Here is a 287,564-nt window from a genome sequence, read left to right on the forward strand (position 1 = left end):
GCTACCGACATTCCTAATTAAGAAGTTTTTTTTTTTCGTTAAAATGGGGGAAGTATTACAGGAATTTAGTTCACATTAACGATAAGAATTTACTTTTCCCATATTAGGATTTTTTTGACTGAAGAAGAATAAGAATTTAGTTTACATTTTCGGCTTAATTAGTATCAAACCTGATTACACAAATAAGAAAGATAGCCACAATGTAGTTCACATTCCTAAGCTTCTTTTTCTTTTTGTCTGCATTTTGTTCTCACTGTGGCAATAAAAGTAGGCAACCATTAAAACTTAACCGAGCTCAGGGATTGCATTGTAGCAAATATATTCTCAAATAGAATATAGTTATTGTTTGGTAGATAATAACCTGGTCACAATTTTGATGCAAATATTTCTCTCTTTGGTTAATTTTGGGACAATGATTGAAGGTATGTTTGTATACAAATGGATCATAGCAAGAGAAGAGAAGTTTGAAACTATAGAAAGCCTTTAGAGGTTAGAGCTTTAGCGACGAATTCCATAGTTCAAACGATGGCTTGGTCTATCGAATCTAAGAAAGCTAAAAAAATGGAGGGTCAGATTCAACAGCAAAAAATGACAAAACCTCCATCATGAGTCTGACCCATTTGCATTCTTAATTATGAGCATTCCAGAAATGCATGAGAAGGGAATTTCTGCATAAACCCCTCATTTTCATTGGCATGCAAATAAGGGTGTCAATGGGTAGGCTTTACCCAGACCCGACCCGAACCAACCACTATAGGGTCCGTGTATGGTGATAAATAATAAGACCCGAAGGTCCAATTAATACATGGACCCGTGTATAATTTGTGAAATTTTATACTAGACACATACCCGACCCAAGTTTTGATTAAGACTCACAATTTTTCAATATAAAAGTAATAAAAAATATGTAGTTCTTATCAGGTCCAGGTATATGTTTTTCTTATAGTGAACCTGATTAAACCCGGGTCCGGACCTAATATCATACCTGAAAACCGGGTTCAAGTCTGATACCACCTGGGTCCGAGCCAAACCCGACCCGTTGACACCCCTGCATGTAAACACTCAGACAATGTTGTCAATGTTGTTGGGAACGGGACAATTCTTATTATAACGCCAGAAAACAGATAGAAAAATGACCTTGTTTGGAATTTTTTTCAAATAAATAAAAAAATATTATAAAATATTTTTAAAATATTTTATTATTTTAATATTATTTTAGTATTTTGTGACACATGTCAACTGCTGGTTAGAACTCGGCTAATTAAATTTAGGCCTGAACCGATATTGTCCAATTCACCTGAATCGTTTGCTTACCGATTCCATGGCCGACACAATTTTGACAACATTGGCCGATACGAATTTGTCAACCATCATCATTTGTTTTCATTAGGGGTGTCACTGGGTCGAGTTTGACCCAGACCCAACCCATACCAAACCCTGTAGGGTCAAGGTTTGGTGATAAATAAGAAGATCCTATTAAAATTTAAGTCGGACATATGGATCAGATTAATCTATGAAATCAGGTATGAATTGTAATATTTCATACCAGCCTAACCTAAGCCCGATCCGAGTTCCAATTAAGATTTGTGATTTTTTAATATAAAAAAATACAAAATATTATTTTAACCAGTATGATCCGAGTCTAGTTCATGTAATTCTTATAGGATCCGGGTATGATTTTTCTTATAGTATGTTAGATTGGATTTAAGTTTAAAATCTAGATCCGGTATCATCATCTCAAATCATACATGAGTCACCTAAGTCCGAATCAAACCTGACTCATTGACACCTATAGCGGGATCCTATCCTTGCCAATGTCACCCTGAGTTTACAACCACAAACCCTGCCCCTCTTTACTGTAGCTCAGTATAGTATAAGTGGGACCCACAGACGGGTAGGGTTTGTGGTTAGGGATGGCAGTGGACGGGGGACAAGGTCTCCACCCCCACCCCGTTTTAAAATCCAAACCTCCATCCCTGCACGGAGATGAATTTTAACCTCCACCCCCGCCTCCATCCTCATTTCATGTCCTCCATCCCCGGTCCAAACAGGTGAGAGGCAGGGGCCCGCATCCCTTAAAGGATTGGGGATGGGGCTAGGCGGAGATTGGGACAGGGCGGGCGGAGAAAAGCGTAAGTCCATCCCCGCACCGGGATAGATTTTAACTTTCATCCCCACCTCCATCCCCGTTTCATGCCCTTCATCCCCGGTCCAAACGGGGTGAGGCCGGGGCGGAGCCCCGTTGTCCCCGGGTCGACTGCCATCCCTATTTGTGGTTGTGATTCCGCCCTCGTTTTCATGCTTGTGCATTTGAGGGCAATTATGTCTTTTACATTTAGCGCAAACTCATCATGCGCATGCGTTTCACACGCTTCTCAAATAATTATTTAGAAGCGACAAGGCCAGCTACACACAATTAATGTCAAGAATAAAAAAATGATGCACAGAACCAACATCGGTGGTTAAGAAGGAAAAATTCTGTAGGAGTAGCACCAATTTTCCAAGTTTTTTTACCTCTATCACACACATGCCTGACAACCATCCATCTTGGCATTTTCCTGATGCAGGATCGGAGCGGCCTGCACTTTGGGTTCATAGAGATTCATTTGATTGAAGTTTAGGTTAAGATTTTATTTGAGTTTATTTAGACTTGAATATAGTTTTTTAATGTAATGGATTCATCTTGGATCCAAAATAGAATTACGTTTTTTTCTGTGTTTCTCTATAAATACTCAATATAAAGAGATATTGATTGATTTTTTTTTAAAGGCAAGATGTTGATTGGATTAAAACTTGTTATTTTGGTTGATTGTTATGCATTAGTTAATTTTTAATTTCTATTGATCTTACTTTGATAGTGCTGTGTATGCTTCAATAAATGTATGATTAGATTAACACCTTCTCTCTCTCTGCTTAGTTCATAGGGAGGCTTAGTCACTCACATGGGAACATGGTCTCAAAACTTGTGCATGATCTAAACTCGAGCACTGAGCATAGGGCCAAATAAAATGCTCAAGTTGGTTATGTAAAAAGTTAGATCTCTCTCTCTCTCTCTCTCTGAAGGAGGTAAAACAGCATTTTTTACAACTACATCCATGCATCATTTTGAGAGTGGACAAGGTAAAACAGCATTTTTTACAAGGTCACTGTAAAAACACTAATACGAGACACAACACATGCACTGCTCTTAGTTGATATCCAAAGTAGCTAATAGGTCCCATTATTCTGTGTTGAGGGTTAGGTCAGTGTGACAAATATCGCGAGATTTACGAAAATCTTGCAATAATATCGTGAGAAATTGCCTGAAAGTTTAAAACGGCAATTTCTCACGAGATTTTCAAAATATCGTGGGATTTTATAAAAAAAACATAAATACCACGATTTAAACATGATACATTTTAAACGGATATTTATCGCAAAAAAAATCATATATTTTTATTTTTAAATATTTTTTATTAATATTTTCTTATAAAAATCATTTTTATATTTTTAATTTATTTTTTTATTGTCGAGATTTTGCCCAAAAAATGCAAGATTTATGAAATTTTTTCAATTTCTCACAAGTTTTTGAAAAATGAGAAATTGCCGATAAAAATGTTTGTCACTATCGGTTTGGTAAAAAGAAATATACGTTTCCACGAGCATAGCGGACCATGCCCATTCACTTTGATCATGTTGAACTGGAGTAGATTAAGCCTGGGTTTTGCTTAATCTGTTTACTTGCTTCTCTAATTAATAAATAAATTAAGTTTCTCTTCACGCTCAAAAAAAGCTCAAGCGCACGGTTGAACCATGAGTTCCGAAGAGTGAGCTCTTTAGGCTAGGACTAGGGATGGCAGTGGACCTGGGGGGAAATGGGGCCCTGCCCCGCCTTGCTCAGACATGAAACGGGGATGGAGGTTAAAATCAAAACCCGTACGAGGATGGAGGCGGGAATGGACTTACGCTTTCCCCCCGCCCCACCATGTCCCCGTCCCGATCCCCGCCTTGCCCTCCCCCGCCCCGGTCCACTGTCATCCCTAGCTATGAGGCCCAAAACTGTCACAAAAAATGAAAAAAAAAAACTGTTTGAATTCAATCATATACTAAATTTGAGCTTGCTTGAGAAAAAAGTTTTCAGTGGAACCCATGGAACCGTACTTTTAGCGGCATTTGAGAGAGCATTAAGGCAAAACTGATTGCAAAAGGCAGCCCTAAAAGTGCATCAAGCTTCAGTTAACGGTGGTTTGGACATATTCGGCGAAGGCCTAATGATGCTCCAGTTAGAAGGTTGGAAAAATGAGAAAATATATTAGTTAAAAGAGGTCGGGATAGGCCTAGGAAGACTTGGATGGAGATGATAGGAAAGGATATGAATGCTTTGAACCTCACCGAGGACATGGCATTGGATAGAAATGATTGGAGGAAAAGGATTCATGTGGAAGACCCAAAATGAATTTCTTTTTTGGTTCATATCGTTGACCCCAATTGTTTTGGGATGAAGGCGTAGTAGTTGTTGTTGTTGTTGTTGGAAAGGACAAGAGAAAAGGCAGGAGTTATTTTATTAATTTCAAGATAAATGAATAGGTTAGGTCCACACCATCTTGTCTAAGGGTTCTCAGGTTTGGATGCCATGGGAAACATCTAGAGCTGGTAAAGTAGCAGAAAGAACCGAACATCAGGTGTTCAAGCTCGACTTGTTTTTGTGGCTAAGTCTAGCTGAGCTCAAGCTCATGATGAGCTTAAGCTAAATGAACCAGGCTCACCTAGCTCATTTACAAAAAGTGCATTATTCAAAAGCTGGATGTAATGAGATTTGAACTCTAGATCTTATTGAGCCAAGCTGAAGCCGATTTTTTTTTATAGACAATAAAAGATAAGATTCGAAATGAGGAGATACGTAAGAAGTTAGGCGTTGCACCCATTGAAAATAAGATGAGAGAGAATCGTTTACAGTGGTTTGGACATATTCGACGAAGGCCTAATGATGCTCCAGTTAGAAGAATGAAGAAATGAGAAAATATATTAGTTAAAAGAGGTCGGGGTAGGCCTAGGAAGACATGAATGGAGGTGATAGGAAAGGATATGAATGCTTTGAACCTCACCGAGGACATGACATTGGATAGAAATGAATGGAGGAGAAGGATTCATGTGGAAGACACAGAATGATGTTCTTTGTTGGTTCATATCGCTGACCCCAATTGTTTTGGGATGAAGGAGTAGTTGTTGTTGTTGTATAGACAAGCTGGTGTTAGCAGACCCCCCCCACCAGTTATACAACCATACCATTGAGATTTGAACTTGCATGGTCCCAGTCACAACACAAGTTGACGTGCACTAACTTCACTTACCAGACAAGCGGATAGAGAAAAATGCAGAGTTTCAAAGCTGGAAGCAATAGATTTTGAAGTCTAAACTTATTTCTTGTAAGCCAAACATTTTGATCATGTTCAACTTGCCAAGACTATTTTAAGAGATTGAACGAGCACATTAAAAGCCAAGCACTAGCCGAACCATCAACAGCTCATCTCGTTTTTCAGCCAACCATGAGTCGGGTTTGGGTCAAGGTTTTAGGCTCAGACCCATTAGCTATCAGGACAAAACCCAGCACGTTATATACATAGGTCGGCCCAAGTAAGCCCACGGGCTACCAGGCCGACCCAATGGGCCTGAACTACCTAATTACTTTTTCAGTAGCTACTAGTTGCAAAGTAACTTGGTAACTATTACTATTTACCTAATCAGTTGCACTGATTATACGAAAAATAAAAAAAATAATTAGATGTGTGCATTAATTTGCTTTCGGAATTATAGGAATTAGTTTACTAACTCCCTTCCAAAATAACCTATAAATGGGTTTGGGCCAGGTTGAACCGAGCAGCTGAACATTGGTCTATTGGGCCAATGAGCTGGGTCATAGGCTGCTCTTCAAATCCAAGCCCGTTATGAACTGGGTCAAAACCTGACCCATTATCGGACGTGTTTCTTTCACATCTAAGAAGAATGAACATGTCCAAAAACCAAAGAGATACGGACGAGAAGAGAACCGGTCAAAAGCGGACCTAGCGCACGGGTGTGTAGCTTTCAGAGGTGGGCCAGGGCCACGTAGGCATGGTGGTCGTGGGGGCCCACCTAGGGTTTTCCTAGCTGACCACGTCTGTCTGCGGTCCCGTTGCCATTTAGAGTAAAAAATATGCAATGTCGTTTCCTTCCTGTTAAGTGGGGACCACCAAAGAGAACGCATGTGTGGTTCATATTCAATATTACCAACTTTTCATAATGTTGAATATTACAGGATATGAGAATACCATAGTTATAGATCTTTACAGGCAAGCTGGGGGTTAGGCAGACACCCACCAGTTACACAACTAGGGGTGGGCAACAGCCCAGCCTAGGCCCATTTAGAGCTCGGCCCATCGGGCTTTAAGTGTGGCCTAACCCGGAGAAGGCCCAACCTATTTACTAACAGGCCAGGCTTTGTCCCGGTTTTTAACGGGTTCGGGTTTGAAGAACAGCCCATGACCCAGCCCATTTGCCCAATCGGCCAATGTGAAGTGACCCAACCCGGCCCAAACCCAACTTATTAGTTCAACTACTTGGTAAATAATAAATAACTAACAAGTTTTCATGTACCCAACTAATTATCTTTCTAGTTTTCATAAATTAATGCAACTAATTAGGTAAATAATAATAGTTACTAAGTTACTATGCAATTAATTATTTTTTAAAAATTTTATATTATTAAAATTTAATAAATAGTGCAAACGTGTCGACCCGACTCAATAGCCTACGGTCTGACCCAGACACGGCCCATGTATATAACGGGCTGGTTTCAGACCGATAGCTAACGGACCCGGGCCTAAAACCTTGACCCAAACTTGTCCCATGGCGAGCCGGGTTGGCCTGGCCCATCAATCCGCCCAGCCCGTTGCCCACCACTATACACAACATACCATTGGGTTTTGAACTTGCAACGTCCCAATACATGGTGACGTGCACTAACAGCTCCTGCCAAATAAGCGGAGCTCGCATTGGTACCATAGTTATAGATCTTGTTATCGAGATTTGCTCAACAAAGCAAACCTCGTGATGAACTAAAAAAATTGTTTTTCTTCAAAATATTACATAAATAACATGATAACATCGTGATAAAAATGCAATGTTTTCAAGATAGACAATTTTTTTTTTTTTTATGATGAAGGAACCCCCTTCCAGAACCGGGTCACTCAATGGGCCTGCCTCCCTTTGAGAATATCAGCAATTAATGAACCCCCCCTCCTAAATAGTAAACCCTGGGTGGGTGCCCTAATCCACAAAGGCCACCCACTAAGCACACCACCGGTTCTAGGCAAGACGGGGGACGGGGTGGGTGCCCTAATCCACAAAGAGCCGCCCCAGTTGTTTATCAAACAAATGAGTAGTACGTGTTTGTGGAACGGCCATTGTTCATGATGAAAACATTGTGTTTTCTTAAGGTGTAAATGGGCAACCAAATGAGGAGTTTCTAGCCTTGAATGGAAAAGCATGGACTTCACAACACTAAACAACAATTGCAATTTAGAAATTAAATTATGTTTATTTAAATGAGAAGTGATCATGAAACTTCAAGATTCAGCAGACAATGAACCAAATACTATAAATTTATGTTCCCATGATCAAGTAATGTTACTTGAGATCAACCTCCATATCTCTTTGAATTCGTTGAAAAGCAGCCATCATTTTTGAGCGTGCATTCGCTAGCTTCACAATGGTTTCTAGTGCTGCAAAAAAATGTTTAAGAATACAGAATAACTCAATCAAAAGTAGCAGGAAAAGGAAGATGAAGTATTGGTGGAGGTGTCAATGAACCTGTCTCGAATGAAATTTGGGCACCTCTAAGCTTTGGGGAGACCAAAACTCCATAAACAGACAGCAATTTCGATCTTTGCTTCTGGACCTAATCAAGGAAGAATAACATGAAAAATTGAAACCAGTTGTTCCACAAATCAAGGGCATCTCCACTATGCTATTAAGTCAACAGCATAATCAAAGTGGAAAGAGAGACGATCTGCACTTTATCCAGACCAGAACACACAGAGGATTGCACACCTGAGCATCGGAAGAAAGTGAAACTTCATCAATTGCTGATTGTTCTGTGTGGCAGTCCTCTAGTAAGAGCATGCAACAGACACGTTTTATTAATTACTATGTAGATTCCATAACGAGTTGGATGGATCTTCTCATTGACTAAAGAATGCCAGCGTAAACAAGAAAGAAACAAAAAAGAAAAACTCAGTTCACAATAAATTGTGATATTACCACCAGAAAATCGGGATGGAGCCCGGCATCGCAACAGTGCACTGTCAGACTTGTGCTGCACATGTGCTTGTGGCTCTGATTGACTAGGAGGAGGACTTCCATTGTCTGTGGATTCCCATTTAGAAAGAGTAAAAAAAGAATGTCCTAGAGATGGTTGACTGTCAATCCACTCTTCAACTTCAGCAGTCTCATCTGTTTATTTGAACATCAAAGTAACAGAATTAGTACATTGAACAAAGAAATCATGGTCAAGTCCATCATGAAGTCTACAAAGATTAAACAGCAAGGTTATGAGCATAGACCTCTCACTTAGGGGTGGACATTTATGGAAGATCAATGGGACTCTGGGAAGGCTTGACCCACCACTAGTCCAACCCAACCCTTATCAGCCTCAGGTTGGACCAGGGCCTTATTGGGCCAAGACTCAGGAATTGGGCCCACATAAATGTTTAACCGGACACAAGATGGCCCAATTTGCCTGTGTAAATGTATTTTACCCAGACTCAAGATGGCCCAATTTGCATTCTGGCTAGGTCATGCCCTGATCTAATCAGGTTTCGGGTTTAAATCCAAAAAAATACCTGACATACTTTCATCTTCTAACTTTACATGCAAAGTTGCAGCAGCAGGGTGTGGTTTGAGGTCAAAAACTGCACTAGTTACCCGAGAAGTGCCCATGGAATGTCGTGCACTGGCTAGATCCAGCCATCCCTGCATATAGAATGTTAAAGATGGATGCTAGAGACTATGAATGTAACATGTTCATGTAATTACCAGGAAAACAGTGTTGGAAAATGTAAACAGGGGATTATATGCAGATCAAGGAAGAAGATCAAGTCTCATATATTCTAGTAAACACAATTAAATCAACAACAGAAGTCACTCAAAAAACAATCATTTTTAAATATCAGTAGCAACCCAAGACATGATACAACATTCTTCTATAAGCAAGCATTTTTCCAACCAGTGAATTATTTATTCCCTCGGTGGATCTTGCTCACACAAGACCTTGGAATAGTTAAACCAAAGAACAGGTTCCTTTGAAGGCACATCTTAATCCCAGGTAAGCTCCCCGGAAAGCTGAATCTTTCACTCTCGTCCATGTGTCCAGTCATTCTCCAATGTCCTGCTTGCATATGGAACCAGTTTCTGTAGCCATCTAATAAATCTAGCTTAAACTTCAAACAGAAGCCTGAAGTCATGGAAATCATGAATATTCATCATTGCCAAAAGATGTTGGAGGTTTGACTTGAACAAAAACTTCTAACAAGACAAAAATACATCTCACTGCATATTTAAGTGTCATGATAGTACCCAATGCCCAGCCCCTGCTCCCCCCACCAGTGTATTTCTTGATACTCCACATGGGAACTCATTAATCTACGCACTCCTTGTGCCACTTCTAATGTTCCTGGTTGCATAGTTACCAGATGCCATAATGAATCGGAGATCCTATCATACATGACTACATCGTATGAAATGATTAGATATCATTCTTGTCAAAGTTGTTTACTACGCCATCATTTTTTAAACCCCTCAGGTTTTAGAGATTGAATGCTCTCCAATAATGTTGCATTCTTTCAGTCCTAGTGCATTATACTTGCTCTTCTTTTTCAAGACATACTCCACTTTGTGCACCATCCACTTTATCCTGCCAAATATATTCTGTTTCACCCATAATTAACTTTTTCTTGCAGAAAAAAAAGAAAAAACACACGATGCACTTCACTAAAGGATGCATATCTGCATCTATAAATTGAGCAATAAATATAAATTCTTTTAACAAATATTAAGAAGAATAAATAACACAAAAAATATAAGATCATCCGAAGACAACCACTCACGTGAGTTGCATCTGAACCTACCAAAATCCAGTGATCCATTGTGTACATCTAAAGAACTCATGTCACTTTCTAACACCCCCCTAAGTGGTTTGTCTACAAAAAATGTGTGCCTTTTACAACTCATTCACATATCTGAGAACCAACTTTTTATGTTGGCCATCATACTCATCCGCCATTTATACTATTTCTTAGTTACTCAGACATCCAGCATGCCCATTTCAGCACTTGTTGATTAAGCAATTGGACCACTTCCTAGTTTTAGTCACGTAACAGTTTATCGATTTCCTATTGGCTTGATTCATCATAAACTTACGTCAGCAGACTGTTGTGTTGGGTAGACAAGTAAAACCAAAGATAAGGCAAAATTTTAGAAGTCAAAGGTAAAAACTTATAAGCTAGAGCAATGTATCTTCTAAAATAACAATGTGCTGAAAAAACAGAACTAAGGAAATTCAAGTTGCCATCCCAACCAACACTATCTCACCTACTAAATAAGCACTACCCATGAGCTTGCATGAAGACAAGGCCCAAAAAAAAAAACGAATAGGAGGAATTATTGTTCAAAAGTACACATTTCCTTTAATCATTTAAACAAACACTTGGCACGCGTTGACATGAAATTGAGACATTCTCAAAGAAAACGAGAACCAATGGCGCTTCTCTCTTAATCTTTTCAATCCAAATGTTTGAATGGTATGAAATTATGAACGAATCAAATGATAGGTAACCGATTGAACAATCCATAACTAATGTACCAACATGAAAATAAACTAGAACGAATCTCTGCAAATTCATCAGAATACCTGCCGTAGCGTAGAAGACAACGAATCGAAGAGGGTGAGGTAGTCGTCCATAGAGTCCAGGAATTGCAGGACGTCGAGGGATGGATCACTCATCTTCGCGTTCGTCACTCGATTCCGGAAATGCCAATGTCGGTGTTCTGAAATTACCTTCGAAATTTTCCAAAAAGCCGACTGGGTTAAGAAAATATTTCTAAAACAGCTGCCTCTTCCAACCACAATGCCTTAACCGTAGTTAGCTGATGCAAAAAGACTCTTTTGCCCTTAAGCTGGACCGTTATTCTCTCTCTCTCTCTCTCTCTCTCTCTCTCTCTCTCTCTCTTCTGCGAGCCTTGTAAGCGTGGTACGTCTCTCTATCTCCCTCTCTTCTTCTTCTTCTTCTTCTTCTTTTACTTTCTTCCTATACCCATTGCTCCTTCTTCCGTGCCGTTCTTTTTCTCGTCCACTTCCTCCGACACACCTCTTCTTCTTCCCTGCCAATCCCCCTCCCTCATCATCATTTTCATTATCTTCTTCTCCTCTTCCCCCCCCTTTTTCCCCTCCTCTTCTTTTTCCAAGCCCCAAATGGCCCACCCCACCCTTGGCCCCCTTTTCTTCTTGTTCTTGCCCTAACAACAGTTCCCTCTGGCCGCTCATCGTCGTCTTCTTCTTCTCCTTCCTCCCCTACTCTGTCCTTCATCATCATCATCATCTTCTTCTTCTTCTTCGTCTTCTTTACCTGCCACCATTGCCACTCTTCTTCCTGGATCCTATTAAACAGATATAAAGTTGGTAAAAAAACCAAGAATTTTGCGCAGTTTTTCACAACGAGCTATTCTTAGATATTTATCAATCAGATGTTATGTTCTTAGGCATGAATTTATCCGATTAATTTGTATATCGTATAGTGTACACTTGTGAGTATGTGAACAAACTATTTATTTAAAATCATCGAGACTATTTGTTTGAGCTAATTTTGATTTTTTAGCAAGTTTGTATTCTTGTATTATTTATTCTGAATTTCATTATTTCTTGCCATTTCGTACATACATAAATGAATAAATAAATATTTAAAGGTGTTATGCAATGATGAAGGCCAAAAACAAACACGAGAGAGAGAGAGAGAGAGAGAGAGTCATACATTTAGTTTGCCTCCTCTCTTTCTTAATTTCATAGAATATCAAAAAACAATTTAGAACGTAGAATTATAACAAGAAGTCCTAAAATTTTATGATTTTTTGACAGGCAAACCAACTTTTTCAATACCAAAAGGCATTTTTGCTCTGATTTGAAGAAATCTTTAACTGTTGTAATGTTGCTCGACTATTTCCAGTTGTCCCACAATTTGTATTCAAAGCACCCTGTGTCACCCTCTTTATTTTCTTCTTGAGTCTTCCAGATGGAGAGGTTAATGAAGAAATATCAAAACAAGTACAAAAGGGCAAGAGAGGAAATGGGTAGATGGGAACAACTCCAATCTCAGTTCCTCACCCAATTTGGCAATGCATCTGCTATTATTGGAAGATTGCCTGTAACCATCTTTTTTCCTTTAATCCAACTTCTCTTTTCATTTGTGCTTTGAAGTTCTGATTGATCTCTTTGACTGTTAGTCCTAATGAATTAGTTTTTAGGTTTTGCAAGACCCTAGTAACTATGGGATCCTGGGTTGTAACCCTCACATTAAAAGAGAGCTTTTGGGGAAGCAGTTGGAGTCCTTGGAAGTGAATTTCTTGGCCTTGCATGTTACAATGTGAGATTATATCCTACTTTGAGCTCTCTGTTCTCTTCTCTTTTTACATAGTTTCTATAAGGATGGAGGGAGGTGTCCACGAATGCTGTGTTTAGTTACAAACTGCTTGAGCTTATTGGTATAGGCTAGAATTTAGCAGTTCAATGGTGTGGAGTTACTAAGTCAATGTGATTTATTAACTAGGGAATTGGACGACTGGCAGGACTGTTTTAGACATTAATAAACATTATATTTTCCGTATCCCTGGGTAGAAACCAAAATAAAAAGAGGAGAATTATGGGTCTATGTGTACTGACATGTCTATTTGCTATTATCTTCTTTAAGGCACTTGCGTTCAGGCTACATCACTATTTTCTATCTTTTAAATGTCATGTTTAATTCCAATTTCATGTTTTTAAAATGTCTTGTTTGGCTGTTCTTGAAAGTTCTTTACACATTTTTTTCTCCTGGGAAACTTTGTAGGAATGAGTTCCATGTCATTGTAAAAACCCTTGAGAAGATTTGCCAAGATTCCTATCTCCTTCTAAAAGAGGAATGCAAACAAGTAAGCTTGCAACTGATGGAAGCACGGGTTGGAGCTGGCCCAAGTGTATCAGAGTGCCTGGAGGGTCTTAGAACCATTCATGAAATGCATCTATTAGAGTAACATACTCTTTCCAATAATCTTTTCCCTAGTTTCCATTTGGGTATTTAGTGAAAGAATGGATGGGATTTGTAGATGCTGTATCTTCTTTTTTTTGTTATTTCTTTCCTGACAGGTGGACTATTTTTTATAAAATTCCTTCAGTTGTTAGAATACAGAGTCAAAGAAGGGTATTCTATGATATTTGGATGTTTATTTTGTGAAGCTGTGGATTAAGGGCTTTTCTGCTTCTCATTCTCCACCTCTTGCATGTTACAAAATCTGTAAGGCTGATGCCTAACATGGTACCGGAGCTTCTGGGTTCTATGAACAATTAAGAAATTGGTCACCTAGACATTACTGCTTAATGACACAATGAGGATGTATGATAGGAACTATACAACAACAACAACTATGCCTTCATCCCAAAACAATTGGGGTCGGCGATATGAACCAAAAAAGAAAATCATTCTGGGTCTTCCACATGAATCCTTCTCCTCCAATCATTTCTATCCAATGCCATGTCCTCGGTGAGGTTCAAAGCATTCATATCCTTTCCTATCACCTCCATCCATGTCTTCCTAGGCCTACCCCGACCTCTTTTAACTAGTATATTTTCCCATTTCTCCATCCTTCTAACTGGAGCATCATTAGGCCTTCGCCGAATATGTCCAAACCACCGTAAACGATTCTCTCTCATCTTATTTTCAATGGGTGCAACGCCTACTTTCTTACATATCTCCTCGTTCCGAATCTTATCTTTTATTGTATTTCCACACATCCATCTCAGCATACGCATCTCAGCTACACTCATTTTTTGAATATGATGTCTCTTGGCAGCCCAACATTCCGTACCATATAGTAAAGCGGGCCTAATAGTCGTCCTATAAAACTTTCCCTTCAACCGCAATGGCATTCTACGATCGCACAACACTCCAGTTGCACTTTTCCATTTCATCCACCCAACCTTTATCCTATGATTTACATCTCCATCAATTTCTCCATACTTTTGAATGATAGATCCCAAATATTTGAAACAATCATCCACCGGTATTTCTTGCTCACCAAGCTTCACTACACTCCCATCACTACTTCGTTGGAACTATGTAGGCGATTAATTTGCTACCTCAGAAATTATGGTTTTAAGGATTTTTTAGCCATTTGTTACATTGGTTAGAATTCTTAGGGATTTTTTCAATGTGGTTTTCTACCAGTATATTGTGTTTGGTTTTTCTCAAAGTTTACATGTTTCAGCTTGCCTTGATCTATTGGCCTAAAATAAAACAAGATTGATGAAGTGAATGTATATATGGTGCATGGAGGGACTAAGTCAAACATTGCCATATTTCAGAATCTTTTTTGGATATTTTAGAGTATCGCAGGATATCGGGCTCTCTTGTGTCTTTTCCATCTTCATGCTCATCTCTTTTATTTTAAAATTTGAGATGGATGCCCGGATTTGGGATTAGTAACTGCAATGTTGTAAATAAAGGATTGGTGTCATAACTCTTTTATGTTGGTTTATGATTTGTAAGCCTCTTTGTAATGAAACACAAACACAAATACACTCGCAATGCTACTAAGTGCATACAAAAAAGTGCACATGCACAAGGCCATAAAGGCAAGACACTAGCCACTAATGAGCCATAAGGTCACATTCACAATAGCTCATAATAGCACACAAGAGAACACAAGATATAAAAAAACAATATTTTATTCACACTTAAAATGCTTAAGACAAGCATCCAAAATACATGGGAGAGACCCCATATAAGTAGAAAAAGGAGGGAGCAAGAGGGCTAGTCCAACAGCTAGTTTGACTAGCCATTGGATTAGCTCAACTAGCAGTTGGGCTAGTCCCAATGGCTAGAACAGTTTCAAATAAAAAAATACAAAAATGCCCTTAAGGGGCATGATCTATTACAAAGATAAAGAAAAATATATAAAAATCTAAAGTAAATATATACATACATATGTATATATATACATATAAATATACATATATACATTTGTATATATAACAACTATACAAGTTAACACTCCCCTCAAACTTATGGTGTGGTAACCGAAAGTTTGCTAAGAAGAGAAATGACATGAGGTGAAGGTAAGGCCTTAGTGAAAAAATATGCAAGCTAACACTCTAAAGTCACATAGGGCAACTCAATTGTTCCTCTCAATTACACTTTTCTAACATAGTGGTAGTTCATCTTTGTATGCTTTGTTCGTTCATAAAAAGTGTGGTTGTTGGCAATGTAGATAGCACTTTTATTGTCGCAACACATCTTTGAACGATTGGAGATGACGCTTCTCATATCTTTGAGAAGGCTTCTCAACCAAATAAGTTCAATAGTTATCGTTGTCATGACACGATATTCAGCTTTAGTTGAAGATAACGAGGCTTGTTGCTTCTTGCACTTCCAAGATATTAAATAGTCCCCTAAAAACACAAAAAAAATCATTAATTAAGACTCTATCATTAAGATTTTCTCTCCATTATGCATTAATATAAGCAATTAATTCCCAAGAAGAAAATGATGATAAGAAAATCTCTTTAATTATATAATTTTTTATATATCTGATTATCCTCAAAACTACACTTATATTCACATTTGTTGGTGCATGCTAAAACTGGTTCGTTGAATGAATAACACGAGCTATGTCCGGCCTTGTAATGGATATATAAGTTAGAGACCCGATATCTTGCCAACTTTCTTGTCATCTGAATTCTCTGATTTAGCAATAATATATGCTGCTAGCTTCATTTGAGATAGAATATAGCCTCTGGGTGAGTAAGTCACCTCTATACCTAAAAAATATCTTAAAAAACCAATGAGAGACATATCAAAATGATTTTTAAGAATAATTTTTATTTCTTCTACTCCTTTTTCGTCACTTCCAATAATGATCATATCATTCACATACAACAAAAGAATAACAATGCTAGAACATGTATCTTTGACAAAAAGAGCAGTGTCAATATAATAATATCTATAACCTAACCTCAAGATAACCTTGTTGAATCTATCGTACCAAGCTTTAGGAGCTCGCTTAAGCCTAAATAAAGCTTTTTTCAATTGAATAACTTTTTTCTTCTCGATCTTAAGACTAGGAGGAGGATCATGTAGGTCACTGTTTAAAAAAGACATTCTTAACATGTAATTGATAGACAAGTCATTTCATAATGGATGTTAAGGCAATAAGAGTCCTTATACTAGTCATACATGCTACGGGTGCAAACATTTCTTCATAGTCAATACCATACACTTGAGAGTGACCCTTAGCGACTAATCTAATATCTTTCTAAAGATCCATCTCCTTTAGTTTTAACCTTAAAGACCCATCTACATTCTATGATCTTCCCTATAGGTAATACTTGAATCTCTCAAGTTTTGGCCTTTTATGTTGCTCCTAGTTCTAGGTTCATGGCGTCTACCCATTAGGAAAGGACTTAAGCTTCATAGTAGGGTGAAGATTCGTGGAAAGAATGAATGGACATAAGATAGGCTTTATGCTTTGGTGCAAAGGACTTATAAGATACAAATCTATTGGGAGGCCTAGAAATTTGATTGGATCTCCTACATTTGATTCTTCTAGAGTTTGGTTTTAGTAAATCTATCAAGTGCACATGGAGAATTTTCAACCGTTCTTTGAGAATATTGTTGAATAGTAAGCACATCATTATTTAAGGAATCACTAGAGTTATCAATATGCTCAATTTCTAAGTCAAAATCAATATGATAATTATCATTTTGGGGCAATAAATCAAACAAGAAAGAATACTCAGAGTCATACTTAGGTATAACCATATTAAAACCATTATCACCTTCAAGGAAAGTCATATTTCTTGAAATATATAATTTGTCATTTTTTAAATCATAGCATTAGTATCCTTTTTTATTTTTCGTGTATCCAATAAGCATGCATTCGATGGCCTTAGGAGAGAGATTATCTTTTCTTTCAAGAAGAACAAAACATTTGCATCAAAAAACTCTTAATCTACTTAAATCGGGAATGATTTCATAAAGTTTTTCAATTAGAAAAATGTTTTGCAAAGAAGATGAAGGCATTTTATCTATAAGATATACCATGGTAAGTACACTTTCAGCCCAAAAATTCTTTGGAACACTTTTAGGAATAAGGTTCTTACGGTTTCAATGATATGTCGATGTTTTCTTTCGGCCAAACCATTTTGTTATGGAGTTTTTGGACAAGATCTTTGATGGGTGATTCCATTTTCTTTCAAATAATTTTTAAAATCATTGGATAAATATTCTCCTTTCGAGTCAAATAAAAAAATAACAATGTTAGTTTCAAATTGATTTTTCACAAACTTATAAATTCTTTAAAACAAGAAAACACTTCATATTTAAGCCTAAGGTAGTATCTAAGTATACCAAGTATAGTCATCAATAAATACTACATAAGAAGAAAATTCTCTTCTCAATATAACGAGAGCAGGTCTCCATACATCTTAGTGCAATTCAAAGGGATTTGTAGAAACAAAAGGCCTAGATCCAAAAGCAATAAATTTCATTTTGCCAGGTATACAATCATTACAAACAAATTCTTTTTCATTACAAGATTCCTTTAAAAATGAAAAAAGAGATAATTTTGAAATATTAGAATGGCCTAATCTTTTATGTCACAATACAATATTTTTTTCTGTTGCAAAATTACAAAAATGTTCCTTAGGAAGGTGAAAAATCCATATAGTAGAGATATTTCTATTAAAAATATAAATATATAATATAATAATTTATTTTTATTTATTCTATTTTTTATTTTTTGTTTATTTTTTCGTCTTTTTTATTTTTGTCTAGTTCAGTTTAAACTAGAACTAGCTTTATAGTCGTTGGAGCTAGTCTAATGGCTATAAATAGAGCCGTTGGACTAGCTTCAACTACTATTTGAGAAGAGCTCATTAAGGGCTCTTCTCCCCCACTCTCTTCTTGTATAAATACAGGTGATCCCCTCTCCTTTGTAATTAATGCTTCTTAAGCATTTTCATATGAAATAAAGATTATTGTTTTTATCTTATGTTCTTCCATTTATACCTTTTTGTGGGTTGTGATTGTAGTGTCTCCAATAGATACCTATTGTAAACTTTTGTGCTTTTGTGGAAGATCACCATTTCATTACATGGTAACAAAGCTTGGAAGCTTCTAGATCTTGGAGAGTTTCCACCTTGTTTTCTGTGCCTTCTTAGCAAAGAGCGATTCTGTTAAAATATATGTAATCAATATATATATATATATATATATATATATATATATATATATATATTTATCACACACTACCCGATAAGGGGTAGTTCTGTAAACTCGCCAAATAGGGGCATTGTAGTCTTTTTTACTTTTCTTCTTTTTTCTTTTTCTTTTTCCTTTTTTCTTATTTATTTTTTGTTTCTTTTTTTTGTTCTTTTTGTGCATTAAATGCACAACCATTGGGGGCCCCAACAAAGAGTCGTTGGGCCCCCAACAGCACAATTGTGACCGTTGGAGCCCAACGACTCCTTGTTGGGACTCCCAATGGTCCCTCTCTCTCTATTTTCTCTAACTCTCCCTCACTTCTCTCTTGCCTATAAATAAGTGGGGTCTCCCCCTTTGTAATGTGTGGCTTCTTCAAGCCTCTTTGTGCCTTTATAAGATTTTATGCTTTCTAGCCATTATTGGCTTTTGTGTATGTCCTCTTTTGGACTTGTTCTTTGATTTCTATGTGTGAATGTCCATTGTAGGACATACTTTCCTTTTCCGCATATTCCATTACATGGTATCAGAGCCTTGGTTGTGCTCTTGATTCATATAGCTAGTTTTCTAGTTATTCCTCTCTCTTGGTTTGTCCTCCATTCTTGATTATATGATGGAAGGAGAACAAAAGATTGATCTCTCCTTCAAGCTTAATGGTACTAACTACATGATGTGGGCCGCCGCCATGGAGAACAACCTCAAAGGTAAAAAACTTTGGGGATATGTTATGGGCACCATTAGGGAACCGCAACTTCAACTTACGAAAATGGATGGTGATCAAGAAAAAGCTCTAGAAGGAAACGCTCGCATGAAGGCTATTGAAGATCACCAATCGAAGGTAGAAGATTGGGAAAGTAAGCATGCAAAAATTCTTGCATGGTTCATGAACAACGTGGAGCTAAAGATTTGCGCCAACATTGCTAAATTCCGCCTAGCAAATGAAGCATGGTTCTTTATGAAAGGTATGTATACCCAAAAAGACCTTGCTCGTCAATTCTTTATCCAAGAAAAAATCCGTACCATTAAGCAAGGTGAAATGAGTGTAAGAGACTACTATAGCACTCTTGGACCCTTATGGGATGAGCTATCCCTTCTTGAACCCAAATGGGTATCTAGTGAAGATGTGGAAATGAGAAGAGAACAAATGGAAAAAGAATACTTTTTCCAATTTTTACATGGGCTTAGTTCCGAATATGAACAAGTTAGATCCTCCCTTCTTCATAGATCTAAACCTCTTCCATTGGAAGATGCCATAGCCGAAATATGCCAAGAAGAAACACGCCTTGGCATGATTAAAGGAGGAGATGAAGTTCTTGCCGTGTCTAAACCCGACAATCATATGAAAGCTTATAAGCCTCCACACTTTGGGAGGCAAAATAACTATAATGACAATTATAGGAAAGCCATTTGCCATCATTGTCAAGAACTGGGTCATATAAGACCTAATTGTCCGAAGATAAATGAACCTCCAAAAGGTAAAGTTGCTATTATTGAAGAAATTTCACAAAAGGAGGAGCCAATGAAAGGGAAAGAGTCCTTTTCTCTTGCTCAACTATCTGAAGCACTTCAAATTCTACTCAAATCGCCGTCAACTTCGGGAGCCGCCATTGCCTCTTCCTCTCCTCCAGGTATGCCTTCTTGGATTCTTGATTCTGGAGCATTCTTTCATATGACCCCTATTGAAAATGGACTATCCAATGTATGTAGCAACTCCAAAAATTCGTTTGTTTCCACCGTCGATGGTACCTCTTTACAAGTTAAAAGTTTTGGAACTTTAAACTTTTCAAAAGATTTTTTTGTGCCAAACCTAAGGATAGTACCTCAACTTAATTTAAATATTTTATCTGTTTCTCAAATATGTGATCATGGATATGAAATCTCCTTCTCAACCAAGGATTGCTCTATACAGGATCTCCAGTCCGGAAAGCGGATTGGGCAAGGCCATAGGAGGGAAGATCTCTACTACATGAACAATTTGAAACTTCCCACTAACTCATTTTGTAATCATGTCCAAGATAAAAATATTGAAACTTGGCATCAAAGACTTGGACATCCAAGCTTCTAAAAAATGTACTCCTTTCCTTTTGGAAAGAAATTTTGTAATGAGAAACATTTTGTTTGCAAGAGTTGTATTTTTGGAAAAATGAAATCCACCCATTTTCCAAATAGGACATTTGTGTCCAAAAGACCCTTTGAATTAGTCCATTCGGATGTTTGGGGTCCTTCTCCGGTCAAATCAAAAGGAGGATACTCATATTATGTTACTTTCATTGATGACTACACTCGATATATGTGGATCTATTTTCTTAATCTAAAATCCGAAGTTTTTAATTTCTTTAAAAATTTCATATGATTGTCAAAAACCAATTTTCAAGTAATATCTCTATTCTTCGATCCGATTCCGGTGGAGAATATCTATCAAATGAATTTCAAGAATACTTAGAAATCAATGGCATTTGTCATCAAAGGTCATGTCCTAGGACTCCTCAACAAAACGGCCTAGCCGAAAGAAAGCATAGACACATCTTGGAAACCACTAGGACTCTTCTCATTTCCAAAGAAATTCCAAAATGCTATTGGGCCGAAGCCGCCTTAACTTACACTTATTTGATAAATAGAATGATATCCTCATCTCTACAAAATATATCTCCATATGAAAAACTCTTTGAAAGAACACCCAATTTTAATAGATTAAGAATTTTTGGGTGTAAGTGTTTTGTCCTTACACATAAAAGAGATAAGTTATCTCCCAAAGTTATCGAATGTGTGTTCTTAGGATACGTAGAAAATCAAAAAGGTTTTAGGTGCTTCGACCCCAAAAGCAACAAACTATATGTATCCAAAGATGTTACCTTTTTAGAAAATGAGAACGACTTTGAGAAAAATAAAGATATTGATGAAAGTGAATATGATTTCTTATTTGATCTTCTCTCTCAAGAAGATGTGACTCCTCACGAAGAGGAACTTCCTAATGATTTAGAGGATACTCCTCTTAGTAATGTTGAAAATGAAAGTAATAATTTTGAGAATAGGTCTATTCAAACCTATGCTAGGCGTGGTCAAGAAGCTCCCATAAGTGCTTTAGAAAAATATTCTCAAAATTCCAACATAGAAGAAACCTCTTTAAGGAGATCTAGCCGAATCTCCAATCCTCCTAATAGGTTTGTTTCCTATGAGTCCTTAACACCTAAATATAGGGCATGCCTAATTGCATTACACTCTTATCATGAACGATCACACTATAATGAAGCAAAAAACATTCCTCAATGGGTTGAAGCCATGAAACTAGAACTTAGTGCCCTTGAGAAGGCTAAAACTTGGGAAATAACTTCATTACCCACTGGAAAGAAGTCTATTGGATGTAGATGGGTCTTCAAAAATAAAACTAAAAGTGATGGGTCATTAGAACGTTATAAAGCTAGGTTGGTAGCCAAAGGATATGCCCAAGAGTACGGAATAGACTATGAAGAAACCTTTGCTCCCGTAGCTAGAATGACTAGTGTTAGGACTCTTATTGCGGTTGCATCCATTAAAAAATGGCCTATCTATCAATTGGATGTCAAGAACACATTTCTTAATGACGAACTAAGTAAAGAGGTCTATATGGATCCTCCACCAGGAGTATCTATTGGTGAAAATAAAATTCTTAAACTTAAAAAGGCACTATATGGGTTAAAACAAGCTCCAAAGGCTTGGCATGACAGATTTAGCAATGTAATGACTAGCTTAAATTTTCGTTCATGTTATACTGACACTGCGTTGTTTGTGAAAAGTGCATGGTCCTCTGTAGTTATTCTACTACTATATGTTGATGATATGATCATCACTGGAAGTGATGAGCAAGGAATCCATGATATTAAGAAAATTTTAAAAAAAAAATTTGACATGTCTGACCTTGGTTTCTTAAGATATTTTCTAGGTATTGAAGTTGCCTATTCTCCCCGAGGGTATATTCTCTCTCAGATGAAACTTGCCGCTGACATTTGTTCCAAGTCTGGAATTTTGGATGATAAGAAGACAGAAACCCCTGAGATTATCAATGCAAAGCTAAGGCTGGAAGATGGGACACTTCTCGAGAATCCTACTCCGTACTGTCAACTCGTTGGGTCTCTGACATACTTATCCATCACTCGGCCAGACATAGCTCATGCAGTTCACTCCGTCAGTCAGTTTCAACATGCACCCACAACTGTGCACATGAGTGCAGTCTTAAGGATTGTCAGATATATTAAAGACACCATAACTAAGGGAGTTTTTCTTTCCTCTTCATCATCTCTTAATTTAATTGCTTATACAGATGTTGATTGGGGAGGAAATCCCAATGATAGAGTCTCAACCACTGGTTTTTGTGTTTTCCTAGGTGACTCTATGATTTCTTGGAGATGCAAGAAGCAGCACAAAGTGTCATTGTCCTCAACAGAAGTGGAGTATCGTGCAATGGCCACTACAACCATGGAGCTTGTGTGGCTTAGAAGTCTCCTCAGTGATATGGGCATCATCATCTCAGTTCCTTCGAAGATGTGTTGCGATAACAAGAGTGCTATCTATATTGCAAGCAATCACACCTTCCATGAGCGTACTAAACACATAGAGATAGATTGCCACTATGTTCGAGATGAATACCTAAAAGGCACCATAGCACTGCCCTACGTCACATCCGAATACCAGTTGGCGGACTTCTTCACCAAAGCCCTTGCAGCTCCTCGTTTCATGTTTCTTCTCAACAAGCTTTCGGTTGTATCCCCGTAAAGCTTGAGGGAGGGTGTTAAAATATATGTAATCAATATATTTATATATATATATCTATATATATATATAAATATGTTTATCACACACTACCCGATAAGGGGTAGTTCTGTAAACTCGCCCAATAGGGGCATTGTAGTCTTTTTTACTTTTCTTCTTTTTCCTTTTTTTTTTTTTTTGTTTCTTTTTTTTTGTTCTTTTTGTGCATTAAATGCACAGCCATTGGGGGCCCCAACAAAGAGTCGTTGGGCCCCCAACGGTCACAATTGTGACCGTTGGGAGCCCAACGACTCCTTGTTGGGACTCCCAATGGTCCCTCTCTCTCTATTTTCTCTAACTCTCTCTCACTTCTCTCTTGCCTATAAATAAGTGGGGTCTCCCCCTTTGTAATGTGTGGCTTCTTCAAGCCTCTTTGTGCCTTTATAAGATTTTATGCTTTCTAGCCATTATTGGCTTTTGTGTATGTCCTCTTTTGGACTTGTTCTTTGATTTCTATGTGTGAATGTCCATTGTAGGACATACTTTCCTTTTTCGCATATTTCATTACAGATTCATCCTCTTGTTCGTGATTCAAGTGATTTTTGTGCAACTCTTATTGAAAAAAGACAACGTTTGGAGGAGAGATTGGCTACACAAATTCATGATTGTGCTCTTTTCTCTTCCTCGCTTTTTTCTTTTGTTTTCCTTTCTTTTCCTTTTCTTTCTTTTTTTCTCACCCTTGTAAAGATGGATGACAATAATAAAGTCACCATCATGCCCATGAAGTTAAATGACACCAACTATGTGATCTGGGCTTCAATCATGAAGCACTACATTTTGGGGAAAAAGGTTGTGGGGGTATAGTTGATGGTTCCGATCCGGAACCAAAACTAATTCTCAAAAAAATTGAGAATGAAAAAAAAGTACCTCTCACGGAAGGAGAGTAAAGTAAGGCTTTGGCTACCTATGAGAAAAAATGGAAAGAATGGAGGATATGGCACGCCAAAACTATGTCATGGTTAATTAATAGCATTGACATCAAGAAATGCTCTAGTCTAGCCAAATTTGAGCATGTCAATAAAGCTTGAAAATATCTTAGAAATATGTATTCTCTTAGAGATATTGCACATGTTTGCAATTTGCAAGACAAAATTCAGACTTTGACTCGAAAGGATAAAAGTATTAGGGAATATTATAATGAGTTATCCGAACTTTAGGAAGAGTTGTCTCTTCTTGAACCAAAATGACATTGTCTCGAAGATATCGAGCTTCGCCATAAACAACTTGATATGTAACACTTTTATCAATTTATAAATGGTTTAAGGCCAGAATTTAAAACAACCAAATTGACTCTTTTACATTGAGGAAAGGTTCCCTCTATCATTGACACTATAGAAGCACTAACTATGGAGGAAAATAGACTCAAGAAGAATTCTCCAAAGCATGAAAAAGATTTTGTTCTAGCCGTATCTAGACCGGGTAATTATGTGTACACTTATAAGCCGCCTCACTTTGGTAGACAAAATAGTATTTTTTATAAAAGAAAAGTCATTTGCCACCATTGTCATGAACCAGGGCACTATAGGCCTCAATGTCCTAAGTTAAAGAGAAGAGAAGAAAAGAAAGTTGTATCTGTTGGTTCAAAATCAAAAGATCAAGATGCACCTGTATCTATGGCACAATTAATGGAGATCCTTTAGCCTCTTCTCAAAGGAGCATCCTCCTCAACTGAAGCCTCATCCAGAGTAGTTGTCTCATCTTTCTCCGATCCCGGTAACTTTCCTTGGATCCTTGACTGCGGTGCTTCTTTTCATATGACCTCAAATATCAATAGTTTGTTCGAATATCATGACAATAACTCAAGTGTGTCAAAAGTTTTCACAGCTGATGGTACATCTCTTGAAATAAAATGAATAGAAATTTTAAAAACCTTAAAAAATCTAAAAAAAAATATTCTAAAAGTTAGATATATTCCTAAACTAAATCTAAACCTTTTATCTATTTCTTAAATATTTTATTATGGGTGTAATATCTCTTTCTCTTCTCATGGATGTTGGGTACAGGATCGCCAGTCAGGGAAGCTAATTGCGGAAGGCCATAGAGAAAGACTCTATTATATGGATTTTTTGGAATTACCCAAGAATGTCTTTTGTTATAATGTTTATAAACTAAAGTTGGATCTATGGCACAAAAGGCTTGGCCGGATCATATATCTAAAATCCAACACTTTCCAAGTTTAGGAAAATTTTGTAATTCTGTAAGTTTTACTTGTAAAGATTGTATTCTTGGCAAAATAAAAAGATTACCATTTCATGATAGAACTTTTGTTTCATCTAGACCACTTGAGTTAATTCATTCAGATGTTTGGGGTCCTGCACCGGTTATATCAAAAAGCATATATGTATATTATATAATTTTTGTCGATGACTTCTCTAGGCATACTTGGATTTACTTCCTTAAGCATAAATCTGAGTTTTTTTCACATTTTCAGACATTTGACAAAATGGTTAAAAACAAATTTTAAAATGATATTTTCATTTTTTGGACTGATTCAGGGGGAGAATTTATGTCAAAAGAATTTAAAAACTATCTCAATTTACATGGTATCACACGTCAAAGATCTTGTCCACACACCACAACAAAATGGTTTGGCCGAACGCAAACATCGACACATTATGAAAACCACTTGAACTTTATTAACAACAAATCAAGTTACAAAAGAGTTTTGGGCAGAAGTTGCCCTAACTGCTACCTATCTCATCAACCGAATGTCATCTTCTTCCTTGAAAAATATAACTCCAATTGAGAAACTTGTCAAATTGTCTCTTGATTACTCTAGATTAAGAGTCTTTTGATGCAAATGTTTTGTTTTTACCAATAATAATGATAAACTCTCCTCTTGTGTCATTCGTTGTGCCTTCTTAGGTTATACAGATAATAAAAAAAGTTATAGGTGTTTTGATTTTAAAAATGAAAAATTATAAGTATCAAGAAATGTATCCTTCTTGAAAAGGAAAGTTTTTTTTTTGTTTGAAAAAACCAAGTGACCGAATATTCTTTTTTTGATAGATTTGACTTCGAAATCTGATGATTGTGACCATGAATACGATTTAGACGAGGGCCAAGGTACTATTGATTCTAAACATAATATTGCTAATAAAGAGCAAACCCATAGGGACACCAGTTTATAATATTTAAGACGTAGAGAATCCAATTTTTCCATGTGCATTGGAAAAATACTTCAAAGTACAAACCAAAAGGTCATCCAAAATTTCTAAACCTCCCAAAAAATTTGTGTCCTATGAATCTTTTTCACCCACATATGTAGAGTCGCCATCCTATACTCAAGCCAAAAACCATATAGAGTGGGTAGAAGCCATGAAGGCAAAATTGGAAGCATTAGAAAAGGCTAACACTTGGACTATTCAAGATATCTCTTTGGGCAAGAAACCTATAGGTTGTCGGTGGGTTTATAAAGTTAAAATCAAGAGTGATAAAACTCTTGAAAGGTATAAAGCCAAATTAGTAGCCAAGGGGTGTGCCCAAGAGTATGACATCGACTACGAAGAAACTTTTGCTCCAGTTACCCGAATGACCACCATGAGAACACTAATAACCTTAGCTTTTATTAGAAAATGACTCATATTTTAAATGGATGTCACGAATGTTTTTCTCAATGAAAATTTAGTTGAAGAAGTTTATATGGAAGCACCACTTGGTATTAGTATCCCTAAGGGTAAAGCTTTTCGTTTAGAAAATGCTCTTTATGATCTTAATCAGACACCAAAAGCTTTGTATGACAGGTTTAGTCATGTTATGCTTGATATTGTATTTAGATGTTGTTTGACTGATACTGCTTTATTTATTGAGATTTCTGATGCAAGGATTCTTCTTCTTCTTTTCTATGTGGATGACATGATCATCACTGGAGGTGACAAACATGGAGTTGAAAACATCAAAAAACTTCTTAAAAATCATTTTGAAATGACTAGTTTATGTTTATTGAGATATTTCTTAGAAATTGAAGTTGCTTATTCCCCTCGTGGGTATTTATTATCTCAATATAAATTTTCTTTTGATATTGTTTCCAGGTCTGAAATTACAGATAATAAGAAAGTAGATACTCTAAAAGTTGTGAATATCAAAATGAGAATCGATGATGGAGAACCTCTTGATGATCTCACTCCTTACAGACAACTTATTGGAGCACTTTCCTATCTTTCCATTAATAGACCTGATATAGCACACGTTGTACACATAGCTAGCCAGTTTCAGCATGCTCCCACTTTTGTTCACATGAGAGCATTTTTGCATATTGTTAGATACATTAAGTCCTCCCTTTCACAAGACCTCTTCTTGCCTGCTTCATCTTCATTAGATTTAATTGCTTATACTAATGCTGACTGAGGAGGTGATCACAATAACAGACACTCAACCACTAGTTTTTGTGTTTTCTTAGATGAATCCTTGATTTTATGGCGGTGCAAAAAACATGTCTCTCTTTCGTCAATCGAAACTGAATACCGAGTCATGGCCATCACGACAATGAAAGTAGTTTGGCTCATACGTCTGCTAGCTGGCATGAGAGTTGAAGTGACACAAGCTTTACACATGTGCTGTGACAACAAGAGTGCGATCTATATTTCCAGCAACCGAACGTTTCGTGAATGCACCAAACATATTGAAATAGATAGTCACTATGTCAGAGAGGACTATTTACATGGAACCATTGATCTGCTATATGTTACATTTGAATATCAATTAGCGGATTTCTTCACCAAACCTCTCGCTGCTCCTATATATCATGTTTTCTTAAACAAACTTTCACTTATTGTACTGTAAGTTTGAGGGGGAGTGTTAAAAATATAAATATATAATATAATAATATAATGATTTATTTATTATTTATTATTGTTTTATTTTTTCTTTTCTTTTCTTTTTGTCTTTTTTATTTTTGTCTAGTTCAGTTTGAATTAGACTTTTTAACTAGTCAAGATCTATTTAGATCTTGACTAGCTTTATAGTCATTAGAGCTAGTCCAACGGCTATAAATAGAGTCGTTAGACTAGCTCCAACGGCTCTCATTAAAAGCTCTTCTCTCCCACTCTCTTCTTGTATAAATAAGGTTGATCCCCTCTCCTTTATAATTAATGCTTTTTAAGCATTTTCATATGAAATAAAGTTTATTGTTTTTATCTTGTGTTCTTCCATTTATACCCTTTTGTGGGTTGTGATTGTAGTCTTCAATAGACACCTATTGTAAGCTTTTGTGCTTTTGTGGAAGATCAACATTTCATTACACTTTCCTCCTATGACCTTCCCCAATCAGCTTTCCTAACTAGTGATCTTGCACCTAACACTTTTTAGATAAGAAAGAGACCTCATACCCATGATCAAAGATTTAGGAAATGAAAAAACAAGTTTAAGTTAAGTTTGAGAATGACTAACTTTTGGAACATGAAATTTATTTGAAATATCTTTAAAAGTTTCATTACTTTTTATTTCTAAAGAAGTACCATACATGGTAGAAACAAAAGATTTGCAAGAATTATTAGTGCATTAGGATTAGAGGAACTCATTAGGAGACATGAAAAGAGGCACTCGAATCAATAATCCAAGAATGCATACCAGGTGGAGAAGAGGTAGACACTGCAGCTCCGGAGGTGAATGTTGAAGATGCCTTGAGAAACTGTTGAAGTGTCTTCGCAAGTTAAGAGATAGACAAGTCTTTAAGGTCACCACTTTTCTTGTCCCGTCCTCTTTCTTGAAAGATTCTTCAATGGTAGCAGGTAGCTACCTTTTTGAGTTTTGGACACTCCAGCTTGATGTGCCTCGATTCATTCCAAAAATGACATGATTTATCTTCCTCTACCATGGTTATTTTTTCTAAGGTAAGGAGGTTTGTATGTTCTCACATTGTTGCCAGTCCTAGACACAACAAGAACTCCTCCTCTCTTAGACATGTTAAGTCATGTTTTTTCTTTATACACTTCGGCAAGGGCTTCGTCAAGAGTAGAAGCAATGGTCTTATAGAGAAATTGAGACCGAACTTGCTCAAATTTGAGCTTTAGCCCAACGAGGAAAGAGAATAGATGCTTTTTTCAAGTTTCTTTTATTTCAACTCAATAGCCATGACTTGTCACTTAGGTTTAAGCAAGGCTAACTCATCCCACAAGGGAAAGAGTATCCCATAGTAGTCTCTCACACTCTTATTTCCTTTTCTAGTGGTACGTATTTTGTCTTAGAGGAAGTATTGGCGAGCCAAATCATTTTGCACGAACATTCCTTTAAGAAACGCCCAAGCATCACACATCTTTTTGAATTTAACTATATGGGAGGCAATTTTGAGCTCTATGTTATTCATGAACCAAGATAAGATTTGGGCATTTTAAGCTTCCCAAATTTTCATCTTATCTCAGTATTCTTTAAGAGCCTTTTCATGTTCATTGTTATCAAGGGCCTTGATTTGGTCGCCATCTTTCTTTGTGAGTATGAGTTGTGGTTCTTTGGGCATCTCACTCACATACCCTCAAAGTTTATTTCCTTTGAAATGATTTTTCATGGCGGCAGCCCACATGAGGTAGTTTGAATCATTGAGCTTGAAGATCACCCTCACGAATTTTTTCTCGGCCATAATAGAAGCAAGAAACATCACTAATCAAGATGACCACTCCAAGATGGTCTCTTTGGCCATAATTTGAAAACTCGCCGAGTCAACTCGTTCACTCGGCCCAGATCGCCTAGTTACTCGGTCAAAAATCTTAACAAACTTGTTTTATGCAAAACTCGGCCGAGTCAATAGAGTTTTGGCCGAGTTTTAGAATGACTCGACTAAGTTTGCCCATGACTCAGCAGAGTCATGCATATATATCCGTATATAATATATTTTGTATATAATTACATATATTATATTAAATATAATATAAACATTATGTATATTATCTATAAAAATCGGGTTTTACATATATTAATAAAATTATACATTAAACATGTTATAAAAAAAATCATATAATGCATATTATATACAATATATTGGTAACATACTATAAAATGTACACACTATATGCATATATTTACATATTTTATATAAAATATAAAGTTAACATGACACGGCCGAGTCACTAAGTTGCGAGTTGACCCGAATGGGTTTTAAAACCATGCTTTTGGCAACTACGAACCACGAACCTCGAATCATGAGCAAGAGTAGAAGATAAATATACAATAGGATCTCAAGCGACAAGGCTCTACACCATGTAATGAAACACCAACACAAATACACTCACAATGCTACTAAGAGCATACTAAAAAGTGCACATGCACAAGGCCACAAAGACAATACACTATCCATTAATGGGAAAATTAAGGCCACAAGAGAGCACAAGATATAAAAAAATAATATTTTATTCACACTTAAAATGCTTAAGACAAGCATCCAAAATATATGGGAGAGACCCCATATAAATAGAGAAAGGAAGGAGCAAGAGGGCTAGTCCCAACGGCTAGAACAGATTCAAATAAAAATAAAAAATGCAGAAATGCCCCTAATGATTGTGACCTATTACAAAGAGAAAGAAAAATACATAGAAATCTAAAGGAAATATATATATATATATATATATATATATATATATACATATGTATATACATATGAATTCGTATATATATAACAGCTATACAAGTTAACATTCTTTATCTATGCAATTTATTAATTCAAATTAAGGGCATTTTTTGATGCACCTTCCTAGAAAACAGAGTTAACATTTTGATGTTATGCATTGTATCTGCAATGAGTTATTTCGTTGGGCATTAAGCCTGTAATGTTCTCAACTTATAATGTTTTAAACTTGGATTATCCTCATTGGTTAGTGGGTTTTGCATTTTTTTATCACTGATAAAGCCAGAAATTGCAGGATGGGTGTCATTCAGGCTGGGCCACCACTAGCTTGCCACTTACCAACCTATATGGCACTAAAATGGTGTTAGGGATGAGGGATTTTTGAGCTTGTGGATCTGTAAATAAAAAGAAATTACTTTTGCTGATTCTGTTGCTTACAGTCTAGGTTTTGATTAGGGGATTTCATTCTTGATAGATGATTTCTGCTTTCAGGTACCGCCTGAAGTTGGCTGTGGTTTCGGTCCTTAAATGGACTTCAAGGTCTGTAAATTTTGTACGTGAGGTAGTGATAGTTGGATATGTGACAGAAATATTTTGTGTGAAACATGCTTAACTATTTATATAATTGATGCGAGAGATGAAAGCCAAGGAAAGAAATAAATGAAACACTGGCTGCTGCTTTTATTGAATTTTTCAACAGACAATATACTGATTATTTCTGTTTTTTTTAAGGCAGAAATATACATAATAAGAGGATAAAGTGTATGTTTACCATCGATCCCTTGATAATAAAAATAGCATGTGACTACTAAATGAGAAAGAAGGGCATATTAATAATTAAAATGTATTGTATAATCTCAAATATGAAATTAGTCATAGTTTTGGTGTGTGTATGGTTTGGACTGGGAGCTTGTGTAATGAATGGTAAGTCATAAAATTGTCTGACACTTGACCCACTTGTCTACCTGCTTTTCATTTCCAACTTTCCCCTGTACTGGTGGTAACTGATTTGTATGTGTTTGTACTGAAACAGAGTAGTAGCTACGGTGCACTTTGATGGTCACCAAATATCACTTGTTTTCTAATAACCAAGAATGGACGATATTTCACCTGTCATATATAGGTCAGAATTTTCACAATTTCTATATCCTGTCTGCCACTTGTGGGACCTCCACACACGGCTTGAGAGCATGCTCACTGGCACTGCCATTTTTCTTCCATTGCCTATTCTTTCATTCTTCTAGTTGAAGCACCTGAAGTAGGTTATTTTTAAATGGTTCCGACTTCTGAGTCATTTCTAGTGCCAAGCATTTCACTGGTCTAGTTGCTATATTTTCTTACCCTGCTTTTGTTGAAAATTTTAGCTTCTCTTTTCATGATTGATTTGGTTTTAGATTCTTAATTTCTTGACATTATCACATTTCATCCAGTAAAAATACCAAATCACCACTTAACAAAGCGTATTCCAATTCCAGCTTTTCTTTAAATTCATTCTGATGCTTGGAGACCTAGCCTGTTCCACTCTAAAGGTGGTGCAGAAATTATAGTTGCCTTGCAGATTCCAACTATAAAGTCACAGACCATGACAAAGTAATGTGCATTCAAATCTGTCACTTTCAATTCAAAATCTTGCTTTTAAAACCTTCAATAAGGAGTAACAAGGTATCCACAATATCTCATAAATGAAGTCTCTTCTTACACATAAAAAATTAAATTTACCCTTAAATAATAAATCCTGGATTATTGGTTCAGGTTTGATGTTATAAGCAGCTTCCCACTTCCATGAGTAGAGTCCGCTGTGAGATCTCACATGTAAGATTTCAAATGTTGTCACAGGTGGAGCTCAGCTCTCATGACGTTTACATGGTATTAAAAAGCTCTATAGAAATCAAGTATAAGAATTGCCATGCAAAGTTTTCTTTGTGATAGACTGATAGGTAATGTATTTGCTCTATCTTATAAGGCACCTGTTTTCATAATCAGTACACCTCCAGCCCTGCATTAGCTAGCACCATACTAGTATAAACAAATAGTACAGGAAAGGGCCTGCAAGGCCACATCAATCTCTTAGGTCTTACCAACATGAATAATGATCCTCAAACATCCAGTTTCCCAGGACGTGAGCTGACCTTGTGTTGGATAATGTGACGATCTTGATTGTCATTGTAGTGAAGGATGATGAAGTATCAAAAGAATGATACCAAGGACGCTTCACTTGAGAATTCTATTTGGACAACTTTGCAACAGGTATCAGTTGTTCCAATTGACAAGGTCTAGGCCTCCATGTGGTACAAATTTGATTGATTGACGGACTTCAAAATTCTTTTTCTTACTCCAAACATTGACAAAAGGAACTTCTTATCATTGTGCAGTATGAATCCAAAACATGTCCTGCAATTAAATAATGTGCATATGCATATTCTCCGGGTTAAAAACCGTACTTGCATTTTATTGTACTACCAAGCTTGGACAGTCTAGACTTTTTATACTTGGACACCCATGTTGGTGTCACCTAATGCCTGGTTCTGCAGGTTGGTGACTTATTCTCTTTGTTTCTGCTATTGTTTGTGTATCAGTATATGGTATCTGAAATTGTTGTGATTCTTCATCATACTTATGCATTCCTTAATGCTTAAGCACAGTTTGGCTAGGCCTTGTCTTGTGCTTCTCATGTTCAATCTCGTGTTGGTTAATAATTTAAACTTTACCTGTCATTTGTAAAGCAGTCCAGGTGATTTACCTGCCTTTGGTCATCTCCTTGCTGACCAGCCCAACATTCCCAAAACTCGAGGTATGGGTGGTAACATTTAGGCGAATTCTTATTGCATAAAACTAAATCATACTGTCCAGACTCCAAAGCACTCCGCCACAACCAGAATAATTAATTGTATGATTACTTTATGCAGTGCAACTTGTTTTTAACAAGATATTCATGGACGATACTGGTTGATTATAGCTCTACAAGTATGGGTGGAAGGTAAAGTGATACACCTGCTGCAGACTTCAGTGGGAGATAAAACCTGGAACAAGGAACATGTAGCTTCCCATGCATCAACAACTTGAACCTGATGTTTGTTGCTATGCATGTTAGAAACATGTCTTTATCACGTGCTGTCATGTGCTTTTCTTTTTTGTTCCATGACACTTCTTTGTATAGATCATTTATCTTTGAATCGTACCCTACATGTTAATTCTTGATTGATTGTTAGATCTCTCAAATATCACCTTGTCACTTCTATTCAGGATACATTTGCTGTTGTGGGAAAGAGGCTTATTGTTCCATTCTTTCTATGTTGATTCTTTTGTTCAGTCTTTTTCCTTATGAATGCCTTACGGTTTAGTCAATTTTGCTTTCATTACCGAAACTATTACAATGACTTGCTCGTTTTCACTTGATCATGCGATGCTGTGGAAAGTGGAGCCATGTTCGTCTTTCCGGGGCGGCAAAGTTATCCTTGGAAGTTGTTTCTGTCAGGAAATTTAGTGAAATTGGAATCTACTTCCACTAAATTCTTTAGCCACTTCAGACCAGAAAGAGGAATAAGTGGAATGGGATTCCAGTTCCACTGAATTTCCTGAATCCAAATACACACACTAACATGTATCTGCGTTTTGGTTTTGTACATCACTTGAAGTCTTTACCTTTATTCTCAGTAGCAGTGATGAGGTGACTGTAGGATCCAAAAGTCAAGCTATTTCCTTGCTGCCTTATGTTTGAAGAGTTTTAAAGTGAAAAAAAGCCATTATGCCATAGCACGTTGCAGTATTCTTAATTGGTGCTGGTTTTGCATTACAACACAGCAAGTGTTCACATGATACAACGGTTTTGGGAGATCAGATCAGGTGATCAGGCAGCATCCTACGTGATGAATGGGACTGCAAATGAATGGGACTCAAGCTGGGTCATGCTAGATCTAAATTTGAATCGATAGATTAGTTCAAAACAAGCTAATGGATTTTCAGTGTTTTTTTTTTTCAAAATTCTGACCCCACAGATGTGTTCAGCATGATTTATTTACTAGAAACCGACGCTTAGATCATTCATTTTGGATGGAAAAAATGGTATTTGAAGCCTCAAAAATTTATGAAAATAGTATGCTGTTGGTTTTTTAAACCTTATAAAAACTTTATCTATGCATCAAAACCAAACGCTCCGATAAGTGATTCTTATATAAAAAAAGGCATATAGATCACGTCTGTACGGTCAGAGTTTTGAAAAACACCATAAATTCAATATCATGTTTCATTTAGCAAGGTGCTTATATATATATATATATATATATATTTATTTATTTATTTACATTTGGGTGTTGGGATAGCGTGTCCTGGTCCCTCGATAAGAACATTGTATTGTGTATGGGTGTCAACGGGTCGGGTTTGGTTCAGACCCAGGTGGAATCAGACTTGGACCAGATTTTTGGGTATGATATTGGGTCCGGACCTGAGTCTAATTGGGTCTACTATAAGAGAAACCATACATGGACCCGATAAGAACTACATGAACCAGACCCGATCCATACCCCATAAAATAATATTTTTTATCAATTTTACATTAAAGAAATTACGAGTCTTAATTGGAACTTGGGTCGGGCCCGGGTCTGGTATAAAATTTCACAAACTATACCTGGGTCCATGTATTAATCGGACCTTTGGGTCAAGACCCGGGTCTTCTTATTTGTCACCATACCCGGACCATATAGGGTTTGGTCTGGGTAAACCCGGCCGGTTGACACCCCTAGTCATGTGTCATTTCTGGACAGTTGTTCTGTCCAAGCTTGAACGAGTAGGCAAGCACTCCCCTTGGGGTCATGTGCCTCGAGAAGGTGACACTCTTAATCCCAAACGTATGTTATATAGAAAGGGCCACTCGATTCTAATCACCAATATATTAAACATGATTGTACCGGTAGACTTGAAACTGATTACCAAAAAATCTGATTGTAGACCCGTCTACCTGTTTTTTAACTGTGTACTTGTTTCTTTTTTTATCCTCATAAGGAGTGTCGACTCAGCTGGGTCTTGACCCAGTTGGTTAATATGGAGCTGTTGGTTAAATCTTTGGCATGGTCCGAGTCAGATTCAGGTAACTTTCAAATTGTTTTGTAGCTTAAGTGTTCAACGTATCTAGGGTTGGGAAATGAGACGAGCAGCTATAGCTGTAGGCTCAGCTAAAAAATTAGGCTCAACTCATAAATGAGCTGAGCATGAACATGGCAAGCTTGACTCTAGGTTTACATATTATATATTCAAATATTATATAATTTATACATATATTATATACACAAATGCATATTATGTATATTTTATACATATATTATACTGTCAAGCAGTGGCGGAGCCAGAAGTTTTTGGTTGGGTGGACAGACTTCGGGTCTCAGGGACAATGCCAGAAGTTCCCGGCGATGACTCCATCGTAGGTGGGTCTGTCCGGGTCCTCGGCGGAAGGGAGGACCACCCTCTTCGAAGATGGGTGGTCATCAATCTCCATGGAGAGGGGCTGACCACCATCGTCGGCAGCCGATCTCTTCCGCTTGTTGCTGTTCTGGTCTCCCAGCTCTTCATCTAGACGCCGAAAATTGATGGTGAAGGCCATCGGTTTCAGAGAAAGAGATGGTCGTCTTCTCCTGTTCTATTTCGGCTTTGGCGGCAGAGGGAGAGAGACATATAGAGAGAGCGAAAGAGAGAGTCTAAGGCTGCATACAGGTCGGACTACAGTCCAGACCCGTGTGAATTTAGGTCCGAATCAATTCATTTATGGGCTAATCAAAGACTCTTTTAAGCCAATGTATGTAAAAATATAAGGTAAAGTAACAGAATTATTGGATAATGTGCAAAAAACTGTTACTGATATTATACCTGACACTTGTTCGAATTTTTTTTTTAGGTTTCTAATTTTGGGGTGGGCGACATGCCCACCCCTGGCTCCGCCAGTGCTGTCAAGGTTTAAAAAGACAATCTTTTTAAAAAACGAGCTAGCTCTTGATCGGGTCATATTGCTTGGCTCACAAAGCGATGAGCTCACGTACCCAGCCCGAGCCAGGGGTGTAGCCTTAATGAATCCAGCCCAAACAGCCCAAGCTCAGCTCTTTTGGCTAGTTTAAGACCGAGCAGGGGTGTAGACCCGGGTATAGTTTCTGAAATTTTATACCTGACCCGGACCTGACCTTCCGATTAAGACCTGCAATTTTTTAATGTAAAAATGATAAAACATATGGTTTTACCGGGCATGGTCCGGGTTTGGTTTATGTAGTTTTTTATCGGGTCAGGTTATGGTTTTTTTTATAGTGGATTTAATTAAACCCGAGTCCGGACCTAATACCATACCCGAAAAAACTAGTCCAAGTCTGGTTCCACCTGAGTCCTAACCAAACCCGAACCGTTGACACCCCTAGTTTTGGCCTTGTTCCATACCGGGAGAATTGACAAAACGTTTTGACTTTAGCCAGTGACCGGTTCGTTGATGTCTCAGTCTGTAAATCGTGAAGCAAGAAAGCATCCGAAGACCGCTCTCCTGTTCTTCTCCTTCTTCTCCACGACCCGATCGGATGGATCTCCGATCCTCGGGAGGGAAAACCCCAACCCTAATTTTCTGTTGAATCCTTTTTTTCTTTCTTGTAGAACAAGAAGCGGGAAAGCGCTAAACAAACCACGAAAAAAGAAAATCGGAAATATCTCGGATTCTTCAAGAATTGCCCGCAAGAACCGTTTGAAGGGGAAAAAAGAGGAAGGTGAAACCTCAGTTTTCGACCCGTCACTCGGAAAATGACGAGGAATTTCTGCGACTCGAGGATCCTTCTTATCGTTGCAGTGGCCGCCTTCTTTTTCATCCAGGTGAGTTTCCATCTTTTGATCCTTTCTCCTGTTTCTAATTATGGATGCGAATGCGTTAAAATACAAGGAATCGTTCGTTTGGATCTTTTCTTACCCGTCTTTCTGTCTCTGTCGATTTCTTTGGCTCTCGATTGCGAAACGCAGTCTTTGGGTAGCTTTTTACAAGCGTTAGAGGGGAAATATGGTTCGTCTGGAGGATAATTTGACAAATCTTGAGGTAGAAGTTAGGGTTTTCTTCGTTTGAATGGATTGATTTGTGTTATTCAAATGTTTTTTCATGTTTCCATATGCTTCCAGTTCAACCGGTGGATGGTTTTTCATGTTTCCTTATGCTTCCAGTTCAATCGGTGGTTCATTGGGGTCATACAAGTTTCAAGAAGGCAAGTCACATGATGTACTGAACATAATGAGTAATCATTATGATTGCTGCCATATTCATCAATCTGGAGCACTGATGAACTCACTCACTAGATGCATTGTATATGCTATATTCGGCCTATATGTAGTTAAACAGATCAAACTCCGAACCGTCCATATACCGTTGGATCAGCTGGTGAGACTACATAAATGAAACGAAGTCTCGCATTAGCCTCGATCTGCGTATCAACTCATCGAGGATCCTCCATTAATCATTTCCTAGCAGTCAAAATTTCTCTGAAACTTGTGCTGAGACGGGAGACAACCAGAATGAGAATAAGCAATGCAGAGACCAACAAAATACCAAAAATACATAAACCTTTCATTTCAAATTTCTCAGGAATCTGCTGTTTAAACAAGTTAATGTTGCTAGTAGTGATGATCATATTATCTATACAAAGCAAAAGAGTAAGAAATAAAAGAAAGGAGAAGAAAGAAAAGTATCATGTGTTTTTATGGATTAAAAAAAACATAAATAGCTAGATCTAATTACAAGTTTATAACTAAAAGATCAAAGATAATAAAACCAGATAGTACACTGTCTGTAACGCCCCAAATTTCAAACTTGCGAACCTTTTCAAAAAAACAGGCAAGAGACTAGAAATATCTCTTTCCTTCAGAGTTTGTTTATGAAATCAACGGAAGATTCTTCTTTTGATAAATCATAAGGCAAGCTGACAATTTTGGGCACGTTAGCTAAAAGAACCAAAACTCGCAAGATTCGGATATCCCAAGGAAAATCCGATACAAACCCATAGCGTTCAGGACTCAAGCTAAGAGCAGGAAGAAAAAGTCTTGAAGCCATCTTGCAATCGCGCAATCGCCCGTAGAGTACCTAATCATCACCTGTACCCATATAATGAGTTAGTTTCACGAAAAACTAATAGGTGCACAAAAGAGACTACAAGGAACTGAATTAAGTACATTTAATTCAGTAGGTTACGCAGTTTAAAGCAGATATACAATTAAACAGGTAAGCAATGCAAGCAGGCGAATAGTGCAAACAGTAAGCAGTTCAAAGCAAGTAAGCAGTGCAACTGACCAACGCAGCATACGATCCATTTGATCATAAGCTGTGAACTACTACGCAACAAGCTTGTCCTCGTTCCTAGAACGAGGTCTCTGCATCTAATCACCACCAGGACATAGCTTGTCACTCACTACTTCTAACCAACGCTTTGTCCTGAACGACCTTAATCTATCCTCATCTCTCAAAGTCTTACGCGGCTAACCGTCACCGGTTATGACGCACTAAGGCGTCATACCTTCTCAGAAAAACTCACCATTCCGTAGAAGGTCCAAAACATGATTATTAACTCAAATCGCTAACGATCTGATTCTCACACCTGAGTCAAGCATGTAATCATGCTAAAACAGAAAGCTGAAACTATGAATTCATAGTTGGCTATCACAAACAATCTCAGAAGATCGTCACAGCTCACCATAACTTTCTGTGGTAAGCAAAAACACAAGATCCACATCGGATCGCTCGGTCCGGGAGATATACGACCTGACAAGGAATTACCGCCCTAGAGGGTATACTCGGTCTTGGACCATACACTTCCTCACAGGAGTTCACCATCTTTGCGGCTACCCGTTTGTGGACAGTGTACATCCTCACAAAGATTTTACCGCTCTAGTCGGGTCACCTGATCTTGATCATACATACCCCCACAGCGAACCCTTTGGGAAGCGGGTCCCCAACAAATGCCATATCCAATGAAATTCATTGCGATACACACATCAACACAAATGACCGCTCTCAGGGTCGATAGCCACTAATACAAACAACAAGATCAACGCTGGATCACCTGGTCTGGGAAATGTATAACCTCACAAGGAATTCCGCCCTATATGGTATACCTGGTCTTGAACCATACACTTCCTCACAGGAGTTCACCGTTTTCGCGGCTACCCGTTCGTGGACAGTGTATATCCTTACAGAGAATCTACCACTCTAGCCGGGTACCTGGTCTTGATCATACACGCCCTCGTAGATAATCCTTTGGAGATCAGGTGCTCGACAGACACCCCACTCAATGATACATGCATCAATAATTGAGTGTTCTGAACCATTGACCGCCTCGGGGTCGGTAGCCACAATATGGGCACAAGCTTGCATATCAGCAATATGCATCATATCACTTCACATAGAAGCATAAAATCCTACGCATCGTGTTATTGCCACAAGGAATATTGCGATCCTCAAATAGGCCCTCAAAGCATGTGTAAACGACACATGAGAACGCACAGATATGACAATTCAGTTGATTCTATGGGCGAAGGGTAACTAACTCTACCCGTCAGCCAAACAAAACAACTGAATAAGACAAGCACTCATAACAATGCTCGTAAAACATATAATTACCATAAAATGGCTCAGTCCATCGACAAGTAATTAAATTAATCGTAAGGCATAAACCATTACATCACAAGCCATTCATAAGCAATCATACGACAACAGTTATATCATAATATGTAAGCAGCTTATAAGACAAGCGGCCACATCAATCCTAGTTGCCACCAGTTCGTAGATTACGAGCTGTATGCAATCACATCAATCATAAGAGATGCAAACCAACAAGTGCTACGCTACAATAAGCACCAAACAGTTCGACCAAGGGATAAAGCAAGTCACATGCTAATATGTAGCAACTGGTATAATGTTATTATTATAAGCATTTAACTAGTATGAGAAACTCCTTATTACTCCGCAAAGAACTGCGTAAGCAGTTTAACCAACTAGAGTCACGCCTTGACAGGCCTGCACAGTTCAACGAGTAGCATACTGAACTATCGAGCAAGCAAGCGAATTAGTAGTGCAAGCGAAGCAGTAGTGCAAGTGAAGCAGTAGTGCAGGCGAAGCAGTAGTGCAAGCGAATCCGTAGTGCAAGCGAATCTCACGACCCACGACCAGTGTGAACAGACCTTATGTTTCGATAATTACTGGTCTGCGGGTACGCGCAAGCAAAACGTAGAAACAACTGAGACTAGTTCGGGCGTCTGTTATTCTATGTATTTTCAATAACCCGAATAGCTAGTTGAGTCCGCTCCAAAGGGGACGACATTAGCTGAGAGAGGATTCTCTAGAGGCTGAAAAGCAGTGCCACGGATGCATCCAACTTCTGCAGAAGTGTTGAGCTAACTTGTGTAGCCCCTATCCCCTAACTCCAATGACTTGGGAGGCCGGATCTTTGCCCGTGGGGTGGTTGTTAACAACCTGTCCATTGGAGTTTTTGTACCGATCTGTCCTCTCCCTTGACAGACAACCAGAAGCGAACGGGTGCGTTAGGGGTTGCTTAACTAACGACCAATTCTATGTTGTGGTCTTTAAACCACTCGAGCATCTTGCCTGTGAAGGCGAATGTGAGGCCATTTATGTGATTACAGCATTTTGCATTTAGCGTTGTTTGAGGTCGCACGACCGTCTCATCCGATCATCGCAGTACTAGACGTGTCGTGCACGACTACAAGTACTCTAGGATGAAGGGGGTATAACTCCTCAATAAAAGCCTCAACAGGAGTGTTTCACAAAGATGTAAAGTTTATCAACTTTACTCTATCTTTTGAAACAACAGTACCTTGTGCCAACATTATGCATGTGATTATCTCGAATTACATTCGCTATCGGAGTATCTACATGTTTCGCATGACTCGATACCGGCCTCGATAGACGGGATACGAGTTTCTCAACAGAACACCCGCTAAGAAGTTCGCTCGAACCCCCAATTCGGGATCACCCGAGATAAGCCAAGAAGACGAGCAAAACCAGTCAGTCACATCCTTCCAAATGCTTCGATTTGGAGTAGTCTTTGATGCTTTTGTGCAACTCTCTAAAATCTCAAGTCGACTCTGCAGGACTGCGCACACGAAGAGTCAGGATCCTTGCGAGGTATCCCTCTCCTTAGACGAGGATGTGTCGCTCGCTCCCGACTGAACTCTTGTCGCAAGAGGGAGAGTGACAAATGCTCCTTGCATCCTCCACGAGGATGCTTTTAAGGCATACGCAAAGAGCAAGAACCTGCACGTCATCTGCAAAAGCAAGGCAATACCAACGCCTATGCAAAAACAAGAGCTTAGGCGCAAAGCGCGATGACAAAGTAAAGGCGGTAAGCAGAAGTGCAACGCAAACCCTCGCACAACGCGCAACGACAAGTAAAAACTGTAAGCAGGAGTGCAACACAGAACCTTTGCACGATGCACAACGGCAAAGTAAAGGAACTGTAAACAGGAGTGCAACACAAAACCTGTGCGCGATGCGCAACGACAAAGTAAAGGACAAGGATCGCGAGACTGCATCATTGAGTTAAATGCATACTCGTATAAATATATATGATATATATATGCATATATATTTATTTGTCCTTTTTAGTTAATTGAACTCAATTCAATTGTCCAAGTCTTCTGTGCAATCTTTCCCTACCTTTGAGAGTTGCAAGCTTGCTGTCGTCCGCGGATGTACGCGATTGACGACTCGAGTCGCGGAGCGCGAGCAGGGTCCGTCGTACGAGCTGCAAAAGTAACGATCTTAGCAAGCTAATACCAAAATAGAAAGTCAGGGGCACTATCGTCGTCCTGACGTAAGGAAAGCAGAGGTAGGGGCATCGTGCACATGCGCACCTGCTATACGCGCAAAGAGCAGGGGAAAGGCCACGAGCCCCTGCTGACATGCTGTCAGCGAACAACGGGGAGGCAGGGTTGTGCCCCTGCCTTATGAAGGCAACGAGGGAGGCCGAGGCGTCGCCCTGCTTGCCAGAAGAGCAAAGAGACAGGGGGCCAAGCTCCCACCCGTTAGCACAAGTAGGAGGCAGGAGGCAGGAGGCTTCGCCCCTGCCTGCCGAATACACCAAGAGGCAGGGGCTTGGCCCCCTGCTGGTCGAGCACGCAAACAAGCAGGGGGCGAAGCCCCTGCCTGACGCCCGAGAAGAGGGAGCAGGGACGGGCTCAACCCCCTCCCCTACCGTAACAAGTAGCAGGGAGGGGCTCGGCCCCCTCCCCTACCGTAACAGTAAGCAGGGAGGGGCTTGGCCCCTCCTGCATGGTACGAAGGCAGGGAGGGTCGAGCCCTCCCCTGCGAAGATCGAAGGCAGGGAGGGTTCCAGCCCCTCCCTACGATAGACAGAGGCAGGGAGGGTCGAACCCTCCCCTGCGCACCTAATTAGGGGATCCGAAAAAGGGGCAGGGGCCTTCAGCCCCTGCTGGAACAATAAAAAGGGCAGGAGAAAGAGAGACGCAGGAGCCTCCCTGAGGCTTTTGGGAGAGGAGGCAGGGGCCAAAGGCCCCTGTCGGCCTGCTTAACGACGAAACAAGACAGGGGCCAAAGGCCCTTGTCGTTTTTGAGAGGAAAAGAAGACGGGAGAGAGGGACAGGGGTTGGAAACCCCTGTTGACCAGGCAAAAACAGGCGGCAGGGGGGTGTCGCCCCCTGTCGGCTCTTCGAAAGGCGAGAGGCAGGGCTTTTGCCCCTGCCAACCAGTCGAACACAGGCGGCAGGGGGCGTCGCCCTTGTCGACCCGCCGACTGAAAAGAAGGAGAAGAAAATAAGAGAGGAGCGACGCATACCTGGAGGGGGTCGCCTGAGGAAAGCTCGTCGGCGTGCGAGCGCCGCCAGCGAGGTCGCAGAGGGGAGACTCGAGCAAGCTGGTGGTCGCCGGCGGCGGCAGCGTCGGCATCGGAGGCTGTCGGCTCCCTGCAGCACACGGGATGAAGGCGGTGGCCGACGGCAAGTCACCGGCGTCGGTGGCCGCAGGGACGAACGTGGGGGAAAGAGTCGGTCGGGGGAGAGAGACCGAGAGAGGAAGAAGGGGGGGCGGGGGTTCTCTTTGAAACCCCTGCCTCCCTGTCTTAAAAACACGGGAGGCGGTGCCTCCATTCGGGTCCGGATCCAACCCGAATCCTAACTTAATTTTTTTTTTCAGTTTATTACACTGTCTCTATTTACATTAAAAGGGCAAAAATGGCCATAATCAACCTTTGCAATCAGCAACAATACACATTTTATATAATAAAGTCAAAGGATGAAAAATAACTAACTATTGCCCCCAGTATACACATATTATCAACATACAAAAAGTCCACTCTCACAATTAAGAGTCTCTAGTAAACTAGACCAAGACATGCTCATCAGTCAGATCGTTTGATGTTTTTTCTAGTGTATCTGTATCGTGTTCTTACTAGATTTTTTTTTCTCTTCCTTAACAATTTTTTTCTTTTTTTTGTTTGACCAGTGTCACCTTGCTAATCTTATCCCATTTCAATCTCCTCATTATGTGAGTGCAATGTGCTCATCTTATTCTATCTTTTCAATCTTCAGACAACCTTGAACTCCTTGTTTTTCCACACTTTGAGGCCAACACTGTTACACTGCTAAATAAAGTAGAACTTTTAATCAATGTAAGGTAGGGGATACCTACAAAGGTGAATGAGATGATTAAATCTTGGAGAAAAAATTCCATGCATAATATGAATATTGTCAATAATTTTCTATTACTTCTTTGCAGATGCGCCTTTTTGCAACACAGTCAGAGTATGCAGACCGTCTTACAGCAGCTGTATGTTATATGGAATTTGTTTGATTTTTGTAGGATTTTGGTAGTTGGTGACAATTATTTTTCATGTTGCTTTCATTCAGTGTGTGTGTCTAAATGATGTCATTGTTCAAGTGCTTGCTTGTAATATTTCTTTTATTCCATTTCCATTATCTTCATCTTGTATTCATATGTTATGTCTCTTATTGAGTGAGATTGGGTGTGTTTGGTTTCTGCACACATTGACATATCTGTAATCTGGAGACTTGTGTAAGTATATTGTGGTCATTTCCTCCACCACTTAAGAGTGGCAAGTTTGTAATTTTTGGTGATTTTATTTAATATTAGCCATGTCACTTGCCGATGGCTTATGGTATATTTGTTTTGCATTTGTATGCTTTCTTGTAATTACCCATCAAGAGGGTTTCAATATATAATTGAAAATTTTCAAAAACTATTTAAACTGGCATGTTTGGATATAAACATGGGCTGGGCAGCAAAACCGGCGTCTCTTTTTGGTGAGATGGCCAAGTAAAAAATGTAATGAAACAATAGTGTGAACAAGTAGATGCCACTAAGGGCTACAACTTACAAGGATACAAAGTGTGAACAAATACAAAGCCACACAAGGCAAATACAATGAGCCACTAATGGGCAAATACAGAGGGCCACAATGGCACACATGACACACCACAAACACTCACAAATGTCACTCAAGAGAGAGCTTGCAAGTATAAAAATAAATATGTTTTACTTCATAACATGTTTAAGAAAGGCATACATGAAAGGGGGGCAAAATGCCCCTTATATAGGCAATACACAAGGGCAAAGGACAACCCATATAGTTGTTGAGGAGCTCTCAATAGCTCTATGGTCAAATGATAAAAAATCCACCCCCCTGTTAAAACATATGTAATAATACCATAATACCCGATAGGGGTATTATGGTCATTTCACAAAGTACCCCATAGGGGTACTTATTTTGTTTCTCGTATTTCACTATTTTTTATTTTTCTTTTTATTTTTATTTTTGTATTTTTTGGATACCGAAAAGGGGCCCCACAATGGAGTCGTTGGGGCCCCCAACGGTCACATATGTGACCGTTGGGGGCTCCCAACGACTCTATTGGGAGCCCCTTTGGTCTCCTCTTCTTATAAATAGGGGGAACCCCCCATGTATGTTGTATTGCTCTTGAGAGCTCCTCTTCAATAATAGTGATATTATTTTTCATGTGTGTAGCCTTTTTATAAGGCCCTTTGTATATCCCTTAGTGGATTTTCTCTCTTGTGCTTGTTGCATTTGTCCGTGTGGGACATAGTGAATGCTTTAGCATTCTTGGTTTCTTCCGCTTATTTCATTACATGGTATCAGAGCCAATTGATCTTCTAAAGGTAAAATCTTGTCTCTCTCTACTTCCTTTCTTTCTCACATCTTCCTTGTGTAGCAATGGAAGTCAAGATCGATCTATCATTCAAACTCAATGGAAAAAATTACATGATGTGGGCATCCGCAATGGAGAATAATCTCAAAGGCAAGAAGCTTTGGGGTTATGTAATGGGAACCGTTCCGGAACCCCAACTTAAGCTCACAAAGATGGAAGGAGATCAAGAGAAAGCACTTGAAGGCGATGCTCGTCTCAAGGCCATTGAAGATTATAATCATCAAATGGAAGATTGGGAGAGCAACCATGCAAAAATCCTTGCATGGTTTATGAATAATGTCGAACTTAAGGTATGTGCAAATATTGCAAAATTCCGCCGGGCAAATGACGCTTGGTTTTTTATGAAGGGTATGTTTACCCAAAAGGATCTTGCAAGAGCTTATTTCTTGCAAGAAAAAGTAAGAACCACAAAACAAGGCGACATGAGCATACAAGATTACTATAGTGCTCTAAATCCTTTGTGGGATGAATTGGCTCTTTTAGAGCCTAAATGGGTATCTATGGAGGATGTGGTTCTTAGACAAAAACAAATGGAACAAGATAGATTGTTCCAATTTTTATTTGGGCTTCGTCCCGAATTTGAACAAGTGAGATCCTCACTTCTCCATAGATCCACGTTTCCTCCCTTAGAAGAAGCTATTGCCGAGATTACTCAAGAAGAGACTAGGCATAGCATGGGTAAAAGCATAGAGGAAGTTCTTGCCGTATCTAAACCCGGCAATCATATTAAAACATACAAACCACCTCATTTTCGTAAGCAAGGGAGTGGTGGAAGAAAAATGATTATATGTCACCATTGTTATGAGCCGGGACATATTAAACCCGTTTGCCCAAAGCTAAATGGGGCATTCAAGCCAAAGGTGGCTTCCGTTGAAGAATCCACCACCAAAGAAGATGACGGCAAGAACGGGGATCTCAAAGACACTCTTGGACAAATCTCCTTGGCTCTTCAACAAATCTTAAAGGTCACTTCTTCCACCTCCGGTGCCGCCATTGCCTCATCATCACCTCCCGGTACGTACTCTTGGATTTTAGATTTTGGAGCTTTTTTTCACATGACCCCTCATGAAAATGCATTAACCAATGTGCACACCAATTCAAAAATGTCTTGTGTCTCTACGGCCGATGGAACTTTTCTCAAAATAAATGGTGTTGGAACTCTTGATTCTAAAAATGTTCAAAATTTCCTTGTTCCAAAAGTTAGAATAGTTCCAAAATTAAATCTTAACCTCTTTTCCGTTTCTCAAATAGCCGACCATGGATGTGAAATATCTTTCTCATCCCAAGGGTGCTTTGTGCAGGATCTCCGGTCCGGGAAGCGGATTGGGCAAGGCCATAGGAAGGGAGACTTTTATTTTATGGATAATTTAATGCTTCCAAATACCTCATTTTGTACTTATGTCCAAGACAAAAATATTGAAACTTGGCATAAAAGGCTTGGACATCCAAGTTACTCTAAAATGTATCTTTTTCCTTTTGGACACAAGTTTTGTAAAGAAAAAGATATCAATTGCAAAGATTGCATTTTTGGCAAAATGAAGTCTACTCCTTTTCCTATTAGATCCTTTGTGACAACAAGACCTTTTGAATTGGTGCATTCCGATGTTTGGGGGCCATCTCCGGTTCTATCTAAAGGTGGTTATTCATATTATGTTACTTTTATTGATGATTATACTAGATATGTATGGATTTATTTTCTTAACTTTAAATCGGAAGTTTTTAACTTCTTTAAAGAATTCCATGCAAAAATTCAAAATCAATTTCAAAGTCAAATATCCATTCTTAGATCCGATTCGGGTGGAGAATACTTATCAAATGATTTTCAAGCATATCTAAAACAACATGGCATTTGTCATCAAAAATCTTGCCCAAGAACTCCTCAACAAAACGGTCTAGCGGAAAGAAAACATAGGCATATTTTGGAAACCACTAGATCCTTACTCATTTCTAAAAATATTCCTAAAAATTTTTGGGCCGAAGCCGTGTTAACCTCCACCTATTTAATCAATAGGATGCCATCTTCAAAATTGAATAATATCTCTCCTTATGAAAAACTTTTTAATATGACACCCGACTACAATCGTCTTCGGATTTTTGGGTGTAAATGCTTTGTTCTTTTACATAAAAGAGATAAATTGTCACCTAAAGCAATAGAATGTGTATTTTTAGGATATGGTGAAAATAAAAAAGGCTATAGATGCTTTGATCATAAAAACAATAAGTTATTTGTCTCCAAAGATGTAACCTTTTTAGAAGATGAAAATGGATTTGACATATTGGAAAAATCAAATGAAATTGATTATATGTTTATCAATGATCTTTTAGAAGATTCAAATGATGACTCTTTGAGTCATCCGGAAATTTTAGAAAATACTCATGATTCTCATGATGATGATGTATCACCAACTAATGGTGACAATCTCCAAGTATACACTCGGCGTGAGGAAGCCCAACCTATTAGTGCTTTAGAAAATTCTTGCGGCTTAATGAACCCCTAGAAGAAACCTCCCTTAGGCGTTCTTCTAGAGAATCAATCCCACCTAATAGGTTTGTCTCATATGAAACTCTTTCACCTAAATATAGAGCTTGTCTAATAGCCTTGCATTCTTACTATGAACCCTCCCATTATAATCAAGCAAAAACTATACCTCATTGGGTTGAAGCAATGAAAGTTGAACTAGATGCTTTAAATAAAGCTAAAACTTGGGAAATAGTTCACCTTCCTCCAAATAAGAAAGCTATAGGATGTCGATGGGTCTACAAAGTCAAAACAAAAAGTGATGGTTCCCTAGAGCGCTATAAAGCTAGATTAGTTGCTAAGGGATACTCACAAGAATATGGCATCGATTATGAGGAGACTTTTGCTCCCGTGGCTCGCATGACAAGCGTTAGAACTTTAATTGCGGTAGCATCATCTAAGAAATGGCCTATATTCCAATTAGATGTTAAAAATGCCTTTCTTAATGGTCAGTTGAATGAAGAAGTATATATGGATCCTCCGCCGGGAATCAATGTTAACCAAGGTCAAACCCTTCGGTTATTAAAAGCCTTATATGGTCTTAAACAAGCCCCTAAGGCTTGGTATGATAGATTTAGTGCTATCATGTTACAATTGGGATTTCGCTCATGTTATACTGACACTGATCTTTTTGTTAAAAATGCAGGTAATAGTATCATCATCCTTCTGCTTTATGTTGATGATATGATCATCACTAGCAATGATGAAAGCGGTATTCTTAAAGTTAAAAATATGTTAAAACATAATTTTGATATGTCTGATCTGGGTTTTCTCAGGTACTTTCTTGGCATAGAAGTTGCATACTCTCCTCGAGGGTATATACTGTCACAGATGAAGCTTGCTGCAGACATATGCTCCAAATCTGGGATTTCAGATGATAAAAAGGTGGAGACTCCCGAGGTTATCAATGCTAAACTACGACTGGAGGATGGAGTTCTGCTGGATGATCCTACGCCCTACAGGCAACTCATAGGCTCCCTCACCTATCTGACTATCACCAGGCCCGATATTGCTCATGCTGTGCACTCTGCAAGCCAATTTCAGCATGCTCCTACATCTGTGCATATGAGTGCTGTGCTCCGGATCATTCGATATATTAAAAATACTTTGACTAAAGGGCTATTCCTATCCTCAATCTCTTCCTTAGATTTACTAGCTTATACTGATGCTGACTGGGGAGGAAACCCAAATGATCGAATCTCAACTACTGGCTTTTGTGTATTCCTAGGAGATTCGCTAATTGCTTGGAGGTGCAAGAAACAGCAGAAAGTCTCATTGTCTTCTACTGAAGCAGAATACAGGGCTATGGCAACCACTACAATGGAGCTGGTGTGGCTTCGAAGTCTTCTTCAAGATATGGGAGTCGAAATTACCGGGGCTTCGAAGCTTTGTTGCGACAACAAAAGTGCTATCTACATTGCCAGCAACCACACTTTCCATGAGAGGACGAAACATATTGAAATGGATTGTCATTATTTACGTGATGAATATCTTCGTGGGACAGTAACACTGCCATATGTCACTTCAGAATATCAACTTGCTGATTTCTTCACCAAAGCCCTGCCTGCTCCTCGCTTCTTGTTCCTCCTTGGCAAACTTTCGGTCATTCCCCCGTAAAGTTTGAGGGGGGGTGTTAAAACATATGTAATAATACCATAATACCCGATAGGGGTATTATGGTCATTTCACAAAGTACCCCATAGGGGTACTTATTTTGTTTCTCGTATTTCACTATTTTTTATTTTTCTTTTTATTTTTATTTTTGTATTTTTTGGATACCGAAAAGGGGCCCCACAATGGAGTCGTTGGGGCCCCCAACGGTCACATATGTGACCGTTGGGGGCTCCCAACGACTCTATTGGGAGCCCCTTTGGTCTCCTCTTCTTATAAATAGGGGGAACCCCCCATGTATGTTGTATTGCTCTTGAGAGCTCCTCTTCAATAATAGTGATATTATTTTTCATGTGTGTAGCCTTTTTATAAGGCCCTTTGTATATCCCTTAGTGGATTTTCTCTCTTGTGCTTGTTGCATTTGTCCGTGTGGGACATAGTGAATGCTTTAGCATTCTTGGTTTCTTCCGCTTATTTCATTACACCCCCCCCCCCCCCAAAAAAAAAAAAAAAGACTAAAGAAGAAATAAAAATAAAAAGACAAATCTGCCCCTAACGGGCAGGATCTATTACAATAATACAAAATGACCAAAATGCCCCTAGAGGGTATGGCCTATTACATTTGTATATATATACATGTGTGATAATATATATATATATATATATATATATATATATATATATATATATATATATATATATATAATCGCTAGAATATGAGAACTGAAATATGAGAACTAGAAATATGGGCATTTCCAACATTTTTCTTGGAAATCCAACTGTGGATGTGCTTGGCATGGTGAATTTGCTGGGTATCAACTGTTGGATCGTGTATTTTTGATGAAAAAATGTGTTTTTTGAATGCTTGAATATTTATGATGATTATGAGCTATTGATTTTAAAGCCTTAAAAAAATCTTGTTTATGCATCAAAATCAGATGATTCAAGAGCGGGTTCCTATCAAACCAAGCATTCAGATCACATCTATATGGTTAGATTCAAGAGAAAAGAACAAAAAATCCATGAAAATCGCGGTTCACACTTCACACATTAATTCTCATATTCTAGTGACTCTCTCTCTCCACACACACACACACACACACATATATATATATATATATATATATATATATATATATATATATATATATATATATATATATATAGAGAGAGAGAGAGAGAGAGAGAGAGAGAGAGAGAGAGAGAGAGAGAGAGGCAATAGTGGGCAGCCCTGCCATATCCACTTGCCATCCTAAAGGGGGTGCTGTCCTAATCATTTATACTCACTAAAATAGAGGCTGAAGTGGCCAATTCCTTTATCCATGCTAACCATCTTGCCCCAGACCCCATGTCTTCAAGGCATTTGAATAGGAAGTCCCATTGGAGGGAGTTGACTGCTTTTGTGAGGTCCTACTTCAACATGAAAGTGGGATGTTTGGAATCGGACGTCTAGCCTCATTGGCAAGGATACCACATTCTTGAGTGGATGGTGTAAATACACATTTAAATAGTGAGTTCAGATAGTTCATTACAGATCTTAACCTCAAAGCCAATACTTTTGCTATGTTTAGTATGCAAAAAATCACGACTTTCTAACATTGTTGGCCAAAAACTGATAGACCATGACCTTCTCTTTCTTGTTGAATAGTCTGATAATGAGTTTGAAACAGTCGAATGTTGGATATGATGAAGCTTTGGCATTCTCTATTAAGTAGCAAAATGTAGTGTGGTTTTCCTGAGAAAATCTTTTGCTTGCATTCAGCTAACTCTGATTTTAGATAATTCAAGCAGTGGAATACTTGTAAATGTTCCACTTCTTTTGTTCTCAATTAGATCTGTTTTTCTTTAATGACAAGCTATTATAATTGAACTTTTCATTCAATGTATCATATGGTTTTGGTTTTCATATTTTTTAATATTTAGGTCATTAGGTGGTAGGCTAATTTGAACTAGTGTGATATTGTTCTTTTGATTCTGCTGTTTTCTTGATTCATGTTTTGGCATATGATTTTTAATTCCTCTATTTGGTTGTGTGGAATTTTTTCTCCTCGTTGTTTAATGCTTCTGTTGGTCTTATGGTTATCTAAAAAAGGTCATCACATTGTGCTTTCTTGAAGATAGCATAAGTTATTTGATTGAATATAATCTGTTTCTGATGTTGCACAACAGGTTGAATCTGAGAACCATTGTACAAGTCAAATGCGTTCATTGATTGATCAAATAAGCATACAGCAGGGAAAAATAGTCGCTCTAGAAGGTTTTTCTTGCTTCACTATTTCTATCAAATTGTCCCTCATGGTTGGTCAAATACGCATGTAAAATGGAAAATTGTAGCTCTAGCTGGTCTGCTGAATTCCATAATTTTTCTGAAGAATTGACTCTGTTGCTTATTTGTTTGGTGATCCAATCTTAGTGCGTTGATATGGTTTGCAATAGGCTGCTAGTGCTTGGGCCAATTGACCCTTGGTGCTGGAATATATGCAAATAGATTGCTTCTCATTTTAGTTAGATGTACTCTTGGGCGGCTAGGTCTGGTCTGTAGTCCTTGAAAACAAAGTTGTAAGGAGTAAAATGATGCCAAATGCTCTTTGTTTACCAAAGAGATTGGACACTCAAATATTCCTCTAGATTCAGTACCTTAACCTGTTTTATGGGGTGGATATTATCCTAAAGCCTAAAAGTACTTGATGAAAGCATATGGGTCATAGTGATGTGCATGTACACAAACCCCATTTCACAGGGAAATGATTTTGAGTCATATGTATAGTGACAAAACATGATAAACATTGGATACACATGAATATATTTGTTGGTTTTTATAAAATTTTCATTAGTTCTTTTGTTTTGCTTAAAAAAATTTAGACCATTATTTGTATATTTATTGGAGGACATGGCATTGGATAGAAATGATTGGAGGAGAAGGATTCATGTGGAAGACCCAGAATGATTTTCTTTGTTGGTTCATATCGCCGACCCCAATTGTTTTGGGATGAAGGCGTAGTTGTTGTTGTATTTGTATATTTATACTTGACCGAGTCTTGCCTAGTAATAAGAATATATATATATATATAGATACATACATAAATATAAATAAATAAATAAGTATATATATGTATATAACCTACCTTTTAAAGAAATTATACAAGTGTCCTTGTGTCTTGGTTTTCACAAAATTATGTATATGTGTGTTGTGTTTGTATTGATATTCATTTCTATGTAACAAGATAGTACCCATCGTAATAGATATTGAGGAACCTGCCCAGTAGCTCTGAATGTGGTTCTCAATCCTAGATATTAGTTTTGGGATATCTTTTACCACTCCTTATGCTTAATATTCATGGCCACCCTACTTGGGTTAGGCTGATTTTGTGATCTTGACATTTGAGCCCATATATGCTATCATACTATGTTAGTATGTTTCAACAGATATACACTTCATTGGCATTTTATCACGTGTCTACCAACAGCCAAATGCAATATTATCACAAGCACTGGCAACAGGTTGCCAGAGAGGGAAGGAAAATCTAGAACTAATGCAGGAAGTGTAAACTTTGGTATATAATCAACCCAGAGCTTCAGATTCAAGAAGAGAAGACAAAACGGCTAGGGCTGCATCACGGTCATGATTCCCAATGTGGAAAGTCATGCAATTCTTTCCAATATATTGAAACTGTTACATAAATAAAACCACTTTAAAAAATACCCCATTAATATAATAAAAAAATTCGAGGGGCAAAACAGGAATACAAAGAAATAAAAGAATAAAACTAATACATAACATATCCAGGATTGGACATGGGTCAGATCCAGGATCCATATATATAGAAATATCACACATCAATAGCCTCCCTCAAGTTGTACATGGGTAGGATAGAACCATGGACAACTTGGTCTTTAAGTACCAAAATCTCTGTTTTGCTAACCCTTTAGTGTAGAGATCAGCCATTTGTTCCCTTGATACAACATACCTCACTTCAATCTCTTAAACCTCAATCTTCCTATGAATAAAATGTTGGACTATCTCGATGTACTTAGTTTTCCCATGATGCACAAGATTCAAGCATATTTTGGTGGCGCTTTGGTTGTCATAAAATAATATGGATTTTGTAGTCTTCTCTTCCAAGTTGTTTAACAAATGCCTGATCCACATTAACTCTAATGTGACCGATGCCATAAACCTGTGCTCTACCTCAATACTAGATCTCACAATCACTTTTTGCTTATTATTGCCCAATGATACTAAATTTCCTCCAACAAAAACATAGTAACTAGAGGTCGACATGTAATAAACAAAAAAAAATTTGTTTGACCCGGGTTGGATCCAGATTTGGACCCGACCTGGATCCAAAAGGTGAGGCAGTCGGGCACAGCGTCACTGCCTCCCTCGGGCCTTCTTTAGACAACAAGGCAGGGGTTTCAAATACGAAACCCCCCTCGCTGTCTCTCTCCTGCACTCTCGCCCTCTCGACTCCCCTTCTCTCTCCTCTACTGCGTCTCTCTCTCGCTGTCGCCTGCGATTGGAGACGCCGACAATCGAAGCCGACAGACGACCTCTGAGCTCCGACGATCGCATCGCCGCTGCCTGCTCGACCCTCCCCTCTGCGACCTCGTCGGCGATGCCTCCCTACTCGACCTCCGTTGTCGCCGCCACCTGCGACCCTCCTCGTCGGCCTCTACGTTGCCGAGCAACCCCATCGAGGACCCCCTCCTTTTCGCAGCCTCAGGTATGACTCTTCTCCCCTATTTCCCCCCTTTTTCCCCTCTTGTTTCCTCGTCTCTCATCGGCAGGGGGTTACCCCCCTGCTTTTCTCTTGGGATCGACCGACAGGGGGGTTGAGCCCCTGTCGTCAGCAGGGGGACTTCCCCCTTGCCTCTCTCTTTTTGGGATCAACTGACAGGGGGTTGAGCCCCTGTCGTCGGCAGGGGGATTTCCCCCTTGCCTCTCTCTTTTTGGGGTCGACCGACAGGGGGACTGACCCCCTGTCGTCGCCACTCGTCGGCAGGGGGACTCTCCCCTTGCCTCTCGCTCTGGGTCTCCCCAGAGGGTGGTGCCGAGCACCCCTCGCTGTCTCGTTTCGCTGTTAAGCAAGCCGACAGGGGCCTTTGGCCCCTGCCTCCTCTTCCAAAAGCCGCAGGGGGGCTCCTGCGTCTCTCTCTCTCTACTAATTTTCCTAGCAGGGGCCATCGGCCCCTGCCCTTTTTATTGTTCTAGCAGGGGCTGAAGTCCCTTGCCCCTTTTTCGGTTCCCCTATTTAGGTGCGCAGGGGAGGGTCCGACCCTCTCTGCCTCTGTCTATCGTAGGGAGGGGCTCGATCCCTCCCTGCCTTCGATCTTTGCAGGGGAGGGCTCGACCCTCCCTGCCTTTGTAGCATGCAGGAGGGGCCGAGCCCCTCCCTGCTTACTGTTACGGTAGGGGAGGGGGCCGAGCCCCTCCCTGCTACCTGTTACGGCAGGGGAGGGGGTCGAGCCCCTCCCTGCTCCCTCTTCTCGAGCGTCAGGCAGGGGCTTCGCCTCTGCTTGTTTACGTGTTCGACTGGCAGGGGCCAAGCCCTTGCCTCTTTGTGTATTCGACAGGCAGGGGCGAAGCCTCCTGCCTCCTCCTTTGTGCTAACGGGTGGGGGCTTGCCCCCCTGTCTCTTTGCTCTTCTGGCAAGCAGGGCGATGCCTCAGCCTCCCTCGTTGCCTTCATAAGGCAGGGGCGCAACCCTGCCTACCCTTGCTTTCGGAGGGCAGGGGAGCAATCCTCCCTGCCTCCCCGTTGTTTGTTGACAACATGTCAGCAGGGGCTCGTGGCCTTGCCCCCGCTCCTTGCGCTTATAGCAGGTGTGCATGTGCACGATGTGTGAGAAATCAGATGTGAGAGTCACCTTACTATCGTAGCAAGAGATAGAGAGAGAGGTAAGAGGGAAGAGAGAAAAAATGTTGGGCGGCAATGATGTCTTCTCCCCTTTCCATTGATATTTATATGTTGTACGAGTGGTACAATACAGTACAATAGTACAATACAGTACAATATGTTGTACAATACAGTACAATAGTACAATACAGTACAGTATGTTGTACAATACAGTACAATACAGTACAGTATGCTGTACAAGTGGTACAATACAGTACAGAAATATATTCATTTACATATACATATTTAACAACCTCCCTCAAGTTGAGGATGATCTTCAATCATGCTCAACTTGCCCTTAAGTAACCAAAATTGATGACTAACCAATCCTTTGGTGAAGATGTCTGCTACTTGGTCTTCTGATCTGACATACGAAGCCTCAATTTCTTCTGTTTCAATCTTTTGTCTAACAAAATGCTGATCAATCTCAATGTGCTTCGTGCGACAATGATGAATAGGGTTAAAAGAAATATTAATGGCACTTTGATTATCACATAAAAGCAGAGAGGAAGAGGTAGGTTCATTCAACTCTTGAAGAAGATGCCGTACCCAAGTGACATCAGCTGTCCCTGCTGCCATTGCCTTGTACTCTGCCTCAGTGCTGGATTTAGCAATGGCCTTTTGTTTCTTACTATTCCAAGTGACAATATTTGGGCCAATAAAAACACAATATCCTGAAACCGACCTACGCTCATCAGGGTCCCCACCCCAATCTGCATCACAATATGTAAGTAAACGGTGTCCTGTAGTGAAGCTTTCATCTTTGTGATAGAGCAATCCATCTCCAATAGTCCCTTTCAGATAGCTGAGAATACGCTTAATACATTCCATATGACAATCAGTGGGAGCATGCATAAACTGAGATGCTTGATTTACAGCATAAGCAATGTCAGGTCTTGTAAATGTAAGATATTGCAACATACCAACAATGCGGCGATATAAAGTGGAATCATGATATAATTGGCCTTCTTTTGCACTAAACTTATGATTTAAGACAGATGGGGTGCTGAGAGGTTTACAATTAATCATACCAGTGGTGTGAAGAATGTCAAGAGTATACTTGTGTTGACTTAGAGTGAGTCGATCATCTTGTCTATCGACTTCAACTCCCAAGAAGTATCGCAATGGGCCTAAGTCCTTCATCTTGAATTTGGCCATGAGTAAAGACTTGACCAAGGCAATATGTGCATCATCACTCCCAGTGATAATGATGTCATCAACATATATAAGAACCCAAGTAGTAACATGATCATTCTTATACATAAATAAAGAATGATCAAGTATACTCTTAGAAAAGCCATGCTGCTGAATTTCCATGGAGAAACTCTCAAACCAAGACCGAGATGCCTGTTTTAAACCATAAAGAGACCTTCTCAATTTACAAACCCATGTAGCCGCATCATGTTCACTATATCCAGGAGGTTGCTCCATATACACCTCTTCCTTCAAGTCCCCATGTAGGAACGCATTCTTGACATCCAACTGGCTAAGAGACCAACCATGCTGAAGTGCCAAAGTGAGGATCACACGAATGGTGCCAATTTTGACAACAGGGCTAAAAGTTTCCTCATAATCTTGCCCATATTGTTGTGTGAATCCGCGTGCAACAAGGCGAGCTTTATATCTTTCAATGCTACCATCTGGTTTACGCTTGATCTTGTAAACCCATTTGGAACCAACAACATTTCTATCAACAGGTCGAGGAACAATATCCCATGTATGACATTCATGAAGTGCTGCCATTTCTTCGTTCATAGCTTCAACCCAAGCTCGAGAATGGGCTGCTTGATGGAAAGTAGACGGCTCTTTCTCTTTGGCCACATTGGTTAGAAACAACTGAAAGTCAAGAGAAAAATTGTTGTAACTAACCCAACGATGGATAGGATGCCTTTCACGTGTGGATCGTCGAAGAGGGGGAGCCTCGTGAGATGGAGTTGAAGGGGCTCCTCGACGGGCATAAACCAAACCTGAAAACCGTGAAGGTGCATCCTGGATGATGGAGTTGTCTGCTTCAAACTGAATTGGTTCATCAACAACAGGATCTCTGATAGAGTCATATAGCAAAGTATCACAAAGCCATGGATCATAAGTAGTTTGCTCATATACCTGAGAAGTATCACAAGTGCTGAAATGGTCATCATCAAAAACAACATTTCTAGACACCTTAATCTTACCCAAAATAGGATCATAACATCTATATCCTTTATACCCATCGGCATATCCCAGAAATCTGCACTGAACTGCTCTGTCCTGAAACTTGTTACGTAAAGAATGATCCACATGGACATAACAAATGCATCCGAAAGCATGCAAATCATCATAAGAAGGGTGAGAACCGTGAAGCAAATAATAAGGAGACTGATCTCCTAATAATTCCATAGGCAACCTGTTAATGATATGCACTGCAGTGTGAAAGGCCTCAGTCCAAAGAGAGAAAGAAATATCAATATTGTGCATCATACTTAACGCGGTTTCAACAATATGCCGATGCTTACGTTCTGCTACTCCATTCTGTTGTGGAGTGTAAGGACAAGAGGAGTTACGTGTGATGCCATGGTCCTTTAAATATTCACTAAAATCATGAGATATGTATTCTCCACCACCATCACACTGGAAATAAGTGATATTTGAATTGAAAAGGTTCTGAACAAGAGCATGGAATTGTTTGAAAAGTTTGAACACTTCAGATTTAGATTTCATAAAGTAAATCCAAGTGTAACGAGTGAAAGAGTCAAGAAATAACACATAATAACGAGAGCCAGATAGAGATGAAACAGGAGCTGGGCCCCAAACATCAGAGTGAATAATTTCAAATGGCTTGGAAGCTCTTTTATTGATACTTTGAAAGGGAAGTACATGACTCTTGCAGACATTACAACTAGGACACTTATGATCTAATTTGACTTTGGGAATAAAACCCTGAGAAGACAATTTGTCAAGGAACCCTTGACTACAATGACCTAACCGACGATGCCAAGAAACTGGCTTATTACATTGCATAACAGAAGAAGACTGACTCAAATAAGCAGGAAAAGATGGAGACACGGTAGATGACGTCTTCAAAGTCCCGGGGGCTGCTTCGAAGACGTACATGTTTCCGCGTCGTTCACCCTTAGCGAGCATCTTCTTGGTTCGAAGGTCCTTAAGACAAACAGAAGACGGAGTAAATTCCATGGATGAATTTGTTTCATCAACCAATTTAGAAACAGATAAAATGTTTTTCTCAATGGCAGGAGTGAGTAAGACATTTTTCAATGGTAGTGTAGATTGTGACAAAGAGAGAGATGCATTTCCAGTATGAGAAATAGGGTGGTGGGAACCATCTCCCGTGACAATAGTGCCAGTGCCAATATAAGGAACCATGTTGGAAAGTTTACCTGCATCAGAAGTAACATGTGCGGCTGCTCCAGAATCAATATACCAAACTCCATCATCATTCTGACGCAAATTCATGTTGTTAAATGCAGTCATCAGAATTTGTTGCACATCATGTGGCAACCCTGCACTCTGTCCCTGATCAGTACCCTGATGTGCTCGAAAATTTCCCTGCGGCTGCCCCTGAAACTGTCTAACATTCATCTGTCCAGCTCTTGGTCCTGGCCTCCCTGCCTTGTTGCGATTCTGTGGGTTGTGCCAACAATCTGCTTTCACATGGCCACGCTTGTTGCAATGGAAGCAAGTAGGGACACGGGTACCTCTAGTGGCAGGTGGAGCAGTAGGAGTAGGAAGGAGTCCTCCACGGCCCATATGAGCAGCAGGTGGACGAAATGAGGTAGACCCAGATGTAAACATGACAGGATGAGGATCATCAATAAGATGATCTTGAGTCAAACTAACTTCATACTGTAGGAGTTTGGCCTGTAAATCCTCAAAGCATGGAAGTGTAGAGGCAACCTGTAATGCAGTGCAAAACATACGATATTGGGGCCCAAGGCTTCCCAATACCTGCTGAACAACATCTCTGTCAGAAACAGGATATCCAATAGCGGCCAACTGATCAATGATAATTTTGATATCCCCTAGAAATTCAGTAATGGTCTTAGTTCCCTTTCGCATAGATTGGAACTGCCATTTCAGTTGAAGTGCACGTGATTCAGAAACCTGTGAATAAGAGTGAGCAAGATGTCTCCATAGTTCTGCAGCAGTAAAATGGTCAGAGATAGTTTGTAATATACGATCAGATAACGTGGCAGTCAAATAGGCAACCACAGATTGGTCCTTCTGAAACCAAACATCATACGCAGGATTTGGAATAGCAATGCAACTCACCTTCCCATCATTACCAGTTACCTCTTGCGTAATAGTCATAGGTGGGGCGGGTGATCCCCCATCCAGATGCCCGGAAAGACCATGACTTCGGATAAACGGCAGAATTTGGCGTTTCCAAAGTAAGTAGTTATCATAAGTTAATTTGTGAGAAACAAGTTGAGAAAGAAATCCGGGGCTGATTTTAGAATCCATAAGGAAGAAGATCAAAGATGAATCAAACAATACGACAGAAATTCGTAGGTTGTACGGACAGAACCGTACGGACAGAAATTTTTGAGTTTTGGAAATCACTATTTTTTAGTTAATCGTGCAGAATGTACGATTTATCAACTATATTGCAAGAAATAGATAAGAAATCACAAGTTTGAGAAAAGAGGCACTTTTGAGAAATGAGGGTTCCCAAATTTGGGGAAAACAGAAATTAGGGTTGATAAAATTGGGGATAACAAAATATGTAAGAAGGAAAAGATGCACGATATGAGGAAATGAAGAAACGACGTCGAAATATAGTGATTCAACGGAGAAACAACAGAGAAAAGATGAAAAAAAAAACTTTCCTTGAGAACGCCCAAAAACGCACGTCAAGGTCCTTAGGGGCCTTCCAGATGATCGTGATTACCACAACCTGGCTTTGATACCATGTGAGAAATCAGATGTGGGAGTCACCTTACTATCGTAGCAAGAGATAGAGAGAGGTAAGAGGGAAGAGAGAAAAAAATGTTGGGCGACAATGATGTCTTCTCCCCTTTCCATTGATATTTATATGTTGTACGAGTGGTACAATACAATACAATAGTACAATACAGTACAATATGCTATACAATACAGTACAATACAGTACAATAGTACAATACAGTACAGTATGCTGTACAATACAGTACAGTAGTACAATACAGTACAGTATGCTGTATAAGTGGTACAATACAGTACATAAATATATTCATTTACATATACATATTTAACACGATGCCCTTGCCTCTGCTTCCCTTACGTCAGGATGGCGACAGTGCCCCTGACCTTCTATTTTGGTATTAGCTTGTTAAGATTGTTACTTTTGCAGCTCGTGCGACGGATCATGCTCGCGCTCTGCGACCCCAGTCGTCCATCGCTTACACTCGCAGACGCCAGCAAACTTGCAACTCTCAAAGGTAGGGAAAGATTGCACGGAAGACTTGGACAATTGAATTGAGTTCAATTAACTAAAAAAGGATCATTAAATGTATATATATATATATATATTTATTTATTTATACGAGTATGCATTTAACTCAATGACGCGGTTTCGCGATCCTTGTCCTTTACTTTGCCATTGCGCATCGCACAAAGGTTTTGTGTTGCACTCCTGTTTACGGTCATTTACCTTGCCGTCACGCATTGCACAAGGGTTTTGCATTGCACTCCTACTCGGTCTTTACTTTGTCGTCGCGCATCGCGCAAAGGTTTTGTGTTGCACTCTTGCTTATAGTCTTTACTTTGCTGTCGTGCATCGCGTAAAGGTTTTGCGTTGCACTCTTGCTTACAGTCTTTACTTTGTCGTCGCGCTTGTTGCCAGACTCTTGCTTTTGCATGTGTTGTTACTGCCTTGCTATTGCAGATGTCGCTCAGGTTCTCGCTCATTGTATACGCGTTTGAGGTATCCTCGTGGAGGATGCAAGAGACATCTATCACTCCCTCTTGCGACAAGAGTTCAGTCGGGAGCGAGCGACACATCCTCGTCTAAGGAGAGGGATACCTCGCAATGATCCTGGCTCTTCGTGTGCGCATTCCTGCAGAGTCGACTTGAGATTTTAGGGAGCTGCGCAAAAGCATCAAAGACTGCCCCGAATCGAAGCATTTGGAAGGATGTAACTGACTGGTTTTGCTCGCCTTCTTGGCTTATCTCGGGTGATCCCGAATTGGGGGTTCGAGCGAACTTCTTAGCGGGTGTTCAGTTGAGAAACCCGTATCCCGTCTATCGAGGCCGGTATCGAGTCATGCAAGACATGTAGATACCCCGATAGCGGATGTGATTCGAGATAATCACATGCATAATGTTGGCACAAGGTACTGTTGTTTCAAAAGATAGAGTAAAGTTGATAAACTTTACATATTTGTGAAACACTCCTGTTGAGGCTTTTATTGAGGATTTATACCCCCTTCATCCTAGAGTACTTGTAGTCGTGCACGACACGTCTAGTACTGCGATGATCGGATGAGACGGTCGTGCGACCTCGAACAACGCTAAATGCAAAATGCTGTAATCACATAAATGGCCTCACATTCGCCTTCACAGGCAAGATGCTCGAGTGGTTTAAAGACCACAACATAGAATTGGTCGTTAGTTAAGCAACCCCTAACGCACCCGTTCGCTTCTAGTTGTCTGTCAAGGGAGAGGACAAATCGGTACAAAAACTCCAATGGACAGGTTGTTAACAACCACCCCACGGGCAATGATCCAGCCTCCTCAGTCATTGGAGTTAAGGGGAAAGGGGCTACATTAGTTAGCTCAACACTTTTGCAGAAGTTGGATGCATCTGTGACACTGCCTTCTTTGGGAATCCTCTCTCGGCTAAAGCCGACCCTTTAGGAATGGACTCAACTAGCTATTTGGGTTATTGAAAATACATAGAATAACAGACACTCGAACTAGTGTCAGTTGTTTTTATGTTTTGCCTGCGCGTACCCGCGGGCCAGTAATATCGAAACATAAAGTCTGTTCACACTGGTCGATCACTTGCTTGCTCGGTAGTTCAGTATGCTACTCGTTGAGCTGTGCACGCCTGTCAAGGCGTTACTCTAGTTGGTTAAACTGCTTACGCTTTGCGGAGTAATAAGGAGCTTCTCATACTAGTTAAATGCTTATAATAATAACATTATGCTAGTTGCTACATATTAGCATGTGACTTGCTTTACCCCTTGATCGAACTGTTTGGTGCTTATTGTAGCGTAGCACTTGTGGGCTTGCATCTCTTATGATTGATGTGATTGCATACAGCTCGTAATCTACGAACTGGTGGCAACTAGGATTGATGTGGTCGCTTGTTTTATAAGCTGCTTACATATTGTTGAAATGAAATGAGGATCTTCGAAACACGAGCTTTGATTAACAAGAGCAAGTGTCAAGAATGACACTAAAGCATAACCCTTAAAAAGGGTATAACTGGAAACAAAATAAAAATAAAAATGTATTCTTTATTGATATGAAAAACCAATTGCTTAAGAAGCATTGGAGTAAAATACAAGAGGGGCTGCACCCCTTTATATACACAGCTGAAAGAGGACTCAATAGAGCTGTTGGGCACAGTCCAACAACTCTATTTAGAGCTGTTGGAATGTGTCAGTCCAACAGCTCTATTGCTAGTCAAGTCTGGACAGGACTTGACTAGCAACAGTCATTCTAGTTCAAACTGAACTAGATGACATAAAGACAAAAAATAAAAATAAAGGAAAAAAAATACAGAAAAGAAAGAAATTAAAAATGTATTTATATATATATATAATAATAATATAATATTATTATATATACATATATGTACAGTTTTACATTTTAACACTCCTCCTCAAACTTACGGTACAATGAGCGAAAGTTTGTCTAAGAGAAAGTGAAATCGGGGAGCAGCGAGAGGCTTTGTAAAGAGGTCTGCTAACTGATATTCTGAAGTGACATATGGCAGATCAATTATCCCGTGTAGATATTCCTCTCTGACGTAGTGACAATCCATTTCGATGTGTTTGGTGCGTTCGTGGAATGTTCTGTTACTGGCAATGTAGATCGCACTTTTGTTGTCACAACACATTTGTGAAGCCTTTGTTGCTTCAACTCCCATGTCAGCAAGCAGTCGTCGGAGCCAAACTATTTCCATGGTCGTGGTTGCCATGGCTCTGTATTCAGCTTCGGTGGATGAGAGAGATACCTTCTGCTGCTTTTTACACCTCCACGAGATTAATGATTCCCCTAAAAAGACACAAAGGCCAGTGGTTGAGTGTCTGTTATTGGGATCACCTCCCCAATCAGCATCAGTATATGCAATTAAATCAAGAGAAGAGGAGGAAGATAAGAAAAGTCCTCGTGAAAGAGAGGACTTGATGTATCTGATAATACACATGACTGCTCCCATATGAACAGAAGTAGGAGCATGTTGAAATTGACTTGCTGTATGAACAGCATGTGCTATATCTGGTCTGGTAATGGATAGATAGGAAAGTGCCCCGACAAGCTGTCTGTAAGGAGTAGGGTCTGCAAGAAGTTCTCCATCATCAATCTTCATTTTAACATTAACAACTTCTGGAGTGTCAACTTTCTTATCATCAGTAATACCAGACCTGAAAACAATATCAAAAGCAAATTTAGTCTGAGATAATAAATATCCTCTAGGAGAATAAGCAACTTCAATGCCTAAAAAATATCTCAACAAGCCCAAATCAGTCATTTCAAAATGAGATTTAAGAAGTGTTTTGATTGTTTCAACTCCCTGTTTATCGCTTCCGGTGATGATCATATCATCCACATAGAGAAGAAGCACAATGATCCCTGCATCAGAATTCTTAATAAACAAAGCAGTGTCAGTTAAACAGAATTGAAAACCAATATCAATCATAACACGACTAAACCTATCATACCAAGCTTTTGGTGCTTGTTTAAGTCCATAAAGAGCTTTTTCTAAGCGAAGGACTTTACCCTTAGGAATACTTAGACCAGGAGGGGGTTCCATATATACTTCTTCAACTAGCTTTCCATTTAAAAAAGCATTTTTGACATCCATTTGAAAAATAAACCATTTTTTGATAGAAGCTAAGGCAATTAAGGTTCAGACAGTAGTCATACGAGCCACCGGAGCAAAGGTTTCTTCATAATCAATCCCATATTCTTGGGCATAACCTTTGGCTACTAAATGGGCTTTATATCTTTCAAGAGTACCATCACTCTTGGTTTTAATTTTATAAACCCATCGACATCCTATAGTTTTCTTCCCTGGAGGAAGATCTTGAATATTCCATGTAGAAGCCTTTTCAAGTGCATCTAATTCAGCTTTCATGGCTTCTATCCATTTGATATCATTTTTTGCTTGAAAATATGTGGATGGTTCTTCATATGAGTGAATTAATGCAATAACTGCCCTATATGTGGGTGAGAAAGACTCGTATGATACAAACTTTTCTGGAGGCCTCGAGATTCGGGATGATTGTCTAGTTGGAATGTTAGAATATTTCTCAAGTGCACATGGAGTATTAGACTCTTGTCGCCTAGAATATTGAATACTAGTATCTCTATGAACTTCTTCATTTTCAACATTAAGATCAATAATTCTTGGATCATCATCAAAGTTACAATCAAGGTCATATTCATCAGATGTTGATGTTAGATCTAGCAAAAAGGAGTACTCAGTGACGTCTTTTAATTTTCTAAAATCAAAGAAGCTCTCCTTTTCAAGAAAGGAAACATTTCTAGACACATATAGTTTATTATTTTTGAAGTCAAAACATCTATAACCTTTCTGGTTTTCAGCATATCCTAAAAAGGCACAGGGAATCGCACGAGGGGAAAGTTTATCATTTTTGTCAGTAAATATGAAACATTTGCACCCAAATATTCTTAATCTAGAGTAGTCTGGAGAAATGTTCATAAGTTTTTCAATGGGAGTGATATTTTGTAACGAAGAAGATGGCATCCTATTAATGAGATAGGTGGCAGTTAAGGCAGCTTCTGCCCAAAAGTCTTTAGGGACTTGATTTGCTATTAATAAAGTTCTAGTGGTTTCTATAATATGGCGATGTTTTCATTCTGCCAGTCCATTTTGTTGAGGTGTATAAGGACAAGATCTTTGATGTGTGATGCCATGCAATTTAAGATAATTTTGAAAATCTGTGGATAAAAACTCTCCCCCTGAATCTGTGCGAAAAATAGTAATATCATTTTGAAATTTGTTTTTAACCATATTATGAAAAGTTTGAAAGTATGAAAATACTTCAGACTTATGTTTGAGAAAGTACATCCACGTATGTCGGGAGAAATCATCAACAAAAATAACATAGTAAACAAATCCTCCTTTAGAAATTACTGGTGCAGGACCCCAAACATCCGAGTGTATTAATTCAAGTGGTCTTGAAGAGAAAAAGGTTCTGTTCTGAAATGGTAATCTTTTCATTTTGCCGAGAATACAATCTTTACAATCAAATGATTCAGAGTTACAAAATTTCCCTAGATTTGGAAAATGTTGGATTTTGGCTATATGTGGGTGACCAAGTCTCTTATGCCACAGTTCCAACTCTATTTTTTGAATATTATAACAAAAAGCTTTCTTCGGCATTTCCAAAAAATCCATGTAATAGAGTCCTCCTTCTCTATGGCCTTCCCCAATCAGCTTGCCTGACTGGCGATCCTGTACCCAACAACCATGAGAAGAAAAAGAAATATTACACCCATAATCAGAAATTTGAGATACAGATAAAAGATTTAAATTTAATTTGGGAACATGTCTAATTTCTGGAATAAAAAAATTTTTTGTTTTATAATTTTTTTCAAAATCTCCTATTCCTTCTATTTCAAGAGAAGTCCCATCAGCAGTAAAGACCTTTGACACACTTGTTTTATTTTTAACACATTTGGATAGACTTTGATTATTTGGGGTCATATGAAAAGATGCACCAGAGTCAAGAAGCCAAGAAATTTTACCTAAATCAGAAAAAGATGAGGCTGCTGCGCCGGTTGAAGCTTCAGATGAGGAAGAGGCACCTTTGATGAGAGGCTGAAGGATCTCCATTAGTTGGGCCAGGGAAACTGGTGCATCCTGATCTTTAGGCTCCGATCCAGCAATTGCAGCTCTTTTTTCTCTCAGCTCCTTAAGTTTGGGACATTGTGGCCTGTAGTGTCCCGGTTCATGACAGTGATGACAAATAACTTTCTTCTTATCATAGTCACCATTTTGTCGGTTAAAGTGAGGAGGCCTATATGATCGAACATGATTCCCTGGTCTAGACACGGCTAAAACAGAATCATCTTCAATTTTTAAAGAACCTTTTCGGAGACGATTTTCTTCCATTGTTAACTCTTCAATAGTTTCAACAATAGAAGGAATTTTTCCCCGGTGAAGTAGGGCCGATTTAGTGGTTTCAAATTCCGGCCTTGATCCAGTGATAAACTGGTAAAAATGTTCAACATCGAGTTGTTTCTGACGAAGCTCGATGTCTTCGGCACAATGCCACTTTGGTTCTAAAAGGGAAAGTTCTTCCCAAAGTTCGGACAACCCATTGTAATATTCACGAATAGTTTTGTCTCCTTGTGTCATCATTCGAACTTTTTCTTGGAGGTTGCACACGTGTGCAATATCTTTAAGGGAATACATATTCTTAAGGTATTCCCATGCCTTATCGGCATGATCAAATTTGGCAAGACTTGAGCATTTTTTAATGTCAACGCTATTGATAAGCCATGACATTATCTTCGCATGAGATATTCTCCATTCTTTCCATTTCTTCTCGTATGAGGCAATAGCCTTGATTTTCTCTTCTTCCGATAGAGGGACGTCTTTATCTCCCTCCTTTTTAGTAAGAGATATCTTAGGTTCCGAATCGGAACCATCCACAATCCCCCATAAGCCTTTTCCCCATATATGGTGCTTCATGATTGAAGCCCATGTTACATAGTTCGTATCGCTTAGTTTCATAGGCATGATGGTGACTTTATCATTGTCATCCATCGATTACAAGGAGAGAAAGAATAGGGATAGAAGAGAAACAAGAAGGAAAATGAGAAAGAAAGAAAAAAAAACAAACAAAACAAGATGTGAAATCTTCTCCAATGAAGTGATAAAACACTTCTCTTCAAGTGGCGAACACTTTTGCAAACGGGCACGGAAACCGAGGCAGCTTTTCCTCAAGATTTAGTACTTCCGCGACTCTGATACCATGAAATGAAATGGGGATCTTCGAAACACGAGCTTTGATTAACAAGAGCAAGTATCAAGAATGACACTAAAGCATAACCCTTAAAAAGGGTATAACTGGAAACAAAATAAAAATAAAAATGTATTCTTTATTGATATGAAAAACCAATTGCTTAAGAAGCATTGGAGTAAAATACAAGAGGGGCTGCACCCCTTTATATACACAGCTGAAAGAGGACTCAATAGAGCTGTTGGGCACAGTCCAACAGCTCTATTTAGAGCTGTTGGAATGTGTCAGTCCAACAGCTCTATTGCTAGTCAAGTCTGGACAGGACTTGACTAGCAACAGTCATTCTAGTTCAAACTGAACTAGATGACATAAAGACAAAAAATAAAAATAAAGGAAAAAAAATACAGAAAAGAAAGAAATTAAAAATGTATTTATATATATATAATAATAATATAATATTATTATATATACATATATGTACAGTTTTACATTTTAACAATTGTGATATAACTGCTACCGTATGATTGCTTATGAATGGCTTGTGATGCAATGGTTTATGCCTTACGATTAATTTAATTACTTGTTGATGGACTGAGCCATTTTATGGTAATTGTATGTTTTACGAGTGCTTGTCTTATTCAGTTGTTTTGTTTGGCTGTCAGATAGAGTTAGTTACTCTTAGCTTATAGAATCAACTGGATTGCCATATCTGCGTGTTCTCATGTGTCGTTTATACCTGCTTTGAGGTCCTATTTGAGGATTGTCATATTCCTTGTGGCAATAATACAATGCGTAGGATTATATGCTTCTGTGTGGAGTGATATAATGCATATTGTTGAGATACATGCTTGTGCCCATATTGTAGCTACTGAGGGGTCAATGGTTCAGAGCAGTCGATTAATGATGCATGTATCACCGAGTGGGGTGTCTGTCGAGGACCTGATGTCCAAAGGATTGCGAGGGCGTGTATGATCAAGACCAGGTACCCGTCTAGAGTGGTAGATTCTCTGTGAGGATGTACACTGTCCACGAACGGGTAGCCGCAAAGACGGTGAACTCCTGTGAGGAAGTGTATGGTTCAAGATCAAGTATACCATCTAGGGCAAAATTCCTTGTGAGGTTATATATTTCCCTGACCAGGTGATCCGGCGTTGATCTTGTTGATTGTAATAGTGGCTATCGACCCTAAGACCCATAAAATGGTAAGTGGCCGTAATTTGCAAGGACAACCTTATCCTGTCAAAGAAATGGTGTGGGAGATACCCTTCCATAAGTGCCTTATCAATGAACATGTTCATGGTTTGTATTGACTTTTTTGACTCTTGCTTTAGTGCTGATATCAGCATGAGTCATGTTGTCTATGCCAGATAATGCAGCCCATGATCCTGGCTCCTAAAAGGTACCAGAGATAAGGCATTAACATTTGACATTCTCTCTCTCTCTCTCTCTCTCTCTCTCTCTCTTTTTCTATGTGTATACACATATGTGTGTGTATGGGTTTGGAGGGGAGAGTAGACAGTGTTTCATTAACTTTTAATTTTTGAGTTTGTTAGTAGACACTGCTCATAGCTCATAAGGAATAGTCTTAAAACACTATTTTTGTCTTTCCTTTTGCATGCCTTTGTGCAAACACATAATATATATTTGTGATGAAAATGTCGATGTTGAACTTTATGGCTTTTATCTGCTGTATATTGTTTTTATTTGATTTTCCCTTCAATTTCAGAAGAAAAGAGACATCAAGATGAGGAGTTTGGGCAATTGAAGGCTCTTGTTCAGGATCTTGAAAGTAGGTTAATTTGTTCTTACTCTTCCTACTCTTTGTAACTAAATCATTTCTTGGGATATGTTTCAAGGTGAGGTAAGGATTATATGATACTCATCTCATGCCATTTTATAATTCACTTTGAATTTTCAGTGCGCAGAGCAACTGGCTGTGAATTTTTGCTAAGACAATTCTTATTTCTTTATCTTTAGCTGTGTTTTCTCTCTTTAGTTTCAGGCCACAGGTGGCTATGTGAGGATTAGGAATGTTGTCTGCAAAGATTTCTTTGAGATTGTTATAGATCAGGAACGTGTGCATTTTAGTCTGTTATCTGAACTGTTAACCTAGAAGAAGTCAAGCATGGTTGTGGGAAAATTAAAAAAAAGAGGAAAAGTTGCATTGCATGACTGCTCTTTTAGCTGAACAGTTAACCTAGAAGAAGTCAAGCATGGTTGCAGTAAAATGAAAAAAAAAAGAAAAGGAAAAAGAAAAAGAAAACTTATGTTGCATCAAAGCATGACTTCTAAGATCTGAAATTCAGCAGTTTCATGTACTGGGCTGAATGTCAAAGATCTACAGTAGTTTACTTATCTTGGCTATATGCTTTCCTGTTGGAAAAAGGCAAAGTAGTATATTACAGGTCAATTTACTGTTATCAATTAAAGTCACTGAACTTTAATACAATTTTTAGATCTACCTCTCATCTATACAAAACAACAACTACGTCTTCATCCCAATACAATTGGGATCTACCTCTCATCTATAAACTCCAAAAATCGTGTCATTCTTTTCCTACCTCACTTATTTCTTGACTAGATCCATCTTTGCTCACCTTTCTTTCTAGTTGAAGAATTCCCTTGGTGACAAGGAAGGGTAGGGTGGAACTATTTCTTCATCATATTACATGCATAACACAGTGTACAGTGTACAGTGTACATAGTGTATCAGTATATTATTTTATAGATCTACCTTTGGCTCCAAAGATCTCATACCTTTCTGTGCAGGAAAAGGCATAAAGGAATTATTCAGTGTGTTAAAGGTGCAGAAAGATTCTATCCTTAATCTATTTATTGATTTACTTTGGTTCACGTTTGGGAATATGACACTGGGTGGAAGTGATTTAAAATTCTGTTCCCCGCTGGTGGGCTACTGGGTTCTATTAGTTGTGGGAGCTTCAGTTTTGCAAAACACTTCTCCAGATCCTGCCAAACTATAGATCCATTGTTACTAGACTAAGATACATTTTTTTCCTTAAAAATTTTAGATCCTATACTTACAACCATTTTTCATGCCTGAACTATCAGGAGCCAGTGGCAGCTGTAGTAATCATGGCGTGCAATCGTCCTGACTATTTAGAAAGGACAATTAAATCTATACTGAAGTATGTTTTTACTTTCTATTTAGGTTTGCTTTATGTTAGCACTTATTATATTAATGTGGGTATGCATTTCTAAGTTATTCCATGATTGTGGTCTGATGATGCATTGGATGTGAACAAAATTCTCTCTTATTTTCAGGTATCATGGACCTGTTGCTTCAAAATTTCCGCTTTTTATATCTCAGGCATGTTAGTCTGAACTGAACTTCTGAAGCTATTTTAGTGTTCTCACGTTAACATTTCTTACTGTGACATGTGAGTTGTTTACCTGGTTGGCCTGATGGCACTGATGGGCTTAATGGATTTGCAGGATGGCACAGATCAGAATGTCAAAAGTAAAAGTTTAAGTTACGATCAAATAAAGTATATGCAGGTGAATTGTGTGTTTATTTAATTGTGTTTTGGTAATCAAGGTGGATTTGGTAACTACGATCAACCTCAGTTACATACACATGAAGACTCTTGGCATGAAACCCCTTGATGTAAAATTCATCTATCTGCAATTAATGCACATTTTTTTAATATTAATAGTGATGACATTTGGCGTTGAATTTTTTTTTGTCTATACTGTTGCAAGAAACGCTAATTAGCAAATGTAATTGGTGGATAAACATGCATCAATTATGATGCTCAACTTAATTTTTTTTTCTGTTGCTTGAATAAGCCTATGTGATATGTCTATCATGATCAGTTTGTATTAACGGATTGATTATGGTTTATTTAGTAGAAATCATGTTTCACATCCAGAAATTTAGATATTGGAAGTCATATTTTAATAGTTACATTTTAGTGCAATCTGAACCATCTATTTTTGTCCTTAAATATATTTTAAGATTTAATTTTGTTATTCCAAAATATGTTCCATGGTAAATCAATGATGAATAAATCCATCTATACCGATATGTATAGTGTGAATCTTCTCTCTCTTTTGCCTCTTGCATGTTTTGTTTGACACTGCATGGTGGGTTAAAATATTTTTAATGCTTTGAAAATGTTGTGTTTCCTGAATGTCAATTGTTTCTGTTTTGCTGCAGCATCTGCTACTTGAACCAGTGAAAACAGAAAGGCCTGGCGAGATTATTGCATACTATAAAATTGCAAGTATGGTTTATCTTTATAAGAAAAATAAATTTAGGTATTTAACTTATTTTCCATGTTGATAAGCTTTTCTTCTTCAGGTCACTACAAGTGGGCCTTGGATCAACTATTTGGAAAGTATAATTTCTCGCATGTAATTATCTTAGAAGGTAGCTGTAATGCCTTCTATGTGATTCTATTAGGAGATTTTTTAAAATTTCCAATTCAATGTGCTTTGATGTTCCGTTTCTATCGTTTTATTATTTTATGGGGTCTAATTTGCTGAAGTTAGTAATGTATTCGTGAAAGGCAGATGACATGGAGATTGCCCCAGATTTCTTCGACTATTTTGAGGCGGCAGCAAAACTCCTGGACAATGACAAGTGTGTCAGCTGGGACCCAGTTTGATCATGCACTCATCTTTTTTGAAATTTAAGAGTAAGCTTAGACCTATTTTAAATGTTTCTTTTATTTGTTGGCATGTTATCATAAAAGAACGATCATGGCTGTTTCTTCTTGGAATGACAATGGACAAAAGCAGTTTGTAAAAGATCCCGGTGAGGTTTTCATACATTACTTTTTCAATTCCATTAAATGGGCTTGTTACAATTGGGTGTCTTTTGTCTGAATTTCTGTTGTTACTTGCTGGCTGCTGCAGAAGCTCTTTACCGTTCAGATTTCTTCCCTGGACTTGGATGGATGCTGTCAAAGTCTGTATGGGATGAGTTGTCCCCAAAATGGCCAAAAGCATATCCTTTCTGTTCCGATTTCTTTTATTAGATGAAGCTTCTTCATTTTCAGATTCTGTTACTGTCGTTTTTTCCTTTTGGCATTCCACAATCCTTAACAGTGGCATACTTATTGGGATGATTGGTTGAGATTGAAAGAGAATCACAAGAATCGGCAATTTATTCGTCCAGAAATTTGCAGAACTTATAATTTTGGACAGCATGTATGTGTAACTGTTCTAGAATCTACTAAATATTGTCAAAACATCAGTTTGGATGATAAACACTAAACTTCCTTTCCATCAATTTGGTCATATTTAATACTAACCAATAATTACCACTAGAGTTCGTTGTGTCCAATCTAAGCAATCATATTTCCCATTCCAGAATTCATCATGTTCAATCTAAGCAACTATTTCTCATTCCAGTTATTTGTTGTATTTCATCATTTCTTTTTATTGAGAGCCTTTTTATATTTTCAAAAATCAATGTGAACCCTTTGACACTTGTTTTGGTGATTTATGGACTTAGATCATTTTTAGGGTGCTACAAGTATCAGTGATTGGCAAGACCTGCTTCTGTTGGTTTTTACATCATGTTCATATTTTTGGAGTGTATGATTTACATCTGTACCACCTATTTCCTCAGTACTTATTGGTTTTGTTTCATTCCTTAACAGGGTTCCAGCATGGGACAGTTCTTTAAGCAATACTTAGAAACAATCAAGTTGAATGATGTTCATGTATGTAATGGATATTTCATTTAGACTTTTGTTCTTCTTTCTAGTATATGAGGTCTTACATCTGTTTTTTATGTTGGTGAAGGTTGATTGGAAATCTATGGATTTAAGTTACCTATTGGAGGTAAGGTTCTTCCTTCGACATTATAAAGCACTATCTCTTTCTTTTAACCATTTGATAGACTACTGAGTTAATAACTGCAGGATAATTTTCTGAAGCATTTTGCTTCAATCGTATCAAAAGCCACACCCGTCCATGGAACTGATGTTGTCTTGAAGGCATACAACATTGATGGTGATGTCCGGATACAATATAACGACCAAAGGGAATTTGAACAAATTGCACGCCAATTTGGAATTTTTGAAGAATGGAAGGTAATTATGCTTACTTTTCATTTTGAACCATTTCTTCTTTGGCACTCTTTTAGCTTTTATAAGTGTAGATAATAGAGTTTATTTTAAAATGAGATACAACCTATAATCATTATAAAATCTCAAACTGGTGATTTGTAAGTTTGCTTTAAAATAGTAGTATTCTATGCTATGTAGTCCTTGAGATATTTGATAGTACAAAAGTTCCCATGATCAGTCCTGACTGACAATTGGACACTTTGGTGGGACAGCCCCTTGTTGTAAATGAGGCTTCACAGAGAAACATCAAACTACTATTCAGATAAATAGTGTGTGTAGTGTCATAGACGGCAATGTGCATACCACATTAATTTTGTTTTTAGACGTCGTTCTCATTTCATGAACTTTGATTTCAGAACATTTTTGGGCATATTCTAATCTTGAAGTTGTTTTTTTTTCCTGTGGTCAGTGCTACTCATGTGCGTGCTCCTGCTATGCATAGTTTAGCTACCATGTATTCATTTGGTTGCTTTGTTGAGGTTTGCAATATCAAACTGCCCTTTTGGGTGACATCTCAGGTCACCACTCTTGTGACTAGGGATGCAAATGGACTGGGTTTGGTTGGACTTGCAATCCAAATATGTCACTTTTTCTTGGACAAAGGTCTAAATGTAGGATCCTTTTGTGTGGATTGGATTCAAATTGACGTTTTCTATTGGATCTGTGATCAGGTCTGGATCAAATCATATCTGTTTCTGCATTGTACATGCCAAACCCTCATTCTTGACCATTTTTAACCAGATACAATACCATCAAATTAATTTTGGATCTGCATTCAATCCTAGTACTTTGGTCTAAACCATGTCGATATCCATACCTACTGCGTAAAGTTGGATCCAGACTCGCATCAATCATGATCTGGCTCCAATGCAACATGTTTTCACCTCTACTTGTGATCACAGACATTTGGAACATACTGAAAAATAAACTTGGTTGGGTGTGCTGTCTAAAATTCCAGTAGTATGATTGGTTGTTTGGCATTTAGATTCTCTGGCAAGTCCTTATTAAAAAAACAGAAAAGCTCTCTCTCTCTCTCTCTTACAGAGAAGTATAAAGGCAGCTCTTATGGACTAGTTTTTTTATTACTTTCAGGATGGAATACCAAGAACTGCATATAAAGGAGTTGTGGTATTTAGATGGCAGACATCAAGACGTATATTTCTTGTAGGCCCAGATTCTATTCAGCAACTTTGGATTCAAAGCATGTGATTCTGAAACCGGTGAGGCTTCTGGCATTTCTGTGAATTTTATGTTGTGTGAACTTCTGGTTCTGTCAAGCATCAATGCAGTTCTTGCCTTTGATAGCTTTCTGTAGATGCAAAATTTACAGAAGATTGCAAATGTTGAAGCAGTTTTGTTACTGTAGAATAAAAGAAGTTTGTGGGAACCTTAATTCTTATGAAAAGGTTCCTGAACGAACTATTGACAACAAGACATCAGCTACCTAAACATGATCTAATAATCAGTATAACCATTCAAACAATTTCATGCCATAGAAAGGGCTGCTCAAGCAAGGAATGGATCTGTAACTTGAACTTTGTGCAAGTAATAGAATCTTCTACCAGAGCTCCAGGAAAGAGAATAGATAACTGAACACTTAACATTTGGGAATACAATCATTTTCATATTCATGCACGTGCATGTATCCAAATACTTGACAGTTTCAACACTAGAAGACTTAGATTAACTTGGGTGAATTTCATTTGGCATATAATATCGAGTGTCACATATTTGGGATGTATTGTGTCCTAACAGAGATTATAATATCATCTACAAATCTAGTGCCACTATATGTGGTTGACCTTGCAATTTCATTTATTTCCAAGACTAGAAGACAGAGCCAGTCCACACTCCTTTACATTGTTTTTTTCCAAACTTTCATTGGTCCATCTCTTCTCTAGTTCATGTTTTAAAATTTTAACTCATCCTTTTGGATTATATACTATGTCACATGGGTGCGGGTGCGGGGATGCGGCACTTCCAAAAACCCCGGGTGCGGGGGTGCGGCAGGGGCAAAAATGTAAAATATATATATATATATAATTTTGAAGTTTTAACAGTTTAACATTTAACAGTAAACATTGTCATAAACTCATAATATGATTCATCATGCATGCAGTATATCAACCTAAATATCAAATTATCAATCAAATAAGTAAAGCAATTACATAAATCGACCTAAATATCAATCAAATAAGTATTGTATAAAAGAACTAAATTACATACCAAAGTATATCCTGATGAAGTAATGGATGTTAATAATTTTCATTTTTTTTTTCTACACCCCTGTTTGCCCCCCCCCGTCACATGAATCCTTGCTACGCCACTGGCCGGATGTTGTTAGCATCTGTAGCGTTGTGCTGATCCATCATCATAACAAAAGCAGTAAACAGTACATTACTAAACTGTCATCACTGTTCTACTAAGGAGACCTTAAAAAAATCAATCTGGTGTCCTCGGGCTTAGTGTTCTTTTAACTGCAAGAATGTTTTTATTAATTTTGATGAGGGATTTGGAACTTTTCAACGCATTGAAGAAAAAAAAGAAGAATGGTTTTGGCTTCGAACTATGGTCTCCTTATATTGGCAATACTTTGAAAACATGATGATTGTATTGCGATATTTTCTATAACCAATACAATAAAAAAGTTCATGATATTTTCAAATACCACCTATTTCTAAAATATCTCAAGGTCTTCATGATATTAAGAGTATTGAGTTTTTTCTCTTTTCATACTCTTATATATTACTACATTTTCATATACTGATAATTTCCCAAAAAAAAATATTTATGGTCATATTTCCCTTGCCAAGAAATTGTGCATACCGATATTTGTGGCATTGGTTCAAACTTTGTCCAAAGCATTGGGAGAAGGGACATTGTCTGTCCTTTTTCAATAGATAAAAGTTTTTAGGGATGGGATAATTGTAATAACCGCAAAATTTATGCAGCTTAAAGAAATTATATTTATATATATACACATATTTATTTAATTAACGAGAATTGGGCCTGGGATCCGTTATCGGATCCAAAAGAAAAATGTGCATATTAGAGTATTTTAGTAATACTATATAAATAAATATCTAATAATAGTAGATTTTTGAAATCCACTGTCGGACCCAAGTGGATCCAACCCCTGGATCCACTGCTATTCACGCAACCCAGATCCATATCGAAATTGGGTCCAACATCGCGGGTCGGGGGTCGGACCCGGACCCGACCCACTCCTTGTAAAATTTTAATACAAGGAGGGATAAAAAGGGGGGGCAACCCGATATGGGTTGCCCGATAAACGTAACAAGAGGGGGGAAAACCCCTCCCCCGACATATCGAGAGTTAGGGTTCAGTGGTGTTAAAATATATGTAATACCTATATTTATATATATATATATATATATATAAATAGTTATCATTCACTACCCGATGAGGGGTAGTTTTGTAATCTCGCCCAATAGGGGCATTTTAGACTTTTTCCTTTTTCTTTTTCTATTTTTTCCTTTTTCTTTTTTGTCTTTTTTTTATTTCTTTTTGTGCATTTAATGCACAGCCATTGGGGGCCCCAACAAAGAGTCGTTGGGCCCCCAACGGTCACAATTGTGACCGTTGGGAGCCCAACGACTCCTTGTTGGGACTCCCAATGGTCCCTCTCTCTTGCTTTTCTCTAACTCTCCCTCACTTCTCTCTTGCCTATAAATAAGTGGGGTCTCCCCCTTTGTAATGTGTGGCTTCTTCAAGCCCTTTTGTGCATTTATAAGATTTTATGCTTTCTAGCCATTATTGGCTTTTGTGTATGTCCTCTTTTGGACTTGTTCTTTGATTTCTATGTGTGAATGTCCATTGTAGGACATACATTTCTTTTCCGCATATTTCATTACATGGTATCAGAGCCTTGGTTGTGCTCTTGATTCATATTGCTAGTTGTCTTGTTTTATCTCTCTTTGTATGTCCTCCATTCTTGATTATATAATGGAAGGAGAACAAAAGATTGATCTCTCCTTCAAGCTCAATGGTACTAACTACATGATGTGGGCCGCCACCATGGAGAACAACCTCAAGGGTAAAAAGCTTTGGGGATACGTTATGGGCACCATTAGGGAACCTCAACTTCAACTTACGAAAATTGATGGTGATCAAGAAAAAGCTCTAGAAGGAAATGCTTGCATGAAAGCTATTGAAGATCACCAATCCAAGGTAGAAGATTGGGAAAGTAAGCATGCAAAAATTCTTGCATGGTTCATGAACAACGTGGAGTTAAAGATTTGCGCCAACATTGCTAAATTCCGCCTAGCAAATGAAGCATGGTTCTTTATGAAAGGTATGTATACCCAAAAAGACCTTGCTCGTCAATTCTTCATCCAAGAAAAAATTCGTACCATTAAGCAAGGTGAAATGAGTGTAAGAGATTACTATAGCACTCTTGGCCCGTTGTGGGATGAGCTATCCCTTCTTGAACCCAAATGGGTATCAAGTGAAGATGTTGAAATGAGGAGAGAACAAATGGAGAAAGAACACTTTTTCCAATTTTTACATGGGCTTAGGCCCGAATATGAACAAGTTAGGTCCTCCCTCCTTCATAGATCCAAACCACTTCCATTGGAAGATGCTATAGCCGAAATATGCCAAGAAGAAACACGTCTTGGCATGATTAAAGGAGGAGATGAAGTTCTTGCCATGCTAAACCCGGCAATCATATGAAAGCATATAAGCCTCCACACTTTGGGAGGCAAAATAACTATAATGGCAATTATAGGAAAGCCATTTGCCATCATTGTCAAGAACCGGGTCATATAAGACCTAATTGTCCAAAGATAAATGAACCTCCAAAAGGTAAAGTTGCTATTATTGAAGAAATCCCACAAAAGAAGGAGGAGACAATGAAAGAGAAAGAGTCCTTCTCCCTTGCTCAACTATCCGAAGCACTACAAATTCTACTCAAGTCGCCATCAACTTCGGGAGCCGCCATTGCCTCTTCTTCTCCTCCAGGTACGCCTTCTTGGATCCTTGACTCTGGAGCATCTTTTCATATGACTCCTATTGAAAATGGACTATCCAATGTATGTAGCAACTCCAAAAATTCCTTTGTTTCCACCGCCGATGGTACCTCTTTACAAGTTAAAAGTTTTGGAACCTTAGATTTTTCAAAAGATTTTTTTTTGCCAAATGTAAGAGTAGTACCTCAACTTAATTTAAATCTTTTATCGGTCTCCCAAATATGTGATCATGGATGTGAAATCTCCTTCTCAACCAAGGATTGTTCTATACAGGATCTCCAGTCCGGGAAGCGGATTGGGCAAGGCCATAGGAGGGGAGATCTCTACTACATGACCCACTTGAAACTTCCTACTAACTCATTTTGTAATCATGTCCAAGATAAAAATATAGAAACTTGGCATCAAAGACTTGGACATCCAAGCTTCTAAAAAATGTACTCCTTTCCCTTTGGAAAGAAATTTTGTAATGAGAAACATTTTGTTTGCAAGAGTTGTATTTTTGGAAAAATGAAATCCACCCCATTTCCAAAGAGAACATTTGTGTCAAAAAGACCCTTTGAATTAGTTCATTCGGATGTTTGGGATCCTTCTCCGGTCATATCAAAAGGAGGATACTCATATTATGTTACTTTCATTGATGATTTCACTCGATATGTGTGGATCTATTTTCTCAATCTAAAATCCGAAGTTTTTAACTTCTTTAAAAAATTTCATATACAAAACAACAACAACAACAACTCCGCCTGTGTAGTTATACACTGCCGGTCCCAAGCCCGGATAAAGGAGGAGGGTTGCGGTAGGCCTGTGACAGCCAGCATAAAAACTTTGTCATATCCTATGAAAATGAACCAATATGAGAATTTCGTTGGGGCGTTCCCTACTGAGCGACGCGCTGTACTCTCTAGGCCCGGAGGCAGTGATAAATGTGCAAGGGTTGCTAGGTCGTCGCCCAGAAGCGACGCGTCACACCGGCGCCCGGGTGTGGTGTCAAATAGGCAAGGGTTCCCTCACTTTGTTGGACGGGTGGGGGTAAAGAAGTTAGTCCAAGACCATAAAATTAGGTTAGCCACTTGGAACATAGGGTCTTTAACTGGTAAGTTGGTAGAGTTAGTAGATGTTATGTGTAGGAGAAAGATTGATATTTTATGTCTTCAAGAGACCAAATGGGTAGGTGAGAAAGCTAAAGTGATAGAACCTTGGGGATATAAGATTTGGTATACAGGAATAAATAGGAATAGGAATGGAGTAGGGATTGTTATGAGTCGTCAGTTTATAGATAATGTAGTTGAGGTCCGTAGGAAGGGTGATAGAATTTTACTTATTAAATTAGTATTAGGTACGGATATTATTAATATTATTAGTGTTTATGCACCTCAAGTAGGTTTAGATGATTCCATTAAGCATCAATTTTGGGAAGATTTAGATGGAGTAGTACAAGAGACATCTTATGGAGAAAAGCTTTTCATCAGCGGTGACCATAGCCTCCATGGATTTGAGAATATCCATGGAGGCTATGGTATAGGAGAAAGAAATGAAAATGGAGAAAGGATTTTAGATTTTTGTTTGTCCTATGATATGATCTTAGCAAACACTTGGTTTAGGAAGAGGGAGTCTCACCTAGTAACATTTAAAAGTGGGGTTAATACGAGTCAGATAGATTTTTTCCTACTTAGAAAGAGAGATAGGGGTTGTTGCATCGATTATAAGGTTATACCAGGAGAAAGTGTAGCTACACAACATAGAGTCTTAATTTTAGATCTTAGAATTAGACAATGCCGCAAAAGGGATAGACATAGGATAGATCCTAGAATTAAGTGGTGGGCACTGAAAGGAGCTAAACAAGGAATGTTTGTAGAGCAGGTAGTTAAGGAAGTTGATTGGTGTCTCGAGGAGGATTCAGAATCAATGTGGAATAAGATAGCGGGTGGTATGAGAAAAGTAGCTAAGGAGGTATTGGGTGAGTCTAAAGGCGGTGCACCACTAGGTAAGGATACATCATGGTGGAACGAGGATGTCAAATTAGCTATTAAGGTTAAAAGAGAGTGTTATAGAAATCTAAGTAAGAGTCGTGATAATGAGAATTTGGAGAAGTATATGATAGCAAAGAAGGAAGCTAAAAAAGTTGTTCGAAACGCGAGGGCTAAGGTATATAAGGAGGTTTATGACAAGTTGGATACCAAAGAAGGCGAGAAAGATATTTATAGGCTTGCAAAGATGAGAGATAGGAAATCGAAGGATTTGGGTATGGTTAGATGTATCAAAGATGAAACGCAAAGGGTTTTAGTCAAAGATGAGGAGATTAAGGAGAGATGGAAAGATTATTTTGATAAGCTATTTAATGATAGTCATGCTCAAGATCTTGGAGACTTCTCCATTCCTTTTCATGAGATAAATCGTGACTTCATGCGCAAGATTCAAAAGAAAGAAATTGCAGAGGCTTTGAAGAAAATGAAATCAAGAAGGGCAGTTGGCCCAGATGGTATACCTATCGAGGCTTGGAAATGCTTGGGAGAGAAAGGTTTAGAATGGTTGACAAATCTTTTTAACTTGATTTGGCGAACAAATAAGATGCCTAATGAGTGGAGGAAGAGTACTTTGGTGCCTTTATATAAGAATAAGGGTGATATACAAGATTGCACAAACTATCGTGGTATAAAACTCATGAGTCATACTATGAAACTTTGGGAGAGGGTGATTGAGTCTAGGTTGAGGAAGGTTGTCATGATATCGGAGAATCAATTTGGTTTTATGCCTGGAAGATCAACTATGGAAGCTATACATCTTCTTAGACAACTTATTGAAAGATATAGAGAGAGGAACAAAGATTTGCATATGGTTTTTATTGATTTAGAGAAGGCATACGATAGAGTACCTAGGGACGTTCTCTGGTGAACAATGATGAAGAAAGGTGTTTCTCTCAAGTACATTAGTATAATTAAAGATATGTATGAAGGAGTAGTAACCAATGTCCGCACTTGTGGAGGGGTGACAACCAATTTCCCGATAACGGTTGGGTTACATCAAGGATCTGCTTTAAGCCCTTTCCTATTTGCGATAGTGATGGATGAGCTTACGAGATCAATTCAAGAAAATGTACCGTGGTGTATGTTGTTTGCTGATGATATTGTTTTGATTGATGAGTCTAGAGCTGGGGTTAATGCTAAGTTAGAATTATGGAGACAGACATTGGAAGCTAGAGGTTTTAAGTTGAGTAAGAGTAAGACTGAATATATGGAATGTCGGTTTAGTAAGCAACGAAGTAGTGATGGGAGTGTAGTGAAGCTTGGTGAGCAAGATATACCGGTGAATGATTATTTCAAATATTTGGGATCCATCATTCAAAAGTATGGAGAAATTGATGGAGATGTAAATCATAGGATAAAGGTTGGGTGGATGAAATGGAAAAGTGCTACTGGAGTGCTGTGCGATCGTAGAATGCCATTGCGGTTGAAGGGAAAGTTTTATAGGACGACTATTAGACCCGCTTTACTATATGGTACGGAATGTTGGGCTGCCAAGAGACATCATATTCAAAAAATGAGTGTAGCTGAGATGCGGATGCTTAGATGGATGTGTGGAAATACAATAAAAGATAAGATTCGGAACGAAGAGATACGTAAGAAGGTAGGTGTTGCACCCATTGAAAATAAGATGCGAGAGAATCGTTTACGGTGGTTTGGACATATTCGGCGAAGGCCTAATGATGCTCCAGTTAGAAGGTTGGAGAAATGGGAAAATATATTAGTTAAAAGAGGTCGGGGTAGGCCTTGGAAGACTTGGATGGAGATGATAGGAAAGGATATGAATGCTTTGAACCTCACCGAGGACATGGCGTTGGATAGAAATGATTGGAGGAAAAGGATTCATGTGGAAGACCCAAAATGAATTTCTTTTTTGGTTCATATCGCTGACCCCAATTGTTTTGGGATGAAGGCGTAGTTGTTTGGGATCCTTTGAATTAGTTCATTCGGATGTTTGGGATCCTTCTCCGGTCATATCAAAAGGAGGATACTCATATTATGTTACTTTCATTGATGATTTCACTCGATATGTGTGGATCTATTTTCTCAATCTAAAATCCGAAGTTTTTAACTTCTTTAAAAAATTTCATATGATTGTCAAAAATCAATTTTCAACTAATATCTCCATTCTTCGATCCGACTCCGGTGGAGAATATCTATCAAATGAATTTCAAGAATATTTGGAAACCAATGGAATTTGTCATCAAAGGTCATGTCCTAGGACTCCCCAACAAAACGGTCTAGCCGAAAGAAAGCATAGACACATCTTGGAAACCACTAGGACTCTTCTTATTTCCAAAGAAATTCCAAAATGCTATTGGGCCGAAGCCGCCTTAACCTCCACTTATTTGATAAATAGAATGATATCCTCATCCCTACAAAATATATCTCCATATGAAAAACTTTTTGAAAGAACACCCGATTTTAATAGATTAAGAATTTTTGGGTGTAAGTGCTTTGTCCTTACACATAAAAGAGATAAGTTATCTCCCAAGGCTATCGAATGTGTGTTCTTAGGATACGGAGAAAATCAAAAGGGTTTTAGGTGCTTCGATCCCAAAAGCAACAAACTATATCTATCCAAAGATGTTACATTTTTAGAAAATGAGAACGGTTTTGAGAAAAATAAAGATATTGATGAAAGCGAATATGCTTTCTTATTTGATCTTCTCTCTCAAGAAGATATGACTCCTCACGAAGAGGATGTTCCTAATGATTTAGAGGATACTCCTCTTAGTAATGTTGAAAATGCAAGTAATGATGTTGAAAATAGGTCCATTCAAACCTATGCTAGGCGTGGTCAAGAAACTCCCATTAGCGCTTTAGAAAAATATTCTCAAAATTCCAACATAGAAGAAACCTCTTTAAGGAGATCTAGCCGGATCTCCAATCCTCCTAATAGGTTTGTTTCCTATGAGTCCCTAACACCTAAATATAGGGCATGCCTAATTGCATTACACTCTTATCATGAACCGTCACACTATAATGAAGCCAAAAACATTCCTCAATGGGTTGAAGCCATGAAACTTGAACTTAGTGCCCTTGAAAAGGCTAAAACTTGGGAAATAACCTCATTACCCACTGGAAAGAAGTCTATTGGATGTAGATGGGTCTTCAAAATTAAAACTAAAAATGATGGGTCATTAGAACGTTGTAAAGCTAGGTTGGTAGCCAAAGGATATGCTCAAGAGTACGGAATAGACTATGAAGAAACCTTTGCTCCCGTAGCTAGAATGACTAGTGTTAGGACTCTTATTGCGGTTGCATCCGTTAAAAAATGGCCTATCTATCAATTGGATGTTAAGAACGCATTTCTTAATGGCGAACTAAGTGAAGAGGTCTATATGGATCCTCCACCAGGAGTATCTATTGGTGAAAACAAAATTCTTAAACTAAAAAAGGCACTATATGGGTTAAAAGAAGCTCCAAAAGCTTGGCATGACAAATTTAGTACTGTAATGACTGGCTTAAATTTTCGTTCATGTTATACTGACACTGCGTTATTTGTGAAAAGTGCAGGGTCCTCTGTAGTTATTCTACTACTATATGTTGATGATATGATCATCACTGGAAGTGATGAGCAAGGAATCCATGATATTAAGAAAATTTTAAAAGAAAATTTTGACATGTCTGACCTTGGTTTCTTAAGATATTTTCTAGGTATTGAAGTTGCATATTCACCTCGAGGGTACATCCTCTCTCAGATGAAACTTGCTGCTGACATTTGTGCCAAGTCTGGAATTTCGGATGATAAGAAGACAGAAACCCCTGAGGTTATCAATGCAAAGCTGAGACTGGAAGATGGGACACTTCTTGAGAATCCTACTCCCTACCGTCAACTCGTTGGGTCTCTGACATACTTATCCATCACTCGGCCAGACATAGCTCATGCAGTTCACTCCGTCAGTCAGTTTCAACATGCACCTACAACTGTGCACATGAGTGCAGTCTTAAGAATTGTCAGATATATTAAAAACACCATAACTAAGGGAGTTTTTCTTTCCTCTTCATCATCCTTTGATTTAATTGCTTATACAGATGTTGATTGGGGAGGAAATCCCAATGATAGAGTCTCAACCACTGGTTTTTGTGTTTTCCTAGGTGACTCTATGATTTCTTGGAGATGCAAGAAGCAGCATAAAGTATCATTGTCCTCAACTGAAGCGGAATATCGTGCAATGACCACTACAACCATGGAGCTTGTGTGGCTTAGAAGTCTCCTCTGTGGTATGGGCATCGTCATCTCAATTCCGTCGAAGATGTGTTGCGATAACAAGAGTGCTATCTATATTGCAAGCAACCACACCTTCCATGAGCGTACTAAACACATTGATATGGATTGCCACTATGTTCGAGATGAATACCTAAAAGGAACCATAGCACTGCCCTATGTCACATCCGAGTACCAGTTGGCGGACTTTTTCACCAAAGCTCTTGCTGCTCCTCGTTTCATGTTTCTTCTCAACAAGCTTTCCGTTGTATCCCCATAAAGCTTGAGGGAGGGTGTTAAAATATATGTAATACCTATATTTATATATATATATATATATATATATATATATATATATATATATATATATATATATATATATATATATATATATATATATATATATAAATATAGTTCTCATTCACTACCCGATGAGGGGTAGTTTTGTAATCTCGCCCAATAGGGGCATTTTAGACTTTTTCCTTTTCTTCTTTTTTCCTTTTTCTTTTTCTATTTTTTCCTTTTTCTTTTTTGTCTTTTTTTTTTATTTCTTTTTGTGCATTTAATGCACAGCCATTGGGGGCCCCAACAAAGAGTCGTTGGGCCCCCAACGGTCACAATTGTGACCGTTGGGAGCCCAACGACTCCTTGTTGGGACTCCCAATGGTCCCTCTCTCTTGCTTTTCTCTAACTCTCCCTCACTCCTCTCTTGCCTATAAATAAGTGGGGTCTCCCCCTTTGTAATGTGTGGCTTCTTCAAGCCCTTTTGTGCATTTATAAGATTTTATGCTTTCTAGCCATTATTGGCTTTTGTGTATGTCCTCTTTTGGACTTGTTCTTTGATTTCTATGTGTGAATGTCCATTGTAGGACATACATTTCTTTTCCGCATATTTCATTACAAGTGGAACCCTAACACGTCAGGAGATGGGGAGGTGGGGGAGCACACCGCAGCTGCCGGGAGGGTAGGATTTCCTCCCTTTTCGGGAGGCCACCCACCTACAAAAGGGGACCCCGAACCCCTCTTTCTCCCTCTCTCGCTATTCCATTTTCTCTCTCTCTCTCTCTCTATATATATATATATATATATATATATATATATATATATATATATATATATAACCCTCGGTTCACCCTCCGAGCTCCGGCCTGCAGCTCGAAGCTTTGCCGGGAGAAGCCGACCTCTCCAGTGGTGGTGCTGTCCAGGCCGACGACCTCCCCTCGTGGTTGACGCAACCCCTTCGCCGGAAAATGGTAGGAACTCTGCACTTTTATTGCTCGGTGTTGATTGCATCCGGTTATGATGGGTCTGTCAAGGAAGAAACGTTGTTATCGCATGATTCGAGGGTTTCATTGGGGGTTTTTATGAAAAAAAAGGGGGTTTTGTTTTCAGTTAAGGGCTTGTTTTAGATTTTTGCCAAGGGAGTTTGATTCCTGTTAAGAGGGCTTAGCCTGTCGTGTATTTGGGGTGTGAGGTTGTGGACCGAAGCATGTCAAATTCCAAGGGAAAATCACTATTGGATATACCATTTAAAAAAAAAATTGGTGGATCACTCACCTTTCTGTACACAGTTAATAAAGTTATATCTGTGGTGTACATTAAGCTAAATTGTTAAACATGCGACCGGAGGGGATGGTGCCTATCGATTCTTCTTTATGAGTTCCTGCTGTTAATATTACAAGCATCTTGGAATTCAATTGCTTAACGAGGAAACTTAAGTATGCAATATCATTGGTTGGTAGATAATACGTGCAGTCCCATTTGGTTCAATGCATGTATGCATCACAGGTCGAAATAGGTTAAGTCTTCAGCATTTGACACATACAATGATTGTCTGCTATACTGAGTATTTGAAAATGTTCAGAGTTTGCATCGGATCCACACAGTTCATGGTTCTGTTATAGTTGTGAATGGTCAGAAAAAAAAAATCTGGTTGCCTGTCTTCAAGGTTGAAACGGCTGATCAGAATTGTAATATGTTTAAATAGTAGATTTGGAGTTTGCGTAGTTGCCATATTAACATAGTTAATCAGAAGTGCGTGGTAGTTTAAAGATGTCACATTATTTTGACAATGTTAATACTTGAAAAATATGTTATTTTGTGGAGTTTACCAAATCAGATTTTTTGTATTTGATTCCTCTAACTGTCCATAAGCATGTTTAGGTGAATACTGTTAGCAGTACATGTTTAAATTTCGTTAGGTGAAAACAACATATTGGTGTCAAATCCTTGATTATCAGATTTTGTAAATTACTGTTTGCAGCAGAATACTTCCGGTGAAGTCCTCTAACAAAAATTATGTTTGGCATTTTACCGTAATTCTGAAAATGTTTGTATTTAGCATCCATGCATCTGTAGTTCTATATCCCCAATTCATATCAGCTTAAGGTTGTAATTCTTTTTCTTTCTAATCCATAACTGAAACTGTCTGCAACACTTGATCCCTTTACATAGGAAATGAGTGAGGCATATCAAAGAGATGTTATGTATGGACAGTGGCATTGCATGTACTCAGATTATGTAAATTTCTTTTCCTAGGTGCATTGTGAATTGAAAGGAAATAATATAGGGGTAACCTAACTGGGTAAATGCTTAAGTTAGTCATGATTATCCCCTCCTGCTAGGGGGTTGTTTGGGAAACCTTGCCCAATGGGCGATACGGGTTAAGTACCTAATGTAGGTACGTGGTCGGGTTCCATTGTACTGGTAAGAAAATTAAATATTAACTTTTATGCTTGACTGGTTTAAAGGCACCGGAGCACTCGGAGTGGGTTTATGTAAACCATATGGAAAATGATTGGGTTGGTTTATACACCTTGGTAAAATGACTAAGGTTGGGAATCTACTACTATGATAGTAGAAGGTTTGGGAAAATGCCCCTACACTCTGAAAGGTTAACTAAATAAAAAGATTTACTCACTCAGATTCGGGCTTACCTTGGAGAGGGTAAGTGGTACAAAACTCCAGGGACATAATTTTTAGTTTCGAGCTAAAGTGACTCGTTGGTCCCCAGTCCTCGGAGTTGGGGGACCCAGACTACCAATATGTCCTAGGTGGTAGCTCTTTGTTCTTCTGCAGAAGTTAGGGATGCATCCTGTTTTGGTTTCGGCCTTTGGGAGTTTTCTCTCGGTCACTGACCGCTCCCTTGGGATTTCAGTCTCAGTTAGAATGTTCGGGTTGATAAAATACCCTTGAATAATATACCCCCGAACGTTTTCTTCTGAGATGGTTGCCTCGGCCCGTGTGTACCCACGGGATAATAAAAGATAAACATCTATTAGAACAGTTAAGTATCACTGTGAGAGAGTTATTTAAGAGACATTCGCATACTCTTCAGCATGCTTTACATGCGGTACTTGTGATGAAACGACATCCTAAAATGTGCAGATATGAGATAAGTAATTCATATTGTGGATGTTACATAGATGTTATGCATGTTACTGTTAGTGCTGTTACAGAATATGCTTTAATGGCTTAATACCTTCCTTGCTTAATTGTTGTAGTTGCATAAAATACTTTACTTGCCTAATTATAACTGTCGCATAATCTACTTCTCTGCTTAGATATATGCCTGTTACTGCTGTTACATAGTCTTCTTGTGTGTTTCCTAATAAGCTGAAATTCCACACGCGACAACCACATCTCATACTCGATTCAGGATATACCTGCATTAAGAGTACAGTTTTCTACTTAGACGTGGTAGTCTAATTCCTATAATTTTTATCATTTTCAGGAGAAGAGTAGTTCTATGAGCGATGCGGGATGAGGCGCTGACCAAGATTTGATCTACTTGTTCCCTGACGGTCCTACTTTCTTTCGGATTGAAAATTTTATTTTTAGACTCATAATGTGAAAACTCTGATGTTGGATTCTATTATTATTGAAATAAAAAAAATAAATTGTGTGGTTTGCTTTTTCCATCCTGTATCGTTATGAAATGCTTAACCTTGGAATCATTAGTTGTTTCCGCGTTATAAAAAAAAAGAGAAAAAAATCCTCAAAATCTGGGTTAAAATTTTGGTCGATATATGTAAATCTTTTGCATTTTATGTTCTTTTTAATTTAAGAAAATTGTCATTTTAATAAACTGATTCAAACCGATTGATTCAGACCGATTTGGGCTTTCTTTTCGAAAAACAATTTTGATTAAAACCGATACTAACAATTTTGCTCCCAATGCAGTATTTAGCATTGTTGCTCAGCTTAGGTTGACTGGTCTGTACGATGTGTTCGGCCGATATCCGTGTACTTGGATAGTCCACCTAATGTCTCACAATATCTTGATATTCTGAGCTTGTCAACCTGTCGACCCAAGAGAGAGGATGGGGGAGGGGCTCGACCCCTCCCCTGTCGACCCAAAAAAAGAGCCAGATGGGGGAGGGGCTCGGCCCCTCCTGTGCCGAAAAACAAGGGAGCAGGGGGGGCTCAGCCCCTCCCCTGCCGACCCAACAAGAGACCGAGAGAGGGGGGGGGGGTGCTCGCCCCCTCCCCTGCCGACCCAAGAAGAGAGTGAGAGAGGGTACATACCTGCGAAAGGAGAGGAGGAACCGAGAGGATGAGCCTGGGAGGCGGAGCTGGGGCGGCGATGGGAGAGAGCTCGAGCTCAGGGGGAGAGAGAGGAGAGATTAGGGCAAAAATTTTTTTTGCCCTAATCCTCCTTTTCATCGGGGATTTTTTTTTACGCCCAAATAGTGGATAAAAATGACCCTGGGTGCGTTGACCGCACCCAGGGTCGTGTTGACCGCACTCGGTGTCGCACCCGCACGCGCACCCGCGTCGCGTCGCATCGACGCGGGTGCGACATCTGTTTTGCCGAGTCCCTGTGACATAGATTATATATATTGATTTTGAGCTATGTCACATGGGTGCGGGTACGGGTGCGGAGCAATTTCAAAAATTTTGGACACGGGGACACGACTATATATATAACAATAATAAGATTGTAAATTTTAAAGCAAAAATAAAAAAGTAATTCTATTGAAGTAACAACACAAACTTACCAAAATATAACACATAAAGAAGCTTGTGAGTGTGATACCGTATTGGATCCCGAGTCCAAATTAATTTTAATAAATGCACAAAAATAGACTCAGTCAAAGTTGATCGAGTCCAAAATGTGGACGGACTCGGCCCCTCCCGTGTCTGAAGCCGCACCCGTGTCCACACCCATGTCGGGGCGTGTCGACGCGGGTGCGTCGACCTTTTAGCCGAGTCCGTGTGACTTAGATTTTGAGAGAGAGGTGAGGATAGAGTAAGCCTTTTGAAGGAGAAAAAGAGAAAGGGAAGATATGAAAGGTGTAGATAAGATGTTTGGTCAGTAGGAGGGCCAATGAACACACTGCAGCAAGGGGTAACCCTGTGCTTTGAAACGGAAAACTTAAACTTTTCTCTTTTGAGGTTTTGTAAATTTCTTGAGGTTGTGTTCTTGTTGCTGACCTAGAACAGAAGCAGAGCACTTAATACAACTGAATCAAGGAGATTGCTTTCAAATGTAGAAGCCTGAGGTTCATTTTGAGGGCAAACCTCTATCTTTGGTTCCATGTAATGAAGAACCACAGAAGAAACGTAGTAGCTATTATTCATTGAACTCCGACAACGAGCATATATGCCCATTTATAACTGCAATGTAAAATGACAAAGTGAATGCAGATTGACTAAAATGTCCTAGAGGAAAAACTCTAATAAACATACATTGATATAGGTCAAAAGGGTCTCAATCAGTGTTACCAAAAACGCGCACCTCGCCTTGAGGCGCGACCCTTTGTGCCTCAAGGCGCAAGCCTGAGGTGCAATTTTTTTTTTTTTACAACAAGATTTCTGAGACATAATCAACAAAATTTTTGTAGGTTAATCTCGTATATTTTCCAGTTATTTCAGTTATGTAATAAGTTTCTTAGTATATTACTATATTTTAACTTTTGTTGGTTAATCTCGTATATTTTTCAGTTATTTCAGTCATGTAATTAGTTTCTTAATATATTTTAACTTTTGTTGGTTAATCTCATATATATTTCAGTTATGTAGTCAGTTTTTAGTTACTTTTATATGTTAATCTCATATTTTTTAGAATAATCTCATATATTTTAACTTTTGTAGGTTAATCTCATATATTTTTCTGTTATTTCAGTTATGTAATTAGTTTCTTAGTATATTTTAACTTTTGTTGGTTAATCTCATATATTTTCGAGTTATGTAATCAGTTTTTAGTTACTTTTATATGTTAATCTCACATTTTTTAGAATAATCTCATATATTTTAACTTTTGTAGGTTAATCTTATATATTTTCCAGTTATTCCAGTTATGTAATCAGTTTCTTAGTATATTTTAACCTTTTTTTGGTTAATCTCATATATTTTTCAGTTATGTAATCAGTTTTTTAGTTACTTTTATATGTTAATCTCATATTTTTTAGAATAATCTCATATATTTTAACTTTTGTTGGTTAATCTCATATATTTTTCAGTTATGTAATCGGTTTCTTAGTATATTTTATCTTTTTTTGGTTAATCTCATATATTTTCTAGTTATGTAATCATTGTTTTAGTTACTTTTATATGTTAATCTCATATTTTTTAGAATAATCTCATATATTTTAACTTTTATAGGTTAATCTCATGTATTTTCCAGTTATTTCAGTTATGTAATCAGTTTCTTAGTATATTTTAACTTTTTTTGGTTAATCTCATGTATTTTCCAGTTATATAATAAGTTTTTAGTTACTTTTATATGTTAATCTCATATTTTTTAGTATTTATTTGAGATTTTCTATTTCTTATTGGTTGTTGTTTCATCAATAAAGCATTTCTTTATTTATTTGTATTTTTAGATACTTTTTTATAAATTTTTTAAAGTTTTCAATTTTTTTTTTGAGGCTTATGCTTTACGCCTCGCCCTGGTTTTTGGTGGAGTGCCTCGCTATGCCTCAACGCTTTTCACAACACTGGTCTCAATTCTTATGTGGTATATATATATATATATATATATATATATATATAGAGAGAGAGAGAGAGAGAGAGAGAGAGAGAGAGAGAGAGAGAGAGCTGAACATATTAGGCCCACTTATCTCGTTCTGCCCCGTTAGGCCCCATAGTTTGAAGTGTTTTATGATAGATCTGAACCGTTAGATGTGTTTAGCATGCTCGATTTAGTGGGAATCAAGTCTTTGATCATGTTTTTTTGACGAAAAAACATATTTTTATGATCCGGGAATAACTGATACCTTAATAGCCATTGATTTTGGATCACCGGAAAAACCTATATACAGGTCAGATTCCGGTGATCCAAAAGCCGGTTCCAACTAAACAAAACCTATAGATCACATCTATAGTGTTAGATGTGAGAAAAAACACCAAAAACTACGATTTTTAAAGGGGCCTAACGGGGCAGAACCAGCCCATTACTCTCTCTCTCTCTCTCTCTCTCTCTCTCTATATATATATATATATATATATATATATATATATATATTGGAATTAGAATCTACATGTGAAAAGAATGATGATTGAGTATTGACTGTATAGTTTGGTGGGTTAAACGAGTCCAAGCAGTATCTCAGGTGAAAAGTCTGAAATTTCAGGGTTTGGAAGTGAGTATTGAGTAATTTGTGATGGTGCTTTGCTTATTTCCTATCTATTTTAACTTACTGAGTCCACTTAAAAACAGGAATCCGCATTATTGCATATGAAACTAAACCGGTGCTCAAGCTGGTTCATGGTGACCGGTTGAGACTTCACATGTGATCAGAGCTTCTGAGGATTCACAGATACAGGATCCGTGTCAATTCTCTATAGCATTTGTATGATACAAACTGTGGTGTCGCCATTTGCATCAGTTGTCTCAATCACAGTTCTTTTGAGACTTTCACCATCTGAAACTACTGGTATATGCACGATTCCAAAGAAATGCTACAGCATTGTAAGTAGTAGGCGAGCAAAAACCACTGTTCAGTTTTGTGATACAGATTCGTGTATGAATAGGATATACCATTTTTTCAGTTGTGTTTCGTTGTTTGTCTTACTATGAAAATGTGGGGACATTTTTATGAAGAGAAGAGAATGCATCATAGAATTAAACCACACAGGTACGCCATTATTGCTTAGTTTTGAAATATCCAATAACTGAGAGCTAGATTAATCCCTTTGGTTGGATCAGCATGGTCAATTTGATGTTACACTAAAAGGTTTTAGTTAAATATGGCGATTATCTCTGGTAATTTTATGGTTTAGCAGCAGAATTTCAGTCATGGCAGTTTGAGTGAATTGTGTGTGTGTGTGGTGGTGGTGGGGGGGGGGGGGGGGGGGGGAGGTATTAGTTCAGCTTGACATTGGGCCGGGATCCAGTCCAGCACCTCTTAACTGGATCTGGGTTTAGACTCACCCATTTATGTCCGAGGTCTAACCCGTTGACAGCTCTACTTTCAAAGAAATTGATGCATTCCCCACAGCTTATAATATAGAACCTTTTCTTTTATTTATTACTCAAAGAAACCACATCTGGGATTGAACACCTGGTCACGCTGGCTCAGCATGCCATGCCTAGGGTTGTCATCCCAAAAGAGTTTAACTCCAGCACCATGACCCTCGCCACTAGGGCTTATGCTGAATCCACTTCAAGAAAACTTAAAGTCTAGGCTTTATGTATTTCTGAACCTTGGGGCTTTTCCTGGCATTTGTAACATATTGTGAAAACATCCTTGGTTTCAAATCTGAGTCTCAATGGGCTGGGTATGACCTGATCCCGGCCCATACCAGATCCATTAGGGGCAGGGTTTGGTAACAAAGGAAGGGTCTCAATTAACTATCCGGGTGAGATCTGGACATCATACAGACCGTGTATGGTTTATAAAATATCATGCCCAACTTGGGTTCGACCTGAGCTTCAATTAAGATCTGCTAATTTTCAAATGTAAAATCTATAAAAAATATTATTTTACCGGCAACAGATTGAGTCTGGTTTGCTTAATTTTATTGGATCCGGATATGGTCAGACTAGGATTCAGACCCAGTCCAGCATCTCCTAATCGGATCTGGGTCTAGACTCACCCATTTATCTCCGAGGTCCAACCAGTTGACACCTCTACTTTCAAAGAAATTGATACATTTCCCATTGTATGCTTGGTTGACCTGTTTGAAGGTATCACATCCAATCAGATTGGCACTCTATTTCAACTGGAAGCAGGAATGCATAAGGTAGACCAAAACACATACTAACACACATGTTCATTACGGTTTGGGGGTCTCCAGAGTGAATTATTTCTATCCGATTTCACCTCTAATCGAATAAACTTGGTCTTGTTTATTTTCCTCTAATTTGTTAACTTTTTATGCCGGTTGGCTTGTGTCTTGAACTATCAACTTATATTATCAGTTCTTGGCTTGTAATTCTGTACATAAAACATCTACAGTTTTGTCTTATCAATTATGGACTCATTTAAAAGTTGGCTTAAGGAATAAACTTTAAGAATCACGCAGAGCAGATGAAGTGATTGGGCCCAGTATTTTACAAAGCACTGGGGCTACACAAAACCTAGCAATTTTCTATGTTTTGTGTTTTATACATGGGCACTTTTGGAAGAGAGAAAAACTTTCATAGGAAAAGAAAGTTTTGCATATGAGAGATATGAGAAGTTTTTCAAAAGAAAAATTTTTGATTGTTTGTGTAATATGAGAAAAACAGAGTGAGAAAATGTGAAAAAATGAGAGAGGAGGGTGATGGTGGTGAGTGGTGGTGTGATGGATGGTGGCGGTGGCGGTGATGGTGAGATGGGTGGGGAGTGTAGAAATACATTTTTTCCATTGAGAGGGTGGTGAAATGTTTTCTATAAAAAAAAATATACTTTTTAGAATAACTTTCAGCGAAAAATTCTCTTTCATTTGGAAGGGTCGAAAAATCCGTATGGATTTTTCATTTTGCATCACTTTTTCTACATCTTTTTTGCTTCCAAACGTGTCCATAAAAAATCACTGTTCTTGTAGCGATTTTCTGTGTTTGTTTTTTACACACAAAAAAAAATCATTACACCAATTTTCTGTTTTGTGTCTCTAGTTCTTTGTAAAGTACTTGGACCCATTACCTCGCCGAGTTCTAGGAACCGGTTTGCAACTTTTAAATCCATTTAAGCATACAGAATTTTCAAACGAGAAGGACAAGGTGATCCTCTCGCTGGCACAGTGACACTAGAGGACAGCTATCATTTGTTAGTGAATATCTTCAATAGCAAACCATTGAAGAAATGATGTTGGAGGCATGCCCATTTCCTTTTCTTGATTAAGAATTGGATCGTATGATGTATTGGAGATAGGATCATCTTGTTAAAAGTTCCATTTGTCTAGTTCATCGGGTGGTAGTACTTGGCAGTGCAGGTTCTCTTGGAAAATTGTCTCTTGTAGTTAGGGGTATCAACAGGTCGGGTTTGGTTCGGACCTAGGTGAAACCAGACTTGGACCTAATTTTTGGGTATCTTATTAAGTTTGGACCCGGATCTAATTGGATCAACTATAAGAAATATCATACCCGGACCCGATAAAAACTACATGAACTAAACACAGACCATACTCAATAAAACTATATTTTTTTATCATTTTTACATTGAAAAATTGCAGGTCTTAATCGAAACTCGGGTCGGGTCTGGGTCTGATATAAAATTTCACAAACTATACCTGGGTTCATGCATTAATTGGACCTTTGGGTGCGGACTCAGGTTTTCTTATTTATCAACATACCCGGACCCTATAGGGTTTGGTTCAAGTCAGGTCCGGGTAAACCCCACCCGTTGATACCCTGCTTGTAGAGTCTTTGTCTCTCAAGTCTGCACTCATTGTTTTCATTGAAATTTTTCAAAAAAGGCGGCTAACTAAAAAAATAGTAAGTGTGCTGTTTCAGTCGCTTGCCATAAAAATATGTTATATAAAGTGTCTTTGTGTTCCCTCTTAGCTGTTCTTATCTCTAGGCTAGGGCTAGGATGGTCCGCAGTCTCTCTCTATCTCTCTCTCAACCACCGCCAGCATGACCACGTTTATTTGTTTTTTTACTCGGAGAAACTGCTCCGAGCCCGAGGGCTTACCCCTTGACCTCGCCAAGCTTCGACTTATGAAGGAGGTGATGCCCATGTGATTTGAACCTAGACTGCCGGTCAAATGGTCTACACCATGACCAAGTTCTTGTGGTCAACCCGTTGGCATCACGTGCACAATTTTTTTGATAATAAGGAACCCTCGCCGAAGCAAGAAAAACTTGGGGCCACGACCACCCTGTCTTAAGTGTCCCTTCTTATAGGACCAAATACAGCCTATTTTGATGGGACTTCTTTTTTTTTCGATAAGAAAACTGAGGGATTAAGCCCCCTCTTTTTTATTGGGGTTTGAAGATATACAGAAGGCTTAAGGGTAGTATGTACAAGCAATATACAGCAACAATAAATCAATCACGCCTTAGCTCACAAGAAATTATACAGCAACAATATCATGTGTTTTTCACGATAAATAACTGATAAAAACATAAATATCATGTTTAAAAAACGGTATTTATGTTTTTGACTAAAAAAATCACAAGAAATTATCATTTTTAACTTTCAAGTAATTTCTTACAATATTTTTGCGAGATTTTCATAAGGAGATTTGTCACTATGACCCCAGCTTGCCCATCCAAAAGAAATCTGTCTTTGACAGTAAAAATTTCCTTGAAGACCAACATGCCAATGGAGCAATACATTTGCTTTTGAGAACAACGGATTCATAACCCATGTCAACGGATTCAATGGAAGAAATCTTGATCCCACAAAAGAAGGTTTCAATTTTCAAATAGGGTAAAACACCAAAAGAGATCAGGTCCTATAGGACCTGGATTTGATACCATTGAAGTGAGTCCGATTTGTTGGCTAAGTCAGAAACAATGGATCCAAATAGTACATGGACCCGGGTTTGTTTGTGAAATTTTAAACCAGACGTGGGTCTGACTGCAAATTTTTAATAGAAGAGTATTTAAAAATGATATTTTACCGGGTTTTGTACATGACATCCATATCCGGAATCAGGTTTGGTTCAGCTTATGTTAGCCCTGCTCAGACACAGATCCATACCCGGTATTGGAGCAGAAAGTCCGACCTGAACTCAGATCCACTTGGGTCCGATTCAGGTCCGACTCGTTGACAGACCTAGATTTATTGCAGGTGGAAGCTTTACAATTTGTTATCATTGTTTAAAGAGTTGGCAACTCATTCCATCTGGGAATTGCATGACTTGAGTTGTTCCTAATCCATGTGATGTGAATTAATTTATTCTAGTCAACCCATGTTGGGTTGGACCATGGGACCATTCCTAAGTGTGGTTACTTAGATGAACTTGACCTTGACCAAGGGCTAGGTGCCTTTCTCATTCCAATCAGCCGATTCTATGAATCGCTTTGAAAATCGATTTGGTCAAGTGCTTTTAAGGTAGTCTTTGGCATAGTGATTTTCATAGAAAAAAAAGTGGACATGCAAACCGTAAAAGAAAATGTATACTTTTGGATGTGAGAAAATGGTAGGAAAAGTGAAAGTATAAAAGGAAAATATTTAACTTTTCCAACAATTGCAAAGGAGAGGATTTTTTTTCAAAAAAAGTCTGACTTTTTATAAGAAAAAATTCTCCACCTGATGGGGTGAAGGAATTTTTTCTATCAAATTTATTTTTACATCAAGGCAACCATTCACTCTTAACACATCTCATTCCATGGGCTATTTTATATTATGACCAAATGTTGTCACTATGGGATCACCCTTTGATTGGCTATTTTTTAATAAATATAAAAATATCTAAAATTATTTTTTAATATTATTTTAATCACTTTAACATGTATCACGTTTTAATTGACACATAATATTTTTTAATTATGTTTTGCCTGATTAAGAACGATTCACTTGAGTATCAATAACTATGCAGGCTGATACTCTGACAACATTGATTGGGACAAACACATTTCATTTTATTGGTTATCACAAGAATTTACTCCATCTTCATCGACTTCCTCTCACCCACCACCATTTTCAGGTCTCTCCTTCATGTTGACCACCTCTCACTCTCTCTTGGGTGGTCGACCCACCTCTCTTTCTTTCTCTCTCACTTCTCTCATATTTTTTTATTTTGATTTTGTCATGCTTAAAAAAAAATTCATTTGAAAAAGTTATAAAACTTAGCATAAGCAAAATTTTCTTTTCCTATAAGATTTTTTTTTGCTTCCAAATGTAATTTAAAAGGTATCTTCATATAGCGATATTGTGCCTTATGGGCTTAACTCATTTGGTAGGAGGGACTTGTGAACGCTAAATTGATGAGATGTCATGAGTTCCAAACCCATTGATGTGCATCCTTTGCAAAGAGGCCAAAGTCCGGTGTACTTTCAGGCAAGGGAGACTTGAAGTTTTATTCCAATGAACTCCATAAATGAGACGTTTTTTTCCTAATTATCAAAAATGCCAAAAAAAACAGCTATGTTTTGAATATGGGTGGCAATGAGCTGGACCAGGACAGCCCGTAAATTGTATCGGCAGGCTCAGCCTGGTCAAACAAATTGGACAAGCTGGTTGGGACACTTGACTTACCGTGGCTTGGTCAAACTTAGCCCACCAAAGAGTCAACCCATGGCCTAACCTACCCTTATTAGGGCTTACTGTCAAAAGCTTGGTCTGTTAGAGAAAGATCTCATGATAACTTGAAGCAATTTCATAGGGGCCATGGAATTTTTACGCTGCCAGAACAACAATCGTAAGTACGGTAGGCATAGCCACCGTAGCTAGGTTTCTGATCTTGGAGGTGGTTTCTCTGTATAAATATAAAAAATATATATAATTTTTTGAAATTTTGCACATATATATATTTTTAAAAGGAAGGCATATTAAAACATTAAAAAATAACAATATATAAAGATGAAAATCATTTGATATCACGATCAAATCACAATGTATTAAAAGTTGTGATTTCTAAAAGCAATTGCTGAAAACTTGGGTCGGTTCTTAAAAAAATGGCTAAAGTAAATTCCATAATATACATGAGTATGGATACGTGCTAAATGAGTTTCTCAATGTTATTTTATTCTATTTTTAAATTCTTGGGATCAGTAGCTCTTGAAGTGTTCCTTTCCGACACATGGGTGGGTTTTTATAAGGTTCAAAAATCAATAGTCTAAAATCTTTATAAATTTTGAGGCTCTAAATATCATTTTTTTTCATCAAAAATACATGATCTAGGTATGGATTCCTCATAAATCTACCATGCTCAACACATTTATAAATGTGATCAAAACTGTTAAAAAATACCAAAAGAGAAGAAAAAACCATTTAGCAAGTATCATTTAACCTACCCATTTCTCTCTATATAGATATATATAGAGAGGCCCAATTCAAGATTCATGGATATAGCTGAAAGCATAGTGAGTGAGTCAACTCATGAGTCAAACAACTTATCTTGAATGCCCCCCCCCCCCATAACTGAGTCAGTTAAAAATCTGTATGAACTAAAACTCTATCAACTCTTAGGGATGACAGTGGATGTAGGGCACAAGGTCTCCACTCCTGCCCGTCTCAAAATTCTGTCCTCTATCTTCATTTTCATCCCTGCACGAGTTTTGATTTTAACCATCTAACCTCGTTTCATGTCTTCCATCCCTGGTCCAAACAAGGCGGGGTGGGGCCCGTTTCACCACGATCCACTACCATCCTTAAAGAAAGATGTTGAACTGTCGAAAAGTATTTTAATCATTTTACTAACGGGGACTAGGGATCGAGGATGAGGGATGGGGTGGGGCAGGGCAAAAAACGCATAAGTCCATCCCGGCATGGATTTTGATTTTAACCTTCATCTCTGTTTTATGTCCTCCACCCCCGGTCCAAACGGGATGAGGCGGGGCTCCGTTTCCCCCCTGTCCACTCTCATCCCTATAGTTGCAAATAAATAAATAAATAAAGCTAAACACTTGATGTACATGGATCTAAAGTCTAAAAGCAAAATCTAACTATTGGATCATGCTTAACATATTCTATTTATTATTGTCACGTATTAAAGTTGATTCAAATATGATGTTTTATACCATTTGTAAACCACTTTTATTTTCACGAATTGTGAGCAGTTGATTTTCACCATTTCAAAAATGAAATCTTATGATATATTAAACATAATCAAACCTTCTAATATATTAAATAAATTATGCTAAACACATCTGAACCGTTAGATTTATTATTTGGTGGCTAGATCCATTCAAACAAGAGCATGTACCACCCAATGGTATCAAGGTTCAGAACCACCATATATTTTTCAGAATTTTCCCCAATGTATTATTTATTCATTTATTTATGAGTTGCTAAGTCATCTGGCCTTCATCACTGGTTCCAGCTTCTCAAATTGGAGATCCAGTTTCGTGTTTGCCAACCATGATCAGACGTGACTGTGGTGGTCCAACCCAATCAGATTAATCACAATTTTCTTTCAAACTACGTGCTTATATAAAGAGTCTTCAAAAACCTTATTAGCTAAACAAGCTCATATCCATCAGCCCCAAGTGGGGTTGGCGTCTAAGCACTCGGTCATGGTACGATTCTCATGGGTGTCGCCCCTCTGTTCAAGTCAATGTGTAGCACAGGCCTAGCCTAGTTTTACGCTGCTAGCCCGATGACCATAGGCATAGCAAGCTGAGCCAGCCCAACCAGGTCTTCTTGCCGAGTGCAGTTTATTAGGGTTATAAATTCAAACAAAAAATTAGCAAGGAGAGACTTACATCAGGATTCAACCCACTGCCAACCTGGTGAAATATACATCAAGAAAAGGACCAATTAATCTTAAACAAAATTCAATAATATGCCTTTCTGATTACACAGGTGATGTTGATGGAGAGATCATCATCATTATCAATATCATCATCAAGTTTACATGATTCATTCATGACCTTTGACCTAAAGTTACTTAAAAGGACACCAAGAATTGGCTTTTGAAGGCAATGAAGAATATCTTGAGTAAAATAAAATCAAGAGCCCACAAACGGCTAGTTTTTGGGTAGCCATATTAAACCAAAGCCATCTGACAAATGGCAGATGCCCACAGCTGCCACTTGCCATGTGATTGATGCTGTTTCCTATCACTAAAGAGTGGAGGGATCCAAGTAGCCGATCCATTGACATGTCTCTGATCTCTGTCTATAGATAGAAATAGGGATGTGAAACGGTTTGGATTGGGATCGGATGTGACCGATGCCAGATTCGACTAATTAGATGTTAGTTAAATGGTATCAAATTCAGATTCAGATTGGGATGGTGAAAAGCTCGTACCATATCCGTTTTCTTTTACATGTAATCAAATTCGGATATTCATCCAATCCGGATAGTTGTTGGATTCAGTAGCAAAAAATCAAAACCATATAATTGGATATTGTTTTGACTTACCAAATCTTACTGAATGGAGTTGTAGGATTCGGTTAATTATCGGGTAAAATCTGATTCATTGACATCCCTGGATAGAAACATGGTGTAGCGTTCTCAGGTGGGATCTGGATCTGGGTCAATTGTGAGATCCAGATCCGGGTCCACGTATATACTGGCCCGGCGGGTGAATGTAAACACTTTGACTACCAAGAGCTTAAAGGCAATTCTACAGTCAACCTCTCTCTCTCTCTCTCTTACGACTTGCTTGTGGTCCATGGGTGATGGTGGTGATGATGACAATATGGTTGCCCCCAAACACCCACAAAATTCCCGTTTCCCCAACATCTCTCTCTGTAAAAGTGAGAAGAAAAAGAGAACAAAAAGATATCTCCTTCTCTGCAGTTCAACCCGATCCGTTGGTGAAATTGGATGGAAATCCATTCTGTTGTTTCTGCACGCCCCTGTACAAGACTTGGGTTGCGGAAGCGCCGATAAAGTTGTGGGTTTCTTTCTCCATCCTTCTTCGCGGTACCAACATAGAGGTCGAGAGATTCGTCCTTGCTTCACCGAAATTGTTGTTTCTTTGATCGTTTTTTGTGATGCTCCCCGTCTGACTGGAAGGTGAGACCGGTAAAAAAAATTTGGGTTCTCATGGGGATTGATGATTTGGGCATCCTTTGTTTGGTGTTGTTTTTTTAATTTGGTTTTGATATTCTAGGATGGTAATTGAAGCGCTTCGAATGATTGATAGTCTTTTCTTTGTTCACTATTTTGAATTTTCGGTTTCCTTTTATAGCTCTTAATTTGCATGTTTGCTGCCATCATTACTTAGGTTTCCTATTTGTTTCTTGAATTCAGTTGATTTTGGGATTGTAGGTTTTGGGTGCAAATGGTTTATAATAAATTTTTTTTTATGCTTCTTGGGTATATTTTGTAATTGTTATTCATTACCCATAAGAAATGGATGATCTAGTTGTCATGCCGTTTGCGTTTTAGATTGCATATGGACACTTGGAGGGGGAATTTGGTGTTAATTAAATACATCTCATGCAATAATATTGATCAACGCCTACGCATTTATGCGGATTTTGTTTTTTTGGGCGGTTTAGCTTTTCAAATCTGGGGCAGTTCTTTTAATTCCCCATTGTTTTCATTTTTGTAGTGTTTACAAGAGAAATGGCTGATGGTTGTAGTTCTGATCTTGATAGCCAGTCCGATGACAGTTATAACTTTGGAAGTAGGCACATAGAGCCGATATACGATGCGTTTATTTGCCCTCTAACTAAGGAAGTTATGCGTGATCCTGTCACTCTAGAAAACGGCCAGACTTTCGAGCGAGAGGCAATTGAGAAATGGTTCAGGGAATGCAGGGAGAATGGGAGGAAGCCTGCTTGCCCATTGACGTCGCAAGAACTGGGTAGTACTGATCTCAAACCCAGTATAGCTCTTCGGAACACAATCGAAGAATGGTATACAAGAAATGAAGCTGTTCAGCTTGATATCGTTAAGGGGTCGTTGTATGTGGAGAGCCCGCATAAGGAGGTGCTGAATGCCTTGAAGTCCATCCAACAGTTGTGCCAAAAAAGAAGATCAAATAAGCATGTCATTCGCAACGCTGAATTGATACCCAAGATTGTTGACTTGTTAAAGAGTAGCAACAAGACAGTGAGATGTAAATCACTTGAAACACTTCGGATAGTGGTTGAAGGGGATGATGACAATAAGGTTGTTCTACAAATTGCTGAGAATTTTTGCCTAAGATTTATAAACATATGACGTAAACATGCTCATTTGTCAAATTTTGCAATCTTTCAGGAAGCTCTGGCTGAAGGCAATAATATACGTACTGTTGTTAAATTCTTATCACATGAACATTCCCAGGAGCGGGAAAAGGCAATATCTTTGTTGTTTGAGCTTTCAAAATCTGAGAGCTTGTGTGAAAAGATTGGTATGGTACCTGGGGCGATTCTTTTATTGGTTGGAATGTCTAGCAGCAGATCAGAAAATGTGTCAACTGTTGACAAGGCGGAGAAGACATTGGAGAACCTGGAGAGCCGTGAGGGAAACGTACTGCTGATGGCTGAAAATGGTAGACTTCAACCTCTGCTTAGACTCCTCCTTGAAGGTACCTCATCTCTTCTCATGTTCCTTTGAAAGTTGTCTACCAAATGCTTCCCTCCATCCTTCAGTTTAACTTTTGTGTATTGCTTGGTAGTACAATTTGTAATGGTTTCGCAAAGATTGTGCTTGCTGTATGTTTGAACTAATTTTCTGACCTTTTTTCTTAGCATTGTTTGCTGAGTTCTTGGAAACTCATTCTTGCTGCTTTTCTATAGAATCATTTCCCCCATGCTTGTTGATTCCTGAAGCTAATTTGTGCTTTTTATGGATATGAGTGAGACATTTTCTCCATTAGAATGCTTAGAAAGCTTGTCATCATCCTCCAAAAATTGTAAAAACACTGTACCCAGTGTCACAAACATCTGTGTGATCATGCAATCATGGCTTGCCTTGTCCTGTCCAACAGTGGCTTGTTGGAGTAACATGATATGATAGCAAGAAACTAAAATAGTCAAGTTACATGAAGTTAAAATTAGTGTTTCTCATATGAGCATGCTATTGATAGTATGGGTTCATTAGAACCATAAAGTGGCATTAGTTCATTCAATTACAACATAAGATGGTATAGGGAAGAGAAGTTCTTAAGGGTGTGTTTGCATGTCAAACAAACCAATTCTTTAAAGAAAGTAAATCTGCAAGAATTTTAGTTTCCATTCATTTGCTTTCTACAGTGGTTACAGATGCTATGAGAGGAAAGTGACATAAATAAGCTTTCTACCATTTGCAAGTGCACCATAGAAAATCCTTGCAACATTCTTAATATGATCTACTTGCTCATGCATGTTAGAATTGTGTCCCTTGTACTATTTTGCCCAAGTATGATTAAATCTGCATAAACAATAAATATGATATGCCAAAAATGATTTTGACCTGATTTTTGGTGACCGAAAGCATGCAAAATGATTAGTACACCATGTTCATAGGTAAAGTGGGAGATTTGATAAGTTGAGGATTGCCATTTGTTGTAACAATAATTGGCAAACTCCATTAAAACACTATTTCTCAACCCTAGTTGCCTAACTCCAAATTAAAGGCATACTGAAGGCAAAGTTGCAAAGGAGAATGGGAGTGTGAGCAAAGTCTGAGAGCACATTGATGACAGGGGACTGCTTCTTCTGAGGAGGCTTGGACAGAGGGGCTACAGAGGGAGTACAATCAAGCTCTTCTTCCACCTTGCTTGTCACCGGGGAAAGAGGTGTTTCTTTGAGTTCCACAGCAAGTTTTGAGCAATGTAGATGGGAAGGATTTGCCCAAAGAGAGATTAAAAAGAAAAATGGTGGACATTGGAGAGACAAGAGAGAGGGCCAAACTGTCCAGATGGAGGATAGAAGAGGAGGGAGGAGGAGGGTGAGATGGAAGGAAAGAAGAGAGGCTAGTGCGAGAGATTGCAAGGAGAAAGATGGAAGAAGGAGGCAACAAGGGGAAGGACTTGTTCCAAGTTTTTTTCCTGTGATGAATGTGATAAGAACAAACAGTTCTATAATGAACTATGTGCACCTTAGCTGACTGAATTTGGCCCAGAAATGAGTAGTAATGTCCATAATAGCAGCCTGAACAGGGATTTTCGGGTGATATGTGGGGTGTTGTGCAACCTAACTCAAGCCCTTAGGGTCACAGTAATAGTCAGATGGGGTTCTTTTATTGTATCTAGGTTGGGATCTTTGGATCATATCTGTAATTCATTTTGATCGGAATATCATTTTAGTTTTCTGCTTGCTTCTCATAATTCTTAACATATGTACATATTCAAGGATTGGTGTCTTTTTGGATTATCTGGTAACCTATGTCACAGAAGTACGGTACATCGGGTACGACATGGGAACTTTTAAAACTATGGGTATGGGTGTATGGCTATATATAATTATATATATATATATAACAAAATTATAAAAAATTTAATTTTCTATTAAATGCGTTGATGTGCTCTCTCTCTCTCTCACACACACACACACACATATTCAGGCACACAAGTTGTAACAACACAATGACATTTGGTACTACCCATTTTTTAAATGAATTAGATGTTTCTTTCCTCTCAAAAACAAAATAATTAGATGTTTGACTCTATCTGACCAATCCCGTACTAATAATATTTATTATTTAGAAGATAATCTTGTTTTTATTTTCTTACATATTATAAAATTTGATATTATTTTATGATTTATTTAAAATTGGATATAGTTTTTGATTTGCTGAGATTTTCTGGAGATTTACCCAAGGAAAAAAATCTTTCCAAAATATCCTGAGATATTCCCTTGCCAAGGATTTCTCAAGAACAGCATTTCTGACATCGGGTTCATCTAAAATGACTAGCATTTGCATCAGAAAAGTGTGATTGTGACTGCTGACTCAGAGTTGGTGTCTAGATTGGAAACTGTAAGTCACTTGGATATTAATCATCTTCTCCATCAAGTATTTATCACTGTTGTTGTTAGTGGCTCATCCATAGCTGTTAATGGTACAATAAGAAGTTGCCAGGAAAAGAGTTGTGGTTGCTTCCAATAATGCTGTAAATATGGAGAATACCCATGAAATGTGTACCAGCTTCAAACTTATGGTGAATATTTTCCTATGATTCTGGTTAAATTATTGCTTTATCAGTGGATATCCATGAATTGTTAGTAGAGCACAATCCCAATTCAAGACATGTAAGGTTGTAGAGTTGGTCTACTTTGCTCCCTGCTCAGATGGTTCAGTCTTAGGATCCCACAGAGTGAAACCTAGGATTGGGTGGAAATTTCTTGATTATAACTTCTAATTACAACCCCTTCCCGATCAGAAGCGTCCAGGAAGGTGCTCCAAGTTCTCTAAGATGTTTGATTGGTTGGTTGGCCAAGGGCCAGTGATCAGCCATCAATCAGGATTTGTAACCAGTGCTATCAAAATAGCATTCTGTCATATGATACGAATGTTGCAATCTTGCATCAGAAAAAGAGATGTATCAGACCATGTCAGATCTGTATGATTTGTCCCTTTTTCGGTATTTGAAGTCTAAAACCTTTCATACATTTCTTTTTATTCACTGGATAACTTGATATCTGATATTCATAATAGGTTCGATCTCGTCCAAGTTAGCTGATATTTTCCCATTCTTTTCTATGTTTCTCTATTGTGTTGTCATTCATAATGATTCATTATTTTCGTAGACAAAGTGTTTGGGTTTATCTTTTCATTCTGCTGTTTATTGCTTTCTCTCCTATTGGGCATGCATCTAATAAAAAACTTGTGTCAGCTTTTACACTCTGAAAAAAGTTCCCTTCCACTTTTCCTTTTAGTACCTTGTTGGTGCACATGTTTGACAATCATCCGTAGGCAAGTAGCTTGCTTTGATGATGCACCTTGTTTTTTGGTTCTAATCATGAATTGGTTGTTGCAGAATTTGACCTTCTAAAAATAAATGTAACAAAGTTTTTATATTTTCTTTAATTGTTTTTAGTTCTATCTTTTATGACATATTCTCGCATTTAATAATGAATATACAAATTATATTATCAGTGTACGTTATTGTAACTGATGATGTAATGCATCATTCGAACATTTGCTTTGAAATTTTTCAGGGTCACCAGAAACCAAGATTGCTATGGCTGCATATCTGAGCGAGTTGGCTTTAACAAATGATGTTAAGGTACTTGTTGCCAAAACAGTGGGAGGAGCACTTGTTGACATCATGCGAAGTGGCAGTACTCAGGCTAGAGAAGCTGCTTTGAAGGCACTTAACCAGGTATCATCATGTGAGGCCGGTGCCAAGATTCTCATTGACGCTGGCATCCTCTCTCCCCTTGTGAGAGATCTGTTCACTGTTGGTTTCCACCAGCTACCGATGAAGCTGAAAGAGGTCTCAGCAACCGTTCTTGCCAACATCGTGAGCTCAGGGTTCAACTTTGATTCTATCCCTCTTGGACCTGATGGCCAGACTCTTGTGTCGGAAGACATAGTCCACAACCTTCTCCATCTTATAAGTAACACTGGGCCTGCTATAGAGACCAAGCTTCTTCAGGTGCTTGTTGGGCTGACTGGTTCTTCTGCAACCGTTCAGAATGTGGTCTCGGCCATCAAGAGCTCTGGTGCCACAATCAGCCTTATCCAGTTCATTGAAGCTCCACAAAGGGAATTACGAGTTGCTTCCTTAAAGCTTCTCCACCAGCTGTCTCCTCACATGGGTCAGGACCTTGCTGATGGCCTTCAGGCCACGACCGGACAGCTGGGCAGCCTTCTCAAAGTAATATCTCTTAATATTAATGGGATCACAGAAGAGCAAGCAGCTGCAATTGGCCTGTTGGCTGATCTTCCCTCTGAGGACTCCAACCTCACTATGAGGTTACTGGACGAAGGTGCCTTCGAGACTGTTATTGGCCAGTTAATCAGAATTCAGCAGGGTGAGATACGGGGTGGCCGCTTTGTCACACCGTATACAGAAGGTCTTGCGCGTGTTCTTGCAAGGGTCACTTACGTGCTACCAGAAGAACGAGATGCAGTGAGGTTAGCACAGGAGCATAATCTTGCAGGTTTGTTCACAGACTTACTTCAACCCAATGGGCTCAATGAGGTGCAGAGGGCATCAGCCACGGCACTGAAGAACCTTTCCTTGGAGTCAAAAAGATTGAGTATACAACCAGTGGTGCCTAATCCTGGCTTATGTGCTTCAATTTTCGGTTGTTTCCAGAAGCAACCAACTGTAACCGGTATCTGTAGGCTTCACCGTGGCATCTGTTCTTTGAAGGAGAGCTTCTGTCTTCTTGAAGGGAGGAACTGTGTCTCCAAGTTGGTCTCATGCTTGGACCACCGAAATGACATGGTACTGGAGGCATCACTGGGAGCACTTTGCACATTGTTAGCTGATACTGTGGATATTGAGCAGGGAGTGCAGGTCTTATGTGAAGTAGAGGCTGTCAAACCAATTCTGGATATCTTGCTTGAGAACAGAACTGAGGGGCTGAGACACCTTGCTGTTTATGCAGTAGAGAGGCTTCTGAGGGTCGAGGCGATTGCCTATGATGTGTCTGGGGATTCTAATGTGAGCACGGCACTAGTGGATGCGTTCAAACATGGGGACTTCCGGACGCGGCAAATTGCCGAGAGAGCACTGAAGCATATTGACAGGATCCCCAACTTCTCCAGTGTGTTTCCAAAAACTCAGTAGCATTATGGTATGATTGATTATTTTTCTCTTGAAGGCCGTAGCTCTTGATACTTGATGGGTTGCAGAAAGCCGATTATCTGTCTATTGAAGGCCGTAGCTCTTGATACTTGATGGGTTGCAGAAAGCCGATTATCTGTCTATTGAAGGCCATGGTTTTTTATATTTGATGGGTTGAGGAAAGCTGAAGCTTTGAACTTCATTCTCTTCAGGGGCTGTTCTTCTATAACCCTGCTCTGCTACGCTGTTGGTGCATGATGTCTGTCTTTGGTCTTTCACTGGAACCCTCCAAGCACTGAAGTATATCCTTGCCCATTTTCTAGGACCCTCTCCCTCTCTCTCTCTCCCGTGTGTGTGATTATTTGTAATTCTTATTCAGATAAATTATGTTGTAATTTCTAGTTCTCATGTTTGACGGATGGCATGGCATTTGATGTTTTCTCAAATCCAAGCTTTTGAGTTTCAATCAATAAAAATGGCAGGGGGACCTCAAGGGTTTTACTGACCAGAGGTCCGTTAATGTGCGGCCGGTGAATGGGGTTTTTTCCATTGGCCTAGCCAAAACCCTTCATTAGCACCCCCTACTGCGGTGGGCAAATGAGGTTATATTGTCTACATCTTATTCATTAGTTATACTCGATCCCCATCAGATATCTCACCTGATGAAAATGTGCATGGGTCCTCACATTTCTCAACTTTGGACGTACGGCTTCCAGATGGGGTGCAGTGCAGATTGAACATAACCCATGATCTGTTACCTATAATATGACCTGGTCTCTCTCTCTCTCTCTCTCTCTCTCTCATGGCATGTTGATAAAAGCCAGCTGTGAGTTTCATGTTATTATCGTCTTTCTACCATTTTTGTTAAAATATCAAACTCTTCCAGTAGTTTCACTTGTTAAACAACAACTACGCCTTCATCCCAAAACAATTGGGGTCGGCGATATGAACCAACAAAGAAAATCATTCTTGGTCTTCCACATGAATCCTTCTCCTCCAATCATTTCTATTCAATGCCATGTCCTTGGTGAGGTTCAAAGCATTCATATCCTTTCCTATCATCTCCATCTAAGTCTTCTTAGGCCTACCTCGACCTCTTTTAACTAATATATTTTCCCATTTCTCCATCCTTCTAACTGGAGCATCATTAGGCCTTCGTCGAATATGTCCAAACCACCGTAAGTGATTCTCTCTCATCTTATTTTCAATGGGTGCAACGCTCACCTTCTTACGTATCCCCTCGTTCCGAATCTTATCTTTTATTGTATTTTCACACATCCATCTAAGCATACGCATCTCAGCTATACTCATTTTTTGAATATGATGTCTCTTGGCAGCCCAACATTATGTACCATATAGTAAAGCGGGCTTAATAGTCGTCCTATAAAACTTTTCCTTCAACCGCAATGGCATTCTACGATCGCACAACACTCCAGTTGCACTTTTCCATTTCATTCACCCAACCTTTATTCTATGATTTACATCTACATCAATTTCTCCATACTTTTGAATGATAGATCCCAAATATTTGAAAGAATCATTCACCGGTATATCTTGCTCACCAAGCTTCACTACACTCCCATCACTACTTCGTTGCTTACTAAACCGACATTCCATATATTCAGTCTTACTCTTACTCAACTTAAAACCTCTAGCTTCCAATGTCTGTCTCCATAATTCTAACTTAGCATTAACCCCAGCTCTAGACTCATCAATCAAAACAATATCATCAGCAAACAACATACACCACGGTACATTTTCTTGAATTGATCTCGTAAGCTCATCCATCACTATCGCAAATAGGAAAGGGCTTAAAGCAGATCCTTGATGTAACCCAACCGTTATCGGAAAATTGGTTGTCACCCCTCCACAAGTGCGGACATTGGTTACTACTCCTTCATACATATCTTTAATTATACTAATGTACTTGAGAGAAACACCTTTCTTCATCATTGTCCACCAGAGAACGTCCCTAGGTACTCTATCGTATGCCTTCTCCAAATCAATAAAAACCATATGCAAATCTTTGTTCCTCTCTCTATTTATTTCAATAAGTTGTCTAAGAAGATGTATAGCTTCCATAGTTGATCTTTCGGGCATAAAACCAAATTGATTCTCCGATATCATGACAACCTTCCTCAACCTAGACTCAATCACCCTCTCCCAAAGTTTCATAGTATGACTCATGAGTTTTATACCACGATAGTTTATGCAATCTTGTATATCACCCTTATTCTTATATAGAGGCACCAAAATACTCTTCCTCCACTCATTAGGCATCTTATTTGTCCGCCAAATCTTGTTAAAAAGATTTGTCAACCATTCTAAACCTTTCTCTCCTAAGCATTTCCAAGCCTCAATAGGTATACCATCTGGGCCAACTGCCCTTCCTGATTTCATTTTCTTCAAAGCCTCTACAATTTCTTTCTTTTGAATCTTGCGCATGAAGTCACGATTCATCTCATGAAAAAGAATGGAGAAGTCTCCAAGATCCTGAGCATGACTTTTATTAAATAGCTTATCAAAATAATCTTTTCATCTCTCCTTAATCTCCTTATCTTTGACTAAAACCCTTTGCATTTCATCTTTGATACATCTAACCATACCCAGATCTCTCGATTTCCTATCTCTCATCTTTGCAAGCCTATAAATATTCTTCTCGCCCTCTTTGGTATCCAACTTGTCATAAACCTCATTATATACCTTATCCCTCGCGTTTCGAACTACTTTTTTAGCTTCCTTCTTTGCTATCATATACTTCTCCAAATTCTCATTATCACGACTCTTAGATTTCTATAACACTCTCTTTTAACCTTAATAGCTAATTTGACATCCTCGTTCCACCATGATGTATCCTTACCTAGCGGTGCACCGCCTTTAGACTCACCCAATACCTCCTTAACCACCTTTCTCATGCCACCCGCTATCTTATTCCACATTGAGTCTGAATCCTCCTCGAGACACCAATCAGCTTCCTTAACTACCTGCTCTACAAACATTCTTTGTTTAGCTCCTTTCAGTGCCCACCACTTAATTCTATGATCTATCCTATGTCTATCCCTTTTGCGGCATTGTCTAATTCTAAGATCTAAAATTAAGACTCTATGTTGTGTAGCTACACTTTCTCCTGGTATAACCTTACAATCGATGCAACAAGCCCTATCTCTCTTTCTAAGTAGAAAAAAAATCTATCTAACTCGAATTAACCCCACTTTTAAATGTTACTAGGTGAGACTCCCTCTTCCTAAACCAAGTGTGCTAAGATCATATTATAGGACAAACCAAAATCTAAAATCCTTTCTCTACTTTCGTTTCTTTCTCCTGTACCATAGCCTCCATGGATACTCTCAAATCCATTCCTACTAATGCCTACATGTCCATTAAGGTCATCGCCGATGAAAAACTTTTCACCATAAGATATCCCTTGTACTACTCCATCTAAATCTTCTCAAAATTGATGTTTAATGGAATCATCTAAACCTACTTGAGGTGCATAAATACTAATAATATTAATAATATATGTACCTAATACTAATTTAATAAGTAAAATCCTATCACCCTTCCTACGGACCTCAACTAGATTATCTATAAACTCACGACTCTTAACAATCCCTACTCCATTCTTATTTCTATTTATTCCTATATACCAAATCTTATATTCCCGATGTTCTATCACTTTTGCCTTCTCACCTACCCATTTGGTCTCTTGTAGACATAAAATATCAATCTTTCTCCTACACATAACATCTACTAACTCTACCAACTTACCCGTTAAAGACCCTATGTTCAAAGTGGCTAACCTAATTTTATAGTCTTGGACTAACTTCTTTACCCCCACCCGTCCAACAAAGTGAGGAAACCCTTGCCTATTAGACACCACACCCGGGCGCCGGTGTGACGCGTCGCTTTCGGGCGACGACCTAGCAACCCTTGCCCATTTATCACGGCCTCCAGGCCTATAGAGTACAACACGTTGCTCAGTAGGGAACGCCCCAACGAAATTCTCATATTGGTTCATATTCATAGGGTAGGACTAAGTTTTTATGCTGGCTGTCATTGGCTTACCGCAACCCTCCTCTTTTATCCGGGCTTGGGACCGGCAGTTTATAACTAAACAATTATACAACGGAGTTAGTAGTTCCACTTGTTGAGAACTCATAAATCAGATAGTTGTAACTTTCCTTATTTCGATAGCAATCTTTCACCATCCATCTTCTCCTTGAATTTGAAGCTCTCTTCTTGTCAAAGAAATTGAACGTCAAAACATTTGAAGTTAATGAAGCATGAAGTATTTAAGAAGCTAAAGGGAATCTTCCTACATGAACATTGTTAAAGCAGGCGCTTTTCACCTAAAATTAATTTTAACTCTTTTTTATCAAAATGTTTATTATAAAGGAATTAAAAAATATTAAAATAAGAGTGATGGGTCGGTGCTAAACCCATTTGGTGCTAAAGGGCATGCTAAATAGATTTTTCAGGCCTTTTCATTTTATTATTAAATTGTGACTGTACGGGTGTGATCTATGTACTTGATTTTATAGGGATCAGCTCTTGAAGGGTTTGATTTCAATACATGAGTGGGTTTTTATAAAGTTCAAAAAATCAACGGTCCAAAATCTTTGTAAATTTTTGAGGCTCCAAACATCATTTTTTTTCATTTAAAACACATGATTCAGGTGTGGATTCTTAATAAATCTACCATGCCCAACACATTTATAGGGCCAGAACGGCATAAAAAGCACCGGGGAAGCTGAAAAACCCATTTAGTACGCGGTTTAGCACCAAATGGGTTTAGCACGGACCCATTACTCATTAAAATAATATCATTCTTTTAAAATAAAAAAGATATTTTTAATACCAAGAAAGTTCATTTTTGTATTTAGAAAAACAAGCTTTTCATTTTTAGAAAGCAAGTTTCTCGTAAAGGATTAGAAGCGTGAAAGAAACATATAGGTTCATGCATTCAGGTTTGAAGAAGCTATCGGGACTGATGTGCACCCTTCCTTCGTGCATAAATCCCTGAGTGTTGCAGATGGCAGTGGTATGTTCAAATCGACGTGTTTGCATGAACTTCAAAAACTTAAGATTAGGGGTGCCAATGGGCTGTACCTTCACCCATCAGATCCAACTCTGAGGTGTTAGTACCCAGCTCGACACGACCTACCAGAAGGGTATGGTCCTATAAGGGTAACACAAACAGGTAGGGGTGTCAACGGGTCAGGTTTGGTTCGGACCCAAGTGAAACCAGACCTGACCCTGATTTTCAGGTATGGTATCAGGTCTGGACCTAGGTCTAATCAGACCCACCATAAGAGAAACCATACCTGGACCCAATAAGAACTACATGAACCAGACCAGGTCATACCCCGTAAATTTTTTTTTTTTTTTTTTATCATTTTTACATTGAAAAATTGCAGGTCTTAATCAAAACTCAGGTTGGGCCCGGGTATGGTATAAGATTTCACATACTATACCTGGATCCATGTATTAATCAGACCTTCGGGCCTGGACCCGGGTCTTCTTATTTATCACCATACCCGAATCCTATAGGGTTTGGTACGGGTCTGATCCCGGTAAACCCTGCCTGTTGACACCTCATCAAACAGGGCACAATAAATTACTAATTTGTTTATACATTTTACTAAAAAAAAAAAAGATCTTAATGGGGACTTGGGACGGACCCAAGTCTAATATGAAATTTTATAAACCATACCCAGCTTGATATGCTAATTGAACCACACATGCTACCCAGATAGACATTCAGGCCCTTTTCTTTGTTACCAAACCCTAACCCTAACCCTACTCGACCCCTATGGACTGGGATCAAGTCATACTTGAACCATTGACACCCTTATTTAAGATCATTTCCAAGTCTCTTAGTTGGGCATAGGCCTGCATTAGGGGATCAAATGAGATAACTGGATGGTAAGGTCACACAATCATAACCGAGGGATCTAAGGCCTTGTTTGGAAACTCGGCGTGTGAGGATGCTGGAGTGGAGTAGATCTGGGGAATACCCAGTGACTTCGACTGTTTGGGGAGGATGGAAAAAAGGGAACTGGAGTAGCATTTGCCACTTCCAATTCCTCATTTCAGCTACCATCTTAATGAGGTGGCAGTTGCCAACTATCACTCCGGTTCCCATGCCGACGGGGCTTCTGACTGCTCCAGTTCCTTTTCCGATACCCTTCCAAATGCAGAACTAAAGTGGCATTCGAAACAGGCCAAACAAGCAACTGGTTGGAAGTGATAAATCCCCATGACAGTTAGACCAACGGCCCCAAACATGTTCATGGATTTGCCAAAACCATGAGAACTATGAATTCCTTATTTGCCACCAAAGCCGAGTTTCCAAACAGGGCCTAAGTTCAATTACCTCAGGATTTTTTGTCTCTAGCTCAGCAATTCAAACAAAAATAAAAGGGCCCTTCATCAAAATCTCAGCACTCATCATGCAACACCCCAACATTTGACCATACAATTCCTCAAGAACCCTCTGATCAAATCTAAATACTTTGAGAATTGAATTATCCATCTTCAAGGAAGGCGTACAACCAAATCTGGCACCTTATTTACTTCCTGAGAGTTTCTAGCTTGACCTTAGTCATTTATAGTCTTTTGGTGTTGCTAACAATGATATCTCCATTGGGAATTAGGGATGGCAGTAGACCCAAGGAAACTGGGCTCGCCCCGTCCACCTCACCTCACCTCACCTCATTTGGACTGGGGATGGAGGACATGAAGGGATGAAGGTTAAAATCAAAACCTGTGTGGGGATGGAGGCGGGGATGGACTTACCCTTTCTCCCACCCGCCCCATCCTCATCCTGATCCTCACCTTGCCCCGCCCTACCCCGTCCCGTCCCATCTTATTCTCAATCCTTCTTTAAGGATGGCAATGGACCGAGGAAAAATGAGACCCCGCCCCGTCTCGCCCCGTGTAGACCAAGAATTAAGGACATGAAATGGGGATGGAGGCGGGAATAGAGGTTAAAATCCAAACCCGTGCATGGATGAAGGGCATGATTTTGAGATGGACCTTCTCCCCCGCCCCTGCCCGATCCACTGCCATCTCTTCATAAAGTTTGCCTTTTGTCAATAGCAAACTCTTTTTAATATATAAAATTAAAGTTTCTTGAGCTTGCCCTGGGTTGCCCAAGTGGCTAGGACAGTCCATAATTGCCATAAATGGAAATTGGTACGGATACACGAGGGTTTAAAAAGTTTTGGGGTGCTTTTATTTGAAATGCACATTGATATGTTTCTAAATGACATCATAGAAGTTTCTAATAAACATTGTTATGGTTTCTAAAAAATTGATATGAAGTATATATTTTTATAAAGAACTCTGTAAATTAAAATAGTTAGACATAATATCTAAATCAATTCTTATTGTACAATAATTTTTTATATGTAAGATTTAAAAATCTTTACAAAAACAGTATCTTTTTTATAAAATGAAACTATTATTTGTACGCATAAATGCTAATAGAAACTAACGTGATACTTGTTTATAATGTAATAGAATCGTGTAAGTTGGTACATGTTTCTTAAATAATTGAGACGGGATGAGTTTTTTGAACATTTGATACCTTTTTTTAAACCCGAGTTTTGTACCCGTTAAGTGATCCGGTAATCCAAGTTTTAAAATATTTCATACTAAAAGTATTGTATTTTATTTTAAAACTATTAACTACAAAAAAACTTGCATATACACTGTGGTATTCTTGACAAAGAATTAAAAAATACACAATATTTTTTAAAATATTTTGATTTTCTTAAAGACATTACGTAATGCATTTTAAATGCATGAGCTTTTGTGAAAGTTTTCTATTTCTCGCGAGTTTTTAGCTGCCGATATTTTGACGTTTTAAACCTTTTGTCATTATGGTCACTTGTTTTATTCTCTCTCTTTAAAGCTTCACAAACGTTTCACGCTTCGCACGCTTCTCGTTTCGCGCATCGCTTCCCGTACCCCATTTCTTTCCTCCCTGTGGCAACTACTGATCGGAGAAAGCTTTGGCGCGCTTTGGCCCACAAGAGAGATGCCAACCATATCCGAAGAGCCCACCACCCACCACTCCTCTCTCTCCTCTCCCCATGGAGAGATTTCATATCACACATACACACACACATGACACAGTAATCCTCCAAGAACTAATCCCATTCCGGTTGAATTTCATATCTACATCGTGATACTAAATCTTTCTCTGCCGCACTGCTACCATGAGTGCGTGTTGTTGGCACCTCGCCGCCCCTCGCCCTTCTCTCTCGAACTCAAGGACACCACCCATCCCTTCCTTACCACCCTTTCTTCAATCCCACGCTCTTTGCAGCGCTCCCACCCTTCCAATTTTGAGGCATTCTTCGACCAGATTGCACGCCAAGGCTGGAAATGAGACCACCTTCCGAGACGCCTCTGGTTCTGGTCCTAAAGCTGGAGTTTCTGTTTACAAGCCCAAGTCCTACGAAGTTCTTGTCACGGACGCTGCCAATTCCCTCGTTTATGCCTTGGAAGATGGCAAAACTCGACTGGAGATCGAATTCCCGTGAGTGGTACTCATGGTTGTTTCGTTTCACCGTGTTTCGGTTTTCCTCGAGCGCTTCGAATCGAGCACGATCGAAGTCGGAGCCAAACTTCTTGATATCTTTTTCTTTGTATTGATGGGTTGGTTCAATTTTATGAGTTTTTTCTGTGTTGCTTATTTCTTTGGTCACGAATAAACGGTTGAGAGTTTGTTGATATGTGATGCCCATCTGTTGTTTGTTAATTGTGTTTCTTCTTGGTTGTGTTTTCAGACCGTTGCCCAGCAGCATCTCTTCGTATAAGGTATGAATCTCTGATTTTTTTCGTCTAATACATCAACCTTCTTAAGGTTTTCTATGTTTGCTGAAATAATTGTATTGGTTTGTGCAGTTTCCTTATTTTTGCTTCCTAAGTATATTGAACTTTGATAAGTGAAAATTAAACTGTTTTGCACTGAATGGTGGCAAGACTGCAAGAATCATCAAAGATGCATTGTTTAGTCCATGTCAAAGATGGACTTTTCCCCCCCTGCAACACCAATATCTGTGTGGATTATGGGGACACGCCTACTGTTTTTTTGTGATGCAGCTGCTCTATCCTCCCCATATTGATATCATAATTTTGCCATTTGAATGGAGTAAAATGTGCCATTTTCATGAGATGTATTTGTTATGGTATTTTCGGATACAAAAAATCATGCGTTCTTCTTTCATTTTTCCTACTATCAGCTCACCTTTTGCAATGTTAAATTATACCAGTGCAGTTTTCTCTTAATCTTTGTATCTGTTATAATTTTCTTGGGCAGAAATAGAAATTTTGCTAAATGAGTTGTATTACTTTCTGATCTTTGAAGGGATCTTCAGATGAGTTTATTGATGCTAACATCCAACTGGCGTTGGCTATTGTTAGGAAGTTAAATGAAATGAAGAATATCAAGGCATGCATTGTAAGTCATGTATTCAAGATATTGTTTTATTTCTTCATAGTATTTTGTTACAGTTTCTCTTACATTTAGGATATACATCATGGTGAATATCATTTTATAAGAAACTTGACTGTATTTTTAATTGCTGCTTTGCAGGTTTTTCCTGATAAACCAGAAAAACGAAGGGCCTCTCAGCTGTTTAGAACAGCTTTTGAAACAGTATTAACTGTTAACTTCTTTATGTTTTAACAAGTGTTTTCATATTTCTATGTTATGCTTAATGTATCAATGATTATAGTTTAGGTGTTTCTTCTTGTGGGCTGTCTTGTTTTGTTATGCTTGAGCAGTCAGACATATGAATGTTATGTCAGGCTCTTATTTATGCTATGCTCTGTTCTTGGTGACACCTTGTCACCATGATTTTAGTCAAACTGCTTTTATTTCTTCTCCACAAAAAAATGGAACTACTTTTGTTGCAGCAGGAAGCATCATGGTCAATGTCATTGTGGTCTTTAGGCAATTGATTTCGTAAACAAGATCTGCCTCTTTATATGATCACTGGGAAGCTTTAATTTGGAAGGGAAGGTGGGTTTGGGGTCTCTTGCATTGTCTGATGCTCCTGCCTTTCTCCATGAATTTTGGTTGAGTTTGGTAATAGATATTGACTTGCTATCCTTATTACCATTGATTATGTCTTGGACAAACGTGGGGTTCCAATGCCTGCAAAAAGGTGACACTTGGTCCACCAAATTTTCTTATGAGCAATTTTGGCATCACCAGGGAAGAGGTTTTCGTTCATATGTCTAACTAGGTTGGTTTTCAATGGAATACAAACAGTCATGATTTATGTACAAGATCTGTCTAATGTTTGGGTACATAAAGGAAGCTAATGCTTGGGTACATGAGCATAAAGAAAGCTTGGGAAGACATGGCTTACCCTCAGAGTCGGGCTTTCTTCAACCCCTCCTTATCAACCATCATAAGAGTAGTGTCATATCAATTCTACATAAGTGTGTTAATCACAAAGGCTATGTGTTTTGTATTATTCTGACATTGTCCTCTAGATGTTAGATGGTTTACTTCTCAAAAGAGAACATTTTAAAGACTTAACAGACGGTTGCAAACTTCATCTAAAAAAGGTTTAACCACAGGTGTCCTTCCTTTATTTTTCAGGTTGTCCTATTAAAATTAGCAGTAGTTGGCCAACCAATTTCATATAGCTTATTTGCAAAACTCTTAAAAAATAGTACATTGTGCTGGGAAAATATTTGTGATCTTTCTTTGGTTGAAAAGGGCAGAAGCCTCTAAGGGGGCCATCAAGCCAGGTCAACTGGTTGAGGGCCACAAATAGAAATATCAGTGCTTGGGGAATGGTGCCACCCATTCAACAAACAATCCAATCTACAAACATGAGGTGGGCACCATATTGAGAAGCACCCTCCTCTCCCTATGAGGAAATTATTTACTGCAGCCTGTCTGGACATCTCAATTTCATTGACCAATTGCATTCACACGTTATTGCTTGGCCCAAGACTCTTTAGGAGAAGGAAGAAATGGTGGCTCTGCTCAACATAGTGGCTCTTATGGCTGGAGAGGAATGAAAGGCTTTTTAAAGGGAAGTCTTCTTCACCTACTACTGTAATTGCTACTATCCAAAGAGATATCTTGTCTTGTGCATCTAACAAATGGCGTAATAGGGATCTATTTTGGATGATTCTAGAATTTGATGGGGGAGTTTGGTATATTTGTTCTCTTAGTACTATGCTGATTTTGGTGACTATTTGTCACCAAGTTACTATTGATGAATTAAATTTTGTTCTTAAAAAAAAAATGGTGAGGAAGAAGATGATGATGATATGATATGGTTGTGGGCAATGTGATTATGAGGGTATGAAGATGCGGATAGGATGGAAGATGATATGAAGTATTGTCATTTGGTTTGCTGATGCTTAGCAAAGGGCTAGGTATAAGAATGCCAGAAAAATTTAATCAAATTTCATTGATTAGATGGTGGTGAAAATGAGGGACAAAAATTGATAGTGGAAGACTAATGAGATCTGATTATGAGCTGTTAAATCACTTGACATTAATGTCCTGGGAATAACATCGATAGAGGGGCACAACTATGGTAAAGATTTGTAATGCCATTTATAGAGTATTGATATTTCTTGTCATGATGAAATATTGACATTTTGGGATGCAATTTATATTGAGGGTTACAGGCTTACAGCTATGTAGAGCATATGAATGTGTCATTGCTTTTTCACATGGCAGTGTCCCTCTTGCTGGCATGTGCTTTCTTTGTGAAAATAAGTATGAGACAGTGAAATAAATCCGTTGCCTCTGCAACTTATTGCTTACCACTTTTAACCCTGCTCATCTGGAAGATCGAGTATTTTGATTCCATGGGAGACTTTTAATTGCTAGATCTCCCATGGTGATGCATCCATAAGGGAAGGGATGTGCATGGGTTTGAAGTTAGTAGCTTTCTATGTGTTTTGGGAACTTCAGAGGACCCACTGGAAGGAATCTAAACTTTGTTTTAGATTTTTTTGCATGATATCTTCGTCTGCTAAGGAGGCATTTTTAGAGGGGGATCCAGTAGAATGGTTCATGCCATCTGGATAGGCAACATTTCCATGGATAGCTTGCAAGTCTGCAACTATATTGACTCTTCTCTTATTGACCAGTCTTTTTAATTTTTGTGCAGTTTGATTTTAAATCTTGATCAATGAACTTTCTCCTTTGACTTTTTTAAGGGAATTTTATGTAATTGCTTAGAAGGACGTTTCCACTTGTTTCAGGTCAATGGTTTAAGCATTGGTTGCTTGGATGATGTGCCCAGTGGGCCTGTTTCTACTTTCTTCAAGTCTATACGAAATACTTTGGATTTTGATTTTGCTGAAGATGAGCAAGGTTGGCATTCATACTCATAGCTGTCTGATGATACACCAAGCATGCTTCTTATTCATAATATATTAATAAGCGCTGCAGTTGAATATTTAGCAATTCTGTACTCTTGGAACAAATCTTTAAACTGTAAGTGTTTATTTTATATCACTCCTTGAGATATCGGCCAAAGGCAATGCTGTTTATAATTTATGTTATTGTGTTTAGAGTAAAACATATCCAATCCTGTAGGCTCATCTATTATGATGGTGAATGCCTGTTGAACTTAAAATTGTACCCTCATCACAGCACAGTTGGCCTTGAACCAGAATTACTGAATTACATTTTCAAGACGTCACATTAATGATGATGGTTTTGTTGAGGGTACTTCATGTGGAGTAGAATGGTCTATTTATATGCTGAAGTGTCTTGTTCATGAAACATATTGATAAAGTACTCGTCTGACATTCATAACATCATAAGAAACAAAGTTTAATTTCAGTATCATGTCAGATATCTCAAGAAATTCAGAAATGTGAATCCTTTGTCATAAAGATCTCCTTTACTATCAAATTTTATGGGCCAAGGAAACTGTCATGAACAAAAATGATGGATTATGAAATTTCATTGCTCAAACCTTGGATGAGCCAAGTAATCAGCTTAATGTTCTAAGGGATTATTTACTCTCTCTCTCTCTCTCTCTCTCTCTCTCTCTCTCTTTGTGTTCAATATTTTCAGCAGTGGTGAAAGGATAGGAAAATAGATTGTATTATGATAAAAACATCCCAAGTCAATGTCTTCCAAAATTGACCAGCTCCAGCTTTTCAATTACTATAATTCATGCCATGATATATTATTTTTTGGGTTTCCCCCTTGAACATATATAAATGTAAATTGAAGCAGGGTATTTCAAAGTTTTTGGTTCATGAAAATCCTTGTGGTTCAAATTAAAAGTTGTTGTTGCTCATGTGTTTTATAAAATTTATAGCAGACCATTTTGTGCATAATCCAACACAGTTATGATGAAGCCCTGTCAAAAAGAAGAAATCACATGCAAAGAAATGTGACTGGTTCATTTGCAGCATTGCTACAACTTTTTGGGTTGCCATGAAACCCATTTATCATATCCATGAATTTAGGCCATTTGAAATGTCACACTGTATACAGCTTTTGTTTCCTTTTTGTGATCCCCGTGTTTTTCCATGAAGAAGGTTAGAACATTAGTTATTAGAGAGTTGGATTGAAGTTTTTTTTTTCCCATGTCATAGATTTCTGAAGACTTGAGAGAAATTTAAGAGGGTTTTCATGTGATTTCTTCAAAAAACAAAGGAGGGTTTCATGCGATATAAATTTGTGAGCATTCACGCATTTCTCCAAGCAAATAAATGACATTAGGTTTAGTTTGACTGCACTAACCACGGCAGAATATTTCTGTGCATTTATGAACAAAATGTACTTCTATTTATCAGCAATATATTTTGCTTAGTCCAACCAGGGACAGAAGTATCTGCCATAGAGGATACGCTTGTTGGTTTTATATGTGCTATCTTGTATAGGGATACTCTTTGGTTTAGAGTTTGCCTCCATTCTGCTGTTCTTCATTGGTCTAGATGTGCTCACTGCTCAAGTTTTATAGTTGATAAGGTAATCACCCTACCATTCTCTAAGATGTAACTGTAATGTGTTATATCATAAAATGGTTGTACTATACATTATTATTCCTCATGGCATGTATCCTAGCACAGCATCATAATGGATCAAGTATAAAGTTGTGTGCAGAACTCAGTCTTAAGATCCCCCTGGTTCAGTTCTATTTTTTTGACTTATTATTCTTGATGCGCAAAATGCATGCCAAACATGATGTGCCTGAGCAAGAATGGGAAGTGGCAACCAGTATCCATATTCAATTTGCTATCACAAAACTTGCAAATGCATGCTTAGAGTTTAATTATCTGAAATGAAGCAGTACCTATTGATAGATAATTGTTCTTTTACCATCAATCTCCCCTAACAAGATAATTGTCGATTTGTAGTGAAAATGAGCTTGAAGCCCTCCCTGCTTTGCTCTTCTCTTTTTCTTTTCCCAGTTGTGCATCTTTTCTTGGGGTCAAGTAAGGTGTTTGGTTATTGTGATACTATCTTAACCGAACGCTTTCGGGTGACCCCTAGCTTAACTGTCTAAAGAAAATAAGGCTGCATCTTTTCTTTCTTCTTTTCCTGTTCAACGATTTTTTCATGCCACCATCTGCCATTGATTATTTCACTTGCAAATTGTCATTTCATTTTTCAACATGCTTATTTTTCTTGATGCAGAGAAACAGGATTCTGATGAACCACCATCACTATACGTATTTATCAATTGTAGTACACGTGACCTTCCAGTTATAGAGAGTTACGTGGTATGGCTCCTTTGCTCCAACGATCTTGAGTAGCTTACAGGTCTTTAGTTTGACGCAATTTTTATGTGTTAATGTACAAAATGAGTTGACCAAATTTTCTAAAAACAGATTCTTGCATTAAAAATGTGGATACTCTGGTTGGATAATTCAATAGTGTCTTTATTTTAAGACATATTATCCTCAATTTTCATAATATACAACTTATTTATAATTTTTCTAAGATCTTCACCAACTATAGATTTTGTGGAGCCCTAACTTGCAGCTTTGTGTGTGTACACACGCACACACATTTTAAATCTGACCAAACTAGCATAATCACTGTAAAGTTACTTGTGGTCAGTCGATGGAGAGTATTTGGACACATGAAGAAGTAGAACTATAGAATTATGGTGCTGGCATATAACTTTATTATGAGTGAGCTTATGGGTGGATACTCCTAGAAACTAGAAATATGATGGGGAACATCACGCCTTCCTTTTTGAGGGTGTCTGGCCTTTTGGTTATCTATGTTATCTAAAGCTTATTTTTGGTACATTTGGCCTTACGTTGTCATAAAAATTGTTCAATAATGGTGTCTTCTTGTAAACTTAACGTATAGTTGTCATTCACATATAATTGAACTTTGTCACGAATAAAATGTAACCTTTTTGTAATTCATGTTCTTTCATGTTGCTAGATAGGTTTATTCTCTCTGTTCAATTTTTTTCTTTGAGTGCTGTTTCTATTTCTTTTCTTTTTCTTTTTCTTTTTCTCAAGTGGTTTGTATCCAAGGTTCCATTTTAAAGATGCAACATTTTTTTGGCCATTGGGTGCAACCCCATTTTCCTTTTCTGATTAGCGGGGCCATATGATAGAAATTTTCCCATGGTACGAATAACTTGTAATTAGTGCATTGATTTATTTGTCCAATATTTTGTTCTCATTTTTCTTTTATCTTTTTTTGTTTTTCTTTCTTTTATTTGTGCATGCATTTGCATGTTTTATTACAACTCTTTTTGTAATTTTCGTTATTAATAGGTATTAGATAGAATTGAAATTAAGTTCATCATGTTTGTTGCCATTACATTTCTGTTAGAACTGTTGATCACTATTTGCAAAGCTATTAAAAAATGAAAAGAAAAAGGTTTAACAGACACTTATTGGTTGTAACTGTATAACTTGAAACTCTTATCCATTGATCAACGTAGCATTCCATCTTATGTTTGTCATCTTCATATTCTTGATCAATTAGTATATAACTCCCACATCAAATTGACCTAACCTATTTATTGATTTTCTTGTAAATTTTATAGGGAAATTTTGCTGCATCCACACCAGCTCTTCTTTTTAATTTGGAGCTGGACACTTTGCGGTAAGCATGCATGTGATTAATTTGCCTTCAAATGTGTTCCTTTATTGCGTACCTTAAGTAGTTGCTCATCTTTGCAGTGCTGACTTGGGCCTCTTAGGATTTCCTTCCAAGGATCTTCACTATAGGTTCCTCTCTCAGTTTGTGCCTGTGTTCTATATTCGAACCAGAGACTACTCTAAGGTGGCTCTCTTCTAGCATGAATCAATTAAAGTGTTTGAAATTCACTGGCGTCAAAACTGGATGTATCACCCTTACAGAAATAGTCTTTTCAAGAAATTCTATTGCAAAATATCCCTTCTTTTTTCTCTCTTATTTTTCCCTTAACTAACTTTGCAGACAGTGGCAGTCGCACCTTATATTGTAAACTATAGTGGAGCCTTGTTCCGCCAATATCCTGGTATGAAGAACCTGGCTGCTATTACTGTTCACAGTGCAGAGCACCTTTTTTGTTTTCTGTTTTTTGTGAAAACCTACTTGGTTTTCCTTGTGGAAACTTATATGCCCAAAGACATCTACAAATTATGCAAAGAGGAGTTTCTGAGTATACCAATGAGTTAGCTATTCTTCATAGAGATATGTTGATTGAGCTTGAGATGATTGTTGTTTGTGGTTCTTTTCTTTCAGTCTTTTAAAATTATTTCCTATGACATGTAATGAATAGGTAGCATTTCAATTCCTCAGATCTCATATCTAAGGGACCACTGTTGATATTCAGTCACACTAAATCTGAGCTTTGCAAATGCTGAATCTCAGATCCTCATTCTTTGATGATCTAGATTCATTTTTCAAGCGAAACTTATGGTTCTCTGGCCTGGCCTTAGCATGTCATAAAAGAATGCAAAGAGGAATTTTTGGGGCTACCAATGAGTTGGCCATTCATCATAGAGATTCATTGGTTGAGCTTGAGATGTTCTTTTGTTATTTCTTTCATCTCAGTCTTTTAAAACTGTTTTCTGTATCATCTATTGAATAGGTAACTTCTGAATCCCTCAGATATCTGTGGGGTTACTCTAAACCCAAGAGTTTCAAATGCTGAATCTCAGATCCTCATTTTTTAAGAGAAACTTACGGATTCATGAATCACAAATCCTTGGTTCTCAGATTAGATCCGTTGAATTTGAGAACTTTCAAATTTCAATCACATCCTAAGTGATTGGTGAACCGAAATAACAAACTCAAGAGAATGCCACTAAGGGATACAAGAGAGCACAAATACACAAAGACCACTAATGGGTCAACTCCAATCTCACAAAGGAGACAATCACCAAACACAAATCACACTAGAAACTCAATATAAAAAATATAATCTGTAATATCAAAAAAAAAAAAAAAAAAAAAAATTTGGTTTGGGCCGGATCCGGATCCGACCCGGACCCGACCCGGGCCACCGCCCCTCGCTGTCATTAAAAGACAGCGAGGCAGGCGGGAGGAGGGTTACGAAACCCCCCTCACCGCCACTCGCTCTCTGTCTCTCCGTTTCCCTCTCTCGCTCGTCCACGGTCACCGACGCCGGCGACCCCCGACAGCCGCCGCCACCGACATCGGCGACCCCCCCCCTTTTCCTTCCGGCGAGCTCCTCTTCGGCGAGTTCCTCCGAAAACCCCCTGGTACGCCATCGCTTCTTCTTTCTCCCTCTTTTCCCTCTCCGTCTCTTCTCTCTCTCTCCCTCATTTCTCTGTGTGGCCACGGGAGGGGTCAAACCCCCTCCCTTTGCCCCCTTTTAGCAGGGGAGGGGCACGACACCCCTCCCTGCTCTCCGTTTCGGTAGGGGAGGGGCCGAGCCCCTCCTCCCTGTTTTTTTTTGTTACGGCAGGGGAGGGGCTGAGCCCCTCCTCCTTGCCCCTTTTTATTGTACCAGCAGGGGCCATCGGCCCCTGCCTTTTTATTATGCCAGCAGGGGCCATCGGCCCCTGCCTTTTTATTATGCCAGCAGGGGCCGATGGCCCTTGCCTTTTGTTATGCCAGCAGGGGCCATCGGCCCCTGCCTTTTGTTTGTGCCAGCAGGGGCCCATGGCCCCTGCCTTTTTAGTTTGTCAGCAGGGGCCATCGGCCCCTGCCTTTTTATTATGCCAGCAGGGGCCGATGGCCCTTGCCTTTTGTTATGCCAGCAGGGGCCGATGGCCCCTGCCTTTTTGTTGCCAGCAGGGGCCGATGGCCCCCTGCCCTTTGTGCGCAAGCCGATACCCTTGGCCGACAAGCCCGGGGAATCTTTGGAAGCTATATCGTGATGGGGACAGATCATTACAATTGTTGGTCTCCAACGAGGAATTCCTAGTAGCGTGAGTCATCTGTTCGCATTTGACTACACCCCTCTTTTGGCAGCTAGAGTCTTTTGATCCTGCCCCATCTTCTTTTCGAGTCAATTGGGACGGTTGGCCCCAACCCTATGTATCGGAAAAGTCGAGTCTTTGCCTTGCTTTTGCTTTTGTCAGAGTTTGCTTGTTAATATCGCATATTTGCAGCTACGACGGATCCCACTCGCGCTCTGCGACCCGAGCCGTCAATCGTGTACGTCCGCAGACGTCAGCAAGCTCGTAACCCTCCAAGGTAGGGGAAAATTGCACGGAAGACTTGGATATTTGAATTAAGTTCAATTGAACTAAAAGCGACCATTGAATATATATATATATATATATATATATGTATATATTTATACGAGTATCCACTTCACTCAAGGATGCGGTTTCGCAAATCCTTGCCCTTTACCTTGCCGTCGCGCTCTGCGCCTAGCCTCTTGCTTTTGCATACGTGTTGGTATTGCCTGGCTGTTGCAGATGACGTGCAGGTTCTTGCTCTTTGCGGATGCCTTAAGGGCATCCTCGTGGAGGATGCAAGGAGCATTTACCACTCTCCCTCTTGCGACAAGAGTTTAGTCGGGAGCGAGCGAACGTCTTAGCGGGTGTTCTGTTGAGAAACCCGTATCTCGTCTATCGAGGCCGGTATCGAGTCATGCGAGACATGTAGATACCTCGATAGCGGATGTGATTCGAGATAATCACATGCATCATGTTGGCACAAGGTACTGTTGTTTCAAAAGATAGAGTAAAGTTGATAAACTTTACATCTTTGTGAAACACTCCTGTTGAGGCTTCTATTGAGGAGCTATACCCCCTTTATCGTAGAGTACTTATAGTCGTGCACGACACGTCTAGTACTGCGATGATCGGATGAGACGGTCGTGCGACCTCGAACAACGCTAAATGCAAACTGTTGTAATCACATAAATGGCCTCACATTCGCCTTCACAGGCAAGATGCTCGAGTGGTTTAAAGACCACAGCATAGAATGGGTCGTTAGTTAAGCAACCCCTAACGCACCCGTTCGCTTCTGGTTGTCTGTCAAGGGAGAGGACAGATCGGTACAAAAACTCCAATGGACAGGTTGTTAACAACCACCCCACGGGCAAAGATCCGGCCTCCCCAGTCATTGGAGTTAGGGGAAAGGGGCTACAATAGTTAGCTTAACACTTCTGCAGAAGTTGGATGCATCCGTGGCACTGGTTTTCAGCCTCTGGGGAATCCTCTCTCGGCTAAAGCCGTCCCCTTTGGAGCGGACTCAACTAGCTATTCGGGTTATTGAAAATACATAGAATAATAGACGCCCGAACTAGTCTCAGTTGTTTCTATGTTTTGCCTGCGCGTACCCGCAGGCCAGTAATATCGGAACATAAAGTCTGTTCACTTTGGTTGCTGGGCCGTGAGATTCGTTGCACTACTGATTCGCTGCACTACTGATTCGTTGCACTACTGATTCGCTGCACTACTGATTCGCTGCACTACTGACTCGCTTGCACTACTGATTCGCTGCACTACTGATTCGTTGCACTACTGATTCGCTGCACTACTGATTCGCTGCACTACTGACTCGCTTGCACTACTGATTCGCTGCACTACTGATTCGCTGCACTACTGATTCGTTGCACTACTGATTCGTTGCACTACTGACTCGCTTGCACCACCGACTTGCTTGCACTACTGATTCGTTGCACTACTTATTCACTTGCACTACGTATTCGCTTGCACTACTTACGCGTTTGCACTGGTTATCTGCATGCATTGCTTACATGTTTAACTGCATATTTGCTTTAAACTGTGTAACTTACTGAATTAAATTACATAATTCAGATCCTTGTAGTCTCTCTTGTGCGCCTACTAGTTTTTCGTGAAACTAACCCATTCTATGGGTACAGGTGATGATTAGGTACACCACAGGCGATGGCGCGATGGCTAGATGGCTCCAAGACGTTCTTCTTCCTGCTCTTAGCTCGCGTCCTGATGTTTGGGGTTTTGTAACGGATTTTCCTTGGGAGATCCTAATTTTGTACTATTTGGAGAACTTCTTAAATGAAAGTGGCTTTTCCAAGTGTCCGCAAGTAGCATGTGTTGTGCGTTTTGGTTCTTTTAGCTAACGCGCTCAAAGTTGTCAGCTTGCCTTTCTGAAATTAATAAAAGTATAGTCTTCCGCTGATTTCGTAAATCATCTCTGAGATGAAGAGATTCCTTTTTAGTCTCTTGTCTTTTTTTTTTCTTTTCTTCTTTTTTTTCGAAAGGTTTGCAAGCTTGAAATTTTGGGGTGTTACAACTTGGTATCAGAGCTAAGGGAAGCAAGGATTCTTGACCATTGGGCATCCGCATCGCACTGTGAGTATACTTTTCCTCTTGCTTAGTAGGTGCTCAAGGCATTGTTAAGTTAAGTGGCTTGACGTGTTTTGTGTGTATACCAGCATTGTTGGGGTTTCATAAACTACTCATGTTAAACATGAATAGTACTTATGTTTTTGCTTGTTTTGAGTTTCCTAAAATTTCTAATTATGGGTATTCCTTGTTTACTCCAAGGATGGCAAGGAACTCGAACGAAGGGTCTGCTGACGAATGGTCAGATCAGCGGGGATTCGTGATGGATTCCCTGGGTTCCCTGGCAGCGGCTATGCGAGACCAAATTCGTTCCCAAAGGGAACCAGCGCCCGTTCCTGAGCCGATCCCGCATACCGCAGTGACGTATGAGAAATTTCTGAAGCTTGACCCCCCGACCTTCGACGGCAAGCCCGACCCAGATATGGCTGATAACTGGGTGAAGGAGGTAGAACGAGTGTACGAGGTCTTGTCAGTACCCGATGACAAGAAGACGCTTTTCGGGACCTTCAGGCTGAAGGGGAATGCCCGCAGTTGGTGGGACATGGCGCGGGGTGTGCAGTTTTCGGGAATTTCGCCCATTCCTTGGGAAGCTTTCAGGAAGGCTTTCTTGGAGAACTACTTCCCACCTCACGCAAGGGAGAAGAAGAAGGTGGAGTTCTTGGAGCTCTGGCAGGGCAATTCGAGTTTGACGGATTACATCGCCAAATTCCAGAGTTTGGAACCCTACTGCCCTAACCTGTTCGCGGATGATCGCGAGCGAGCAGGAAAGTTTGTTCGGGGGCTGAAGGAGGGACTCATGCATCGGGTCCTAACGAGCATGCCCTCGACCTTCTCTGCGGCAGTTGCTGCCGCTACCGTTCTGAGTGAAGCATGGGAGCGCACTAAGAGTGCTCAGGGCAGGAGGCCACCCGCTACGGGTGGTGAGCCGAAGACACCTTCCGGCGACTCAGGCAAACGACCGTTCCTTCCTGTAAAGAGCGAAGGAGGAAGGAAACGATATCCTCCTTCGAAGCGTCAACGGCCACAGGGCAATCCTCCAGCCAGGCAGCAGGCTGGCAGCGTATGCCCCAGATGCCAGCGATCTCACTTTAGGCAGGCGTGCCCGCTCGACACAGGCGGATGCCTGTATTGTGGCAAGATGGGCCACTACGTCCGTGATTGCCGCAAAAAGGCGGCTGATGATTCCAGGCAGACCAGCGGAGCACCTTTGCTCCCTCGGCCGCCACTGCCGCAACAGCAGTATCAGTCGCCACCACCACAGACGAGCGGTCAAAAGAGGGTGCCGGGACGTGTCTACTCAGCCAAGGCTGAGCAGTTGACCAAGGGCGACCTAGTGCAAGGTACCCTTTTTGTCGCTAACCAAGCGGCCTTTGTGCTTTTTGATTGTGGTGCCACACACTCTTTTATTTCGGTAAATTTTGCCGAGTGTTTGCACATACCTGTAAAACCCTTGCATAATACTCTTGAAGTGTATAACCCGATTGGGAAAAATACCATTTGTGCGGCCTACGTACCAGAGTTGGACGTAGTCTTAGCAGATCGGCATTTACCGGCTTGTGCTATCCTGCTAGTGATGACAGAATTTGACGTCATCCTAGGCATGGATTGGCTGCACAAGTATCATGCCAAGATTTTCTGCCGAGATAGTAGGATTGTTTTATCTCCACCAGGAATGCCCAAGATGGAATTCAAGATCCTGAAACCCGTTCGGGCGAGCAAGTTGATTTCGTCGTTGAAGGCGCAGAGCTACCTGAGGAAGGGATGCACTGCCTTTTTGGTCAGTGTCATCCAGTCTGGGCCGACGCAAGTCCCGATGGGAGACTTGGAGATTGTTCGAGATTTCCCAGACGTCTTCCCGGAGGAACTGCCAGGCCTTCCTCCACCTCGCGAGGTGCAGTTCAGCATCGAGTTGCTGCCGGGTACTGCGCCAATTTCTAAGGCTCCATATCGGATGGCGCCAGCCGAGCTCGCAGAGCTCAAGAAGCAGTTGCAGGAGTTGATGGATCAGGGATTCATTCGCCCCAGTGTCTCGCCCTGGGGAGCTCCCGTCTTGTTCGTGAAAAAGAAGGACGGATCATTGCGGTTGTGCATCGATTATCGGATGCTTAACCAGGCGACAATAAAGAATAAGTACCCGTTGCCGCGCATCGAGGATCTGTTCGATCAGTTGCAGAGGGCCAGGATCTTCTCAAAGATCGACCTTAGATCTGGGTACCATCAACTCAGAATTAAGGGAGATGATATCTCCAAGACGGCCTTCCGGACCAGGTATGGGCATTACGAATTTACGGTTATGCCCTTTGGACTCACTAACGCTCCTGCAGCGTTCATGGATCTCATGAATAGGGTGTTCAAACCCTTTTTGGACACCTTCGTGATCGTGTTCATCGACGACATCTTGGTGTATTCAGATAGCTGGGAGCAACATCGTGAGCACTTGAGAGTTATTCTCGAAACCTTGCGAAAGGAGCGGTTGTTCGCTAAGTACTCTAAGTGCGAGTTTTGGCTCGAGGAGATCATGTTTTTGGGACATGTCATCTCCAAGGAAGGTGTGTCCGTGGATCCAGCGAAAGTTGAGGCTGTACTCAGTTGGCAGCAACCGAGGAATGTTCGTGACATTCAGAGTTTTCTTGGATTAGCTGGGTATTACCGAAGATTTATCCAGGACTTTTCTAAGATCTCTCTACCCTTGACGCAGCTCCTGAAGAAAGAAGCTAGGTTCGTGTGGGACGACGTGTGTGAGAGCAGTTTTCAGAGGTTAAAGGAACGTCTTACGACTGCTCCCATTTTGGCCTTACCTTCGGGTCAAGGCGGCTTCGTGATTTACACAGACGCTTCCGGGACAGGTTTGGGTTGCGTCTTAATGCAGAACGATAGAGTGATCGCCTATGCATCGCGCCAACTTAAAATACATGAGAAGAATTACCCGACTCATGATTTGGAGTTAGCAGCGGTAGTCTTCGCATTGAAGATATGGCGGCACTATTTGTATGGGGAGCGGTTCGAGGCTTTTACAGATCATAAGAGCCTAAAATTTTTGTTCTCGCAGAAGGAGCTGAATATGAGGCAGCGACGTTGGCTGGAATTCCTCAAGGATTACGACTTTACCTTGTCCTACCACCCAGGAAAAGCGAACGTTGTGGCCGACGCTCTGAGCCGCAAGTCTCCCAGCGTTTCCGTAAATTTGTTGTTTGCGGGGTGGAAGCTGGTCGAGGATCTGATATCGTGGGAACCGTTTGTGGTCACTCCAGTTTCGATCAGTCTTTCCAGCATGGTAGCTCAGCCTGAGCTATTGTCAAAGATCTTTGTCAGTCAGAAGATCGATGCGCAGTATGATAAGCTGAAGGCTCTAGCGCAGCGGGCCGATACCCCCTTCCGACTGAGTGAGGAAGGAGGTGTATGGCGTAAGGATCGTCTCTGGGTGCCAGAAGATCCTTTTTTGAGAGATGAGATTCTCACTGAGGCCCACAAGTCCAAGTACACGATCCACCCGGGCGGCACAAAGATGTTCAAAGATTTGCAGCGCAGATATTGGGGGAACGGAATGAAGCGGGACGTAGCCGAGTACGTTTCGAAGTGCTTGACTTGCCAACAGGTTAAGATCGAGCACCAACGACCAGGCGAAGTGGTGCAGCAAATGGAGATTCCACAATGGAAGTGGGAGGACATCACGATGGACTTCATCGTCGGTTTGCCGAGAACGCGGAGGAAACACGATGCGATTTGGGTGATCGTGGATCGACTCACTAAATCAGCGCATTTCCTCCCTATACGGCTCAGTCAGTCACTGGATAGCTTGGCAGACCTCTATGTCAGGGAGATTGTGAGATTGCACGGTGTTCCTGTGTCAATCATCTCCGATCGTGACCCGAGGTTCACCTCCAGGTTTTGGGGGCAGCTGCAGTTGGCCTTGGGCACAAAGCTAAAATTCAGCACTGCCTTCCACCCTCAGACTGATGGACAATCTGAACGCACGATTCAGACTTTGGAAGACATGCTGCGAGCGTGCATGTTGGACTGGAGGGGAGAATGGGACTCTCATACTGGGTTGGCAGAATTCGCGTACAATAATAGTTACCATGCCAGTATCGGTATGGCCCCTTACGAAGCCTTGTACGGGAAGCCTTGTCGATCACCCGTTTACTGGGATGAGGTTGGTGAACGGATGCTAGATTCACCTATAGTGCTACAGCACTATACTCAGCAAGTGCAGATGATCAGGGAACGTCTGCGTACCGCGCAAAGTCGGCAGAAGTGTTACGCCGATCGTCGACGTAGAGAGCTCGTGTTCTCAACAGGAGATATGGTTTTTGTTAAGGTATCTCCTACCAAGAGCGTCTTCCGGTTCGGGAAAAAGGGAAAGCTGAGTCCGCGATTCGTCGGACCTTTTGAGATCCTGGATCGGATCGGCGAGGCGTCTTACCGCGTTGCGCTGCCTCCTCAGTACGCTCAGATTCACAACGTCTTTCACGTATCCATGCTGAGAAGATATGTTCACGACCCATCGCACATCATTCATTATGATGATGTGGATATCCATAAGGACTTGACGTTCGAGGAAAGACCAGTAGCAATCGTTGATCGTCGAGACCAAGTGCTCAGATCGAAGACGATTTCTCTTGTAAAAGTACGTTGGCAACACCATGGAATTAGTGAATGTACATGGGAGCTTGAGTCGGATATCAGGGATAAATACCCCGACTTGTATTTTGACCAATTTATGCTATAGAAATTTCGCGGACGAAATTATTTTAAGGAGGGTAGGATGTAATATCAAAAAAAAAAAAAAAATTGGTTTGGGCCGGATCCGGATCCGACCCGGACCCGACCCGGGCCACCGCCCCTCGCTGTCATTAAAAGACAGCGAGGCAGGCGGGAGGAGGGTTACGAAACCCCCCTCACCGCCACTCGCTCTCTGTCTCTCCGTTTCCCTCTCTCGCTCGTCCACGGTCACCGACGCCGGCGACCCCCGACAGCCGCCGCCACCGACATCGGCGACCCCCCCCCTTTTCCTTCCGGCGAGCTCCTCTTCGGCGAGTTCCTCCGAAAACCCCCTGGTACGCCATCGCTTCTTCTTTCTCCCTCTTTTCCCTCTCCGTCTCTTCTCTCTCTCTCCCTCATTTCTCTGTGTGGCCACGGGAGGGGTCAAACCCCCTCCCTTTGCCCCCTTTTAGCAGGGGAGGGGCACGACACCCCTCCCTGCTCTCCGTTTCGGTAGGGGAGGGGCCGAGCCCCTCCTCCTTGCCCCTTTTTATTGTACCAGCAGGGGCCATCGGCCCCTGCCTTTTTATTATGCCAGCAGGGGCCATCGGCCCCTGCCTTTTTATTATGCCAGCAGGGGCCGATGGCCCTTGCCTTTTGTTATGCCAGCAGGGGCCATCGGCCCCTGCCTTTTGTTTGTGCCAGCAGGGGCCCATCGCCCCTGCCTTTTTAGTTTGTCAGCAGGGGCCATCGGCCCCTGCCTTTTTATTATGCCAGCAGGGGCCGATGGCCCTTGCCTTTTGTTATGCCAGCAGGGGCCGATGGCCCCTGCCTTTTTGTTGCCAGCAGGGGCCGATGGCCCCCTGCCCTTTGTGCGCAAGCCGATACCCTTGGCCGACAAGCCCGGGGAATCTTTGGAAGCTATATCGTGATGGGGACAGATCATTACAATTGTTGGTCTCCAACGAGGAATTCCTAGTAGCGTGAGTCATCTGTTCGCATTTGACTACACCCCTCTTTTGGCAGCTAGAGTCTTTTGATCCTGCCCCATCTTCTTTTCGAGTCAATTGGGACGGTTGGCCCCAACCCTATGTATCGGAAAAGTCGAGTCTTTGCCTTGCTTTTGCTTTTGTCAGAGTTTGCTTGTTAATATCGCATATTTGCAGCTACGACGGATCCCACTCGCGCTCTGCGACCCGAGCCGTCAATCGTGTACGTCCGCAGACGTCAGCAAGCTCGTAACCCTCCAAGGTAGGGGAAAATTGCACGGAAGACTTGGATATTTGAATTAAGTTCAATTGAACTAAAAGCGACCATTGAATATATATATATATATATATATATATATGTATGTATATATTTATACGAGTATCCACTTCACTCAAGGATGCGGTTTCGCAAATCCTTGCCCTTTACCTTGCCGTCGCGCTCTGCGCCTAGCCTCTTGCTTTTGCATACGTGTTGGTATTGCCTGACTGTTGCAGATGACGTGCAGGTTCTTGCTCTTTGCGGATGCCTTAAGGGCATCCTCGTGGAGGATGCAAGGAGCATTTACCACTCTCCCTCTTGCGACAAGAGTTTAATCGGGAGCGAGCGAACGTCTTAGCGGGTGTTCTGTTGAGAAACCCGTATCTCGTCTATCGAGGCCGGTATCGAGTCATGCGAGACATGTAGATACCTCGATAGCGGATGTGATTCGAGATAATCACATGCATCATGTTGGCACAAGGTACTGCTGTTTCAAAAGATAGAGTAAAGTTGATAAACTTTACATCTTTGTGAAACACTCCTGTTGAGGCTTCTATTGAGGAGCTATACCCCCTTTATCGTAGAGTACTTATAGTCGTGCACGACACGTCTAGTACTGCGATGATCGGATGAGACGGTCGTGCGACCTCGAACAACGCTAAATGCAAACTGTTGTAATCACATAAATGGCCTCACATTCGCCTTCACAGGCAAGATGCTCGAGTGGTTTAAAGACCACAGCATAGAATGGGTCGTTAGTTAAGCAACCCCTAACGCACCCGTTCGCTTCTGGTTGTCTGTCAAGGGAGAGGACAGATCGGTACAAAAACTCCAATGGACAGGTTGTTAACAACCACCCCACGGGCAAAGATCCGGCCTCCCCAGTCATTGGAGTTAGGGGAAAGGGGCTACAATAGTTAGCTTAACACTTCTGCAGAAGTTGGATGCATCCGTGGCACTGCTTTTCAGCCTCTGGGGAATCCTCTCTCGGCTAAAGCCGTCCCCTTTGGAGCGGACTCAACTAGCTATTCGGGTTATTGAAAATACATAGAATAATAGACGCCCGAACTAGTCTCAGTTGTTTCTATGTTTTGCCTGCGCGTACCCGCAGGCCAGTAATATCGGAACATAAAGTCTGTTCACTTTGGTTGCTGGGCCGTGAGATTCGTTGCACTACTGATTCGCTGCACTACTGATTCGTTGCACTACTGATTCGCTGCACTACTGATTCGCTGCACTACTGACTCGCTTGCACTACTGATTCGCTGCACTACTGATTCGTTGCACTACTGATTCGCTGCACTACTGATTCGCTGCACTACTGACTCGCTTGCACTACTGATTCGCTGCACTACTGATTCGTTGCACTACTGATTCGCTGCACTACTGATTCGTTGCACTACTGACTCGCTTGCACCACCGACTTGCTTGCACTACTGATTCGTTGCACTACTTATTCACTTGCACTACGTATTCGCTTGCACTACTTACGCGTTTGCACTGGTTATCTGCATGCATTGCTTACATGTTTAACTGCATATTTGCTTTAAACTGTGTAACTTACTGAATTAAATTACATAATTCAGATCCTTGTAGTCTCTCTTGTGCGCCTACTAGTTTTTCGTGAAACTAACCCATTCTATGGGTACAGGTGATGATTAGGTACACCACAGGCGATGGCGCGATGGCTAGATGGCTCCAAGACGTTCTTCTTCCTGCTCTTAGCTCGCGTCCTGATGTTTGGGGTTTTGTAACGGATTTTCCTTGGGAGATCCTAATTTTGTACTATTTGGAGAACTTCTTAAATGAAAGTGGCTTTTCCAAGTGTCCGCAAGTAGCATGTGTTGTGCGTTTTGGTTCTTTTAGCTAACGCGCTCAAAGTTGTCAGCTTGCCTTTCTGAAATTAATAAAAGTATAGTCTTCCGCTGATTTCGTAAATCATCTCTGAGATGAAGAGATTCCTTTTTAGTCTCTTGTCTTTTTTTTTTCTTTTCTTCTTTTTTTTCGAAAGGTTTGCAAGCTTGAAATTTTGGGGTGTTACATAATCTGTATAAACCTTCAAGAATGCTTGGAAAAGCATATAGAATACAAGGGGAACAACCCCTATATATATAAGCAAACAAGAGAGTGAAATGGGGGCAGTGCAACTAGTCATTAGACTAGCCCCCTACGGCATAAATATGACCTTTGGGCTGTCCCCAACAGTCAAAAAACATAATAAAAATAAAAAGTAAAAATTCAAAAAGGAAAATTAAAATACCTATACAGATTCTACTAGACTGCCCCTATTATAATAATAAGAAGACAAAATACCCTTATAAAAAAGACTAAAATACCCCCCGAATAATATATATCCATACAAAAGTATAATATTTTAATACTCCTCAAACTTGCAATGAGATCACTGAAAGTTTGTTAAGACGAAAGATAAATCACGGTAAAGGAAGTGCTTTAGTGAAGAAATCCGCGATTTGATATTCAGACGGTACATATGGCAGATCAGTAGTTCTCTTCAAGTGCTCTTGTCGAACGTAATGACAATACATCTCAATGTGATTCGTTCGTTCATGAAATGTATGATTATAAACAATATATATTGTGCTTTTGTTATCACAATATAGTTTTAAAGGTTCTGTTACTTCAACTCCCATATCTTTAAGCAAAGACAACAACCACATGACCTCAATTGTTGTCGTAGTCATTGCTCTGTATTCAACTTTCATAGAGGATAAAAATACCTTATATTTCTTTTTACACTGCCAAGATATAATAGAATCACCTAAAAACACACAAAAACCCGTAGTTGAGTGTCAGTTATTGGGATATCCTCCTCACTCAGAATCAGTATATGCAATAACATTTAAAAAAGAGGAAAAAGACAAGAAAAGTCCTTTAGATATAGTATTTTTAATGTATTGGACTATTTTTAACATGACACTTATGTGAACCGAAGTTGGTGTATGCCGGAATTGACTAGCAGTATATACTGCATGCATAATATTTGGTCTAGTGATAGACAAATAAGTTAACGATCCAATAAGATGTCTATAAGGAGTAGGGTCATCCAGTAAGAATCCATCTTCAACTCTTATCTTGGCATTAATCACTTTTGGTGTGTCAGCGTATTATTCATCTCTGATTCCTGAACGTGCAACGATATCAATTGTAAACTTCTTTTGGGACAGGATGTATCTGTTAAAATATAGTATGCATATGGATCTGGATCCAGATCCATACGCACGTTAAATATTCTAACACATGCTCAATGTTGTTTTATTAATGGCATTCCTGTAATATTTCTGTAATCTCAGCCATTGTATATTTGCTTATTTATAAAGCTTAGGGCTTGGAGGTCGAGTTAACGTGCGCCGCCCCAGCCATTGTGCATCTCCCTCCTCTCTCTCTTTTCGTTATTTTCTGTAGTGAAGGCTGAACCCCACACAGAATCTTATATGGTATCAGAGCAGAGGTTGCGGAACCCAGTTTTTGATACATCTCTTCGTCTATTCTTCTTCTTTCCTGGTAACTTCTGCTACTCGTTCATTTTTCTGATTCTCGTTCATTCTTCTTCTTCACAGTACTCATTATCATCACCATCTGTCTCTCTTCTTCATCATTAATGTTTGTAGCATCATTAACGTCTACAGTTTTCCTTTTCACCATTAGCGTCCTTCGACATCAACGACTGCAGTTTTCTCCTCTTTGATTGCAATCCCTTTGATTCATGTTTTCCCTCTTTGATTGCAGTCTCCTCTTTGATTGCAAACAAATCTTTTTTAAGTATTTTTTGATTTATTTCCTCTTTGATTACAGAAGTTTCCTTTTTATTACTGTTTAGTGTTTTTTGTGTGATGCCTATAGGCAAGTTATAACAGTCTACAATCTCGATTTTGAATCTAAAAAAAAAGGCATAACAGTTTACGACTATTGGTAGCACGGGTGCATCCCTTATTGAAGTTCTATTGATTGATTAAGTGATCTCCAACTTTCTTTTTCTTTCTTTTCATTCGTCTTGTTCGTTTATTCGTTGTCCCATTGATATGGATTACTCTTCGTCATCCACCTTGTCCTCCGGTCCCTCTGCAAATTTCTTGAGTCAGCTCGTTACAGAAAAACTTACTCACTCTAATTTTTTGACCTGGAAGAGACAAATACTTCCTTTTATACGGAGTCAGGATCTCGACATCTGGATGGTTTGGTTCCTATACCACCACAGTTTATTTTGCAGGAAACCAACAATGAGAAGGGTGACACAATTACTATTTCCTTTAAGAATCCAGAGTATACAGCCTGGAGGAAGCGAGATCAGTCTTTGGTTGCTTATATTACGTCAACACTCTCTCAAGAAGTGTTGGTTACTCTTTCAGATGATTGTACTGCGGCGGATCTGTGGAGTAAGTTGTCTCAGACATACTCTCAGATATCAGAAACCCAAGTTATGTACTTAAAAAATGAGTTTCAAAATTTGAAGAAAGGCTCCATGCCAGTCATGGAATACATAGGCTGCTTGAAGAGTATTACTGACCAATTGGTGGTTACTGGAAGTGCTATTTCAGATAAAGATAAAGTTCAACAACTCCTCAATGGATTGGGCCTTGATTTTGACATGTTTACCATAACTTTGTCATGCCTTCCTCACTTGCCTTCTTTTGACGATCTTCAAGCGAAACTTCTCCAGCATGAGATGATTATGAAACAAAGAGCAGAAGGAAATGAATCAACTCGTTCTCATTCAGTTTTGGCCATGGACATTTCTGTCGGTTTTGGACGAGGGAATGGAGGGCATCAAGGAGGCAGAGGCCGCAGACGTTTTGGGCAGGGAGGACGTGGTATCTTGCCTACACCTAATATTTCTGGTGTTTTTAATAAAGGGAATCAGAGGAGAGTGCCCACTTGTTTCTTATGTAACAAAAGAGGACATGTGAAAGCTGATTGTTGGTTTAATCTACAAAATAGAGGAAAAATAAACAAAATTGAAAATAAGTTAGCTACTACCATGGACACGAAAGCGCCATCTACAGATGTGCAACAACTTTTGTTATCAGCGTTGTCGCAGATGACGATCAAGCAAAATGAACAAGGCGAGTGGTATGTTGATTCTGGTGCTGCCACTCATGTTACGAGTAATGCCGATAAGTTATCTCACTTATTGCCTTATTCTGAAAACGGTAGTATAGTTACGGGAGATGAAACTTATCATTCCATTAGTCATACTGGCAGTGCACATATCCCTATGTCAGAGTCCTCACTTCACTTGTCCAATGTTCTCCTTGCTCCTAATATTAAAAAGAACATTGTTTTTGTAGCTAAACTTGTTGACGATATGAATTCTTCCGTCGAATTTACTCCCTTTTCTGTTTATGTTAAGGATCTACGAACGAAGGAGACGTTCGCTAAGGGGGAGCGACAAGGAAACATGTACGTCTTCAAGGAGATTCCCTCAATGTCTTCGCCTTCAACCCCAGTCCTCCAGTTGAAGTCGTCCAAGCATTCTTCAGTGTCTTCGCCTTCAGAGTCTTTGTTTTTCCCTTCATTGGAAGTTTTTAATTCATCTCATTGTAATAAGCCAGATATTTGGCACAGTCGTTTGGGCCATTGTAGTCGGGGCTTCGTTGAAAGTCTTGTATCTGATGGTCTTCTTCCAGAGTCTAGTTTATGTTCTTTTTTAGATAATAATAAATGTTTCTCATGCGAACTCTGCAAAAGCCATGTTCTTCCGTTTTATATTATTAATAAAAGAGCTTCAAAGCCATTTGAGATTATTTGTTCCGATGTTTGGGGACCCGCACCTATTCCTTCTCTTTCCGGTAGTTGTTACTATGTTATCTTTATTGATTCTTATTCCTGTTATACTTGGATATATTTCTTGAAACATAAGCATGAAGTTTTTCAAATATTTCGGGAATTTCATTCGATGGTCAAAACAAAGTTTTCCTGTGATATTGTGCATTTACAATGTGATGGTGGGGGAGAGTATTCATCAAACGAGTTTATTGCCTTTCTTCGGGATAAAGGAATAAGTCGACAGGTTTCTTGCCCTCATACCTCTCAACAAAATGAGGTTGCGGAAAGGAAACATAGGCATATTGTCGAGAGTGCGATGAGCATGTTACATGATAGCAATGTGCCCGTTAGTCTCTGGACAAGTTTTTCACACATCTGTTCATGTCATAAATCGTCTTCCTATGGCACTTCTGGATTAGAACTCTCCATATTATATTTTCTTTGGGCAACATCCATCTTATGATGAGTTACATGTTTTTGGTTGTGTATGTTATGTACATATTGATTCATCTCTGCGAAATAAGTTTCAGGACAAGGCCATTAAGTGCAGATTCGTTGGGTATGCGGATGAATACAAAGGCTATCGATGCTATGACCCTACTACAAAACGTATTAGGACCTCCAAGAATGTTGTTTTTTATGAACAAATTTTTCAGGTCAATGACTCTGAAGAGTTGCCATCTTGAGAAGTAGCGGTATATGATCCATGGATGAGCATAGATCTTTTTGCTAATACAGGAGAAACATGTCAGGCGAATTGTCCTTCCTTCGGCTTGAGTAGGGGGGTGGATGACTCACAGATGCGTGTTGAACCATCTCCAGTAGAACCACCCCCAGTAGAACACTTCTCTGGACAGATATACACTAGACGGGACAAAAATATAAAGCAAAGGAATGTGGAAAGCATCGCTAATGATCCGGTTCAAAGGCTGTCATGCATTAGGCATCCTATTCAACGATGGGTGAGTTATGAGACATTTTCTCTTGATTTCGAGTTGTTTATGTCTCAGCTCATAAAACAGGGTGAACCCACTTGTTTTAATCAAGCTCTTCAATCTCGTCATTGGACTGAAGCTATGAATGAAGAAATAGAAGCACTTCATGAGTGCCAGACTTGGGAAATAGTACCTCGGCCAGAAGGAAAGAATGTAGTTGGCTCAAAATGGGTTTATAAAACAAAATATAAGCTTGAAGGAAGTATTGACAGATATAAAGCACGACTTATTGCTCGGGGATTCACACAACAATATGGTGAAGATTATGATGAAACTTTTAGTCCGGTAGTCAAAATGGGTATAATTTGTGTCATCATATCCCTAGCATTCGACCGAGGATGGAGGCTTAGCCAGATGGATGTTAAAAATGCATTCTTGCATGAAACTTTAAAGGAAGAAGTGTATATGGAGCAACCTGCTGGTTATGCCGAGAAAGATCCTATTGCCTGGGTGTGCAAACTAAGGAAATCTCTGTATGGGCTGAAATAGGCGTCCCGTTCTTGGTTTGAAAGTTTCTCTATACAAATTCAAAGCTATGGTTTTAGAAGATGCTCTCTGGACCACTCGCTCTTTATTTACCAAAAGGCAGACATCGTTATACTTCTTATATATGTTGATGACATTGTGATCACTGGGAGCTCAGATAATCATGTGCAAGACGGGAAGCAATTTTTAATGAAAACTTTCAAGATGAAAGATTTAGGAGAGTTGAGGTACTTCCTTGGTGTGGAAGTTGACAGGCGACAAGACACATTGACACTCATGCAACAAAAATACACTCTTGATCTTCTGGAAAGAGCCAGGATGATGAATTGCAAACCAGTCAGCACTCTGAGTGTATTACATCAAAGGCTGAGCTCTGAAGATGGCCATCTTTGTGTCAACCCAACAACGTATAGAAGCCTCGTAGGGATGCAACGTATAGAAGCCTCGTAGGGATGCTGCAGTACTTGACCTTTACCAAACCTGATATAGTTTATGTTGTCAATCAGGTATCCCAATTTATGCATGCTCCAACGGAAGGTCATATGGAAGCTTTGAAGCACATTCTACGATATTTAAAAGGAACTATAGGAGATGGACTTGTTTATTGCAAGAACGATAACCTGCATAGAGGGCATGAACTCATCACTTATACAAACGCAGATTGGGCAGGGGATCCAGATGAGAGACGATCTGTCTCTGGATATTGTGTATATATTAGACACAATTTAGTGTCCTGGAGCAGCATAAAACAAAAGGTAGTGGCACGATCGAGTACAAAGGCTGAATACAGGTTGATGGCTGCAGGCACGACAGAAGCTACATGGATTAGACACTTATTGAGTGGTCTTGGGGAGACAATTATTCGATAATTTCTTCTATGTGACAATCAAAGCGCAATAAACATTGCATGTAATCCTATTCAACATAGCAGAACGAAGCACATTGAGATTGATCAACATTTTATACGGCAGGAAGTCGAGATGAAGGAGATAGAACTACGTCATGTTCGAACAGAAGATCAAGTGGCAGACTTGTTTACCAAGGAGTTAACAGGACGTCAATTTTGGCTATTGAAGAGCAAGTTGTACATGCTCCAAAACCACGTACAACTTGAGGAAGGGTGTTAAAATATAGTATGCGTATGGATCTGGATCCAGATCCATGCGCACGTTAAATATTCTAACACATGCTCAATGTTGTTTCATTAATGGCATTCCTGTAATATTTTTGTAATCTCAGTCATTGTATATTTGCTTATTTATAAAGCTTAGGGCTTGGAGGTTAAGTTAACGCGTGCCGCCCCAACCATTGTGCATCTCCCTCCTCTCTCTCTTTTCTTTATTTTCTGCAGTGAAGGCTGAACCCCACACGGAATCTTATAGTATCCTCTTGGCAAATAGGCTACTTCAATACCTAAAAATTATCTCAAGCAACCAAGTTTAGTATATAAAAAGTTTTGTTAAGTATAAATCTAATTTCTTCAAGTCATTTCTTATCGCTTCAAGTAATGATCATATCATCAACATATAGGAGTAGAATAACAGACGTTAAACCTGTAGATCTTACAAAAAGAGCAGTGTCAGTATAACATGATTTAAAACCAAGATCTAACATAGTTCTATTGAACCGATTATACCATGTTTTAGGGGCTTGTTTAATCCCATATAAAGTTTTGCGAAGGTGGAGAACCATACCTTTCTTAATACTTAGACCAAGGGGAGGATCCATGTAGAACAATTCCTAACTGATATATGGGTCAATTTCTAATGGATGCTACAACAACTATAGTCTTAACAATAGTCATACGGGTTACTGGAGCAAATATCTCCTCGTAATCTATGCCATATTCCTGAGAGTGCCTTTTGCAACTAACCTAGCTTTGTATCTTTCTAGCGATCCGTCACTCTTTGTTTTATTTTTAAAAACCCACCTACATCCTATAGTCTTCTTTCTCTTAAGGAGTGGTTGAATTTCCCAAGTATTAGCTTTATGTAAGGCTTCTAGTTCTAAGTTTATTATATCAACCCATTCTTTTGGGTCTTTAGCTTCCCTGTAGCTTGAAGGCTCATGATATGAATGTATGGCTAGAAGACATGTCCTATAATTAGGAGAAAAAGATTCATAGGAAATAAACTTATTTGGTGGTCTTGATATGCGTTCTGATCTCCTAAGACTAGGTTCCTCTATTTCAAGTGATTGACTATATTTATCAAGTGCACACGAATGTTCTCCATCACCACGCCTAAAATAACGTACAAGTTCACGAGTAGGTTCTCTACCAACACTTGGTTTATTACTTCGCTCTTCATTAACACAATTATTATTATCAACATTCTCACTAGAATCATCAATCTCAATATTTTGTTTAGGCAATAAATCAAACAAGAAAGCATACTCAAATTCCTCCTTAGATTCTTGAGGATCAAATCCTTTTTATTTTTTAAGGAAAGTGACATTTCTATAAACATGAAGTTTATCATTTTCTAAGTCATAACACTAATAGCCTTTTTTATTATCGGCATATCCAAAAAACACACATTCAATGTCTTTGGGGGAGAGTTTATCATGTTTTTCAAGAATAACAAAACACTTGCATCCAAAAATCCTTAATCTTTTCAAATCTGGGTTAATTTTGAAAAACTTTTCTTTTAGAGATTTGTTTTCTAAAGTTTGAGAAGGGTTTCTATTTATCAAATATATCGCGTTGAGAGTGACTTTAGCCCAAAATTTTTTCGGAACTCCTTTTGAAATAAGTAAAGTCTTAGTAGTCTCAACAATATGGTGATGCTTTCTTTTGATAACTCCATTTTGTTAAGGAGTTCTAGGGCAAGACTTTTGGTGAATAATACTATTATTTTTTAGATAGGTTTAAAATTCATTTGAAAGAAATTCTCCCGCTAAATCGGAGAGCTTAAGATCTTAATGTTTGTCTTAAATTGATTGTTAACAAGATTATGAAAATCTCTGAAACATGTAAAAACATCATATTTGAATCTAAGGAAGTAGATCCAAATGTCTACTAAAATCATCTATAAATATGGCATAATAAGAGAATCCACCTTTTGACATGACGGAGTCGGTCCCCATACATCTGAATGCACCAGTTTAAAAGGTTCATTAGACAAGAATGTTTTAGACCCAAAAGGTAACATTTTCATTTTTTCTTACAATATTTTTTCAAAAATATAAAAAGAGATAATTTTGATATACTTGGGGGTCCTAATCTTCTATGACAAAGATTTAAGTCAATTTCTTGGACATAATTGTAAAAAGATTCTTTAGGAAGACGCACAAACTTCATATAATAGAGGTCTCCTCTTCTATAGCCTTGCCCAATCAGCTTTCCTGACTAGAGATCCTGCACTCAACAAGCTTTAGAAGAGAAGACCTTACACCCATAATCGGAAATTTGATAAACTGAAAAAATATTTAAGTTTTGGAATGACTAACATTTGAATTTTTTTTTGAATATTTTGAAAAGTTTTTCAATTTTTCTACACTTTTAACATTTAGGACCCAGAATGATTTTGAATATTTAAGTTTTGGAAGGCTTTGAACCTCACCGATGACATGGCATTGGATAGAAATGATTGGAGGAGAAGGATTCATGTGGAGGACCCAGAATGATTTTCTTTTTTGGTTCATATCGCCGACCCCAATTGTTTTGGGATGAAGGCGTAGTTGTTGTTGTTGTTGTTGTTGTTGTTTAACATTTAGGGAAGTTCCATGCGGTGGACACATGAAAAATATGAATTGGTGCAATCGAAAAGTAAAGATTCATTAGGTGTCATGTGAAATGGAGCTCCCGAATTTAAAATCTAAGATGACTTACCTGGAGGGGAAGAGGTTGACATGATGACACCAGATGTAGATTTAATGAATCAAGAGAAATACAAAAGCTCCTAAGGGCTACAAGAGATTACAAATACGAAGAGGCCACTTATGGGCCAAATACACTCTCACAAAGAACAACTCACAAGAGATCAAATAAAAAAAATATAATTTTGTATTTCACACATAAAATGCTTGCAGAATCATACATACAAAGGGGGAAGAAGGCTCTATTTATAGAGCCAAACACGAGAGAAGAGAGGCAGTCCAACTAGTCGTTGGATTGCCCCAACAGTCATTTTGACTAAAAATAAATAAAAATAAGAAATAGAAAAACTGAAAAATAAAAAATAAAAAAGACTGTGCAGCCCCTATTACAAGAGTAAAATGATTGAAATACCCTTGATCGGTATTTCAGTTTACATACACAAAAAAAAATATTATATATAATATTTTTTTGAAAAATGTGCATATTCACACACACACACACACACATATGTATAGATAGATAGATAGATATAATATCTTAACAATATATGGGGTGGCCTTTAGGTATTGTGAAACAGTTTATGCTAGTTGAGCAATCTTCAAATCTTTGAGGTCATCTCTTTTGCTTGTCTCTTCTCGTTTAGGAGCCTCTTCACTCACCAAGGCCACCTTTCTTTTGAATTTTGGTCATTTTGGTTTATGTGCCCAGTTCATTACAAAAATGACATGATTTTTCTTCTTCTTCCATTGTATTTTTTCTCAAAATCTCCTTCATTGATTTTTTTTTCTTAAAGTGAGGAGGTTTATATGTCCTTACATGGTTGCCGGGCCTTGATACAACAAGAACCTCATCACTTGTCTTATGCATCCCAAGCCTAGTTTCCTCTTGACACACTTTGGCCAGAGCCTCACTTATAGGTGGTGGGGTAGTTCTATGAAGAAGGGATGGCCTTACTTGCTCGAATTCTAGTCTAAGCCCATAAAAATAAAAATCTCTCTCAACTTGTTTTTGCCTCATGTCTATTGCCGGACCTTCCCACTTAGGTTCTAGCATAGCTAATTAATCCCATATAGGTGATAAGAGACCATAATAGTCTCTAACACTTCTATCTCCTTGTTTGGTAGTACGTACATTTTCTTGAAAATATAAATGAGCCATGTCTCTTTGAATGAATGTGCTTTTTAGGAATACCCATGCATCACATACCTTCTTGAATCTAATGATATAGGTGGCAATCTTGAACTCCAAGGTATTCATGAATCATAAGAGTATTTGAGCATTGGTCGCTTCTTAATCCTCCAACTTGTCTTGATATTCTTTTAAAACTTGCTCTTTTTCTTTTTCAGAGAGAGCTTTCACTTGATCTTTATTCCTCATTAGCTCAATTGAGATTCGGTAATGGTTTCACTAACAAAACCTTATAGTTTATTCCCGTTGATGTGGTTTCCCATAGCGGTTGACCACATCAAATAGTTATTCTCATTGAGCTTGAAGGAGATGACAGAAGATTCTCTTTCGGCCATGATTGTGATGAAAGTGGAGAAGACGACTTGAAGATGATAACCACCAAAAAGATAGCTCAATCAAGATGATTTTTGAATTACAAGAGCCCATGGTTCTGATACTATGGAATGAAATAACAACAAACACAAGAGAACGCCACTAAGGGGTGCAAGAGAGCACAAATACACAAAGACTACTAATGGGTCAATTACAGTCTCACAATGTAGACAATCACAAACCACAAATCACACTAGAAACTCAATATAAAAAATATAATCTGTATAAACCTTCAATAATGCTTGAAAATGCATATAAAATACAAGGGGAACAACCCTTATCTATAAGCAAACAAGAGAGTGAAAGGGGGACAGTTCAACTAGTCGTTGGACTAGCCCCCAACCGTTGGGAGCAGCCCAATGACTAGTTGGGCTGTCCCCAACAGTCGAAAGACATAATAAAAAAATAAAATATAAAAATTAAAACTAAATTACCTATACAGCCCCCACTGGACTGTCCCTATTACAACAGTAAAAAGACAAAAATACCCCTGATACAAAAGACTAAAATACCACAAAAAAATATTCATACGAAAGCACAATATTTGAACAATTGGAAGCTCTCATGTATCTACTGGGATGTGCATAATAGTGCATCATAAGCTCTTCTGTGGCCATTGTCTTCAGCAGCACTTTGGACATAATTCCTTTATGTGCTTGATGTGTGTTGATATGAGAAACGATTAGAGGCTAATGATAAAGCAACGATCACTGTTAGGTGATTTAATGGTCTGGGTGCTAGAATTTTATCAGCTAGAGCATGAAAAATAGACTACGGCTGATTCATGCAGATGCCCTGATAGATAAATAGTGAATAGTTGCCAAAAGTAAGCATGAGCTATGCAATTGTGCTTGTGTTGAATTCCCTAGTCTCAATTGAGTTGGATTTTATTCTGATAATAAAAATGGTTGGCTCCTGGTTGGAATTTAGTTTGATGGGCAACTCATTCAGATTCAGCTAAGGACAGGTCACATACATCCCATTCCAAACCGATCCTCTTTGTTTTTGTTTTTTGATAATCAAGCTGGGGTTAGGCAGACCCCTAAGTGTGGAACTTTTCACCTAGAGGTAGCTCTCCTTTTAGTCAAAGATACCTCTCTCTCTCTCTCTCTGCATAAACTTGTTCAACATGGTTTGTTTGCTATGAATCACATGTTGGATCATGTTTCCTGACCTAAGGTTATGATTTTTTTTAGTTGCTAGAATTTAGTACATTGTGAGCCATCTGCTTTAACCTCTTGAAAAGCCTGCTTACATGTGGGATCATGTTTCCTGACTTAAAGATATGATTTTTTTTTTGAGTTGCCAAAATTTAGTATATTGTGAGACATTGGTTTTAACCTCTTGAAAAGCCGGCTTACACATTGCAAACACATGATCCGATACCTATTTTCTACTAAACACCACCATATAGATCACATTTGTAGACTCTGATCTATAAAAAGAATAAAGAGTGAAAAAATGGTGACTTCTACTCAATAGTATGTACCTTCGATGGTAGCAAATGTTCCCCCTGTATGTGTGTGTATGTGTACTTGTATTATGTATATACATGCAGACCAGATGATATTGCAAATCTCGTTGCATGATATATGATCTTATAATCAAAATAGATAAGGGAGTCATGATTTCTACTCAATAGTATGTACCTTCGATAGTAGCAAATGTTTCCCTTGTGTGTGTGTACTTGTATTATGTATATGCATGCAGACCAGATGATATTGCAAATCTCGCTGCATGATATATGATCCAAAATTTTTAAAATCAAAATAGATAAGAGTCTCAGATCTAAATTCTTTTGCTGCTCCTATTGTCCAGCCAATTATAGAACTTAGGGTCAGAGTCAGGATCAAATCAGTTCCATTGCCTGCTTGCTCACACTTCCCTTGTGTCTTTTAATTACAGTTCCATCTAAAGCATTGAGTGCAGACTTCAGGGTTCTCAATTCCTTACCCTTAAAGTAAAATATATAGAGATCATATATTCTAATAAGAAATTGCAACCTAGCAAAATTAGGAACTCGGGATGCATTTCAAGCACAAGTTCACAAATAAACCATGATATCCTTTTCAACTTCCATGTGATTCAAATCTCATCTGTGTTTGGAGAGTCGATGCTGATAAAAGAAATTATGGACATTTGAATATTCGGATTACTATAGCTCTTTGTTCAATTATAATATTTTGTACCTTCAAAATTTCCAGGTCCTTGGCAAGTGATGCTCAAGCAAGCTGATGGTTCCTATGTTTGTGTTGCAGAAAGTTCTAGCCGTTTCACACTTGGCGAAGTATTACTTTCCGTCCCATGGATTATGTCCATTCTGTGGCTTTGGATTAGAAAATTAATTTTCTTCTGGTTCTTATTCAGGCAAAGGAAGAGCTCTTGAGGGTTCTTGGACTACAAGAGGAACGGGGGAGTTCACTGGAGTTTCTCAGAAGGGGTTACAAGGTCTGTACGAGTTCTTTGGTTCAGTCTAAGGTTCTGTCCCAGTATAAGTTAGACAAAAATCTTTCAATGCTCAATCAGAGAGAACCAACTCTGCCTTTAGATATGAAATAGGGAGGTAATTTGGATATGCATCAGACCTAGGTTGATCACAATTGCACCTCTATTAGGTGATTAGCAGGGTCCAGTATTGCTCTGATTGGACCTATGTGATGAGATCTAGTCCTGGTGCAGAAAGCCTAGGTCCAAATAATTAGGGTAAAATTTTATTTCTTTTTCCAATTTATGTAAATGTCTGTTGGAATTATACCAGTTCTGGCAAATGTCTTACCTGGACTTGGTTCTAGATCTGGTTGGATAATGCTATGCTCGACCTGGATTCTGATATTGATTCAATTAGACCAACCCATTGCAGCGATATGAAGAGATTAGATTGCCTTCTCAACTAGTTAGGAAGCATGTGGACTTTGAAGAACCAGCCCAATTCTCTGAAGAATCAAAGCATAATTGCATAATGCTAATGTGTTGGTTGAGCTCATGATCTTATCATAAAGTTGGAAATAGATCTTACCTGTTTCTGTGGGACTATGCTTATGCGTGAAGTGCCACTGTCATTATAGTTTTGGATTGAGCGGGTTGCCCTTAAGATGGTTTTGGTGGTGCCTGACCAATGTATAAACACATAATTTATGTAGTCAGCTACTGTATATTTGTAACTTTTACTACTGATGTGTTTAGGCTCTGTTCAGGAGCTGGTGGGTGGGATGGGGTTGATGATTTTGTTTTAAACTTGGTCAAGCTACTGTGGTGATGGCGGTTTAGGAGAATGATTCTGAGAAGGTAGTTTATGGAAATGAGAAAGGAGGTGAGTGAGTCTCTCCTTTGTATTTTCACTGAAAACTGGAACTGGTAACTGCCACCTCCTAGAGGTTGTAGCGACCAATTCCAGGCTGATAGCTTCTAGTTTTCCAAATCCATAAACTCCATTCTTAGCTCCCAAACAGGCTTAAAGGAACTGTATTTGTGCATATGAATAATGCATATGCTCGAATGGGTGCACTTGACAGGGAGAGTACTGGTGTCTGTGCTAATAGCTGTTCTTTTCTGGCATCTAGAGTAGTCTGCCTCTCTACAAAGGGTCATTGGAAGGTTTTCAGTGCCTCCATTCTTGATCATCAAATTATGTTTTTTTTTTGTCTAAATTGCTTGCAGACAGCGACGTGGTGGGAAGAGGATAATAATCTTGAGGCATCTTCTGCATGGCGAAGTTGATGAACAACCTCTTATCCTGTGGCGCTAGTTCACCTACACGTGGTAACACACGAAGAGACAATAACGACGTCACGGACTTCTGAAGCCAACTCAGTAGCAGGTAAAAGCCTGAACTGAGATAGAGAAATATATAACCTGGAATCAAGATATGTAATGGGCATGATCATTTCTGCCATTGCAGCTGTAACCTGCCAAGTGTATCACTTCAGCCACCATCATAGATGGATCAAAGGCAATTCCGAAGCGATTCCAGATACTTCTTTAATCCTGCGGCCTTTCTCATGGATGTTGTTGGTTGTTGGCTACTGATTCTTCTTGTCTTTACTTGGTATTAATTTTTCATGATACAGAGGAAATTTGGAGCATTGTACAATAACCTGCTATCTTTCTTATGAATGATTTCATTCGTGGATACCAATTGTCATTGCTTTTTACTTTGTACTTGTTTTTATGCATCTTCAAGAACTCATATGGCTCATTTGGGTCTATTCTTTGTGGTAATTGGAGGCATGATCATGACAACCTATTGGTAGTTCATAAAGTCTTCGCTATTAGTAACACACATAGTGACAAATCTCGTGAGATTTATGAAAATATTGCGAGAAATTACCTGAAAGTTAAAAACTGTAATTTCTTGCGATATTTTTTATTTAGTGAGTTTTTCCATCAAAAACATAAATATTGCATTTTAAATGCAATATTTATATTTTAGCAGCTATTTTCATGAAAAAATAGTATGTTTTATTTATATTTCCTTATAAAAATGTATTTTTTTATATTTTAAAATTATTTTTTATTGCCGAGATTTTGCCGAAACATGTGAGATTTAAAATAAAATCAAATTCTCGCAAGTTTTTGGCTGGCTATATATTTGCCGTTTTTAACTTTTGTCACTATGGTAACAATGTAGCGTTCTAGATGCCAAACAATGATCTCTCTCTCTCTCTCTCTCTCTCTCTCTCTCTCTCCTGTGAAGTATGCTTACGTGGGAACTGAAACCCAATCGTTGCCCTCCCTGCCGCATGAGGATACGTGAGAAGATCAGGTGAAATATGATTGCACAAATATTTATGCATAAACACATGATCCCCCTCCATCTTGGAAACATGCTGTCGGTTGTGAGGCCCAAGGCTTGATGAAGGGCAATCAGGTGCTTAATGCACAAATTGTGCCATGTGATTGCACCTGATCCGAACTCTGAGGATACTAGCTATCCTGATTGGATCGTTAAATAATAAATGCATGATTGAAAAGGTTTTGCATTTAAAGAAATGAAAAAAATGGCATAAAAAATGAGTAACAACAAATTCACAAATAGTACATATGGGGTTTTAATTTTGTATAATGAGGTAAAAAAACACACATAAGAATGATATATATGTGTGCGTGTAAAGGGTAAAATGATGAGATCCAAATTCAAAACTCAATATGATCTGAACTCGAGATCTGATAAAACTTGATATATCATTTATTTTTTTTGAAAAAATATTTGTTTCGAAATACAATTTTCGTGTTTTAAAATTTTCTCCCAAAACAAGTTTGATTGGTTCACTATGTTTCAAGAGCTGCATCGGCGTGTGAGACTATTGCTCCTGCAGTTGACATGTGAAATTATTGTCAAACATTTGAACTCAAGGTCATTATGTTAGAACTTTGTGCTCTTCAAAATCCAAAAGGAATTAGAGATTGTGCCGGTATATGTTTATGAGCTTTTCTGACACATCATACAAAAGGATGCCTGGGCTAGAATAAACAACACTGCTATCGGAAAGGTTCGACTAGTGGAAGAAAATTTTGGCCAATCTGATGCCCTCATAGAACAAGATGAAACAGCCTAGAGGCCAGGCTGAAATGAGTTTGGTTTAGAGGGTCACTTTCTTATGAAGCGGAAGGCTTACATGCGAATTAAGTTCAGCTTGAGTGCTAGAAGAGGCTTAAATTCTGAAGTAACAGGAGACTTAGGCCACTGTCATCCACAATGGTATGCAGTAGGCTTTTATTGTTCCGGACCGGAGACCATTAGGATTTAGGAATGTATGCAAGAGATAATATTGCAATTGAAGAGGATATAGTAGTTTTCATGTTATAAGAGGTTACATGGATAAATCTGGTTATAGGGCATTCATAATAGTTCCAACCTTGGAACCCTGCTTTGGCTGTTTGCTCATCTTTTTCCAATCTTCCTCTTTTCTCTCTTGCTTTTTTTTTCTTTTCTTTTATGCATGCAGCACATGGCAGAAGTTGCCATGGTGTCAGAGTGGGGCAAGTGATACGACCCTTCTTTTCTTTAACTTTTCCCCTTTTGTTTGTTTCATTTTTTCTTTGTTTACGACCATCATATCCATTTGTTTCTTCTAAATATCTGTTAAAAGTTCCTGCAACTGAGCAACATTTCTTTAACGACTTTTTTAAGGAATAGAATTCCTCTGCGTCATTCTTTAAAGAAAAACATTAACCAATCTCAAATTTCCACTCACAATCCGATTCCTAACTATTTTTTTAAGAAACTGATGTCATCATTTTGCTAACATCATCATTGATGTCAGCATCTAATACCAGAATGACATAATTGTAATGAAGTGGATTGAATCTGATACACATGCGAGAACATGTAAGAACACACTTTCAATCAAGTGGAATGCTTGATTGAATCACCGAACCACCCACACAAGGGTCTAGCAAAATTAATATTGCATATAATTTCTCAAGCGAGTGATACAAAAATACAAGGCCTTCAAGGTCAATTTATAGAACAAGAGGGGGGCTGTTGGGGCATCCCAATGTGACTGTTGGGCTGCTCCCAACAGTCAGAATTCCAATGGTTAGAATTCTGACAGTCATATTGGAGCTGCTCCCAATGACCCAAAAAGTAACTTTAAAAAATACAAAAAAGAATGAAAGAAAATAAAAAATAAAAAGGGATAAAAAAGGGTTGTCAGCCCCTATTGGATTGACGCCTATTATAGTGAAAGTACTGAATTACCCTTGATGGGTATTCCGGTTTACAGCATATGTATATGTATACATATATACATATACAGAGTTTGCCAAGTAGGAAGTGGAATCTGGGAGATGGTAGCGTTTTGGTGAAAAAGTCTGCGAGTTGGAATTCTGATGGAACATATGGTAGTGTGATAGTCTTTTGCAGAAACTCTTCACGAACGTAGTGACAATTCATCTCAATGTGTTTCGTTCTCTCATGAAATGTATGATTGCTTGCAATGTAAACAACGCTCTTGTTGTCACAACATAATTTTGAAAGTTCTGCAGTATGAACCCCCAAATCTTTGAGAAGTTGTTCCAGCCAAACTGTGAAAACTTATCTGAGGTGCACCAGAATCGAGAGAGAGAGAGAGAGAGAGAGAGAGAGAGAGAGAAGTCGGCTAAGAGAAGAGAGAACTCGTTAATTCTATTAGGGCTAATCTCCTCATTAAATAGAGAGACGCCACTATATAAAAAATTACTTACACGTCCCTCTTTATTTATGAAATATTAAATAACTTACCTTTTAGAAGACTTACGCTTAAAACCTCAACAGGACAGTTAATCTCAACATTCCCCCTCAAGCTGGAGCATAGATATCAATCATGCTCAGCTTGTCACAACATTTTGAGAAATTTGGTCTAGCAAGAGGCTTTGTAAACATATCTGCAACTTGGCCCTCCGACTTTAGATATTTGGTAGCAATATGACCAGCTTGAACCATATCTCTTACGTAGTGACAATCAACCTCAATATGTTTTGTCCTCTCATGAAAGACTGGATTGTTTGTTATATATGTGGCTGCCTTGTTATCACACATCATTGTCATAGGAGATGAAACCTTCACCTGAAGATCATTTAGTACAATTCAAACCCATATTAATTCAGCAGTTGTTTGATCCATAACCCTATATTTTGATTCTGCACTTGACCTAGCAACCACATTTTGCTTCTTACTTCTCCATGAAATTAGGTTATTTCCCATAAACACACAGAATTCTGTGGTAGATTTTCTATCCACTACAGATCCTGCATAGTCGGCATCAGAGTAAACCACTATTTCTAGGGTTCCACCTTTCTTGAATAATAACCCTTTTTCAGGAGAAGATTTTAAGTACCTGAGAATCATTATTGCTGCATTCCAGTGTACCTCAGTTGGTTTGTCCATAAATTGGCTAACCTTGCTTACTGCTAAAGCAATATCAGGTCTGGTCACAGTCACATATAGTAGCTTTCCTACCAGTGAGCGATAGCTTTTGCTATCAACAGGTTTCGACCTTTCTTCAAACAACTGAACTTTATGGTCCATGGGAATATTTGTTGGTTTAGCTCCCAACATTCCATTCTCTTTTAATAAGTCAAGAACATACTTCCGTTGAGACAAAACCATTCCTTCACGGCTCCTGGCAACTTCTATACCCAGAAAATATCTAAGTGAGCCAAGGTCTTTTGTAACAAAATGTTTTTGAAGATGAGCCTTTGTAGCTTCAATGCCTTTCATATCATCTCCTGTAAGAATGATGTTATCCACATATACCACCATAACAACTATACCTGAGTTAGTTTTCTTAATAAATAATGTATGGTCTGCCGCTGACCTATTAAAGCCAAACCTTGACATCACTTCAAACAACTTTTGAAACCATGCACGTGGACTTTGTTTCAAACCATATATCGCCTTTCTTAATCTACACACCTTCTGACACTCCCCCTCAACCTCGAAACCAGGAGGTTGTTGCATGTATACTATCTCAGACAAATCCCCATATAGAAATGCATTTTTCACATCTAATTGACACAAACTCCATCCATGGTGAACAACTACGGAGAGAACAAGACGAATGGTACCCAATAGAACCATTTGATCTGTACTTTATTATATATACCCATTTGCATCCAACAATGTCAGCATCCACTGGGGAATCAACTAGATCCCATGTATGTTGAGACAATAAGGCATCCATTTCTTCTTGCATAGTCTGCTTCCACCTGTTATCGAGCTCTGCTTGTTGATAGTTTAAAGGAATAGTTTCAACAGATAAGGCTGAAATAAATGCTTTCATATGATTTCCAATTCGGGCATCAGACACAAAATGAGATATGGGATATAAGGTACATTGTCGGGTCCCTTTTCGGAGAGCGATTGGCCTGTTATCATCATCATGAAGGTCACAGTTGTCAGTAGTACTTACCTCAGGAGAAGAAGAAGATAAAGGCCTTGGAGGAGATGGAGTTCTACGCACATATACCAATAGAGGATTATGAAACCGTGAGGAAGATAAAGTTTGGTTAGGTAATGAGGGCACAGATTCCAAAGGAAAAGGAGGTACAAGAAGTGGAAAAGAATAAGCTGGATCAACTTGCATCTGAGTACCGGTACTAGAGTAATATGGAATGGATTCCAAGAAAGATACATCCGCAATGACATACTCTCACCGATAAATTGGATCATAACATCGATACCCCTTTTGATTTTTAGGATAACCTATAAACATGCATTTTGTAGCTTGAGCAACTAATTTATCACGGTCAGGTCCAAGTTTGTACACAAAACAAACACACCCAAATATTTTAGGTGAGAACGAGAAGAGTGAGACATTAGGATTTATGATATGTAGCGGAATTTGATCTCCCACGGAAGATGAAGGCATGCGGTTGATCAGATAACAAGCAGTGATAATCGCATCACCCCAATATATCGCAAGAACATTGGATTGAATCATAAGGGTACGTGCGACATCAAGGAGGTGCCTGTGTTTGCGCTCAGCCATACCATTTTGTTGAGAGGAATATGCACAAGTAGTTTGGGGTTGAATACCATGGTCTTGATAAAATTGCAACAAGGCTTTGGTTTTGAACTCAAGAGCATTATCAGTGCGAACAATCTTGACAACAAATTCAAACTGAGTTTTTATTTCAAGAATTAAGGATTTGATAATACTTGGAACTTCAGATCTTTCTTTTATTAAAAACACCCACGACAACTTAGAAAAATCATCAACAATAACAAGATAATATCGACACTGAGTCCTGGTAGGAATCTTACTAGGACCCCATACATTTGCATGAAGGAGTTCAAAAACTTTATGACTGGACTGACTCTGACTAGAAGGGAATGAACTCTGATGATGCTTGCCCAACTGACATGCTTCACACTGAAATGATGTAGTAGACGAAATTTAAGGGAAAACATAACGAAGCTTTGACAATGAAGGATGACCAAGACGACGATGCCACTAAACAGGACTGGATGAGTATTCTACTGCAGCATAAACATTGCCCACTGGATGATGTAGGTAGTAGACTTCATTTTCTTCATAGCCTCCACCAATTTTCTTCCCCGTCAGCAAATCCTGAAAATGACAACCCATCGGGTCAAATATTACTCTACAGTTTAGTTCTTTTGTAAGACAGCTAACAGAGAGTAAACTTTGAGGGAATGAGGGAGCATGAAGAACATTTTTCAACTGTAAGGAAGAGGATATAGAAATATTTCCCTGACCAACAACTGGTGAGAAACTCCCATCTGCTAATGAGACTCCTCGATGAGCAGTAATATCCTTTAGATCTGAAAAGAAAAGTGAATTCCCACACAGATGTCTGGATGCACCAGAGTCAATAATCCACTTACTATCATTCAAATGAAGATGATCCCCTGTTGAGTAGGCCACATCGACTACAGGAGAAGAGGAGCTTGAAGGACGATGAGCTATCAACTCATCATATTCTGCTCGACTAAGGGTGATACTGTCACTTGCAGAAGTGTTATCATTTGCATTTGCTACATCTAGTGTAGTAACATTCACTTTTGGAACATTAGGCCTTGATGCAGAAGAGGTTGGTCGTCCATGCTTATCCCAGCAACGGTCTTCTAAATGTCCAGATTTTCCACAGAAAGTACATTGAAGTTTGCCTCTGCCTCCCATACCTCTTCCACAACCTCGTCCTCTAATAGTCTGAAAATTTTCACGTCCATAACTGGATGGGACAGCTAGAGTAGATGACTGGGACATAGGTTGAGCTTGTGGAAGAGAAATCATAAGTCTACTCAGACGATTGTATGCATCAACAAACATCGGATCCAGTCAACATTTGGACTTTTGCAACAGAGCTCTGAAGATAAACCTATGAGAAACCGAGCAACCATAGTCTGTTCTTGATGATCCTTGTGCTGCGGACAACAAAAAGGCCTGTGGGCATTGAGTCTTTCACATGCTGCTTTGACAGAGGCATAATACTGAGCCAAGGTCTGATCTCCTTGCTGCAAATTATATATCTCCTGTTCGACTTGCAAGATACGACTCACATTAGTCTCTTGAGAATATGTATCTCGAAGGTTGTTCCACATCTGTTTGGCTGTATTATAGTAAATTAGACCATCTGCAATATGAGGTTCGACACTATTCATGATCCATGACATAACGATGTCATTATCTTCGTCCCAAGTAATATATTTTCCCACCTTTTCATTTGGTTCAGTTTCTAATAGAATATGTTTTCTACGATGTCCAGATACCGACATCATAAAAGTTCTGGACCACCTGGCATAGTTAGTTTCATTCAATCTCACAGAAGAACCATATGAGAAGGGATTTGCAAAAGCCTTATACTCCCCAATAGCATCATTTTTGGAATCAAGTTTCGAAGCTTCACCCATACTGAGTAGTATTAACAAGATAAGAGATATATTTGATGCTAATACAGCTGCAAAAAAAAAACAAAAAGTTCACTTTCTTAATCACTCAGATTTTTACTCTGGGATGTTCATCAAGCACACGGCAGTTGACACAGAAACAACGTGTTTGATGATCACGCGTCAGCCAAATCTACGACAACATTATTACTGTTTCACCATATCAGAAATCAGTTCACACCAACAGAGCAAGAAAAATAGTGTGTTTCACGATCATATGACAACCTAATTCACAGCTTCATTAGGTTATTCAACCCACATCAGAAGCAATTAAAAAAAATTAGATCAGGAATGTAGTTCTGAGAGAACCAGAACAACATCGAACACGACCTCTAAGGACAAGATTACTTTGTTCAACTGCATACGACACATATATCCCACAACTGCTTAAAAAAAACTTTCACGATCTGATATGAGCAACTGCACATGACACAGAAATCACACCATCTCCCACGAAGCATGATTTATGGTAAGTCAACAAAAGAAAAATTAATTTTCTCGACATCCAGATCCTTGGTTTGATGGAAAACACCCAACTCTGCCGCAACCAGATTCAGTTGACACGTTGTCACCGTGACCCAACTCTGCCGCAACCAGATTCAGTTGACACCACCATCACTGTGACATTTAGATCTGGTTACAGATCTATGTCATGACAGAGATCTGTAATCAGATCTATACAATTAGAAGAAGAATAAGAAATACACACACCTGTTTATTGTATAAAAAAATTTTTCGAGCCTTTTTGGTGTAGGTCGATCACGTGCTCACGCTCCCGAGATTCACTGCTCTGATACCATGTGGAAACTTATCTGAGGTGCACCAGAATCGAGAGAGAGTGAGAAGTCGGCTGAGAGAAGAGAGAACTAGTTAATTCTATTAGGGCTAATCTCCTCATTAAATAGAGAGACGCCACTATATAAAAAATTACTTACACGTCCTTCTTTGTTTATGAAATATCAAATCACTTACCTTTTAGAAGACTTACACTTAAAACCTCAACAGAGCAACTAACTCCAACGTAGTGGTTGTCATGGCCCTATACTCACTTCAGTCGAGGAGAGCGACAACTTCTGCTGTTTTTTGCATCGCCATGAGATTAGAGAATCATCTACAAAAACACATAGACCAGTGGTTGAGTGTCTATCTTTGACATCCCCTCTCCAATCAGAATCAGAATATGCAATGACTTCTAGTGAGGAAGCGGATGATAAAAACAAGCCAAGGTTAATAGATTTTTTAATATATCTAACAATTTTCATTATATCACTCATATGTATTGTAGTGGGAGCATGCTGAAATTGACTAGCAGAATGAATAGCATGAGATATATCAGGACGAGTAATGAAAAGATAAGACAAAGCCCCAATCATTTGTGTGTAAGGCGTTGGAACTTGCAAGGGCTCTCCATCATCTATCTTCATTTTGACATTTATGACTTCTGGAGTATCAACCAATTTTTCATCCGAGAGTCCTGATCTTTTAATGATCTCCGTCGCATATTTGGTCTATGACAAAAAGTAACCACGATTTGAGTAAGCAACTTCTATTCCAAAAAAATATCATAAAAAACCAAGATCTGTCATATCAAAGTTGACTTTAAGCACATCTTTGATATAGTTAACTCCCTGCTTATCATCTTCAGTGATTATCATATCGTCTACGTACAATAGTAGAATCACCTTTCCTACATTAGAAGACTTAACAAACAATGCAGTATCAGTAAAACAAGATTTAAAATGAAGTTGTGTCATCACATCACTGAACCTATCATACAAAGCCTTTGGAGCTTGCTTTAGACCATACAAGGTCTTATGTAATCGAAGAGTTTTTCCATGCGCTAAAGACAAACCAGGAGGAGGATCCATATATACTTCTTCATCTAGGTTGTCATTTAAAAAAGCATTCTTAACATCCATTTGAAATATGGGTCATTTCCTAATTGATGCTATAACAATGAGAGTTCTAATAGTAGTCATGTGAGCAACTGAGGCAAATGTCTCATCATAGTCAATCCCATAGTTTTTACTGTATCCCTTGGCTACTAACCTAGCCTTATATCTTTCTAATGTTCCATTGTATTTAGTTTTTACCTTGTAAACCCATTGGCATTCTATAGTTTTTCTTCTTTTGGGTAATGTTTGGATCTCCCAAGTTTTTGCCTTTTCTAATTCTTCCAACTCGGCATTCATGACCTTAATCCATTCATGCCGGTGTTTAGCCTCATGATATGATTGAGGTTCAGAATACAAGTGAATGACCATTAGGCAGGATCTAAACTTAGGTTCAAATGAATCATATGATACAAATCTACTAGGAGCTTTCAAAACTCTTATAGATTTTCTAAGGTTGGAAGAATCTTTTTCTTGGCATTGGTAGTATCTTTCTAAAGCACTTTGTGGGTGATCTTCAGTACGACGAGCATAGGTTTGTAAATTATCGCGAGGTGAGTCCACATTGTCAAGACTCTTACTCATATTCTCATTTGCCTCATGAATGTTTTGACTCTCATGAATACATTCACTCTTGTCATTGACTAGGTCAAATAGGATTGAATAATCACAACTCTCTTGGATATTATCTTTGGTAAACCCGCTTTCATTTTCAAGAAACGTAACATTTCTAGAAACATATAACTTGTTTCTTTCAATGTCATAACACCTATATCGTTTTTGGTTTTCAGCATAGCCCCAAAACACACAAGAAATGACTTTTGGGAAAAGTTTATCATTTTTGTTGGTAAGAACAAAGCTATTGCTCCTGAAAACCCTCAATCTTTTATAATCGGGAGACATTTTATAAAGTTTTTCAATAGGAGAAATGTTTTCAATATTTTTTGAAGGCATTTCATTTATCAAGTAGACTGTCGTAAGGGCAACTTCAACCCAATTTTTTTTGGAACATTTCTAGATACTAGAAGAGTTCTAGTGGTTTCAATAATGTGTCTATGCTTTCTTTCTGCAAAACCATTTTGTTAAGAGGTATAGGAATATGATTTTTGATGAACAATCCCATTTGTGTCAAAATAATTTTTAAATTCTCTTGACACAAATTCTCCCCCAGAATCAGTTCTAAAAATTTGGATATTGGTTTTAAATTGATTTTGTATATAACTATGAAGTTTTTTAAAACAATCAAATACTTCTGATTTGTGTTTTAAAAAGAATATCCAAGAGTGTCTGCTAAAATTATCCATAAACACAACATAGTAAGAAACGTCTCCTTTGGATATGACTGGTGCAGGTCCCCATACATCTGAATGAACAAGTTCAAATGGATTCTTAGTTATAAGATGTCTTGTTCCAAAAGGTAAAGACTTCATTTTGCCAAGAATGCAATCTTCACATACAAAATTTTCCCTTTTATAATTTGAAAGAAATAAAAATAATTGTAATTTGGTCACACTAGGATGTCCTAGTCTTTTGTGCCAAATTCCTACATCTTTCTTATCCATAAAATTATAAAAATATTGTTTTGGCAATTCAAGATTGTCCATAACATAGAGATCACCTCTTCTATGGCCTTGCCCAATCGGCTTCTTGGACTGAAGATCCTGTATTAGGCAATCATTAGATGAGAAAATAATTTTGCAACCATAGTTCACAATTTGAGAAACCGATAAGAGGTTTAAATTTAATTTTGGTACTACTCTAATATTTGGTATGTGAAATATAGGTGTTTTTCGATAAATGCCAAAACTTTTGATTTTTAAAAAGGTGTCATCGGCAATAGAAACACAAGAATCATTTGAGTTAAACTTGCATTCGGACAATATAGACTCATTAGGGGTCATATGAAATGAAGCACCAGAATCTAAGATCCAAAAGGTCTTACCATGGTTGTCACTTGTCGATACGACCGCTCCTGAATAAGAGGGAGATTGAGCTTTAAACATAGGTTGCAATGCTTACATCAATTGAGCCAAGGATAGCGAACCGATGCATTTGGAGTCGTCTACTTCACTCCTTTCCACTGAAGCCACTTTTTTGTTTTCTTTATAATCCTCCTTTTCTTTGTGACAAAAAGGTTTGATGTGTCCCGGTTCATAGCAATGATAGCAAATAATTTTTTCACCTTTCTTTGACTCATGATCACCCCTCTTTTCATAGTTGTTGGGGTTCCTTCCATTCTCATTTCTTACAAAATGAGTTGGTTTATAACTCTTCGTATGGTTTTCGGGCTTTGACATAGCAAACACGGATTCTTCATCCTTAAAAGTGGATGGCCTTTTCAACCTATTCTCTTCCATAGTTAATTCTTCAAGTGTCCCAACTATGGAAGGGACCCCTCCTCTATGAAGAAGAGTGGACTTAGTTCCTTCAAATTCGGGCCTAAGCCCATTTATGAATTGATAAAAATGCTCCGTTTTGATTTGATTTTTACGGAGCTCAATATCTTGTGGGCAATGCCACTTTGGCTCAAGAAAAGCCAATTCATCCCAAAGGAGAGAGAAAGCATTGTAGTACTCTCTTATGCTCATCTCTCCTTGAATCATGGTTCTTACTTTATTTTGGACATTACATATATGCACAATATCCTTAAGACTATACATGTCTTTAAGATATTTTCAAGCATCACTAGCGAAGTCAAACTTCGTCAAACTAGAACATTTGTGAATGTCCACACTATTGATGAGCCATCCAATAATTTTGGAGTGACCCATCCTCCATTCTTTCCATTTTTTCTCATATTCAGAAACGGCTTTAGCCATTTTCTATCCTTGAAGCGTAATTTCTTTTCTATTCTCCAACATTGTAAGGATGAGTTTAGGCTCATTGTCGGTGCCGTCAACTAACCCCCAAAGCCCTTTTTCCCATATCTTATGTTTAACTATGGATGCCCACATCGCATAGTTGATGTCATTTAGGCGTATGGGAACAGAGACATTCACTTCCCTTTTATTCTCCATAGACAACAAGCAGGAATAAAAAACAAGAAAAGATGTAGAAGAGTGGAAGAGAGAAGAAGAAAGTGATACAAGGCCTTTTTGGAGATGGTCCGCTTCCCGATGTGACTCTCAAAATTTTCCCAAGTCCAAGATCCTCCTTGATCACGACCTTCTTTCTAACAAACGTCTTTTGGAACACCAAAGCTCTGATACCATGTAATGAAGTGGATTGGATCCGATACACATGCGAGAACATGTAAGAACACACTTTCAATCAAGTGGAATGCTTGATTGAATCACCGAACCACCCACACAAGGGTCTAGCAAAATTAATATTGCATATAATCTCTCAAGAGAGTGATACAAAAATACAGGGCCTTCAAGGCCAATTTATAGAACAAGAGGGGGTTGTTGGGGCAGCCCAATGTGACTGTTGGGCTGCTTCCAACAGTCAAAATTCCAACAGTCAGAATTCTGACTGTTGGGAGTAGCTCTAACAGTCATATTGGAGCTGCTCCCAATGACCCAAAAAGTAACTTTAAAAAATACAAAAAAATGAAAGAAAATAAAAAATAAAAGGGGATAAAAAAGGGTTGTCAGCCCCCCTATTGGGCTGACACCTATTACAGTGAAAGTACCAAAATACCCGTGATGGGTATTCCAGTTTATAGCATATGTATATGTATACATATATACATATACATATATATATATATATATATATATATATATATATATGCATATCAAAACAACATAATTTAACAATAATACTGCTCATTTCTCAGTTAACTGGTAAGAGAAAAGTGAGACTTTACTTTTCTCTTCAAATTTTATGACCTGGAAGAATCTGATTGTTCTTCTTTCTTTAGTAGTCACAACTTGATGGAGCTCCTCGGTGGCTCTCAATATGTGCCATTGGAATTTTTTTATCAGCAAGAATGCATGGGAGCGCAGCCTTGTGAAAGTGTTATTATGAAGAATCTTGAATATATCAACTGGTGGAAGAATGATCAGTATGTGGTGGCATAGATTAAAGCAACGCCTCAAAAACTTCTTTAGTTAGTTCTCTTTGGTGTCACTGCCAACATCTATGGTTAACTTTGCATTGGTGGATTGAACAAATCTTCATTCCAAAGTTTCACATAAAGGGGGAGTTTGAAAGTCTTTGTCGCAATGTGCTGAAATACAGCATGAACAACCATATTCTAGAATTTGCATTGGTATGTAATTTGATTTAATGCTATATTGTAGATCACTGTAGGAATTCACTATACACGGATGCAGAATTTGCAGCGAGATGAAGACTTCGCAGTTACGCTCAAAATCGTCAGGGAGTCCGAACTCTCAACTCATTCACAAGACCCAATGCCTTTATCACCGTAACCCTGAATGCTTGTATGATTTCTTGTATTTCCATACATTGTTAAGCATACTCTTTTCACTTGCATTTTATAGACTGTGAAGAGTTCTAGTTTTGGGACACACCCTTGGAAGAAATCCCTTCATCCCCTTAAGAGACACGTCTCTGAAATTTGAACAGTGTAACTGTTGGAAAAGCCCTCCAACAGTCACCTTATGGCCACATGGCCTTACATCTCCCACATGGCCTTACATCTAGGAAGATTTTGCCATGTACTTATAAACTGACACCAGTTTGCATTTATTCTCTTATGCATATTACAAATTCATTTATTTGGACACAGGTCTTTTGTTTCTTCATCTTGATGAGGTCAGTTTTTGGTACTTTCTTCGTTCAATTTTCCTTTTTGATTGGCACTCATTCAGTTTCTTGATCAGAAACTTCTGTTGTTTGTTTAATGTTCATATCCTTGCATACAGCTTGTTTTTCAGCCCCTAACAGTTGTTCTCGAGGCCTCAACTTCTTCAATATCAATTTTTCCCTGTACCGCATTATTTGGAAATATGGAAGCAAAGGCATTCTTCTTCCTGCTATTTGTGAAGAAGCACTGGAATTACAAGGAAGTTGCCATTCAATTGCCAAGGTAAGTCTATCTTCTTTATTCCCACAAGCATGATATTGGTAATAGAGTGGTTGCACAACAGTTGCATTTTTATTTTATTGTATATTTTGCAGGAGTGTGAATTATACAGTCACTAGTTTATTTCATAATTGGACTCTCTGTTTAGATTTTCTGTTTCTTTTCTGATCATTGTATAAATAGTTTTCAATGGCCATCTAACAAATTTCTTTTAGTTTGCAGCTCAGCCAGGTTTAATTAGCTAAACTTTTTCTTCCTATACTCTCTCTATATGTGATACAAAGGACATGGTTCTATCTTATAATTTTAGAGCCTTTACCTTTTGGATTTAACAATAAGATGGTGGATGCCATCATTATCAATTTGCTTCTGGGATTATCTGTTAAGTTGTATATATATATATATATATATTATCATGCATACATATTTGTTTCATATTGTATATATATATATATATTCATATATATGTATATATAATGATGTAATAGGTAAATACCCTTTAGGGGTATTTTTGTCATTTTACTTGTGTAACAGTACTGTTCATTAGGAATAGTTTCTCTTATTTATTTTGTCTTTTTTATCTTTTTATTTAATATCTTTTTTGTAAAGAGCATGGGCACTATGGTCAAAAGACCATAGAGTTGTTGGGAGCTCCCCAATAGAGCTCCATGCTCTCCCTTTGTGTATAAATAGGGGTTGAACCCGCCCCTTGTAACAAGTGCTTCTCTTAAGCATTTATGTTCAATAAAGATGAATATTTTTATATTTTGTGTTTTTCTATTTTGATTTTTAATGTCTTATATACCCTTAGTGTTTGTGTTGTTGCCTCTTGTTGGCTATTGTTTTGTCCTATAGTGGACTTGTGCTTGTGTACATTGTGATTGTGATTTTGTAAGCCCTTGGTGGAATTGGTTTGTGCTTATGCACTTTTGTAATTGTGATCTTGTAAAGCCCTTAGTGGCATTGCTTTTGTATTTTTCGCTATTTCATTACATTATCATGGACCTTTCAGTCAACAGTTTACTTGTATACTTGCACCCTTTTCTGAAAAGAGTGCTCCTTACAGGTAATTTACTGCAAATACCTTCTTTTCAATAAACTATAACATTATCTTCTCCATGTTAAAATGTAAACTTTAATATATATATATATTATTTAATATTATTATATTTTCTTTTATTATTTTCTTTTATTATTTTTCTTTATTTTCTTTTTTAGCATCTAGTTCAATAGAAACTAGATATTTGATCTTGACTGTGCAAATAGTTGTTGGACTGTAGTCCAACAACTATAATAAATGTTGTTGGACTATAGTCCAACAGCTATAATAATAAATGTTGTTGGACTGTAGTCCAACAGCTATATTAAGAGACGTTGGAATTCAACGTCTCTTTTGGAGAGCTCAAAATGAGCTCTCCTCTCTCTTCCACTTTTTTGTATATATAGGGGTGAACCCCTTCAATGTAAATAACTATGCTTCTTAAGCATTTTGTTCATGAATAAAGTATTATTTATTTTTCAAGTGTTCTTCCTTTTATACCCTTTCAAGGGTCATGCTTGTAGTGTTTTCAATAGACACTTGTTTGTGAGTTATTTGTGCATTTGTTGAAGACCACCATTTCATTACATGGTATCAGAGCTACAAAATCCTTAGATCTTGAAGTGCTTCTGCCTCGATTTCCATGTCACATTTACAAAAGGTGTTTCATCACCTTGTTCTTGGCTCAAAAAGATTTGTTTGAAGAAAGGCGAACTTGTGCTACAAAAAATCTTGGTTTTGTATCCTCTCTTATTTCTTTGTCTACTCTTTTTTTTTCTTTTTTTTTTCTTTTTTTTTTTCTCTTTCTCTCCTCCTATTTATTCCTCTCTTAGCCTTGTAAAAGATGGATGACAATGATAAGATCACCATCATTCCTATGAAGCTAAGTGATACTAACTATGTAATGTGGACTTCGATTATGAAACACCACATTTGGGGAAAAGGTTTATGGGGTATAGTGGATGGTTTTGATTTGGAACCTAAACTATCTCTTACCAAGAAAGAGGGTGATAAAGAGGTTCCTCTAACGGAAGAAGAGAAGAGTAAGGCGTTAGCCACTTATGAAAAGAAATGGAAAGAATGGAGGATAGGGCATGCAAAAATTATGTCATGGCTCATCAATAGCATAGACATTAAAAAATGCTCTAGTCTAGCTAAGTTTGAGCATGCCGATAAGGCTTGGGAATACCTCAAAAACATGTATTCCCTTAAAGATATTGCACATGTATGCAATTTACAAGATAAAGTTCGGACAATGACTCAAAAATATAAAACTATTCAATAATATTATAATGAGTTGTCTGAACTTTGGGAAGAGTTGACTCTTCTTGAGCACAAATGGCATTGTGCCGAAGACATCGAGCTTTGCCAAAAGAAACTCGATATGGAACATTTCTATCAATTTGTGAATGGTCTAGGGCCGGAGTTTGAATCCACCAAATCGGCCCTTTTACATCGTGGAAAAATTCTTTCTATTGTTGATACTATAGAAGAGCTCACTATGGAGGAAAATAGACTTAGAAAAAGTACTCCAAAAGTTGATGATGACTCCGTTTTAGCTGTATCTAGATCGAGGAATCATACTCGTACTTACAAGCCGCCTCATTTTGGAAGGCAAAACGGCGACTTTGATAAAAGAAAAGTTATTTGTCATCATTGTCATGAACCGGGGCACTATAGACCTTAATGTCCAAAGTTAAAAAGAAGAGAAGAAAAAAGAGTTGCATCTGTTGAATCTGAGTCAAAAGATCAAGATGCACCTGTGTCTATGGCTCAACTGATAGAAATCCTTCAACCTCTTCTCAAAGGGGTATCCTCCTCAACCGAAGCCTTAACTGGAGCGGCAGTTGCATCTTTCTCCGGTCCAGGTAACTTTCCTTGGCTTTTAGATTCTGGTGCTTCTTTTCATATGACCCCAAATGTTAATAGTCTATCTGAATGTCTTAAAAATAACTCAAGTGTGTCAAAGGTTTTTACAGCCGATGGCACATCTCTTGAAGTAAAAGGAATAGGATGTTTTGAAAATCTTCAAAAATCCAAAAGATTTTTTATCCCAGAAGTTAGATATATCCCTAAACTTAATTTGAATCTCTTATCTGTCTCGCAAATATCTGATTATGGATATAATATCTCCTTCTCTTCTCATGGTTGTTGGGTACAGGATCGCCAGTCAAGGAAGCTGATTGAGGAAGGCCATAGAGAAGGAGGACTTTATTACATGGACTTTTTGGAATTACCCAAGAATGCATTTTGTTATAATATTCAGAAATTAGAATTGGATTTATGGCACAAAAGGCTTGGCCATCCTCATATGTCTAAAATTCAATATTTTCCAAGTTTGGAAAAATTTTGTAATTCTGAAAATTTTTCTTGTAAAGACTGCATTCTTGGCAAAATGAAAAGGTTACCATTTCTTAGTAGAACTTTTGTTTCCTCACGACCACTTGAGTTAATACATTTGGATGTTTGGGGCCCCGCACCAGTTATTTCCAAAGGTGGTTATACATATTATGTCATTTTTGTTGATGACTTTTCTAGATATACTTGGATTTATTTTCTTAAACATAAATCTGATGTCTTTGCTAACTTCCAAATATTTCATAAAATGGTTAAAAATAAGTTTCAAAATAATATTTCTATTTTTCGCACTGATTCAGAGGGAGAATTTATGTCCAACGAATTCAAAGACAATCTCAATTTACATGGTATTACACATCAAAGATCATGTCCACACACTCCACAACAGAATGGTCTGAATACTCATTTTTAATTGATCCAACTTCAAAATCCAATGAATGTGATGTTGGATGTGACCTTGACAATGATCAAAGTCCTATTGTTGTTGAAAATGATGATAATGAAGAGCAAATCCATAGGGATGTTAGTCTACAATATTCAAGACGTAGAGAACAAAATCTTCCATGTGCATTACAAAAATACTCTGAAGTCTCACCTAGAAGAACGTCTAGAATCTCTAAACCTCCAGAAAAATTTGTGTCTTATGAATCTTTTTCACCCACATATAGGGCCGCCATTACATTAATACAATCATATGTTGAACCATCATCCTATTCTCAAGCAAAAAATCATATAGAATGGATAGAAGCCATGAAAATAGAATTGGATGCACTAGAAAAGGCCAATACTTGGACAATACAAGATATTCCTCTGGGTAAGAAACCTATAGGTTGTAGGTGGGTATACAAAGTCAAAACCAAAAGTGATGGGACCCTGAAAAGATATAAGGCCCATTTAGTAGCAAAAGGATATGCCCAAGAGTATGACATCGATTATGAAGAAGCATTTGCTCTTGTGGCCCGTATGACCACTGTTAGAACTTTAATAGCCTTGGCCTCCATTAGAACATGGCCTATCTTTCAATTAGATGTCAAAAATGCTTTCCTAAATGGGAATCTCGTTGAAAAAGTATACATGAAAGCCTCACCTGGTATTAGTATCCCTAAGGGTAAAGCTCTTCGTCTAGAAAAATCTCTTTATGGTCTTAAACAGGCTCCAAAAGCCTGATATGACCGATTTAGTCATGTTATGCTTGATATTGGTTTTTAACATTGTTTAACTGACACTGCTTTGTTTGTTAAGAAATTTGTTGCAGACATCATTATTCTTCTTCTCTATGTGGACGATATGATCATCACCGAAAGCGACAAATAGGGAGTTGCAAATATCAAATCTCTTCTTAAAACTCACTTTGAAATGACTGACTTAGGTTTATTAAGATATTTTTTAGGCATTGAAGTTACTTATTCCCCTCGGGGGTATTTGATATCTCAATCTAAATTTGCTCTTGATATCATTTCCAGGTCTGGAATTACAAATGATAAGAAAGTAGACACTCCAGAAGTTGTTAATGTTAAAATGAAAATTGATGATGGAGAACTTCTTGATGATCCTACTCCTTATAGACAGCTTGTTGGAGCTCTTTCTTATCTTTTCATTACTAGGCCAGATATAACTCATGCGGTTCATACAATCAATCAGTTTTTGCATGCTCCCACCTCCGTGCACATGGGAGCGATTTTGCGTATTATTAGATACTTAAAATCCTCTCTTTCACAAGGACTCTTCTTGTCTGCTTCATCTTCATTAAATTTAATTGCATATATTGATGCTGACTCGGGAGGTGATCCCAATAATAGACACTCAACTACTGGTTTTTGTGTGTTCCTAGGTGAAACCTTAATTTCGTGGAGGTGCAAGAAGCAGCAGAAAATCACTCTTTCCTCCACCAAAGTTGAATACAGAGTCATGACAACCACCACTATGGAGGTTGTTTGGCTCAGACGATTGCTAGCGGATATGGGAGCTAAAGCAACGCAAGCTTCAAAGATGTGCTATGACAACAAAAGTGCGATCTACATTGCAAGCAACCGAACATTTCATGAGCGCACTAAACACATTGAGATGAACTGTCACTATGTCAGAGAGGAATACTTACATGGAATCATTGATCTGCCATATGTTACATCAGAATATCAATTAGCAGACTTCTTCACCAAGCCTCTCGCTGCTCCCAGATTTCACTTCCTCTTAGACAAACTTTCGCTCATTGTACCGTAAGTTTGAGGGGAAGTGTTAAAATGTAAACTGTAATATATATATATATATATTATTTAATATTATTATATTTTCTTTTATTGTTTTCTTTTATTATTTTTTTTTATTTTCTTTTTTAGCATCTAGTTCAATAGAAACTAGATATTTGATCCAGTCAAGTTCCTGTTGGAACTTGACTGTGCAAATAGTTGTTGGACTGTAGTCCAACAACTATAATAAATGTTGTTGGACTATAGTCCAACAGCTATAATAATAAATGTTACAGCTATATTAAGAGACGTTGGAATCCAACGTCTCTTTTGGAGAGCTCAAAATGAGCTCTCCTCTCTCTTCCACTTTTTTGTATATATAGGGGTGAACCCTTTCAATGTAAATAACTATGCTTCTTAAGCATTTTGTTCATGAATAAAGTATTATTTATTTTTCAAGTGTTCTTCCTTTTATACCCTTTCAAGGGTCATGCTTGTAGTGTCTCCAATATACACTTGTTTGTGAGTTATTTGTGCATTTGTTGAAGACCACCATTTCATTACACTCCATTGTCTTTCTCAATCTAAGTGTCCATGTATTGATCAAGTCATAAAAAATAAAGGTGTTCATTGATCTACTTCTAGAAGATCTTGACCCAAAGTACTATTTTAACGTTTATAAGTTAATACTGAACTGCGTGAGGACCACAAGCCGCTGTTTCAGATTTTTCGTAGCAATGACTGGGTGTATTACCTTGTTCGGTGTGTTGTTCTCCATGTATAAGATAGCAGAGAATCTTGGAAATGGAACAGGTCTTCTATTGTCAGGCGATTTAGTGGTTAGTTTTGAAAATTTTGATCTTAACTCTGTAGGTAACTAAGCAATATTTCTCTTTATTGTTACATAGTAAGCTGTAAAATCAGATGAAGATGTCTGCATTTGTCAGTTATATTATTTCTCTACTAAAAGTTTTAACTATTAGTAATCACCCAGGTATGATAATTGATACCTATTTTATGATTTTGCAGAAAAGTGCTCCAAATTTAGTTCAATATGATTTTTTGGATTCCTTTAACCTAAATTAGATAAAAAATAGATGGAATAAACTCCTCAGTACACATATAAAAACAGAATATTATAAGTGCATTGCATTATAATCTTGTACGCATGCATTAACAGCCCTTGTCAAACTCACCATGTAATAATGATGACTCGTGAAAGCGGATTGGGCTAAGTCAAATCTTTTACAAAAAATTATACCCTCTAAATCTGACGACAATGATATTCTTAAACATGTTAATCATGGATACAATAGTACTATTCTCTACCATGATAATTTCAATTCTTCTGAATTAAAAGACAAAACTTCTAAATTCTAGTTCACTTGAACAATTTTGAGTCATTCCTAATTTCACAAATGACCTGAGAACCCCTATGTCTCACTTTTGCATTTAGTATCGCTTTCAGTTCTCTTTCCTGACCTTTGGTTTTAAACATTTTTTCTACATATTTTATTAGCAATCCTTCTAAAGAAGTGCCATTCATATTTTGATTTCCAAGATCATGGTGTTGAACCGGTACAGAGAACGACCGACAGTTCCAAAATAATGTCAGTGAAAAAAGGTCGATCGAGAATGGGATGTGTTGACCACTTGTACATTACGGTGGTGATATAAAGGGGCGGGTATCGGGCCCAGACCCCCTCTCGGGGTGATGTTCTTCACAAGTGCAGGAAAATGATGCCTGGCTACTGGCCGCCAGGGATGGAAGTCATTAACGAGTGGAGTTGGTTTTGGGAAATCATCTTTTAAGGGGGGGTTTGTTAGCTAAACTACCAAACCATCATTGACATTGGTGCTGAATATATAGTGATTCAGAATTCAGATATGCAAGAAGTTTTGTCATATAGTTACAGTATTTAATGGCTCATCCACTAATTTGTCATTTGCAACATTTATGGAAGGTTATTTTTGTTTCTTATCATTGAATCATTTCATATAAAATTAGTGGTTTAGGGAAAAAACAATTTTTACTTTTCAGTGTCATCCTTTATAATAATAGTGGCCACCAACAAGACTGTCATTCAATGGTTATTTAGTCTATGGTCCACTGGATGGTGAATGCAAGGCCAGAAATTGAAACACGTCGATCGAGCTCACTTCTGTCCTAATAGATTTATGTGCAGTTGCCTGGTTATAAGAGGCTGTGGAAACTGATTGCTTGACTTCTTCTTTACAATTAAAAAACGAGACCTATAGGTATGCTGCTACCTGTAAAATTGCACTTTGTTTTTCTGAAAATATCCTTTATTTGTTTCTTAAATAAATTCTCAAAAACCATTTCTATTTCCATTTCACTATGATTGTTTGTAGATTCTATCAAGATCAAGGTTTGTAGGATGAAATGGAAAGTGCAGACTTTTGAAGTCACATGTATTGGAAATCAGGAAGTGAAGTAAGAATTGAGTCAAGATTCGTTTGAGCAGCATGGCTTTTAAAAATGGAAACTGTTGGAAACATGCCTTTCATGGGTTAGATGTAAAGTGTGATGGAAACATGTGAAAAGAATGTGGGAAGCATGATCGGAAGTGCACTTTGCCTGGGCGTGCTTTTGAAACATGTTTCTGTAAAAGCATACTTGAATAAGGGTTCAGTAACACTGATTTGGATGTAATGCACCATAATTTTGAAGCTTTGGCATTATTTTTCCGATCACTAGATATCTTGGATATGTGTACTATGTACTTTTTTATAATATACATTGTTGACTTTGACAATGGATCATCCAAACTTATGACAAAAAGTTGGAAATTTCTAATCCTCAGATTTTGAATGTTGTGAATTTGAGTGGATGGGGTTATTGTCTGAAAGCAGCTTCAAAGATTTCGCATTTGCATCATCACGTAGTGAAGTTTGCTGCATCAATGCATGCGAATGTCACATTTGAAACAGAAAAAAGATATCTACAACTAAGTCACGTTGTCGACAACTTGGATCTGGAAGACAAGATGAAATCTCTCTCTGAATTTCAAGTTGCATGGTCTAAGCGTGCTGCAATAGGTAGCTCATCTCCTACATAAAATAAGATTGATGTAATTGATAGGAGTATTACTGGATCATTATTTTACTTGAAGCAGTGGACTTGTGCAACAATACAGCAGGGATCTGTGTATGGCTTTATACTCAATCGCTTTTTTGCTCATGCAAGCAATGGAGCCCTTGCAGCAACTACTTGGTTTGTGGTGGGACGATCCTTGGGAAACTGACGCTACCATTTCTCAATTGACCCATATAAAGGGTTCCTATAGTTGTCTACAAAAGAAATTGCACTACCTCTGAAAAAATTGTGTATATTCATAATAATTCTCGTTTGCTTACGTTTTCTGGTTTCTTGCACTATGATGTTGAAAAGTTAACGTAAATGCTCCTTATAAATTATATATTGCAGATTTCCATAGGCACTGAACCTCAGAAGTTCCTTAATTGAAGTAATTTTGAAAAGAAATGCATGATGGGAAAAAGGTAAGTTAGAGGGGGAAACATTGGTCGAACTGTTGACGGATTGTACTAGGCATTTTGAATAAATGCCTAATACTCTTTGGAACCGGAGATTTTACCATTGCAGAAGCGACTATGTAAATGCTTATACTTATATTATCCACACTGAACATACTATGTCTATAACATGTGATCTTGTGCAACTCAGATAGTAAATATCGTAAGCATCCTTGGATGGTTTTTCTGCCTGAGCGCGGCCTCTAGAATACCACATTCACACCGCTGCATATTAAAAATTGCATCTTCTGCGCAATTGAAACTATGAAGTTGCACCACCTTTGGAATGTGGAAACGGAAAAATTGCATGTCAGGCACATTCCTGCATTGGGCTGGCCATTCTACTCTGCATAAATAATCTGTAGGGAAAAATCTATTTAAGGGCCAAGTGTTCGCCCTTAATCTCAAAAATGGGCCTCACTTTTCTGAAATTCCTAATAGGGGCAGTGGTTTCCTGGAAACTGTCAAATAGGAGCCTCAGGTTAACATTCATCATCTTAATAAGAAAGAAGAGTAAATAACTAAATATTTTGAACATTTGATTATGAAGGTTATTACTGTAATTTGACTTATGATTTAATCCGAGATAATAAGTAATAATAAAGGTAGGCCCATATTCTGCCTGTAAACGACACTTCACCAAATAAGCCGATAGTAGCTACAATCTTCCAAATGGGAAATACCGGAATGGACCAAGCAGTTTGAGGTTTAGTTGTTGATTACTTGATTGTAATGTCTTTACCTGCTATCTGAAATCTAGGGAAATACCGTGATTGTAGCTTGGAAGTATCTAAATACATGGCCGGCTTGTTCTTTACTGAACAGTTTCTGGAACCAGGCAATTTTCTTTAGTTCTCAACATTCTGAGTTTGGAGGAGAAAAAAAGATTGTAGGAAACCACTTTCTATAATTAAGTGCTTCACCAAAATAAGAAAAGTAATGCTGGCATAACTGATACTTTAGATTAACAGTCTGTCACTTCTGACGGTTGTGGGTTCAAGTTGTAGCCATGTTTGGTGGTTGCACATGATGGATGGTTCTTACCAGATTGTCACTGGTTGTCTAGACTCTAATCTGTTGAACTCTATGGGTATCTTTCATTTGAGATCAAGTTCAGCATGTTTGCATCCCAAAGAGCAATAATGATAAATTCACATTTTCTGTTGAACTTCATGCAAATGTGACAGCAGCCATGTCTTCACACACAAGCACATTTCAGAGAGAGAGAGAGAGAGAGATTGTTTGGGGATTAACGGGGGCGCATATTAGATATCGCTAAAATTATTTCACGATTCACAGTTGCAATCATCGCCAAGAGTCTAAACTGAATCGAAATGTACAGAGGTGATAGAGGTACAACCAACCAACAGCCCACAAGGCATCTTGAAAGAAAGAAAAACAAAATGGTCAACAAAGATGGACTAATAAGATGACATTACTCCCCTCAGGCTGCTAGGTCTCTCGGGGCCTAGTTAACGGTAACCTTGCCAACCATGCCAGCACCTTGGTGGGGGGCACAGAAGAAGGTGTAGGTGCCCTTGGCATCCAAGGAAACCTCATAGGTCTCCCCCGGACTGTTCAGTAGCGCATCTTCGGGCATGGAGATCTTGCTGGCATCAACTCCGGCCGGAACTTCTTCGTCATCAAACACCACATTGTGGGGGAACCCTGCGTTGTTCTTGAAGACGATCTTCTCCCCGGGGACCACAGTGAACTCCTGCGGATCAAAGACGAGGCCGCCATCATCGCTGCCGAGTTTTACTTCGAGTGCCATGGCATTGCTTGCAAGAAGCAAGCTGGCTGTTGCAGCAACTGCAGCTACACCCACATCCTTGAGAGAGGCTCTGATGCCTGCCTTAGCAGGTGCAGCATGGCTGCTGCATGACCTCATGCACACCACTTTTGGGGTCTCTGCCTTAAGGCCTGTGAAGGAGGGGACGGCAACGGCTGCGGAGGCGAAGGTGGTGGCCATGGCTTTCTTTTCTGTGGCTTTGAGGGATCAGAGATGTCTTGGTCTTGAAGGGGTTTAAGGCGGGGAAGAGGGTCTGGGGTGTACAAGGGATATATTGCAAGTGAATTTGGATAACGGTTGCTACTATGAGGCTCGGACGTGGTTGGTTATCTATTACAGTTGCTTCTCATTGGTTGCCCAGGATATTGCTTGATGACGTGGTTCAAGTATCACCTTGTTCAAGTGGGTGGAGCAGAATGAACATCAGCCCAACTTATCATCTTTTTCTCCCTCCCTCATTCTTTTCCTATAAAAAAATGACTTTGGGCAACGCTGTATTTGGTATTTTACCAATTCTCAATTCCCCTTGGCATGCTAGGTTCATATTTGGTTGGCCTTGAAAATTATCAATCCCATTCGTTTATGTGGCTGTAATCCACTTTATGAGATAAGCATATAAATCAAAACATTCATTAGCCCACATACAAAAGAAGAGAGAGAGAGAGAGTCCATCCGATTCTGAAATCAACGGTCCAAAAGATTTTGGATAGTACCTGTGCAAATTATCTCAATTTCTCATACGTGGCAGGAGGTCGCACCCAGCAACCGTCAGGACTACAGTTGCACAAGAAACGTGGAGATTCTGAACGCTCTGCCAAAATGTTTTAGTTTTCTAGGCTGTTCTTGGGTTGACAGCATTCCCATATTTAGAGACGCATTCCTCCTCTTGGTGACCCAGCAGCTTGTGTCACGAACCTGACCTCCCAGCCCTCTAGCTACTACAAAACTCAAGCGATCTCTCCCAAAGCACCTACATGACTCAACTTGGTTGCCTTCATTTGAGTGTTGCTTTGGTCTCCACTTAGCCCCCACCCTGTTGGCTGTGCATTGTTTGTGATTGTGTGCCTCGTCCATGTTAGGACACACTTGTCTCGTTGAGTCATTTGGTTGCCAAGAGGAACCTTGATCGCCCAGATTAAGGGAGCCATGATAACAAAAGAAGACCGTAGGCAGCCTAACAAAATTACAGCTTCATCTCTTAGGGAACACTTAGGATGATGCTTGTTACTGGGCACTCCCAATGAACAGGGGTGGCTGAGATTTTGCATCTTCTGATTAGGCTAAAAGTCTGGAAAAGCAACATGCAGGGGGAGTGGGGATGTGAACAATTAGTACTCTGTGTTGGAAAGTTGGGATATGTAAAGCAAGACTGATACCCACTGGAAACTGTATGAAGTTATGAACACAAAGAAGGCCAAGTGTAGTGAGTGTAGGCTACTGCTACTGCTAAGAGCAATGGAAGAATGAGGTGATCAAAGCCACAAAATATCGTATTGAGAGAGGCAAAGGCAACATCATCAATCTCTTTATAGAGAAAAATACCACCATGTACTTCATTGCTGTACTACAGCCTCGTAGTACATTGAAAATTGGACCAAAATACCCCTTAAAAGTTTCATGTAATATGTACTGTCTCGGTGTACTACTAGTCCATCGGACAGTGTTTCACGCCAAGTACATATGTTTTCCTCTCTACTGCATCTCACAATATTACAGTATTTGGCAACGAAAATGTTGCCGACAGACTATACAGTACAGAGTTAGAATTGTGGAAAGCTCATATTTTCACTGGGTGAAGCGGATAAGTTGGTTGATTTGTTCTTGAAAACTTTTTAAAAATAAAAAATGCATTGAGTAAAACAGATTTTGACATTTATTAATAAACTAAAATGATTTAACCTTTGCAAATGAAAAACATGTGCAAAAGTTGAACAGATTGATTTATTGAGGGAAATTTTCATTTAAAGATCCATCGTTTGCCTGATATCTAGCAAATACATAAACCATTAACTACTACTATACATCATATGTTGGATTTACACAACTGATCTAAATGATGTTCATTGTCCAATTTACTAATTTTAATAGACATAAATAATATGGATACACAGTGAATTGGGCCTAAATAAATTTTGATCTAAAAATCTCCTGCGGACTTAAACAAGAGCAAATGGATTAAGACAAGAAATTTGAAAAAATATAGTTACATGTTTGAAATTCCATCACTTTGAGGTTTTTTTATTATTATTTATAACCTGAAAAAACCGCACCCAGCACGAAGACTTAAGTCACACTAGCTCAGCCTGCCATACCTACGGCCGTCACACCGGCAGCATAAAACTCCGAGGCTAGGAACCCTACACTAGGCGTTGGCTTCCTCATATGACATTTTCAAAATTTCAAGGCAACTATTCTGGACCACTTCATTAGACATTTGTAGGCAGATATTTTTGAATCACTTGAAATTCCTACATTGAGGGGGTATCATATGGATTTGGTTGATGAAAATTGGGACGGGCTAGGTCCATGACATAGTTACTAGAAGCACCTCCCTAAGGGGGGGGGGGGGGGGGCGGGGGGAAGCACGCTTCTGAAGCAGAAAGCGTGGAGGAAACTCGCTTCCCATTTGTGGAAAGCACCCTTCTCACTCGCATTTCCCTTGTTTCCCTTTTGCGTACCCCTTGGTTTTGTGGTTTTTTCATATTAATTTTTTTTGCTTCCCACTTGTTTCTCCCTCATTTTTTTCACATTTTTTGTTTTCACTCTTCATGCGCTTCCACAATCACTTTCAAAACGAATCCCGCTTCACGCTTCATACTACTTGTTAACACTTGCTTCCATGCTTCAACTTTATGCATAGCTTCCCCTATCCATTCTGCTTCTTGGTAACTATGGTCCTTCCATTCAAATATCCCCACAAGAAATATCCTAAGAGTCATGAAGCTTCATGCCTTGAGGCAATTTGAGGATGAAAGAGCTACACATTCTGATTGGATGCATGATCTAGCATACAGTAAATAAGGTTGTCACGTTCCTCGTGTCTAAAAACACAAGAGGCTTAAATTAATTTCATTGGACATACAAAAAATGAATCAAAACAAGATAAAGTTTGTCACCTTTTCTTCAAAGGTGCATAACCCAAAACTTAACCATTTCTCAAGACGCTTAAAATCCAAAGAACATGATTATTTTCTGAACAGCGTACCACTAACCAAAACATCAAGCCATCACAAAGCCTATGCCTGTATACCTTTTCTCCTTCGTGTGCTCTCTTGGTTCCATAATTTTCCCCACTATCAACAGCTGCTATCCTGACATGAATATGTTGCAATATCAAGTTTTCAACCCTACATAAGCTTATTTCCTTTGAAGAATAATTATTTAGATAAGTGAAGAAAGACTGTTCACATTGATTAACTTGAAGGATTTACCTGTTTTTCTGTCTAGTACAGTCACGGCAGCCAGCCTCAGCAAAACAGGTTGATTGTGATCTTACCAAATCATCTTAAATGTCGTCCAAACGTTTTTCATCAAGTTATGCCAGGCTTCCCCCTTACATAGGAACGAGAAAAGAAAGACTTATGCAATAAAGACCATGTTCATGAACTAGCTGAGAGTCGCGCATTACAAAACTCCCAAGGTTTGTATTTTTCTTAAAATTTTGCCAATCATTAAATATATCTCCCAAAAACGGATACTTAGCAATCTTTATTGCAATAATGACACAAACATAACTAGGCGTTTCAAATAACTTATAGTTGTCATAATACTAAAGTCAATGTTGAGTAAAAACTAAGAAGGCCAAACAAAGAACAAAGGGGAAAAAATAAATGCATCAGCGTAAAGTGTAAGCCTGTGGCGGTCCTTCCTTACCACCGCAAGTTTTTTTTGTCATCTTTTCGGTCGATCGCTTGTCGCTGCGAAAGCTTTGAGTATAGAGAGTACAAGAGAGCGAAAGAGAAGAGAGGGAGAGAAATTGCAATCACTGAAAAGTAATCACGAGTGTCAACAAAGAAAGCTCAACGCATTTGCATTCATTTACAATTTTTCATGCAAGCTCATTACAGTTCAGATCTACGGGCTAACCCTTCAGGGTTTTGATCAACCTTAACCAAAGTGCAAGTGTGGCCCAAAAAAAGTTACAAGTGACTCAACACTTACATCAAAGACTCAACAAAAGCAAAACAGACTCTAGACATAACTGTACAAAGTAGATCACAGGAAAACATGCTCTCCCCTTCAAATCATGTGTCGCCCTCGGCGCCATCTGTTTCATGTTAGGCCTTGACTTCATCTAGATAGCAACCCTTCATTCAGAATGTTGGCTCCCACATCAGTTCTGTTGTCTCCTCTCACTGTACAAAACACTTCTCCGCTTCACCCAAGTAGACCTTATGGCGAAGGATCTTTTTGAGAAGTTTCTCGGCCCGTTGTATTACTGGGACCCTCTACAGGATAAGAACGCGTTACAACACGCTATGTTTCGGATCTCCCTCGTCTGCATAGTACAGTTTTAGGTTGCACACGTGAAATACCGGGTGCAACTTGAAGTTTGAGGGCAAGTCTAACTTGTATGCCAAATTGCCAACTCTCTTTGTGATGGTGAATGGTTCCTCATACTTCTTTATCAGTTTACGGTGTCGTCCACAGAAGATGCTTGTGCAATCCGAGTAAAACTTCAACACCTCGTCCCCAACATGAAACTCAGCAGGCCGACGATGCTTGTCCACCCACTTCTTTATCCTCTTAGGCACCTTATGCAGAAACACCTTCGTCAGCTCAGTCTGCTCGTACCAGTCTTGAACAAACTGATAAGTGAAGGATGGCCTTCCCTTCTCTTGTACAGCTAGAGTATGCAGAGTCAGCGGTTGCTGCCCCGTAGCTATCTCGAAAGGGTTGTGGCATGAAGACTCACTCTTCTAAATATTGTAGTAGAATTAAGTCACGTCCAGGAGTTTCACCTAGTCTTTATGATTGGCACTAACAAAGTGCCTGAAGTATTGCTCCAACAGTTCGTTGATGCGCTCTGTCTGTGGATGAAAACTTTTTGAAAATAGCACATCGGAGTCGAATAACCGAAATACTTCATGCCAGAATTTGCCCATGAAGCAAGCATCGCGATCACTCACAATGCTTCTTGGTACATCTCAGTGCTTCACAACATGCTTGATGAACAGTTCCACAGTATTCTTTGTGGGGCACTCCTTAGAAGCTGTGATGAAAGTGACGTACTTAGATGAATGATCCACCACCGCCAGGATGGAGCTGAAGTCGTCTATCTTTGGTAGACTAACAATGGAGTCCATGAAAATGTTCTCCTAAGAACGTTCTAAAATAGATAGATGCTCAAGGAAGCCGACAGTCTTCTGGTTGGTCTCATTGTCTTACTGACAGACGAGGCATGTTCGCACATACCCCCTCCACATCGTCTCTCATCTGCGGTTAATAGTAGTCACGTTCAAGGAGTGTTAAGGTATGCTCCTGACCTGGATGACCGGCCCATAATGTATCATGGCATTCCTTAAGCAATTTGTGGCAGAGGCTTCCCCATCATGGCACGAAGATGTGTCCCCCTTTTGTCATGAGGAGACTGTCCTATAGCCAAAATCGTCGAGTCTTTTCCGCTTGTGCCAGAGAGACAAGGTGTTGCATCGATGTGTTCTACTGCCTTCCTTGATGGATGCGGTCCAGCAATGCACCCTCCAAGTGAACTTTGGAAGGCTCTACCCGCACAACCGTCAGTTCTGCCTTGCAACTCAGGACATCAACGACAACATTGGTCTTTCCTACCTTATACTCTAAAGCGAAGTCGAACTCAGCTAGGAACATTTGTCATCGAGCTTGCTTAGGCATCAGCTTCTTCCACGTTTGGAAATAGCTCGTGACGACATTGTTCGTCTTGACAATGATCTGGGCACCTAGAAGATAGTGTTGTCAGGTCCTAAGGCAGTGCACGATGGTCATCTCACGCTCATGCACAGTGTGGCGCTTCTCCGCATCCTTTAACTTCTAACTCTCGTAAGCAATCAGATGTCTCTCCTGCATGATAACTCTGTCGATGGCAAAGTCTAAAGCATCTGTGTGGACTTTAAAGAGTCTTGTGTGGTTCGACAATTGTCCCTCACCAGGGCCTTCTTAAAGTCATCGAAGGCATCTTGGTAGGCTCCTACCGAGAGCCATACCTGATTCTTCTTTAACAAATTTGTGAGGGGGAAACAATGAGGGAGTAGCCTTCAATGAACTGTCGATAGTAGTTTGTCAAGCCAAGGAATGACCACAACTCTGACACCTTTGTCGGTGAATTCCAGTCCTGGATGAATCTTATCTTATGCCCGTCTATGCGCAGCAAACCATGCCCCACGACGTGGCTAAGGAAGTTGATCTCCTCCTAGCCGAAGAGATATTTCTCTCACTTAACACAGAGGCCATTATCCTTCAACACTTGAAACACTGTTTGCAAGTGCCTGACATGTTCCTCCATGTTGTTGTTGTAGACAACGATATCATCAAGATAGACCACCACGAACTTGTCTAAGTAGGGTTAGAAAATTTTGTTCATCAATGTCGTGAATGTGGCCGAAGCATTAGTCAACCCGAATGGCATCACCAAGAATTTATAGGCACTATAGCGAGTGACATAAGTTGTCTTGGGCTCATCGCCATCTGCAATCCGCACTTTTTAGTAACCTGATCGCAAATCTAGCTTCGAAAAGACATTTTCTAGCTGATTGAACAAGTCCGCTATCACTGGCAACAGATACTTGTTTTTCACCATAACTTTGTTCAATGCAGATAATCCACATATAACCTTTTGAAACCATCATGTTTCACCTGAAAGAGCATAAGGACGCCAAAGGGTGCTTTCAAAAGACGAATGATACTTGTTTCTAACATCTTGTCCACCTGCTTGCACGGTTCCTTCAATTCAACCGGTCCCATGCAATAAGGGACCATAGCAGAAGGCTTTGCTCCCGGGGTCAACTCTATCTTGTGGTCGACCTCGCGTCTCGGTGAAAAACGCTTCGGTAGTTCTGAGAGCATCACTCCTCAAAACTCTGCTAACAATGGGGCAAGGGTCGGTAGCACTGCTACTTTTACCTTCCCTTCTTCAATACGCACAACTAGGAATGCCTACTCTCCTTGTTTGACACATTTCTTCAATTGCATGAGAGATAACATTGAAGACTTGCCTTCAATAGTAAGACACTGCACCGTGTGTGAAGAGTTTTGCCTCATGATCATCAACAAATTAAACTTTGGCAACATCATCACATTCTGGCTACGAAGATACTCCATGCCCAAAATCATTCAAAAATCGTCCAGGGTCACCACTGAGAAGTTGGCTTTGTCGGCCCAACTCTCAATTTGGATAGCCACATCCATTGCTTCACCAAGGATGGGCTTGGCCTCATAATTCACTGTCTTGATGGTCCGCTGCTTTGGTCTGGACTTCAAGCCCATCTCTGCCTCTTCCCGCAAGACAAAGTTATGCGTGACCCCGAAGTCTAACATTGTCGTAATAAACTTCTCATTTAAAATGACTTTTAAATACATGAGTTATTTGCTAACTGGTATGCTTTCGACTGTGCAACTTCTTACTGCGTTGACTGACCGCATAGCTCCCATCCTTGGTTGCGTTGCATGACCTCGGTGTCGCTACTCTCCGCCTGTACTGCATTGGTATGTCTGTCGTCCTTCACGAGTCACTTTGGACATTGCCTTGTGATATGTCTATTGCCACATAACCAACAAGTCACAACCCGACCTTTGTTGCCATTGTTGTACTTGTAATTTTGCTTCTTGTCGAAGTGGTGTTGGGTCGATGCCTCACCCTTGTTGTCACGCTGATCATCTTTCTTGCCTCCATGGTTTGGCTTCTTTGCGACCTTTGTCGATTGAGTAAAAGTCATGCACTGAGTATCCACTATGCGCCTGATCGTCACATACACATCTTCTAAAATCTCGGGGTTGCTTATTTCTACTTCGGACTGTGCCAACAATTGTAGTCCCACAATAAACCAGTTGAGTTTGTCTTCATCAGGCATATTGGGTACGTTCAACATGAGCTTCTGAAACATCTTGATGTAGTCTATCAAGGCTCTAATATGCTTCAATTCTGACACCATCTGATAAGTTTGGCGTTGTACATTTCTCAGCATAAAATAGTTTTGTAGCTCAGTTTTGAAGGCCTTAAAAGTATCAATTACGTAATGCCCTCTTTCTATGTCACTACGTTTTCGTCTCCACCGGGCTATAACATCTCCGTCGAGCAGAGCTACTACAACCTTCACCCTGAGGTCATCGACCAATATGTTCTGAATATGCAGGTAGTCTTCTATCTGGAACATAAAGTTCTTTATGGCCTTGCTATCCCTTAAACCATTGAACTTTGCTTGCCTTGGCACATCGATCTTTGATGGCCTATCGTCGTTTTTGCCATTTAGGGTCATCGTCTGCTGCAAAGTATGGTTCTTTAACTGAAGCTCCCCTACTTCAGTCTGCAGGGTGGTCACAGTCGTATTCAGTGAAGTAACTTATCCCATCAACAAGTTCACCTTCTTTCGCATGCAATTCACATTGTCATCCAGTCCTTCGAACAACTCAAATACGCGTGAAATCGCTTCCTAATGCAAAGTCACATCAACCACCAATCTATTGACAGTCTCCACCATTTGCTCTTGGCCCCGAGGTGAACCCATCTCCTTGATCTCGATGACTGCCTTACCTTTGGTGCTACACAAGTTGTATTAGAACGCTATGATATCTTGCTCACAAATCGCAGTTTGTTGACGCGTCTCTCGACACCGACTCTGGAGTCCCTTCTCCAACTCGAGAACAGGCTCTGGTACCACTTGTCATGGGCCTATTTCTTCAATAGGCCAGTGTGGCACAACGATCCTTCCTTATTGTCGCCATCCTTTTCGATTGCTGCAAAAGCTTTGAGTGCAAGAGAGCAAATGAGAAAGAAAGAGAAATTACAATCACTAAAAAATAATTACAACAAGAGTAAACAAAGAAAGCTCAATGCATATGCATTCATTCACAATTTTGCCCGTAGGCTCATTACAATTCAGATCTACACGTTAACCCTTCAAGATATTAATCAACCTGAACCAAAGTGCAAGGGTGGCCCAAAGAAAGTTACAATTGACTCAACACTTACATCAAGACTCAACCAAAGCAAAACAAACTCTAAACACAACCGTACAAAGTAGGTCACAAAAGAACATAGAGTATATCTCATAACTCATGCTGGTTCAGAAACTCTAGCACGGTCTGTATACCTGCAAGATTAATCATAATTTTTCAAAAAGGGAAAAAAGTGAAGGGCAAAAAAAGGTACAGAGGAAACCAAGCAGAATTTGATGAAAATGACCGCCATATAGTCCTTTAGTGGCAGTTCTATTCTCAGTTTCACAAATTTCTGCGTAAGTTAGGCCATTGTCTAAGGCTCAGAATGCAAAATTCCAACTCATTCCAGAGTTCTGTGTAAGAGGGTGCAAATACCTGAAATAAAAAAATAGGCTTAAAGAGAAAATAGAAATACCTGATGTTGAATGCATCTTAGTAAGACCAAACTTATGCATAATAAGTTAATAACAACCAACAAAAAAAAAAGTGGCCCCACAAAGTAATGCCCTCCTAATTTAAAAGATTCCACTAGCAGCTAAGCCTGATTATTAAAATGCAAACTTTCGAACATACCTTTAATCTGACGTCCCAGGAGAGCCTGATAAGATAATTTTTAAGTTCTTGATCCATTAAGCACAGTTTAAACCACAACTTTGTACCATTTCCTCAAATTTCATACACAACCTAGAAGAATTCTCCACTGCATTTGCCAAAACGTGCAACCGAACTTTCATGCACTACTGCTAAGACAGGAAGAATACAAAACGACAGTGATGACAGATGGTATATACAGGAAAGATCAGAAAATTAACTCTATAAACTTGCCATCAAGCATTGACCAACATGGCCAAACCCCACAACAGCAACACCAACACCAATAACAAATGCTTCTACCACCATCACAAAGGAAAGTCGAGAAAATGGCTCACAAATAACAATCTCATTGATGAATCTCCATAAGAAAACATGCAGCTCTACTTCACAGCTTGCTAAACTACAATCCTGTAAGAAGCTAGTTCTTCATACAAAGTGAATTGCACTGCTCTTTTACCTGAATGTATTTGTGCAGTAATCAGAGCATTTAACACTGAAAATTGATTCACTGTTCCATACATGTGCATTTTAAACCACCTTGTCCAGCATTTTATACCAAGGCTCTGAGGACATCAAGACATTATAAACAGTACAGTAATATGCACTAACCATGACAAAGAATTTGAAACATAAATAGCAGAAGGTAGTAGCTATTGAAGTCTAGTTCTTGAAAGCCTTGCAGAGTAGATTAATAACAATTAGCTCTTATTTTTTTAACAGTTTTTTTTTCCTTACCATATAATATTCTGCAACTGTAAAAGCTGATCAACCTCCTTATTAACTTTTCCAATGGCAAACTATTTTCAGCTTTCTGAAGTTTGATAACTACAGTGTGGTCATCTTTATTTGTCATCGTTAGCAAAACCAAAGCTACCAGAAGCATCATATAGAGGCGAGAAGCAAGCTTAAAAGTGTTGGCTTAGAAAATGCAGGATCCCCTCCTTCCAAAATGCAATGCAATCACACACCCCCATGTCTCCTCTATGTTCCCCTCATGCTTCGTCACACTTTCCACCCACTTCATGTCATGCTTCCTTTAAATAAGTGCAATCCTTAAATTTAAGAATCTAAGTTTTTAAACCAAAAACACAATCTTCAATAATACATCTCTTGATTTTTAACATGTTAAAAAAATGCTAGAACGCAAATTAAAATAAAGAGTTAAACTAAGAGTAAAATCAGTTTATAGTTTTACATTCTTTCTCATCTTTTCTTCTTCTTCTCCTGGCATCCAATGATTTATAGGTTCATTCTTTCACGTAAACTCTACTACCTTCATGAATTAAATTTCTAATGTTTTGCTTACTATAATGACTAAGTATTTGAAGATTCCAAATGCAATCGTGAAGAGAAAAATGGAAAGCTATTTTAAATACCTCTTTTGTAAGGGACTCGGCAAAGCAGGCGCCGCACCCGCGTCGACGCAATGCGTGCGGCACCGGGTGCGGTCAACGCACCTAGGGTCATTTTCGTCCATGTTTCGGACGTTAAAAAAAAACGATGAAAAGGAGGATTAGGGAAAAAAAAATTTGCCCTAATCTCTCCTCTCCTCTCCTCTCTCGCGCAGCTCAGCTCGAGCCCTCTCCTCCCGACGCCCCAACGCCACCTCCCAGGCTCCTCCTCTCCCTCATCGCAGGTACGTACCCTCTGGCTCCCTCTCTTCTTGTGTCGGCAGGGAAGAGGCCGAGCCCCCCATGCGCCCTCTCGCTCTCTTGTTGGATCGGCAGGGAAGTGGCTGAGCTCCCTCTGATTTCGTCAGGGGAGGGGCCAACCCTCCCCCCCCCCCCCCCCTCTCGCTCTCTTGTTGGGTCGGCAGGGGAGAGGTTGAGCCCCCCTGCTCCCTCTGTTTTTGGCAATCTGTGTCCCATTATATATTAGAATAGTATTGTTTTATTTTTACATTTGGTGGTGCACGCAAGTTCCAGGCATGTGGACTCCCATCGCAATCTTGCACCAAAGTAGTCCTTGTTAGCAAACAAAACGCTAAACATTGTTTCCCTTTTCATAAATTTTCTTTATTTCTTTTTTAATTTTTTTTTATGAGGAACCTTCCTAAGGACACGGTGTTCTTGTTGAAAAGTTTGTGGTGTCATGGCCCACTCCCCATTTCAATGTTCTGTCCAGGTTAGGTTAAGTGTTGAACATCATTGGGTTCAATTCTTGCAAGGTTAGATAATTTATAATCAATCCTCACCGGATATCTCATTTGATAGAGATGTGTGTGCAGAGCCGGACCTGTAAAGAGGCCAATGAGGCTTGGGCCTCAGGGCCCCTGGGCCCAAAAAAATTTTAGGGGCCCATTTTTAAGGCCAATGAGTATTGTTTAGGTATTTTATATAAATATTTTATATATTTTTATTTAATATAATATAAATATTTGAAATATTATATTTGTTTAATGTGAATGCAAATTTTATTATTATTTTGATTCTTTAAAAAAAAATCCGGAAGCGTTGTCGCCGAACTCCTACTATTAATAGGGGGGCCATTTTTCCCTCTCCCTCAGGCCCCAGGTACGGCTCTGTGTGTGTGTGGGCTCTGATCTCACTGTTCCAGCGTTAAATGCACGGTTCTCAAGCGAGATGTGTGACGAGGATTGAATGTAAGCGATGATTTTGGTTTATACAATATGACCTGATCTACCCCCATTTATCTCAAAGGTGTGTGGAGAAACAAAAGATATTGTTGAATAACTTGCTGGGCATCCCATGCCTTGTTTGACAAGGTGAAACAAGGAATTCTAAATTCTAGAATCTTACCACTAGGCCGACCTGTTATGCACTCATACCTGCCCAGATAACATGTAGGTGAATGATATTATGACAATGTTAATTGTTAAAACTTCAAATTTATATATATATATATATATATATATATATATATATATATATATATATATATATATATATATATATACATTTTTGCCCCTGCTGCACCCCCCGCACCCAAGGTTTTTGAAAGTGCCGCACCCCCACCCCCGCATCCATGTGACATAGGCTAACACTATACCAAAGTTGTATATACTATTTAGTTTTAATTCTTGAGAATATAATGCTTCTAATTTCATGTCCAACATGAATCATATGCTTTAATTGGTGAAAGAAACATATTACATGTTTGTTTTTCATATGATATCATTTCTACTTTCAGTTCAGTTCAGTTCCTGTTTTGCTTGTGGTTCAATTCTTATTCTGTTTCTCATTTTAATTCCCTTTTAGTGTCCAGTTCAAGCCATGTTTCTCTTGCAGTTGTTGCACATTGCACTTCCAGTTTACTTCCTATTTCACTTCAAGTTTCATGACCCATTTTGCTTCTAGTTCCATTCCCATTTTGCCTCCAAAATGGTTCCCACTCGTTGCCTTTTAGAAATTTCAAGATATCTAGCTTCTTGCTTCCACTTTCCATATCATTTTTTGCTTCGTCTTCCCAAGATAACAACCTTAAGCAAAATGACTAAGGATGGCCCAGCAAAGAGAAACAACCATTTCTAACAGTAATAACTCAACCTCTGTAGTAGCTAGTTCTGAAGTACATAAGGGCAAAATAATTAGCATACCATGCAAACTCATCCATCCATCCGGGTTTCACTTTTAACAGCAACATACTTGTGCCATCACCATATAGCAATGAGAACCGTACCTTTTGATGCAGGAAGGTTGTAAGTGAACAAAGCCGTTGTTCAACATTAACTCCACATTGGAACAAACAATGGTTTTGCTGATTTTAGTTGCCCTCCAAACCAGATGAGCACCAGGAAACCAATCCATGAGTGGGTAGATAGCTAGCTCAACTTACATATGGTTATGCAACAACTGGTCTAAAACATGTGATTTGAGGGGGTTTGCAATCAAGATCTTGATGAATCTAGCAGCCGTCAACCATATGATGACCTCTGATAATCATTTAAATAACAACAAAACTGCTGCTAGCATAACAGATGTGAGAAAAATGCTACAAGAAAAGATAATAAAAATTCTCCGTCAAAAAAAAAAAGGTTAATGCCGAACATGATAGCAAAATTAAGATATCTATCATATCACCTGTTTATGGACGACTCGATTAGATCTGTAAGAAAACCTTAACTATGAACTGCCTTGACCTCTTAAAAAGACAGCGGTTTGACAAGTAGCATGAAGGGAACAAAATGCAAGGGAAAAACATACATACATGTAGCTGGTGGAAAGCATTGTTGATGACAATGGGTCTAAAATACAACAAAAGAATCATGGGGCATGTTTGAAGTGCAGCATCCTCAAGAAAAATAATAGCAATATTTACAATAAAAATTTACTATCACGAGTTATTAGAAAGGAACGCTTCCAATTCGGTCCATATGTACAAATCACATTCCATTAAACAAGTAGATTTGATATATAACTTATATCCAGACACTTATTACGCTGTAGATAAATACACACTACAACACTATACACATCATTCCCCTCCTTTTCTTCCACCGGCTAAGATCTGACTCTTCAATCCTGAATTCCTTCTTAAAGGAGAGGGAAGTCATCCATGCCCAAGTACTTAAATGGTGAATCATCCACCGAGTCGCCGTTCTTGAATTTTGGGTCCACATAACCTTTCACTTCATGAAAGAGATTCAAGTTATCAACCAGCTTATGGAAGATGTTGCATCCTGCACACTGAGGAAAAGATTGGAAACAGTGAATCAATCGGTTCAGAACGAATGGTAATGCAAAAAATAATTAAAAAAAGCGTGCCCAAATCGATTTTTTTATCTGGATTGCATCCAAATCAAGACCTTACAGAAAGGTCTTGATTAAGCAATGGTTGAATCACCACAAGGCGGAACAATTGGAACATGAAAAAAAATGTTGTTTATTTGTTTTTACACAATCTCCATTCTGAAAACAAGATCAAAATATTCAGCATGGATCTGATACCTGCACGAAGACGGTGCCGTCGGTGTAAGCATGAGGATTAATGGCGCGAGTGGTGCGCTGCCCGCAGACATTGCAAGTGAAGGCAACCCTCATGCGACGCCGAGGAGATCTGGTGAAGAGGGACCACGGGAAGGTCGAGACCCGCCCGGCGCCTGATTCCGTCTGATCCGCACCCGCCGGAACGGGAGGGCCTTCCATCCCCGAATCAGTGGTCCATCCTCTACCGGCCGCGCTCAGAACCAAGCCCATCGCCTCGTCCTGCATCAGTTGTTAAAACCATCAAATACTTTTTGAGCAATTCCATTTGCAACCAGAAACAGGAAAAAGGAAAAGACGTAAATTGGACGAGAGAGAGAGAGACCTTGGAAAGATGGGAGAAGGAAACTTTACTCTTGAAGAGAGGAATAAGGGTATCATTTTTGGAGTCAGGAGATGATGGGTCATCCTGATTGCTTCCATGCTGACCTGCAAAGTACCAACAAAGAAACAATTAGGCGTTCATCGATCTACCCAACAAAGAGAGAGAGAGAGAGAGAGAGAGAGAGAGAGAGAGAGGTGTTGGGTATACCAGAAAAGGAGGTATTTCTGCTGGAGAAGAGGACGGGGAAGTGCGAATGATGGTAGTGGTGGTGGTGGTGGGTGCCGGGAGGTGGAAGGGAGAGGCTGCCGCTTATGGTGGTGGCTATGGTCTTCCTGTGAGGGCTGAAGATGGACGACGATTGGGAGATGGTTGCCACTGGTGCAGCGAGGGCCTCCATTCAGAGAGAGAGAGAGAGAGAGTCCAAAGAGACGTACCAGATGGGAAGGGAGGGGTTCTGACGACAACCACCACCCAGATTTAGTTTCTCCCGTTCTCCCAACCTCACTTTTATACGGTCCATAAGATACTACGCTGCTTGGAATGACGTTACGTGAAAGCAGCGGCTCCTAATCGTTCATCTACAAGATGGACGGTTCCAAACAAAATACATCGCTATGATCACATCATGCACAGCAAAGCCATGCTATGAGTCAGGTTTAGGCAGTATGCATTTGGCCGAACCTACGGACTATTATGAAACAGAGTTATTTAATTTTTTTATGTCAAAGTTGCGGGACGTCACAAGTTCGAAGATGGCATCCCTTGAGTGTACTTCCTAGTGGTTAGGGAGGACCTTAAGAGTTTTACTAACCGGAGGCCAGTGAAGGTGGGGTCGGTGATGATTTGTTTTTTTGAATTATTCAAAAAAATATTATGTTAATAAAAACTATTTAATTATGACATTTAATATGTATGTCTTTGGTTTTGAATAATTCAAGAGAAAAACCCTCATTACCGACCCCACATTGACTGACTATCGGTTGATAAAACCTTTGAGGATTCATTTACCCACGGACAAATAGGCTCAGCTTTTACGATTTTACCTTGCGTCAAGGGATGTATAAAATGACTCGTCTTTTCAAAAAAAAAATCCGAGTCTTAACCCCTCCCTCCCATATTCTATTTAACCCCCACCCCCCCCCACCCCCAAGGGGGGAGGGGGTTCCTTTTATCGCAGGCCTGCACACCCTCTCTTCCCGATTACCCCCTCTCCCACTCTCGTCTTCCCTCTTGACTCCCCTGCTTCCTCTCCCCGATGCTCGCCCTCTTCTCACTTCCCCCCCTACACCCTTGCTCTTCCGCCCTCTCTCCCTCGACTCATCAGCAGAACACGACCCCCCTCCTTGCATCGACGACCTCCCACATTTTCCTCCTTAGCCCTGTCGAAGCCGCGTGACCCCTCAGGTGTGCATCTCCACTCACTCCCTGTTTTCTCTTTTAGCAGAGGGGCGCCACCTCTCTCTCTCTCTCTCTCTCTCTCTCTCTCTCTCTCTCTCTCTCTCTCTCTCTTTCAACAGAGAAGGGATGTCGCCCCTCCCTGCTCCCTCTTCTTCCCATTTTGTGATTGGGTCAGGCTCGGCAGCCAGACCGAGCCTAGTTCGGTCCATGATCTTGGAGGAACCGAGGCCAAGCCTGGTCCCATCCAAGGATGGGTCCAGGCTCAGCCTGGCAGTCTAGCCCACCCCCTCTTCCCCAAATTTTGTTTTGGTCAAAACTGTGCCTAGCTCGGTTGGGGGTCCAACCGAGTCTGACTCTGTTGGGGCCTAACTGGCCTACTCGACCGAGTTGAGCTCAGTCCTTATCGAGCCCAACTCGGCCCCTACTACTTGTAGCCAGTCAGGCTCAGTCGAGCCTGGCTAACCCTGGGTCCCAAATCGGCTCACCTCGACTCATAAACTGGTTCAACCAGGTGGATCGAACCAGGGTTCGGTTCGGCTCCTTACGACCCAAATACAGTACCAACACATGATTTTAAAAAGAGATTTTCCTTGTTTTTATTTTTGCAGTACGATGAATACTCTAGCTCACCCCATCGACGCAACGGATGCGACACATGCACCAAGGCACGCACCCTTGAAGACCTATGCTCAGAATCATCCGTGAGTCTGACAATCTCTGAGGTAGGGAAAAGTTGCATACAAGAAAATAGCAAGATAATTCTAAAACATGTGTATAAGCATATATAATATATGCATATATGCTTTTAACTCAAGGACATAGTTTTGTGATTTATTGTCCATTTACCTTTATGTCATTTACTTTGTCACCATGTTGTTACGTGCACAGGCTACTGCTTATGCATTTATTTAGCTAAAGTACGGTTTCGTACCTCGTGCACTACTTATGCAATTTATTTAACTCGATGTATGGTTTCACACATCGAGTCTTACTTTATGTCATTTACTTTACCATCGTGTTGTTACGTGCATAGGCTACTGCTTACGCATTTATTTAGCCGATGTGCAATTTCATACCTCGTGCATTGCTTATACATTTATTTAGTCGAGGTACGGTTTCGTATCTTGTGCATTGCTTACATATTTATTTAACCGATGTACGATTTCGTACATCGTGCACTGCTTACATAATTTATTTAGCTGAGTTGCAGTTTCGTACCTCATGCATTGCTAAAGTTGTAAAACTCAAAAAAAAATAGAAATTTTAAAAATAAATAAAAGAGAATTTTTCTTTAAAACATAAGATAATATATTATTATATTAAATACCTTGGAGTTGAATATAGGCATATCGAAACCAAGATGAGGTTTTGGATATAGTCAGTGGGTTTAGATTTCGGATAGACTCGAAACCTAGTCGGAGTTCGATTGGATTTTTAATAGATCCAAATAGAGTATAACCTTAAACAAGATCTGAAATCCAACTTGAGGAGTTTCAGAGGATCCAATTATTATGTGGATCCAACCCGAAACAAAGAATTCATTAGAAAACTTGTTCGTATATAAATGAATTAAAGCAGACAAAAATGCAACAAGATGTGAAGTGGTGAGGCAACCTGAATTCAAATCCCATTAACCACACTCACACAGTTTTAATTAGAAGACACGGTTTTTCTTTTTGACAAAAATGCCTAACGTCTATACGTGTTTAAGTAAATTAAATAAGACATGATTTGCAACGAAATGAATGATAGTTCAATGGAGAGGTTTGTTGCCTCTTTGGGGACTGAACAAAGTTTGAATTTCTCCCCCCACACACATGGTTCTTTTGGCATACATAGATACTATTTTGGACAAAAATATGGATTTTTGTGGCAAGAATATACGTTTTAGGTATGAAGAATGAGGCTGGTCAAAAAAATCATAAATAGGAAACTCAACCAAGGTTTGAAATTTAAATCTTAAATTTAAAAGTCCTTCCCTATATAAAATACATTTTTTCCTATTGGTTTAAGATAACATTTAGAAGAATTGAAGGTTGAAAACCTATTTGGGAAAGCCAATCATTCTCATAAATTTTATTGGAAGTTTCAAAAAAATAAAGTTTGGATTTAGGCAATAAAACAAAGAGCTCTTCCCTCTCGTTTTCACGATTTTTTTCTTGACACTTCTTCTTTCCCGCTACCTCCATGGAGTGCTAGACGAAAGAGTGTTGGAGAAAGAATCTTGATAGTAGAATCGGGCCACAACACGTAGGAGAGCTTGGCGATTTGAACCGTCGAAAGGTAGGGGCACAACTTCTCTATGCATGTGCGCAGTGTCGTGGGGCACAAATATGCATTTGGCCTTGCAAATATATGTAGCATGATACATATATTTCAACGAGTAGCCATGAAGAGAAACGAATCTGCATTTCTGCAGATATAATTATAAATCCATGTATTTATATGGATCTTATCATTTTTCTGCATTTTTCTAATTATGCGTATACCAAAAATGCTGGTGATCGATCTGCATAATATTTCTATTAAATATGCGAAGCAATCTGCATTTTTTCTGAGCATGCATATACCAAAAACGCTAGTGATCGATCTGCATAATGTTTCTATTAAATATGCAAAGCAATCTGCATTTTTCTGAGCATGAATATACTAAAACGCTAGTGATTGATCTGCATAATGTTTTTATTAAATATGTGAAGCAGTTTGCATTCTTCTTTTCTGATTTGTACATATACCAAAAGCACTGGTTATAGATCTACATAACATTTCCATTAACTATGTGAAGGCACATGTCTGATCAATTGATCTGCACACACACCACCTTGAGATCACTTGTTCCAGCATATAGACGACCTATGTATTTGCTGCGCCACATTTTTAGTTATATGTGAAACATGTATGATCACGTGATATTCACATACTACATTGAAATGATATAATCCAGTACATAAATGATTTATATATAGATCTGTAGCATAAATTTAGATATATAAGAGCTGGTGTTGATCACTTGATCACTTGATCAATCCAACACCTAGTTGAAACATCTACTTATTTCTGCATCAGGACTTGATGTGTGAAACTATGGGTCAAATCACTTGATTAATCCAGCATTTATATATTAATTGTATACCTCTTGTTTTTGCATCACATATTTATAATTATGTAAGCAGTTGGCACATTACCATTCACGCATATGAATGCATAAGTCTAGTTGCAAGTAAATATGATTGAATCGGAAATGGATTGGGGTTGACTCGACCTCATATCATATTCCCCTTTTTGCTGCGATGTTGGTGATCAGACCTGACCATGGTGGTCGGTCTGATCCAGCCTGAAGTTGGTTGACCTAAACCCAGCGACAACGGCAATGGGTATGGCAGTGGACGTTGCACCCTACTGATGCGGCGGTCATGGTCAGCATGGTAGTGCAGTAGACTGGAGTTCGTCAGACTCCAGCCTGTTGTTGCAATTTGCGTATGGCCAACGACCATTGTGCGCAGCAGGGCACCTTGCGCCCTGCTGAGCATAGTTGGTTGGGGTCACATTGACCTCAGCCATGGCATCTTGCATACGGTGTTGGCATGATGCAGGTACAACCACGACGGGTGTGATAGGACTGGTAGCAGTCCATTGCAACTTCATCAATATATATACATGTAAAGTATATATATATGTGTGTGTGTGTGGGTGTGTGCGGCATACACGATTCTTTAAGAAAAAAATATAGAATAATGCTTATTATGTTATATTGGTATGGTGTATGTTTCAATCCTCAAAAGTATTGTTGTGCACTCAAGTGGGTGGTGGGTGGTTGTTCCATTTAGAAACCTAGTAAAATGATATAAGAATGTTATTTTATTGTTTTGGCCATTTTGTTATTGGAATGAGTGTGTCGGGGTATGTTTTTGCAAATACAATTTTTACCGCATACACATGAAAAAAAATGTTATGCTATTATTGAGCTTGCGAAAGAATAAGATATAAAAAAAAATGTTATTTGTTTAACATGTAAATTTGGTATGTGATTCACATATGAATGTCATGACGATGTTCAGGATATAAACTGCTTATTGTTAAATGCATGTATTTGATGTTTGCATAGCATGAAAATTTTAGGGTCATGAGTATACTAAAGCTTGAAACTAAGCAAGTGGTTCCACAAAACCTTTGTAGTGTCACACGGGTACTTATGAGATTCATATGTGAGACATGCTATGCATGTGTTATGATGCAATGGTGTGATACATGTACCTGTGTGTTTTACCATGATTAAGCATGTGGTCGAAAAAGACCAATAGTGTATGATACATATGCCCAAACTTATAAAATTAAATATTTTATGCACAGGTGCTCGACTCATATTAGCCTATAATTCTGAGATTTTTTATTGGTGCCTAATGTGCACTAAGTTGGTAATGTGCATACACTTCATCAATCTGAGTGTGGGTTTGAGATTTTAGAAATCCCTTGTAGTGCAATGACTCACACAAAAGAAATAAATAATATTTAATATATGCACATATAACCTAATTACGGGATTCTGGGTATACCTAAAAGATGGTATATGTTATCAATTTTTCGGGATTCTGGGTATACCTGAAAATGGTATATGTTACCAATTTTTCAGGGTTCTAGGTACATCTGAAAAACGTTGTATGTTACCGAACACATGGTCTACCTTGAAGAGGGTAGATGGTACGAGCGCCATGGGACAGTTATGTTTTTGTGAGAGTGAAGTGTCTCATCCGATCTCCAGTCCTCGGAGTTAAGGGGACCAGGACTACCAATATGTCCTAGGTGGTAGATCTAAGTCTTCTACAAAAGTTTTCAGGGTGCATCCTATTTCTAGTTCTAGCCATTGAGGAGTACTCTTTCAGTCACAAACTGTTTCCTTTGGGTCTCTGTACGGCTAGTCATACGGGGTATTAATTGAAAAAGCATAACTGACCCCCGTGTGGTCTTAGTTCGCTATGATGGAGAATATCTGTGTGTACCCACTGGGTAATTAACAAGAAGAACATAAAGTCATTTCACTTATATTTATCTTTAAGCATGTAATTTTGCTTAATATTGCAATGGTAGATTCTTTATATGTGATGCATAGTTCGATAATAGTTTTCCTACAATATTTTACCATGAATTATTGGCATTGGATGACTAGTGTAGCAATTCTTTAGATTCTAGTATTTCATTGCCATTATTTAAATGTGATACACATACACTTATACCCATGACACTGAACACATCTATATTGATTTGTATTTTTTAGTCAGACAAGGGAATAATCTGACCTCCTTTGACTTATTATTTTTAGGTAACAAATAAAATATCAAAGAAATTATGGCATCGTTGCAAGCAGAGTTATGAAGCTATATTTTTCTTTAATGTCCTGTGGAACTCTGATTTATCTCATTAGTTGTAATAATGTTGGACAAGGCTTTTATCTTGGTTTTCGATTATAAATGACATTTAAATTTTTGTAACTCATCCATTTATTTGACCGAGAGTTTTTTTGAATATTCTGCAATGTTATCTATAAAAAATTTATATAAATTTTGAGTTAAATAAATGGGGTGTTACAAAAGCAATTTATTTAGCTCGATGTGTGGTTTCACATATCGAGTCTCGTTTTATGTCATTTACATTGTCGATGCACTATAATGTGCACAAGCTTATGTTTTGATATACATGTACTACGTTGTCGCACTGTAATATGCATAGGCTTATGTTTTGATATATATATATATATATATATATATATATATATATATATATATATATATATATATATATATATACTACACTGTTGCGCTATAATGTACACAAGCTTACGCTTGCTTTTAAAGATGCATATTTGCACATGCTCGCTCAGTGTTTTAAAAAGATAATTTCATGCAAGATTTTAATGTTTGAAATATTCATTGTTTCGAAAAGCAAAAACGGATATCTAGTGATCGCCTATTCATAATCATGTCTTTCCCTCTACCCTGCATAGCCCTAAGAGGTACATACGGTCTTTTGTTGTGATATTCGAATGACTCAGATATCTTCAGCCTAGAGCATGAGACTTGAGATTTCAAAAGAATGTTGGGGTTTCTTTTTTAGAAACCGATACCCCTCTCATCGTAACGACACTAACAGACATGCACAACATGTTAGTATTACGATGATTGGATGAAAGGTTTATGGTAACCTCGTAGCATGCAAATACAAAATGATCACATAAATAGTGATGATCAAAACTTTGAGATTTCTAAATGATGTTGGGGTTTCTTGTTGAGAAACGGATACCCCTTTCATCGTAACGTTACTATCAGACATGCACGACATGTTAGTACTATGATAATTTGGATGGGAGGTTTATGGTAACCTCGTAACATGTAAATACAAAATGAGTAAAAGAAAATCGCATAAATAGTGATAAACGGAATATTGAAATTTTTAAATGATGTTGGGGTTTCTTGTTGAGAAACTGATACCCCTTTCATTGTTGCACATGAGCAACATGTTAGTACTACAATGATTAGATGAGAGGTTTATAGTAACCTCATAGCATGCAAATACAAAATGATAAAAAGGAAATCACATAAATAGTGATGATCGAAACTTTAAAATTTCTAAATGATGTTAGGGTTTCTTGCTGAGAAACTGATACTCCTTTCATCATACCGGTACTATGAGACATGTGCGACATGTTAGTACTACGATGATTTGGATGAGAGGTTTATGATAACCTCGTAGCATGCAAATATAAAATGATAAAAAGGAAATCACATAAATAGTGATAAATGAAACATTGAAATTTTTAAATGATGTTGGGGTTTCTTGCTGAGAAATTGATACCCCTTTCATCGTAGTGGTACTATCAGACATGCGCGTCATGTTAGTACTATAATGATTGGATGAGAGGTTTATGGTAACCTCGTAGCATGCAAATGCAAAATGATGAAATGGAAATCACATAAATGGTGATCATCGCCTTCACAAGCAAGATATTTGAGTTGGTTTGAAAGACCAGAGCATGTAGAATGGGTCATCAGTTAAAATAGAACCTGACATACTCATTTATTGTTATGGTTCTGTCAAAGAAGATGATGTGATGGTATAAAAATTTTGATGGACAGGTTGTTAACAACTACACTTCTCGAGCAAATGACTTGGTGTCTTCAGTCATCAGAGTTAGGGGACTGGGCTACCAAAAATTATCCTAGATGGTAGGTCTCAGTGGCTTTTGCAGAAGTATGGATGCATCCCTTTGAACGAGTGGCCTCTGGAGAATTTTCTATCGGTCATTGACCGTCCCCTTAGGAGCAGACTCAGCTAGTTATTTGGAGTATCAAAATACATAGCATAACAAACCTCCGGGCAGTCTCAATTGTTTCTATGTTTCTCTTGTGTGTGCCCTCAGGATGACTAATATCAAAACAAAGTTATAATGTTAATTTTACTTATTTTGACTTACACACCACAAAGGAAAAAATGTATAAGTTAGTTTGGTTCTAAATTTGGTTAACATGCTCATTATGCTTATTTTTCTCACTCTTTGTAGACATCTGATAAAATTGGAACGATATAGAAACAAGATTAGCATGCTCATTTTTTCTTATTCTGAACTGCATATCATGAATGAAACTACGCATGTGTTAGTCTTATTCTGAATTGTTATATCTATGCACCTACCAGATTTTTATTGATCTGACCCCATTTCATAGGTACAGGTGATGATTAGGTCGGTACAGCAAGCGATGGCATGATGATATCAAGATGAGTTTCTTTACCTAACATTTTGCTCCTAAGAACATTTTTGGTATAGGTTTTTTTTTTTTAAATTCTTCTTTTCGTATAAACTGTAAAACCTCGTTTTGAATCTATTTGATTTCAATGAATGTACAGAGTTACGAATCTGTTATGTAATGGAAAAGGTTCACCCGTAATGCATCCAAGGTCCGTTGACTTGTTAGTTCAAACACCTTTTTCGCTGAACTGCTATTTTAAACTCTGATAAAGGAATGATTACAAGACTTTCAATTTTTTTCTAAAAAGTTACAAGTTTAAGTTTTTGGGGGTGTTACAATGTCACTAGCTATTAACAACAAACCAAACTAGCTACATTGTTTAAGCTTGGTCTGAACTCGTTCTAAAAAATAATTGAGTCAAGCTTAAACAAGGGTTCAATCTCAGTACATATAAACGAAACGAGTTTGAACAAGAAGTTCAACTCAGATAACCTTGACTCACACAGTTATATAAAGAAATTTGATTATATATATATAATTCATAATATGGTCATAAGAAATGTCTAAGCTTACGGGGTAAGCCATTGGGTTTTTTGAGATGTGGCCAGGGTTCAAATCTCACCATCTTCCTCCCTTTCAAAAAGTTTTAAAACCTTTGCTCGAGCCAAGTTGAGCTTTGCTTGAGCTTGACTCACACCAATCTTGAGTGATGATTGTTCAAGCTCAGATCAAGCTCGAGACGAGCTTGAACAATCAGAAATTTTTGTTGAGCTCAGCCTATCCAAGCTAGCCCAAGAGCTCAGCTTAAACCCGACTCGTGTGCATCCTTAGATGCCACTCTTGGGTTTTGAACTCTCCAAATCTTCAACTTGATGACACTCATAAATCTTTCTTACCAAACTAGTTGAGCCCTTGTAGGCTAAGATGTTGTATGCTTACCACAAAAACATTATAGGTTTGTTATTGAAAGGTGTGCTCCTTGTCACAATTTTATTTTCTTTAAGCAAATAATATTATAATCTACTTTTTTGGTGGCTTACCCTGACCAAAACTTGGCTTTTAAATCTAACCTTGACTCCCATGATAGAACCTACCTAGGTTGGGCTTTGGCTTAGGTGTACCTCTCATGCCTTTTCATTCTATTTTATGCTTTATGAATTTCACAATTCATACCCTTATAGTAGCTATTTTTTGAATTCTACCCAAATTGGCATGACCCGATTAGGCTCAAACAATCCAAACCTATATTATAACCTGATTTAGTTATAATTGGGCTTAGGTCAAGCTCATGCTCCTTTAGGCTCAACCTAGTTAACGAGGAAAAAATTAGGTGCAATGTGATTACACACTTTTAGTGTGTCACTGCACTTGATCATCCTTCATCTTAAAGATAGGACTTGTCAGTTGTAAGGCCCAAGAAATGATGGAGGGCGATCAGGTGCAGCCGCACACTAAAAGTGTATAATCACATTGCATCTGGTCCTCCCATATTAACTAGTCGAGCGTGTTGGGATTTATGCATTTTGCACATGGGCCCAACATGTTTTGGGCTAGATAAAACATAAGTCAAGCCCAATCTAAGTTTAATTGGGCATATACTGTATTTTGCAGCTCAAGCCCAAACTGAAATGGGTTTAGGTACCCAACAACTTGTCAAGCACCTGACTTGATTGTCGCCCTTGACCATTACTGTAAAAATTGTGTTACTTGGGTGGGTTTTTTTTTAAAGGCTAACTGGGGTTAGGCAGACCCCCTACCAGAACAACAGTTACCTCTAAGATTCGATCCTAGGCCTTCAACTTGACACAAAACCTGTAACAACCCAACTCATATTCCTTAAAAAGTACAGATTTTTTTTAAACAAGTGCGAAAACAATCTCAGAGACCTGAGGCCTTACAGTTAAACACAACCACCACCACAAGGGATCTTATACTCATCTTTCATACCAAACAAATCCAAATTTTATTTATTAAAATGCATATAGTTTGAGACATAGGTAAATAAAAACAAAGAAAGCAAAAAGAAAGAGCCACACCATCCCAAGAATCTGCCACGCAGTCGTGTAGTCTCCTTGTGACTCTTATCAAAAGCAAGTTCTCCCCACTAGGCATATGAGGCTGCAAAAAATATAAAAAGTAAGGTATCAGAATCCAAAAACTCCTACGTACGAATCTCTCTAATGAAACAAACAAGTAAAAAGAACATAAATAAAATTCATGCAACATTTTAGAGAGACTTAATTATAACACAATCATAATTCAACTAATCATTCATGCAATAGAGAACAATGATTAAGCATGAGGGAACATTTACTAAATAACAGAGATCACAAGGTGAGCATTAAAGACATTTAACATGCTTTAAGGAACAACATCATGCATTCACCAACATATCATAGTTAGGGGAATAAGTAAATATGCATGATCTAATACGTAGCAGGAATATGCATGATTTCAGTGCAACGCATGAATAGATTATTATTATCTTTAATCAGAGTTTTTTTTTATATGCATGTCTCTATTAAATGCACACAATTTAAGTTTCTCTTTTTAATTACTGTTGCCTACGGATACTCTAAACGGGTAAAATTCTTGAGGTCAAGTTAGGTTTCTAGAGTAGCTTAGCACACAATTTGTATTTTATTACTGGGTTCCAAACTTAACCCTCGACCGATATCAGGAATCAACATCATCTATCAGAACATTGAAAATCAACATCAAATATTGAGGATACCATAGAAATCAGCATCCACTGGTGCCACTTTTTCGGTATACCAAAACAATAATTGTGTCTACACACCACCCTCAGACAAAGTGGCGAGCTCTCCCTAAAACTGTGGCTAGGAGAAGAACCTCAATATCGGGTTCAGGGGCAACAACAACGCACACAGAGTTTTAGTATCCTCGCGGTTTTGTTAAAGTTGCAATATTCAATATTCTCACACTAATAAAGGGACATCAAGAAAATGTAGATTATACTATTCTTTAATTTTTTTTATCTTGTTATTAATTCATCTTCTTTAATTTGCAATTCAACATGCAGAATTAATAACATAAGATTGCAAATCAGCATGCCAAGCTCTTCACGGGACCACAGCCCATGGCAACATTGGAACAGTGCAAAAAAATAATAATATCACATTTGATTTTTACAGTGCATAGAACAACTTAAACAAAGAGCAACACATGCTCAAGGCTCACAGAGCCCCTGTTGATCCATTTTGATCATCGATGCATTCATATGCAAAAATCATGAATAACATGCCACTATGCATTCTTTTCACATGCTTTTCAATACCCATTTAGGAATGTCAATCTAAGGAGGTGCATGAAATAATAATAATACTTGTATGCATGTGAGTGTGTTCACATAGTCATGTTAATTTCATGTTTTCATTTAATTCGCATGCTCATGTCAAATGCATATTCAAATTCACCTATCCATGTCATATGTAATGCTTTCACACAACACATACTTTATTCACACCTATGAGCATTCAAGTAGTGGTGCACATGCCAAATGCATCAATTTAATATATGCATAAACATATAAACATAAGATGCAAGCCTGAAATGTTACTTTGAGTAAACATGATATATCATATGCAAGATAGTGAAACTAATTGTTCTTTTACGTTCATACAGCCAAGCTCAACCACAAGTCTGTGAATTAATCACCTAACTAACTATGTCCACGTTAGGCATGTACACGAAACCAAAACTTAAAATGACATACTCTTTTTGCACATGTTACCTAGTTAAAGCATGTGAAAACCCCATTCTTAACATGCATTGAAATACACACACTTAATAAAATCTGGGAATTTAGAAAACACACAACACATATAATAAAATCTGGGAATTTAGAAAACACATGACACATATATACAATTTTTTTTAACATGTGACCCAACCAACCCAGTCGGTTGGGTCTGGCACACAGCCAAACCCACCCAACATCTCTTTAGACTGATTGTGGGTTGCCCTGCAGATCTGCTTCAAACTGACCAGAGGATACTGTGTAGAACTAATGTTTCCATGTATGCTCAAATGATTACATGCAGCGTATCTTGGACTCCTGTCAATGTAGGAACCTAATGTTCGTAGGTTTTGTAGGTAGCAACATATAAAGGGGACAATAAAAGCCTTTCTCCAGGCCTTTGGTACACGTTGAAACAACCTAAGTGCCCTCATATTTGCAATGCTGGTTAAACCCCAAGTTATGAAGCATAATATTTCACAAAAGTACTTACATTAACTGGCTCAAGTTGAAAGTCTAGCTGGTAAGCAACAAACTTCAACATATGGGCAAAATCCCTGCTTGGCACATATTTTAGAGGGGTTGATTGTGTTGGGCAACCATGTCTGGTTCCCACAAGAAAATTGAGCTAATAGGATATTGTGTGTTGAGGTAGAAATAGCATAGTGATTCCCATCGCAGGGCAGTTTACCATTTTTTTTACATAACATCTAAAATAAATATTTTATTCAAATATAGTTTTTCACTTAAACAGTGGTCTGACACCAATCTGGATAGTTGTTTGAGACTGGACAACAGGCTGTCCTATCCCAGCCAACTGTCCAAACTAGAATGGGACAACTGTCTAATCTGAGATGGGACAACTATCCATCTTGTCCCGTACCAAAAATAGCCAAAAATCAAAATTTTCTATATTAACTGAATATGCACATAATTTATTTACATAGATCTAGTTCAGTTTTAAAAACAATAGTCTTGTGTTCACCTGGCCATATATAAACACCCATCAAGGGATAGATCTGTCCAGAATAGACAGAACAAACAATATGGACATGGGCTCAAATCTGACCAGATCTACCCATCATCACGATGGCCACATCTGCCTCCCAAAAGCATGGAACAAAACTGTCCAGACCTGTTCAAAGTGTTCATATAAGGCAAAAACATATATATACATCTATATACATGTTTCTTCATATATATATATATATATATATATATATATGTGTGTGTGTGTGTGTGTGTGTGTGTGTGCATTGGGAAAAACATAGAAACATGCAGAAAAATTGTAGGAATATGAATCTCACATAATCTAACATTCCTATATCGATTCCCATAAATCAAACCATAAAAGATCAAGATAAAATCCATGGTTCCCCATAAAAATATTACCTAAAGCTTATTTAGGCTCTTTTTCTCATCTAAGACAAGAGAAAGACCCGTACCCTGTGAAGGAAAACGATGATAGATATTGAAAAACATGGGTAAATGATTGGAGATGGTCCAAACTCCTCATTTTCCTCCTCCTTTCTCCTCTTTTCCTCACTTTATCTCTCTTTTTTTTTCTCTTTCTCTTTCTCTTTTTTGTGGTCGTTTTATAGGCCCCATAGAGGAGGTCGCCCCTCCTTCTCCAGCTCCTTCTAGATAGGTTGGAGAGGAGGTCTCTACTTCACATGAGACTCTTCTCTTCCTTGGTTTTTCGAAAATCTTAGACTCTATAGTTGACTTTTCAATTTTTTTTAAGAGGACTCTAAGTCTCTTTAACCTTCTTAAAGACTTTATAACTTTAATAAAAACTCTATCTAGAAGTTCTAAACAAACATAAAAATTAAATTTTAGAATTAATAAAAATTAATTAATAATTAATTAAATATTTTTAAAATTCCAAAGATAGATTAATCACTTTAGGAGTCCTCTTAGCATTTATAAACCCCAATTTAAAGGTTTTTTGATAAATTTAAAGTTGGAAAACCATTGAGCATGGATTTGGATCTGAATCCGGATTCAATATCTAATATCCAAATCTATCTAAAAAATCAAAATGGGTCTTGGGCCAGATCAAATCCAGATTAGTATGGGTCTTGGATAGAGTTCAAATTCATATTAATTTGGATCAAATCCATCAGATCTGGTTCGATCTAAGTTCGGATCCAAACCAACAAACTGCTCAATTTTTGAAAAAAATATGATTTTTGGGCAAACCATAGCCCAAATCAAAGAAAATAAAATATCGTTACACTCAGAATTTTGAGATGCATCTAACGATATAGAACTCAAATTTTGCTTCTGAAATTCGCCAAAAATAACCTAAATTTTGCTTGAATTTAAATGTCAAAAATAAAACTTTTTCTCACATTTCGATTGGCTCGTTTAGACCTAGAAAATGAGACCTGGGTCAAACCCAAACTTAAAAGCATCGGTCTAATATCGAGGTTCAAACCATTTTTCTCCTGAACTTAGCTAATTTTTCAAGAAATCTCAAATTTAAATAAGCATAAAATACACAATATTACAGAACCTCGCCTACCACATGGGATACCACCTCTGTGGAGGTGGTGTTGGATAGGTTTTCATTTGGCTTATGCCTTGCAAAAGTTTATGGAAGTGTCTGTCTAAGGGGTCGCTAAGTACGCTTATCAAAAAGTACTCTTACAAAATTGAAGGGTTAAACTTGGGTTAAGAAAACTTACTTCCCATTTGAACCACTTCATTCCCCATGCTTTCTCTTTTCTGTCTGTGTGTTTATTTTTTATTTGTGTTGTTTATCCTTGGCTTCCTCTACATTTTCTTTCCTATAGGTTGAGGTATGATAACAAATAAGAAGACCTGATTAAGATCCAAGACTGAATATGAAGGTCCGATTAATACATGGATCTGATTATAGTTTGTGGAATTTTATACCAGACCCGGGCCTAACCCGAGTCCAGATTAAGACCCACAATTTTCCAATGTAAAAATTATAAAAAAAAATATTATTTTACCAGGTATGGCCTGGGTCTGGTTCATGTAGTTTTTATTGAGTTTGGGTATGGTTTCTCTTATAGTAGACCTGATTAGACTCGAGTTCGGACTCGATACCATAACCAAAAATTTGGTCGAAGTCTGATTTCACCTGGGTCCGAACCAAACCCAACCCGTTGACACCCCTACACACAGTGTTTAAAAATTCAGTAGGTCAATCTAATGACTCACCTAAGCCATAAGATGACTTGACTGAGTCACACACACACACACACACACACACACACACACACACACACACACATATATATATATATATATATATATATATATATATATATATATATATATATATATATATATATATATATATATATATATATATAACATTCAAAAAACTACGATAAAAGAATCCCTTTAGTCGCGGTCACAATTGCCTCTAAAGGGAGTTTTCTAATAGACGTGGTGTGTGATTGCATGTTCGATATCCAACTTGTCTATTCTTACTCATATATATATATATATATATAATACAATATATTTTATGCATTACATATATTATATTTAAAAGATGGTTCTACGCATCTTAATAAAATTGTACAATAAACATATTATAAAAATATTATTTACAATATATTAGTACTATAATATACAACTTATATATTATATACATATATTTTACATATTTTATATAATATATTAAGTTCACATGATGGGCTGAGTGTCGATCACACCGCCATGAGTCAAGTCGTGAGGCACTAGGTTTTAAATCTACGCTCACATGCTCCCACAATCACTTCCAAAACAAATCCTGATTCATGCTTACCACTCTTTAGCACTCACTTCCCTGGCTTTAGCTTTGCACATTACTTTCCATTACAGTTTAGCTTCTTGGTAACTATGTTTTGGGTACGAAACTCTCAACCTTCTTTAACTTTAAAGCCTTGAGCTGACCCACCTAACCAGATGTGAAAAGCCCTTATGGACAATTACGTCGTTATTCAACTTACCACTGGGTTTTGAACCTGCAATGTCCCACCACAACGAGATGTGCACTGACAGCTCCTACCAAACCTCGCTGAGCCCCCCTTGGGAATTATGTACATGAAGAAGAGTTACATCGTTAGATATACACTTTCTAAGACCATGTGTTTGATTCAATCAGATTTTAGTTGTAGTATTGTAAGTATTTGGAAAGTCTTGTTGAGGCCATCTTTGATAGCTTGACTAAAGCCCAAGAGATTGAACCAAGAAGAAAATCTTTAACATACTCACCAATCCTCTTGGCTGGACGTGTGAAAGTGTGAACCGCCCAATAGTTAGGTTCTCCCCTAAGATTTGTTTTTTGGCTTTTTCTTCTGGTGATCACATTACTCCGGCGAGATAAGCGTCCAAAATGGTTGGCGAATAGGTGAAAGTTGTACGGCAGGCGGAGCCAGCGCGATTAGGTCTATGATCCTAGGGTGGTTTATCGGCGTAAAAAAAAAGTGGGGAATTGTCACAGACACCATTTTGTTGGCATAAATTGTTACAGCTTTTTAGGGATTTAACAAAGGGGATAATGTTAGCTAAGGCAAGCTGGGATTAGGCAGACCCCCACCAGTTATTATTCAACGCATCACTGAGGTTTGAACATACAACGTTCTACAATAAGGAGACGTGTACTGACAGCTCCTACCAACCACGCGGAGGCCAGTTGGCTACTTTGGTGGGCAAAGAACTCCTTAGTGAACATTCACATCTTTTCTATACATTTAACCCTTGATCTACTTGTTTGGCTACGTATATTACAACAGTTTCTGAGAGCTGAAATATCAATGACTTGCAATGTATTGAACTTTGAACTCTCGAAATATTGTATCCTTACATCCAAAAATATTATCAGACTATTTTGACCATTGTTATCCTTACATCCAAAAATATTATCAGACTATTCTGACCATAGTGAACGCATCAAGTTAGATTTGATCAAAACAACCACCTTCTATGAGTTTCAATTTAAAGGGTCCTAACTCACAAGGGTAGCCAATACACTCTTGAAAAATAGGGATGGCAGTGGACCGGGGGAAAGCGGGGCCCCGTCTCGCCTCGCCCTCGCCCTGTTTGGAGCGGGGATGAAGGGTATGAAACGGGGATGGAGGCGGGGACGAAGGTTAAAATCCATACCCGCCTGGGGATGGAGGCGGGGATGGACGTGCACTTTTCCCCGCCCTGCCCCATCCCCGCCCCGACCACTTTTCCCTGCAATATCTCTACCCCGCCCTACCTCATCCCCGTTTGAACCGAGGATGGAGGACATGAAACGGGGATGAAGGCGGGGGTGGAGGAAAAAATCCATCTCCGCTGGGGATGGAGGCGGGGTGGAGGATAAAATCTTGAGGCGGGGCGGGGTGGAGACCTTGTCCCTCACCCCGCCCCGCCCCACTGCCATCCCTATTGACAAATAAAGCCCAAAAAGAGAAAACAACTGGGCTCAGCTTGCCTGGCAGGAGCAGTTAGTTCACGTCACCTTGTGTTGGGGCATTGCAAGTTCGAATCTCATTGGTATGATTGTATAACTGGAAGGGGTCAGACCCAGCTTTCTTTATCGAAAAAAAATCATCAGAACAAATGTTAAAACCCTAAAAGTACTTCAAATAAATGATTGATATCTATTATAACTTTCATGAAAAGGCCTAGATACCCTGCCAATGGGTCAGGTTTGTGTCGGATATGACCCAAGCCCGGATACTCAAGTTTGGGCATGAAAAACTCTGACCTAAATATTTTTGGGTCGATCCAAACCTGATCCAAGCAACGTACAAGTTGGGTTTAGAATGTCAATTTTGCTTGGATGCCTGATCTGACCCAGTTACATGAGTATTTTATATGTACTTTATAGGAAATTGAATCCTCGAAGAAACGAAGCAGGTTATATGTTACCCCCCCCCCCGATCAGGGCATCTCATGATCGGGGGTCCCAAAAAGCACCACATATTTAAGCATGTGCGTCTCGTATCCCCATGTTTGTCAGCATTAATTAGCGTTGGAGTTTGATGCGATTGCAAAGACTTAAGTACCCTCTCCTCCATTGGTGCCAAAAAAATGATGATTCTAGAAAAGTAGTGGTTGTAAAGACTTAAGTGCCTCAAAGATGATTATTTAAGACCTAGTCTCTGCACTGCAGGATTATCCGAGAAAGAAATCTCCCCTGGAGGAGGCCATGAACATTAACCTTCACACTCTCTCTCTCCATTCTCTTTCTGCTTCTGTGCACATCCAACAGAAGATCTTACATTGCTCCATCAAACACCGACTGACCTGCACATTGACTGTTGTGGAGCCTGATTCAGAGTTTTTACCCTTACAGAAGGAGGGTTTGGGGGCTCCTCCCAGCGTGGGTAGCATCATTCAACTTAAAGAGTTATGGAGCCTGATTCAGAGTTTTTACCATTACAGAAGAGGGGTCTGAGGGCTCCTCTCAGCGTGGGTAGCATCATTCAACTTGATGAGTTATAGAGCTTGATTCAGAGTTTTTGCCCTTACAGGAGGAGGGTTTGTGGGCACCTCCCAACGTGGATAGCATCATTCAACTTGATGAGTTGTGGAGCCTGATTCAGAGTTTTTGCCCTTACAAGAGGGGGTTTGGGGGCTCCTCCCAGTGTGGGTAGCATCGTTCAACTTAATGAGTTGTTGAGCCTGATTTGTAGTTTTTGCCCTTACAGGAGGGGGTTTGAGGGCTCCTCCTAGCGTGGGTAGCATCATTCAACTTGATGCGTTGTGGGGCCTGATTTAGAGTTTTTGCCCTTACAAGAGGGGGGTCCGGAGGCTCCCCCTCGGTGCCATGAACATCAACCCTCTCACTCTCTCTTCCTTCTATTTCTACTTCTGTGCACATCCAGCAGACGATCCTACATTGCTCCATCAAACACCGACTGACCTGCACATTGACTGTAGCATCGTTCAACTTGATTCATTGTGGAGCCTGATTCAGAGTTTTTTCTCTTACAGGAGGGGGGTTTGGGGGCTCCTCCCAGCGTGGGTAGCATCGTTCAACTTGATTTGTGGTGGAGCCTGATTTAGAGTTTTTGCCTTACAGGAGGGGGGTTTGGGGGCTCCCCCCCTTCTGACGCGGGTCCCACTACGCGGTCAGCGAGCGGGGGTCCAGGGGGGGCGCCTCTGGCAGGGGGCTCGGGGGGCACCACCCCCCGGACCAAATGTTTTTGGGGCCTTGTATAATTTTTTTATTTTCTTTCTCTCTTTTAACTATCGAAAAAGAGCAAATCACGTTTTGTTTAATCGTGGGGCTCATGTTTCCTTTAGTTGTTTCTTGCTCGAGGTTTTTGTAACAACCCTTCCCACGATTTTTCTATTTTTCTTTTTCTGTTTCTTTCCCACGATTTTTTCAATGACTCCCCTACAACGATTTTTAGTGTTGTCAGGTCTCCAACGATCTCCACAGCAATTTATAGTGTTGTTCGGTCTTCTAACAATGATTTGTAGTATTGTCAGGCCTTCCTACAATGATTTGTAGTGCTTTCGGGTCTCCAACGAGCCCAACAACGATTTATAGTGTTATCTGGCCTACCAACAACGATTTATAGTATTGTCGGGCCTTTCCACAACAATTTATAGTGTTATCAGGTCTTTCAACAGCGATTTGTAGTATTGTCGGGCCTTCTTACAGCGATTTGTTGTGTTTTTGGGTCTCCAACGAGCCCAACAACGATTTATAGTGTTATTCGGTCCTCCAACAGTGATCTGTAGTATTGGTGGGCCTTCCCACAATAATTTGTAGTGTTTTTGGGTCTTTAATAAGTCCCACAGCGATTTATAGTGTTATTCGATCTTCCAACAATGATTTGTAGTGTCTTCCGCAAATCACTATAGCGATTTGTAGTGTTTTTGGGTTGCACAATACAGAATAATAGAGGTCTAATTTTTAGTTAAAATGGGGAATGAAATGACCATAGAAATCGCTGAAAATTTATAAGCATAAACTAGACTCAATAACAAAGACACCATTCTTTACAGATTTGGAATATGACCTCCGGTTAGGGAGATATGGCCCTGACAAGTTGATCCTAATTCGGGTAGCGATTTACAGCGATTTGCTTACAGAATAACACTACAAATCGCTATAGTGATTTGCGGAAGACACTACAAATCGCTATAGTGAAATCCAACAACACTATAAATCACTGTGGGGCTTGATGGAGACCCAAAAATACTACAAATCGCTATAGAGATTTGCGGAAGACACTACAAATCGTTGTTGGAAGACCGAATAACACTATAAATCGTTGTGGGGCTTGTTGGAGACCCGAAAACACTACAAATCGTTGTAAGAAAGCCCGACAATACTACAAATCGTTGTTGGAAGGTCGATAACACTATAAATTGTTGTTGGGCTCGTTGGAGACCTAAAAACACTACAAATCGCTGTAGGAAGGCCCGACAATACTGTAAATCATTGTTGGAAGACCGGACAACACTATAAATCATTGTAGGGCTCGTTGGAGACCCAACAACCCTAAAAATCACTGTAGGAAAGTCATTGAAAAAATTGTGAGAAAAAAACAGAAAAAGAAAAATAGAAAAATCGTGGGAATGAGTGTTACGAAAACCTCGAGTAAGAAACAACCGAAGGAAACATGAGGCTCTACAACTCATCAAGTTGAATGATGCTACCTACACTGGGAGGAGCCCCCAAACCCCCTCCTGTAAGGGCAAAAACTATGAATCAGGCTCCACAACTCATCAAGTTGAACGATGCTACAGTCAGTGTGCAGGTCAGTCGGTGTTTGATGGAGCAATGTAGTATCGTCTGCTGGATGTGCACAGAAGTAGAAAGAGAAGGGAGAGAGTGTGAGAGGGTTGATGTTCATGGCCTTCTCCAAGGGGAACTCTTTGTCACTCTTGATTTCTTCTCTAGAGAGAGAGAGAGTGTTTTACAGTGTTTTACGGAGAAGGAAGAAGAAGAAGATGACAATAAAAAGTTCAAAGAAACATTTTTATGGCTCAGGTTCATTTCGCTGGATGACCATCGGATCGTCGGCTCACCATCGTTTTGTCGGATCACCATCGATCGTTTCATTTCGTTGTGTAGACTTTGAAGAGTCAACATCATCCTCGACTTTCTGGATGAAGGACATGTTTATCTTTTTTTTTGAACAATTTATTTTTTTTTTTTGAACAAAGAGCATTTTTGTCATTTTCTCGAATCATCACTTTATAAAAAAATTAACAAGAAAAGGTACTTAAATCTTTGCAAACACACCATACTCCAATGCTAAGTGATGCGACATACACGGTAATAAAATCCCCATGTGCTTGTATACGTGGGATTCAGGATTCAGTGAATCATCGGGGGGAGAACCTACACCACCCTTTCTCAAAGAAATGTGAGCACGTATCTGTAAATAACCCTTAAAACTTTATCTTCTTTCTCGATCGCGGTAAAAGCGCTCCACCACCTCTTGTTGGTGGCCCAGCGGTCGGAGAGAGATGGAGGCGGCGATCTGTCGTCAGGGAATCAGAATTCCCCGACGACCACTTTCGAGTCCGACGGTGGCAATCGGAAACGCGATACCGGCCACTGGATTCCCGCGTTGCGCGCTATCTAAACGCGGCCACCGCCGCCTCTCGACTCTGGACAGGAGCCAAGGCAACCCCACCGCCACAGGCCGCCTCGTCCGCCGGTTTATGTCGTCTTCGGCCAGCCCCCTCCTCCTCTCTACCCTTGACCGTCTCCTCCTTTCTGATTCCCACTGGGATTTCGTCCTACCGGTACGCCACCACCACCATCGCCTCTTCTCGCACTTCTGCTCTCTCGATGGAAAGCTTAACGAGTCCCACCCTCATTTCTTGACCCCTCCTAGATGTACGCGAGGCTCCTCGAAACCTCTTGGTACCGGTGGAACCCCAAAACGGCCGTCTGACTCGCTGCCCTACTGGAGAAGCACAACCTCACCACCGAATCTCGAACCCTCATCTCAACACCGAACAACGGCTGAGCAAGCTCTTCGATCTCGCGACGCGAATCAAAGGCGGGGGCGGAGCGTCGTTCTGCTCCTAGAGCGCCATCGTCAATGCCCTGGCTCGACTGAAGTTGTCGGTCTCCGGCCTTCCCTGTTCGAATTTCAGTTAGTGGTTCTTGCCTACGGGAGGGCCGTCCATTTCTCGGAGATGGAAGCGGTCGTGGAACGAATGGTGGAGAAATTGGGGCTCTCCGCCTTTGATGCGGTTTGTTCGAACATGATCCTGTCATCGCTCGGGGATCACAGGAAGCACTTCGAGATGGTCTGATGGATCAAGAAGATGAATTGCCTCTGCATCGGCTTCTCGGTCAGGACGTATAATTCTGTTGCCAATTTCTGCCCTGTGCTTTCCTCAATCTCGGAAGGGCGATTTGAATCAATTCCTCTGTCAATCGATGGACTGTTCCGGCGGCCGACGATCGCTAACACGACGATGTGGTGTTGTTGATCCATGAAATGGTTGATTTTGTGGGTCTGTTGCCGGAAACTGTGGGATGGTCGAGCTCAGAATGGAGGTTGGATCTTCATGGATTCCACGTTGGTGCTGCTTATTTGAATCTGTTGCAGTGGTTGGAAGAGGTTAGGCTGAGAATTGATGGTGGTGATGTGTTGCCTTTGGAGGTGTTGATCGTTTGTGGGACGGGGAAGTACAACATTGTGAGAGGGGAGTCCTGTTGGACATTTTGGGTTACGGGTCCAACCCACAGTCTAACCCGGTTTGACACCCTCTTAGTAGGTCACGTAAGTGGCTGATTAATGGAGATAGTGGGTGGGAGTTACGTGAATGTGGAGAGACCACATTCACGTAACTGCTCAATTCCTCCATTATATAAGGGGTTAGGGGTTACGAAGTTGATGAGAATTCGTAACATATCCCTGCCCAAATTCAGTTCTGCATTCAGGCTTAAGCAGAATAGGGTCCTGCTCACCCGGATCCCATTTAAAACTAAGTTGGATTCATAAAGGCAGGATCCAAACACTATTAAGACTGAATCGGATCAGGAACTTGATCCGACCCCTTTCGAAACCGGTTCGGAGCCGTTTTTGACCGATTCTTTCCAGTTTTTCACCGGTTCCGGAATGCTGAGACCCTATTTTCATAAATATAAAGAAATACAGGGATTTTGGCATACAGTTATAGGGTTTTATGAACTTTTGTTCATATTAAGTATCGGTTTATAAGGTTAAGAACCGGTTTGGACCCTTAGATGACCGGTTCGGGGCGGTTTCAGACCGGTTCAGAGTGTTTTTAGACCGGTTCCTACATGAGGACCCTGGGTTTTACCAATATGAGCATGCTTTTATTATTTTTCATGCTTTATAAAGTATTTATTTAAAACAATGGATGACTTATTCATGTTAATTCATGTATTTAGCGTTGGTTAAGTTGTGCATGATAATTTTTAGCATGAATTGTAACTAAATTCATGAAAATTAGTTTATGCATATTTGTTGAAGTATGAATTGATATTAAGTCATGAATATACATGCATTAAAATGTGTGCATGGGCGTGCTCCATAATACGAATAGTTTTTTCAGTAAAAGATTTTGATTAACTGATTCATGTAATCACCAAAGTGATCTGAGTCGTGTTAATTAAGGATTCTTTGGATCGTATTAAGATTCATAATTATGATTGTGTGTGAATTTATGAAACATTGATTCCACCCAAAGGTAGGTCGTTGTGTTCCAAATTTACACAGGGTGTGATAGTAGATGTGCATTCCAGCCCATGAAGCATGTTCGTACCCAAAGGTACAGTGCTGAATTGCCTCTGGATTCATGATCTACTAGTTTCACCAACTGAAGTCAATTCTTTGAGAATTGAAGAGACAGAGTAATTATGAGTATTATCGTTTTCACCAAAGTGAAACGATAATGGCTCAACTATGCTTGTCTCAGAAAAGGTGAAAATAAAGGGTCTCCCTTTTACCTTTTCAACACGAGTCTCGTCTGAGCAATAATAGTAATATCTTTCCATTTTTCGTTCCTTGATTTATCAGGTTTCTTCCATATCGACGGTTCAAGTAGTATCCCTATCTTAGATGGATCGAATTTTTCTGATTGGAAAGAAGTTATGTTATTTCACTTTGGGCTATATGGATTTAGATCTGGCCCTTAGAATTGACGAACCTTCCGCTCTTACAGAGCAGAGTACAGCCGATCAGAAGGCTGCCTCTGAGAAGTGGGAGCGCTCGAACAGACTTAGCCTGTTGCTTTTGCAATCTCGGGTGGCTAAGAACATTCGAGGCGCAATTCCTCATTATAGGACTGTGAAGGAATTTATGGGAGCCATTGAGGCTCAATTCGTCACTTCTAATAAGGCAAGTGTCAGTACCCTCATGTCCAAATTAGTGTCTATGAAATATGCTGGTGACAGTCACATCCGACAGCACATTTTGGAAATGAGAAATATTGCGACTCAACTGAATGACATGAAGTTCGCCATCTCTGACTCCTTTTTAGTCCAGCTAATCTTAACCTCGTTACCTACTGAGTATGGACCCTTTAAAATTTCCTACAACACACATAATGATGAGTGATCTTTTAATGACCTCTTGAGTAAGTGTGTTGAGGAAGAGGAGAGATTGAAGGGTGAGAGGGTGCCAAGTGCACATATGGCCTATCATAAGGATAAACAGAGGTCGAGGCCAAAGAAAAGCTCCTTCAAAAAGAAGAATCAGAAGAAAGCCACTGGAGAGAGTTCAAACTCTCAGGCGAAAGCCAAATCCCAGTTAGGTGGCCCTTCTATAAAGTGTTTCTTCTGCAAAAAGAAAGGGCATAAGAAGGTGGACTGTTTGAAGTTCAAGAAATGACTCGAAAATAAAGGTAATAAGTCATTCGTTTATCATGAGTGCAATCTAATCCATGTTTCATTGCATAGTTGGTGGATTGATTCTGGTGCCACGGTGCACATTGCCAACTCTTTGCAGGCATTTCTGAACAAAAGGGAACCAACGGAGCATGAAAGAAGCATCTTCTCAGGAAATAAGATGCGTTCGCATGTCAAGAACGTTGGGACCTGCAAAATTGTGTTGGAGTCGGGATTCATGTTGGATTTGGTCGATGCATTTTATGTTCCATCTTATAGTCGGAGCCTAATTTCAATTTCAAGACTTGACAAGTTTGGTTTTGCTTTTAAATTTGAAAAATCTGAACTTATTATTATGAAAAATTCAATAAATATAGGTTTTGCATATATGAGTGATGGTTCGTATTGATTAAGAACCAAACTCCAAATTCAGGAATCTCACTCCATTGAGAACACAATGATTGACAATAAACGTGGTTTAAAGGATAATCAATCCTATTTGCTTTGGCATCGAAGATTAGGACATATCTCGAAAGAGAGAGTCCAAAGACTCATAAAAGAGGGAATCCTTGGATCCCTTGATTTTACGAATATAGAGCCATGTGTTGACTGCATAAAGGCTAAGCAGTCTAGCACATATAAGAAAGATGCCAAGCGCAATAATGAAAAGTTAGAAATAGTGCATACGGATGTCTGCGGCCCTTTTTCACCGTGTTATACGGGTGAAAAGTATTTTGTCACCTTTATAGACGATTACTCACGGTATATGTATCTCTACTTATTATCTGAAAAATCTGAAGTCTTTCAAGTTTTTAAGGACTTCAAGAAAGAAGTAGAGAAACAAACCGGTGAAGTTATTAAGGTTGTCAGGTCAGATAGAGGTGGCAAATATTATAGTCATTTCACTAAGATGGGGCAAAAGGAAGGTCCATTAGCGCGGTTTCTAAAATAGGAAGGCATTGTACCTCAGTATACCATGCCTGGTAGTGCTTACCAGAATGGTGTAACTGAAAGGAGAAACCGTACACTTAAAGAAATGGTTTGAGCGATGTTGAATCACTCAAACCTTCCTTTGACCTTGTGGGGTGAAGCTCTTAGGACTGCAGTGCATATTTTGAATAAGGTTCCTACGAAGGTTGTTCAAAGGACTCCTTACGAGTTATGGACAGGTAGAAAACCTTCTTTGTCATATATGCACATATGGGGATGTCCAGCAGAATCTAAATTGTATAACCCACATATAAAAGCTTTTGATCCTAGGACAACTAGTGGTTTCTTCATTGGTTATCCAGAAAGATCAAAAGACTTTAGGTTTTATTGTTCATCTCATACACCACAGATAGTGGAAACAGATAAAACAAGATTTCTTGAAAATGGTTCTGTTGGGATAGATGCATCTCAAAATATTGATTTTGAGGAAATGCAGGATTCAGGTTCTACACCTGCTGAGGATAATGACCCGATTTTCTCTATCATTGTTCCTTCGAGTAATGTAAGAGAAAGTTCAGTCAATGAACATCAATCCCAACTAGATCCGGTTGTTGATGAGGATATACAACAACAACAGGATACAGAGGCTCATTTTGAACCACAAGTAGCGCCTGTATGGAGGTCCACCAGAATTAGAAAATCTGCTATCCATCCGGACTATGTGGTGTATTTACAAGAGTCAAATGATTTCATAGACATTGATGAAGATCCCTTCACATTTGCAGAAGTCATTGAAAGTGAAAGATCAACACATTGGATCAATGCCATGAAAGAAGAGCTTGAATCTATGGCAAAGAACCAAGTGTGGGATCTTGTACCTCGACCTGATGGAGTTAGACCTGTTGGTTGTAAATGGGTTTATAAAACCAAAACAGACTCTAAAGGTCATGTGGAGAGGTACAAGGCTAGGCTTGTTGCAAAAGGTTTCACACAGATAGAGGTCATTGATTATAATGAGACTTTTTCTCCTGTCTCAACTAAAAAATCATTGAGAATAATCATGGCCCTCGTAGCTCATTTTGATTTAGAGCTGCATCAGATGGATGTGAAAACTGCCTTCCTGAATGGGGATCTGGATGAGGAGGTATACATGCAACAACCTCCTGGTTTCAGTATAGATGACTCAAATAACTTAGTTTGCAAATTGAATAAGTCAATTTATGGACTTAAACAGGCCTCCCGCCAGTGGTATAAGAAGTTCAATCAGGTAATAATGAACTTTGGATTCACTAAAAACATTGTTGATCAGTGTATTTACATTAAGACTAGTGGGAGTAAGTTCATAATTTTGGTTTTATATGTTGACGATATTCTTCTTGCAACTAATGATTTGAGTCTTTTACATGAAACAAAAGATTTCCTTTCCTCTCATTTCGATATGAAAGACATGGGTGAGGCCACTTATGTCCTTGGAATCGAGATCCGTCGTAACAGAACTAAGGGTGTCCTTGACCTATCTCAGAAATCCTATATCCATAAGGTTCTTAAAAGATATGGGATAGAGAATTGTTCTCCTAGTTCGGCACCTATAGTGAAAGGGGATAAATTGAGCTTGAAGGATTGTCCTCAGGATGATATTGCGAAGGCTCAGATGGATGTTGTCTCATATGCTTCAGCAGTTGGGAGTTTACAGTACGCGCAGACCTGCACTCGACTTGATATAGCATTTGTTGTGGGAATGCTTGGTAGATATCAGTCAAATCCAAGCATTGTGCACTGGAAGGCAGCGAAGAAGGTCATGCGCTATTTACAAGGAACGAAAGACTATATGTTGACCTACAGGAAAGCGAACTACCTAGAGGTCGTTGGATACTCTGATGTGGACTTAGGAGGGTGTATTGACAGTAGAAAATCCACTACTAGATACATTTTCCTTCTAGTGGGTGGTGTTGTCTCATGGAGAAGCGGAAAGCAGTGTACCACTGTTGCTCATACCATGGAGGCGAAATTTATTGCTCTATACGAGACTACGTCACAGGCCATTTGGATAAGAAACTTCATTATGGGTCTTGTTATAGTGGACTCTATTGAGAGACCACTAAAGATCTTTTGTGATAATGAAGCAGCTGTGTCCTTTTCAAATAACAACAAGAGCTTAACATTGTGTCGACACATGGAGTTAAAATATTTTGTTGTTAAAGAAAGGACTGAGAATCATCTGGTATGTATTGATACAATTGGGATGAAGGAAATGACTGTGGATCCCCTTACTAAAGGGCTAGCACCGAGATTGTATTCCCAACATGTAAAGGGGATGGGTCTTTTTTATTCCTTCTGATGTATGACAATACATTATGTAATCACATTTGTGTTTATGTTTTGATTCTCTAAGGTTTTGAGTTATTGTTGATTTTGCATAAAGAATCTCTCATATGGGTTAGAGAGAATAGCATAGTAACAATATTAAAGGACCAATAGAATAGGTGAGAGACCAACCTAATTATAAAGGTAATTTCTTTACATGCCTAAGCACTGAAGGTGAATTGTAATGTAGTACAAGGAAATATAACATTTCATAAAGGGGTGTTCATATCCTTGACTCATACGATTCATCCTTTTGATAAAGGGTGGCATGTGAACCCACATGAAGAATTAAATCGAGATAACGGTATACACCTCGATTTAGTACACTTTTGGTGTCAATGGGTCAAGTGGGAGAATGTTGGACATTTTGGGTTACGGGTCCAACCCACAGTCTGACCCAGTTTGACACCCTCTTACTAAGTCACGTAAGTGGCTGATTAATGGAGATAGTGGGTGGGAGTTACGTGAATGTGGAGAGACCACATTCACGTAACTGCCCAATTCCTCCATTATATAAGGGGTTAGGGGTTACGAAGTTGATGAAAAATCGTAACATATCCCTGCCCAAATTCAGTTCTGCATTCAGGCTTAAGCAGAATAGGGTCCTGCTCACCGTCGACATAAGGCCTGGGCTCATTGTGGGCGTCGACCGGCTGAGGAGAACGCTAAACCTCCTACACGATCAATGGCGAATCCAGGTACGCTCCCTGTCATCTTGTTTTCACAGGGTATCGCCCAACAGTCCCCTGTTAAGTCCTTGATTTCAGGGATGATGTTCAGGAAGAATAGTCCCCTGAAACTTGACAGAATGAATGTTGGGTGGTTCTTGGCAAAGGGAAAGGCTGTCAAAGAATGGCTCTCTTACCTACGGTTGCAATCATCGTGAACAACGCTGTGATGACTTTTGGTGGTCGATTCTGTTTTCTTAAAATGGTCCCTCGTATGCCCCATCATCACAAGCTCTCAGTGATCATGTTCAATTCTTGTAGTTCGCCCATCAATAAATGAATTATTTGCTTGTGCTAGAGACACAGAATGCAACATTTTTCAATTAGAAAGAATTTCTTCTACAAGAGTCGGTGTCTCTCAGAGCTTTCAAATGCATCCAATCCATCGGTATCCGATTGAAATACAAAAACCTGTTATGCATGTTACCTACTTGGATTCTACCCCTGTTTACTTTTTCATAGCCCTTCTGCTAATGGTTGTCCTCAGCTCTTGTAGAAAGCGTAGGTTGGTGTTTTGTCTCACTCAGTTGGCGTACGCTCTGTTGCTTTCATAGCCCTTCTGCTAATGATTCATTTCTTTGCGATGAGCTGGTGAAGGAGAGCTGTGTTAAAATGTTAAGGGCACAATTTTGCTGTCAGCTAAACTTTCCATGCATTACAAACGACAATACAGTGGAGAGAAAGTTGTTCTCTGCATCATCCATCCACCTCTGACTAAAAACGCTCTGCCAATCTACAGAAATAAATCGTCGTCCGAAGTACAATCATAGGAGGCCCCAATGCAGTTCGAGGATGAAACGGCAGGTAAAAAAAAACTTCACAGGAAAATAAAAGTTCCAACGGAGAACAAAACACTAAAAAGGGTAAAAACTCGAGAATATCTTCATATCAATGAAATGGATACATGACTGTCTCTAGGTCATGCTAACAAAAAGAAGCGCAGAGACCAGCATTACAGAACTTGCCACAAGGCCCACAACACTATAATCCCCTAAGAAAACAGCTTTCCAAATTGAGAGAGAGAGTAGTAGACTCGGCAATTTCAGAAATTCCAGCATCGCCAAAAGCAATAGCAATGGAGATACCAAGGAGAGGTAGATCAACGCCCATGGTCACGAATCTCTCCCTTCTTTCATAAAATTCAAGAAGTTGAATAAGAAGAAGAAGAGAAAAAAGAAAAACTCGATCCTTGCATAACCTTTAATCCTTTCATACAGTCAAAAACATTCCATCACCTAGTTTGTTTTGAGCTGAAATTCTCTATCAACAGCATAATCAACAAAGCTGTGGAGTGGAGCAACCGCATCCCCATCGAACCCAGACAGCTCCCTCTTGGCCTCGTTCCTGAGCCTCTGCACCAACTCCCTAGCCCTATCCGACCCATAAACCCTCACATAATTCCGCTTCCTCTCCCTCTTCACACTCCCATCATCCCCAAGTTCACCCCTCCCCTGCCTCTCACTCTCCATCAAATCCTCCACCACCTCATAGAGAACCCCAACCGCTCTCCCGTACCTCCTCAACGTCTCCACCACCTCCTCGCTCCCGCCCCCCAATATCCCACCACACACCGCAGAGCATTCCGCCATCTCCCCGAACTTCTTCTCCTTGATAAACCAGGCGAGGTCCTCTCCTTCCCCACCAAGACCACCACCATTGCTGCTGCCGGCGAGCTTGAGGTCGAGGAACTGGCCGGCGACCATGCCGGTGGATCCGACGGTGCGGGCGATCTCGGCGACAACGGCAAGGACGCGGACTGCGGGAACCTCCGGCGGCGTGCGGGAGACGATGTGCTCGAATCCGAGGGGGAAGAGGGCGTCGCCGGCAAGGATGGCCATGTCGACGCCGTAGACGGTGTGGTTGGAGGGTCGGCCGCGGCGCTGGGGGTCGTCGTCCATGCAGGGGAGGTCGTCGTGGATGAGGGAGGCTGCGTGGACCATCTCGAGGGCGCAGGCGGTGGGGAAGGCGTGGGCTCGGCTGCCGCCCACGAGCTCGCAGGACGCGATGCACATGATGGGAGGCGCCCGCTTCGCCCTCGCCAGCACCGAGTAGCGCATCGCCTCGTGGATCCTCTCCGGGTACCGCAGCGGGACCGCGCTCTCCAGTTGGCGGTCGATCTCCGCGATGAGGGAGGTCCAGTAGGCCTGCAGATCGAACGAAGCTGCCGTCGATGGTGATGATGAAGAGATTGAGAGGTTGGCCCTCGTTTTCTGGAGTTTGGGGAGGTTGGGTTTCGAGGGGTTCCGTTGGTGAAGATGGTTTCGATTTTTTTCTGGTTTTGAGGGAAGACAGAGGCGGGGAGGGAGTGGGAAAGAGGATGCCATCCTTTTGGTTGGATTTGAAGAAGAAGAAGAAGCGATCTGATCACAAGACAATGCTCGAGATTTATATCTTTGGCTTTCCCCAAAAAAAAAAAAGAGAAGCAGCTCAATTTTGGGTCATAGGAATTTGCCTGATCTTGAACTCAATCAATTGAGCATGATCAATACTGATAAATATCGGCGATATTTCGAAAACGTCACAAAGAGCTAATTTTTAGCAGCTGTTTTATGTTTTCTTTTTTTTATTGGCAAGCTGGGTTAGTCAGACCCCTACCAGATATCTCTTAAGCCCTATGTTGCAGAGGGATTCGAACCTGGCCTTCAGCTCGGCACAGGACCCTGCTTGCCACATGGAATACCACCTCGGTGGTGCCAATAGTTCACTTTTTGTAAGTAATGAGGAAGATGACCAAAACATTCTCCTAAGAAGATAAAGGAGGTAGGATGAGTCAAATCTGGTCATACATGAATGTTTGATCATGAAAAAGAAAAGGAGGCCATAGCCTCTCCATGTTTAGAAGCAAGATGATTAGTACTAGAGGTGTATATTGGTCGGGTTTGACATGGATCCCACCCGTACCAAACTCTATAGGTTTAGGGTTTGGTCATAAATAAGAAGGTCTGATTAGAATTAGGGTTGAACCCAAAGAGTCCGATTAATATATAGAGCCGTGTAGGGTTTGTGAAATTTCATACCAGACCTTGGCCGGACCCAAGTTTCAACTAAGATTCATAAATTTTTAATATTAAAAGGATAAAAAATATTATTTTACCTGGGTCAGCTGGTTCATCTAATCTTTATAGGATCCGGGTATGGTTTTTCTTATCTCAAATCACGTCTGGGTCTGATTTTATCCGAGTCCAAACCTAACCCGACCCACCCCTAATGTTTAGCGATTTTGGGTTAGAATAGTCTTTGGTAGTACCCAAATCTCTCAAACTGGCTAACCATGTCACAAAAGTGATGTGTACAAACTTAACTCGATACGAGTTCAAGGGAGAATTCATAATACTTTTGAAAAACATTGCGCTTCTTCCAAGTATGCAACATCTTAGCAAAGTAAGCAAAAGAACATTTTTGCAAAAAAAAACACGCTTAAATTTTTACTTATTTACAAACATATGATTAACCTTTGAAATATTAAAAATACACACCTAGTTAACTGAGCAAATCTCAAAAGTTAAGCATGTATTTGAAATATTTTAAAAATTAGGCTCGATTATGATTTTTTTAAATAGGCTTAAAAATAAAAATATATATATATATTTTTTTTAAAATTGGATTTTTTTGGCAAATTTGATAATAGAAATGTAAATATTATAAAATTGTGATCATGATAGTTGAACTTGGTGACTCATAAACCAAATCACTGATGAGTCACATTAATTCAATGGTTAGGCGACTAAACAATCACGATTAAAAAAATAATTTTGCTTTTAATCACAGATATAGTAGTGATCAATGGTGATTAATCACGATTTAAATTGCGTGTGTGAGAGGAGAGCGGATCCTGTAAAATGCTGGGTGAGATTAAGTGTTTACAACCACAAACCCAACCCCTCTGTGGGTTCACTTGTACTAAGCTACAGTACAATGGGGTTTGTGGTTGTAAACGCTGTGTGGGATTTACAGGATCTGTTCGAGGGAGACTAAAATATTGAAAAAAAGTGGTTTAATAAAAGAAAATACTATTGTGGGGGGACCAAGGATCAACTGATCTCTAAAATGATCTCCTATGTGCACCCCACCAATCACATGGCATTGGAGCTCGCTAAGCGAAAGAAAAAGCCACCTGTCAGATCCGCATCATCTTTCATTAGTAAGTTTAGCTTCTGATTTGCAGCAAACAGTGCATACCCCATAACCTCTCCAAAAAAGGTTAGCATAGTTGGAGAGCGCTTTGGCTGTCAGATAGGCAGTCAGGGTTCGATTCCTATAGAGACTGTTTCCGTTCCCAACATAGGCCTTGGGGGTGAGGGTCTTAGCTACGGAGCTTTAGCTAAGGTCTACCTGCTATTGGGGCCCGAGTTTCTCTGTGTAATAAAAAAATGATTTTAAACTTGGATGCTTTTAAGCTGACCCATCTACGTAGGTGTGTGGAGCCTTAGGAACTGAATACCCCGGGCTCAAATTCGCAATGTCCTTAAAATTTGAATAATTTAAGTTGACCAACCTAGCTAGGTGTGTGGAGCCCTGAGCACTGGTATTATTAACACTAGATGTACCGCCTGTCCTTACGGACAGGTTAATCAGACAGAGTAATCCACAAGTGAAAAAAAAAAAATGAGATCTCCTTGGACAGAAAAAATAACCTTACGATGATTTACATGTCAAAATGCTAGCCACCTCCTAGGGATGGCAGTGGACCAGGGCAGGGGACAAGGTCTTCACCCCCGCCCCCATCTCAAAATCCGGACTTTCATTCCTGCACGGGTTTGTATTTTAACCTCTATCCCTGTTTCATGTTCTCCGTCCCCCGACGAGGCAGGCCGGCGCCCGTTTCTCCTCGGTCCATTGCCATCCTTAGAAGGATTGAGGATGAGGCGGGGCGAGACGACCCCGTTTCCCCCCTGTCCACTGCCATCCCTACCACCTCTACAACATATCTTGTTCTTTTAATGAAAATTAGTTTTATATATGTATATGCAATTTATATTTTGTGATTATCAAAGATATCTAAAATATATTAATTACTATTTAACACGCTTGTAAGAGATATGCTAAGCCAAACACCTTTTGTCAATGTTTGGCTTGCCCACCCTATTTTGTGAGATTGAACGAGTTCTTTACGAGTTGATCCACCTGCAGCTTGCCTCATTTCCCAGCCCTAAATGTGATAGCAAACATGGGTGTGCAAAACTTTCCCTGTAATGAACCAACGGGGGCTCGGCTTGATTGGTAGGAGTAGATAGTGCGCGTCACCTTCTGTTGGGACGTTGCAGGTTCAAAACCCAATGGTATAATTGTATAACTGGTAGGGGTCTAGGGGTCTGCCTAACGCCAGCTTGCCTTTCAAAAAAAAAAAAAACTTTCCTTCTGATTAATATTACACTAAAACTTATACTGTTCTTGATTTTCATTGTAAGCAATAGCTTTATTTTGTTTTTTAGCTTGAGCAGTCACTCTGCCCTTTTTGGCAAGTTCAGATTAGTTTCCTGACTACTATTGGGCAATCAACTACCCATTTTTTTTTTGGACATGATAACTGAAAATATTGTTTAATTGTGCATATACATAAATATATATTTCATGATTTATTATTATAGCATATATTTTCAGCACACATGATATCATGACATGATCTAAAATTTTACCAAAAAATTTAACACCAAATAATTCTCAATATTTATAGACTGATATTCAAATAATTGCTCAATATTATACCATTGTCGGAGAAACTCAGGACTATATGTGTATCAGGAAATTACCCTATCATAAAAGTATAAACCGATAAGATCTTTCATAATCCATCAAGAGGTTGGATGAATGATGAAATAATTCATTGAAAAATATTTACAGAAATTTGCATCTCAAAAGTATCCTATAATATAAAAGATTTTTAATTCAATCCAAAAATGTTTTTCGATACCATCTACAGTATCACGCACCAGCTGTTTTTTTTAAAACTGTTATGGCCTGTGTCCTAAATCAAACCCTACAAATGTCTTCTATATTAATTGGAAAACAATCACTCGATTAAGAAAATTTGATTGAAATCTTTTCTTTTTTAATCTAAAAATCAAAGTCTCTCCCCAATACAAACATTCATTTCTAACACACAAGGACTCTGTGCAAAGCAAAAAAAATGCTCTCATTTTCTACAAACTACAGAACAGACGCATGCATACTGAAGCACTGCTCTCAGTAAGGTAAAATTATTTCCTTGCATCAATAGAATAAAAAAAATTCAGTCTCATAATACCATCATCAAAAATTTCATGTGGACCCATGGAGGGATTGATCACCTCCACCCACAATAAGCAAATGCCATCTGCATACCATCACTGTACAAATGCAATAGCCACAAAGCCATGCACTGAATCAAGATGGCCCAACAAAAAAGTAATGCTTATGAAGCCTTATCTTCACAAACAAAAACGATGAGAACCAAGTTTAACACCTTGATTTTCATGAAGGAACTTTGGTTGTGACTCAACTTCAGACTAGAAAGTTCTCCTAATGCAGCTTCTGACATATGAAACTTGTGATCAAGGAAGCCGAGCCTTATCATGTCATCCAAGTTGATGGAAGCCTATTAGAGGTCACAGGGGGCATGTTTCTTACATTGACATCCATAGGCAGCATACGGTATTCAATATCTAGCTCCCTGAAAACCATGACCATCTCTTCCACCACATGAGCTCTCCTAATCCACCTCTCCCCCATACTTTGATGATTCATCCGGTGCAGCAAAGAAACAACAATTTTTAACTTGTTCATGTCTTCCACATCCTTCACAATGAGAGTCGGATTTGGGTGCCAGTGATCCTTTTTGCTCTCAATGTATCTGCTCCATTGAAAAACAAAATTATGTAGGGATGAAAACAGAGCTGACCCACAATAAGAACTAACAGAAACATAGCATTTTTCATAAAAGAACATTTGACAAGCCTGTGAAAGATCTCCACTAACAACATGCATTAAGTGCATCCAAACCATCAACTTTCAGGACTAAAACGTAAAGGACCAGGTCATGCCCATTAAAGAGTAATGGAGTAGAATCAATAGATTCTCAAAGAAGAGCAACATAAAGAACATGGAGATATTTGCTGATCTTTTCTTCAAGAAAGCTTACTTTCTTCTGCTAATAGAAAGAGTGATGAGTAAATTATGAAAATGTGTCATCCTGTAATTTATCTTGAAAAGAGCTACTAAGTTCTTCAAATGCTGGAACTTGCATTGTGAAAGATGATTCAAAGGAGATTTGTGAAAGTGGAATACCAATACACATAGGTTGTCTTACTTACGATTTTATTCGCTCCTTCATGATGGCAAGCTTTTCGACGGGAGTTGCAACATGAATGCAAAATTCGATCGAATCCCTCATATCAGGGCTTCGGTAGTAGTTGCCGATGGGTCGGGTGGATAATACACTGTTTGGATATGTGATCTTCTGGTTATCATACCTCAAAAATACAGTGGTCAGAATGTTCATCTCCTCTACAACCATCTGCAAGTCAGATTTGAAATAGACTGGGGAGTCAAGACCAGACCTACTGAAGCAGTAAGTTCAGGACCTAGTTTCCGGAGCATGGCCAATTGCCTACCTGAACTCCGTTTATCTCGCAACGGTCACCAACATCAAAAGGATGCATAACAAACAAGAAAATAATGGCTTCAAATATCAACTTGCAGGTGTTCCCAAAGATGAAAGCCACGAGCAGAAGCTGAGAACTGACCAAGACAACAAAATGGGTTGTGGCAATCCCCATAATAAGAAGCCATAGTATCACTATCAGGATGGCCACCACCGTGTTAACCATTTGATGGAGCTTGTTCACTGCTGTTTTGGTATCATTCAGTGTCAAAGAAAGAGCTCTTCTTTCTCGGAATGCATTAACCTATAACCAGTGAGATAGGTATCCCATTACTAATCAGGTGACCTTTAAAGCAACGAGACTTGTTACTACATATATATTCGTACTCCTATTGATAAGCTAAATATCAGACATTGCCATTGGAAATAAAGAATGTGATATGCTAACGAGCGGATTAGTCGCTTGTAAATAAGAATTGAGAAAAATGGATATGAAGGAATCTTGAAAATATTACCACCCAGTTTCTGAGAGCAGATCTGCCAACTCTGTTTGAGTCTTTTGTTCCTTCAAATAGACTCATAGTCTTGATGGCCTCTTCTTCATTCATAAACCGCATCAGATCAATCAATGTGATACACCTATTCAAATTTCTTCCATTAGAATTGGAGAATTCAAGAAGCCTGCAGGTAAAAGGATAAAAGCAAGAGGCAGCAGCAGCACAAAAGAAATCTCAAGCAAGAACATCTTACTTGGCTCCCGGTTGTGCCACATTGTTGAAAATCTTCCTGGCAGCAACCTTGGCTTCGAATTCGCTACGTATCTGTGTCGCGTTCTGGTCTTCTGTATCCACGCCTTGTATCCTTTCATCCAGAGTAGACAATACCCCATGCCTTACAATCTTAACCAGCCTCTTCATGTTCCAAGAAGAGACATTTTTCTGGTTGAGCATGTGAAGATGGTCGACGGTTATCCCCTCATCCTGCTGCCTGCTATGATCCTTTATACCAGACATTCTACAACTCTTTCCAATTTGCGGGCTCCTTCCGAAAGGGCTGCTCCTGATCATCCGGCCGCTCTTGGTAGCCAACCCTGCATCTCTCGCGGCCGCCCTGATGTCGATCGGTATCTTCGCGCCGGCATTCTCCAGCTTCCTGACCTCAGACATCACCTTCTCTTCATCTTCCTGGTTGTTCTGTATCTCAACCAACGGCGGCCCCGAGAGCGTCTCGAACACGTACTGATTGAACAACGCTTCCTGAATTCGATCGAAGTAGGCGTTAACATGGAAGGACGAAGCCAAGACCTTCACGAGCAGAGTCTTCACCAGCCAAATCAATGTAGCCACCAAGAGACAGATCAAAACCTTAGTAACATAGGGCAACGCCTTACTATTCGTTTCCCTCTCCACATCCTTATCAAACATGAAGTGCCAAGCCATAAGAACGAGCCCCAACCAGAAGCTGTTCTGCACAGCCTTCCTCACGCCGTAGACGAAGTACAGAAGCCTCTTCCTCAAGAGGAAGTTCCTCTCTATAATGAAGACGACGAGCCTGATCCCCCAACCAGAAACAAGCCTGCCACAGAAGACGACCAGCCACAGAAGCGCCCATTTCCAGAGGTGGAGGCTCCAGAGCGTCCTTTCGGACAAGAAAGGGATGCTCAGGCTGCAAACGAAAGCAGCCAGGATCAGAAAGAAACTCACCAATTGAAGCACGGTTAAGGCCCCGGGCCTCTCGTGCTTGAAATCTTCAGGAATGTCCTCATCAAAGAAGGGATCGTCGTCCTCATCAAATTCACCACCACCGGTAGTCCCCTTTCCGCCACCACCACCCAACGTCCCCGATTTCAGAATCCCAGATTTCTTCCCCTCTTGAGAATCGGTGATGGTGTGGGAATGGGTTTTCTGCATACTCCGGGGAGGATCCACCAGCCTCGACTTCGTCTTCGTCCTGAGCAGGCTCGAGTTCTTCTGGAACGATGGTCGCTTCCTCGCGGACACCGACGAGGAGCAATGCAGAACCTCTCCGGCGTTCCCGTCGGAAGAACCATCGTCGTCGTCGTCGTCGTCGTCGTCGTCGTCGTTGCTGCTACCGGATCCCTTCTTCTTCTTCTTCACCCCCCTCTGGCGTACGCCCACATCGGGCGAGGTGGTCTTGAAGGAGACCTTGACATCCTTGGGGTTGTGGTGGAAGGAGGAAGCCGCGGGGTACTTGGGCAAAGATCGCTGGTTTTCCGACACGGGTGGCAGCGGATTCTGCCGGTCGCCCCCCTCCCATCCCCCGCCACCACCACCGCCGTGCTCCACCATGTTCAAGTCCATATCCAACGACACATCGCCGGAATGCCGCTGCTTGTGGTGGAACTGCCCGATCATCTTCTCCGGTGGGTCCTCGGCCGGAGGTTGCCGGAAATCGAACCCCGTCTTATCGTTGACGGCCGCGGCGTTGGTTCTGTGGGAACCATCCAACCGGGGATCGTTCCAGAAGTCGTAACTCGGCTGCCTCCATGTGGTGGTGCCACCTCCGGTTTTGGGAGTGGCCGGACGAGCGGCGTTGGGGTCGCCGGAGATGCGGTCGATGTTGAGGACGACGACCTCTCTCTCGTCGCCGGGATCGCGGGACGTGCCGGAAGGGTACTCGGGGTCCAAGAGGATGGGCTCCTCCTCTGCGTGCTTATCCCTCCCGAGATGCTTGTAGGAATTGTGAGTCTTGAACGATTTCTTGAACGAATCCATTGCTTTGGCTTCTTCTCCTGTATCTATCTATCTATCTCCTTACGTGAAAGTTCTGTCTGGCGATAACGCCATTAGAATTGTGCAATAGACAGCAAAGCGCACGACCAACCGAGCTCTGATACTAACTGTCAAATCGGCAGAAGATGAAAGACTAAAACTAAAACGTCGATGATGACGCGAGGAGGAGAGAAGAGAGCAAGAGATAGGTGGTGCAACAGAGACCAGGTGGTGCAATTCCAATGCAAAGGGAGGGAGCGAAGTTGCAAGACCTGTCGCTTTATCCTCAAAATTTTCTCCTCAGTCTTACTATTTTAACGCTTTTTAGTGGCCCTGACGTCACCATTGGAATTGGCCCAATTGGGCTGTTCGGGGTTTATTCTCTTAAGGTGGACCCAATACCAGAGACTCAAATCAGATCGGGGTTTGGTCCCAATTGAATCTGAATCAGATCCTACCTGTTAACGCCCCCCAAGCCCCACTCCACTTGTTCACAAGAAGTTTTCCGGTCCCTTGTTTCATCTTTTTAAATATTCTCTTTTTGGGAAAATGTATCTTTGATCCAAGTTACGAACTGGTTAAAACTGGAAAGATGAGGAAAAAGGATCATTCATCAATACTATGAATGGGCAATCAGTGTCACAGGCCTATTTTCTTCAATGGGCCAACGCAGCACGACGATCTCTCCTCACCGTCGCAAGCCTACTCGTCAGCTCGCTTGCCGATCTCGAAAGCTTGTAATCAGAGTGCAAGAGAGAATAGACGAAGAAAAATTGCAATCACAAAAAGGAATCACAACGAGGGTGAACAAAAGAAAGTTCAACGCATTTACTTCATTCATAATTTTACCCACAGGCTATTGCAATTCAAGTATACGGGTTGTCCCTTCAGGGTATTGATTTACCTGAACTGAACAACTTACATTAGACTCAACAAAAGCAAAACAGACTCTAAGCGCAATTGTACGATGTAAGTCGCAAGGGAACATGCTCCCCCCTTCAAATCATATGACATCCTCAACGCCATCTGTTTTGTGGTAAGCTCTGACTTCAGTCGGGTAGCGGTTGTTCATTCAGAATGCAGGCTCTCACGTTGGTTCCGTTGGTTCCTCCCATTGTACCAAGTATTTCTTCGCCTCCCCTAAGTAGTTGACCTTGTGGTGAAGGATCTGACTGAAGTGTTTTTCGGCCTGTTGTGTTGTCGGGGCCCTCTGCATGATGAGAGCGCGTTGTGGCACACTGTGTTCCGGGTCTCCATCATTCGAATGGAACTGCTTGAGGTTGCACACGTGAAACACCAGGTGCACCTTGAAGTCTGGGGGCAACTTTCAGCTTGTATGTCAGCTTGCCCACCTTCTTTGTGATGGTGAAGGGTTCTTCATACTTTCTGAGCAGTCCGCGGTGCCGTCCGCGGAAGATGCTTGTACATCCAGGATATAGTTTCACCAACACTTGGTCCCCAACTTGAAACCCCGTGGGTCGACGATGCCTGTCCGCCCACTTCTTCATTCTCTTTGTTGCATTGTGTAAGAATGCCTTCGTCAACTCATTCTACTCGTGCCAATCGTGGACAAAATGATAGGCGAAAGATGACCTTCCCTTTTTTTGTACGGCAAGAGTGTGCAGGGTCAGTGGTTGTTGCCCTATGGCTATCTCAAACGGGCTATGGCCTGAAGACTCGTTTTTCTGTAGATTGTGCCGAAACTGTGTCACATCAAGGAGCTTCACCTGATTTTTCTGATTGACACTAACAAAGTGCCTAAAGTACTGCTCCAGTATCCCGTTGATATGCTCTGTCTGTCTATCTGTCTGTGGATGGAAGCTTATTGAAAATAGCAAGTCAGAGCCAAGTAGCTGAAATACTTTATGCCAGAACTTGCCCGTGAAGCAAGCATCGCGATCACTCACAATGCTCTTTGGTATGCCCCAGTGCTTCACCACATGCTTTACAAACAACTCTGCAGTCTTCTCTTCAGGGCCACTCCTTGGAAGCTGGAATGAAGGTGACATACTTTAAGAAACGATCCACCATAACCAAAATAGAACTAAGACCCTCTACCTTTGGCGGACTAACAATAAAGTCCATGGAGATGCTATCCCAAGGACATTCTGGAATTGGTAAAAGCTCAAGGACATCGACAGTCTTCTGTTTTGTCCCCTTATCTTGCTGACAGATGAAGCATGTCTGCATATACCTCTCAATATCGTCTCTTATCTGCGGCCAATAATAGCCACGCTCAAGGAGTGCTAAGGTTCGCTCTTGACTAGGATGGTCGTCCCATAGTATATCATGTCACTTCTTAAGTAGTTCTCGGTGGAGGCTTCCCCACCACGACACGAAGATGCGTCTCCCTTTTGTCACAAGGAGGTCATCCTATAGCCAAAATTGTTGAGTCTTTTCTGTCTGCGTTAGAGAAACAAAGTGTTGTGCAATCAGATCCTACTGCGTACCTTCACGAATGTGGCTCAACAATGCGCCCTCCAAATGCACTTCAGAAAGTTTTGTGCGCACAGCTGTCAGTTCAGCCCTACGACTCAGGGCATCCGCCACAACATTGGTCTTTTTAACCTTGTACTCCAAGGCAAAGTCAAACTCAACAAAAAACATTTGTCATCGAGCTTGTTTAGGCGTCAACTTCTTCTGTGTCTGAAAATAGCTCGTGGCCACATTGTCCGTCTTGACGACGAACTCAACACCCAAGAGGTAGTGTCGTCCGGTCTTGAGGCAGTACACAATGACAGTCATCTCACGTTCATGCACTGTGTAATGCCTATCTACATCTTTCAACTTGTGACTCTCATATGTGATCAGATGGTCACCTTGCATAATAATTCCGCCAATGGCAAAGTTTGAGGCATCCGTGTGGACTTCAAAGGGTCTCGAATGATCAGGCAGTCGCAACACTGACTCTCTCACTAAGGATTTCTTCAAGCCATCAAAGGCATCTTGGCACGCTTCTGTCCAGAGCCATGCTCGATTTTTCTTTAACAAATCAGTGAGGGGCGCAACAATGAGGAAATAACCTTCGATAAAACGCCGATAGTAGTTTGTCAAACCAAAGAATGACCACAATTCTGGCACTTTGCTTGGCAAAACCCATTCCTTGATGGCCATTATCTTTTGCTCACTCATACACATCGCACCACGCCCCACAACATAGCCAAGGAAGCTGATCTCCTTCTGCTCGAAGAGACACTTCTCTCATTTAACACAAAGGTCATTCTCCTTCAGCACTTGAAACATGGTTCGCAAGTGTCCGACATGTTCCTCCATGTTACTGTTGTAGATCACGATATCATCCAGGTAGACTACCATGAACTTGTCTAAGTAAGGGTAAAAGATCTGGTTCATTAAAGTCGTGAATATGGCTGAAACATTTGTCAACCCAAATGACATTACTAAGAATTCGTAAGCACCATAGCGAGTGACACAAGTTGTCTTCAGCTCATCACCTTTAGCAATTCTCACTTGCCAGTAACTCGATCGCAGATCTAACTTGAAAAAGATACAGGCACTGCCTAGCTGATTAAACCAGCCTGCTATCAATGGCAATTGATACTTGTTTTTCACTGTGACTTTGTTCAAAGTACGGTAATTTACATATAACCGCTTGGAGCAGTCATGTTTCATCTAAAAAAGGATTGAGGCTCCAAATGGGGCTTTCGATGGATGAAAAATGCATGCATCCAACATCTCATCTAGCTGCATGTGTAGCTCCTTCAGCTCAGTTAACCCTATACGGTATGAAACCATTGCAGGAGGCTTCGCTCTCGGGGTCAACTCAATCTTGTAGCCGACCTCACATCTTGAAGTAAGACGCTTCGGCAATTCCGGAGGCATCACCCCCCAAAACTCCTCTAATAGTGGGGCTAGGGTCGGTAGCACTGCTACTTCTACCTTCCCTTCTTCTGCGTGCACTGCGATTAAGAATGTCTTCTCTCCATGCTTGACACCCTTCTTCAGTTGCATTGCCGATAGCACTGAAGACTTGCCATTCTGCGCAAGGCACTGCACTGTGTGGGATAGGTCTAACCCCATGATCGTCAACGTGTTAAACTTTGGCAGCATCATAATATTCTGGCTTCGCAGAAACTCCATACCCAAAATCATCTAGGAGCACCACAGAGAAGTTGGTTTTGCAGACCCAACTCCCCAATCGAATAGCCACATCTCTTGCTTTACCAAGGATGGGCTTGGCCTCAGAGTTTATCGTTTTGATGGTCCTCTGCTTTGGCCCAGGCTTCAAGCCCAACCGCTCTACCTCTTCTTGCGAGACAAAGTTGTGTGTGGCCCCTGAGTCTATCATTGCTGGAGTAGACTTTTCATTCATAATGACTTTCAAGTACATAAGTTCCTTACTAACCTAAATGTTCTTAGCCGCGCAAGTTCTAGCTGTGTTAATCGATCACATGGCCTCGATCCTTGGTTGCATCATCTTAGTGTCACTACATTCAGTATCATTACATTCTTCCTGTGCAGCGTTGGCTTGCCCATCGTCCTTCACGAGGCGCTTTGGGCACTGTCTGGCGATGTGTCTATCGTCACAAAACTAGCATGTCACAACCGCACCTTTGTTGCTATTGTTATGCTTTATGTAGTTATGTTTCTTTTCGGATTGATGGTGTGTCGACGCCTCACATTTATCATCGCGTCGCTCATCCTTCTTGCTTCTGTGGTCAGACTTCTTCCCAACTTTGGTGGATAGAGTGAAAGGATCGCGCTGAGTATCAACTAAGCGCTTGGTTGCCACATATGCATCTTCCAAAATACGAGGGTTGCACTTTTCCACTTCAGACTGTGCCCATGACTAAAGTCCCACAATGAACCAGTTAAGCATGTCATCTTCTAGCATGTTAGGTATTTCCAACATAAGCTTCTGGAATGTTCTGACATAGTCTTGCAATGAACCAAAGTGTTTGAGCTCACGAATCATCCGGTATGTCTGCCTATGCGTGTTTCTTGACATGAAATAGTTGTGCAACTCTATTTTGAAGTCGTTAAAGGTGTCTATCACACATTGACCCCTCTTCATGTCGCTACGCTTCTGCCTCCACCAAGAGATGGCATCTTCATCAAGTAAGGTTGCTGCGGCCTTAATTCTCAGATCCTCATTGATCACATTCTGGATATCCAAGTAGTCTTTTACTTGAAACAAAAAATTCTCAATGGCCTTGCTATCATGAGAACCATTGAATTTTGCGGGTCTTGGCACATCACTACAAGAAAATCGTGCATTAGCGACGACTTATATCCATCGTTAATCCGTCGCTAAGCCGTCGCTAAACTGTTTAGCGATGGATTAGCGATGGATAGAAGCCATAGCGAATTTTTGCTCGCTAATTAGCGGAAAAACTTATCTGTCGTTAATTTCGTCGCTAATTTGCGACAGATTAGCGACGGACATTATCCGTCGCTAAATTTTAAAAAAAAATGATCCCTATCGGGTGGTATTACGGCAGCAATAAGCCGGACTTATACCGCACCCGACAGTCATTACACAGAATGATCGCTTTGCCTCGTCGCCAGACTTGTATTGTCCTCCGTGAACCGGTGCTCTCCGGCATCGCCGTCCTTCGTGAACCGGCGTCGTCGTCCTCCGTGAACCGTCCTCCGTGAACCGATGCTCTCCAACGTCGTCCTCCATGAACCGACGTCGTCATCTTTCGTGAACCAGCGTCGTCATCATCTTCCGTGAACCAGTGTCACCGTCCTCCGTGAACCAGCGTCGTCGTCCTCCGTGAACCGGCGCCGACGTCCTCCAGCGATCGCCGACCGTCCTCCGGCGTCGCCGTCCTCCGTGAATCGCCCTTCGTGAACCGGTGCTCTCTGGCGTCGCCGTCCTCCATGAACCGGCATTGTCATCTTCCGTGAACCGGCGTCGCCGTCATCCTCTGTGAACCAGCGTCGTCGTCCTCCGTGAACCCGCGTCGTCGTCCTCCGTGAACCGGTGCCGACGTCTTCCAGCGATCACCGACCGTCCTCCGGCGTCGCCGTCCTCTACTCTCCAACGCGCTCTTCGACGTCGCCGTCCTCCGAAGAAGTCGGTTTAAATCGAGCGCGATCGATTTAAATTTCAAACGGGGAGAGAGGGAAAATTTTGCGCTCGGTTTAAATAAAAAATTAGCGAGGGATTTAGCGAGGGAATTTTTCCGTTGCTAATTAGCGACAGAAAAATTCTCTCGCTAAATCCCTCGCTAAAATGTTTTTCTTGTATTGAGAATTAGCGACGAAACAATTATTGTCGTTAATCTATCGCTAATTAGCGACAGATTAGCTAGAGAACTTTCATCGCTAATTCGTCGCTACTTAGCGACGGATTCATGAAGAAAGTTTTCTCTAGCTAATCCATTGCTAATTTGCGATGGAAAAAATCCGTTGCAAATTTCTGTCGCTAATTAACATTTTTCTTGTAGTGCATCAATCTTTGATGGCCTTTCACCATTTCCGTCATTTAGGGTCACTGTTTGCTACAACGTATTGTTCTTCAACTAAAGCTTCCCTACTTTAGTCTGCAAGTTGGTCACTGTAGTTATCAACGAAGTGACATTCCCCATTAGTAAGTTTAATTGCTCTTGCAAGCTCAACACAACATCATTTAGTCCACTAAATGATTCATATGCGCGTGAAATCGCTTCCTCATGCGAAGTCACATCTTCCACCAGCTTGTTAACAGTTGCAGCCAACACTTCTTTGCCTCGAGGTGATCTCAACTCCTTAGCTTCAGCAACTGCCTTACCTTTGGTGTTGCGCAATTTTTTATAAGGCGCTACGATGTCTTGCTCACAAATTGCAGTCTGTCGACGTGTCTGTCGACACCGACTCCGGAGTTTCTTCCTTAGCACGAGAACGGGTTCTGGTACCACTTGTTACAGGCCTATTTTATTTAATGAGCCAGCACGGTGCGACGATTCATCCTCACCGTCGCAAGCCTACTTGTCAGCTCGCTTGCTGATCGCAGAAGCTTGTAATCAAAATGCAAGAGAGAATAGACGAAGAAAAATTGCAATCACAAGAAGCAATCACAACGAGGGTGAACAAAAGAAAGTTTAACGCATTTACTTTATTCACAATTTTGCCTGCATACTATTACAATTCAAGTATAGGGCTGCCTCTTTGGGGTATTGATTTACCTGAACTGGGCAGCTTACATCATACTCAACAAAAGCAAAACAGACTCTAAGCGCAATTGTATAATATAAGTCGCAAGAAAACAATAAGAATACGATGAATAAATGGTTTTTTTTTTTCGAAAGGCAAGCTGAGGTTAGTCAGACCATTGAGTTTTGAACCTGCAACCTCTGAATACAAGGTGACGATAGGTGCTCCTACCAGACAAGCAGAGCCCGGTTGGTATGAATAAATGGCTTACTTCTTAGACGAGCCTCACAGTTTTGTTCAGGGCCATTTATGTTTCTAGATCAATAGTATAGAATCTTTTATACGCCGGTTGGGTCCATAAAAAATGACGAGATGTTAAATTGATACTAAAATAGTTGCAACTATTTTATCATTTGGAAGGAAAGTCATAAGTAGTACCAGTTTGGTATAAGAGTTTATCATTGAAGTTGCACTAAACGGTTATCGATGTTTGCTTGTTAGTTTTGGACATACTGTTATCGGAATAGAAATTGACTTGGTACATATCTTCTTAGTTGGTTATTTGGCTTTTGCTGGTATCATTTGTGGACTTCAAGCTCTCTGCATTATCCCTTATTAGTCAATTCGTAACATCATAAGGTGTCATTTTCCTGTTCTGAATAATATAATGAATAGCTTTTGGAGATGTTGTAAAGCAAACATGTGAACATAAAAAAAAAAAATCGATAGAGTGAGATGAATGTGCAACCGTCTATTAACTCTCTAACAGCCCAAACCTGATTCAGGTTCAATGGTTGAAAACAAAGACTAAAAAATGAGTACTCTTGCATAGTATGGCCATCTAATTTGTGAAGGGCGAAAGGGTGAAATTAGATGTTCTGTAAACATATGTTTTCTTTTGAAAACTTGGAAGTTTTCATATGTAAACTTTTAGTTATGATTTTTTTTTTCTTATTTGTGTGACATGAGAAAATCATGTTGAAAAAATGTTGTAATGTTATGATTAGGGTATGAGCTGATCTGAAAGCCAAAAACTTTTTGTCCATATTTGAGATTGAGTGTTTTTTCTACCAAAATTAGGATAAACTTACAAAAATTTTCCTTCCATTTTGTTTTGGTTGCTTGGAACCAATGGAAAACTTGTCAGGTTTCCTTTTTTGCAATTTTTTTTAGCATTTTCTCGCTTTCACACATGCCTTTAAAGTGATGTTTCAGTGCACCCACTTATCCAGATAAATGGTTTAAGCTGGGAAATCACATTATCATATATAACAGAAGATCACATTATCATCTATCACAAAAGATCCCACCTTTTTTTTGAAAGGCAAGCCAGGTTTAGGCTGACCTTTACCAGTTATACAAAGATACCATTGGGATTTGAACTTGCAACATCCCAACACAAGGTGACTTGCACAAGCTGTTCCTACCCGACAAGCCAAAAGATCTCTCCTCTCATTCATCTGGATAATTGCTTGCATCCAAACGGCCTAAGGATGGCATTTCATGCTTTTTCTTATCAACAAGTCTTTGTATTTTAGGTCCCTTTTCTTACGTAGAGTGAAACAAACATCTCTATAAAAAAATATATGATAAAAGTATAGGACCTGAATATAATTGTTAAGATATTTTTTTTTTGTTCAAAATGAATTCACGCCTCTCCTAAACAAGTACTTTCCCTCTTGGACATCTCTTGGGCGGGTTGTAACATGCCTATATGGGCTGTTTATTTTGTGCTTTTTTCCATTAAAGTGGACTTCTTTCACAAGAAGGAATGCATCTTTCTTAGGAAAAGTGAAACAAACATGCTCACGAAAATACATAGTGGGCTCCACATGATAAATACAATAAAGTATTTTTCCTGTCAAAATGGGATCATACCTCCCCTCATGGAGAAGCACTTTCCATCTTATATGTCCTTTTCAAGGGAAACTGGTTTCCTTGGGCAGGAAAGCAAAATATGTTTGGCATGAAAAGCACCAAGAAGTTTCTTGAAGTGTTTCCCCAAAGAGAAGGTGTGACCTGTCCATGAGTGAAAACTGTTCTACAAAAAATTTTTAGCCTTCTTAGGGTCTGCTTGTTTGTCAGCGGAAAGGATTCCCGTGAAGGTTGGCCCAATTTCATTTTCAAGGAAAGGAAAGGGCAGAAGAGCCGTGGCACACAAACAGACCCTTATGGGTTCCACAGTATATCAAAGTTTTGTTTCATCCATCTTGCAAAACTTTTCATTTTGGGACGTGGGCCTATGCTTGTATGATAGGAGCGAGCAGCTAGTGCATGTCACCTTGTGTTGAGACATCGCAGATTCAAAACCCAATGGTATAGTTGTATAACTGATAGGAGTATGCCTAACCCCAGCTTGCCTATAAAAAAAAATGCCCATTTTGATACAAAAATGGGCCTATAAATGGGTGAAACAACCCGATCATGTACTAAATGCCAAAACACGAAAAGAGAAAAGAGAGGGTGTTGCATGTTCTTCCTCGAACATGCACTGTAGCTACAGTGCATGTTCGGATCCCGACTGAGTGCCGCATGACGCTCAGTCGGATGTAAGAAGCACCGTACACCACCGTACAGCCCGCAGACTGGTGTATGGCACTCCCATACACCCGACTGAGCGCCACACGGTACTCAGTCAGGACCCCAAACATGCACTGTAGCTACAGTGCATGTTCGGGGAAGGGGGGGGAGCACATATAACCTGCCCCGCCAGCATAGCAACATGCTTCCAACGTTTTGTCTCCTGCAGAAAGGCTTCATCTTTGGAACTTGGCGGGCCCGGTCCGGTTTAATAGCTTCTGGTACTCAACTGATTTGCTGGTCCATTGATTTGGTTTCTGCCGGTGGAATAAAAAATTGGAAAATTTCGTTTTGGCAACCTTTTGCCTTTAAATTCAAAAATTTACCTCATCTTTTTGGTAATTTCAGATATAAGCCTCCAATCTTTTGAAAACTGCCCAACTAGGATCTAAATACTTTATTAATTTAGAGGTCATTTTATTTTTCTCAAAATAGACACCACACATCTGGAGATATGCCAAGATGGGTGGCTGTCGAGCAGGTCACCGCGCATGCCGACCATAGTCTCTGTATGGAAACTGCTGGTAGGAGGCAGCTGCAGTGGAGCTGGGAAATACCCTCAAAATTGTTTTGGAGGGGATGCAGTCGTAGGAAGGAATGTTGTCAGTATCGGTATCGGCCCTGTATCGTTTGGCCAACGATTTAGGCGAATCGGTCGATATTGATATTCAAGTGAATCATTCTGAATCGGCTAAAAAAATAATTAAAAAATATTATGTGCCAATTAGAGTGTGACATGTGTTAAAGCCATTAAAACAGTATTAACAAAATAATTTTAAGTATTTGTTACATTTATTAAAAAATAGCCGGGTGAACTGTATCGATTTTCTGCCGATATAATACTGATGGACCGATACTGACAACATTGGTAGAAAGTAAAGAACAAAAAAACCTTCAAGTCTTCAATCGTCGGTTTGTTTCATCATAAATTGTTTAATTGGTATGTTTTTTATTTCTTTTTTCTCTATAAAGGCCCGTTTGCATGTGACGGAAAAGATGAGATTTCTACGAAAATGCATACCGTGGGCCCTACAATGCAACACAAAATGATTACGGAAAGCAGCTCTCATTTTACACGTTGGACTCCCTTTCCCATTCATTTCCCATGGAAGGTGGTCTGATTTGTAACCCGCGGACCGCGGCAGGTGCTGACGTGGTACCTTCTTTTACGGGATGCAAACACACCCTAAGTAGTGAAACAAACACCAAAGTGAGAAAGTAATCAGCTGGCACAAGTGAGCTCTAAATTTTCTCACTTCACTTTTCATGTGCCTCTTCATACTTTCGTTTCCATGTTAAATCAGTATCATCATGAGAATGAGCTGCCAAGACATTTTAAAAAGAGAAAGGATCAGGTCAGAGGCGCCCACACTAATGCTGTCAGAGGTGCATTGGATGCCATTCATCTTAAAAATGAACGATACCCATCAAACAGTGAATAAAGCTCATTGTGAGCCGTTTGTTTTAAACGATTCAGATGTAGTTCATCATCCATGACCTTGAAAAGAAAAAAAAAAAAAACAGGTGAAGTCCATCCAAGTGATGAGCATCTCATTCATATAGGTTTGGATGCGGTTCATCTTGAGATTAATGACATCCAAAGGGGTTCTGATGATATTATCATCATAGCTCACTCTCACCTGATCCCGACTCTTTTAAAAAGAGAGAGGATCATGTTAGAGGCACACCTTGGATGCCGTAAAAATGAACAGCACTCATCAATCCGTGAATAAGGTTCATTGTGAGCCGTTCATTTTAAACCATACAGATGTCATCCATCTAAAACACAAATGACATGGAAAAAAAGTGAAGCCCATGCAAGTGATGGGTACAGGATTGGATGTAGTCCATCTTGAGATCAACATCATCCAAAGGTGCTTTGACGGTATTACCATCAAAGCTCATTTTGACCTGCTCCTGTCTCTTTTAAAAATATACATCCTTTGTTGTGAAAAGGTTTTCCTTAAGGGTGGCTATCGGCCCGAGCTTTTCACCAGGCTTTGGGTACCCGACCCGAATCGGGTTGGGCTTGTGCCATCTTTTGAGGAACCTGCCTGAATATTGTTGGGCGGAGCCGAACCTGATATTTTATTTGGTTGGAATCGGGCATGGGTCCAAGCTCTAGTCTGGCCCGTACTACCATGACTCCAGCTCGTGAGTCCTCTCTCTCTCTCTCTCTCTCTCTCTCTCTCTCTCTCTCTCTCTCTCTCTCTCTCTCTATATATATATATATATATATATATATATATATATATATATATAAACTAATGATAAGGTGCCTTCATAGAAGCTTTAGATTGTCAAATTTATTAAACTTTTTTTGGTTGATAGATAGAAAACAAGTTTTGCATCATGTGATTATAGCATATATTTACATTTTATTTTTTATGACCTTTAAAAACTTATGTGCAAAAAACATGTTTCTAAGCAAGATTTCTATCAAATAAACTATGTCATCCATAAGGTTTAATTGAGAAGATACAACCTACAACCATGATTTCTAATATGTGAGAATCCGTACTTTGGTCTGTAGCATTACTCTCTCTTTCTCTCTCTCTCTCTCTCTCTATATATATATATATATATGTGTGTGTGTGTGCAGCAGCAGACACTAGCCGGGTGGTCCATAAGAAGGGTGGGGACCGTGTGGCTGGCAACCGGCAATTCCCAACCTAGCCAGTGGTGGGGTGCACACTCTCTCTCTGTAGCAGCTAAGGGTGGGCATCAGCCCAGGCACACCCGTTTAGAGATCGACTGGTTGGGCTTTAAGTGTGACCTGACCCATTTACTAGCAGGCTGAGTTTTGAGCCAATTCTTAACAAGCTCAAGTTTAAAGTCGCAGCCCATGGCCGAACGGGCTAATGTCAAGCGGGCCGAGTTTGGCCCAACCCAACCCAAATCTATTTTGTAAATAGTAATAAATAACAAGTTTTCAACTTTTCATGCACTCAATTAATTATCTTTCTAATTTTCATAAAATTAATACAACTAATTAGGTAAATAATAATAGTTACTAAATTATGCAATAGTTTATTTTTTAAATTTTTATATTATTATAAAATTAATAAATAACTCAGGCTCATCAGGCTAGTCCAGTAACCCGCACGTCAACGCAAGCCCAGCCCACATATATAATGGGTCGGGTTTCAGCCTGGTACCTAATGGGCATAGACCTAAAACCTTTGCCCAAACCCGACCCATGCTGGGCCATGTCGGCTTTGCCCATCAGGCCGCCTAACCCTTTGCCCACCCATAGTAGAGTTAGAAAAGGGGTCAACCCCCTTTTCCAAGAAGCTACTCTCTTTTTCTCATCTCACCAAAAAGGGATGAACCCCATGGGCCGGTGCCCTCTCTCTCTGCCAAAGCTGGACATCGGGTTTGGATAAGCTCACCCAAGCATGGTTACTATCAGGTTTAATAGGCTATCGGCAGGTCACGGACGCCTTTGAAAAAACTGTTGAAAATGTGGCATGACAGGATCTAAAAAATAACTTATAAACTTTTTGAATTTCAAATACTACAAAGAATATTATTAATCAAGTATAGCATTAAGTATATAATTTTATTACTTTCTTTTATAAGAAACAATTACATCCCTTATTTATTTATTTGAAATCGTCATGGTAATAATTTTAGCTATACATCTTAATACATAATCTATATGACATGTCAAATAAAATATAAAAATAAACTTTTCATGACCAAATCACTATTTTAAATTAGTATATATAATCATGAATAATCAAATAAAATATCTAAGCTTGTCTAGATAAATCAAATTTTAAATAAGTGATACTTGCAATTGAAACAAAAATGTAATAATAATTAATAATCATAAATAAAATTTTAGTTCAGATTAACATCAAACTTACTTAAATCAGCAATTGAATTTGTCAAAACATAAATCATTTGATTGTCATACAATTTTAGATATGATAGATAAGGAACTTGCTTTTGGCCTAAAAAGACAGAATTTAAATGATTTAATAAGTTTTCCAATGCATCAAAAATCACTAAAATAAGACATACGGTTGCAAATTTGTGGCTTCAACAAGATGATTGTGTCATGTGCTATCTAATTTCGAATTTGATCCGTCCCAAATATATATATATATATATATATATATATATATATATATATATATATATATATATATATATATATATATATATATATATATATATATATATATATATGTATATATATATGTGTGTGTGTGTAAAGGATCTAAGCATGAATTTAAATAAATAATATAATGAATTATTAATAACATCAAGAAAGAAAAAAATATACTTTTCACCAACAAAAGCTTCTAAATTCATGTTGATTAAAAAAAATTAAAAAATAAGGCACAAGGCTAAATCAACTTACTTTAACTTGAACCATCACCAAATACTAAGAAAGATTTTTCTATTGCTCTTCTTTAGGGTGAGACCCTCTATTTATAGAGTATGAGGATACAATACCCATTAAAAAAAAAAGTCTCAGTTGATGCTAACCTCTAACCACACTTATCTAATTGACAAGGATATCCCTTATTAGGTAATATTTTTAATTAAAATAGAACTTTAAAAGTTGTAGAAATTTTAGGAATATAAAAAATAAGTGCAAAAAGTATAATAATTATAAACATATCAAAAAAATAAGATTTTCAAAAAACTTATTTGGCAAACTATGACGTTGACTCAATAGAACCATATTTACTAGTATACTATTTGGGATTACATTGAAAAATATGCTAGAGTTCTGACCTTAATATAATGTGCTTAAGCAAGTTACTGTAACAAGCATCAAGAAATATATTTTCACCCAGTACATAAACATACAGTACCAATATAAGACATGTTGATACAGTACCAATATAAGACATGTTGATCGTCTAAGACCAAAGTTCATGTAACCATCCTATATCGAAGGCTACTAACGAGTGTGGTTATTAACTATTATCTTTCAATAAGGCTACCTACCCCTGCACATATCAAATCGACTAACTGGCAGATATACAATGTTAGTTCTACTGCAAGCATATGTATTGCATGCTCCATGGTCTCTGTATAATGTCCCAACATTTTAGTCCGAAAACTATGAGATTTTTTATGAATAATTTTAAAATTAATAACAAAAATCATTTACGAATAAAATCGGTTAAAGAATTTGGGTGAGTTACATATCTATCAAATCGTACACTGAAATAACTGAATTTAGCAATTACATAAATAACTTACATCAATCCCATGTATTTAAAATAACATCAGAGTCCACATAATGTTTAAATTAAAAAAATCATATCCAATCAAAAGTGTCCAAGAAAAAAAAAGACTGGCCTTTCAACCCGCCGCAGCATCATGCCATCACAAGACATCTTCAATCAGTACTTGCATAAAATTTTGAGGCCAAACTCACTAAGTCCTTGTAGAAGGTATTAAACCAATACAGGTAAACTAAATCAATATACATGAACATGCTTCATTCGCTTTATAACAAATTATTTAAGCAGAACATCATTTTACACATGCTTTCAACACCCATTGCATATCACAAATTGATTTAGAAACAAATACTAAATTTATGCATGATCATAGTTGCATACCACGAATCAATTCATAGGTAAATACTAAATTTATGCATGAACAAATAGATAATGCATGCACTTACAAATGCGAAATAGTAGCTCTTTCATGCATAATTGACTTTAAATTTTTTTATTAAAGTTTTCTTTTTAAATGATGCATGCCATGACTAAACTAATAAACATATACTTTTTGTTTCACTTAACCCTATGTGAACCAACAATGACTTAGATCAGGAAAACGACCCAGGAGGGTTATTTTCAAACAAGTCATGGCTTAGCCCTAGCCGGGCACCTTTCACCAGTTCTGGGTGAGGGACTACCTTGTCGAGAGAGAGATCTCAATACATCTATCATGATATATCTGACTTCACTCATGAGTTCTTTACTTGTCACCCCGCGGCTACTGTAAAGGTTTTTCCTATCTCCGTAGTTTGAGAGAAACAATCTTTCATACTTAAAACTTAGTTTCACAGAGCCAAAAATAGTGTTTATCCTCTCATTATAAGCATTAATAGAATTAGTATTCACATATCATTCTTTTAATTATTTTAATTATATTGATTTTCATGCATATACCTAATGAATCTATCTCAAAGATTCGTGTCTCCATTTTTTAGCACCTTGATGCATGATTCAATGTCATTATCACTTTTATGTTATGCATACTAATCATAATACATTTATTCTTAGGCATTGAATATAATTAACATCATGCATCTATACATAGTCATATGTCACACATTTCAAGGTACAAGCATTTGCAATTCAGTCGTAGTGTTCGTTCTGTGGTATGCAATAATCAAATAATTGAATTACATGCTTTATAAAGATTTAGAACATGCACTTAGACAACAATAAAATGTACATTTTCTTGTTCACATATCAAAACCTTCATATTGTTAAAAATTGAAAACCCGTACTTTATATAATTAACTGGCCCGTGCTAGATTGGAGAACCGATTAGGCGAAATTCACCCCAATGTTGTTGCGGTTACCATGTTGTACATACAATAACACCTAAGCTCATTTTTCTATCATAGGTAGCTTCATTTATTAGCTTTCATATGCCACAAACTCATCATAAAAATCCCTCATAGAGTGAGAGTTATGAACTTTTTACTGAGTAGAAGTCAGTTCCTAATTTGCATAGGATGTAACCAACAAAACACGTATAACCAACATATAATATTTTTTTTCATCAATCATATGCAGTCTTCATAACAATCTAGTAAACACAAAATATATCATTTTTTGTTTGAGGTTGCGGCAAGCTTGGGCAGACTTGCAGCTTATTGTAGTCTTACCCGAAGTGCACCAGCAAGGTTGCACCTTGCTGGTTGCATCAGACTGGTAGGCGGACTGGGGTCAGGCTTACCCCAACCAGCTGCACCCAAAATCACACACCATACATGTGTATACACAATAGGCAAATGAACACAATAAACTATCTGATTTTACTCAGTCTATCAGCGAGCTTGAAAACAAATAATAACAGCTTCTTTTAAAAAAAATTTAATCGTAGTCTAAGTTTTACAATAGGTCACCAAGTAAGAAAGATTAAAGTGCAAGTGCAGCTAGATGGATTAGTATAATAAACAGACGAGACCAATGAGATCCAAAACAAAGTAATCAAAGTGATGGGTTGAAGAAGTGTTGGTTTATCTATCTATCTGCCACAATTTAGCATACTTTCATTTATATTGAAACTTCAACTTGCAACTAACGAAGAAACACAGGTAAATGAAAGCATGTAAATGCACGTGTTATCACCATTGAATCAAGTGTCCTGAGATTTGCTTAAAAGAAGAGAACTAGTGTGCCAGGATACTCTGACATTAGGCATAACTCATGGTTCCTTTATTGTGCATTGCTTGATCAGTTTTGCTTATAATAGATTCTTTTATCAAATAACACCAGTAATAATTATGCAAAGTCAAAAGAATGAATTGCCATAAATAGGCACAACATACACAATGTATGGTTAAATGTGCCAAAAAGCATGACTAGTATAAAAAAGAGAGTTTAAGACCTATTTCAGCACCAAATACTTACCTACATCAAAATATATATTTTTTTTGCCAATATATATATATTAGACATCGATCAGTCCTTGATAAGCTAGTGAATGATATGAGACACCTTTAAGTGGATGAGTCCATGTCATTAGTTCCTCAGTCCAAATAACTACACACCTGAACCCGTCATCCACATCGTTAACACCCATTTTTTTTGTTTAGAAAATTTAACTTAAACCGATCAGTCGCAACTATGGCAGAGACTGATCTTGGTCATTACAGACCTTGACCAACACTAATCCATAAGCAAATTAGTGCCATGAAATGGTTTCACAAGCATTCGAAGTATAACTCACACACCCAATTATTCGTACATCAATCTCTCTCTCTCTCTCTCTCTCTCTCTCTCTCTCTCTCTCTCTCTCTTAAACCCAACCGTCAGTGTTAGGCCAGATAGGGATTGTTCATGTGTAACACCTGTGATTTTGTTTTAGTTTAACTTTTAAATTCAAGTTAAATTATATCCAATCCAAATGAGGATTGGATCTAGATCAAACTTTTGGATCTAAATCATTTTGGATCTAGACTGAAGTGGGATCCACACCAGGTTCTAGAGACCTCATTAGGAGGGTCTTTAAAACCCTAGAAACTCTAGAGAGAGTGGGATTCCCCCTATTGGACCCCATAACTAATTAGGTTAATTAATTAGTTAATTTAGATAAAACATTAGTTAAATAAATTAATTACTTATTTAATTAAGTAGTTAGTTAGAATATTTTTTAATAGGACTCTTAAGGATCAGCATAGGTTAGAGTTAATAGCAGAATTGGACTCTAAGGAGGGGACGCCCCCCCCCCCCCTTGGTGGATTTTTTATTATAAAAAAAAGAAGTCTTTTTTATCTTCTTCTTTCCTAATCATATTCTTATTCTTCTTCTTTCTTTCTTTTTGAAGCTTTTTCAGTAGCCATTGAAGCTCCTCTAAAGTTTGAAGAGAGGAGACAAAGGCCGATTTATGTTTGAAAGCCCGATTAAGGTAGGTACATCAATCGTGTAAACATAGATTTTTCTAAATGCATGGAATATGCGTGGAATGATTTTCAGATCTGAACCAATGAGGATCAGACCTTGAAACACCTCTCTAAGATTGATTTTCAATATATAAAACATGTTTGGATGAATTTATGTCACCATGAAATAAAAAAAGAAAACAATTTTTGAAACAGAACGATTTTTGGGCTTCTAATATGAAAAATAATTTGGAAAAAACATGTTTCTTATTATTTGCTAGGTCATATTTGTTTCAGCATGTTTAAGATGTTAATATTAGGTTATATTGATGAAATATAAGTTTATAAGTTCTGAAATTTGATATATGCTTGAATCCATGTTCTTGTATGCAAAAAAATTGTTTTAAAGAAGGTTTTGACAAAAACGTTTTTAGGGTTTTGATGTTTTTGATAAAAAAAAAAGTTGATTTGAGCATATATGATAAATTATTTCATATTTAGCATGATTAAACAACATGTTATTACATAAAGAAACTAAGTTTTTCATGATTGATTAGGGTTTCTTATGATTTTTGCATAGATCAAATCATATTTGAGATATTCCATGAAGGTTTTGTGATTCTTGAATGATGTATATTATTGTTTTAGCAAGATTAGCATGAATCTGACCAAATATGTGTTATGTGATTATGTAAATATGTTTAAAGCATAAAAAATTATGATTGTATGAAATTTTTACCGTGAATCTTGTTCTTGCTTAATAGATCTTTCATGTGTTTGAATCATGGTTTTTCTTTCCTTATTTTTTATCCTAACCTGTTTAGAAAAAAATCGATGTCTTCATGAAAATAAAGCCAATAAATAAAAATAAAAATACTGGAGTATTCTACACATTAAACTTGAATTTAGAATCTTGATATTTTTCGTTTAAATCAGTCTTAAGGTCGAAATGTCTATTGCAACAGAGCATAGGTTTTATGCTCTGTGAGCAGGATTGTTTCGACCAATGGTTTTAATAGTTCTAAAAACTCAACCAAAACTGATCAAAATAAATTAAAAAAAAATGAGTGAAAGCTAACATGTATAAGAAGATCCTGTAAAAAAAAATTGTCAAAAGAATTTTCTGTACATATGGAGAAATTTCCTAAATCGAGATGAATTTTTGCAGTTGACAAGATCTGTCTTATATTTTTACTGAACAAAGTTTAGTACCAATTTTTTCCTAATTTTATTACAATGAATTTTTTAGTTACGTTTCTTGGATTGTGTTCTTTAGATATGGGACCAATCTAAAAAAATTAGGAGAGTGTAATTCGATTCTTGTGAATTTTAGTGGATTTTTCAAAACTGGTTTAACAAGGATCCAAACTGCACAGTATGACATGTATGAATGCTTAATTATATTTTACTTTATGCAGCATGGTTATGGATGTTTATATTGAAATTTGATCTGATATATATGTTAATTGAATGTATTTCATGTTATTCTTGATTTATAACCATTTATACGACATGCATGCTAATGAATATTGTATATCATAATGCATAATTAGTGTAAAGTAAATTGTTATAGATATTGTTTTCTTGTTTAAGCATGATCATGATTGCATGCGGTTGCAGCCTTTATGTATGCAAGTGGGCATATGACATAATGATAATGATGTGTGATATAAGCATATTTGTGACTCGGGTGTGAGCCTGAGTTTGGTGAAACCTATGGGTGTCTGTAGTGCTCTAAGGACAAAAAAATATCTATGCACATAATTACATAATTGTTTCATGAAGGTCGGGCTCACAGTGTGAATTGTGGGTGTTTGAATGGGTCAAAACACACTTGCTTACGGAATCTCCAGTAGTGAGATTGAGCTTGTAAGCCTGGGTGTATGTGTTGTGAGTACATGTAATTTAATTGATGGGCCTAATAACTAAACAACATACATGACCCATTCAGATCAGGTCCATTGAACCGAGGACTAGTTTGGAGACAGTTGAGGTACACACAACCGATTGACTGTTGTTTAATTTTTGGAGGGCAATGATATCTCCCTGGTCCTCAATCTCCGATTGTAAGGGGGTCAGACTACAAGGTGTCCTAGGTGGTATGTCCAAAATCTCTGCAGAGTAGGAATTAATTTTTTACTGGACCACTGAGAGTTTCTCTCGATCACGAAGTGCTCCAGTGAAACATCGGTGTAAGGTTACAAATTCTTCAATTCAATGAAGTTAATAAATACATGGCATAATAAACCCCTCATTGAATTGATTGAATCAAAATTAGAAATTTGGGAGTATACCTTCGAAATAGAGAAAAAGTGAAACATAAGAAATCAGAATAAAATCATTGTAATATTTGAGTTTATGCATAAATTATTATTTCATTAGCACGATACATTGTAGCATATTTATTCTGAAATATGAATGTAATTATGATTAATTTTATAAATGTAAATTATGCTTAATTTTAATATCTTATGTTGCATAATTTTGATGTTATCTAAAAAAATGTCAATGTTTATTTCTGTGATTAAAATATTTGTGTTCACATGTTTTGGTGATCATCTACTGAGGCTATAGACTTATGCATCTATTTATAATATTTCAGGTAATGAGTAGGTTGGAGGATGATGACCATAGGCTCGGGATGACACCAAGAGGGTCACCGTTCTTTAAGGCTTTTGAACGGATTGATGTATTTTATTATTATATGATTTGTTAAGTCTTGAAAACTTTGATAATGCTTGAGACAAGTGTTTGATTTATTTTAAATACAAACTATGGTTTGATTGGGTTATTCTAGTCTTACTTGCGTGTGTGTTGTATCTGTAACTCGCCTAAGGCTTGAACCATATTTAAAAAAGAGTTTTTGTTGCATTTCTTGAAAATCATGTAAAAATATTTTTTTTAAAAAACTTTAAAATTTTGGTTTAAAAAATTAGAATGTTACATCATGGTCATTCCCAACTTGGCACAGGACTCATCTCATGATGGATCTGTGCCATAAGGCGATTTCAAACAATACCTAAAATCGCTCATACTCAGGCTCGATATCATTGGCAATTTGAAGCCTATATCAGTCCCAACGATGTTGGGATTGATATAAGGTCACAATAACTATACTTTACCTCAAAGTATGCTCGTGCATACTGATCTTAGTCCACCCATATCAGTTTAGAACCCCTACCTTAGAAATCGTCAGGATTAAGGACATTGAAAAATGTTGAAGCGTTGGATCAAAATACCCTCAAAATTATTGTATCAGTCCCCTATTTGATCACCTCCTCCAACCAGTTGTTGTACCAAAGTTCAACAACTCTACTGATCTCCCAAGGTGTCTCCTTCCTAAGGTGTTGTGGAAGGAAAAATAATAGAAACAGGAGAGAGAGAGAGAAATAGAGAGAGAGTGCAGATGAAAATATGTAAATAAAAGGGGTTGAGCTCTTCTCTCTTATAAGTGATTTAACCCCAAGGCTAAAGGAATTGGAAACCTTAAGGATTTCCTATTCTCAAAACCCCATGGGTCCAACCAAAACCATGTGAAGGAGGTGGGGTTTCCAAACCCACTTCCTTTTATTATATGTATTTTTTTTTAAAATGTTAGAGAGGACTCTCTTACTTTTTTTTTGAAATCTCTTTTCCTTATTAGGAATGTAGGGAGGGTCAGACGTTTAAAAGACTCTCCAATATATATATATATATATATATATATATATATATATACATAACTTATTAAGTTATCTAATAATTAATTTGTCTTCTTAATTAAATGGCTTAATTAAAAGTTCATATAAAAAGACTAATTATTTTATTTTATTTTGCTTGTTGGTGTTCTAGCCAGTGTTGTGAGAGGTGTACGCCTCAGCACTTGAAGTGTACGCCTCACAGGAGAGGCGCACGCTCAAGGTATTGAGGCGCACACTCAGTACCTGAAGCGTTCTGGAATTGCTTTGAATACATAATTATCTAAAATAATTTCAAATATAACACTGTTTGGATTGCCCTCACTATGATTTCAGCTAAATGTTTGATGCAAGTTTCAATAGCATTAATAGCTCCCGAGTAATTGCGTGGTGGTAAACCACTAAAAATCTTGCATTAGTATAACTAACTTAAATTTACATATACCTGTATATAAGTAAGAGATGTGCGCAAAAGTGCATTGCTGAAAAACTATAGTTCCATGATAGTTCTATTGCATGTATGCATTTGATATGTCTAAGAAAAAAATATTTATATGCATCACTAAGATTTTTTTTTGTTTAGGCCATTTTTTATGGAAACAAATTCAAGGTTATAATTTAAAAAATTGGGAGCTATTTATTTTTCAAATCAACCATCAAACAAACTCATATATGTATATTTATATTTAAAAACCATTTACCATTGCTATTTTATTAATATTATATATTTTATTATTTTGATCATGAAGCTTATGCTTCAACGCCTCGAGGCATATGCCTCGCTTCATAACATGCTCAATGCCTCGCTTCGCCTCATCGCATTTAACAACCTTAGTTCCAGCTACATAAGAAGGGCTCATTAGAGTGAACGTCCCACCCTAGGGGATGCCTCTTTCTAATTACACAAGATTTAAAAAAAATCTAAATTCCTACTTAAAAAAAAAATCATAAAAAGATTTTCAGACTTCAAAATTTGTCTTTCTTTGTTTAACATGTAGAAGATCCATTCGGCTCGGCCCACATTAGGGGATGTTTAGCCCATTGGACCCCTACAACCAGTGTTGTGAGAGGCGTACGCCTCGGAGGCGAGGCGCACGCTCAAGGTACTGAGGCGTTGCTGTGATGCGCCCCTCATCAACCTCCGACCAGTTGTGACCACCGACCACCAGAGTTGCTGTGCTGCAGCTGCTGCTCAGTCTTCTCCGACCACCGGACGACCGGCATATCCCTCGCTTCCGTACCAGCTGGGCGGGTGGTCCTTCTCTTACTGCCTCCTCTCCCATCGCTTCACTTCCATTCCAGTTGTGAGAGGCGTACGCCTCAATACCTGAGGCGTACGCCTCAGAGGCGAAGCGTAGGCTCAACGCCTCGCTTCGCCTCATCGCATTTAACAACCTTGCCTACAACTTTATATATTGTAGTTTGTTGCAAATTTTTATTCTATTAATTAATTTCAATTAATTTTTATATGGGTTTATCTTGTGGATCTCAAATTCAATTGGGATCTAAACTCATTTAATATATCCCAATCAATATACATTCATACCCAACTACCAAAAATCTAAATCCAAATTCACATGAACTTGTACTTGAATTAACTTAATACTAAGTATAATTTAACTCTAATTAAGTTTGCTTTTAAATTAAATTTTGAACTAAATTCAATTTTGTCTTTATTTAACATGTGTGAAGTTATCATTAATTAAACCTCTAATTTTTCGCCTAATTTGAATTGAAAAATTCATATTTTCAGTGTTAAATCAGTTTTGAAAAAATGCAAGTGTTACACTATGTCAGGGTGATTTTTCTATACTGACGTCATGAGTAGGGTTATCTCTTAAATGCTTCATCTTTAAGAGATACAGAAAAAAAATAAAATACACTCCATCATCCGAACTCACTCAAGCTTATACTCTTAACTTGAATTGTGAGACATTAAAAACAATGTATCCAATGTTCGAAGAATGAGTTTTTTTCTAGTATCCATATTTGATACAAACTTATATAAGTTTTCAGCTCATCTCATAATTGCAAGCAATATCAAAACAACAGTTCAAGAATATAATTACATTCATATTTTAATATTCATCAATTACATAAAATATTATGCAAGAACATATAAAAGAAACCCCAATAAGTGTCGGGTCAAGCTCTCGACCTCTCAAAGTGCTAAAGTCTGTCATGCTTTTACGAGCCCGGGCAGGCCAGGCCGAACCCGATGTCCACCTCTAGTTTTCCTTCATGTAAGATCAGAATAGATTTGAAACAAACATGAACCTCAACTTAGAAGAAAGGACTCACGAGAAGAGGAGCAGTTTTTGTTGGAACGTTGCTGGTTCGACTCCCAAATGGCACGGATGTATAACTGGCAGGGGTCAGCTCAGTTGGAAAAAAAGAAGAAGAATAAGAGAAAGGATGTCAGCCCAACAAATAAATTGGTAGTGGAACAAAGGTAGTAAATTTCAAGAAGGAGACGACAAACTTGCTTACACCGCCTGCAACTTCCTTCTCTTTGCTCCACCTGTTGCACCACCGTCCCCCTGCCTCGATCTACGCGCGGCTTCACGGTTGCCGAGGCTGTCTTCTTTTCTCGTTTCCTTTCCTTCCGGTTTTGCCAATTTCTTTGATGCCCATTTCAATGCTAGTAGCGTTATTTGTCAGACAGACTGTCCGCTAAAGGAAGGAGATAAAAGTAAACAATGTACTCGTTGAAGAAATCATTCAAGTCTCACGACTCCTATAAACATCTCGGAAGAAGAAACATGCACGCAGAGGAAGAAGAAGAGTCCAACCTCTTGGTCCCCGACTACCCTTCCGGCATGTCGCGCGATTCCGGCTACGAGAGACAGGTGGTCGTCCTCAACATCGACCGAAACTCCGGCGAGACCAACGCCGTTCGTCAGGCCACTGGTGGCACCACCACCATTTGGAGGGAGCCGAGTTACGACTTGTGGAACGATCCCCAGTTGGATAGTACTGGTAGAGCCAATGCTGCGGTCATGAACGGTAAGACGGGGTTCGCTTTCCAGCCACCTCCGGCCGACGACCCACCGACGAAGCTGATCGGACAGTTCCTCCACAAGCAGCGGGCTTCTGGCGACGTGTCCCTGGATATGGATTTGAACATGGTGGAGCTCGGAGGCGGTGGGGTTCGAGAGGAGGGCGGCCGGCAGAATCTGCCACCCTTGTTCGAAAGCCAGCCATCTTTGCCCAAGTCCTCCGCGGCTTCCTCAGGACACCACAACTCCAAGGACCTAAAGGTCGCCTTCGAGATTGCCTCACGCGGTGAGTGCATTCGCCGGAGAGCGGTGGAGAAGAAGAAGGGATCCGGTAGCAGCAATGACGACGACGACGACGATGGTGGTGATTCTTCGGACGGGAACGCCGGCAAGGTTCTGCGATGCTCCTCGACGGTTTCCGCGGCGAGGCGGCCATCGTTCCAGCGGAACTCGAACTTGCTCAGGACGAAGACGAAGTCAAGGCTGATGGATCCTCCCCGGACTATGCAGAACTCCCACATCATCAATCAGAACAATGCCGCTTCAGGTTGTCAAGAGGTGAAGAAATCGGGGATTCTGAAATCGGCGGCGTTGGGCGGCGGCGGGAAGGGTGGTGATGGTGAGTTTGATGAAGAAGAAGATCCGTTCTTTGATGAGGATATTCCCGAAGAGTTCAAGCACGAGAAGCCCGGGGCCTTCACTGTGCTTCAATGGGCGAGTTTCTTCCTGATTCTGGCCGCTTTCGTTTGCAGCCTCAGCATCCCCTTCCTGTCCGGACGGAACCTCTGGAGCCTCCACCTCTGGAAATGGGCGCTCTTGGGGCTGGTCGTCTTCTGCGGTAGGCTTGTTTCTGGTTGGGGGATCAGGCTCGCCGTCTTCTTTATAGAGAGGAACTTCTTCTTGAGGAAGAGGCTCCTGTACTTCGTCTACGGCGTGAGGAAGGCCGTGCAGAACAGTCTCTGGTTGGGGCTCGTTCTTATGGCTTGGCATTTCATGTTTGATAAGAAGGTGGAGAGGGAAACGAACAGCAAAGCATTGCTCTACGTCACCAATGTTTTGTTATGCCTCTTGGTGGCGACGTTGATCTGGCTGGTGAAGACTCTGCTCGTGAAGTTCTTGGCTTCGTCCTTCCATGTTAACGCCTATTTCGATCGGATTCAGGATTCGTTGTTCAATCAATACGTGATCGAGACGCTCTCCGGGCCGCCATTGATGGAAATACAGCAGAGCAAGGAAGAGGAAGAGATGGTGATGTCTGAGGTCAGGAAGTTGGAGAATGCCGGTGCGAAGATACCGATTGACATCAGGGCGGCCGCCAGAGGTGCTGCAGGGGTGGCTATCAAGAGCCCCCGGGTGATTAGAAGCGGCCCTTTCGATAGGAGCCCACGAATCGGAAAGAGTTGCAGGTTATCGGGTGGGATTCCTCGTGTAAAGGATCGTAGCAGGCTGCAGGACGAGGGGATCACCATCGACCATCTTCACATGCTCAACCAGAAAAATGTCTCTGCTTGGAACATGAAGAGGCTGGTTTACATTGTGAGGCATGGGGTGTTGTCTACTCTGGATGAAAGGATACAGGGTGTGGATCGGGAAGACGAGAATGCGATACAGATACGTAGCGAGTATGAAGCCAAGGTTGCTGCCAGGAAGATTTTCAACAATGTGGCGCGACCTGGAGCCAAGTGAGATGTTCTTACTTGATATTTCTTTTGTGCTGCCTCTTGGTTTTATCTTTTATCTGCAGAATGCTTGAATTCTCCAGCTCTAATCGGAGAAATTTGAATAGGTGTATCACATTGGTTGATCTGATGCGGTTTTTGAGTGAAGAAGAGGCCATCAAGACTATGAGTCTATTTGATGGAACAAAAGATGCAAAGAAAGTTGGCAAATCTGCTCTGAAAAACTGGGCGGTAATATTTCAGTGCTCCTCACTTCATATCCATTTTGCTCAAAGCCTTGTTTGCTTAGTGATTTGTCCTACTGTTGTCTTGATGTCACATTCTTTGCTTGAGGCATCAGTAGGAGCATGAACATAAATGTAATAGCAAGTCTCATTGTTGCGAAGGTCATGTGATTAGTAACGGGATACCCGTCTGACTCGTTCTAGGTTAATGCATTCCGAGAAAGAAGAGCTCTTTCTTTGACACTGAATGATACCAAAACAGCAGTGAACAAGCTCCATCAAATGGTCAACATAGTGGTGGGCGTCTTGATAGTGATGATATCTCTTCTTATTCTGGGGATCGCCACAACCCACTTTCTTGTCTTTATAAGCTCTCAGATTCTGCTTGTGGTTTTCATCTTTGGGAACACCTGCAAGATGATATTTGAAGCCATTATTTTCTTGTTTGCTATGCATCCCTTTGATGTTGGTGACCGTTGCGAGATAAATGGAGTTCAGGTATGCAATTGCCCTTGGTTTGGAAACTTGGTCCCGAGCTTGCAACATCAGTAAGTTTGGTATTTTCTGACTATTTCAAATCTGACTTGCAGATGGTAGTAGAGGAGATGAACATTCTGACCACTGTATTTTTGAGGTATGACAACCAGAAGATCACATATCCAAACAGTGTGTTATCCACCCTGCCCATTAGCAACTATTACCGAAGTCCTGATATGGGTGATGCGATCGAGTTCTGTATTCATATTGCAACTCCTGTAGAAAAGATTGCCATCATGAAGGAGCGAATAAAGTCGTAAGTGATACAATCCATGAGTTTTGCTATTCTGGTTAATACGTGACAACTTTCAAATTCTTAATCTCTTCTTTTAGCCCCCCATTTCTTTGCAAGTTCTAGCATTTGAAGAACTTAGTGGCCCTTTGCAATATAATTACAGGATTGGACGTTGTACAATTCCCTTGTCATTCCTATTAGTGGAAGAAAGTAATCTTTCTTGATCAAAAGATCAGTATTCTTTCTTTATGTTGGTCTTCCCTGAGAATCTGCTCTTTCTTTGGAATGATCTAGCTTTACCACGAGCCCTTTATATATTGGTCCTGAAATTTGATGGTTTGGATGCACTTGGTTCCTACTGTTGAGTTTGACATCTTTCTCATGCTTGTCAAATGTTCTTTTATCAAAAATACTGTTTCTAGTAGTTCTTATTGTGCGGTAGCCATGTTTTCATCCCAAACATAATTTTGATTTTCCAATGGAACAGATACATTGAGAGCAAAGAGGACCACTGGTACCCGAATCCCACTGTCGTTATAATGAATGTTGAAGACATGAACAAGTTGAAAATGGCTGTTTGGTTCCAGCACCGGATGAATCATCAAAATATGGGGGAGAAGTGGATTAGGAGAACTCGTGTGGTGGAAGAGATGATCAAAATTTTCAGGGAGCTAGATATTGAATACCGTATGCTGCCTATGGATGTAAATGTGAAAAATATGCCCACTGTCACTTCTACTAGCCTTCCATCAATTTGGACGACATCATAAGGCTTAAAGTCAGTCACAACCAAAGTTTCTTCCTCAGAGCTGAAGGTGTTCAAGTTGGTTGTCTCTACTTTTTTCTTTTTTTATGTAAAGGTAAAGGCTTCTTAGGCATTACTTTTTTGTATGATCATCTTGATATGCATGTCCTCAGTCGAGATGATTCGGTGCATGCCTTTGTGGCTATTACATTTGTATGGTGATGGTATGCAGATGGCTTTTGATGATGATATTATGAGACTTGAAACTTTTGCTTCCGTTTGATGCTGTGGAACAACTTTACCTTACTGAGTAGTGCTTCAGTATACATGTGTTTTTGTAGTTGGAAGGAAGAGAGAATTTGGTAAATCAGTTTAGATGGGGGCGAGATGATTTTTAAACTAAAAAAGAGTCAATTTTTCTTAATATAATGCATGTTTTCCATCGAATAAAATGTATCGACCCATGGGTGTCACCCTCTGCGTAAGCTGAAGCTTTGGTGATTCCATGGGGTCGACGGGTAAGCCCTGGGAGATTTATGCTGAAATGACATCCACCGGAGGTACGGCAGGCTGAGCCGGCACTCGGTTTCTTTGAGTAAAATATAAAAAAAAATGTATCAACATATTTTTAGGATTTGATTTACAAAACAGGTCTGGTGGGGTTTGGTGTCAAACTGTTCTTTGGGCTTGGATTGTGATTCTTTTGTGTTCCAGGTTACGGAGGTACAAAAATTTCTAAGTATTCTGAAAATGGTTTTGGCTTACCAAATACATTCCTTAAAAAGCTGCGCTTCTTTTCTTTTCCTTAAAAAGCTGCTTTATTTACCTCCCATTTAAAGCAAAAGAAAAAAATCACCTGGGGTGGGTGGTGGGGTTTGTTTTTTATGACAACTATTTTATTACAATTTTTAGAAAACCCCATAAATACGCATATGGGGATTTTGATGATGCATCATATTTATTTTGTTTAATGAATTTATCATGCTTTTTGTGATAAATTCAAAATATTGCTTATATTTGTGAGTTGTGACTTTTTAACCAGCATTACCTCAGAGGCGAAGTAGGTGCGTGTTCTCGGGTTTGAATGAGCGCCATGTATGTAAGCACGTGGGGCTCATTTCTTCATGTATGTTAGCGTCACTTAGCATCGAAGTATAGTGCACTTAAATACCTTTTTCTGCCGTTAACGCCATAAAACGACGTTTTGAGTAAAGGACAAAAATGTTTTCCCACCAAAAAGGGTTTAAATCATCATCGTTTTCGCCTTAAGGAATAAACTCCTCCGCTTTGACAGGAGTTTCTCTCAATATGTCACCCTAAACGTTTTGGATCACCCTTTGGCGATGCATCATCTACTGTAACAGGAGCTCCGATTAACGATGCACCTTTTGCTGTCGTCGAAGCACCTTTTGTTGTTGTCTGCTGTCGTCGGAGTACTCTTTGCCGCCGTCTGTTGTCGTCAGAGCACCATTTGCCATCGTCGTTGTCTATTATCGCTGGAGCACCCTTTGTCGTCGTTTGTTCGTGAGAAATAATTGAACTACCAAAAAATCAGCATTTTGTTTATTATTCATCATAATACAAGGGTGCAAACGTCGAACTGAGTAGACAGAGAATATCGATTTACAATAGAGATAATGATGACAACATTAAACTAAATAGAGTAGCGATTTACAATAGAAATCAGATAAGAGAGTAACGATTTACAGTAGAAATCATATAAGAGAGTAACGATTTACAATCGAACTGAGTAGACAGAGAATATCAATTTACAATAGAGATAATGATGGCAACATTAAACTAAATAGAGTAACGATTTACAATAGAAATCAGATAAGAGAGTAGCGATTTATAGTAGAAATCATATAAGAGAGTAACGATTTACAATAGAAATCAAATCAGAGAGTAACGATTTACAGTAGAAATCAAATAAGAGAGTAGTGATTCACAGTAGAAATCAGATAAGAGAGTAGTGATTTACAGTATAAATCAAATCAGAGAGTAGCGATTTACAGTAAAAATCAGATCAAAGAGTAGAAATCTGATAAGAGAGTAGTAATTTACAGTATAAATCAAATCAGAGAGTAGCGATTTACAGTAAAAAACAGATCAAAGAGTAGCGATTTACGGTAGAAATCTGATAAGAGAGTAGCGATTTACAGTAGAAATCAAATCAGAGAGTAGCGATTTACAGTAAAAATTAGATCAAAGAGTAGCGATTTATAGTAGAAATCAAATCAGAGAGTAGCGATTTACAATATAAATCAGATTAGAGAGTAGCGATTTACAGTAGAAATCAGATAAGCGAGTAGCGATTTACAGTAGAAATCAAATAAGAGAATAACGATTTATAATACAAATCAGATAAATGAGTAGCGATTTACAGTAAAAATCAAATTAGAGAATAGTGATTTACAGTACAAATCAGACTTCTACTGTAAATCGCTACTCTCTAATCTGATTTTTACTGTAAATCACTACTCTCTGATATGATTTCTATTGTAAATCGCTACTCTCTGATCTGATTTTTATTATAAATCGCTACTCTCTTATCTGATTTCTACTGTAAATCTTTACTCTCTTATCTAATTTCTACTATAAATTGCTACTCTCTAATTTGATTTCTACTGTAAATCGCTACTCTCTGATCTGATTTTTACTGTAAATCGTTACTCTCTGATTTGATTTTCATTGTAAATCACTACTCTCTTATCTGCTTTCTACTACAAATTGTTCTTTTCAATAGAGAGAGAATAAAAAAAACTACGACCGCTTAGAGAGAAATCTTATTGCTCTTTTCAACAGTTACAAGAGAGAGAAAAAAGAAAGAATTTATACAAGGTAAGGGCGACAACCCTAAACCTAAACAAGTTGAGTCTGATCCATAAGAAATTGAGTCTCAAACATAAGCCCAAAAAAAAATTCTTCTGGGGGGCACTGCCCCACAACCCTCCGCCAAGGGCGACCCCCCGAACCCCCACCCACTAACTACGCAGCGGGACCCGCGTCGGGGGAACCTTCGAACTCCTCTTTCTGTAAAGAAAAAAACTATGAATCATGCTCCACAATTCATCAGGCAGGAACGAGAAGGCGACCATGTGTTGTAACACAAGCTAAAAACAAAGGCGAAACATGCAAATCTATTTACGGGAAGCGGGAGGACATTTTCATCCAACACATATCTATCTTACTGAGGACATTTTCGTCAAAAGCATATCTATCTTTTTTATATGTTATTTTATTATAAAGTTATCGTGGGCAACATTGGCATATAAATTATCATGGGTCTCAAGATATTTTTCCGTACACACAGAAACACGCAATTTGTGTTTCAGAGAAAGCACACACCACCCTCCCCCTTAGAGGTGAAAACACGCAATTATCTTCTTCTTCTTTTTTCTTTTTTTTCTTTTTTTTTTGGGGGGGGGGTTACTTGGGAGGGTTTGGATTTGCAAGCAACCATTAGAAAATGGGGTCTCAGCTTGTCTGGTAAGAGCAGTTAGTGCACGTCACTTGTGTTGGAACGTTGCAAGTTCAAATCCCAATGGTATAGTTGTATAGCTGGTAGGGGTTGGTCTAACCTCAGCTTGCCTTTCCAAAAAAAAAAAATCAGAAAATGGGCCAATGAGAATTGAAATCACGTCGGAGCCCAATTGAATTGAGATACTCATCAAATCTGGATATCCATTGGATTTGGTAACAAAAAAAGTTCAAACCAAGGTTGTTAAATGCGATGAGGCAAAGCGAGGCGTTGAGCCTGCGCTTTGCCTCTGAGGCGTACGCCTCTCACAATATAAGACTCTCAAGTATCCGTGGTATTATCTAAAATATCGTAAAAATATGTGGCATCACACTCAACGCCTCGCACTAGTGATCTTACTTCTCTTGGAGGGCTTCGTATGTGATCTTACTTCTCAAGTATCCGTGGTACTTTTTTTATATTTACTTTAAGCGCATCACAACAACGCCTCAGTACCTTGAGCGTGTGCCTCGCCTCTGAGGCGTACGCTTCAGGTACTGAGGCGTACGCCTCTCACAAGACTGGTTCAAACCATGTCTACATCGGGGTTTAGATTTTGGCAATGCCAAATCTGATCAAATGAAGTCAGGTTAGATGTCAGATAAAATCCAATCTGTTGGCATCCCAATCTGTCAAGTCATTCTTTTCCGTTCTCTTCATTCACCTCACTTAGAGCACACTTTACAAACACATTTTTTACCATCCCAATCCAAATCGCAATCCGTTTAGCCAATATCCTATTAGTGGACTTTAGTACTGACCACATCTGACCCAGTGAGCAGGATTACCTCAAGGGTTTTACCAACGGGAGGCCAGCAAACATATAGTCGGTGGGGAATTATCCAAAAAAAAACATATGCATGCATATTTATTCTCATCAATGCCATTCTTTTGGGTTAATATTAGCTATTAACGAAAGTACATAATTAATGAGTAAAAATTACTCTTTTCTTCAAAAACTTTTAATTTTTTGTAGATCAAATTTTACTTACGAAACTTGTTTTGAATCATGTGATTATGACAAATAATTAGGATTTTAAAGAATTTCAAAAATCAAGGCAACTTGAGGGCTTTCAACGGTATCATATGTAGAGGTTTGACGACAATAGCTCGTATAAAGTTCAACAATCATATCTATAAGCCTCTATTGCCATTCATGCAGTGAGTACAATTTAAATCGACAGATCTTTAAGGTCAAACCTCAAGGCCATCAATTTCATTAACTCTCCTCATCAACCAGAAAATATATATATTTTCTCAATAGAAATACACAATAACATAGGGTTTCTCAACAAAAAACTCAGCAGAAAAAATCACATTGAACATGGGTAATCATTTCTGCGTAAAATCACATTGAACATGAGTAACCATTTCTGCATAAAATCACATTCAACATGGGTAACTATTTCTGCAGAAAACATATTAACAGCAGAATTTTAACCAAAATAAAACTCAACAGAATATATTGTTAACAATAAAGGTTTCTCAAAAAAAATCTACAAGAAAATATATATATTTTCTCAATAGACAGAAATTTTAATATATTGCTAAATCACAGGGTATTCTTCCTGGTTCAGGATCCATTGACCACAATAGCTCGTATAAAGTTCAACAATCATATCTATAAATTTGTAAGCCTCTACTGCCATTCATGCAGTGAGTACAATTTAAATCGACAAATCTTTAAGGTCAAACCTCAAGGCCATCAATTTCATTAACTCTACTCATCAACAAGAAAATATATATATTCTCAATAGAAATACACAATAACATAGGGTTTCTCAACAAAAAACTCGGCAGCAAAAATCACAATGAACATGGGTAACCATTTATGCAGAAAATCACATTGAACATGGGTAACTATTTATGCAGAAAACATATTAAAAGCAGAGTTTTAACCAAAATAAAACTCAACATAATATATTGTTAACAATAGAGGTTTTTAAAAAAAAAAAATCAACAAATAAACACGTTACAACATAAAGTTTCTTTAACATAAGAATTCATCGGAGAAACACGTTACAACATAGATCCATCAAGATAGATTTTCAGCAGATAAACACATTACAACAGATAAACACATTACAACTCCACCTGTGTTTAGTTATACACTGCCGGTCCCAAGCCCGGATAAAGGAGGAGGGTTGTGGTAGGCCAGTGACAGCCAACATAAAAACTTAGTCACACCCTATGAAGATGAACCAATATGAGAATTTTGTTGGGGTGTTCCCTACTGAGCGACGCGTTGTACTCTATAGGTCTGGAGGCAGTGATAAATGGGAAAGGGTTGCTAGATCGTCCCCCAGAAGCGATGCGTCACATCGGCGCCCGGGTGTGGTGTCAAATAGGCAAGGGTTCCCTCACTTTGTTGGATGGGTGGGGGTAAATAAGATAGTTCAAGACCATAAAATTAGGTTAGCCTCATAAAACATAGGGTCTTTAAATGGTAAGTTGGTAGAGTTAGTAGATGTTATGTGTAGGAGAAAGATGGATATTTTATGTCTACAAGAGACCAAATGGGTAGGTGAGAAAGCAAAAGTGATAGAACCTTGGAGATATAAGATTTGGTATACAGGATTAAATAGGAATAGGAATGGAGTAGGGATTGTTATTAGTCGTGAGTTCATAGATAATGTAGTTGAGGTCCGTAGGAAGGGTGATAGAATTTTACTTATTAAATTAGTATTAGGTACGGATATTATTAATATTATTAGTGTTTATGCACCTCAAGTAGGTTTAGATGATTCCATTAAGCGTCAATGTTGAGAAGATGTAGATGGAGTAGTATAAGGGATATCTTATGGAGAAAAGTTTTTCATCGACGGTGACCTTAATGGACATGTATGCATTAGTAGGGATGGATTTGAGAGTATCCATGGAGGCTATGGTATAGGAGAAAGAAACGAAAGTGGAGAAAGGTTTTAGATTTTAGTTTGTCCTATGATATGATCTTAACAAACACTGGGTTTAGGAAGAGAGAGTCTCACCTAGTAACATTTAAAAGTGAGGTTAATACGAGTCGGATAGATTTTTTCTACTTAGACAGAAAGATAGGGGTTGTTGCATCGATTGTAAGGTTATACCAAGAGAAAGTGTAGCTACACAGCATAGAGTCTTAATTTTAGATCTTAGAATTAGAAAATGCCGCAAAAAAAGGATATAGACATAGGATAGATCCTAGAATTAAGTGGTGGGCACTGAAAAGAGCTAAACAAGGAATGTTTGTAGAGCAAGTAGTTAAGGAAGTTGATTGATGTCTCGAGGAGGATTCAGAATCAATGTGAAATAAGATAGCGAGTGGCATGAGAAAGGTGGCTAAGGAGGTATTGGGTGAGTCTAAAGGCGGTGCACCGCTACGTAAGGATACATCATGGTGGAACGATGATGTCAAATTAGCTATTAAGGTTAAAAAAGAGTGTTATAGAAATCTAAGTAAGAGTCGTGATAATGAGAATTCGGAGAAGTATATGATAGCAAAGAAGGAAGCTAAAAAAGTAGTTTGAAACGCGAGGGATAAGGTATATAAGGAGGTTTATGACAAGTTGGATATCAAAGAGCACAAGAAGGATATTTATAGGCTTGCAAAGATGAGAGATAGGAAATCGATGGATCTGGGTATGGTTAGATGTATCAAAGATGAAACGCAAAGGGTTTTAGTCAAAGATGATGAAATTAAGGAGAGATGAAAAGATTATTTTGATAAGCTTTTTAATGGAAGTCATGGTCAGGATCTTAGAGACTTCTCCATTCCTTTTCATGAGATGAATCGTGACTTCATGCGCAAGATTCAAAGAAAAAAAATTGCAGAGGCTTTGAAGAAAATGAAATCAAGAAGAGCAATTGGCCCAGATAGTATACCTATCGAGGCTTGCAAATGATTGTGTGAGAAAGGTTTAGAATGGTTAACAAATCTTTTTAACAACATTTGACAGACAAATAAGATGCCTAATGAGTGGAAGAATAGTACTTTGGTGCCTCTATATAAGAATAAGGGTAATATACAAGATTGCACAAACTATCGTGGTATAAAACTCATGAGTCATACTATGAAACTTTGTGAGAGGGTGATTGAGTATAGATTGAGGAAGATTGTCATGATATCGAAGAATCAATTTGGTTTTATGCCTGAAAGATCAACTATGGAAACTATACATCTTCTAAGACAACTTATTGAGAGATATAGAGAGAGGAACAAAGATTTGTATATGGTTTTTATTGATTTGAAGAAAGCATACGATAGAGTACCTAGGGATGTTCTCTAGTGGACAATGATGAAGAAAGGTGTTTCTCTCAAGTACATTAGTATAATTAAAGATATGTACGAAGGAGTAATAACTAATGTCCGCACTTGTGGAGGGGTGACAATCAATTTTCCTATAACGGTTGGGTTACATCAAGGATCTGCATTAAGCCCTTTCCTATTTGCTATAGTGATGGATGAGCTTACGAGATCAATTCAAGAAAATGTGTTGTGGTGTATGTTGTTTGCTGATGATATTATTTTGATTGATGAGTCTAGAGCTGGGGTTAATGCTAAGTTAGAATTATGGAGACAGACATTGGAAGCAAGAGGTTTTTAGTTGAGTAAGAGTAAGACAGAATATATGGAATGCCAGTTTAGTAAGCAACGAAGTAGTGATGGGAGTGTAGTGAAGCTTGGTGAGTAAAAAATACCGGAGGATGACTGTTTCAAATATTTGGGATCTATCATTCAAAAGTATGGAGAAATTGATGGAGATGTAAATCATAGGATAAAGGTTGGGTGGATGAAATGGAAAAATGCAACTGGAGTGTTGTACGATCGTAGAATGTCATTGCGGTTGAAGGGAAAGTTTTATAGGATGACAATTAGACCCACTTTACTATATGGTACGGAATGTTGGGCTGCCAAGAGACATCATATTCAAAAAATGAGTGTAGCTGAGATGCGTATGCTTAGATGGATGTGTAGAAATACAATAAAAGATAAGATTCGAAACGAGGAGATACGTAAGAAGGTAGGTGTTACATCCATTGAAAATAAGATGAGAGAGAATCATTTACGGTGGTTTGGACATATTTGGCGAAGGCCTAATGATGCTCCAGTTAGAAGGATGGAGAAATGGGAAAATATATTAGTTAAAAGAGGTCGGGGTACGCCTAAGAAGACTTGGATGGAGATGATAGGAAAGGATATGAATGCTTTAAACCTCACCGAGGACATGGCATTGGATAGAAATGATTGGAGAAGAAGGATTCATGTGGAAGACCCAGAATGATTTTCTTTTTTGGTTCATATCGCCGACCTTAATTGTTTTAGGATGAAGGCATAGTTGTTGTTGTAAACACATTACAACCTATGTCACACGGACTCGGCTAGGGAGGCGCCGCACACGAGTCGACACGCCCCGACATGGGTGCGAACACGGATGCGGCTTCAGACACGGCCTAGACTCGATCAACATCGAGTCAGACTCGGTCAATGAGTCAAGGTCGAGTCCGTCTTTGTTTTGGACTCGGCCAACGATGACTGAGTCCAAAAATGTCTATTTTTAGGGCAAAAAACAAAAAAAATAAACTTTTTATATATTTTTAAAATATATATAGCATGCCAAAAAAAAATCACATATATGCACACTGGATATATATATATATAGTCGAGTCCCCATGTCAAAAAAAAATTAAATTGTGCCGCACCCGTGTCGCACCCGCACCCATGTGACATAGATTACAACATATGGTTCTTAATCAAATAAAACTCAACAGAAACCTCACATTTCAGCAGAGGTTTTCTCGACATAAATCTCACAAAATTTAACATTGACCATAGGGTTTTTCTCAACAAAAAATCTCAGCAGTAATTTATGTTAATAGCAGAGATTTCTCAACCAATCTCAACAAAATTATACTTTAACAATAGGGATTTTTTAAGGAAAATCTCAGCAGAAACACACGTTGAAAATAGAGATTTTCTCAACCAAAATCCCAACAACAATCACGTTAATCATAGGGATTTATTTCCACAGAAATTTCAGCAGAGACACTTTATTGATAGAGAATTTATCAACAGAAATTCCAGCAACATTACTTTTACAGCACACACACAGATATATATATTCTCTTATGATTAAAACCAACACCCACAAATAAACATAAAACTACTGTAGATACTTATAAGGACATCAAGCTGCTGAAATCAAAACTAGCGTTAACGCCAACTACTGGGGTTTTTGACAAGCCATCCAAACGGTATGAAAAAGAAAAATACAAACAACATTAGCATTAAGATGCTGGGTTTTAATAAAAGAAATTCCAAATGTATAAGAATCAAGATGTTGTAAATTTAACAACATTAACGTTAACATGCTAGGATTTATAAAATAAATAATAAAAAAATCCAACTGCATATAGTTCAAGTTGTTGAAATCCAAATCATCATCAACTACTGGGTTTATAAGAAATAATTCAAACTACTATAAATCAAAATCAATGTCAACTGTTGGGCTTTATGAAAAGAAATTAATTCCAATAGAGTAGGATAGATTCCCTACTCATAAACGAAGCACCCAACATTTCATTTACGAGAACAATACCAATAATTACCCATAAAAACTAAAGAAATGCAAATTCCTAGGGGCCATAACCAGTCTCAAGAAAATCCCTCTTTTAGCAACATGCTTAACAACAATCTAAAACAAAACACCAAGAACAACCTAACCTACACATGGTACTACCTAAGAGAGTGGAGGAAAAATGACCTACATTAAATTTTCATTCAAAGATTTGATGAGAACCCTTAAGCCTTGATGAAATCCCCAATCCAATGCCTGCTACAATGGCCACTACTCGAAATCTCGACCCCTTCTTGGCTCCAATCGTGAGAAAGGGGAGGAAGAGTGTGAAAATAGCCTCTCACGGTGGCAGTTTAGGCTGCTGCAGTAAGAGTTGGATTGCTGCAGAAGAGAAACACAGTAAGGGAAAAAAAAGGATAAGAAGAAAAAATGAGGGAGAGAGAGAATGCGTAAAAATAAAAGGAGGGGAGGTCCTCGAAATTTATTATACATCATCGTTAAAAAAAAATGATAGGGATCAAGCATCTATGCTCCTAGCTCCCAAGTGTATTCTTCCAAACGATGATGTTGCCACATAACTTTGACCATTGATTTTTTTTTTTGTCTCAATGCATCAATGAGTTCTACGGGTCCTTCTTAAATGGTCAAATTTTCGCATCCTCATGCTCAATCACATGCGAAGAATCGCTAATATACTTTCTAAGAATTAATACCTAAAAAAACATTATACACTTAAGAAAATTGTGGGGTAGCCCTAGATGATAACTCTTGATTAGTGTAATGTTTACAAAAACATAATCTCCCACCATAAATTCTAATTTTCAGTGCTTCATATTTGCATAACTTTTCTTTCTGTCAACAATCTTTGTTGTATCATTTGGACTTGGTGAGTGTAGTGCTGGATAATCTCAAATGAATCTAATGCTCAATCTCAATCTCATATAAGGCTTCATAAGACTATATTGCCCTTAAAAAAAAGGTATCAATATGCCCTTCTCATGCTCAATTTGCTCATATGAAATCCATTATTTATAACCTTGCCCTAAGTCTCAAAATATATAAAATTTTAGTCTTAAATTTTTAGAAACACCTCATATATATATAATTTACAATTCTTACAAATTTTTTTTTAAGGGTGTTACAGGATAGGGTTGGATCCAGGGTAAAGCAGGCCGTTGACACCCTTAGTCGAGAACACAAAGCAATGGGATCCACGTGGAGCCAATTGGACGGAATTAACAAGGTAAATTATATTCATACAAAGCATGTAGGTCAATAATATTCCCAGTATGATGCCAATCTCATCCGGTCAATAGTCAGCAGTCAACCCCTAACCTACTGGGGTTGTTGGACTTGGCTTTGGGTCGACCCCGCGACCACTTGCAATTCAAATGATTTTTTTTCTTCTTTTAGTTTCTGCAACTTTTTATTTTAATTCTTGAGGTCTCGATATTTAAAAAAAAAAAAAAAAATCTTGAGGTTTTTCTTGCAAAAATAAAAAGGAAAAATGAGATTCTTGATTATGGCTCAAATATCCGGTTTTAGCTTGATGCTTAGCTACAGCATGTCTTTGGAAAATAGCAAAAATGATTTCTTAATCTCTTTTACGAGAAACACCTATATTTGGAACAAAAACTTCACGGACTAAATTGGTTTTTGTTTTATGATCGTCACCTGGTATGATAAAAACAGGTGTTTGCTCATAATGAAAGAGATATTCATTTACTTTTGGCATACCATGTGTTTTTTTATAGGCAAGCTAGGGTTAGTCAGACCCTACCAGCAGTTATATATATATATATATTTACACAAAGAAACCACCTTCAGAAACCTAACCGCTCTAGCTCTACCTGCCGTACTTGTGGTCGCTGTCCTGGCAACAGATCCTCCTCAACCAAATTCTTGCCATCTTTGATCAACCACACACAGGTGGGGATAGGGGTGGCAAAACCTGACACGTTGGGCTTAAGCCAACCCGTTTAATAAACGGGTCGACCCGCGTAACCCGTTTATTAAACAGGTCGGGTTCGGGTTGGGGGTATGCCAACCCGCCAACCCGGCTGACCCGTTTAATAAACGGGTTAGGCGGGTGGGTCAACCCGCCAACCTGACCTGCGAACCTGAGAACCCGTTTAATAAACGGGTTGGCGGGTCGTGTCGAGTTACCCGTTTATTAAACGGGTCGGGTTCGTGTTTGCCACAGCCGACCCGTTTAATAAACGGGTCGGGTTCGTGTTGAGGTATGCTGACCCGCCAACCCGTCGGGTCGACCCGCCAACCCGTCGGGTCGACCCGCCAACCCGACACGATTTCCACCCCTAGGTGGGGATTATCAATGGGGGCATGCTTTGCTTGCTACCGGAAGAACGGGTTTCTTGAAAACCCCTCGTCAACTTGAATATGAACCTCTTTGCTAAGCACATGAACAATTTTGATATCAAAATTTTATCAGTTTTTTTTTCATAACTAAGAACCCTCATCAAAGCAAGGGAAAACCCGGGGTGGGGCCCCACGACCACTCTGCCTTACATGGCCCACTTCTAAGACTTACGGATACACCCGTGCACCACCGATGGAATTTGATCCAGGATCTTCAACTCAAGTTCACAACCCCCCTCCCTCTAGTCACACATGCAAATGCAACCCTCTGGTGGTAATTGTTATCAAATTTCAAGTACGGCTTTGAAGAATAGATTTTTAACCGTTGTTTCTCTCTTCTCAAAAGTTGATCTTTCTTTTCAATAAGTTGAAGGAATCTTTTATAGTACCTAAAAATCAATACATTTTAGGTGTAAATAAAAATTAAAAATTAATATTCACTTACCAATATATATATATATATATATATATATATATATATATATATATATATATATATATATATATATATATATATATATATATATATATATATATATATATATATATATATATATATATATATATATATATATATATATATATATATATATGATATCTTAAGTGCCGATAGTTTTGAAATAGTTTTGTTTAACACAATTGTGGCACCTTTTTTGAAATTTTTTAAAATTGTATGGCAATTTTTGAAATTATGACAAGAATTAGGAGTTATTTTGATGATATTGTCCGGAACAGTGGTCACCAGCCAGCAGGCCTTATTCCATTTTTAGACAATTTTCTAGGGATGGCAGTGGAGCGGGGAAAACGAGCCCCGGCCCCACCTTACCCCATTTGGACCGGGGATGAAGGTTAAAATTCATCCCTGTATGGAGATGGAGGCAGGAATGGACTTACCTTTGCCCCGCTCCTCCCATCCCGATCCCCGCCTTGCCCCGACCCATCCCCATCCCCATCCTCAATACTTCTAAAAGATGACAATATACTGAGGGAAAACGGGGCTCCACACCACCTCGCCCCTGTTTGGACCGGGGATGGAGGACATAAAATGTTAAAATCCATTCCGGGGATGGAGGTTCGGATTTTAAGATGAAGGGGGGGTGTTAAGACCTTGTCTCCCGCCCCCGCCCAGCTCACAGATTTTATTCAGTGACCTTTTACGTAAAAAGATCAGGTGCAATATGATTGCACAAATATTTGTGCATTAAGCATATGATCACCCTCCATCTTGGGGACAAGCCTGTGGTGTGGGCCCAAGACCTGATGAATGGCGATCAGGTGCTTTAGTGCACAATTTTTGTGCAATCATATTGCACCCGATCAGCTCTCGCATTTTACTACGTTGATCATAAGCCGTACATGGACATCGTCACAGGGTACGGTTAGTTGTATTGTAGAGGAAGGTAAATAGCCCAACAGGTAATACCGGATCAGATGACGCATGGTGTGTGCTCCAATCTCTTTTTTAGTACGAAATAGAATATATGTCGTGTGATGTTGAGTACAAATAGAATATATGTCACGTGTTGTGTTGGTGTTTTACATTAGCATTGTAGCCCGCTGTTTTATCGATCCACAGATCCGATAGGCCCCGCTTTATTTAAACCACGTCAAACACATCAGCTATTTCACAAGGACAGGACAAAAAGAATAAGTGACACGTATAGCATTTTTGTAGCATTTTTGTAGAATCTTTCCTGGGGTGACGGTACTCAGTCCTGGCATTTTTCGCCACCGAGATGGCAACTATGTCTTTAGACCCGATGTGGGCTCTCTCTCTCTCTCTCTCTCTCTCTCTCTCTCTCTATATATATATATATATATATATATATATATATATATATATATATATATTTGCGTACAAGTCCTTGGATGATATAAAATCAACTTAACTATTTGATGATGTCTTTTTTTTTAAAGTATTTTGTATGTTACTTTAAATTTTTTTAAGAGCATACAACCTGTCACACGCTTAGAAGCGAAGGCCCTACAATATAGCTTTGCATAATCACAAATACCGAAAGCAAGCATTTTAAGTGCACAAACAACTCACAACATACACACAGGAACGAAAGCAAGAGTATGCATATGCATAAATACAAAATGAGCAAAAAGGCAAAGATGCATAAAATTTCTTTTATAACAACTTGTATGCAGATTACATAAAGAGGATGAGAGAGGAGCCTGATACACGGGGTTCTTAAGCCATAAGGCCTTTTGAGGACACTCGAGAGTGCAGAAAAGGTATATACATCATAAACAAAAAGATAAAAATATGACAGTCTGAAACACGCTCTCCCACCTAAGTTGGCACTGTCTTCGACGCCAATTGTTCATGGTAGTCCTCCATAAGTTGACGATGTTGAAACATGTGGGTAACTTTCTCTCAGGTGGCTTCACATTCTAGTAGACATTTTCACTACACTGGGTACTTTTTAACTTCGCTGAGATAGTTGTTGGAGTGATTGAGAATGACTTTTGGTTCTCTACCTGAGATGCTAACCATTGATGGCTTGTGCTGCAGAATGGAAGCACGTCGATGCATGCTTTGTTGAAGGTCTCCTTCATCTTTGTGGAACGGCTTCAGGTTGCATATGTGGAAGACCATATGCACTTGAAAGTTTGATGGCAAGTCCAGCCAGTATGCTAAGTTTCCAACGCGTTTGGTGATGGTGAAGGGGGCGTCATACTTGCGAATGAGGCCTCGGTGGTGGCTCTGAAAGATAGTTGTGTGATCGGGAAAGAGCTTCATCAACACCTTATCTCCAACATGAAATTTTGTCGACCGACGTTTCTCATCTGCCTACTTTTTCATGTGCTTGGTCATTTTGTTTAAACAAGCCTTTGCTAACTTTGTTTGATCCTGTCAGTTCCTGATGAACTGATATTAATAAGGTGCTTTGTCACATCCTCGCACGATAAGTGAGTGTGGAATCTCGGTTGTTGTTCGGTTGCAACTTCAAATGGACTATGGTCAGATAACTCACTCTCTTGGAGGTTATAGCAGAATTGAGTAACATCAAGTAAATCAACCCAATTTATTTGATTGGTACTGACAAAGTGCCGCAAATATTTTTCCAGCATGTCATTGATTCTCTCTGTTTGCTAGTCGGTTTGGGAGTAAAAACTTGTGTTGAAATGCAAGTTTATCTCAATCAAGTGAAATACTTCTCACCAAAATTTGCCAATGAAGCGAGCATCACGATCACTGATGATGCTCTCGAGGATTCCATAATATTTGATTACATTCTGCACAAACAACTTAGTAGTATCAGCAACTGAGCAGGTGGCAGGGGTAGGCACGAAGATAACATACTTCAAAAACTTGTCTACAACCACATAGATAGAACTGTAACCTTGATCTTTTGGCAAGCTCACGATAAAGTCCATGGTTATGCACTCCCACTGATGACTTGACATCGGTAAGAGCTCCAGTAGTCCACTAGATCTTTGGTTGATAGGTTTGTCTTGTTGGTAGATCAAGCAAGTCCACACATAAGCATCCACATCGTCACACATATGTGGCTAATAGAATGCATGTTTTAACATTGCCAATGTTCTTTGTTATCCTGGGTGACCCGCCCAAGTGATATTATGGCACTCTTGCATCAAGCGCCTTCATAGAGTATCCTATTGCAGGATATGTAGATAATCGCTCGTTGAGTAGAGCAAATTATCCTCTAAGAAAAATCTTCGCGTCATTCCTTCCTTTACCAACGCAATCAACTGTTGGGTTGTTGGATCTCTTTAAAGCTTCTTAAACCTGCTTAAGAAGATCACTCGTTGGTTGGCTAACATTGTCGTCCCAAGCGAGTAAAGCTGCAAGCTCCACCTTCCAACTGAAGGCGTCAGCAACAACATTGGTCCTACTAGGCTTATACTCAATGACCATATCAAATTCTGCCAAAAAATCTTGCCAGCGAGCTTGTCTTGGACTAAGCTTCTTCTGAGTCTGAAAGTAGCTTGTCGCAACATTGTCAGTGCGCACAATGAATTGCGACCCCAAAAGATAATGTTTTCATATGCAGAGACAATACACGATCGCCAACATCTCATGTTCATGCACAGTGTATTGACACTCGACATTGTTTAGCTTTCGACTCTCAAATGTAATGGGATGTCCTTTCTAGAGCAACACCCCTTAGATTGCAAAGTCAGATGCATCAGTCTGTACTTCAAGCGTCTACTAATAGTCAGGCAACCTTAGCACTGATTTTTCTGTCAGGGCGCAATTTAACTCATCAAAAGCTTTTTGGCATACATAAGACCATAGCCATGGTTTGCCCTTCTTCAGCAGATCTGTGAGCGATGCAATGATTTGCGAATACCCTTTGATGAATCACCAATAGTAATAAGCAAATATCAAGAAAAAACATAATTCATGAACTTTAGCAGGCTTCTCCTAAGCTTAAATAACCATAATCTTCTTGTGGTCTATTTTTAATGTGCTTCCTCCCACAATATGGCCAAGGAAGTGAACTTACTTCTGACCAAATAGACATTTCTCTCGCTTGACATGTAGCTTGTGGCTCTTTAGAGTCTGAAACACAATCCGAAGGTATCAAACATGTTGCTTGATAGAATCGTTGTACACCACTATATCGTCTAAGTACACAATGGCAAACTTATTAAGGTGCAGGTAGAAAATTTTGTTCATCAGGGTTGAGAAGGTAGCGGGCGTGTTCGTCAAGCCGAATGGGATAACAAAGAATTCAAACGCCCCATATCGCGTTACACAGGTGGTTCATCCCCTTCAGCAACTCTGACTTGCCAAGAGCCTTAAATCAGGTCCAACTTAGAGAACACATTTGCCTTTTCGAGTTGATCAAACAAGTTTGTGATCAAAAGGAAGTGGATACTTGTTCTTTACAATCATTTTATTCAGTGCCCTATAATCAACGTATAAACACTTTGACCCATCGTGCTTTGCCTGAAACAACACAGGCGCTGCAAAGGGAGCTTTGAATGATTGGTTGTTTCCTGCTTCGAGCATGTCATCCAATTGTTTGCGTAATTCCTACAGCTCAGGAATTGCCATATGATAGGGAGCCATTGTGGGTGGTCGTACACCCGGCATTAACTCAATCTGGTGGTCTACCTCACGCCTCAGAGGTAGTTTCTTTGGTAGTTCAGCATGCATAACATCACCAAACTCCTTCAATACAGGCACTGATCATGCATATATTTTACATTTTATTCATCTTATTTTATGCATGATACAATAAAAAACCACTTTAAAAACCCATTTTTATTGTTAGTTTTGAGAAATCGTATTAGAATTGAAAATATCATAAAATCATGTATTTCAAAGCTGGCCCTACATTTTTAAAGTTTTTATTGGTTTTAGAAATTTTTTAATTGTAGTTTAGTTAGATTAGGTTATAATTAATTAATTTTAATTAGTTTAGGAATTCTCATTTTAGAAAAACATATTTTTCATAAGAGACCCTTTTTTGAAAATTATCAAAAATCTTTGGACTCTTTTTGAAAAGTTTGTTTTAACCTAATTCACTCATTATATATAGGATTTTTCCAGCATGATTGGACGTTTTTCTTTCTTGAGAAAATGGCCACCTTGCTCCCTCTCTCTCCCTCACTCTCGATCCTTGTCGATTTCTCCTCCTCCTCTCCTCCTCCTCTTCTTCTTCTTCTTCTTTCTCTTCTTTTTCTCTCATCTAGTCTGTCGTCTATAACCTTTCTTTTCGTTGGAGAGGCGCGCATTCAACTGGGATTAGCCATATTCTCTTCTCATCCAATCCGTCGAAAGCGGATCGTCAGGTTTGCTTCTTTCTCTCCCGTTGCACATAGTTTTAGGTTTTACATCGCATAAAGCATAGCATCGCATGTAGTTTTAGTTGATCTTCACATCATCTGCTTATTAATCTAGTTAGTTTAGTTTTCTTGCATGTGAAAAATAAAAAGAAAAAAATATTTCATTTTGATATAGGTTAGCCATTTTCTTGATTTAGATAATCGATAGTTTTATAATAGGATTTTCGTTTCTTGATTCTTAGTTCTTGATTAGTTTTAGGTTAGATCTAGTGTAGAATAGTTGTTTCACATTTTGTTATATTCATTTTTTTTAAATCAATCAAAGAAAGTTTTTTTTTTAGTAGCCGATATGCCTTTCTTTCTCTAATTAGTATTTTTTCTTTAGAATAGTTTAGATTAAAATTTGTTTGTTTCTTTTTATCAGTCAAATAGATTAGTCTTTTAATTCTAACAATCTTCCATTTATTAATTAGGTTAGAGGTAGTGTTTAAATTCACCACTTAGCATTTTTCTTGGATCATTAGTTGGTAGCCAATTAGGTAGTTGAAGTTTATTTTTTTTATTGCAGTTTGAATTCACGTCATATTTTATATTTTGTTAGTAATTAGATTAGTGTAGTGTCAATTAATCAGATTAGTTAGATTAGTTCAATTGAATTTAATTAAGATAATTGGAATTAAAGTCAGTGTAGTCGATTTCCATTATTTTTACCATTCTCGATTTTGCTTAATAACTAATATTGTTTTTATTTTATTTTATACATTGTAGTTGGCTATAGCTTAGGATAGTTTTTTTTACTACTTTAGTTAGCTTAAATCACATTGGATTCACGTTATTTGTTTTAGAGTTATAATTTTTATTTATCATGTATAGTTAGTTAATTGAAAAGATAGTCGATTTTTATTTTCTATTACATTTGATTTTTAGAATAGCTTAGGTTAATGTTATTTTTCAGTTTTATTTGTTAGTTCTGAAAAACCGTACAACACATAGCTTTAGTTAGGTTCATTTAGTTGTTTTTAGTTATTGGCTTTTTAGTTAGATTGTTAGTAGTTTGTTACATTAGTTGAATTTTAGTTAGTTAGTTTATTTTATTATTTTGTCTTTTAGGGTTAGGTTGTTACAAGTTAGTTCATGTTAGTTGATTCATGTTTTTGTGATTATTTCTCACATTTGTCTTTGATTTTCTCGTAGATTTGTTTCTCGGTTTTGTGTTTTGTGAATTTTGTTTTGCAGAAAAGTATTTGGATGTGCAGTGAGCCCTATTTCGTACCTCTTGTCGGTCGCCCGATCTCTCACAGGGAAGAGAGGGAGTAGACAGGGGCCCTGTAGGCCCTCTGTCGGCCTCAGATGGATACGCAGGGCACGACAGGGGTCGTGCACCACCTGCCGGCCTCTCTGCAAACCCCTAAGAAGGGGGAAAAAGAGGGAGGTGAAGAGGGAGGGCACGACAGGGGCCACCGGCCTCCTGTCGTGCCTTCCGGCGAGATGACAGAGAGAGAGGTGAAGGGAGGAGATGGCGTACCTGGGGAGAAAATCGTCGGCGGTGGTTACAGCAGCGGCGGCGATCGGACCAGTAGGAGGAGGCATCGGCAGACAGACAAGAGAAGAAGGAGCGACGGGAGGTGTCGGTCGGGGCTGCCGGCGAGGCTGTCCCCCGTAGGGAACGAGGAGGGGGAGGGCGGTGTATCGATCCTCCCCTCCCGCAACGCTCTTAAAGAGTTTTGGGAGGGGCGATAAACGAGGAAACCCTCAAGGGGTTTCCTTATTCTGCCGAGGGTGGAGTGGCGCGGGTGAGGTGCGGCGCACAGGGGAGAGGATTTGTTTTTAAACAAATCCTCCCTCTGTGTCAGGTTTTAAAACCCTGCCGATAACGGGTCAGGGTCGGGTCCTGACCCGACCCGGCTCGGGTCCAATATTTTTTTTACGTGGGTTTTATATTTTGAGATATCGTATTGGAATTTAAAATATAAAAAAATCACGTATTTCAAAGCTTGCCCTGTGTTTTTAATGTTTTTATTAGTTTTATAATTTTCTTAATTATAGTCTAGTTAGATTAGGTTGTAATTAATTAATTTTAATTAGTTTAGGAATTCTCATTTCAGAAAAATACGTTTTTCATAAGAGACCTTTTTTTTAGAAATTATCGCAAATCTTTGGACTCTTTTTGAAAAGTTTATTTTAACCTAATTCAATCATTATATATAGGATTTTTTCAGCATGATTGGACGCTTTTCTCTCTTGAGAAAATGCCCCCCTTGCTCCCTCTCTCTCCCTCGTTCTCGATCCTTGCCGATTTCTCTCCCTCTCCTCTTCTTCTTCTTCTTCTCTCATCCAATCCGTTGTTGGCAACCTTCCTTTTCGTCAGGGAGGCATGCGTTCAACTGAGATTAATCATCTTCTCTTCTCATCCAATCCGTCGAAAGCGGATCATAAGGTTTGCTTCTTTCTCCTCTGTTTCACGTAGTTTTAGGTTTTACATCGCATAAAGCATAACGTCACATGTAGTTTTAGTTGATCTTCACATCATCTGCATATTAATCTAGTTAGTTTAGTTTTCTTGCATATGAAAAATAAAAAGAAAAAAATATTTCGTTTTGATATAGGTTAGTCGTTTTCTTGATTTAAGCCTTGAATAATCTAGATTTAGATAATCGATAGTTTTATAATAGGGTTTTTGTTTCTTGATTCTTAGTTCTTGATTAGTTTTAGGTTAGATCTAGTGTAGAATAGTTGTTTCACATTTTGTTATATTCATTTTTTTTTAAATCAATCAAAGAAAGTTTTTTTTTGTAGTAGCCGATATGCCTTTGTTTCTCTAATTAGTATTTTTTCTTTAGAATTGTTTAGATTACATTTTGTTTGTTTCCGTTTATTAGTCAAATAGATTAGTCTTTTAATTCCAGCAATCTTCTATTTAGTAATTAGATTAGAGGTAGTGTTTAAATTCACCACTTAACGTTTTTCTTGGATCATTAGTTGGTAGCCAATTAGGTAGTTGAAGTTTATTTTTTTGTTACAGTTTAAATTCACGTTAGATTTTATATTTTGTTAGTAATTAGATTAGTGTAGTGTCAGTTAATCAGATTAGTTAGATTAGTTCAATTGAATTTAATTAAGATAGATTAGAATTAAAGTTAGTGTAGCCGATTTCCATTATCTTTACCATTATCGGTTTTGCTTAATAGCTAATAATGTTTTTATTTTATTTTAAGCATCGTGGTTGGCTGTAGCTTAGGATAGTTTTTTTTACTACTGTAGTTAGTTTAAATCACATTGGATTCACGTTATTTGTTTTAGAGTTATAATTTTTATTTATCATGCATAGTTAGTTAATTGAATAGATAACCGATTTTTATTTTCTTTCACATTTGATTTTTAGAATAGCTTAGGTTAATGTTATTTTTCAGTTTTATTTGTTAGTTCTGAAAAATCGTACAACACATAGCTTTAGTTAGGTTCATTTAGTTGTTTTTAGTTATTGGTTTTTTAATTAGATTGTTAGTAGTTTGTTATATTAGTTGAATTTTAGTTAGTTTGTTTGTTTTGCTATTTTGTCTTTTAGAGTTAGGTTATTACAAGTTAGTTCATGTTATTAGTTAGTTCATGTTAGTTGAACCATGTTTTTGTGATTATTTCTCACATTTATCTTTGATTTTCTCGTAGATCTGTTTCTCGGTTTTGTGAATTTTGTTTTGCAAGGAAGTATTTGGACGTACAGTGAGCCCTATTTCGTACCCTCAAAGTACTCTCTGAGGTCCCTTCAAGCCTTCAGAAGTGCCCCTCAGGGAGCCCTCAGAGAGCAAAAGAAAACATGCATTACCTGATCTATTAAGGGGACACAAAGAGGACTGAAGACTCAAGCACTGAAGGCACTTTCTTTTATTTTTAGAATAGGCTTTTATTTTATTCAATTCAATTCATTTGGGTCTGTAATAAAACCATTTATTTATTTGTTTAAGCCCTCTACATGGGCAATACTCCTTTGTTTTTTTAGTTAATTGATCTTTTATTTTTCAAGGCAATAAAGTGTAGTTTAGATTATGTGCTTGAATACAAAGTATTTCCTGTTCCCTGAGTTCGACCCAGACTCTACCACTAGTACGAGCGCATTTTTATTATTTGATGCACGGTTTGCACAAACATTTTTATTAAAAATATATTTTTAAAATGCTTTATTGAAAAAGTTGCATAAGACACTAAGGCCTTTGAGACATCAGCAACTTCTCCCGCTTCATCGGTGACACGAATTGTAATGAGACAAGTCTCATCACCACTTTTCAGGCCTCTCTTCAACTAGAGCGCAGATACCAAGCGCTCACAAGGCTTTACCGGTATCACAGTAATTATGCATGGCTGAACTGAAAATGTTAGGGTTAGGCATCGACACTGCCTTATTGCTTCTTAAAAATTCCATTCTGAGGATGACTTTGAAATCGTCTATAGGTACGATTGATAACGTGGTCCTTTCTGAATAGTTATAGATCTGCATTGGCGCATCACGAATAACACTGTAGATGACCTTTGCTTTAAAGTTAACTGCTTTCATGCGTCTCTCCTTCTTTTCTCACTGCAATCTCAACAGTTCTGCCTCTTCATGCGAGATGAAATTATACGTGGCACTTGTGTTTACCAATGCCTTGTTGAGTCTTTAGTTGAGTAAAAGTTTCAAGTGCATTATTTCTTTGCATACGATCGGTTCTGCAGTAGCTGTCACCTTCACTGCATTCATGATCTGCATTGCCCCAACAGTTGGCACCTCTACAGGTTGATGAACTTTCTCACCCTGAATGACATTTGCAGTTCGGGGTGCGCAGTTATCTCCATTCCTGTTGGGATATGTATCGACCCAATGATCACTGTGGAAAATACGATAATCATGGCGATAATAGTTGCCGCCTTAAAAGTTATTCCTGTTCTGATGGTTATTATTTTGGCCATCCCGTCGGCCCTGATTCTGTTGATTCTCACGGCCAACATTTTGCGCATGATCATTCCTTCGATTGTTCCTTCAATTATTACAGTCATTTCCATGTTGTCTGCCTTAAAATACAATGTTTTTCCTATCAAGCTCGGCAAGCTTCTCTGCACCAACAAGTGTTTTAACAAGCATTGGAGGATCATGTCGAATGAGTTTTGTGGTTTCCCATCTTTGCAACCCATTACTGAAATAGAATAACCGATCTTTATCATCCATCTTTTCGACGTCCAACATTATCGAAGCGAATGCCTTGACATAGTCATGAATTGACCCTGTTTGCTTCAATGCCAGCAACCTTTTGTGGGACATTTTTTTTGGTTTTTAGGCAAAAAGTAATCGTGTAATTCCCTCTTAAGGTCCTCCCAAGAGACTATGGCGACCAACCCATGTCGAACATCACTTAAGATATGTCTCTAACAAAGAGTCGCTTCATTCACAAAGTACATTATTGCGGTGCGCGGCCTATCCGTGTCTTCCTCTATTCTAGCAGCTTCAAGAAATTGATCCATTTCGTAAATAAAGTTCTCGAGATCCCTCAAGTTCCAAGTTTCCTTATACTTTGCGGGCTCAGGTAGCCTAAAACGCGACCTATCTACATGCACCACAGCGCCATCAGCTGGGACAATCCTCAACTGTCTCTCCAATTGATCATTCTTTCGTCAGACAACATCCAATTCAGTATCCATGATGTTGAACCAACCCAACAGATCATCTAACTTGGTGGCAATGTTATCCACCGAAACTTCAAATCTAGTGGCAAGACTTTCCACATAGTCTTCTGCCCTCTCTACTGTTGTCTTGATCTCTCTGTTGAGATCCGTAAAAGCAACACAAGTCTCATTAACCAACTTCTCCATATTGGTCACTGTCTCAGTCAACTCGGCAATATCACGCGAGATCACTGATACATGATCATCGACCATGAAATCTTCTCCAGAAGAAACCATACTGCCTGAAGGAATCATGGCATTTATCTTCGGCGCCATTATCAATCCCAATGTCAATAAGGCTCTGGTACCAACTTGTCATAGACTTAGAAGCAAAGGTCCCCACGACGTAGCTTCGGGTAATCACAAACACCGAAAACAGGCCTTTTAAGATCACAAGCAACTCACAACACATGTGTAAGTGCGAAAGCAAGAGTACGTGTATGCACAAACACAAAGTGAGCAAGGAGGCAATGATGCATAAAACTTCTTTTATAATAACTTGTAAGCAGATTACATAAAGAGAGTGAGAGAGGGGCCGATATACAGGGTTCTTAAGCCGTAAGGCCTTTTGGGGACACTCGAGAGTGCCAAAAATGTATATACATAAAAAATAAAAAGGTGAAAACATGGCGGCCTTTGGGGACACTCGAGAGAGTTTGGCATAAAAAAAGATTAGCATGCATTGAAGTTTAGTTTCAAGTTCTTAAAATTTTAGAGTAGACTTTGGAGCATATGCATGATGCCTAAGGGTTTTAGAGTCAACAAACCAAACTATAAGAGCAGTCGCACTATGTTTATTCCGATCTTTGAATCCAAGTAGAGTTTTACGCTTCCAAGACAGTGATCATAAGTACATCTGGCAAAGCCAGCACCGCTAGGTCTCTAATCCTGAGGGCGGTTTCTTGTGCCCATATAAAAAAAAAAGTAAAACTTATGCAAGGCTAATACAATATCATATATTTAATCCAGTGCAATAATTTTAAATTTTAAAGTTGGGTCAACAATATTTCTTAGATTTTTTAATTTTACAATAATTTGTAAGATAACCTCTCCCTCTCTCTCCTTAGTTGGGTGGAGAGCACCAACACATTATTGATAATATATAAGAAGACACGACAGACACCATAGTGAATTGCAGTATCCTCATGACATAGGATGCAAGTGACATCTACTTTATACACTGGCTACAGTAACTGCTTTAATACACAATGTGGTCAAAACCAGTTTATTAAAATCTGTCCAAATCAAATTGGATCTTTTTTATCAATCCATTTCAAGCATTTTTTTTATTTAATTTCATTTTTTATAAATATATGAATTTTAATATTTAAGGTAACTGTTTCACGGTAGAATCACCTAAATTCTGCTGTTTTTTTTTGTTGAGTTTTTTAAGAGGGATGAATCGACTCCTATTTGGCTTTGGTAAGGGATTGATTCGTTCTGAATTAACTGAATCAAGCCTCTTAAGATCAGTTTTGAGAGAAATGCCATGCCTTGGGTAAGCGTTTTAAAATAACTTTGTAATATGAGTTTCCTATGCTTTTTATATGAAGAATAATGCTATGGTGCTCCGGAGAACCTACTCCCACACACTAGAAATTAAAGTTGCAGGTTGCATCTTCTAAATCAAACTGTATAGATGTACTTCACACAGTTTATTTGACAGGAATCATTTATGTTTGAACCATTTTTTTGAACATCAAAATAGGTTTATTTTTAACTCATGAAAATTTGGTACATTATAAGCTATTGATTTTTGAAGATATAATAAACCTACATGTATGTGATTTGATGACCCTTCAGAGCTCCTTTGGATATTGTTGATCTCAAGATGAACGGTATCCATATTGTACAAATGAGATGCCCATAACTCTGATGGGCCTCACTTCTTTCTAATGGTTTCAAATGAATGGTTCACAATGAGCCTCATTCACTGTTATATGGGTGTCATTCATTTTTAAGATGAACGGCATCCATGGTTAGTTAGAAGTACCTTGACCTAATCATCTGTGGAAAAACTCAGGCTCACTTGTGCCTGCATAACACTTTCTTATTATGGTGATTTGTTGGTTGTTTCACTCGCGATGAGAAAAAAAAAGGAAAGAAATGCCAACTCAGCAATTTATTATCAAAATGGCATGAAACAATCAGGGAGGATAAAGGGGAAGATAATTGATGATGAACATGGGGTTGTCTGTGGTCCTCTTTCTCTTTAATATTCTAAGTTTACAAGAGGACGTGGTGTAATCTCTCTTATTATTATTATTATTTTTATAAGTTTGGTGGAGAAGAAGAGCATATTGATGATAATAGTATACACAAAATATGAGAGAATTGAATTATCTTTTTATGAGAGGATAGAAAGTGACATCTATCTTGCAATAATTGGAAACACTTAGCTGGGATGGGAGTTTATAGCGTTTATGCATTTGAAGAAGTGGCAGCTGCCAAATCCTGGATTTGGCAGTGATTTAGAAGAAAATGCCTCACTTTCGATTCCAAATTTATAAATGGCCATCCTAGCGCCGAGATTCCA

At 39.1% G+C, this 287,564-nt stretch overlaps 11 protein-coding genes across 17 annotated transcripts; 6 read left to right on the forward strand and 5 right to left on the reverse strand.

The window, feature by feature from the left end:
- Positions 1-7,529: 7,529 nt before the first annotated feature.
- Positions 7,530-11,078, reverse strand: LOC149817983 (uncharacterized). Of its 2 annotated transcripts, none has more exons than XM_089985067.1 (6): positions 10,925-11,078; positions 8,859-8,988; positions 8,281-8,469; positions 8,068-8,126; positions 7,828-7,915; positions 7,530-7,739 (listed from the first exon to the last, which is right to left on the reverse strand). In XM_089985067.1, exons 1-6 carry the CDS (start codon positions 11,015-11,017, stop codon positions 7,645-7,647), a joined length of 654 nt encoding a protein of 217 aa, XP_089841193.1. In that variant the 5' UTR covers positions 11,018-11,078; the 3' UTR covers positions 7,530-7,644. The 2 variants fall into 2 exon arrangements, with proteins under 2 accessions (XP_089841193.1, XP_089841192.1); XM_089985066.1 differs by having other exon boundaries at positions 8,278-8,469.
- Positions 11,079-11,239: 161 nt separating this feature from the next.
- LOC149817984 (uncharacterized protein At5g43822-like) lies at positions 11,240-34,118 on the forward strand. The gene is made up of 7 exons (XM_089986465.1): positions 11,240-11,264; positions 12,300-12,431; positions 12,532-12,650; positions 13,113-13,292; positions 31,351-31,398; positions 33,582-33,649; positions 33,765-34,118. The coding sequence occupies exons 2-7, from the start codon at positions 12,300-12,302 to the stop codon at positions 33,806-33,808; spliced, it is 591 nt and encodes a 196-aa protein (XP_089842591.1). The 5' UTR covers positions 11,240-11,264; the 3' UTR covers positions 33,809-34,118.
- Positions 34,119-37,285: 3,167 nt separating this feature from the next.
- LOC149817985 (alpha-1,3-mannosyl-glycoprotein 2-beta-N-acetylglucosaminyltransferase-like) lies at positions 37,286-94,951 on the forward strand. Of its 4 annotated transcripts, none has more exons than XM_089986468.1 (19): positions 37,286-37,689; positions 44,606-44,656; positions 52,373-52,460; positions 69,967-70,029; positions 71,010-71,044; positions 71,310-71,386; positions 71,523-71,568; positions 71,694-71,756; positions 72,418-72,484; positions 72,562-72,630; positions 72,774-72,843; positions 72,956-73,017; positions 73,119-73,208; positions 73,318-73,412; positions 73,868-73,930; positions 74,013-74,051; positions 74,132-74,302; positions 75,431-75,558; positions 94,694-94,951. In XM_089986468.1, exons 1-18 carry the CDS (start codon positions 37,621-37,623, stop codon positions 75,545-75,547), a joined length of 1,335 nt encoding a protein of 444 aa, XP_089842594.1. In that variant the 5' UTR covers positions 37,286-37,620; the 3' UTR covers positions 75,548-75,558; positions 94,694-94,951. The 4 variants fall into 4 exon arrangements, with proteins under 4 accessions (XP_089842594.1, XP_089842593.1, XP_089842595.1 ...); XM_089986467.1 differs by lacking the exon at positions 94,694-94,951 and adding an exon at positions 93,224-93,542; XM_089986469.1 differs by lacking the exon at positions 94,694-94,951 and adding an exon at positions 37,834-37,906 and having other exon boundaries at positions 75,431-75,770.
- A 7,326-nt stretch (positions 94,952-102,277) lies between these two features.
- Positions 102,278-109,649, forward strand: LOC149817986 (U-box domain-containing protein 43-like). Of its 3 annotated transcripts, XM_089984508.1 has the most exons (5): positions 102,301-102,566; positions 103,108-103,670; positions 103,761-104,070; positions 107,624-109,240; positions 109,297-109,649. In XM_089984508.1, the coding sequence occupies exons 2-4, from the start codon at positions 103,122-103,124 to the stop codon at positions 109,204-109,206; spliced, it is 2,442 nt and encodes an 813-aa protein (XP_089840634.1). In that variant the 5' UTR covers positions 102,301-102,566; positions 103,108-103,121; the 3' UTR covers positions 109,207-109,240; positions 109,297-109,649. The 3 variants fall into 3 exon arrangements, with proteins under 3 accessions (XP_089840633.1, XP_089840634.1, XP_089840635.1); XM_089984507.1 differs by having other exon boundaries at positions 102,278-102,566; positions 107,624-109,649; XM_089984509.1 differs by having other exon boundaries at positions 102,301-102,575; positions 107,624-109,649.
- Positions 109,650-117,233: 7,584 nt separating this feature from the next.
- Positions 117,234-152,650, forward strand: LPA3 (Low PSII Accumulation 3). Its single transcript, XM_089984967.1, has 13 exons — positions 117,234-117,751; positions 118,002-118,032; positions 118,583-118,675; positions 118,811-118,873; positions 121,459-121,570; positions 123,857-123,942; positions 125,235-125,293; positions 125,371-125,473; positions 125,630-125,690; positions 150,726-150,808; positions 150,889-150,969; positions 152,179-152,338; positions 152,420-152,650. The coding sequence occupies exons 1-12, from the start codon at positions 117,429-117,431 to the stop codon at positions 152,236-152,238; spliced, it is 1,155 nt and encodes a 384-aa protein (XP_089841093.1). The 5' UTR covers positions 117,234-117,428; the 3' UTR covers positions 152,239-152,338; positions 152,420-152,650.
- Positions 152,651-177,180: 24,530 nt separating this feature from the next.
- On the reverse strand, positions 177,181-178,366 carry LOC149817988 (plastocyanin-like). Its single transcript, XM_089984968.1, has one exon. It carries the CDS (start codon positions 177,909-177,911, stop codon positions 177,408-177,410), a length of 504 nt encoding a protein of 167 aa, XP_089841094.1. The 5' UTR covers positions 177,912-178,366; the 3' UTR covers positions 177,181-177,407.
- A 13,364-nt stretch (positions 178,367-191,730) lies between these two features.
- Positions 191,731-193,226, reverse strand: LOC149817989 (uncharacterized). The gene is made up of 4 exons (XM_089984611.1): positions 192,933-193,226; positions 192,726-192,829; positions 192,365-192,622; positions 191,731-192,103 (listed from the first exon to the last, which is right to left on the reverse strand). The coding sequence occupies exons 1-4, from the start codon at positions 193,120-193,122 to the stop codon at positions 191,951-191,953; spliced, it is 705 nt and encodes a 234-aa protein (XP_089840737.1). The 5' UTR covers positions 193,123-193,226; the 3' UTR covers positions 191,731-191,950.
- Positions 193,227-215,405: 22,179 nt separating this feature from the next.
- Positions 215,406-224,072, forward strand: LOC149817990 (pentatricopeptide repeat-containing protein At2g17033-like). The gene is given in 4 exon segments (XM_089984623.1): positions 215,406-216,029; positions 216,032-216,270; position 216,520; positions 222,452-224,072. Coding segments are annotated over 4 exon segments (531 nt in total). The 5' UTR covers positions 215,406-215,882; the 3' UTR covers positions 222,596-224,072.
- Positions 223,294-224,883, reverse strand: LOC149817991 (heterodimeric geranylgeranyl pyrophosphate synthase small subunit, chloroplastic-like). Its single transcript, XM_089984622.1, has one exon. The coding sequence runs from the start codon at positions 224,759-224,761 to the stop codon at positions 223,673-223,675; it is 1,089 nt and encodes a 362-aa protein (XP_089840748.1). The 5' UTR covers positions 224,762-224,883; the 3' UTR covers positions 223,294-223,672.
- Positions 224,884-228,986: 4,103 nt separating this feature from the next.
- On the reverse strand, positions 228,987-233,217 carry LOC149817992 (mechanosensitive ion channel protein 6-like). Its single transcript, XM_089986129.1, has 5 exons — positions 230,767-233,217; positions 230,532-230,655; positions 230,027-230,320; positions 229,727-229,929; positions 228,987-229,266 (listed from the first exon to the last, which is right to left on the reverse strand). The coding sequence occupies exons 1-5, from the start codon at positions 232,749-232,751 to the stop codon at positions 228,987-228,989; spliced, it is 2,886 nt and encodes a 961-aa protein (XP_089842255.1). The 5' UTR covers positions 232,752-233,217.
- Positions 233,218-257,398: 24,181 nt separating this feature from the next.
- LOC149817993 (mechanosensitive ion channel protein 6-like) lies at positions 257,399-261,143 on the forward strand. Its single transcript, XM_089986130.1, has 5 exons — positions 257,399-259,380; positions 259,485-259,608; positions 259,806-260,099; positions 260,192-260,394; positions 260,861-261,143. The coding sequence occupies exons 1-5, from the start codon at positions 257,399-257,401 to the stop codon at positions 261,141-261,143; spliced, it is 2,886 nt and encodes a 961-aa protein (XP_089842256.1).
- The last annotated feature ends 26,421 nt before the right edge of the window (positions 261,144-287,564 follow it).

This window comes from Nuphar pumila, chromosome 13 (assembly GCF_984573655.1).
Source record: "Nuphar pumila chromosome 13, dmNupPumi1.hap1.1, whole genome shotgun sequence".
NCBI lineage: Eukaryota > Viridiplantae > Streptophyta > Magnoliopsida > Nymphaeales > Nymphaeaceae > Nuphar > Nuphar pumila.

Coding starts and splice junctions, on each gene's coding strand:
- LOC149817983 (XM_089985066.1), bottom strand. CDS start 11,017: ATGAGTGATCCATCCCTCGACGTCCTGCAATTCCTGGACTCTATGGAC. Junction 8,470..8,858: donor AGAAGATGAAAGTATGTCAG/GTATTTTTTTGG, acceptor TCAAATAAACAG/ATGAGACTGCTGAAGTTGAA. Junction 8,127..8,277: donor TCCATCCCGATTTTCTGGTG/GTAATATCACAA, acceptor TGCTCTTACTAG/AGGACTGCCACACAGAACAA.
- LOC149817984 (XM_089986465.1), top strand. CDS start 12,300: ATGGAGAGGTTAATGAAGAAATATCAAAACAAGTACAAAAGGGCAAGA. Junction 13,293..31,350: donor CATGAAATGCATCTATTAGA/GTAACATACTCT, acceptor TTCTGCTTTCAG/GTACCGCCTGAAGTTGGCTG. Junction 33,650..33,764: donor CAACATTCCCAAAACTCGAG/GTATGGGTGGTA, acceptor TACTTTATGCAG/TGCAACTTGTTTTTAACAAG.
- LOC149817985 (XM_089986468.1), top strand. CDS start 37,621: ATGACGAGGAATTTCTGCGACTCGAGGATCCTTCTTATCGTTGCAGTG. Junction 73,931..74,012: donor TCAAGTTGAATGATGTTCAT/GTATGTAATGGA, acceptor ATGTTGGTGAAG/GTTGATTGGAAATCTATGGA. Junction 74,052..74,131: donor ATTTAAGTTACCTATTGGAG/GTAAGGTTCTTC, acceptor TAATAACTGCAG/GATAATTTTCTGAAGCATTT.
- LOC149817986 (XM_089984507.1), top strand. CDS start 103,122: ATGGCTGATGGTTGTAGTTCTGATCTTGATAGCCAGTCCGATGACAGT. Junction 103,671..103,760: donor AAGGGGATGATGACAATAAG/GTTGTTCTACAA, acceptor GCAATCTTTCAG/GAAGCTCTGGCTGAAGGCAA. Junction 104,071..107,623: donor GCTTAGACTCCTCCTTGAAG/GTACCTCATCTC, acceptor GAAATTTTTCAG/GGTCACCAGAAACCAAGATT.
- LPA3 (XM_089984967.1), top strand. CDS start 117,429: ATGAGTGCGTGTTGTTGGCACCTCGCCGCCCCTCGCCCTTCTCTCTCG. Junction 121,571..123,856: donor TTTTGCTGAAGATGAGCAAG/GTTGGCATTCAT, acceptor TTCTTGATGCAG/AGAAACAGGATTCTGATGAA. Junction 125,474..125,629: donor GAACCAGAGACTACTCTAAG/GTGGCTCTCTTC, acceptor CTAACTTTGCAG/ACAGTGGCAGTCGCACCTTA.
- LOC149817988 (XM_089984968.1), bottom strand. CDS start 177,911: ATGGCCACCACCTTCGCCTCCGCAGCCGTTGCCGTCCCCTCCTTCACA.
- LOC149817989 (XM_089984611.1), bottom strand. CDS start 193,122: ATGGAGGCCCTCGCTGCACCAGTGGCAACCATCTCCCAATCGTCGTCC. Junction 192,830..192,932: donor CAGAAATACCTCCTTTTCTG/GTATACCCAACA, acceptor GGTACTTTGCAG/GTCAGCATGGAAGCAATCAG. Junction 192,623..192,725: donor CCTTCTCCCATCTTTCCAAG/GTCTCTCTCTCT, acceptor CAACTGATGCAG/GACGAGGCGATGGGCTTGGT.
- LOC149817991 (XM_089984622.1), bottom strand. CDS start 224,761: ATGGCATCCTCTTTCCCACTCCCTCCCCGCCTCTGTCTTCCCTCAAAA.
- LOC149817992 (XM_089986129.1), bottom strand. CDS start 232,751: ATGGATTCGTTCAAGAAATCGTTCAAGACTCACAATTCCTACAAGCAT. Junction 230,656..230,766: donor GTGGCACAACCGGGAGCCAA/GTAAGATGTTCT, acceptor AAATTTGAATAG/GTGTATCACATTGATTGATC. Junction 230,321..230,531: donor CTGCTCTCAGAAACTGGGTG/GTAATATTTTCA, acceptor CACTGGTTATAG/GTTAATGCATTCCGAGAAAG.
- LOC149817993 (XM_089986130.1), top strand. CDS start 257,399: ATGTACTCGTTGAAGAAATCATTCAAGTCTCACGACTCCTATAAACAT. Junction 260,100..260,191: donor GCGAGATAAATGGAGTTCAG/GTATGCAATTGC, acceptor TCTGACTTGCAG/ATGGTAGTAGAGGAGATGAA. Junction 260,395..260,860: donor ATGAAGGAGCGAATAAAGTC/GTAAGTGATACA, acceptor CCAATGGAACAG/ATACATTGAGAGCAAAGAGG.